This window comes from Anas platyrhynchos, chromosome 1 (genome assembly GCF_047663525.1).
Source record: "Anas platyrhynchos isolate ZD024472 breed Pekin duck chromosome 1, IASCAAS_PekinDuck_T2T, whole genome shotgun sequence".
NCBI lineage: Eukaryota > Metazoa > Chordata > Aves > Anseriformes > Anatidae > Anas > Anas platyrhynchos.
Genome location: NC_092587.1, coordinates 205362800 through 205569440, shown reverse-complemented (window position 1 = coordinate 205569440; position 206641 = coordinate 205362800). Strand labels below are relative to the sequence as shown.

The 206641-nt window shown below is 46.9% G+C and overlaps 4 protein-coding genes, 1 long non-coding RNA gene and 5 other non-coding genes across 15 annotated transcripts in view; 7 read left to right on the top strand and 3 right to left on the bottom strand.

Annotated features, from left to right (window-relative positions):
- The window catches only part of P2RY2 (purinergic receptor P2Y2), a 22725-nt gene extending 6471 nt beyond the window's left edge, over positions 1 to 16254 (bottom strand). Inside the window, exon 1 of one of the 2 annotated variants that reach the window (XM_072032924.1) lies at positions 16110 to 16254. The gene's annotated coding sequence lies outside the window, so the exon portion shown is untranslated. Of the gene's footprint in view, positions 1 to 1397; positions 1501 to 16109 lie in introns of those variants that run through there. The other variant, XM_038180199.2, reaches the window with a different exon arrangement.
- A 6401-nt stretch (positions 16255 to 22655) lies between these two features.
- FCHSD2 (FCH and double SH3 domains 2) lies at positions 22656 to 159020 on the top strand. Of its 2 annotated transcripts, XM_027462093.3 has the most exons (21): positions 22656 to 22812; positions 25893 to 25990; positions 50673 to 50718; positions 90663 to 90739; positions 91869 to 92013; positions 95513 to 95646; positions 96337 to 96391; positions 96822 to 96950; positions 118498 to 118620; positions 122520 to 122615; positions 123627 to 123698; positions 132697 to 132813; positions 134239 to 134343; positions 146398 to 146559; positions 151355 to 151489; positions 152233 to 152316; positions 152449 to 152626; positions 153005 to 153225; positions 154576 to 154705; positions 154870 to 154952; positions 156672 to 159020. In XM_027462093.3, the coding sequence occupies exons 1-21, from the start codon at positions 22792 to 22794 to the stop codon at positions 156753 to 156755; spliced, it is 2295 nt and encodes a 764-aa protein (XP_027317894.2). In that variant the 5' UTR covers positions 22656 to 22791; the 3' UTR covers positions 156756 to 159020. The 2 variants fall into 2 exon arrangements, with proteins under 2 accessions (XP_027317894.2, XP_027317903.2); XM_027462102.3 differs by lacking the exon at positions 123627 to 123698.
- On the top strand, positions 43032 to 43103 carry TRNAP-AGG (transfer RNA proline (anticodon AGG)). The gene has a single exon. It is a non-coding gene; the product is annotated as a tRNA-Pro (tRNA).
- TRNAP-AGG (transfer RNA proline (anticodon AGG)) lies at positions 79694 to 79765 on the bottom strand. Its single transcript has one exon. It is a non-coding gene; the product is annotated as a tRNA-Pro (tRNA).
- A 7376-nt stretch (positions 159021 to 166396) lies between the features above and the next one.
- On the top strand, positions 166397 to 171307 carry RPS3 (ribosomal protein S3). The gene is made up of 7 exons (XM_027466167.3): positions 166397 to 166545; positions 166930 to 167060; positions 167366 to 167459; positions 168368 to 168462; positions 169150 to 169337; positions 170468 to 170664; positions 171239 to 171307. The coding sequence occupies exons 1-6, from the start codon at positions 166516 to 166518 to the stop codon at positions 170659 to 170661; spliced, it is 732 nt and encodes a 243-aa protein (XP_027321968.1). The 5' UTR covers positions 166397 to 166515; the 3' UTR covers positions 170662 to 170664; positions 171239 to 171307.
- On the top strand, positions 168806 to 168955 carry LOC113842466 (small nucleolar RNA SNORD15). Its single transcript, XR_003495001.1, has one exon. It is a non-coding gene; the product is annotated as a small nucleolar RNA SNORD15 (small nucleolar RNA).
- LOC113842467 (small nucleolar RNA SNORD15) lies at positions 169968 to 170116 on the top strand. The gene has a single exon (XR_003495002.1). It is a non-coding gene; the product is annotated as a small nucleolar RNA SNORD15 (small nucleolar RNA).
- LOC113842468 (small nucleolar RNA SNORD15) lies at positions 170898 to 171028 on the top strand. The gene has a single exon (XR_003495003.1). It is a non-coding gene; the product is annotated as a small nucleolar RNA SNORD15 (small nucleolar RNA).
- A 1629-nt stretch (positions 171308 to 172936) lies between the features above and the next one.
- On the bottom strand, positions 172937 to 179664 carry SERPINH1 (serpin family H member 1). 4 transcript variants are annotated; one of them, XM_027466189.3, is made up of 6 exons: positions 179440 to 179554; positions 178421 to 178464; positions 176441 to 177054; positions 176168 to 176266; positions 175473 to 175705; positions 172937 to 175289 (listed from the first exon to the last, which is right to left on the bottom strand). In XM_027466189.3, the coding sequence occupies exons 3-6, from the start codon at positions 177021 to 177023 to the stop codon at positions 174987 to 174989; spliced, it is 1218 nt and encodes a 405-aa protein (XP_027321990.1). In that variant the 5' UTR covers positions 177024 to 177054; positions 178421 to 178464; positions 179440 to 179554; the 3' UTR covers positions 172937 to 174986. The 4 variants fall into 4 exon arrangements, with proteins under 4 accessions (XP_027321990.1, XP_038034275.1, XP_005022647.2 ...); XM_038178347.2 differs by having other exon boundaries at positions 176441 to 177057; positions 179440 to 179553; XM_005022590.6 differs by lacking the exon at positions 178421 to 178464 and having other exon boundaries at positions 179440 to 179664.
- Positions 178114 to 190886, top strand: LOC140001388 (uncharacterized). Its single transcript, XR_011806593.1, has 3 exons — positions 178114 to 178935; positions 179792 to 182952; positions 190203 to 190886. It is a non-coding gene; the product is annotated as an uncharacterized lncRNA (long non-coding RNA).
- The last annotated feature ends 15755 nt before the right edge of the window (positions 190887 to 206641 follow it).

Genomic DNA, 206641 nt, shown 5'->3' with positions numbered 1-206641 from the left:
CAAACCCACGCAAAACCCTATAGGAGGACAAGGGGAAATCCTACACCTCGTGGGTGTAAAAGGGGGTTTGCTCCGTGGCTCGTTCGCTCCCCAATGGGGGATGCTCAGTGTGAAATGGGGGCAAATTTGGGGTGTCCCCCTCTTTCGGGCTGAAGGATGGGGTTCCCTTTGCAGGGACACGAATGAGGAAGAGGAACTCAGGAGTGTGCCCGGCTGTGATGAAGCAGCCCACTTTCGGAAGTCACGAGCCCTGCATTGGGGTCACGGTTGCACCACTGGGGGAGGCACAGGAAGGCAGCAGCCTGCCCGGCGTGCGGGGCACGATAAGGAAACCGGAGCAGAAAGAGAAAGAAGACGTTCACCCCAAAAGCTGCTGCCCAGCACCGGGGCACGACGGTGCTTTTGGGGTTAGGGGTTCCCAAAGGGCATCGTGGGGTGGAAGGTGGGGGTCTGGGTGATGCCGGAGTGAGCACCCCAAAAAAAAAGTGCAGGGGGGAGCAGGGGGAATGCAGAAATCCTACAGCAGAGGGGGACGCAGAGCACCGACACTAGCTGCCCCAAAAGCTGGGCTCGGGGGACGTGCCCCCAGCTCACCCCGAGCTCCTTGAACCAAACCGAGCCGAACCGAGCTGAGCTGAGCCAAACCGAGCCGAACCGTCCTGGCTTTGGGTCAATTTTTCTTTCTTTTTTCTTTTCTTTATTCCTTTTCCTTTTTTCTTTTCCTATTTTTCTTTTCTGTTCTTCTCTTTTTTATTTTCTTTTCTCCTTTTTTTCTTTTCCCTTTTCTTTTCTTTTCTCTTCTAATTTTTCTATTTTTCTTTCTTATCTTTTTCATTTTTTCTCATTTTCTTTTTTCTTTTTCTCTTTTTTTTTACTCATTTTCTTTCTTTTTCTCTTTTTTTCTCATTTTCTTTCTTTTTCTCTTTTTTTCTCATTTTCTTTCTTTTTCTCTTTTTTCTCATTTTCTTTCTTTTTCTCTTTTTTTTTTTTCTAATTTTTTCTTTTCTTTCCCCCTTTCCTTCCTTTTTCCTTTCCTTTCCTTTCCTTTCCTTTCCTTTCCTTTCCTTTCCTTTCCTTTCCTTTCCTTTCCTTTCCTTTCCTTTCCTTTCCTTTCCTTTCCTTTCCTTTCCTTTCCTTTCCTTTCCTTTCCTTTCCTTTCCTTTCCTTTCCTTTCCTTTCCTTTCCTTTCCTTTCCTTTCCTTTCCTTTCCCCCCCCCAACCCCCAATTTGGGTCACTTTCTCTCCCTTTCCCTTTCCCCAGCTGCGCCCCGCTCCCCAACCCGGCTGCGCGGGGACCCCCCTATCCCCATGCCCCCGACCCTCCCGCGTCCCCCCCGACCCCCATATGCCCCCCACACCCCCCATGTCCCCCATGCCCCCCCGTGTCCCCATGTCACCTGTCCCCGCTCCGCTCATGCCCGCTCCGTGCTCCCGGAGCCGCCGGGGCCGCGCCGCCGCCTCCCGCAGCCACCGGGCGCGGCGCTGGGCGGGGGGGGGGCGGAGAAGGGATGGGGGGGGGTGGAGAAGGGAGGGAGGGACCCGGGGCTGCACCGCCCCCGGGAGGTGCGAGGGGATCGGGGCTGGGGCTGGGAACGGGGCTGGACCCCCCCCGTGTGATGGGAGAGGGGATGGACCCCCCCCTTTGGGGATGGGAGAGGGACTGGGAACGGGGCTGGACCCCCCTTTAGGGATGGGAGAGGGGCTGGGAGTGGGGCTGGACCCCCCTCTGGTGATGGGACCATGGATGGGATCGGGGCTGGACCCCCCCCAGTGATGGCACTATGAATAGGATCAGGGCTGGACCCCCCCCAATGATGGCAGAGAGAATAGGATCAGGGCTCTACCCCCCCTCTAATGATGAGAGCATAAATGGGATCGGAGCTGGAACCCCCCCCCAGTAACGGGATCGTGGTTGGGATTGGGACTGGGACCAGGGCAGGATCCCAACACCTGGTAATGGGACCACGGATGGCACTGGGGCCAGACCCCCTTAATCTATAGGACCATGGATGGGACTTGCTATGGGATTTGTTCTGGGCCCCCCCCACACCCAGCAATGGGACCAAGGATGGCCCCGCAGACCCCCCCTTACACCCTGGGGTGCCCCAGGACTGGCGCCAGGCAGGGCAAGGAGCAGCCACGTGGGGGAAAAGGGGTCCCAGGAGCATCCCAGGAGGGGAAAAAATGCCCAAAAAAAAAGACTGGATGAGGCCAGCTGGGGGACGGGGGGGGGGACCCGAGGTGACATCAGGACTTTGAGGCCACTCAGGCTCTAATTTTAGCAGTGCTGGGGCTCTCAGGAGCTGTTCCCACTGATCAATCACGAGCTGTCACGATGAAAAGAGATGCTCCGAGCTTCTTGGGGTATGGTAATCTGTTTTTCAGAAGAGAAATTTGGGGGGGGCCCGGCTCACCACCCCAATATCCTCCTTTAGGGAGACGTTTTGGGGTCTGTCCCCAAAGAGCCCTGGCAGGACGCAGCCTCCCCAAAAAGCTGCAGGGGATGCCCAAGGCCAAGTCCAACCCTAATTCCCTCGTGGAACCCATTCACTTGGGGTGACAAATCCCCCAAATTTGGGGCGCTGGAGGGTTTTTAGGGCTGGGAAACGAGCCTCATTGAGGCGCACGCAGGTGGCCCGGTTGTTTTCCACCGCCGAGCGAGCCCCGGCGCTCCCTCGCCTATTCCCCCATCTGCGCCCATGGGTGGAAGCCAGATCCTCCCCCGGCAGCTGGATCCCATCCCGGACGGGCCCCCCGAGCCCCCCGAGCCCCCCAGCACCTTTCCTGGATGCTGCGGGGCTGCCGGTAAAGCCGGGAGCGGAGGAAGGGCACCGCTGCCATTTATTATTCACGAGCCCAAAGTGGCATTACGAGGATATGAGCCCTTGGCACCGAGCGCCTGCCGTGGGGCCCTCCGTGCCAAAAAAAAAAGAAAAAATAATAATAATTAAAAAAAAAGCAAGGCCGTTTCCTTCTTCTGATGTAATTTGTTTGAGGAGGGAAAACAATGCATCACGGCGCAGCTATTCGGGGCTGATAAGGGAGGAAGGACAGGCTGGGTGCTTGTAGGGAGGGAGGGGGTGCCTGGGCACAGCCCATGCGCGAGGATCAGGCTGGTGCCCTGCAGGATGACAGCGTGATCGGGGAGGGCAGCTGCGTTAATCCCGTCTCGTTGGGGTTTAATTAGTCTTGGCGCTGCGAGAGCACCGGGGGGTGGGTGCGCAGAGAGCCCCTTGGTGGTGCGTGGTGTGGGTGATCCCACTCCGTGTCCCCATCCCTGGGGATCCAGGCTGTGCCACGTCGGGGGCAGCCCCAAAAGCCTTCGCCCTGGCTCTTTCCAAAGGGATTTTGTGGGTGATGCCCGGAAATTTGCTGTCCTCAACCCCCAGGGGATCGCTGCAGCAGGGAAGTGCCCGCCGCCCTCCTCTTCCTGGCAGACTGCTGCATTTTCTGGATTATTTCACCTTTCCACTTGAATTCTTTCCACCTTTCTCCACTCGTCTGCATGTGAAGGAGACGGGAGGAGGGTTGTCACCTCCCGATGTCCCCCAGCTTCCCATCCCCTCTAACCCACCCCGCTCATCTCCACCCTTCTTCGCGAAGAACCCTCAGCAGGCGACGGTCACCCCTTGCGCATGCCGCAGAGAGGAGACCCGACACCCCCCCAGAACCTCCCCCTTTCCCATTTCCAGCCCCCAAAACAGCCCAGACGAGCCAAGCAGAGGCAGATGTTTTAAATCCAGCTGCAGAGCTGGGAAGGATCTGCACAGCTGCAGTCGCATGCTCCGATACCCATCGGAGGGGAGCTGGCCGGCGGCCCCGCGCTTCCCTCAACCTCTCCAATTTTTCGTCCTCTTTTGGCAGCGGCGCAGGTTTCTAAGACGCTCTCAAAACATTTCCATGGTGGCGAGCGGGGAGGAATGTGGCCGTGCGTGGGGCTGCAGGAACGGGAGGAAGGGGAGGAGCGGAGGGCATTGTGCCCGGAGCTTCACCCGTGGGTGCAGGGGACGGGCTCGTCACCTCCACGTTGTGCCACAGCAGGGTGGGGATGGTGAGCGCTGGTGTGAATCTGTCTCACCCTAAATTTTCCTGCTGGTGATGCCCCAAAGCAGCCTGGCCACGTGCAGTCCATCGCTTCTCATGGTCTCTTGGTTTGGGAGAGGTGCCAGCACCTCACCAGGAGGCACATCCCTTGGGGGCAGATCGGGGTGGCCATGTTGTCCCTCCAGGATGCTCCGACTCAGGACCACGAGCAATTTTCGAGGTGTATAAAGCAGCAAAAAAGCAACCCAGCTGGAGGATGGGGCACCTCGCCATGGTGGTGCCCCCCAGCAGGGCGTGCAGGGGGTGGGATTGGCACCGCGGGGCAATTTGGGGACACGGGGACACCTTCCTGGCAGCTGCAAGGTGGCATTGATGGGACAAAGAAGGCTTGGAAGTGGAAGTAGGGGCTGGAAAAGCTCCGTGAGCCCGTCCCTCTGTCTGGCCCTGTGCAGGAGGAAGGTGAACCCAGTGCCCGGCACATTGGTGGGATGCTCAGGACGTTTTGGGGCTGGCGTCTGCTTCCGTCCCAGACATCAGCACCCGCAGGGGCTGTGCTTCCTCCTCCAGCCCCTCCTGTTGATATGGCACAGCTCTGGTGGCTGGGGCCGCATCCAGTGCTTTGGTTTGGTGCTGGGTGCGCAAGGACCTGGTGCACGTGGACGTGCAGCAGCTCCGCGCCACGGCGGGCGTCCCACAAGCTCTGGAGGCAGCGGGGTTTGGTCCTTCCCACGCCGCTGCAGCACACGAAGGGGCTTTTCCCTGCAGCTTTCGGCCACCTGGGTGTCTGGTTTTCGTTCTGAGCAGCGGTTGGGGTTTGTGTCTTAGCCCAGTTCTCGTTTCCTCCCTGGTGAGTGCACGCGGGTGATGCCTCAGCCTCCTCCAGCCGGCTGCGGGGTTTGGAGCTAGGAGGGGGCACGGGGAGGGGACGGGGACAAGAGCAGAGCCCGGGGGGTGCATGGGGGCTCCTGGGGACACCGTGGGACCCCCCTGGAAACCAAGGGCTCCATCCTGTCCCCATACAGCCAGGCTTTGAGCTGCTTGCCCCCTAAGCCCCCACATCACCCAGGGTTGCGCAGGGCATCAGAAAACAGCAGGAGCATCTCCCTCCCGCAGCAAGAAGCTCGCAGAGAAAAATTTGGGGCTGCCGTGGCCTCCCAGGTGGAGCCGAAGCACAAGGACACCGTGGTGGCCACCAGCTTTGCTCCGTGCACAGCCAAGGTGGTAAAATTAACCCGTCGACACAGGCCACGTGTGCTGCAGGCTGCCTGGGAAATGGGGCACGAGGCCAAGCGTCGGAAAAAACAAACCCAAATACGCAAAGGCAACGCAGAGATCTCATCCAGGAGCTGTTTTTCTGGGGCTTTGAGCGAGGTGGAAGAGCTGGGGGTGTGCAGGAGGAGCGATGCTGCCCTGGGTGCTGCTGGAAGGGGTCGGGTGAGGATCGGCGGTGGCACCGGGGAGCTGGGGAAGGTGGTGAGAGCGCGTGGTGAAACCGAGCCCTCCTAAAAACAGCAGCAGTCACCCAGCTGCAGAGCTGTCCGAGCCCAAAATAGCACCTGGGGAGAGGCTGCCTCCAAAAGGGCTCCTTCCCCTGCTTGTAGGACCCTGTGGAGAGCACGGACCCCTTGGAGAGGCACGGAGGGACACAGGGTGCCCAAATTTTTTTGGGGGGCACTGATCTTAGTGTGTTGGTTTTTGTTTTTTTTTTTTTTTTTTTTTTTTGACCTTCACATTAACATGAGAGGTTTTGCACAGCCTGGGTTTGCTCCATCCCCCACGGAGGATTTGGCACCTGCGAGGATGGAATTTGGTTTATGGGATGGGTGGCAGGATCCCATAGCCTCCCACACCTGAAATCCGCCTTTTTTATCTATTTTTTTGCCAGAGGTTAAGGGCTGCAGAGATGCTCAGCAGCAAGTTCCCATTGGAGAAGCCATTCTGCAGCAGTTTTCTGGGTCATTTCTCTTGTTTTTGGAGAGGCTGCGGGGACCAGCACGGGTCCCACCCTGGAATCCCTTTGTTTCCAAAAAAAAAAAAAATAATAAAAGGTTGTTCTCAATACGGGCCTCTTGAATTCACTTCCTTCCCCTCCTGCTCCAAAATAACCTGCTTGTCCTTGGGGATATTCATGGAGGGATGACCCAGGGCACGGGGCTGGACAGACAGATGGACACACGGACCCCGGCCAGGCTGTGGGACCCCCTGGATGCTACTTGTGCAGCTTGGCCAAGAAAATAAGATCTTCTGAGACATCCCCGTGGAGATGTTCATCGAAATGCATGTTTCAAAGGAGCCAAAGAACCTCTCCAAGTCCTTCTACCATCACAATTCGTTTCCCTAAATTTCCCCTCAAATTTTCCCATTTAAACACCGATTAAACCCAAAGTGGTCCCGAGGAAGGCGGAGCTCTGTGACCTCTCCAGCCATGCGAGGAGAATTTTTGGAGCTGGCAAAGTCATCCCGTGAGGATTTCTCCGGGATTTGGGGAAACGCAAGGTGATGGCTGGGCTCTTTTTGGGGTTTTCTTGACCCCCCAGGTGGGGGAGAAGGGAAGGAGCCGCCTTCCCGTGCCCACCCCGCTATAACCCCCCAGCGGGGAGGCCGGCCCGGAGGCTCGTGTCCTTGTCAGGAGGCCAATATTGTTATCTAGGGCCTGGCTGGCCCTTCTGACTTGGCTCCTTGCCACGGCAGCAGCTAAAATAACTCTCCCACCACTCCCAGCTTCGAAAGGTCACGTTCCAGGGATTAATCCGGAGTCTCCCAGGCTGGCTCCTTGGCTTGGGACCGCCACAAACTGGGAGCACTGGGGTGCTGGAGATGCCCCGGGTGGCAGCAGGCTCAGCACCAGCACCAGGTTCGGTGTCCTCGGTGCACCAGGAAGCCTCTAATCCTCAAGATTTATCCAAGCAGAACCCGGTTCCTCCAGGTCAGATGGGTATTTCCTCGTCGATCTGCTTCTAGGGTTTGTCAGAGCCCTACTGGGAAGTCCAGATTTGCACAACGAGCTTTGGAGGCATTCGTGTTTATTTGACCAACTGGTACAGTTGGTCCTGTGCTTGTTTTTTCTTTTTTCTTTTTTCTTTCTTTATTTTTTCTTTTTTTGCCTGGACAAGTTTGAAATCAAAGGACGGGGTTTCCAAGCTAAATACAAGCGGGGAGTAATCGAGTGCTTAATGAAGTGCGTTTCGGTCAGGTCATCGTGAAACGATAACACCGACCCTGCCTAGGGAGAAGAGGGCATGTGGACGAGGAGGGAGGGAAAAGAAAGAGAAACGACGACGCTGAGGGCCCCAAGGAAAGCGAAACAGATGGGTTACAGCTCGTGAAGCACGAGCAGAGGAGGGAGGAAGGATGGTGGGACGTGCAGAGAGACACGAGCCTTCAAAACAGCATCACTTCGTCAATCCAGCGGGATGGGACGAACCCGTGGCCTCCAGCAGCCTGGGATGTGCACAGACCCCAAGCTCCTTCCCTGCTCCTTCCCTCCCGGTGCCAGCGGTGGTCCAGGAGAGGGGACAGTGCCAGGAGAAGGGACGGAGCCCCTTGGGACCGCTGCCTCCGTTCTCTTCCCACGGCGAGGGCCAAGGCGGCCAGGCTGGGTGACTGGTGATTTTCGTGACAGCGCCACCGTCATCGCCACCACTGATAATTCAGCTGGGATTTAAGGGATATTTTTTCTGCCCTCAGCAATGCGCATCCTTGGAGGTTTTCAAGACCCAGCTGGGTAAAGCCCTGCGCAAATGGCCTGAGCTGGCCCTGTCGCGAGCGGGACGTTGGGTTGGGGACCTCCTGCGGTCCCTTTCCACCCCTCGGGTCCATCCTGTCACCCTCTGATCAGTCGATCCCAAAAGATTTAGGGCTGGGTGAAGGTGTAAAGACACGTTGGTGATGGTCACAGCCCAAAGTCCATCCCACCCTGGTCCACGGTGGCCCTGCTGCGCAGCCCTAAGACAGTGCCTCCAACCCCCTGAGCACCAGGGAGCTTTGTTGGGACCTGTGGATAACCAGGTCCTGTTTTTTTGGCTGCCACATGAATTTCACCCTACAAACTCTCCTGAAAGCCAGCAGATAGAACCTGGGTCAATCTCTGTTAGAAAAGCAACGTCCTTTACATTAAAGACATCCACGGGGAAACCCCACTGTGTCCTTCTTGTACAGTCCTGGCGTTTGAGCACGTGTCTGGCTCGGCCATCCAGGGACCAAAGGGTCCTTTGACACACAACACAGGGCCTCATGCCCCATAAACCAAACCTTTTTCTCTTTTTTTTTGGCAATTGGGGCAGGTCCTTTTGGAAAGGAGAAGCTGTGCTGACCTTTTCCGGGCTGCAAATTAATGGGGTGGAGGCGGTCACCAGTAAATTGATGGGGTGTCCCCAGCAGGACCCATCCAGCTGGTGTCAAGTCAAGGTTTATGATGAGAAAAGGACCATGAATGAGGTTCCCCATGAAAAAACAGACAACGGCTTTGCTCCCTTTCAGGATTTGTCCCATCCCTGGTGGCGGAGCCCAGCAAGATGAAGGATGTGCTGGGACACGGCCCCACTGCTCCCCTCAGGCTGGTGGCTCGCATTAAAACTGGGACCTGGGAACATCAGCCCGTCCCCTTGGCACCAGGATCTGCCTCCTCCGGGTTAGAAAACACGGCGAGGAAAGCCCTGCCCTCGGCCAAGTGCTTGCAGGTGCTTCCTGGTGTTCCCAGGCATGGGGATCCCTGGTTATCCATCAGCCATGCGAGGCATTGGGGTGTGCCTGGAGCCTCAGCTCCGTGACCTTCAGAAATGAAGAGTCCATCTGATAAGAAAAGCCCAGAAATAGCTGTTTTCAGGAGCAGGTGTTTGCAAGGGAAGCGGACGGGGGTTTATCTGCAGAGGGGTTGCCACTGGGGAGAGGGATCGCCCCTTCCCTGTCCCTCCAGTTTCCATAGGAGTGAGTCAGTCGCCTTCCTGTGGCAGGACGAAACCCTCCCACTCGTGGGGAGCCTGATGGACCTTTCCTTTGTAAAGAAAAAGCTATTTTGGGATAAAATACCACCCTTTTTTCCATGTCCCAGTGAACCCCAGTGATCCTATGTACCGCTCTGGCTCTGTGTTCCCCATCCCACCATGGCCATGGGGTGATGGAGATGGCACAGACCAGAGGGACAAGCTGGTGGCACCTCTGGGCAAGGCTTGGTGCTCGTGCCAAGCAGCCCAGCAGAGCCCTGGAGGCTGGGGACACCTCCCCGTGTTCCCACAAAGACCGGGGTGAGGGATCTGTGGTCATCTGCCGTGGTGGGGATGGGACGTGGTCATCTCACTGCGATGTGGCTTTCGTGCTCCTGGGGAATCTACCGCCAGGATAGTGGGTGTCCTCTGCTCAGAAATCCAGCCACGAAAATGACCCTAAAACCCATCTGGGCAGCGGGATGGGGATGAAGGGACAGGAGAGTGGGACCAAGCTGCCCGGGGCATGAGCTCTGCCCCGAGCTTGGACCTCTGAAGTGCCCACAGGCTCTGTGATGGATGGAGATGTTGCTCGGGAGCAGGGTTTCTTTGCTCTGGGATGCAGTCGGTGATGTCCTCGGTCCTGTCACCCCATCACACCTCCACACCTCCTCGAGAGCCTAAGCCAAGAGCATGCCACTTGAAGAGGAATGATTTAATTGCATTAGCTAATTGCATTTCCACGCAGTTTCCCCATTGTTTCCAAGGACCGGGGAGTCACTTTCCACAATACTACGTTTTCCTGGCTCCGTTTCAGCTCCTGGGGCTCCTCCTCACTTTCGAGGACCAGCCTGAGAAGCGGGGTGACAGCAGCAGGACTGATGCTCTGGCCCAGACACTGCCCGTACAGGCTCAAATATCTCCAAAAAGAGAGCCTTCCCCCTCTCTCAGGGCTCCCTTGCAAGGTTTGTCCTTTAAGGGGATTTTTTTTTAGGGATACCTAATGGGAATTTCCCCCTTTTTTTGATTTATGATTCGGTTTCTTTCATGGGCACCTCCAGCACGTAGCCTGTCCTCTCCAGCCTGGTGGTTCCCGAATTTGTGGAGCATGATCCTTCCCACCATGCAGGCTGTTGGGTGATGGAGGTTGTTAAAAGAGCAATTAAGCATGCCCAGGTCCTCAAACCCTCCGTGGAGCGTGCAGGAGAACGTTGTACAAGTGCTGTTGTGGTGGGACATTGTGTCTGCAGCAAGAAATTAGGGTTAACTCTTCCCTTCCCTTCCCCATTGTCTGATTTCCTTCCCCAAAACCCCATGGTGTTTCATCATCAGGCAGAGATTTATGCGTGGGTTTGAAATTTCCTCCCCAGCATCCACACGTGCCGAGGTTTTATGGGGACAGCTTGGTGCTGCCCAGCACCTGATGCAAAGCTCTTTGTGGGATGGGGGCTCCAAGCCCTGTCCCACCAGCATAGAAGCATCCCCCTTCTTTTTAGGGGTTCCCAGGTGCCCCCAAATCGCCCTTCCAGTTGGGGTGACAACTTGGTCTGCAGCTTTGGCACCCACGAACATGCTGATGGGTTCTTTCAGGTTGGAAGTGGCTCTCCTCTGACACTTGCAAGGGGCTGGGGAGCATGGATTCACCCCAAACTCTTTGCAGACCCTCCCCAGGGCTAGGGTCAGGGTTGGGGTTAGGGTTAGGGTTGGGGGTAGGGTTAGGGTTGGGGTTAGGCAATACTCCCTGTCCTCTGCTTTCCCAGGTCTTTATGGAGACCCCTCATTGATGCACTACTTGGGTGGTAGATGGCCACTGTCCCACAGCATGTTTGGGGTTGTCCTGTCCCAATTTTTGGGCTCTTCCAGGGCCAGGTTTAGGGCTCAGCAAGCTCAGCAGCAGCTTGGCCAAAAGGGCTTTCCAGGCCCAATGCCTTTTGCAGCAGGAAAAGGGGTGCCCAGGAGGGGAAAATCCCACATCGTGGCAAGGGTGATGCCCACCCTTGGGTAGCATCTCCTCCCTGACCTCAGCTGGCCAAAACATCTCACCCAGGCCACGGGGATGCCTACAAAATTCATCCCAGCTCTCCATGCCATGAGCACACCTTCGGGATCTCCTTCTGTGGTGCCTCGTGGCACGGTTTTGGGGGATTTGCCCCTTCTCCTGAGCACGCTGCCAGATGCGCATCCTCCCTCTACGCGCCGAAGGGCTGTGATGAGGCTGAGCTCAGCTCCTGTTTATGCCTCTAAATCTTGGGACTTTCCGGACGTGCCATCTGCTTTTGTGAATGGGCAAAGTAAGTGGATTACATCTTTCACGGAGCTAAAACCAAAATAAATTCCTGTTTCATTTCCCTCATGACTCAGAGATGAAAGCTGGCTCTCCAGAGAGGCTATTGTGTAAGAGTGGGCTTGGCAAGTGCGTTTTACTGTTTGCCCCTGTAACCTATCAACCGTTCCTGGAGAAGAAAAACTTCTCCACGAGCACGGGGAAGGAGCTGGAAGCAGTGAAAGCAATTTGCTCTGGATAATGGTAGGCGTCTCCAGTGCGCAGGGGCTGGATTTAGGCAAGAGGTGTACCAAAACAGCAGCCCTTCAGCAGCACGCCTGACCTGGGGTCTGTTTAGTGCTGTTGGGAGGTTGATAATCTACCATAGCTGAACAAATTTGGCTTTGGGAGGACAACACGGAGCCGTTCTGCCTTTGTACTGCTGAGAAATAACCACCGAAATGAGTATTTATTTATTTTTTTTGTTGCTTTCTGATGTCCAAGCTGAAGGCAGCAGCAGGAGCGTGCTCTGAGGGAAGGCTCACTTCCCCTTGCTCCGCACTTCTGTATCTTTGCATTTGGAAGTCAAATTAGGGGATTACCTACTGCCAGAAATGCTGCAGCTCTGATTAGATCGGACCCTTACAGTCGCATCCGCTTTTCTCAGCTTGTGCTGTGCTCCGGGAGAATAAAAATCTCCGGGGCCATCGGGTTTCTTTAACTTCACACGGGATGGGGTTTGCAGTGCTCAGCATGTCCTAAAGCCTGGCCCCCAAAATAGCATCGGGACGTTGCTCCCACTGTTTCCAGGGGGTCTCGTGCTTTGCCAAGGAGGTTTCAGTTCCCCTCTCACGTGCCAGGGCGCTGAGCCCATGCCTTGCCCGCACCCATCCTCTCCAAGGAGGGTGCCCAGCACCCTCCTTCCGAGCAGAACGGGGAAAAAAATGCTCAATTTGGCTCATGCCATGCTGCCAGCTCACAGTTTCACTTCCTTCCAAGCCTTCGTAAAGGGGGGGGCACCATCAAGGTCTCCACCATACATGGAGGGGCACCTCCAAGGGCACCCGTCCACCTCCTGATGTCCCCTCCTCCTGCCCCCTTCCAGGTGGTCCCTACAGGAGCAGGATCCTGTAGATGACCACAGTTCCCCATGGGATTATTTTAGGAGGTTCATCTCTGGTTTTCTTGCACATGCTGGCAGCCAGGGATGGGATTTTCCTTGGAGGAGCCAACAGCGATGGGATCCTTCTCTGTAAGGATGCTCTTGGCTCCTACAGCCTCTAATCCAAGCAAGAAAAACCTCAGCGTGTCTTCATCTGTAATATTTTGTGTCGGGATCTCACCAGCTTCATGGCAAAGACCGAAAACAGAGGAGGAGGAATCGGGTAGTGATATTTCCAAGGAATGAATGAGGAAGGGATGTCAATGTTGAGTTGCACCAGAGAAATGCTGTGGCTGAAAGCAGAAGAAAAAATTAGAAGGAAGAAATTCCCCTGGTCCAACGGCCGCTTCGGTGGCTGAGATGACAGCAGCGTGCAAAGCACGAAGCAAGTGAGAAGGGAGGACTGGGCTTGTGGCCACGATGCTGGCAGGAAACCTGCCAAAGTCACCTTTGGTTTGGAGAAAGTGCTGCTCTCCAACAGCCTGGGAAAAGGTCCTTGGAGGATCTGAGGCAACATCAAGACCCTAAAGCATGCAGTTACCCTTGGCCATTCTCCTGGCCTTCAAAGGTGGGCTGATAGGGGGTGGAAAGGGCTTATAAGAGCGCTGGTTCTTTCTCCTTTCCTCCGTGGTTGTAGGGAAGGAGACAGAGCAGTGAATGGAGAACACGGGGCTGGGTGAATGGAGAGGTGTGCGCCTGAAAGCCCCAGGGGGAAACGTCCGTGCCAGGCTGCTGGGAATGGCTGGTGCTGATAACCGGGGCCGTGGCAGGACACGACCGAGTGGGGGACGCTGGAAACGGGCCACTGCCACCCAGCGCAGGTGGCCACGGGCTGATACAGCCCTCGGCACGGCCAAGCCCTCGGCACGGAGCTGCGCTCTGATAGCGGGACGGGGCGGCGAGGTGCCAGCTGTGCCTGAACCACTCCGAAAAACGATGTGCCTGCTCTAAAAACCACCCAGTGATGTGTCCAAGGACATCCACCACAGGCACAGGGAGCGATCCAGCAGTTCCTTTCCTTCTGCAGCCAGAAAATATGGAGAGGAAGGGCTTCCCCCCTCTCCAGACCCTTAAGACTTGGGGAGCTCTTGGTCTCCAAAATGCCTGGATATATTTTTGAAGAACCCCTCTCCGGGTTCCCCCTCTGAAGGACTTTTCCTTGGGAGCCCTGAAAGGACGCAAGGATCCAGGAAACCTTTCCTGGATCCTGCCCAGCCCTCCCCAGCCCGTGCCCTTCACCCGACACCAGCCACCCGCAGATAAAAATACCCGTGGTCCAAGCAGGCAGGGATGCACCCAGGAGGGAACAGATAATGCCGTGATCCCAGCAATGTCCCCGGGTGAGTTTTGGGTTACACATTAACGGGGGAGAGCAGCGGTGACGCACGGCCGGGCAGAGGAATGCGCGGCAGGAACGCGAGGGGACGGCACGGGGACGGCCCTGGCCTGCTCCTGCACGGGTGGCAGCTTGAGCACAGGGGATCAAGGCACTGAAGTCATCTGTTTTGGGTGGTAAAGAGGTTTTTTTTTTCCTTCCTGGGTTTGTGTCGTGGCAAGCCTGTGCTGGTGGGAGCGGTTGGTGTTGCCTGCTGGCACCGAATCACAGAATCACAAAATTTTAGGGGTTGGAAAGGGACCTTCAGAGATCATCGGGTCCAACCCCCCTGCCAAAGCAGGTTCCTTAGAGCAGGTTGCCCAGGTGGGCATCCAGACAGGCCTTGAATATCTCCAGAGACCCCACAACCTCCCTGGGCTGTCCCAGTGCTCTGTCACCCTCACCATGAAGAAGTTCTTTCACATATTGGTGAGGAACTGCCTGGGCTCCATTTTGTGGCCATTGCCTCTTGTCCTGACCCCACAGACCACTGAAAGAGGTTGGCCAAATCCCTCTGCCTCCCACCCCTCAGGTATTTATACACACTGAGGACATCCCCTCTCAGTCCTCTCTTCTCCAGGCTGCACAGCCCCAGGTCTCTCAGCCTCTCCTCACAGGGAAGATGCTCCAGGCCCCAAATCATCTTTGTGGCCCTTGGACTCATCTCCTGGACTCTTTCCAGGAGATCCCTGTCTTTTTTGAAGCAGGGAGCCCAGAACTGGACACAGTACTCCAGGTAAGGCCTGACCAGGGCAGAACAGGGGGGGAGGATCACCTCCCTTGACCTGCAGGCCACGCTCCTTTTAATGGCCGCCAGGATCCCACTGGCCCTCTTGGCCACCAGGGCACACTGCTGGCTCTCGTTTCCATCACCTCAGAGCCCATGGAGCAGGAATCCATCAGCCTGACAACAAATGGCATCTTCAAGGAGGGTGTGAAGGACCTTGACGTGTGGAGAAGTCCTCATAGAGCTGAGGGGATGCTCCTACAAGCTCCGGCCTTGCACCACAACGAAGACACGGGTTGCTAAAGATACAAAAGCCAACTGGAGATCTGCACCCCATGAACAACACCTCCCTTTTTGGACCCAACAGCTCAGCCTGGTCACCGGTGACCCCGCAGAGATGCCTCACAGGGACGTGTAGGTCTGAGCCAGAGCACGTCCTCTCACCCTGTGCGTGCCAAGCAAGCATGGGAGGCTCTTGCAGAGTGACAACAGCTCGTAACACAGCACACAAGGGCCTTTTGGTGCTTTATAAAGGGCCAAGTCCCATTGTTATCTTCACGGTTGCTGTCACTCGCCTCCACATTTCGCAATTGTAGTGCTCCTCCCTTATTTCTACAACCTGTCTCCTGCCTCGATGTCCTTCCTCTTCCCTGGTCCAAGCCTCCTCTCGCTGCCTCCTTTTTTTTTTTTTTCCTCCTGTCAGGGCTTTTTTCCTTCATTTCATCCCTTTTTTTCTTGCTGTCCCCTATCCTTCCTGACTGCTGCAATTCCCCAACCTCTGAAGGTCTCGGCCAGCCTGGCACGGTGCCATGCCCAAAGCCACAAGGAAATCACGCTGCCTGGCAGCCAGAAAGCCTCGTGTGTGCCAACAGGGTGGGTGAGGCCGGGCTATCAGCACGAAGCAAAGTTCAGGAAGGTGAAGGTCACCTTCACGAGGACAGTGTCCCAACGCTGAGGACCCTGAACGTCCCCATGTCCCTGTCCCTGTCCCGTGGAGGGGTTTGGAGGAAAGAGGCTGGTGGGGTTTTGCTGATGCCCCCAGCCCCAGAGCTTGTAGGTGACCCTCAGGAGACAGCAGGACCTCAGATCCTCTCCCAGCTCTGCAGGATTAATGGTGATAACTCCTGATCAAACACAGACATGGGCCCCAGGAGTTATACATATATTATAAATTTATGTTCCAGGGGGCAGGAGACCCTGCACCCAAATCTAGATGTCCCACATCTTAAGGGCAATGTGATCCCACAACGTGGGATTCCTGCTGGGACACTTGGGACAAGACACTCCCAAACTTCAGGAGAGTTGTTGGATGGTTTTTGGAGACTCTTCCTGTGCTTCAGCTACTCCTATGACCTCCTCCTCCTGATGTGCAGCAGAAAACCAACTGAGATGTATTTAAAACAACCCGATGGGATTGCACGGCGTGGAGTTCGCTCCTCCACCAGACCATGGAAGCCCCACAGATGGCAGATTCGCTCCCAGCCAAGGTTAATACCCCTCGAGCCATCACTGGACATACTCCTCCTCTCTGTGGGTCCTCACTTTGCCTCCTCCCTCCGCTCCCAGCTCGCAGGATGGGAGGCAGCAGCAGCAGCAGAGGCTGTGCAAGGACTTACCTGGTTTACACCAGCGGGGAGAGGTCACCTCCACTTGGAGGCACCACGAGGACCCTCCTGGATGGACGTGGAAACCGTCGTCCTCTCACACCAGGCTAACATCACGTCCTGCTCCACGGAAGCTGATGCTTGTGTTTGGAGTGGGCAAGTGGCCAGCTGGTGGTGGAAAAAAAAAAAAAAAAACAACAACAACGACCTGCCCAGCCTCTCTGCTCCGAAATATTTACTCGCTGGATGCGTTCTCGTGAAAACGAATCCCGGAGCCGTCCCCCAGGTATGGTAAATATTTACGAAGGAGGAACGGGGAGAGGCTGAGGGTATGGAGAACAAAGCTGCCTGGGTGTAGCGACGCTGCCTTCGCCGAAATGCGGTGGAACAAGCCTAAGCAGGACGTGGCAGGGCCACGCAGGCGCCCTCCCAGCCCGCGCTCGCTGCTCGGCCGGACCTCCATCCCCGCTGGCAGTTTGGGCTCTAGGACGCTTCGTTCCACCCCAGCTTAACCTGGAGGAGGCTGAGTCATGCCCCGGGCTCCTAAAGAGCTTCTTAAAGTTTTATTCAACTGGCACCAGGTTATGGCAAGCTCCTAGGAGTGATTTTCCCTGGCTGGGGTCTGCTGGAGCATGCAAAAAGCATGCTATGCGGATGTTATTTTACCTAATCCGTATAATCTCCTTTTTATGGCAAAGCCCGAGCTGTCTCAGTTGCTGAGGTGTTATCTTTTGCCTGCTCTGTAGCAGGCAAATCCGACACCAGACAGATTTAATTCAGCTCTGTAAGGTGGGGAAACACAGCTCAGAAGCGAGCTGCACGCTCAGCCCAGCGCTGGATCCGCTCTTCGTGGCGGCTGGCACCTCTCGGGGAATTAAAAATCATCTTCCAACCAAAGAAGCTTCACCTCTCAGACTAACTCTGGCTTACATAGGAGGCTCTTAATTAAGCGTTTCATCGCTAATTAAGGATCAGCCCTCGATCAGGACGCAAAGCGAAAGCCCTGCAAGGACGAAGGGAGGAGGCAGGCTCGGAGCGCACCGGTCCCATCCGCGTCCCCATGGCACCCCCGCGTGGGGAAAGTCCAGAGGCTCTGCCAGCGGCCCCAAAACTCCGTTTTTTTGCCTTTTTCTGGGTCTGCAGGGCTTCCCGGGGGAAGAAACGACGAGGCCGAAATGGAGAAATTGGGGGAAATTCTGCTGGAAATGGTGGCTGCTCTGAGAAAGCTCTGCCGGGGCACGCAGCATCCCTGAACGAGCACTGGGATTTTTTTATTTTTATTTTTTTGAGCAGCTAAAGCATGGCCAGGACCCGTCACCCCTCCTGCTTTCCTGCCCTGACCACGGCTGTGGGTTGAGACAGATTTTGGGGAGCAGGAGGGAACCCCAGCCTGAGGTCTGCATGGGGCTGATGGAGCTGGGTGGCTCCAGGCAGGGTGAAAAACCCCAAAAACCTGCCTGCATCTCATCAGAGCACTGGGATGGAGGGGAAAAGGAGGAGCCAGAAACATCTGGCAGCACATCTGCTTTGCTGCATGGTCCCAGCCTCAGTTTTGGGATTTACCTGCTCTGCAGCAAGGTTGGCTCCCGCGCTGGCCAAGACACGGGCAGGGAAAGGGAATGGCTGGGACATCCCCCAGGGTATCGCAGGTAGTTGTTAGGGATAATTTCATTCTTTTGCTCATCCTTTCCTTCATTTTTATTTTTATTTTTATTTTTATTTTTATTTTTATTTTTATTTTTATTTTTATTTTTATTTTTATTTTTATTTTTATTTTTTTTCATTTCCTTTCGTTTATTCATTTATTTTTGTCTATCCATCCATATATATAGGCATCTCTCTATCCATCTATCATCTTTCCATCCATCTATCCATCCCTGTACCTACCCTTCTATTTATCCATCCATCCATCCATCCATCCATCCATCCATCCATCCATCCATCCATCCATCCATCCAAGCTTTTTAATTCCTACATATTCCTATTTAACACAAAAAAGGAGGAAAGGATACCGCATCGTCTCCGCGGGCCAGGGGAGAGCTCGTGCGGGGCTGAGCCTCCCCCAGCTTGTGCCGGCGAGCAAATCCTCCTGCCAGGCCGGCATCTGGCAGGATTTATTTTTACGTTTATTTTTTTTACATTTATTTTTACGTTTATACGTTATTTCCCTCTCTGCGAGGGAACGGGAAAACCTCTCCGCGGTGCCCGGGGCGATTTCCACGTTGGCTCCTCGGCGAAGTGATGCAGAGCGAGCCCAGATTTGGGGTGGAAATGCCGAGAACAGCCACATTTTGGTCTCATTTTGGTCTCCTTGGGGTTCCCATGGCTGTGATGTGTCTCCAGAGCCAGACCAGGATTTGGGGTCCCTACGGATTTAGTACCCTACTTGGGGACCCTAAATGTGAGGAGATGAATTGTGTTGCTGATTTGGGATGAAGGACACCCCAAACTGAAGGAGAACCCAAACCCTCTTGCAACCGCCAGCTTCCAGCACTGATTATTCTGTTAAAGGCTCAGGAAATGGGTGCTAAGAGGTTGTGGGTGCTTTTTTTGGGGTATTTTGGGGTGTTGCTTCAGCTTTTTTTTTCCAGCTGTTGGAGGAGAGCACTGGGTCTTGGCTCCAGATCCCTGCACAAGGGCACTGGGGGGGATTTCCTTCCTTGTCCCTATTCTTGTAGCCCCAAACACCTCGCTCAACGGCTGCTGGAGCTTAAATCCTTATATATGGACTTATCTTGGTGAGTATTTGGGGCTGCGCCGCCTCCAGCCGTGCAGTCTTGCTTGCCTCCAAACAACACGTGCCTGTCCGAAGCAGATAAACGACAGCAATAAAAAAAGAAAATTTAGCCCAGAAAAAAAAAAAAAAGAAAAAAAAGGAAAAAAAAAAGAAAAAAAAGGAAAAAAAAGAAAAAAAAGGAAAAAAAATAAAAGAAAAAAAAAGAAAAAAGAAAAAAATAAAGGAAAGGAAAGGAAAGGAAAGGAAAGGAAAGGAAAGGAAAGGAAAGGAAAGGAAAGGAAAGGAAAGGAAAGGAAAGGAAAGGAAAGGAAAGGAAAGGAAAGGAAAGGAAAGGAAAGGAAAGGAAAGGAAAGGAAAGGAAAGGAAAGGAAAGGAAAGGAAGGAAATTTAGATATGCAGCGGACATCGAGTATATCTCAAATTACTACTGGCCCTACAAAGACCCTGCCTCCATGGAAACCATCAGCGGGTTCATTTTTTTGGAGGGCAGAAAAGCCCCGAGCCCTCATCCACACCACCGGGAGCTGTCATCGGCTTCGGCTGCGATGCTCAGGCTCAGTCGGGGAAATGAACCCATGCTTACGTTTGGGGCACACCTGATATCCCAAACCTGCCTGACCATAAATGAAAAATCTAGGGTTCAAATATGAGTTTTGAGCTAAGTTAGGCCGTGGAAACATATTTTTGATAAAGCTTTGACGCTGTGCCATACTCATTTTTTCACCCTCTGCTCACAAAGTATTTAATCAGTTTATTTCACTGTTTTTTTTTTTTTATTATTATTATTATTATTTTTATTTTTTTCCCCATTTTGACTATTCCCCACGTTATAGAGACGTAGAAGAGCAATTAGCAGCTCCGAAAGGCAGCTCCGTCGTGATTCAGCAGCGCTGCAGATGATGAATTTGTCGGGACAGGCACCGAACCTCCAACACCCTGGGGTCCAAGCTCGAGGTCTCCAACGCTTGCCCCATAACCACCAACCTCTGGGTCCAACCCTTTGGCCCCTTTTCGATCCGGCTGCTCGTCCAACACCTTTTTTATGAGGTTTTTATGGGGTAATGTGCCAAAGGCCTTCCAGAAAGACAGCACCCAGCGCCGGGATGGCACCCACCACGTCACATCGTGGTTGCGCGCCACGCTTGTGCCCCCCCAAATCACTTTGGTAACCATATGTAGGGTGTAAAGGGGGATTTCTCTCCCTATATCTGTGTCCCCGAACACCTTTAGGTGTCTGTAGGGAAGGCAGGGGTCGTTTTCTGGGAACTGGAGTAACGTGGCTCATCCATAATGAAATAGGAGCATTTGGGGAAAACGCATTTAGGAGAATCGCCCCGTGCCCTACAACCCGCCCCGGTGATTTTCTTCAAGGAAACACCCAAACGCACTCCCCCCTGCACCTCCTTTGCAGCCCCATGCACCCCACAATTACACCCCCTGCACCCTCATGTGTCCCCTGCACCCCCACGTGCACCCTCCATGCACCCCCGTGCACCCCTTGCACACCCCATTTGCACCCCTTGCATCCCTGTGTGCGCCCCCTGCACCCCATTTCTTTCCTCTGCATTCCCGTGTGCACCCCTGCACCCTATTTCTAACCCCTGCACCCCATTTCTGCTCCCCCTCCCCATATGCACTCCCTGCACCCCTATGTGCATCCCATTTCTACCTCCTGCACCCCCACGTGCACCCCACGTGCACCCCATTTACATCCCCCACCCCATGTGCACCCCATTTACACCCCCTGCACCCCCATGTGCACCCTATTTGCACTGCCTGTATTCCCATGTGCACCCCATGTGTACCCCATACCCCATGTGCACCCCATGTGTACCCCATTTACACCCCCATGTGCACCCCATTTACACCCTCCACCCCATTTATTCGTCATGTGCACCCCATTTCTACCCCCACCCCAAACGGACCCCACATGGACCCCATGTGCACCCTACGTGAACCCCTCCACGCAATTTACCCCCCCCACACCCCATGTGCACCCCATGCACACCCCCCAACCCCATTTACACCACATGTACACCTCATTTACCCCCCCACCTCCACGTGCACCCCATTTACACCCCCTCACCCCATTTACACCCCCACACCCCTATGTGCACCCCATTTACACCCTCCACCCCTTTTCTACCCCCCTACCCCACATGGACCCCACACAGACCCCAGTTACACTCCCACCTCATTTACACCCCATGTACACCCCCATTTACACCCCATATACACCCCATTTCTCCCCTGTACATCCCCATTTCCACCCCACGTGCACCCCATTTACCCCCCGCACCCCAATACACCCCAATACACCCCATTTACACCCCAATTGCACCCCATGCACACCCCATTTACACCCCCCACACCCCATGCACACCCCATTTCTCCCTCTACATTCCCCTTTCCACACCATTTCCACCCCATTTCAACCCCTACATCCCCATACACTCCCCACTCCCCCCATTTATCCCCCACACCCCAATACACTCCATGTGCACCCCATTTCTACCCCCCTATATCCCCATTTATACCCCATATGCACCCCATTTACACCCCCCACACTCCATTTACACCCCATTTCTTCCCCCTACATCCCCCTTTCCACCCCCTTTCCACCCCATTTCCACCCCTACATCCCCATTCACGCTCCCCATTTATCCCCCACACCCCAATACACCCCATGTGCACCCCATTTCTCCCCCCAACCCATTTACACCCCGTGTGCACCCCATTTACGCCTCCTACCCCCTTTACACCCCATGTGTATCCCATATATACCCCCCCACCCCATGTACACCCCTTTTACAGCCCATACACCCCATATACACCCCATTTCTCCCCTGTACATCCCCATTTCCACCCCACGTACACCCCATTTACCCCCCACACCCCAATACACCCCATGTACACCCCAATACACCCCATGCGCACCCCATTTACCCCCCTACATCCCCATTTCCACTCCATTTCCACCCCTACATCCCCATTCACCCCCAATGCCCCCCATTTATCCCCCGAACCCCAATACACCCTATTTCTACCCCCTACATCCCCATATACACCCCATTTCTCCCCTGTACATCCCCATTTCCACCCCACGTGCACCCCATTTACCCCCTGCACCCCAATACATCCCATGTGCACCCCATTTCTACCCCCGTATATCCCCATTTACACCCCATATGCACCCCATTTACACCCCAATTGCACCCCATACGCACCCCATTTACCCCCCTACATCCCCATTTCCACCCCATTTCCACCCCTACATCCCCATTCACCCCCCTATGCCCCCCGTTTACCCCCTGCACCCCAATACACCCCATTTCTACCCCCTATATCCCCATTTCCACCCCAATTGCACCCCATTTCCACCCCATGTACACCCCCCCACCCCATATACACCCCATTTCTCCCCCCTACATCCCCCTTTCCACCCCCTTTCCACCCCCTTTCCACCCCATTTCCACCCCTACATCCCCATTCACCCCCCACATTCCCCCCCATTCCCCCCATTCCCCCCATTCCCCCCCCACGCTCCCCCCACGCTCCCCCCACGTGCTCCCCCCTCCCCCTTACAAGCCCCGCCCCCTCCCCTTGGCCACGCCCCCTCCCCTTTAGCCACGCCCCCTCCCCCTTAGCCCCGCCCCCCTCCCCTCCCCTCTCCCCTCCCCTCAGCGCCCCCTGGCGGCCGCTCCCCCCCCTCCCCTCCCTCCCCTCATGGCCCCGCCTCCCCCCCCCCCCCTCCCCGTTCTATGGTGGCCGCTCCAGGCCGGAGGCCGCCGCCCCCCCCCCCCCCTCGGAGCCTTCCTCCTCCTCCTCCTCCTCCTCCTCCTCCTCCTCCTCCTCCTCCTCCTCCTGCAGCCGCCGCCGCCGCTGCCGCTGCTGCTGCCGGCGGGAGGGGGGGGGGCGGTGGCGGCGGGGCTGGATGCGAAGCCCCCGCGCAGCAACATGCAGCCCCCGCCGAGGAAGGTGAGGGGATTTGGGGGGGAGGTTTGGGGGTTTTGAGGGGCGTTTGGGGTCTGAGGGGATTTGGGGGGGGTTTGGGGCTGAGGGGGGGTTTGGGGTTTGGGGGGGGTTTGGGGTTTGAGGGGGGGTTTGGTGTCTGAGGGGATTTGGGGGGATTTGGGGTTTGAGGGGGGTTTGGGGTCTGAGGAGATTTGGGGGGGTTTGGGGATGAGGTGGGGTTTGGGGTTGAGGGGGGGACTTGAGGGGGTTTGGGGCTGAGGGGGGGTTTTGGGGTTTGAGGGGGGTTTGGGGTCTGAGGGGGGGGTTTGGGGTCTGAGGGGATTTGGGGGGATTTGGGGATGAGGGGGGGGTTGGGGTTGAGGGGGGGACTTGAAAGGATTTGGGGTTGAGGGGGGGGTTTGGGGGGATCTGGGGTTTGAGGGGGGATTTGTGGTTTGAGGGGTTGGTTTGGGGCTGAGGAGGAGATTTGGGGGGGTTTGGGGGGTTGGGGCTGAAGGGGAGACTTGAGGGGATTTGGGGTTTGAGGGGGGTTTTGGGCTGAGATGGGTTTGGGGTTTGAGGGGGGGGTTGGGGCTGAGGGGGGGACTTGAGGGGTTTTGGGGCTGAGGAGGGGATTTGGGGCTGAGGGGGAGATTTGAGAGGATTTGGGGTTTTGGGGGGGCTGGGGCTGAGGGGGAGACTTGAGGGGATTTGGGGTTTGAGGAGGGGGTTTAGGCTGAGGAGGGGTTTTGGGGGGATTTGGGGCTGAAGGGGAGACTTGAGGGGTTTTGGGGCTGAAGGGGGAGGATTTGGGGCTGAGGAGGGGATCTGGGGGATTTTTGGGGTTTGAGGGGCAGACTTGAGGGGTTTAGGGGCTGAGGGGGGATTTGGGGTTTGAGAGGGAGACTTGAGGGGATTTGGGGCTGAGGAGGGGTTTTGGGGTTTGAGGGGGGGCTTGGGGGGGGTTGGGGCTGAAGGGGAGACTTGAGGGGGTTTGGGGGGATTTGGGGTTTGAGGGGCAGACTTGAGGGGATTTGGGGCTCAGGAAGGGGTTTTGAGGCTCGGGGGGGACTTGAGGGGATTTGGGGTTGAGAGGGGGGTTGGGGCTGAGGAGGGCGATTTGGGGGTGTTTGGGGTTTGTGGGGGATTTAGGGGGTGACGAGGGTTTGGGGTTGGGTTTCCTTAGGGGGGTCCTGGGTAGGTTTTGGGGACAGTGGGGGTGTGTGGGGTTTGGGGCTGGGCTCAATTTGGGGGTTTTGGGTGGGGTGTGTGTGGGGATAATAGGGCTGACTGGGATTTGGGGCTGTGTTTCAATAGGGTTGGGGTCTTGGGCAGGTGTATGGGGGTTCCTGGGCTGACTGGGATTTGGGGCTGTGTTTAGGGCTTGGGGGGGACGGGGTCTGGCTGCATTTTAGGGCTGCGTTTGGGCATGGAGGGGAGATCCTAAATGGGATCCTATATGGGATTGGGGACCAGCGGTGCTGACTGCATTTTGGGGCTGCATTTGGATGAGGGCTGGTGGGGTGTATATAGGGTCTGGCTGCGATATGGGGCACAAGGATGGGGTCTGTGGCTATGGGGTCTCACAGGCAGGGAGATTTAAGGGACGAGGGGGGGGGGTCAGCGATGAATTGGGGCCGCAGTGGGGTGGGCGAGGAGAGGAGGGGGCGGTGGCCTGCAAAGGGGGAGGGGGGGGATAAGAGAGGGGTCTGCGGCAGCGGGGAGACCCCCCCGGCCATATTAGGGTCCGGGTGGCGAGGATGAGGGTGAGCAGGGGTGGCCATAAACCTGTAGGGTTTGTGGGATGGGAGCAAACCCCAAACGGTGGCGGCAGCAGGGGAGGGTTTTCCGCTTGCTGCAGCCTGCAGGGTTGGGGGTGGTTTGCTTTTTGGGGGATCGGCGAGGGGGGGAGGTGTGGATTTGGGGTTTTTGGGGGTGGTTGGGGAACCGAGCTGCATGCGGGTGCTGGTATAGGGGGACGGAGCGCTTTGGGATCGAGCTGCTGGGGACAGAGGGGGAGCCAGAGACAGCGAGCAGGGTATGGGGTTGGGAGCCACTAGGAGGGGGTGGGGGGGCGGTTTTAGGATTTTGGGATCCGTGCCTTTGGTCCTCATCATCCTGCTGCCCCATTTGGGGTGCGGTGGGGTGGGCTCCCCCATTTTTTGGTGCGATTTCCCCCGGTTTTGTGTCGTCCCCTCCCCGTTTTTTGTTGTTTCGTGGTGCAGTGGCAGGGGGCTGGCTGCCGGGGAATTGTCAGAGCCGAGGAGGTTTTTGCTGGCTTTTAGGATCTCGATTTCCTTTTCCTCCCCCTATTTGGGGAAGGGGAAGGGGATTTGGGGTCTTCGTGTCCCCCCCACCGTGACCGCGAGGCGTTCCCGACCTCCCCGATGCGCAGGGGCTGCGGCGATGCCTCCAAGCCAGCAGGAGGATCCCCTGTCATCACCGAGGGGTTTTAATGCCCAAATCTGCTTTTTTTTAATAAAAAAAAGAGAGCAGACAGCCCCATGGGGTCGTTCTGAACCCAAATCCTTCCTGGTACCTGCCAGGAGGTGCCCGGCTGATGGGATTTGGGTTTTAATGAGCACCAAATTGCAGCAGGAGCACAGCCTCCCTCCGAAGGGTTATTTGGATGCAGCATTGAGAACCACCGTGATCTTTGGGCTGGATTTAAAGGAAATTCTTTAAATATCTTTTTTTTTTTGAAATTTTAATTAATTTTAAAATTGTTTAACTTGCTCCTAAGCACTAAATGTACACGCACCATTGATTTTCCCCCCTGTAGCCCAGATATTTTTTTATTTCCAGGCTTTTTTTGTTCTAAAAATCCATCGGACACTCCTCGTCCTCACATCTTTCAGAATAAAATGGCATTTTCATTAATTTTGGGGCCTACGTGTGGGATTTTTGCGGGGTGTGAGCCCTCTCAGGTGGCAGCGTGCGTTGAATTCAGCCCCTTTTCGCCTTCCTTCTTCACTCTGTGCCTTAGTTATGCCCCTAAATGCGCAATTTCAAAATAAATGAGGGAAATCAAATCTTAATGGGAAAAAAAATCATTTAAACTCTGCAGAAGATGCACATGGTCTGTTGTTTTCTTGTTTTTTTAGGTGAAAGTCACACAAGAGCTAAAAAACATCCAGGTCGAGCAGATGACAAAGCTTCAGGCCAAGCACCAGGCAGAATGTGAGCTCCTCGAGGACGTCAGGTAAGGCTACGGAGAACCGCGACCGAAATTCCCTTTAAGATCCAGCTTTTTTGGAAGAGCGCTGGAGTTACAAAACTTCAGGAACTGACGATGGAATTTCCTCTTTGGATTTCCTGCTTTCAGGCTGTTAAAGTTTTGACACAGCTGGAAATTATAACTGCAGCTAACACAATGCAAACACTTCTTTTTTTTTTTTCCTCTTCGCTTCAATGGGGGAAATGTGTTTTTTTTTTTTTTAAAGAAGTCACAAATAACACAGAAAAAGCACTTTTTTTTTTTCAGCAGTGCTTCTCTGTGTAATAGACTTTGATTTACTGCCCGTAAGAGGCTGTTACAATTATTACGGATGCATTAAAACCACCGATGATTTACATCTTGCTAGAAAGAGCTTTGAACAGCACTTTTAAATAGATTGCCTTTTTTTTTTTTTAATACCAGAAACTTGCAAGATATTTGCATTTATGATTTAAAACTTGGTGCAGTAGGGGAAAATCTGCGTTACGTCAGCGGCGTTGTGTTATTAGTTTTTTATTATTCATGTTAATTAATGTGATTGGTTCTCTTTAACTTAAAACTTTGCCTTTAATGAAATAGGGTGGTAGTGGCTGCCCAGCGTTAGGTGGAGGATTAATGATTGCGTTTGGAGAGGATCAAATTTTAGGAATTTTAGGGTTTTCTGTCAAGTATTCGGTCGTGGGGCTGCTGCTGCCCTTCTCTTTTTGGCAGCGTGTATCCCACCCGTTAATGAAATCAGATTTTGATCAGATTTTGTGCCTTATATTGCCATCTAAAATGCAAATGTGGCCGCTCTGAGAGCTGGCGTGCTGTTTGTCTCACTGTCACAACGCCCTCCCCTAATAAATCAGAGGGACAAGGCTCTTCCCTCCCCTGTTTGCCTGCAGTGGATATCAAAACCCTTTTTTTTTTTTTTTTGCAGGGGAAAGATCCCAGCCTTCATCTCCTTAGATCAAAATAATCGTCCGTGCAGTGTTTTACCAGCAAATGCTGAGTAATAAGTAACAGATCTAAGGAATTTCCCCCCCCCTGGATAGGAGATTATTTTTAGATGATTAGGGCTGGGTCCCATTGCTCTACTCCAGGTTTTGTTAGCGTTTCCTATCCTTCAGGTGCTCATAATCACTGCAGCCTGACTGCTGAAAGCTGCCCTGAACCTGTGGATATAAAAAGAGGAGAATGTGAAAACGTTGCCTTAAAATATTTTTTTTAATGCGACTTGATTTCTGATGTTAATTTGTGGATTGAGCCACGGGGTTACAATATTTCATTCATTGATGTGCTCACGAAATGTCCGTAGTCTCTGCTTGGTGTTCCAGCCTGTGTTTGCACAAGCACTGTGTGATTTTAGGGATTGAAGCACTCCCTAAACGTGGCGTGATGCAATAGGAGGTGGCAGCTCCGTCGTGTCCACGATTCCTTCGGATAGCAGGTGGCGGAGCGCGAGAAAACGGGGGAATTGTGGCTTAAAAACGACGGCTGGGAGGAAAAAAAAAGGATCTGAGGTTGTGGTGCCGGGGCCTTTTCCATTTGAAGACAGCTGAGGAGGGTTTTGAAGATGATGTGACGTTGGTCTGTGTGTGTCAGCGGTGGGAGAAGCTTGGTTTCAGCTTGCTCATCCCATTCCTCGTGTCCCTGTAACTACTGCGTTGGCTAGAACCACGCACAGCATCCTTTTGTCTCCCGAACGAAGAGTTCTCTGCATAGAAAGCACCCAACCGCTATCCCAAAGTCTTAAATTTGACCCGAATCCTGCTTTTTTACCAAAACTTGAGGGATTTGGGGTCCTCTTGCGGCCCCGTTTGAGCTTTCGAGCGCGGGCAGGGCACAGCCTCGTGCTGGTTTGTGCTGCTCTGAGCTCCGCTCAGCTGCTGGAGCGGCACCGGGAAGCTTTGCATGCGTGGTTTGCAAGTTGGTGATTACAAATTCATATTTCCAAATGTGAGCTTGCTACAAATAATTATTGTATATATTAGCCTCTAAACGGAGGCGTTGAAATCGGGTACACGTTATTTATAAACCCAAGCGTCTGTCTGGGCTTTAACGCTCTTCATTACATTTTTTTAATATCATTTCGGGCCGGTTTTATACAAAACTTCAAATATTCTGTCCTGAAGACGAGATGCAAGGGAAAAGATCAGAAAGTTCCCTGATGAGTTCCAGCAAAAGACGTCCATTGTCTGGCGGAGCAGGAGCGGATGACTTCTGGCAATGCCCCAGATCATAAACATACTTTTCATTCCAGCAGCTTTGATATATTTTATTTTATTATTTTTTTTATGCAAAGCTGAGCGCCGGTTTAAATGGTTGTGGTTGGAAGGCTGAAAGTGTGCCTTTTCGAGGGGATGAAGCTGCTGGTTACTCCAAACGGGGTTCTTCTTCAGGTGGAACTGGATTTTTCTCCACAGATGCTTCATCTCCTGGAGGGCTGCACATCCCCCAAACCACCGTGTTTAATTAAACCTAAAATACATCTTCTTTTCCAGCGTTTTGCATGCTGAGGATGTAGCTCCGGGTCATGGAGGCTGGGAAGAAGAGGCAAAGTATTTTGCTAGTGGAAATCAGGTAGCTGGGTTCAAAGCTTCCCGGGGTGTTGGACAACCTTGGGCACAGCCTAAAATCCTCAGATTCATATAAAATTTGCATCATCCACGGCAGTCCTGCGAGCTTTGTTGCGTTTTGACAAGGCTCTCGTGCGAAACGCGTTGTGAAATGTAGGAGCGAATGGGTTTAAAAATACCTTCCTGTGTTTATAACCTCGGCGTGGCTCTCTGCGCTGTGTTTCTTCGTGCTCGGTGCCGGGGAATTCGTGGAACGAGCGCTTCGGGATGCTTTCGGGATCCTTGGCTCGGCTTTAGGCATGGCATATGTTTATCTTCTCGAGCTCCCTGCAGCCAGCACCGCCTTTCATGTGGTGGATCCGCGCTGGCGTGACTATAAAAAGATCGTCCTTCTGCAGCCGTGATGGAGAAAGGTGCTTTTTTCCCCCCAAAAAAAGGTCAACCTAAGCTTTCTCGCTGCAAAATGGGCATCCTTTGAAGTTTCCCCATGGCTGGAAGTATTTCTTTGGTCTGTCCACCCTTAGTTTCTTCTAGGGAGCAAGTTCATCTCCTTTCCAAAGGCCAACTGGGCTGTGAATGGCTGAATTTCTCCGAGGTTTTGGCACTTTTCCTGTATTTAATGTTGGCTTCAGACGTTGCGTTATTTAATTGGTAAATGTAAAGATCTCCACGTGATCCACGCTTGGGTTTGGGATTTCTGTGAGGTCCGTGCGTGCTACAGGCTCCACGAACTTGGTAGGTGATGCTTACACCTTGGATGTCATCCCAAGGCCTGGCTTCCAGAAGAACTCCTCAAACCTCTGCAGTTTTTGATATTACGTTCTCAAAAAGTCTTTTTTTGTCTTCTTTCCTTGCTTTCAAGCTTTGCCAGCGAACACGAGGCTGCGGTTACGTGGCAGTTTTAATCCGCTCTAGCGTCTGGGCTGCTGCTCTGCTCGCCAACTTTTTTTTTGCTGTCGCCCTGTAGGATCGTAGGGATTCTCCTTCTGGGTGAGCCGTGTGGATTCGGGATTCCACCCCCTTGCAAACACACCTTTCCCAGTTTTCGTCCCCAAAATGGGACTGCTTGTAGGTAAATCCATCCCCCGGTGCTGCTGGCTGTGTGGCTCCGTGAGCATTTTTGCTAGTGGGAGAGAAATGAGTGGTTGGGGAACCAAATTTAATTCTTCCTCAATTTCAGCTAGATGCCTGGTACAGAAGGACTTGCCAAAATCATAGGCTCGTGATCTTTGCGTGTCCCAGAGATGCTTGCAAATATGTTCAGGTACTGCCTGTTCCTTTCACTCTTCTGTCCTTGTGGTTCCTCCCTCCTTAATTTCTCTTCTCATCATCCAGTCCAGCATCTATCCTCTACATTCATTCATCTTTTTTTGGTTAGAGCCACCTTCTCCTCTAAATTTCCCTGTCCCTTGCCTTTTTTTCTGCTGCCTTGCCTTCGTGCAGCGTGTGCTCTCCTCCAAAGGTCTGCCCTCTGAAGGTCGATCCCTCCTTCCAACCAGACAACTTATTTTTTTGTTTTTCTCCCCTGTTACTTTCTTTACCCAGTTCTGATTGTGAGTTTTAATTACTTCTTGGCTGTCACATCTGTTTCCGAGGGGGATTTTATTTGTGCTCCCGGTACGAGGACAGCACTTGGACACCTTTAACATCACTTCCACACCTCTTAACATCTTGTCTCGCCTCTGCCCTAACAAGCCTGGGTGAACAGGATGGATTTAAAGAAAAAAATACACACAAAAAAGGCAAAAACAAAGAAAAAAAACAAACCAAAACGTGAATGAATGTGTGCCTGCAGCTAGCTAGCTGGTGCTAGTCGGAACGTGTCCTTTTCTGGACCGAGTTAGGCTCTCCCTAGCCCAGCTGCGTGTGACCTTTTGCTGTGAATATACTTTGTACTCGCCTGTGGAATTTGCCTGTGCTCCTGGAATCGTGCTGACTGCAGCGGTAGGTTCCTGATAAGGTTTATGGCAACGCTCACTGGAGGAGAAACCAGCCCCGGTTCCAGTTTTAAGCAGGACAAATCAGATATTTGTCAGCCCTGATTGCCTTGAAGTCTCGTTGCAGTGCAGGAGGTGCTGCAGGAGGAGAAGGAACTGGAAAAAGAGCTGGAAAATAACCTGTATTTGTATGTATGGACACTAATACGTACTAGGATCTGCTCAGAGATCCTGAAAAGCTAGGAGAGCTTTTCTTTTTTTCCCTTTTCCTGCCCCGAGGCGAGGTGGTGGTGAGGAGCTCACCTCGTCCCGTGCTTCCTGCTCCCCAGCTGCAGGGAATGCAGTTTGCTCACAGCCTTCAACCCCATCCTGGGCTCCAGAGCAGGTTTGCCTCTGGCTAGGGGGTATCTGATAAAGCCCTTTTCTAAATTCCTGTTCAAAACTTCCTCGCTGCAATGGCTGGGAGGCTTTTTCATAAAGATACCCTAGTTTTATCCCCTTCGTACAGCTCAGAAACTCATCCTTCGCCGTCACCTTTCCTTTCTCCTCCAAGGTTGCTTGCTCCATCCAGCAGACCTGATGTCCGTGGCGTTATTTAACGAGGAGCAGGGCAGCTCTGTGTGCCAACAGCTTCTTGTTTCTGCACCTCCACAAAGCAGAAAACAGCAGAGGTACGAGGAAAACTCAAGAACACAGTACAGAAAATATATTAGTTTTTAATTTGACTCTCTTGGAAAGGTTTTCCTTGCACAACCATTAGATCTAGAGGATCTAGAGGCTTATTTTTTTAAAAATTTCTTTAAATCCTGCAATTTTCTTCGGAGTTGAATGCATTTCTTTCCTCTTTGGGTGATCTTTCTCACCACTAGTGCCTATTGCAGTACCGTGAGGTTTTTCTCCTCCTCTCTCCGAGCTCTCTTAATTAGTTGAAGACAGGCGGCATAATTCTTCACTGGAGTACTCGTGCGGCAGAAATTTCAGCTTTTTTTTCCTCTCCAAAGCTGGTGGTTGTTGCTTCTGAATAATATTCCAGTTCAAGATGCCACAGGATCTGCGGTCTGGGCACGTTACCTGTAATTAGGCAGTTATTTAATGAGATCCTCGCATTCTTGACGGAATTAAAAAATCTGGTGATGTTTTGACTGGAGCTGTTTGAGGGAAGCTTGGAATGCATTAAAAAAAAAATAAAAATGTTGCCTACTGGGTGTGGAAGTCCAAGTTTTGAGTAAAATAAATAAGTTTCAGTATAAACATAGCCACAGTGTAAGGATTCAAGCCTATTTTGGCACAGCGAAATTGAGAAATGGACCACACTCCCTCTTTTTTTTTTAATCCCTGGCGTATAAAACGCAATGGATCTCCTGTTTCGATATTTCTGAGTAGCTTCAGAGTTTTTTGGTGAGCTGCTGGAGGTTTGTTGTTAATGTCCTTTGTATTTTTTATAGCAGAAGCAGTGATTTCAGAGAGCACCGATGCACTTCTTACCCGTGTCAAGAAGAAAAAATTAATATTTTTCCCCACTTCTTGGCTTTAAGGCTCGCATATGAATGAGCTCTGGTTTAGGGACGCGGTGCCAACGCTCGCTCTGGAAGCCTGAATTTCAGGGCTCGTTTCTTTACAGGCTTTCAGGAGAACTCCAGCCTTTAGGACGTGTTTGCCTTGGAAGATAATAAAAAGAGGATTCTGCTGCTGGTACAATGCACGGCTTGTTTGCTAGGCGCTGCGCTGTCAGTTTGGACTGAACGCCTCCTTTTTCGGAGGGATTTCTTCACCTTTCGGGGGTGGTGGTGGTGTTTTTCCTGCTGGATTTTACCCCAGTATCGTTCCCAGCAGGGTTTTCCTTGGCAGAGCCCTGGAGAAGCAGCGGTGGCAAGCTGGTGGTGTGACCATGCAAGGAGGAGCTGACGCTCAACCAAGCTACCTGGCTGTCTCATAATATGGCACAGGCAATTTAAAGGAACCCCAAACCCTTCCTGGGACCCGTTGGACCAAATCCTATAAGCAGGGCTTTTCCCTTCGAGGGTCTGGGCGGTTTTAATCCCAGCCCCTACCTCCGAAACCCCACGTGGAAGGGGAATGGGAGGCGTCCAGGACATCCCACAAACGTCAGCGCACTGGAAAGAGGAAGGGCATTCTTATCATTCCAGACACAATCAGCGTAGCCTGCCTTAATTCCCTACGAGCTTCTGTCGTGTTCGTTTCATCTCGTTTGGTGGGAAAAAGGTGAATTTGGCAGCTTTCGCATCCTCTGCCGGTGGCGCTTCGAGCGGTTTTTGCAGACGGGGCTTTCAGCCTCCCAGCTAAACCTGCACAGAGGCTTCGTAAACGGTGCCTGCAAGGTCAGCCTGAGTATCTCCAGAGAAGGATTTTATATCTATATTATTATTATATTATAATATATTATTATATTCTAATAATAATAATATAGAAAGATGCCTCTGTCCTAAGGGGCTTGCGTGATAAGAAGGGGATAGCCGTCGCTCCCTCTGAAGTGGTTATATTTCAACCAGAAGGTCTAACCGGGCTCGGTCTGCGTCTCATCTCACAAAAGCTGCCTCAAATTGTGTGAATTTCCTTTTTAATATTTGGACTTGATGCGGCTCCAGGAACTCGGGATCAAAAGGGAGCGGCCGGTCCCGTCTCCCGTCGGGACTTGAAATCCTTTGTGCCTGTTGAGGGCGAGCGAGTGGGAAGCTTGTCCTGACAACTGGGGGAAGTGGTGTTATCAGATCGCACCTCCCCTGCTCGTGGTGGAGGTGAAAGCAGAGAATTTTGGGGGCAGAGGCTACGGTAGGGTGGTTATCTGACTGCAGCATCGCCGGGCACCCCATCCTGGCTGCTCCCTGAGGTCAGCTGCTGCTCCTGGGGGGCTTTTCGCCTTACGTTGTGGCTGTCAGTTCAGTTTTCTGATGACTAAGACAAAAAAAACAAAAAAAAAAATATAAATTAAAGTCAGGGAGCTTATTTGATCTTCCAGGTCTTTCATTCTGTATAAAAGCACACACAAAAAAGATGTTTTGTGCCCGTATTTGTAAAAATGTGCTGTAAAACCCCATCAGCTTCAGCACGAACCGAAGCAATTCCAGGCTGGGTGCTCCCAATGAATTACAGTTTTATAATAGCTCAAAGTAGTGGGGTTTCGTGCGTGTGCTTTATTAGGTTTTAAAGTTTTAGCAACAGCTTGCCACAATGAATCAGAGAGTGCATTAAGTTAGTCTTCTGATTGAATTAATTCTGGTAAGAGTTCAGTTGTATCACTTGAGAAATAAATGCAATTTTTCCATTTAATGCTTGAGAAAACTAACTAAAACTATTTTTTTTCCCCGTGTGCTGCAGTAAACGTGGATGCTATCCCTAGATTTGCCCGAATTCTTGATGTTTGGAGCCATTCCTTGTCAGAGCGTTGTGAGTTGGGTGAAATATTCCTCGCCCCACGTCTGGGTGGGTGCCGTCAGGCATCCAGAGAACCCAAACAAGCCACGATTTTTCCTGAGGGTATGACACTCTGAGATGATCCCAGATCAAAGGTACTGTTGAAGGTGTTTAAATAGCAGAATGAATGAACTTTTATTCTCTGGGAGATGTTCTTGGCGATCTTAGGGATGGCTGGAAACTTGAGAAGTTACTCCAAACTCTTTTTTAAGGAAGAAATACTTTTGGTTTTAATTCTGGAAGTTAGGAAGACAGAAATGAAGGCCTTAATTTTTTTTATTATTTTTTTTAAATTGAACCCAAATTGACCAAAGCATTTCAGTCTTTCACCAGCATAGTAGAAGTTGTCTTCCCTTGAAGTAATTAGCACTTTCTGTCTTGAAACACTTACAGAAAATTCAGCAGCCTGGCATATGGCGCTGTTTGACCTAAAAATCAATATTTGCCTGTTTTTCCTAAAACACCCTGAGCAGGCAGAGGGTTACGAGCAGGCAGCACGGTGGTTTTTTTGCCCTCTGCCTGCTGCTTTCTGTGCCCCGGGTGCCTGTCCTGTCTTTCAATCATGACTTTGGGTGGTTGTTTCTCATCAACCCCATGTGATCCAGGTGGACTAAATCAGATGGCAGGTAAATATAGCTGCCTGGGAACACCTGGCTTAAAAACAAGTCCTACTTCTGATTTTTATCTTCATGTTCTCACTCCTCTACCATTCTTCCCCGTGTTTTTAGCCCACAGAGCTGTGTGAGAGGCACAGCACACAGGCAGAGCGTTCACACTTTCTATACGAGATCTGCTGCGGCCTTGGCATCCCCCAGCTCTATAAACACGCAGTTCATAGACCCAGAAACACCACTTTTACCGAATTTACCCCCAATATTCAGTTCCATCCAAAGTAGAAGGAAGAATGAACAAGCGGAGAGACCCATCGAGGGGTTTTTATCATAAATCACAACGAAGCCTGAATCTTTGAGTTTATTTTGCCAGCTCCTACAGCACTAGCACGCGGTGATAAGCTCTTGGTAATTTATTATCCCGGCAACCCCAGAGCACACGGATGCTCTTCGAAACCAGACGTGCCTCCAGGTATCTCCCCAGCGGGAATTCCTCTCCCTGCTCCACCTCCATCCTGTGCTGCAGCTGTTCCCCTGACAGCACCTTTCCCTGTCCTCTTACCCGGAGGAACAGCCGTGGTTTCTGCTCCCCAGTATCATTTCTCCTCCCCAGTATCGGATGGGAGGAAATCATTTTTCTGGGGGAGATAATTGGGTGGCTGACACGAGCCTGCTGCGTTCCCCCGTGAGCGCTGATGTGATTTATGTTTATTTAATGCAAGCCTGTACCTGAAATTATGTCCAGACAGAAGACTGGGGAGCAGATCTTGCTGGCTTTGCACTCTAAATTGATAAATTTAGAAGGCCAGAAGCTGTGGGACTGCACTGGAGAGCAAGGAGATGGAGAGGTTGGACCTTCTAGATGAGGTTGAGTGATAAGGAAGCCAGCAGCATCCACACACTTTTGCTTAGAGGACCATGACTATTTTTTTTCCCCCCCTCTTCCATTTAACGCCCCTGGAGGTGACAATTAAATGGGACTGTGCTTTTTTAGCGGGGTGCTGTTGAAGTGGCATGTCTGTACAGCAAACCTCCAAACCAGGTAACATGGATGAGCGTGTGTTTTTAGAGCTGGGTGTTCTGCTTTTCAGGACCTCATAATTAACCAAATGCCATTCTTTTCACTGAAGCTATCCCTGGGTTGTTTGCAAATCTTTTTATATTAGGTGATTTTTCCTTTCTCCATACAAAAGCAGGCAATAAATCTTTGTGAAACTGAGAATCCAGAGGGTGAGGGGAAGGGGAGTGCTTTCTGTCACTATTTTCAGGTATACCAGCAGAAAGATGGGTGAATTTGTGATCAGAAAGATTTAAGGCTCATGATTTGATTTCCTTTCTACATCTTTGGCCAATCTCACCTTTTTCTTGCTCTTAAAGGACCTCAGCTCTCCATATAGCAGCACGTTAATACCTTGTGGGTGCTGCAGTGCTTTCTGTAACCAACATCTTTGGGTCTGCTGGTGGAATTTGTAGCAATTCCTGGTCCAAACACTTTCTGTGACCTGCAGCCACGGTTTACCACTGCTGGAGAGCTCAGGGGGCTGTGGCTGTCGAAAGCAGGCTTTGTTCTGAGTTTTGGGAAGTCTTTTAAACACCGTGGGCTAGATTATGGAGCGTGGTGCTTTCATCTCCCATAGCAAGGTTGCTTTGATGTTCTCTGGTTGCTGGAGCTGCTTAATGCCAAGTCCTTCACCTGGAGGTGCTGCAGTGCTCCTGTCCCGTTAGCGACACTCACAAGAACCACGATGGGATCTTTACAGCCCAGGAGATGTTTTCCTGAATCCAGACACATCCCAAATCTTTTCTACTCTCCCGTGAGCAAGCTGATGGAGTGGAAGGTGTCCATGCCCAGAAGCGGATGATGTTTTCAGGTCCCTTCCAACCCAAACCGTTCTGTGAGTGCCTGAAACAGATCTGCCTGCTCCAGAAGTTGATCTGCTCACCCTTTAATTATTTTTTTTCTTTCTAAAATTAGCAGCCTACCTCAACCTTACCCTAGGGAAGGGTTGGCCCCGATTTTGTTGATGTTTGAAACACTCTGCCTTATCTTCCCCTGCTTCACTTCTGCTTTTCCTGGGGCTTTTCAATCAGGAAAAATAAAAAAAGTTCCGTTCCTGTAAAGGAATTTCCACTACAGGTATAAGAAAAACTGATTTCTTAATTCCCACTGAAGCACCCGAGCTGCGTTTGCCCTTGGGGAGGATTTTCCTTCCCCTGCCCAGGTGTTTGTAGCAGCTGCTGCTGTTGCAGGTTGGAAGCAAGGTGAAGAAGAGACAGTGTCAAGAAGAAAAGGCTTCTTGTAGCCTTTTAAATGTCCTTTTCAAGAGGCTGGGTGGCAGTAGACTTTAAGTTTCTGCTTTTTTGGAAAAAAAAAGATAGAGCTGGGCTCTGTCTGGCCTTTCTTTCTCTGGGTAGGGAACCAGATTAAATGGGTGGAAGGAAGAACTTCCCCTCATTCCAGAAACGAGGTGAGAAGACCTGGTTCAAGGACAGGCAGTGCCCTGCCAGCCCTGGGAAGGAAATCCTAGGGTGTTTTTTCCCTTTTTACCTAGCAGGTGCTCTGCCTCCAGGAGTGTGCTTTGTTCCTTTGCTCTTTATTGCCACAAAGAACCGTGCTTCCCGCATTTGGGGTCAGTTTTGGTGTCTCTCTTGTGGCTTCTTCCAAGTCCCACCTGGCTCAGAGAAGGTGGAAATCCCCAAATAGCTGGGAACAGAGGGGCTTTACTGAGGCTTGGCTGGAACAGGTGCTCTCAGTGGCAGAGATCCTTGATTTTCCATGATGTGTGTGGACCACAGCCTCTAAAAATAATGTAGTGTTGAATCGTTTTGGCTGGGAAAGGCTTTGGTGAGAGGTTGGTGGGGAGGAGGATCGTGCAAATCGCATTTCTTAGCGCCTGAGGGATCCCATTCCTTCATCTGTTGTATGACCAGGCTGAATATCCAAAAAAAACCTGTGACCAGCAGCATTTCATCAGAGCTGTGTGGTGAATCTGCCTTCTTATTCTTATATCTGCATTCAGAGATGTAAGCTGCGTTGGTTCACCTGGCTTTTGGGGTGACACCACCTGAAATTCCTTCCTTTTTCTCCAGTTGTCGTCAGTTTTATCTTGTGTTCCCGCCCCAAAACTTCATAAGGAACTTCATAAGGAATAACCCAAGATACAGATAAATTACCCACAGATAATTTTTACAGTTTGGACTGAATTTTTCCAGTGGATTACTAAAAAGCACTCTCAAAAAAAATGAATAAAACTAACCCAGGATATGGGATGTGCACTGCTAGGACAGCATCTGCCTTTTACGAGGAAAAAACGTGATGGTAATTCTTGTTGTATGAATTAAAACAAAGCATTTGACTTCTGTCAATGCTGCTGAAAACGTAACCTTGTAAAGTGCATTATTTACAGAAAAAGTGGATGCGTTGAAACTAAAGGTAAAGGAAGGAAAGAAATATTTGTCATTAAGCTGGGAGGCGCCGTCAAGATCCCCGAAATGTGACAGATGAGCAAGGTGAGATCTCTGTCGCTGCCTCCCGCAAAACATTTTGCAGCTCCAGGCTGAAAGGAGCTGCCTGGATGATGAAAGGTGCTGGGGGGGGGGATCAAAGGGACTTGTCACACCCCCGTTTTCTTGCAGCTCTCGGTAACCTCGGAATTACAACGTGCTGGTATTTAGAGAAACACCAAATAACGCTGAATGCGATGAATCAGTTCTGGGTAAGCCGTCAGCAGAAATACCTTTGCGTGTGTCCAAATTGTCACTTTTATTGTTTGGTTTCTCCGTTTAAAGCAAAAAAAAGATCAGTGATAATTTGAAATACATGTCAGCTAGAAAACCACTTGTCATATTTATTGTAAACACTACTGCTGTAAAGACTGCCTGCCTTTATTACGAAGAGGGTGAATGAAATATTCGCTCTCATCAGCATCTTTCCAGTTGTTCTTTTTTATTATTATTCTGTTTAAAGGGAGAAAAAAACGTTGTTTTAGGGTTGTTCTGCGTCTGGCTGTCATGTTTCTCTGCTCACATGCTGGCTTGCTAATACCTCCCCGAGACAAATTGCTGAAAACATTGACTCCGTTGCAGGCTCCGAGGACTCTCTCTATATATAGGGAGAGAATTGATTTCTTTTTTTGGGCTCTGTTGCTAGTGGCAACTCATCCTAATCCCAAACTGTACAGCGATGTGATTTATGGTGGGTGCGTTTCTCGCTGTTTAATGTTGTCTGGATTTTTTTTTTTTTTCCCCGTGTGCACTGCTAGAGGATCATTGTTCGGGCACGAGTTAAGGATATTTCATGCTTTAAGAGAGTCGTTTGTCGCAGGCGGTGGGGATCAGAACGTTTTAATGCGTAATAAAATGCCAGGCTAAAAGCGTGCTTGAAACTGAAACGAGAAAGAAAATTGCTTAGTAATTTCTGATGGCTTTAGGGGGAGGAGAAGCTCCTGATCTTTAGGAAGGAGAAGCTCCTGATCAAGCGGAAGGCCAAGAGCTGACAAAATCATCGATATCTGTTTGAACCCGGGTCTGTGCTCATGGCTTTGTGCTGCCCAGGGAGGTGGGGGAGTCCCCGTCCCTGGGGGTGTTCAAGGAGAGGTTGGACGTGGTGCTTGGGGACAGGGCTTGGGGGTGACATTGGTGGTAGGGGGTGGGTGGAGCAGGTGATCCTGGAGGGCTTTTCCAACCCTAATGACTCTGGGATTTTTCCTACGATTCCACTGTTGCACCAAGAATTCAGAATATCAATTTTTAGTTTAAATTGAGCAACTTTATGACTGGGTGTGCCTTATATACTGCGCTAAAACCCCTTTCACTTACAAATATAACAAACCCGTGCGTTATGCACCTTGTAAAGAACACCCAAACTTGCACCCGCTGACCCGTGCCAGTTCAGGATCTTGCCTTGCATAACCAGAGCCAGACAGCAGGTAAATTAGTTCTGCTTTTTTTTTCTCCTTGGAATGAAATGCAGGTGGAAGAACAAATTGCCAGGGAACAGCAGCTGATCGCTCGTAAAGCCGTGTGCCAAGGTCGCTTGGAGGAGTTTGTCTGCAGGAGATAAGGGGAGCTGCTTGGCTCTCTGTTTACAGGAGCCCTGCTCCGCAGTAAAATGGCCGAGATTCAGCCTTGCAGTTCGCTGCCACGCGTTTCTTGCAGGTGAAGCTTGCTCTGCTTGAATTCCCTCGGGATCCTCGTGCATCCAGGAGGAGGATGAAGACCTGTGGCTGTGTTTAGAAACGGTTACGCTCCATGTCAGGGATGGGGCTTGGTGATAACAGGGTGTCGTTTCTAGCTCTGCCTCCCTTCCAGGTTTTTGTTACGTGTTTTACTCCGTGCTGACTTAAGTTAGAAGCAGATTTTCTCCAAATTGGCTGAAATGCCTTCTGCTGTAATATCTCTGTTTACATTCAAGAGCATTTTCCTTTAGTGTAGTTTATCTTAGTGGAGAATAAGTGGCTACTTCAAGAGTAAACACTCCGAAGGACAAGCTGGAGCAAAGCTGCCCGAAATAATGAGTTATAGTGGCAGGAAAAGGGTACTTCTCATCACAACACGGAGATGCGTTTGGTGAGTTACCGTAAACTCTCTGTGGAGCAGAAGAGGAGTGGAAATACGGAGCGGGACTCCTCGAGGGTGGTGAAATGTTCTGCAGGGGTTGAATGGCCGGGGAATGTTTGTGTACCCGGCTATAAAAGGGCTGGGCAGATCTGGCAGCTGCTATTTGCTCGGGGAAAACTGAAAAGGCAGACGTGTGTCGTGGTGAAGGGTGCGTGAAGGAGAGAAGAGCTGCTTCAGTCGTCGGTCAGAAGGGCTGAATATTTTAAGAAGGATGCAAAGAGCACGTATGTGAAAATCCAGTTTCAGGAAAATCCACTTTTTTTTTTGCTTTTACACTCAGCAAGCTGGGAGTTTCTTGATATTACAGATACACGTTCTTTGGGAGTTTCAAGGTGTCCTTGACACAGGCAGACCTCAAGTTGATTCCCAGGCAGGAAATAATGGGATGGCTCGGGTTGGAAGAGACCTTAAAGATTGTTTAACTCCAACCCCCTGCCATGGGCAGGGATGCCACCCACTAAATCACGTTGGCCAAGGGCCCGTCCAACCTGATCTTGAACACCTCCAGGGATGGGGCATCCACAGCTCCTCTGGGCAACCTGTTCAGTGCCTCATCGCCCTTATATCCTAGAATTTCATCCTAATGTCTAATCTAAATCTGTCTTCTTTTGGTTTAAGACCATCCCCCCCTTGTCCTATCATTATCTACATGAGTAAAGAGCCCTCCATCTTTTTGTAAGACCTCCTCAAGTACTGAAAGGTGGCAATGAGAGGTGCTCCAGCCTTCTGATCACCTTCGTGGCCCTCTGGATGCTCGGTGTCATCTGCAGACTTGCTGAGGATGCACTCGATCCCATCATCGATGTCGTTGATGAAGATATTAAGCAGCACTGATCCCAAGACAGATCCCTGAGGGACACCGCTCGTCACCGGCCTCCACCTGGACATGGAGCTGTTGACCATCAACCCAACTCCTTATCCACTCAATGACCCACCCTTCAAATCCATCTCTTTCCAATTTGGAGACCAGGATGTCATGTGGGACCACATCAAAGGACAGAAGTCCAGGTAGATGACATTGGTTGGTCTTCCCTTGTTGACTGGTGCAGTCACCCTATCGCAGAAGGCCACCAGATTGGTCAGGCACAACTTGCCCTTGGTGAAACCAGGGCAATGCTGGCTTCTTGTGCTGGCTCACAGATTCCTTGTGGGCAAAAATGGGGTGCCTGTGGTACGAGAACAAGTCCCCAGAGCCGAGATGTGCTCTGATAGGAACGTTGACGAACATCTTTCTACGAGACCTGGGGAAAAACGGTGTGTGTGGATCTCCAAGCAGAAGTGGCTGGTGACCAACCTCACGCCGACATGTCAGGCAGCAAGGTTAGCTGAAGGTCGGAGAAATGAAGCCGAACCAAATCTAAGCAGAAAAACTGTTTTAACAGTGATGCTTCGTACTCAAATCGGGGCAGTGGTTTATTTTAGAGGTTATTTAATGAGTGGTACAAAGTCTTCAGTGGGAAGAACACGAGTAGCAGTGCTGGTATCGCTCCAACCCAGCAGGGAAATGTGTGCGCTGAGGGATCCAGACTTTTGCTCCCTGATAAAAATGCTGCTGACTCTGCTTTATCAAATAAACCTGGAAGGTTAAAGAGTGCATTTATAAAACAGTTACAATTCTAGGAAGGGATCTGTTTCATTCAGGTAAGGGTTTTTTTTAAAGGAATTAATTCTTTTATATATGCTGAATTAGGTGGAAACTGATCTCCCCTATGCATGTTGAGAAAGAAACATTATGCCTCCTTGCATCCAGAGCCTTTGAACCACTTCCTTGCGGGGATTTCTCTACCTCTTCTATTTTCCAGGTTGATTTGGGAAGGAAATGTCCCCGTAGCCTGCTTGGACAAGAAAAAAATCCCACTGGCTAGTGTAGAATATCTAAAACGAAATTGTCTGTGCTTTTCCAAGGCAGTTGAGCCAGTTGGATGGATGGACGCAGATGCGTGAGCTCCTTTGCCCTGTTCTTGGAGCTGGCGGTGTTGGCACAAAGGTAGTTGGAGAAAACAAACTGTTCATCATGATAAAAGCATTGCAGCAAAATTAAGGCTGTGTGCCTTGTCCTTGGGTGGTTTTTGGTGTGTCAGTGCAATGCCACCAGCATTGTCTGATCGGTGTGAGCATGGTGGGCGAGCAGAAATTGTGGCAGGAAGCATCTTCTGGCTAGAAGAGATGAAAATCAGCTGCGTGTGGTCACTAAGGCTGCTTTCTCACACTTTTCGATGCAGATGTGTCAAATACGTTTCCTTTTATTGATGTTTATCAATGGATCGATCTTCTGCGAGCTTCACATGTCATTAGTAGAAGCAACGCCCTAACGCTGAGTGCAGTACGGATTTTCAAGTTAGACTTTCATTTAAAAAGCAGGTAGTGTCTGGGTTTTCATTTTTTTTTTCAGCTGAAGAGTCAACAGGAAACTGGTGACTGCTCAGACCGGTGTGCTATGGTTTTAGCTGCTCTTTTGACCAGTTTATTGTGGTTTTTGTGATCAGGATAAGCCAGCCTTTGGTCTGATCTGCTGCCAGATGGCAGGCTCTGGGCTGTGTGTTGCTTCCAACACGCAGAAAAAGAACGGAGCAATGTATATGTAGTAGCTTGTGAACATACCTAAAAGGGTTTGGAGGTTTTTTGGGGGGTTTTAGGCTGTTTTTTAGTGCTAATGTTCTCTATGACTTTGCAGCTGGCTGCTGAGAACAGGAGGAGGTTACCACTGGTTTCAGCAGAAGCACTGAGCCTTCTCCAAAATCTCAGGCTGGCGTAATTACAGCTGTGTGGTGCAGCTTAATGTCACCCTGTAAGGCCACGTAACCCAATTGCTTTGGTTTTCTGTTCTGGAAGGCGTAACGGGTGCTCAAAGGAGTAACATCACAGCGGCTCGTTGGTCTAGGGGTATGATTCTCGCTTAGGGTGCGAGAGGTCCCGGGTTCAAATCCCGGACGAGCCCTCCTTTTATCTAGATGGATGGAGAGCAGCATGCCAGGAGGGCCAGGACTGTACCCTGGGGTGCATCGAGCATGGCATCGAGGGCAGGGAGGGTAATTCTCCCCTCAAATATCCATTTTTTGCATTCTGCTGATGCCATGTCTGAACTTCCCAACTTCCCATAAACCTGAGGAAGCTCAGAGAGCTTTCCAGTTGCCCGTCAGCTATTTGCGTTGAACCACAATGCTGGCGGTGACTTCTGATGCTGTAGGCACCGAGATGCTTCTGTTCCTGCCTTCCATCGACAGCGCTGCCTCTGTTGAGACAAGTTTCCCTTGGAACAGGGAAAGCCAGCCCTTGGCGTGCCCATGTGAACTCCCCACCCTACAAAACTCTCTGGTGTGAAGCCGTGGGGACCGTGTGATGAAAATCCCTTCTGCTCGTTCTCCCTACTCTGTGTGTAGTGCTTTAAGTCGCCTCTTTGAAGCGGGCCCTGCTCTTTCCCTTCTTTGAAGAGCCACACGTGCGCTTGCCTGCTGGATTGGAGCTAACAGGAGCCCCCTCATTAGAAGCACGTTTCTCATCTGAATAACCCAGCTCCAGCTGCTGCTCCTGAGGTGTGTGTGTGTGCGTGTACAGATAACACGAAATCGGTGCTTTTCGGTAAATATAATTCATCCTTCGGATGCCTGGGATTTCATGCGTGTCGTTTGAAATGCCTCAGTAGTGGTAATTCTGCTTGGGGTAAACAAAATAAACGAAGGGGAGGTTATTAACGTGTGGCATCTGAGAGTCTCATCGTGATGAAGCATTTTGGGGGATTAATTATGGCTGTGGGTAGGTGAGCTTTGTCTCTGCTGGATGTGGAAAGGGAATATTAATGCAGCCTGGCCCTGCATGTATGGGGGCTCCTGGAGGAGCAACTTGGTTTGTGACACATTTATTGATACTGACATTAAATTAAGAACCCAATTAAAGCACGTGTTTAATTATATGATAGTGATTCGTTACGGGGTGTTTCCCACCTTACTGGGGAAAATGGGATGGGGCCTTTGGGTGAGTGATGAGCTCAACAGGAGCTGTGGGGCCAGCAGGGCCAGGGAGGTGCTCGTCCCCCTGGGCTCTGCTCTGCTGAGGCCGCCCCTCGAGTGCTGGGTTCAGCTTTGGGCCCCTCACTCCCAGAAGGACATCGAGGCCCTGGAGCGTGGCCAGAGAAGGGCTCCGAAGCTGGGGAAGGGCCTGGGACCCAAATTAGGCTTTTTTTGGTTATTCTGAGATGAGATCTGATCGTGACATCTTTTGGGAACGTTACAACCAAGTCTGAGCCCTTGATTTGATGGATACTAAGAGGAAGTTAGGAAAATATAGGATTTTTTGGATGTGTTTCACTGGGAAATGAACAATTTCCCTACAGAAATCTCCAGCAGCAGATGCAGGCAGTGCCCTCCTGCCTCCAGCTGACCGGCCTCACTGAGGTTTCCTGACCAGGACTGAAAAACTTCCCCCAGTTTTGGGGTTCGGGCTGCTGAAATGCAGCCACACTGCAGCCCCCTCTTGGGAAGCTTCTCCCGGGGCCGAAGCTGGGGGCACACTCCCCTTTCAACATAATAGGGGAAGATTTGAGTCGATTTTTACAGCTTTTGGGCCTCGAGGTGGTGCTCTGTGGGGCTGAGGCATCCCACCTCATGCTCCTGTGCTATGAGGAGTGAGGGAAGGCTCACGGCCCTACAAGAGCCCCCAACCCCTTCCCTCTTGGGGCTTCCCAAAAAGTAGCATCCCCCAAAATCCCTGTCCCACAGGACACGAGGTTATTGCCACCAGGAACAGCTTCAGGAAGGCGCAGAGGTGGTAAATCCAGAGCAGGGCAGTGCCAGACTCCCACATGGCCTGGTGTGAGCCCGCCATTTTGGGATGCCTCAGCACCAGCGACCCCAAAGTGAATGCTGTGAGAAAATCTTTGAGTAAAAGTCCTGTGAGGAGCGGCTGAGGGACCTGGGGGGGTTTGGGGTTGGGAAGAGGCTGGGACACCTCAGCTGCTGCCTGAGGCGGCCTTGGCTGTGGAAGGAGCAGCAGCTGAACACGTGGACTTCATCAAGGCTTTCAAGACAATCTCCTGCAGCACCTTTGTAGCTGGGGACACCGATAAGTGACCAAGAAGGTGGGTGGAAAGCTGGCAGGACGGCCCCGTTGGCGTGACGGGGAGCAGGACAAAGTCCTGCTGGCAGCTGGCCCTCTGCATCCAGCCAGGGCCGGGTGCGGCAGCGCCGTGCCCTGTGGGGGCCACCTCCTGCTCTGCTTTTCGGTGTTTTGCTTGCCAGATATGCCAGAGGAGAGGCCACGTTGATGGCAGCATGGATGTGACAGCCCCACCTCGAAGGAAAAAAATAAAAAATGAAAGTGCAGACAGCTGGAAGCAGCCCTCAGTGCCATCTTGCGCGTAAATATTTCACCTGCGTTGTAGTTGCTGTCGCTGATGTCTTGGGATCTGTTTCCATTGCTCAGAATAAACACTTTTCCATCACCAAATACATCTTAGCATAGTAAAAGGCGTTCTGGATCCCTTTGTCTGCTGAGGGAAGCAGGGAATTGATGTCTAACGCTGTGCTTCAACTTGTCACAGGTTGGATTTTTTTCTTTTTGAGAGGTGCATCGGGACTTTTTCTGCCGAGAGACAGCGTTCATGCATTTATTCACTGCTAAGTAGGTGGTTTTGAGGCTGTTCCGTAGTGATTTTTGCTCGGCTCTACTCCGAAATGCTACAAAAAGACTGAATGCTTCGAAGCAAACACCTGCCTGATTCTTCCCTGGCACAGAATTTTGGCAGTCGCTTTTTCTGGGGTTGCCTCCACCGGTGTGTGTGGGTTGGGTTGATTTAAAAATAAAATAAAACATTCAGCTCCTACTTTTTATTTTAATGTTACTAGGAATTGTGTTTCCTTTCATCTTAAAAAAAAATAAAATTAAATCAATGTAGCAGTAGCTGGGGCATCGTTGCCCACTGCATGCGCTTGCACTCCCTATGTTATAGGGAGGAGTTGGGAACTCTTAGCTTTCTGCTGGCATAATCCCAGATGCCATGAATTATTCTTGATCTGTTTTTGGGGGGAGCTGGAAATTTTAGGTATCTCTCTACTTGCTGATTCACCTCCTTGCGCTTTGGATTGATTTAATATAAAATGAGTTGCAGGGTGCTCTACAATTCTTGACTTTGACCCCACTTGATGGGGTAAATGGGATCATTTAAAACTGAATTTTGAAATTACACCTAAAAAGAAAAGTTAAAACAATGCAAAACCTGTTATTCCTTCAGTTCTTTTCCTTTTTTTTTTTTCCATTCTTTTTCTTACTGTATTGGAGCTTTGCAGATCTACTCCATTGATCTGCATCTTCAACGTGCATTTTACTTTGTCAACTCAGTGAGCTTGGCAAGGAGAAAATGATGCTGTCTTTGCCATTCTGCTTCCGTTAGCATTACAGAATAAAAAGAAGAGTTTGAAGAGCTACACCGTGAAGGGTGTGCGTGTGTAATTCCCCTCAGACCCCTCTCCTTTCTTCGTCTTTCGGATGAATGGTGCTGAAAGTGTCAATTCCGTGCCGCACATTTTGCTGACGCGGGAGATCTTGTCTCCAGAGCTGGCTGTGTCGGCTCCTTTGCTGCTCCTTCCTTTTGTTAGCGTTCACTGGAGACTCTCAGGTCAAGGTCAGTGAAAACAGGTGCATTGCTACGGCTGAATATTTCGGGAGGTTTCAGATGTGCTGCTGATTTGCACGCTTTCAAGTCCTTTGCGTTTGATGTATAAGTTGTAGGTTTTTTTTTTTTTTCAGTATAATTCCCCAACAATTAACCTGAATGTCCACAGCCCAAAAGCTGCATTAACACAAACTGCTCACGCTGGGTGAGTTGTACCAATTCTTCATCTGGATTTTGACCATCGTGTGCCCCGACTTCTCACGGCGACTCGTTCCAGATGTGGTTCAGGTCACTGCTTGGCTCACTGTTGAGTTTCTCAGCCTTCAAGTGGAAATAGATTCACCGTACACAAATTCAGTCCTCCTTTTATTTTTAATCCTTATTTATGCATGTAGACCCGTACATAAAGTGTCTTTTTACATTTTGTCTAGCTGCATAGCTTTCTAAACGTAGCTAAATGAGCTTTTTAATATATAGGGTAATTCACCGTCACCGTGCTTTGTTTTTTAACGCAGTCTGCGACTTTCATCCTCAGATTTGTGACTGGCTAAGCATTAATGTACATTGCAGTGTTAATGCACGGATATCTATGAAAATGGGAGCTTTGGGTGATGCCACCCCAGGGGACAGCCATCCACCAGTGACCCTGACAGCCCCGCAGGACATCGCCTTTGTGTGTCGTTCCGCCTAAACTCCGTGGTGTTCAGCTTCTTTATGGTGAAAACTTTCAAATGCACCTGGGCTTTTCATTGCATTTCTTGTTTTAATTTGATTGATGGTGAGTGCTTTAAATACCTGAGAGTGAGAAACATACCAGAGAGATGTTGGTGGGTCAAGTCCTGCTGTGTAGCAGAACCATTTCCATCCTCCTCCTCTTCAGATACTCATACCACCAGTATTTAGTCTGGAAGAGAAGTCCTTTCCAGCCCCACCTGTGGCTCTCGTTGCCACAATAATCATTTTGGAGAGATCACTGCTTGCGTTTTGGACACTTGCTGCCACTTGACCACTTCTCCTCCTGGTCTTGGTAGTCTCTCCAGGCTCAGGTTCGTCCTTCTCAGCCATATCAGGAAGCTGAGTGAGTATCTGTAGGCAGCAGCATGCGAGGAAATGATGTGGGAGGCTGGCATTGCCTCTCAGTTTTAGATCTCCTGTGTTGAAACCATTGGGAAAACTTCCCCAGTGAGACTTGGATGAGACTTCCCTCCCCGGGTGCACAGTGGTGTTCCCCAGCTGCAGGCTCTTTTAAAGACAGGCACCTGGTTGCCCTCTGGATGTGGAATAACACGATGGTTTTTACACGGTGGCAGCTTGTCCTGCTGGTGAGTGTGATTTTTATTGCTTTTTTTTCATTTTTGGAGACTTAAGGGGCTAAGTCAGGATTTCCTTGCAATACGAGGATCGTGGCAAGTATTGTAGTGAAAATGTTAGGTGGCCAGAGCTTGAGAACATACACCAAATATTGTTGAACTTCATTTATTCTTTCTTGTTGTCTTTTTAAACAGGCAAGGAGTTGAAGTGCATCTGAGCTGGTTTTGGTGGGAGCAAGAAAATAAGCATAGTGCATGAGAATGGTCACAGGACAGAGCCAGTGCTTAGGAATTACTGTGCAGAAACAAAACCTGAACATCCCTGCGTGCACAATTAGTCTAACGTCTCTTAGATTTAATTAACCATTAGGTTGTGGGTGTATTAATAGCGATTAATACATCCTAGTTTAAAGAAACCCGAAATATCACTGCTTTCCTGCAGACCCACTAACAGATTTCTTAAAACCATTCCAGTAGCAGAGCATTTTATTAACGTCGGGAGCCAAACGTTTCCTGATGTGAATGAACTTGTCCGTCCTGACTGACAGTGAGAGTAAGAACATCCCATCCTAGATGCTCACAGGAAAATTTTCCAGTTTCCCTAGCTAAGAAAATACGATGCATTTATTAGGGAATCTTTCTTTTTTTTTTTTCTGCTAGAAATAATTTCTCCTGGGAAATCTGCCTACCTCCGGTCTCATATCTCTGCGTGTTTTGTGATGTATTTATGGTGTCATAAAAGGATTCCTGTATAAACTGTCCCGAGGTTAAAACCAGCTTTGTGTTTGACTAATCGAGGGAAATGCAGTCACAAAGCAGCACGGAGCAGCTTCAAGGAATGCAGATGGCTGATGCTGCCAGCCTTGCAGCGCTTCCCATTTTTGTTATTCCCCCAAACACGGATCAAACACCAGCTTAGGTGTTGTACAAACTGAATGACGTGACGTCTTGCCACCTCTTTTATTTATTTATTTTAATTTTAAGCAGGGCTTTACGGGGCAAAACCTAAAACTGCTCTAAAACGTTGCTCATTTACGGAGCTGCTACCGCACGGGGCTTTTTCTTCGTGCCGGAGCTTGCAGGCGTGCCAAGTCCGAGGCCAAAATTTCTGTCGGTTTTGTGGGTAAATTTGATTTGCATGGTATTTTGTAATTCTATACCGGGGCCGGTTGAAGGCTTTTGTTTTTTCTTCTCCAGTGTAAACCTCTTAATATGGCAGGTTTGTAGGGGATATCTTACGCTTCCAGCCTGTCACAATTATTGTTATGCAATTAGTTTAAGTGGAATTTGTTTTGTATGGAAAAAAAAAAACACAAACCAGCCTCGTGGTGAAATACGCGGCTCCAAATCCACGCTTTGTGTAAACCGACTATCCCCCAGCATTTAGCTCTGATTATATGTTTCCAAATAAGATTAGCTGAGAATTAGAAAATAACGGCCTTTGCCTTGCAGTCTTCCCAGATTTAGGGTTTGAAGTCGGCTGCTTGTTTCGTTACCTTTGCAGTGTGGATAACATATTTTGGGTATTCCTCGTAGCTACCTCTGAAGCCATTTGTGCTTGTAAAAGTCAGATCCTTTTGAAAAGGGAATTGTGTTTTCAGGCGTGCTTGCTGAACTGGCTGGGATATTGGACTTGGGAACTGGAAGACCTGAAATAAATGGGTTTGTAGCACATTAAATACCTTAAATATTTACAAAGAGGGTTCTCTACGAGCATCTGAACCTTCACCTGGCACTGCTGGGCAACTGTACAGCATGGAGACATTGTCAGTGCCGAAATAGGGCCAGCTCTTTGGGGATCTCATGGATCTTGGAAGAGTTTTGAGCTCTCCCCTTGTCTTTGGGGTCTTGCTTTGCGTTGTGCTGGCCGAGCCTGTCATGCCCTGGATGCTCTTTGGGGGCAAAAGGCAGTAGGCAGGAGCAGAAAGCCTGCTCAGAACTCGTTTCTTTTCTGTTTATTGGTGTTAACCTCGTTATGGGATGTTCCTGAGGATTGTTTTCTTAGCCACCATAATTATTGTGTAATTAATTTAAACAAAATCAGGTTTTCTTGTGCTGTTGGCTGCACGTGGAATGACACCAAGCCACTGATGACACAAAAATGACTTGAGCTAAGCAGCTCTGACGCGATATAGAGGTGACGATGGGCAAACCAGGACGTGGCTGGGGCACCACGAGGGCTTCACGAGCCTCTTGTCCCCAGCTGCAGGCACAAAACACTACGTTGAAGAAATATGGCTTTGTTTTTAAAGCCTAGACGCACGAAGCCAAATCCTCTCCCACCAAATTCTTCCCTGGGCTGTACCAGGGGAAAGCTGATGAGCCTTTAATGAAGTAAATGGTATTTACACGGTAGCCCTGGGAACTGAATTTGTCCAAGAAAACTTGGAAATGTGAACACTGCGTGCGGACTTCACATATGCACGAGTTGCTAGGCTGCTGGTACACAGTTGTCAAACAATTTTGCTTTTTAGTTGCTCATCTGACTGTAAAGACTTCCTAGCACAAACTCCTTTTGAGTAAATTATTGAATTTGTGGTGTATTGCTGTATGTATTAATGCCATTTTTTTTCCCAACTTTGTTTTTCAGAGCGTTCAGTCAGAAAAGAGCTGCCATTGAGAAAGAATATGCACAGGTAAGGCCCTGGATTAAATTTCACGTCTATGGCATTGTTCTCTGGAGGCGATTTATTCATTAGCAGACTTTTCACAGAGTATATTTTTGTTGTGCATCCTTTCCTTACGCTGCTTAGCACGAAGAACCTGTTGAAATTCTGAAACAGGCGGTTTGTTTGTTCAGGAGTTAAGCCCATCCTGTGTTTTCGTGGACACTTGGGCTTGAGGAAGCTCTTGGGTAAAAGAAGAGGTTTTTAACATCTTAAAAATTGTTCCGTGAAAGTCAATCAATGCTTTCAGGCTTTCTCAGAAGTTGGTGCAAAGTTTGAGTAAGCAGTAAAATCAGGTCAGCTGGAGAAGAAATGCGTTCTGGCGAATCTGGTCCAAAGTAAATTTACATTTACATTCTTCAGAAAGGGCAGCTTCCCATTCAGCTGGAATAAGAGCCACCAGATTTGACCTAACGCTTGGGATAGGGAGTGGAGTGAATTTTGCTTTATTTGTCAGAAAGGAGGGAGGATTGGATTTTTTTTTCTCCCTTGCTCCAAAATTAGAAAGCATCCAAGAAGGGGCAGCTGCCTGCTTAACTTACAGTAAGGGCTCCTAGAGCTCACGTTCAAGTACAACAGATTAAAAATACTTTATTTTAAAATAGGTTAAAAGTAAAAGAAAATACAAGCGAGGGAATTTGTGGAGCTTAACGTACAATAAATACAGCTGGAGATGTACCTGATGTTGTCGGTTCTGGGGCAGTGTCAGAGGTGGAGTCTGAGATCACTGGTTGGTGCTAGGATGCTTCCAGCCCTGATCTATGGGTTAAATTAACGTGGTATCAGGAAAAAAAAATAATTAAGTTGTTGCATATAAAAATATAATTACAAATAAATTATAAATATAAAAAATAATTAAGTTGTAAGTGAGCCAAGTGGGATGGGTGCTGGGCTTCATCTGAGCGCTTGTGGTGGCGGTACAAGGCTCTGCAGTCATTGGTGCTCCAGTTCTTGGTGTGAATTTGCGTTGCTCACGTTGGCAGTTGCACTTCATTTGATTAAATGCAGCAGAATCGATAGCTGCTTAATGAAGCTTTGATTAAAAACGGGTATCCTGTGGTGATTTCTTTTGTTATGACGTGGAGGAGTTGAGGTCAATCACAAATGGTCTACACTGGAAATGGTTTTTATACGCGGAGGCTTTTTTGGTGTTTGCTGAAGGGAGGTCTCGGGAAGTTGGAAAATAATTAAGTTCTCAGATTTGGAAGGCTCAGCCTCAACAAGCGAGGCTTTCAAATGCTTGCATTTAAAAAGAAACCAACCAACAAACCCCCAGCGTTTCCAGCAGTCCAGCTGCAGCACCGGGGGCTCTTCGGGTGGCTGCTCCCAGGAATGAAGCCCTGTGGGATCGCCTCCTCGTCCCCGATAAGTTCAAGAACAGCACTGGGCGTTTCCTGGGCATGCAGAAGGATTCCTGGTTTTGAGACGGCAACGAAATTTCACATAGAGCCTTCTGGTGAGGGAAACTGCACTCAAAATAAACGCAGAGTCATCGTCACCGACTGCAGGAGGTTCCATTTTAGCCGGGTTTAAAGGGAGCTGGAAATTTCTCTGTAGCCAGTTCCTGCAGCAAGATTTCGAAACTTTTTCTTTTTTTTTTTTTTTTTTTGAAGATCGTCTCGCAGGGAGCTGCTCGGGATATTTAACTGAGGACGTTTTTGGCAAGCTTCAAAAAATAAATAAAGTGGAAGGGCGGACAGTAAAAATAAGTTTCCCATAACTTTCCAAAACCGAAGGCTTTGTTGGTTTAAGAAAACCCATTTATTCCGATGCGCTGGGCTGGGGTGCCAAGTTTTTATACAGTGTGCTTTTGTGTGGACGGGGAGAACCTGCACGAACATTAGTAAAACACCCCGGCTCAGTGTTTAGACTTTATCCCTAATTATATGGGAAGTGGCTCGGGTGGATGTGATGAATTACGGGATTTGTATGTAAATCGCTCCGTGCCTTATCCTACCAGGAGTTTTTAGCCTTTTTCGTCATATCGTTACCTGTTACCCTCCAACCTTTTTTTTTTTTTTGAGCTTTTTTCTGTTTATTAACTGACTTTTCCAGACTCTGCATGGTACGGATGGGAGGAATGGGATGAGCTGACCCCACTGTTGCAGTCCTGTGGCCCTTTCTAGACGCGTTACAAACAAGTGCTCAGCTCTTTGCTCGGGTTTTCAGCATTATTTAATATGTGCTTAAAGGCTTATCGTAATATTCTGACTTCAGAGTATGTAAAGCCCCTCATTTTCCATTAATAGTATTCCTAGTAATAGCATTTAAATTGCAATAGTGTATTATTATTAGCTATTCTCCATGATTATTAGCTATTCTCTGTGATTAATAAGCCAGCTGAAATCAGCGGCTAAATATTCTAAATATTCCATAAAAGCAGAACTTGGTCAACGTGCTTTTGCAGCTATCTAGTAAAAAACAAAACAAAAAGTAAACCCAGAAACAACAAACAAACAAACAAAAAATCCCACCTGTTTTACCTAGAATATTAAATAGGTAAAATGGAGATTTTTGGGGGGAGCCCATAATCACATCTCTACCTTTTATTATTATTTAACACTTCTTATTAGATGTCAGTCTTTCTAAGACTTTATTTTCTTTTCTGCCTTCTTGTCACGGTTTGGTTGTGCTTGATATTTAGCTCTCCTTGCTCTCCGGAGCACAATGTGACTCGAGGCAACCGACCTGGGCTGTATCTCTTGGATCTCTTGGAGCTTGCAAATACCCGGAAAGTGCTCGAGCTGTGAAATGTGCTGCTTGTTCCAGCACGTGCCAACTCAGCTGCTAACTGCTACCTAAACTGGAGACATCTGTGCTGTAGAAAGAGGAAAGACCACGCTGGCAGCTGCGGAGCTGAGTTGCAAGTAGAAGTTTCTGCTCAGATTTAAGAAAACAAAACAAAAAACACTATTTTTTTCCTCTCTGTTTTTATGGAGATCAAATTAACGTTGAAGAGACGTGCTCAGTAAGAGGAGGTGCCTTATCTGTGATCTGGAGGGAGCGGACAGGTCACTCGGTGTTGATTCCTTCTCGTTGCTTAGCCTGGCGCAGAGAGAAACTTGATACGTGAAAAATGTTTTAAAAATGGGGGAAAGAAGGGTGGTATAGTTCACATCCACACATTTTTCTTGGTCGTTATGAGTGAGGCATAAGCTCGTCCTTTGATGCTGTGTACATCAGTGGCAATAACCGGGAGAGGAGACTTAAAATAATGTGAAATAAATGCCCAAGGAAAAAGCAGCCTGCCAGAGTAAGAGGGTGGAGGGGAGGAACCGTGAAGGTAAGAGGAAGGGTGGATGTAAGCAGATACTATGATTACCTTTGGCAGCTTCTCCTCGCTTTGCAAGTGTCCCACACGACTAGAGAAGCACTTTTTTTTCAAGGCATCAAGAAAATGAATACCTATTTCCTAGGAAGTAATAAGACTGTGCAGCATTCCAGCAGCAACTTCTGTGTATGTGTGTATAAAATGCAGCCACAAAGCACAAAAATAATACATTATATACATATTATTTAGGTATCCAATATATATATGGGCTGCAGTGCCTAAATAGGTGCTGTCTCTTCTTGCTACATCGCTTTTCTGTTGGTTGAATTCAGAAGATGGAAGCTGACCCTTATTTTAGTGTCTTCTGACAAGGATGCTGCACTGCTCTAATCAAGAGACAGTGGCCCTTTTTAATAATTTTTCAATGAATTAATGTTCTAAGAGTTAAAAAGAGATTTTACCATCCTGCCCCTTTCTTACTAATTTGCGCTGTGATTGATTTTTTTTCTTTGTTTTTTTACCAGGTAGTCCAAACCTTTGCAAAAATTAACTGGTATCTCATTGTATACTAGAAATGTGGCAATATTTCCATATAAAGGAATTAGAGAAACTGAATTAGTTTGGGCGACTTTTATCTTATGTCTCGTAGAATATATACCTTATGTCTCTTAGAAATAGGAAGTAGATCCTTGGTCTTCTGAATTGCTTTTTAAACAGAAGCCTTTGACAATTAATGCAACGTTTGCTTCAGGTGCAGAATTCCAATCCTTGTTCTTCCCTTGCTTTGTAAAAGGTTTTGAGGTTTTTTACAGAGGAGCTGTATGAGCATTTTATTATTTTATTTTATTGCTACAGTGCCTGTGCTGGCGTATCAGAAAGAGGTAAGCCGTGCTTTGGTGGAGATTACACTTTTCTTTCTTGAAAGGGAAGCTGTCTCCTGTTCTGCTATTATTCTGTTACATCAGGTGGAGCAAACTGATTTTCGAGGAAGCTGAGGAGCTGGGCAGATGCGGTAGGAATGGTAAGAAGGGGAGGATGGCAGGCACCGCACAGGGACAGCAGCGTCTGGGAGGCTTGGGGAGAGTTGGTAAACGCAGCCAGGTCAGTGCCAAACACAAGTTTCCCAGGATGAAGTCCCAGGTGGCAGCTTGGTGAGCACAATCTTAGGATGGGTTTTGAACAGAAAGAACCTGGAGGTGAAAGCAGCTCCCCTCCAACTCCCACTGGGCTGGGGTCAAATAAACGTGAGGTACCCACCTTGGAGACCCTACAAGCAGCTTGCTGCTAGTCCGTTTGTTTTCTTTTTCTTCCCAAAGGATACAGGAGCTTACCGTGGCCTCAGAGCAGGAAGGGATTGTGGATTTTAAGGGTGGGTCCCTGGCTCAGGGACAGATGAGCAGCAGCCTTGGATCAGCAGCTTGCTTTGTTAAGTGATGGGCTTGAGGATATCCTAGCAGGATGGTACGAGGTCTGCTGCCGCGGGAAATCTCTCTCTAAAGGATGTCTGCAGTAATTAAGACACTCGTCTTATTTATGCTTTAGGTCTGAAATTGATGACTGGAGTAATTAAGCAGGGCTCTAAGATAAACACCTGTGAGGTCAGCCTTTGAAGGGTGGTTGTGGGGGGAAGATGTACGGGCACACTTCGTCTTGTAGGGAGCTAAGAGCTCTGACTTCTCTCCTCCAGATCACGAGAGGAGGAGTTTAGCTGAGAATTAGCGTGCGTATGGAAACCAGTACTTCTCAGGCTTATCTTTTGGAGAAACTTGGCTCTTGTTCTGCAGTTCCTCTGCAGAGAAACTTCTGCGTGTAGCAGGTGAGCAGTCTGTGCACCACAAATTTCCCTGCTGGGCAGCGAGAGGAGCAGGTCTGCATTGTGGTGTACTTGACAGCAGCTGCATGGAAGACAGCAAATTGCTTTGAAGTCTTTCTCATGTGTATACTCCTTGCATTTCCAAACTTTCTGTAGGAAATATTAGGGGAAAAAAAAACAGTAAAATCTTCTTTCGGTGCTCTCGCTGCATTTCTGCAGGTGTCAGCTTTCTCATTCCTGTTTAAGAAGATGAAAAATGTTTTTAAAAAATAACTTTTTAATTTTTTTTTGAGTTTTCTCCATACAGTCCTGCTTTTGAGAAGAGCAGGTACCTTGTTATCTGTACCGTGCTGTCCTGGATACCTTCAGGGAGCTGTGGCAGCCAGGTTCGTGCTGACAGCGAGAAGTGATCCCGGAGGTCTGTGTGCTTTTACTCATGGCTTACTCAACAGTATGGCTGTAGGTTTGAGGCAGCTTCTCCGGGGGGTGTTTTTTTCAGTAGCATTGCACAGCATTTTAATGACTTCTCAGTAGTTCTTTTTACCAAAGAGGAAAACCACAGTTTTGCCCCCAGCGCTGCTGAATGTTCTCCCAAGCCAGAGCCGCAGCCTCTCCATCCCAGTGCCTGGGGGGAGGCTCTCTGCAAATGCAAAGCCTTTTTCCAGCTTCAGCTGCTCCCTGCAGTGCTTGTGGATGGCTTAGGAGAGCTCACTCCTTACCTGGACAGAGATAACAGCCTCTGGAGTCCCGTAATGCAAGGTCTGATCTGAATTTTCAGCTCTGGGAACTTCTCTAGGAATGCCAGCAGACCACAGGAGCCGCGTGGGCTACTTCATTTTGGATGTTGCTCCCCAAAGCCCTGTTGGAAGTGTAGGGAGGAGGAAAAGCTGTGTTCAAGAAACCTCCTGATGGAGAAATGCCAGAGCTATTCAGGCATATTCCTGCACCGAGTGATATTCCCCCACGTTTCGTTGCACGGGCTGTGACACTTCCCTGCCCTTCCTGCCCTGTGGGCTTGGGCTGGTCGAGCCCAGCTGTGCAGAAAATCATCTCAGGCTGTTTGACTAAACACAGTCACAGAATGGTTTGGGTTGGAAGAGACCTTAAAGATCATCCCGTTCCAACCCCTCAACGTGCTGTGCTTCTTTCCAAAGAGCTCTTCATAGACAAATAATTTTTTTTGACAGCTGTGAAGCCTTAGTTATTGGTACCCAGTCTTGTTTTGAAATTAAAATTTCATTAGGTACTAAGACAAATGCTTTATGAAAATCTGTCGTCTACCTCATTAATGTATAATAGGTTGGCAATCTTCACCTACTAACCTACAACTATAATACACTGGAAATGGTGGGAGATATTCAAGAGTGGGTTTGAATGGAAATATTAGCTCTCATTCTTGCAAACAACAGAAACCAGTTGGCCAAAATGTTTATCTTTCTTAAATGAGAGAGAACATCTCCGTGGACATCTGTCTTGTCTTTTGGCTAATTGGTATTACAACATTTATAGAAATAAACATCAGTTTATGAAGTTTTCTCTTTTAAGGTGTGAGCTTTGTGTTGGAGTTTTCTATTTGCACGTTCTCCATGGTATTAATGAATTTTAACGCAATGTTTTGCGTTAGAAACGTAAGCAAACAGGGACTTTATGGAATATAGGTACTGATCCGTTTGTGTCTCCAAAGTCCATTTTTATAAATCTAATCTCTGCCCCTGATAGTGGAGATGTAGGGAACACGAATACAGCTCATTCCCCCTCCCTGTCCTTGTCCATCACTCCATCAGCCAGCAGTTTCCCACTTCCCCCTCTGAGTTTCTCAGTAGCCTTCATTTCCTCCCTTTTCCATTTTGTGTCTCTTCTCTTAAATCCTTCTACATTAATTGTGGCTTTTGTTTAGTTATGTGAAAAATTTATTCATTCTGGACTCTCTGTGTTTTTCCTTGCTGTTAGTTTTGGTCGTTTTTCTCATTTTTGGGAGAATTATTTTAAAAAGAGAGAATTGTTGCATATCTTCGAGCCCTCCTCTGTTTACACAAGTTACTGAGGTCAAAATCAATGATCTATAAAGAATCCCTGGCTTCCAGTCCAAGAACTTAATCATTCTTCTGTGTAGAAGTCTGAGCAGTTGTCATACTGTGCGCTTCGTTTTTCTGTTTAATAAACAAGGTTTTAGAAATTGTATGATCCTACATTTTCCTATCTCGAGGTGGCCTGCAGTTAGCAATAGTTTCTGGATCCTTTTCCTGGAGGAACACTTTCTACCAGGGGAAAAAGTATTTTTGAAGTGCCTCCTTGACCCAAAAAAGTCATCTTTATTCTACGCCATCATTTATTTTATGACATTTCTTCTGGATTATCCATGGAAGTGCTTTGGATTCACTCAGTCCAGATGCAAAATTAAGAGGAAACATTTTTTTTTTCCCAGTCTAGGTTATCAAAAATACATGTGTATTGATGAGCAGCCATTCTAAAGAATTGTCTATTTTTTTCCTTGCAGTTTTCCTTAAAAATCTTCAATTTGCTACGTACTGCGTGCAGGCTCTGGGGTGACCTCGTTGAGGCTTTTCTGTCCTTGAAGGGGACTTGCACAAAAGCTGGAGAGCGACTCGTTGCTCAGATCGTGGCAAGACAAGGGGGAATGGCCTTAAAATAAAAAAGGAGAGATTCAGATTAGAGGTTAGGAGGAAATTCTTCATTCAGAGGGTGGTGAGGCCATGGAAGATATTGCCCAGAGAAGTTGTGGATGCCCCATCCTTGGAGGTGCTCAAGACCAGGTTGGTTGGAGCCTTGGCCAACCTGATCTAGAGGTTGGCATCCCTGCCCAGGGCAGGGGGTTGGCACTGGATGATCTTTGAGGTCTCTTCCAACCCAAACCATGCTTTGACTTCATGGCCAATGAAGCTGGTGCCGTGTAACGTGGCAGCAGGACTTGCTGGCTCCAGAAGGACACCACCTGCTCCGTGCCACCTTTGTGTCCCGTCCCCTTGTAGCCGAGCACCGCTGGAAACAACAGGGCATCAGCAAGGGGTGGAAGAAGATGAAGTGGAAGGCTTTGGGGGAGCTATTCAAGCCATTCTTCCCAACAAAGCATGGAGAATCAGCGGCCGGGCACGCCACAAAGCAGCGGTCTGCTCCGTTTCATAAATGCTTACGGGCACCATTGTGAAAGTTAGAATAACTTGTCGAGCCCGGTTTGACAAATCAGGTGTTATAATGGGATTATCGATCCTATTCTGCTCTTGTCACAGCCCAGCCTCTTCGTGCACGCTCCCCTTTTTGCTGCCAAACAAGCAGCTCTTTAGGATTGTCTATATTAAACGCCCGTTTAATGTTTAATATAATATACCCGGCGTGTAACAAAGGCTATGGGTCTGTGTGTGACGTTCCCAACAATATTATGGGTGCTTTTCTGTCCTGATGTAGATTTCTTGGGTAGTCATTTCATGGACTTGTCGTCCTCCAAGAGACACATCAATGTTTAGAGGGTGGGGGACAAAGTCAGGTAGCAGCTCGAGGATTTGTCTCGCCGCCGGCTGCGAATCTGAAATGCTTTATACCCAAAAAGTTGTCATTTAAAAAAAATAATAATTCTGAAAAGCTTGTCGTTTTTGTAAAACCTGCCATCTTCTGCGGGGTTTTGTGGAATTCCTGAAGTTAAACCAATATTTCTCTAGGAACAGAGGTGGACTGTCAGCTTTTATTTTCAGTGAAAACACCTCGTTCCTTGTAAAGGGGTTGTGAGGCTTAGAACGACGCTGTTTCCACAAAGCCAGCCCTTCATAAAGAAACTACATTTATTTTATTATTTTTTTTTTTTTGCTGAACCGATGCAGGCAGCTTTCTCTAGGCTGGCTTTTAGCAGTTATTTTTCTTTCCAGTTCCTGCCCTCGTAAGCTCCCCCTGCCTGGAATTTTGATACGTGGAAACGCTTCGCATCCCGATGAAGGCCGGCGTCCCTAAAAGCTGCTCCTTTTGACTCCTTCTCCGCGTTTCGGTGAAGCGGGCAGTGTGTCTTTCAGCCCGGGGAGTTATCTGTGAGCTGCTTCTGTGAGCATCACTGTTCTCTGCACTGTAGCTTGTGTGTGTGTCTTTTTTTTTGCCTCGAACCGCATTAGCATTTTGGCTTCTTTTTTTTTTTTTGAATTCCCCAAGAAGCTGAATTTCTTTTTTTAACGCGTTCAGCCCAACCAGTCATCCTTCCCTCTATCTGCCGCGCTCTTTCCTATGATTTAAGAGGGCAGGCTGGGCACGGCTCCGAGCTTTAAAAATAAACCCAGTGGAAACTTCGGGCCTCCGGAGTCGTAGCGGTACCCGCACCGAGTCATAGGTCTGTCCTAAAATCCTTTAGGATCCAACAGCAACCTTAATCCTTTAATCCAGGCGTATTTTCACAGCCCTTTCGCTCCTGTCCTGCGCTGTCTCGCTGGTTTTTGAGGGCCTTTTCCCTCTTTCCTGGCTTTTTTACCCCAGGCATCGCCTTATCTGCGTCTGGGTTTGTCTCCCCCTGATACAAATTCTTTGTCCGTATCTCTGTTACCTCTTGGGATGACCTGGGAGAAGGGAGTGAGGTATTTTGGAATACGTACCTGCAATATTTTGGAGCAGAAGGTCAAAAAGCTAATTCCTGCTTCGTAGGATTATCCCTGTGATGTTCCTGGGGTGCTGTAAGAGGATGTGGCTGGAGCGGGGTAAAAGACGAGGGAAAATGAGTCAAAAATGCATTGGAGCAATGTGTGGGGGCCACGTGTGTAGGGACAAAGCTGCTGTAAAGGATGGGGATGGAAACAGGCAGGGGGTGAGGGACAAAGGAGGTTGAGGGATGGAGGACGTTGGGCTCTTCTCTGCGTTTCTACTCCCACTTTTAGACTCGGGAAAATTTGGGGTGGGAAGGATGGCTGGAGATCATCTGGTCCAACATCCTGCTCAAAGCAGGTCTAGCGTGAAGGCTCAGGGAGGCTGCTCAGGCTCCCTTCCCTTCCCTTCCCTTCCCTTCCCTTCCCTTCCCTTCCCTTCCCTTCCCTTCCCTTCCCTTCCCTTCCCTTCCCTTCCCTTCCCTTCCCTTCCCTTCCCTTCCCTTCCCTTCCCTTCCCTTCCCTTCCCTTCCCTTCCCTTCCCTTCCCTTCCCTTCCCTTCCCTTCCCTTCCCTTCCCTTCCCTTCCCTTCCCTTCCCTTCCCTTCCCTTCCCTTCCCTTCCCTTCCCTTCCCTTCCCTTCCATCCTCATCACTTTTTGGGGTGGTGTCAGCTTTTGGGATGGTGTCACTTTGCCTCGGGGCTGGGAAATGCACCCGAGACTTGTGTGCGAAGACCTGTAAGCTGTCAAGGCACCTACAAATGGATTAGGTGGTCTTCAAAGGTCCTCAAACCTTCTATGAATGCGTATTTCGAGGTAAATATTTGGAGCGTGAGCATCTCCTCATCATCCCTTTCTCCATATTCTAGCACACCATAAACAAGGCAAAAGCCATTTGTCTTTTAACACTCTTTTGTCTTGTCTTTGCATTTATGCACTGGTAGCCCTGGGTTTGTTCTGAAACCATCAATTAAAACAACAAAAAAGGAATCTTTTCAAAATCAATTCAGAGCTCCTTTAACCCGCTGTCCAACACCCAAAATACATCAATTTGGCTGCGTGTTGGCACAATATTTGGGTGTATTTCTGCGGGAGGCACCTTTCAGCCTTTCTGTTCGAGAGCTGTCCCTGACCCAGTGATCCAGATTTTCTGTTTGACGCCCAGCGGTTTGTTAGATGGATGTAAGGTAAACTGGGCAGATTTTTTGGCCGCTACAGCTGTTTGTCTTAGACCGAGGATTACTTTAAAGGGTACAGTAAGCGTGTTCTTAACTATTTTTAAAATCTATGCTCCCTTCTTCCCCTTCGCAGCCCTGGAAGTCGTGCTTGGAGACCTGCACAAACCCGAAAGTGTTGACAGCTTTAAGAAAAACAACACGGGGAGAGAATGTTTAAGTCAAATCTACCGTAAATGATTATTCAGTGGAAGACCCCGCACATACAGTGGCTGACTTGTTCGGTTTTATCCAGATAAAAGGCCTTTTATCGGCCAGCCCTGCCTACCCTCCCGAGAAAGAGGAGGGAGAGAGGAAATGTAAGGTTGCTCAGGCCAGGAGAGGAGTCCAAATGGCAGCTGCAGAGGCAGAAAAGATGCTCTGCTGATCTGACAGACGTGCTAGCAGCAGAGAAGTCTTGCCCGTACGATCTGGGAGAGCGAGTGCCTGCTGCTCTCTGTACCTCTTGCTGCTCCGGCAAAGAGGAATAAATGACTAGGGTGTTTTTTTGGGGGCACTGCGTGGAAATACGTGGCCTGCTATACAGCCCCTACAGGTGCTGAGCCTCCTCTGTGGGTCACGGTGTAGGAAATACCATCGGAGAGCATCCTGCCCACGTGCTTCTGGCTTCTTTTCCACCATCCATGTAGTTTGGATCTCCGGTGGCATCGTTGGCAGGGCTGGCACCGTCCCCACGGTAAAACAGAGCCCCCCGAGGCGGTGCTGGAAGCGCTCGCTGATGTTTATAGCTGCCTAGGTAAAAGGTTTTAACTCGGTTTGTGGAATTTGGGCAGGCAAAAGAAGCTGTCAGTTATCTTTACTATACAAATAATGATGTTATTGGGATCAATTTCAGCATTGTGCTTGAAGCGCGGTACGAAATTGAAGTCAACGTGGAAAAGAAATTTGTGCTACGGCATCCATCCTAACCACATAAAACTCATAAATGCGAGCGGATCTCCTAATTATAAGTATGAAGGAGTGGAAGTGTAACGTGGTTTAGTTTCTTGCAGTTTCAGCAAAAATGGGCTTGATTATTTTCTTATCTCTCCTAAAATTGTTGCTACTTCCCTGTGTTTTGTGGCCTTCACCGGTTTGTATCCTGTTAGTTGCAGATAGTCTTCTGTGCTTGGGAAGCTGGAAGTTTTTTCAATATCTTCCATTTTCATTAAAAAAATGAGTCTGTGATAAGCTTTATATTGGGAAATTGCAGTGTATTAAACTAACTGCACTTCTGTTACATTGAGCACACGTGCCAAGGTATTGACCAATAAATCAGTGACATCAGCATCACTAAAACATTTTGACAATTACACCAATTTTTTCCTCCTATCCGTTTTTTGCTTTTTCAGACCTTATTCTGTGTTTTCTGCCAGGCAGACACTCACACTGCCCTTCATTCCACTAGCAGTATACTTAATACACCGTTTTTTTCGCAGCTTAAGGGGTAGCTTGCCATATTTCAACAAGAATAAAAGCATATTTCATGCTGGTTGCAAACAGAAGCTAATTGAGTGGGAGGAAGTTCAGGCTTGCAGATTTATGGAAGAAAAAAAAAAAAATCTCAGCCCTGGTTTTCTTAGCTCTGATTGCGTACAAATACGACTCAAAGCTTTTTTGTTTTTTTTTCTCCCCAACCCATAAAGAGGTAATTTTAAAAATAAAAAAAAAGGGCCGGTCACATTTTTTTGGGATGTGAAATTTGCGAGCTACGAGGTTTCCTGGATTTATTTCTGGCCGGGGTGCCAAGTACATCTGTGTTTGCTTTCTGATTGTCTATCCAAATAGGGCTAGTGAGAAGTTTGCGTTTTTCCTATCAAATTATTTTTATTCCGTTTATAGCAGCGTCTTGAAAGACATTTTCTGTCTGGTGCTGGGTTTTTTGGTGGTTTTCCTGACGATTTTTGTTCAGTTAACTTGGAGCAAAGCGTCTGATGAGTGCCCTCCAGCAAATGGGAGTTAGATGGGTGAAGAAAATCACTTCTCTGTGTTCCTCAAAGTGAAATATTCTGGACAAGAAGGGTAAGGCTGTATCTACCTTCTTAAAAATAGCTTTTAAATATATGGATGTTGTCAGATTCCCTCACCACCACGACGGACTTGGCAGAGGTTCCTCAGAGGCAGAAAGAAAGGTGATTTCCCAGCTGTTGGAGAAGGGAAGGTGCCGAGATGGACGTGGGGATCAAAGATCAAAAGTTCCTTTAAGTACAGCTTTCTGTTTTATTCCATCACGTTGACGTGGCGTTAGCATGAACAACTCTTCATCACTTACTTAACCCTTGCTCTCGCTTACAAGGGGCTGTGTGGAGACAGAAAGAGCTGAAATCCATCCAAATAATGTTTATTTCTGATTATTCTGGTAGACTATAGTATGTTAGATCACCGTATAGAGAGAAAACCCACCCAAATTCATGTAGCAACCCCAACATCAATAAAAACCACGCAAGAACTTTGAATCTAGGTACAGACAACTTCTGGAAAGTCTCATGAAGAAAAATTTTGGATGAGGACAGCACCGTGAGCTCTTAGAAAGAGCTTTAACAAATCCTAAGCCATTGCTAAAACTACGTTTTTCTTTGCAGCGATGTACCCCTGGCTGGGGCTGTTTGAGGGAATTTGACATTACGTGAGATCCCTTGCTCAATTTACGAAGCCAAAATAGTGTTTTTTGGAGGAGCCCTTCTGGTTTCTATCAAGACACCAGCGATTCAACCAGCTTTCCTTGGAAAGACGTATTTAGGAATTACTCAACTGCCTTGCCCAGTTACAGTAAGCAGTCGTGCTTTGTAGATATGTTTTTTACTGATGTTTATAGCTCACTCTTATAGAGGTAGGTTAACCACAAAAACAGAACAAAAACCACACAGCTTATCGATTATCTGGAGTAAAAATCCATCTGCTTTTCCTCTCAATAACAAAGTAAGGGATCTTGACCTCAAAGCTGATTTCCTTTCTTTTTGTAGCGATAATTGCAGGTGAATAAAAGACAAGAACTGAGGTTTGTTTGTTTATTTTTACACGAGGGGGTTTCGGTGATGCAAGTTGGGCTCTCTCCTCTCCCATCCCCTTCTGTAACTCCAAGCCGACCATCTTCAAGTTATTTTTATGTGGCCACTTTTGGAAATTATTTCTAGGAACATAGAAGTGCATTTCTGAGGCTTCACAGATTCCTGTTAGGACCAGGGTTGGACCAGATGATCTGCAGAGCTCCCTTCCCACCTCAACCGTTCTGTGGGTTTATTTCAAAGCAACTAAAGTATTAGGAACTTAATGGTCAAATAAATGAGTTTGGCCGTATTAGTATCACTCTGTCAACTTTCAAGTAGCTCAGGAGACTTTAATGATTGAGTGAAGGTTCTGACTGCTAGGTTTTTTTTTGCAAATGTGTCTTGTCTGGCTAATTTGCTGTGTATGTAGCTCTGAGAAATAAGGAAATCCTTTTTGAACTTGGCTTTCGAGAGTTAGTAAACCAACAGATTGAGATTGCACAAAGATTTACAATATTTTGCGTGGACTGTAAGCTTTGCTGCTTGTTAAGGAGTCGATTTAAATCCATATAGCAAAGATTGCAAAGATTTGGGGAGTTGAGCTGTCCTATTTTCAAGAATTTTAGTAAAAATTAAAATCTTTGTCCTATAAAATATGAAATGGAATCAGACAGATCCATCTGCTTAACCTACTGCGCAACAGCAAAATGTTTTTATGTAGCTTATAGAGTTTTAAGTTCAGCCTCTTTTTATTATTTTATTGTTTTGCTGCTTAAATGAATTGTTCTGCTACCGTGATATCTCTAGATGAGCATTTTTGCTCTGTAGCTGCAGTGCAAGGCTTCGTATACCAGCGAGGGTATTTTTGCAGTTTTAAAAACCGTAATTGTTGGGGGGGAAGGGCGGACGCACGACCTTCAAAGAACAATATGAAGGGAAGATTACCAGCTGCTAGCAAATCCGAGGTCTTCATCAGTAGTGCAGAATTCATTTCTGGCATTAACGCCCTTCCTTTGGGCATGGGCTCTTCATTGCATTTCCTTAAATTCCTTCATTACTCTTTGGTGAAGTCTTCAATCGGTGTTGAAGATGCATTGTGTGATTCTGTTCTTGCAGTAGGCTCTAGAGAAAAATAAAAAGGTTTGATTGCGAGAAGAAATCACGGTGCTTAACTAGCTGTATGTGGAAACTGCTTTGCAAAACCTAGAGTAAAGAGGAGCATTTTGGTTCGGGCTTTTCCTGCCTTTTCTTTTTCTTGAGCTCTTTTTGCCATGACTGATCCAGTGGGAAAAGTTTGAATATCAACAAAGTAAAACCCTTTTCGATGGCCCATTTGAACATCTGTGAAGGAAGGGACACTATCCTTTAAGGCCATGCATTGTAGCCCGTGTGTCGGTTTTGGGCAGGTCCTGACATCCAGCCACTCTGAGCTACTGCCGTTTTTTCCCCATTAACTTGTGAATTAACAGTGAATTCCTACCAGTTGTCACCATGTTGGTGACAAGTCCGAGTCCAAAAAGGCCAAGCTCTCTGAGCTGATGCACAATAGGATGGTTTCGGTTGGAAGGGACCTACACAGGTCATCGAGCCCTGTGGTCAGACTGCTTTGGGGCTGACCCAAAGTCAAACCACACCATTAAGAGCATTACCCAAATGCCTCTTAAACCTGGGCAGACACAAGGCATCAACCACCTCTCTAGGAAGCCTGTTTCAGTGCCTAATGACCCTCTTAGAAAAGAAATTTTTCCTGATGTGCAGTGTGAACCTGCCCTGGCCCAGCCTGGTTGTCCTTCATACGTTTTTTTCCATCCTTGCTCCTTCTTCTCCAACTCTTCCCTCTTTCTTAGAGAAGAGGGAGAAGGAAGCACCACACCGGCACGCAAAATTTGAACTGGAGCTCCATCTCTTTCTGCAGTGCCACAGCACCAATCTTTGTTCTTCCTTCCTGGCTTGGTGGTGGTTGTTTTTATTTTTAATTCTATATTTTATTTTGGGGCGTTTTATTTTTTTTTTGACTGTGAATGGACATTGATTTTTTTCACGATTATATTTACTTTGACCCCAAGATCTTGACCCTGCATGGAAACAGTCCATCAAGCAATTCTCACAGGAGGTGAGGGCAGCGGGTTTTTGCTTTGCATCTGTTTATTTATCCTGAACTTCGTCTCTATTTCCTTATCCGATGATGCAGACTCACTAAACACCTTTCCAGCTCCTGATAGCAGCCCTCAACTTTAATCCCTGCGTTAACCATCAGTAGCAGATGGAAGCTCGTTGCTCCTGGCCTTCTGCAGACCGTTCACAGATGCACGTAGCACCAAGTCCTGTCCTCATCTGGAGCTTCTGTCCCCGTGTTTTGCAAAAAGAAACCCATGAGAGAAGGGTTGTGGCTGCAGGGTAATGAATTGAGCTCTTGAATTTTGACACAAACAATTGAACAAAACAAAACAAACCCCCCCAAGAGAACCAAAACCAAAAGAAAACCACCCCCAAACTTATATCTTGTTATTGGTTTTGTAAGGTTGCATGGCTTGCTTATCTTTGTGTTTTTTTGTTTTTTTTTTCTGTATGTCTTAGAGGTTAGGAAAAGAGCTTGTAAGTAGAAATGTTAAAAACAACCTGAAATATTGTTTCACTTCCTGATATTTTTGCTCTTTTCAGTAAGCCACGGAGCTGAAGCGAAGCTTAACTTCAAAATTAAGGTATTAAAGGTAGCTAAATTTGAATCACAGGCTACAGTTCAAATATCTACTCTGCAGTTTACAAAAATTGCACCAAGTGGTGATCACACTTCCTTCACCAAAATCTTTTAGACTGAGCAAGCTGGGGAAGTTACACAAGCTCCAAGCCTCGCAGGGTTATATGAAACAGGACTGAAAAGAGATTTACTCTTCCAACCGGTTCCTAATGTAGCATTCAACGCAGTTTCTCCCTGATTATTCTTCCAGTTTATCTGGGTTCAGGACCGTGAAATGCTTGATGATTCCTGGCAGGATCAGGACGTGCTGAGGAAGCATCGATGGGATTCAGGCCAGGCTGATTGGCGGTGTCCCCACGGGTGCTGTGCCCTGGGGGATGCAGGAATACATCTACATCCTATTCCAATCACTTGTATTTCGTGTGAGAAGGTATTAGCAATATATAGAAACAGCATAGTAGTCTGAAAATCCTATGTGAAAGCAGAAAAATGAGGGAAATCTTGAAGATTTCTTAATATTATCTGCAGCGCTAAGTATTTAAAAACCAAATTTTCTTCTAGTAAAGACGTAGGGACAATTTAGACTAACCCAGCTAACACTGGGAAGCAAATTTTACTTTCCATAATCAGACTGGTTACTTTCCTAGAGGTTTCTCACTTCGTGTTGATATAAAAACGGGAGAACACCTGAGGTGGTTCTGCCGTGCATCATGTAGTATTGCCCATCCTATTTCATTTGGGGTTAATTGAAGCCAGCTCTTCCAAAGGTATCATCCGTACCAGTTCTATTAGTTTACTCAGGCTTCGGATGTTGAAATTCACTTCGTCTCACCAGTTTAGGGAAAAGTCATCTCTTGTCCTCAATAACTCGTGGCTGCTGCGCTGAAGGATGTCAGGAGCGAGTTTTCTCCGGGTGCGGCCAGGGTTATCAGCGTGGAGGTCATCAGGAAGGTTAGTAATCAGTTCACTGTGGTTAAGATTTGATTGCAGGTGTTTAAAACCACGACCAGAGCCTACTGATAGGTTCAGAGAGGTTTTGCTACCATTTGAGGGCCGTAAATCCACCCTCAAAATAAAAAGAAATGGTTCTTTACGCAGCATCCCTGGATTTCTCAGTGATGTTTGTGTAATTCATTGGTGTGCATCTACTAGGTTTGTTTAATCAGCCTTCTTTGAGTGCAGAAGATGTAGTTTGAATCAAAGATACCTTTTTTCTCCTTCCCGATATCAGGCATCAGTGCTGGAGTCAACGGGTTTGGGGTTATTGAGGTATTTTGTGAGAAACTCATCTCTGCCGAAGACAGTTCGTTGGTTTGCCAAATGGGAAACTGAAAGAAATTGAACTCATGTAGTATTAAAGTACACGAATTCCATTGATTTGGGGCGTTTTCTGTCTCAACCTTTTCTATATTTTACCTCTCGGAGTCTTTTTAAGCAAACTATGCTGCCAGCTGCCTCTACAACCAAAATTACCCTGTCCCCGGCTCCGTAAACACAACAGCAAACCGGTTCCTTATTAAATTCCTTTCATCACACAAACGGTCAGTTGGGCCCGTAACCAAGTTACAGAAGAATCAGAAGCGGAGTGGTAGCTTTTAATTAAATATCATTTGGCCGGGTGCCCAGAAATTGCCCCGTTAGGGGAGCAGGCAACGAAAACCCGATGGCGGAACCACCGCTGCTTCTTTTTGGGATGTCTGGAAGAGGTACGAGCCTGCATCGGGTGCAGCAGCACCTGTGCCCATCCCGTGGAGAGGCTACGAGGGGGAGATGGCCTCGTGGACGGCCCCTTCCTCATTTCACACCCCGTTGCGACCCTCTGTGGCTCCACGCCTCATGATTTCAGCCCAGCTTGGGTAGGTCTGCCCTGCCTTTCCCCATCCCTGCCCGTGCTTCTGATTCCCAAATCTGCTCTTCCCAGATTTTAATTTGGAAAGCGGTGAGATACCATCTTCCAGTGATCATTTTTTTCATATTTCACATATGTTTTGATTCATTCTTTTCCCCCCCCTTCTTTGTCGTTGCCAGAATGTCTTTCTCAGTCATCTGAAGCACGAACATCTTACTCCTCGTTTAGCAGCTGAAAGGAAAGACAGTTTTTGTTCAAGTCATCCCACGGGAACATAGACAGATTCCTCTACTTTCTTTGTTCCGAGCACGAGTGTTTTTCTGTCCTTCACCGCATTACAGTTAAGCTCCTTGTTTGTGAGGCTCTGAAGTGTCATGCCCTTGCCTGTTAACTTGCCTCTGTGTTTTTTTTTCCTTCGCTTTCCTCAATTTCTCGACTGTTTTTTAGCCTTCGGTGGCCACCGTTCTGTGCCCCCAGAGCACAGCCCAACTTCGGCACCTTCCCGTTTGCAATTAATTATGCTTCCCCCAGTTATTGCTGGTTTATTTGTGGCGCAAGCGCTTCCAGGTAGGAAATCTGTTTTCTTCTCTGTTTGCAAAGCACTATGGAAATGTGCAACTATGGAAATGTGCAACAAAATCTAAATGTTTTCTAATGACGCACCCCCGGAGAAGTTAATTAAGTTCCGTCAGGGCCGACTTTGACATCTTGTGTTGAGAAACACAGCGTTTATTTAAAGACCAAGGAGTCAAAATGAAAATGTGATAAAGAAAGGCTTGAGTGGAGGGATGAGACCAGACTGCAAATTTGAAGCTCGCTGGAGGCTAAATGGAAGTGGTTCTTCTGAAATCTATTATCTGGCAATGCTGATTTCAATATGAATGCACTTCGCTTTGGTTCTGATTCTATTTCAGATCTTTCAAAACCAGATTTTGTTGGCTTTTCTTATGAGAAATTTGTGCTTGATGCATTTGCTTAAAACAAGACTTCAGAAAGCCCATCTGCATTCCCCGCTCTCCATATACAGTGCTCTCTTCTTTTCGGCTTCGGGCATTCATGTGAAGAGCGTTTCCCCTTCCAGAAACTTTGGATTTTAGGCACACATTGGCCAGTGTGTAAAATACAGTACCGAATGAGGTTAGTTTTATTTCTCTAAGTGATCTATTTAATTTCCCTGCTTTATCTCAGCTTTAAAGCTTTATTCAGATCTTTGTGTCTGGGATTAATTTGACTTGGCACACTGCAATGTCTCTGTCTCCCAGGAGCAGCTGATTATTTACAATGAATTTCTTTTTCCTCTTCTCCCTACGGCTTGTAGCGACGAATTTTCTCTACCCGACTCCAGATAATACCCGAGGAGCAAAAATATTTTAAGAATGAATGAGCTGAGTTACCTGTAACGGGTGGAAATGCAAACATGACTCATCTCGCAGTGCCTCCAAAGCTTTTATTTACCAGGACTTTAGTCTGCAGCAGAAACCTTTGAGTAGTGAATGGTGCCACTATTGACGTAGCTGGACAGAAAATATCGGGCTAGAGGCCTGCAGAGAAACAAGGAGTTGATGAGCATACCTTAATTGCATGCTAAATTAATCGTAAGGTTTTTTGTGTGCCTAAAAATGTGCAGAAGGCGCTTTCTCTCAGGTGTGTGCATAACGAATCGAATAAGAAAAGTGGCTACTTTGATCTCGTTTGAAATGAGAAATTGTTAACATCCTTATTAGTGCTACCTTTCCTATTTTTAAGTGTGCTCTTTTCTACTATTTTTGGGAGAAAGCGGTGGCGTTGAGAGCCCGATCTGCTGGGATGCCCCAAGCACGGTCCGGTTATTCTCACAGCTTGCTGTCCCTCTGTCTATGTATTTCTATATTCCTATAAAAAAAGACCAGCAATAATACATAAAATCTATTAAATGAAGAGTAGAACAGGACTCTTGTTATGTACAGTCATGTACTCACAGCTTTAATATGCAAAAATCTCTCTAATATGTAGAAATAACCCCCAGAACAGTACCAATACTGCCGTAGCCTGAAGGCGTGCTTGAATTAAAATATGAAATATGATTTATTTCGTAGCCATACTTGTGCTCACCTCTTTAAGACTCTCTGAAGTTCCTGATTATTTACATGTGAAAGTGTCTGGCTCAGTCCCCAAATAATTCCTGTCCTTTAAAATCTCAATCAATTGCACGGGAGGGCGAGCAATAATTGATAACTCCGGGCAGAGCTCGCGGTAAATCAGGGCACGTTCCTCAGGCTGTCGAAGGCTTCCTCTCTCCCAGAATTACCTCCTGAGCTCGAGTCGGTGCTGGCATCAGCAAAGCGAGGAGCAACCCAAAAAAGTGTCAAGAGCGAAGATCTACGATAAGCACAGATGGGAAGAGCCAGATACAGGAGAGAAAACAAAGAGGTTCGGGGGGAGGAATTTTGTCGCCGGTGAAAGAAGAAATGAATGGTGAAGAGCCGTGGAACAGCATAAAAAATGAGATGATAGGAATGGCTGCTTGAGGTTCGTGTTAGTGGGCCAAGACAAAGCCATAGAGGTGGGTAAAGAATGAGGAGCTGCTGGGCTGGAAAGCGTTAGAAGTTGGAGAGGGGTAAGAAGAAAAAAAGAAAAAAAAAGTTTGCTGGTGTTGAAAATGGAAATACCCTTCTTGGGTAGGGGATGAATGGAGAGAGGAGCCTGAGCTGAGCTGTATGACAAGGTGAGAGGATTGGGGCACTGGAACTGAAGATGTTGGTGCTGGAAGAGCAGGAATAATTGAGAACGAGCACACCAAAAAGGAGGAGATGAAAGGTGCTTGGAAGATCTACAACGCGCCCAGAAGCCAACTGGTAGGCCGATCCTGGGGGAGCTCCCTAAAAAAAGAGGGAGACAAATGGGAGAGTTGATGGAAGTGCAAAGTGCTTGATAGCCTGGGAAAAAAGGAAGAGTAAAAAATCCTGAGGAGTGTGGAAATCACCGCGGAGTGATTACAGGCAGGCAGGAGGGACTGAGGCAGTGCACATAGGATGAGCATGTGAGTACGAGTCTTCACTCGGCGCTTCTATTTGTAAATCCTGTTGAATGAGGACAAGTAGCAATAATATCAGTTGTGGAAGGGGGATTTTATCACTTTAAAGCAATGGTAGGAGCTGCCAAGGAACTCTGGTGAACCGAAAATCAGCACGAATGAAGACTTCCAGCTGTCGTCATCCCAACGGGGAAGAGCTCGGGATCAGAGCTGGAAAGAAACCCCCAGCAAAGCGGGGAAGCAGGGCACGTGTGCTTTGGGAAACTGCCTGCTGAGTTAGCAATTGTGAAGGTGAAGCCATAAAAAAGCATAAAAAAACCCTAAACTTTGAAAATCTGTGCTTTTAAAAGTAAAAGATCCAGGGCTAGGAGGTAGCTGTTATTTTTATTGTTACAACTTACAGTGCTGGAACTGGAAAAAGCCTGCGTGGCGTGGTGAGAAGTGGAAGAGGAATTGGTCTTTAAGCCTCCAGATACAAACCAAGGGCTTTGAGGCTTGTGCTTGAAACGTAAGAAACGTTTTCGTGCTTTTTAAGAGTAAATTTCAAATTAAACTAGTCCGTACCGTGGTGTGAGGTGCTGTGTTTCAGTACAACCAGGTTCGAATTGAAGACCACTGCGGGGCTGGAGCAAAGACCTCGAGCACACGCTTCGGTTTTGTGATTTTTTATCTACTCCTGGATACCAAGGTGGAAAAAATCCTGGCAGAGCATAAAATCCTGACCGCACTGGGGCTCCTGAAGGCGGCTGCTCATCCCTTGCGGGCTCCCCCGAGGCAGCTTTGCCTTGCCCGCGCCATTCACATTGGCGTGATGGATGGTGAGCGAAGCAGAGGTACCACCTTTAAACCGCTTTGTCCCGCGGCAGAACACAAGGGAAAAAATGCCGAATGAAGAATCCATTTCCTGGGCTCTGAACTCTGCGTCTGACCCCTGCGGGCCGTGCTGGGCTGTGGAAATCCCAACCCCATCGGGATCCCTGCCGGCGTTCGGAGATGCGGGGTAGGGAGGGCGCGCGGCGCTACCTCCCGCTCCACGTTGCCTCCCTTCTTTCTCTCCGTTTGTTTTCCACATGAGTGGGAAACAATCGCTTCTTCCACACGGAGCCCCCTTCTCCCCGTTCCTGGGAAAATAGCAGGGGAAGGGGGAGCATTTGCATAATCGTCTTTAGTGCTATTGTGGGCGGGCTTGGGATGCCGGCGCTGGGTTGCAGCCCGGCCACCTGTCCAGAACAAATGAACTTAGCCTTTGTGCGGCGTTATCTGCTCCGCCACAGCCTTATCTTTGTGTAATGAATAACTCGATTAAAATATTATAAACCCCATCCTTTGGGCAATGTTTGCCTTGGGTTTAAATCCCCGTCTCGAGCCGGGGATGGGAGGGGGAAGAGAATTTCCTCTCGCTGCCGGACCACGGCTCTGTTTTCAGGCTGCCTCCGTTTTTCGAACCGCCTTTGTGGAATTATCCTCATGAATATTAATCAGGGGTGTGGGAATAATAATTAAAAAAACAACACAACGCCACCCTGAACCTTAAAAAGATTTGTGTTCGTCCTTGTATAAAAGATAAATTAAGTGTTGTCTGATGTTTCCTAATGGTCCCTTTCACCTGTGTAAAATAATTAATTAAACAATTGGGTTGGTAGCGGGGGGAAGGAGAGCAGGGTGCTGCGGCCGCTCCCCCTGCCAGTGCTGCATCCCAAGACCTGGGCTGCTTCTCCCTCCGCCCTTTTCTGCCTTCTGCGGGGAAAAAAAATCTCATTCCTGGATCTCCTGACAGCCGGGGCGCAGGAAGGACAAACCCTGTGGGTGCCACGATTCATCGCACGTCAACCTTTGCACCGAGAGCGTCTCGGCGCGCACAGATTGAGTTTCGATTGCTGCCTTATGGCAAAGCAAAACAAACCCTTCCCTGCTCTTCTTTTTTTTTATTTTTTATTTTTTTTTGCCACGAAAGGGACGGGAGCCAGCCCTGATCGTTGTGCTTCTGTAGTGCCTGTCACTTCCATACCTTTATCCTAAAAGATGTTTTTTTGGTACATTTTGAAAACAATTTGGCTCAGTGATCATTACTAAGGTAGGAATCAAGAGGGATGTTGTTTATCCCTTGCCTTCCCCTCGCAATTAAAGGCAAGAGATGCTTTCAGCCTGTAGGATGTGATGATTTTAACTCTTCCTGAGCCCATAGGGTGCTGTTGGGATTGCTCTTCGGTGTCAGAGGATGAGATTAGGAGATGCTCTGTCCATCGTCAGCTGCAGGTCCCACCACGATCCTGAGAAATCCCCGCACACTTCGCTGCCCTGTGCTGCTGCCTGCCTGTCCCTGATGCACAATCACCACATTTCAGTAGGCACGGAGCTCTGCTGCTGTTCTTCTTCCCCTATTTATCCATCCTTTGGTAAGATCTGGCCGATCTCTTCCCGTAAGCTGCAGGTCAGTAGCGCTTAGCCTGAGGTCTGCCAGCTTACCCGCTGCCGTGTCCAGGAGAGAACATGAAAAGCATTCAGCTGCACTTCACTATAATGACAAATAATTGCGTTAAAGCGAAAGACGCTGGGCAGGAAACAATGAATATTTAACGGCTGCAAACTCAAGACGAGAAGTTTCAAGCCAAGCCTCCTGCTTCAGCAGTTAACATCTCCGCACATTTTCTGTGGATGGCTTCTTAATGTATAATTCAAAATTATGAAGCCTGTTACTCACTACTGCCCTTTTTTTAAATAAAAAAATGTTTTGCTTGAGCTGCAAAGTGTGCTTGCACACTCCAAGCGGTGCAGTGTGTGCTCTCTCTGCCCGTGCTGTTTAAAAACTAATAAATCAGTGAGCTGCAAAACCCGCATGCTGATGAACCGGGTATGATTTTTTTTTAACCTGCAGTTCTTTCTGCTTTGCGTGTATTTTTCATAATGACTGGTGGTTGATTTCTCTTTCATTTCTCTTGTCCTTTGACTGGAAGTCCCCGAATCCTCGCTTTAAGCTTCTGATGTGCAGACGTGGCTCCGAGCAGCGTTTAGCGGAGCTGTTCCCCAAACACGGCTCAATTTGGGGTAAAATCTGAGGGTCTGGTATAATCCAACTCCTTTCTCCATCACTTATCGCTGAGGTTTCCAAGGTTTTCCAGTTGCCAGCTTGCTGATGGAGCCACTCAGTTTAGGATGTGCTGCGGGCATGGGAATCCTGCTCTTTGTTTTATTGCTGCGAGCCTGACCCCTGGTACCTCATTTTAACATCAGCGCGGACCCCGGTGAATAATGGTCTGTGTTGAAAGTGCATCCAGCTGGAATTGCGTCTTGGGACGTGGGGGTAGGGGGAACTGGAGGCCTTGGATGCCATCATGAAGCAATTAGACAAGCTACTTAATAATTTATAGCTTGCTGTCTTAAGGCTTGTAAGCGTTTTGACTGAAGAGGTTTTTGTTTAACCTTTCGGGGCTTTTTCCACGAAGCCTACGTTTGGGTTCGAGATGCTTTTCCTTTGAGGAGTGGTGGGGAATACAGAAGCAGATGACTTTGTCATCTGTTAATTAGCGCTTTGTGCTGCTCTGTGTGGAGAGCAGGTCGCTCGCATCTCTCCGAGCGACAGCCTATGGTGAATACATAAAAAACCCACGCGAAGCAGGACATGAACATCACGGTATTTTTTGGCAAACCTTGTTCAGTTCCTTCCAGCTGAATTTGCTCGTGGCTCTGGGAGGTCGTTCGGCTGCCTGTTTGGTAACCTTAAAGTCAATATTACATTAAAAAAAATAATTTAAAAAAAAAAAAGGGAGGAAAGCAATGAAATATTGTATAGCTGGTGTTTATATGAGCGGTTGTTCGTAGAGATTATTTGGATTATTGTGAAATCATTTCTGGTGACTGCTTTAGCCCAAAAGCACATCTCAGCTCTACATCAAGCTGTGGTTTCAGTCATGTAGCTTTGGATTCAGTTCTGAACAGGCTCCTGGTTTCCAGAATTACCCAGTAAATTCACCTTCCTTTACTTCATTCTTTCTGTTCCGTTTTTGCCCTCAACTCATCTTTCATTTTCCAAGGCCTTTCCCCTTTGGGGGGGCTGGTATTTTTGCACAGTGCATCTTGCAGTATCAGTGTTAAATCTGCTAGATTTTTTTCCCCTAAAAACTTTGAACCTCCACAGCTGAGTTCCAGCAGAGCTTCTCCTCATCCCCCTTCCCAAACTATTTAACAGCACTCTCTGGAAAACACCATTTCTAGTTTAAAGACTGGAGTATTTCTATTTCCTTGTGTTGTTTTTTTTCCTACAGGTTAACTTGCTGCCCTCGAGCAATTACTTTTTAAACACCTGCTAAATCAGCAGTGACACCACTCTAGTAGTTGCTGCAGGTAACGCCACGCACGTAGACAGTCGCTGCCGTGTCCCTGTTGCACGGTAACCCTAATTTTATGGCTCTCTTATCATGATTACACCCTGAAAGTCTCCTGAATGCCTTTTTAGCGGTGAAGACAGCATCTGAAGTCGTACGGTGCTGGCAGCCACATCTTCTCAAGCACTCTTTCCCCATCCCTCCAGCTCTTGGGCATCGTGTGCGTTATCAGCAGGAACAATTTGTGGTTTTTTAGGCATCCTTGCATGAGGCTGCTCCTAAAGTACCCTTCTGGAAGCTGCATGCTTTTTACTAAATCCCTTTATCTTTTTTAAAAATAGTAGCTGCTAATCTTTGGAAAGGAAAAGCTGCCACTAAGAGCGAAAAAAAAGTGATATTAAGCAGTCAGCAAGATTTGACTTTGAGTACGTGAGGGCTGAACATCCCGAAACGTGAATTACTGTAAGTTCCCGTAACCGCTGCGTGATCCCAGATGTCAGGTAATGTGCTGCTGATGGGCACTGATGAGATCAATGCTGTTGTATTCTCTCCTGCACACTGTGGTTGACATGAGATAAATCCAAGGATATAATTCTTGTCTTAAGCTTGCTGTCTTGTCACTGCATTTGTTTTTTCTGCCCCTGATGTTGCAGAGTTTGGACCCGTTCAGGGTGTCGTGGTGCTCCCAGGCACCACAGGAACCCACGTAGAAAAATCCGAGGCAATATCTATCAATATCTCTTAAATTAATGCTTTGAAAATATCATTGGGAACTTCCATGTATCGCCGAAGAAGAACCTTGCAATAAATTGGCTTCTCCAAGAGTCCGGGGTGCTCTCTGCTGCTGGTGTGAGTGTCCATGAAATAATGTTTCCAACTACCTCATTTCAGTCCTCTGCTCAGACAATTTTAAGTTAAAAAAGAGCGTTTTTTCTTACCGTCATAGACTTTTAAATGTCCCGTTTGTGGTAAGTTCAGACCTCGCTGGTTTGTTTTATTCATGCACGAGTAGACTCGTTCGTGTCTGTTGGCCATTAGTAAATATTCAGGTAAACAAGATTAACTTTGATTGTTTAGAATCGACTTTGAGCCCAGGTGAGGTTGATGCAGACAGTCCTGGAGTGATTTTACAGACTGATTTCAGTCCTGCCTGCTTCCTTTCTCTTTGACCTGCCTTGGAAGCAGACTTGGGAATTAGCCAAAAAATCAAAGATTTTTCAAAACCAGCAAAGTCAGGTGCTACAGGTGCCCGGCGATGTAAAACTAACCACAGGACCCGTTCAGAAAGCAGAAAACAATGCCCAAAAATGTCAAGTAAAAGTGAAATTTCCACATGAGATGGGACGGGGTCGTGCTGTAGCTGCCTGAGCACCAATTTTCCCTTTTTTTTGAGCCGTTTTTTCTGTGCGGAGATGAGCTCGATGTTTTTTTTCTCAATTGTTCCTGTCTACTTCTTTTGTAAATGAGCAGGAAGGAGGGGGTTTTATGTGAATGAAGTCAAGCTGAGTTGAACTCGGGTTCTCTTGGCAGCTCTTCCAAGATTTGGCTTGCGTTATAACTTCAGAGAAAAAAACAATTTTTAGTAGACGGATATTGCGCTTAATGAGTGCTTTAGCACCTGTATCCTGGGCCGTGGAGGTTTTTTTGTCCTTTTTCGGGTTGTTTTGGGTTTTTGTTTGTATGCTTTTTTTATTGTGGACACAGCCCCACTGCCCGTGCTGCTGCCATGGCAGGGGCAGCCACCAACACGAGAGGAGCAGCAAGCTGGGTTGCCAAGGCTGCTTTTTATATTCAGCCCAAGAGTGGAAAATTCATTTTTTTTAGGAAGCCTTGGGAAACATTGGCTCTATTCTGGCATCTTGGGGTATGAACGTTGAGAGTTTCAGTGGTGGCATCTCAGCCATGAACTACTGGAGCAGCAAACCATGGGTTAAAGGTTCTTGGTAATGTCATTTCTCGCCTTATCTCAGCTGGAAAGCTTGAAGAAACTTCTGCTGGCGTTAAAAAAAAAACACAAATTGCAAAAATTTGAGCTGACCTAGGTAATCCACAGAGCGTTGCTCCTACTGATAACGTAACGAAGTTTGGAGTTAAGGAAAGGAATCAATACTTGCATTTTCTTATTTTTTTCATTCTTAAAGGCCTGTGAACCCAGTTTATCTGCTCATACCAGCCTGCAGATCAGCTGTCACAGCAGACTAGGGACTGGAAACATTTATTTGTCCTTGGCAACGTTTCTCCTGAAATTATATTTTTGGAGCTTCTTTGGTTCTCTTGTATTTCCCTGCAGGACACAGCCAGGCTGGTTGTTATCTCCAGTGGGATCTCCCAGCCTTGGGGCCAGGCTGGATGGGGTTTGGGGCAGCCTGGGCTGCGGGCAGGCATCTCTCATGGCAGGGGTTGGAATTAGATTGGACTTTAAGGTCCATTCCAACCATTTCCAAAGCATTTTGTGATTCTGTGACCTCCTTACATGAACGGAGATTCTTCAGAAAAACCACTTGGATGGAAGTCCAGCCAAGGCGAATCCTCTTCATTTGTTGTTAAAAAGTTGTGGGTGATCATCTCTGTCATGTTTACCATTCGTAATGACACTTCTAGTACATTCTTACTGAAATATTGCTCCACAGGTAACATTTCCTGGCTGAAGCAGCCCTTTCAGCCCAGTTAATTCCTTTACTGATCTGTGCACAACCTGGGTTGACGGGTGGTGGCAAACCTTGCCTCCACTGTGGCTGTGGGGTTAGCCAGAGGAAAGTAAGTTGGGAGAGGGCTTGGAAGTGAGTGCTGTTCAACTGCTGAATCCCAGAAGCATCAGGGTTGGAAAAGCCCTCCAAAATCATCTGGTCCTACCACCAGTGTCACCACCAAGCCCTGTCCCCAAGCACCACGTCCAACCTCTCCTTGAACACCCCCAGGGACGGGGACTCCCCCACCTCCCTGGGCAACCCGTCCCAAGGCCTGACCGCTCTTGCTGAGCAGAAATGGCTCCTCATTGCCAACCTGAGCCTCCCCTGGCACAACTCGAGGCCGTTCCCTCTGCTCCTGGCCCTGCTTCCCTGTGAGCAGAGGCTCTGGGGCCTCGATGTCCTTCTGGGAGTGAGGGGCCCAAAGCTGAACCCAACACTCGAGGGGCGGCCTCAGCAGAGCAGAGCCCAGGGGGACGAGCACTTCAGACACCGTTGGCCTTGATGTCCTAAAAGAGAAGGGCTCGTCCGGGATTTGAACCCGGGACCTCTCGCACCCTAAGCGAGAATCATACCCCTAGACCAACGAGCCCCACGTTTGGGGTGCTGAGGCAGCTGAGGACCCAGCCCCGGGTGCCCGTGTGGGATGTGTGGTGCGGGGCTGGGACCTCGCTGCCCACAGGGCTGAGGCTCTCCCGGAGGCCGGCGCTGGCTGGGAAAGCTGACACCAGCCCGGCCTTTGGCCCACATCCCTGGGCTGCCTCCTCCATCCCCACCGAAACAGAAATCCCCAGCACAGCAGGATGGGCTCCTTGTGTGAGCACCTCCCTGCCCAGCTGCGCGCAGCCCACCTTGAGGGGCGCCGTTTGGGGAGGAAAACGGCTTTTTTAGGAGTAAGATATCCAGGAGGTTTCTTGTGCCGGGTTCAGACGGCGAGCACGCCGAGTGGCAGCTCTGTGACAGCTCTGCTGGTGAAGGAAAAGAGGTCTGTGGGACAAAACACGGCCTGCCCTGCATGGGCTGGGTGTAGCTGTGCTTGTTGCCTCAAGTTGTGCCAGGGGAGGCTCAGGTTGGCAATGAGGAGCCATTTCTGCTCAGCAAGAGCGCTCAGGCCTTGGGACGGGTTGCCCAGGGAGGTGGGGGAGTCCCCGTCCCTGGGGGTGTTCAAGGAGAGGTTGGACGTGGTGCTTGGGGACAGGGCTTGGTGGTGACATTGGTGGTAGGGGGTAGTTGGAGCAGGTGATCCTGGAGGGCTTCTCCAACCTTAATGATTCTATGAACTGAGCAGCTTTTCAGCTACCCAATACAGCTCACTTAGGTTGCTGGTAATTCCCAAACCACAAGAAGTGCTTTGAGGACTGAGAGAAGTCTTTGGGCTGCCATAAGCTGTCTGCATGCCCCTACAGCCTGATAGCTGTGAGGGTTGTTAATCAACGTGTCAGATAATTTCACTTGCTGAGTGCTGTGCATTCACTTTCTTTACTTTGTAATTGCTGACTTTGGTGCAAATCAGCTGTATTTGCTAATATAAATATTTAGTTTAACAGGTATTATCACTGCCTCTGTCTCCTGGCCTGAGTCTCTTAAACTATTGTTCTTAATTTTACGCTCTTTCTATATACATCACATGTCTTTAAATTAACTAAAGATTGATGAGTTTAATTTTGGTTAGGTTCTTACACTGCTTAGTTCATAATTCTGCATTTTAGTTGTGGTCTGAAACAGTAAGTGCAGTTATTAGAATATTTTCATCTTTCTGCGATGCTGCGCTTGCAGGCTTTTAAAGTTTTAATTTGAATTTTCCACTTATTTAATTTCATCCTGAAACTCTGTGTTTTGTCACAATGAGATTCAGCCACACGTGTTCTGTAACCTTGTGATCAAGTGGAAGTAAAATGGAATTTTCCCTAGCTGAACTTCCCCGACAAACACGCTACGTTAGCTATCATATGTATTTTCCAACAATTTTCTTAAAATTCCCTGTGTTGCAATCTGTACGTTCTGCTAATGAGTCCGTTTTCATTGTTGCTTAATTTCTCCCTGTGGATGACTTTACCAGTGTGTAGTTTTGTCATCCTCTTTCCATGAAGTTTCCAGCCTTTATTTTACAATCTTTTAGCATCTTTCTGCACTTTAGTGTAATAATGGAAGAAAATATGTGTATTAGGGAAGATGAGGTTTATTGTGGCTTGTCATATTTTTCATGTCCCCTCCGGTGTTTCAGTTTTTATTCTTGTGCAGTTCTCTTTTTTGCTTATTTTTTCTCTGCATCCACATGAGTCAGGCTTATTTTCACCTCCCAGAAAATATCCTAGGATTGACAATACCACAGATTTGCTTCCAAAAAACCACACTTGAACCTGCTCGTGCTGCAAGAATGGGTTTGTCCTCTTCTCCACCGCTTCCCTGCCATCAGGCAGCCGGCACAGTTTGCAAGCAAAAATTTGGATTTTGCAGGTTCCTTCCCAAACAAGGCACGGGTAAGGGTTGCTGGCAGCATCGCTTGACCAGTCTCTTCTAAAAAGGTTTTGGTTAGATTATAAATATGTTATTTTTTTTTGGTGAAGAAAGCGTTTCCTTTTTTAGATGGAAAAAAAAAAAGAAAGCCGCGTGGATCATGACAGACTGAAATTACCGTGGGTGGGAGAGCTGTGTGGATGGGTTATAATATTTGGGGTGTACAAAACTGCTTTAACCTTTTTGCTACTTTCTTTAACAAATGATGTGAACCCAACAGCGATTCTGGTGGCGGTGTTGAAGGCGTTGGTGCGGGGCAGCTGCCCGCTGGTGCAGACCGATGCCTTTGGAGGCGTTTTGCTGGCAGCATGATGAGGCTTTTCTCTCCTCCATCAGGCAGGTGAGGTGGTTATAGCATCATTCCTCACGCCCCACTTCAGTCTGTGCCTACGGGATCCTGTCCAGCCTCCTGTTTTTTGGGGGGGACGTGGCCGCATCCCTCCCCCAGACAGAAACGTTGCGGGAGGTGAAGCTGAGTGCCACACTTCGTCAGCCGCCCGAGAAGTGAATTACAGGAAATTAGGAATTGAAAAATACACCGAATCCTCACACGGGACAAAACTAGGAAGTGCCAGGTTGTGGTCTCACTCTGCAGAAAGGAACTCGTGGAGATAAGCACAGGGAAGGTGAGAATACGAGAAGCTGTTGGGTTTTCGGTCATCAGTGACGCTTTGCTCTTTCCCACAGCAACTCGATCGCGATGCTTTTCTCTCCAGCAGCATGAAGCTGCCCCTCGAGTGCAGAGGAGGGAGGCAGCCAGCATTTCAGGAGCCCCTAGGGCTTCAGGTGGTATTTCTCAGGCGTTATAACAGAAGGTTATGCAGGGAAGAGAAATATTTCCACCCGACACCAGCATTGCTTCAAACCCTGCATCGTGCACCTTCAAACTCATGTTAAATAACAGGAGCTCTTTGTGCTTTTGGTTTATATCTCTTAAAACAGCAGAAAATGATGGTGAGGAAAGATTTGTCCCATCCCCTTGCCTCCTTCCCAGGCTGTACTTGCTCAGATGAGGTGCTCAAGAGGAGACTGGTGGGTCCACTAAGTGTGAAAGTTGCTCTTCTGAGTGAAAAGTACGACCGATTTTTTACACTCACTTTTACATGCGGTGTTTGATTTTATTTTGCACAGCTGAAGATGCCGCGTCCTGCTGTTCCGGAGCTCTGTGGCAGGTTGAGAAGCTTTGTGTTGAAATAACGCTAGCAACCAGACCTGTACATACAGAAAAAAGAGGTGGTTAGCAGTGACTTCATGCTCTTGGTTCATCCATCAAAAAATCCTCATCACTCAAGCGCGGGGCTTGGCTGCCCAGGGCAGTGGAGGAGTCCCCATCCCTGCAGGCATTTAAGAGATGCGTGGTCTGGTGACGGCACTCGGTAGGTCAGGTGGATGGTTGGATTGATGGTTGATGATCTTGAAGGTCTTTTCCAACCTAATTGATTCTGCGTTTCTCCATGCTGAATGTTCATGGACTGCTAAATGGATTTTGGAGGCTGTCTTTTGCATCGGGACATGGATGGGGCTTTGGGCAACCTCAATTCTTAGATTCCCTAAAATTACAGAATGAACACTGCTAAAAGCTTTACTGTCCATTGTGGTGCTAGGGTAAAAACATCTGCCTTACACAAAACTTTGCAAAGCCATTCAAAAACACTCCACAGGACTTTGCTCAATCTGCTAGGAGTGGGGATTTGCTCCAGAAACACAGGCTTTTGACCAAGATGCAAACCAATTTCTTCTGCAGAGCTGTTAATCTGACATCAGCCACACATACAGGTGCTATTCTGGAGCCTTCACAACTTCTTAGAGATAATCTGAGGTTCTTCTGACAATTTCATAGGGACCGTAAGGAAGGCAGCTACGAAAAAGGACTCTCCATTTAGGTTTTTGAAGAACTTCTCAATCTAGACAAAGTTAGTACAAGTATAGGGAAGAGTAACTGCCTGTAGTCTAAACACAAGCTCCTTTAAGACAATCCTTGTGTTTGGAAGACTAAAAAAAAATAATTTAGTGGTTTCACTCATTTCAAATTTGAGGACTGGGGGGTAATTTTGTTCAGCCTGTTGGGTTTGTGGTCTTGGCGAGGGGGGATGGCAGCTTGCTCGGCGTGTTGGAGCTCCTGGTGGCTCTTGGTCTATCAGCCCTACCTCTGCATGGCAGTGGATGCAGGAGGAAAACCACATCGAAATCTCACTGGACCATGCAGTAAGTTTTGCATCAACCTAGACGTTTTTAGAAAAAGGCCTTAAAAATAGCCGGGAATGTTTCTGAATGGCAACGTACTTCTAGTTTAGCGATTTGAAGTGTGTAATTTAGAAAGAAAAAATGACTTCCACAGATGAATGCTTAGCTTGATCATTTTTTAGCTAGTTTTATTCTAATTTTTAACTTTCTCAGGGTTATGAGCTGTTTAGTTACGGACACGGTGCCTCATCGTAAAGGTAGCATTTGTTCGGGTTTTCTCAAACCCTCTTCTTTCAAGAGACTCGCTCGGAAGGCAGCATAAGCTCATGGGCAGGAAGATCGAGTTAGATTTTCCCAGCCTCTCCTACATGTGTCTGGAAGTGTAAATGTTGATATTTTCTGTTGCTGCATGTGCATCTTGTGCAGAGAAAACCCTCCCTTTGGACTGAACAATATTGGAGAAGCGTTGCAACTACTGCCTTGCGGCGTTGGTACGGCATGGGTTGTATATTCTTGGAATTTGGGAGCTGAAGACAGAGAGAAAGCAAACAGTTGGAAGCCTGCTAGGACACGATTTTATCACTTAATTTTTATTGAAATAGCCTGTTAGGGTGCTCCTAATAATGGATATATGCAGGTAGAGAAACTTCCAACATTTATTTATTGCCAGGTGAACTAGAGCATCGCAGGTAGATTGACTGCTATTAATCCCCGAGTTGTTGTATTATTTCACAGAGATCTTGGCTTGATATAAGGTCAGGAATACAATAGATTAGAGGCGATTTTGATAAATAAACACGAATTGGCTCTGGGTCCAGTCAGCTTGGCTGCAGAGCATTCAGCATCAGGTCGCTTGCCCCGTTAAAGCTGCGAGTGTTGGCTTGGAAAGCTCAGCTTGGTAGCGCTCCCTCTTCCACAAGGCTGAGGAGTTGGTGCTCAGGGACATGGTTTGGCGGGTGACATTGGTAGTATGGGGATGGTTGGACCAGGGATGGTTTTGGAGCTCTTTTCCAACCCTAATGGTTCCATGAATCTATGAGTTTTGAAGTTATGCATCACTTCGGTTGGTTGAAGTTCCTAGAAAAGCTTTGGAGCAACAAATGGAAGTGTTAAGAAAAACAGATTCATGATAGTTGGGCATACGCTTTTTTTCTTACTACTTTTTTCTTTCTTTTCTGTACAGATTAACGTTCTTAAATAGGGAAGGTGCTGGATGCCTTGACTTTGGGGAGCTTGCTGATCCTTGTGGTGGTCCAACACGCATGCTAGGGAAATGTGGTATGGATAAAACCACAAAAGGGTGATAAAAGCCATTTGGCAAATCATGTAGATCTCAAATAGTTGTTTGTGCTGTTTTTTTGTTAAAATGAATGAAGCTTCATAGAGTCTGTCCCTACTCGAGTATTTTTCATCGTTGTCATTTGTGTATGGAGTGGGATTCATGCTATTAAATTTATTGATGCTGACCCAGGAATGGTGGCAAGTGGGTCTACCAGCAGTGCTGGAAATTCAAAATCAGCCTCAAAAATCAGAGGAAGGTCTTTCAAGTGTTGGCTCCTACCTTTCGAGGAAGATTTGGCCCAACTCAAGAGAGACCAGCGTAGAGCAATGAAAATCAAGGGCAAGGAAAGTAACCAGGTTACAAATTAAGACTGAAAAATGTACTTGAAGAAATAGGGACGTGCTTTGTCTAGAGTATCAGGAAGTCTTGAAACACCAAAAAAAGGTGTTGTAAAAAGAGATGGAACAAGTAATGTTCTGTTTTACCAACTCTACAATATGCTTGGAATTGGAGTGAGTGATACAAGGCACATTTGAGTCAAAAATAGCTAGGCGTTGGGATGAGACCCCACATTTCACTGCTGTTTGGGGAAGAATTAGAATTACTTCCAGTGAAGTAACGGCTTTAGCTTTTAACTTCAATGTAAAAAACAAACAAACCCCATGAAGGACACGAGAGTTGACCTTTATGTGGCGAAGCCCCACTGCGAGTGCCATGAGTGATGTTCGTTGTGACTGCCAGAGGATATTTCACTGCTGTAAATTAATTTTTCAGCTTTTCCCTTTTTTTTTCCCTTGCCACCTTGTCATGTTTCGAATATCAAAAAACGAGGGCATGGAGCGGCTTGGAAAGAGATTACGAATGTGAGGATGAGTTGTGTTGGTGGCAAACTCGGTGTTTTCTTGTCCAGGAGTTGTATAACAACGGGAAGGAGCACCCCAGACTGCAAACACAAAGGGGACACGTTGCTGTTAGATCTGCACCTTTACATCAGCCTCCTTTAATACTCCTAGGGAGCTTCAAATTGCTGCTGCAGGCCTCCTAAACCCACGTTATCGATCCTTTAAAGGCAATTAAAGGATTCAAGGCAATGCAGACAAACAGTCCCGGCATATCTGTGCCCTTAGGAAGTACTAGGATGTGCTGTAGAAGTCCACGTGCTGCCCGTGTTGTGTTTTTTTCAACATTTATTCTCATTTTTATTTGCTCTGCAGCAGCTCTTCAGTCCTGGTCTCGTTGCCTGAGGTCCCCTCCTGCGTGGAAGCCCCGAACTGCTTCCGTCCCAAACAGAGTTCGTTCTCATTAAATCATTGCAGGTTTTATTGACTCTAGCCCTAGTAAATAAAATGCCACTTCAAGCAGTTGCTGTGAACACGCAGCGTCTTATTTTGGGACTCAATATTGACACTGACTCATTCGCCTGCGCTGGGGAGCAGCACGCAGACTGCGTGGCTCTGCCGTGTCCTCTCCCCCACGAGGGTTTGAGGAGATGGTAAACCCTACAAAATGTGTTTCACATTGCTCCTCAGGCTTGTGGAAAAACATCTAGATGATTGCTAAAGCTGCCTGAGGGTCGCTGTCGAGAAGCATCTTGCAGTTGCGGTGAGCCAGAATCACTGACTAGTGTGACTCGCTTGGAGTCTTACTAATTATTTTGGAGTCTTATTAATGGAGAAGAACCTGAAAGCATCAAGGGAGGTGCTGTAGGACATAGGGTTTTGAATTTTTCTAGTAGAAGTGTTCTTCAAGATTCAAAAATTTCATATGGCTTCCTTGTGTGGGGTTTTTCTTCTTTTTTTTTTTTGAGGATTCACCGTGTATGGCACTTTGTTCTCATTCTCAGCCATTCTTACTCTCATGCCATTTTAAAAATAATCTGATATTAGACAAACTGCAGGTTTTCTGATGTAAAAGAAAGTCTTAAAGCAACTCAATTTGACTTATGAAGAACCAGCAGTAATGAAATAAGACAATTTTCCATCCATATGCAACCACAATAGTGAATATTGTGAATATAGGGAATGGTGAATATTCAATAGTGAATAGTGAAAAATGCATAATGTATATGGATATATAAATATATAAATATAAAATATATATTGTATATATGTTATATATATGTATAAATATATAAAACTGATTGCTCCTGCTGTTGTAGAGCCTGACACTGCTGAATTGCACCGGCATCTTTCAAACTTCTGTGGATTTGGTTGACTCCTCCTAGAGAAACAAGTCGAGCAAAGTGAGGTTATAAAGCTCTCCCTTGCGGAGTGTTTGCTTGCTGGAAGAGTGCATAGGACACAAAATAATGGTTCTTAGCAAACAAAATCATGCCGGGAAGGTGCTGCTGCACCTGATGCATAGGTTGGTTGATGGATGCCACTCTAATAAAGAGAAACGATCAAAATGAAGCAAGATACTGAAAACTCCTAATGCACGACTGCTGAAGAAGAGCACGAAATTTGTCCTAGTGATATTGTACCCAAACTGAGTTTAGCATCAGATGGTGTCTGCAATCCGTAATAGGTTTTAGGGGGGGCCTGGCTGTCAGCAGCAGCTCTCAGTTTTTGCTAATAAAGATCCTGAGACTTTGAAAATCGTCATTAGTGTGTCTTTTTAAAAGCCTCCTACATCTCTATCAATTACCTGTTAATTTGGGACATCTTTCACTTCCCTGTCACCAACTACTTACTTTCTATTATCTATCAGTATGATAGATATTGTTCCCAGAGTGTTCCTTTCTTTTTCTCTTTCTTTTCCTCCCCACTGATGCTCGCAGCACAGTGCCTTGGGGGCGAGGAAGGAAAAACCGAGGCGTGGGAAGGGTGCGCGTCGTCTCGTGATGAGTTGAAATTGGCTTCGTGTGACAGCCTGTCTGTTTCCACTCTTTTACATTTGCTCTTCCTAAATCCTGCCTGGCGTGGGAGTAACGCACGAGGTAGGATTCACCAAGCACGGTTCTTCTGCCAGCACGAGCGGGGCTTGAACGGCGCTCGCAGGAGATTTCAGGCATTCACAGTCTTCGTGTTGAGTAAAAATATTGAAAAAGAAATCAACGGATTGAAAATAAATCAACACGTTGAAAGAAATCAACACGTTGAAATAAGTCAACACGTTGAAATAAATCAATGTGTTGAAATAAATCAACGGATTGAAAGAAATCAACGGATTGAAAATAAATCAACATATTGAATTGCTCCTACCATTCAAAAATAATTAACTGAACGTTTATTCAATTACAATGATACATTCCTTAGGACGAAAAGCAAAAATTAAAATGAAAAAACCTCCTTGTTTAGCAGCCAGTGAGCAGACTTTCTGCAGGCTTGGTGAGCTGTCACCTTCCATGCTTACAATAACCCTTTTTTTTGGTATTTCTCAAAATTGCTGTTCCTGAAGCCAATCCCGTGCCTTGCACGTCCACGCCGTGCAACGTCAAGGATGCTGCTTGGCTCTCTGTAGCCTGCTGAAACGAGAAGGAGGAGAGGTTTGGAGGGTTTTGATGGAGATTCGTGTTGTAATTAATCTTTTATAACTGCAGCTCTAGGATTACTTTGAAGGAAACGTGAAGTTTTGGGAAACGCGTCCTCAAACAACATTGTGACCAGGCCAGCCTGCACGGACTCCTCTTGTTGCCTCTTCACATCTCTCCCATTTTGGGTGCACATTTTTATCCCGAGCCCTTCTAACGTGATCGACGGGCACCTTGGGGGCAGCAGTGACCCTCGGAGGCCGCGGGCCAAGTCGGGCCAGGCCAGGGGCTAAGCAATCGTTTCGCGTCCCGGCTTGAGCCGAACAAGGCCGTGCTTTGTTTCGGTGGAGCACAACGAGGAGCCTCGCTGAGGAAGGAACAAGAAGGATCTTGTCCTGACAAAACGACGTTTGGAATTGATCTTAAGAAAGGGAATCTGCTGTTCTCAACTCATTCAAAGTCATGCACTCGCCTCCAGGAGTTTGCACGGAAGGCAAACATTTTGGTTTATCGGTTCTCGGGAAAGTTCAGGGGATGATCGGGCGTCTCAAAACGCAGCTGGAGCCCCGTGTTCGGGGTTTTGTTGACTTCTTTGGTGCTTTGTTCACTTTGGACACAAACGGTCGAGCCCGTATAATCACGCTGGTTTTGTGCCTGATTTGCTGGCATCACAAGCAACGAGGTTTCGGTGGGCAGAAATGGCTTTAAATACCCCTACCGCGACTTTTTACACCTTTCCCTATGGCAGAGCTTATCCTCAGCCACCAGCAAACACGTTTCTTGGTTCATTTTCTGGTTTTGAGCGTTGGTTCAGCACCTCGGGGCGCATCTCACGGAAGGATCTGGTGCACAAGGGGCAGAAATGTGAAAGCAGCTACAGGTAGAGGCCCCTCACAGAGCTCCAAATCTCATCGCAAACTGCCTTAAATTAAATCTCCCTTTTCTTTTTCCTTTTAACAGCTACCTAATGCGATCCACTACTCTTAAAATGAGAAGAAATTGCAACGGGAATGCAAAAAATAATAGTTACAGGCATAACTTTGCTCGTGAAAAGCATTGAGGACTGTGTTGTTTGAGGCATTGATTATTTTTCTCTGCCAAAAATTTATGGGTTGTGCTAGTGGATGGTTTGGGGTATGGAAGGAACCGACAACGTTTGCAAACCCGTGGAAACTGGATCAGGGAAGTGTGGAACCAGTGGGCACGAAATCACCGCTAGCAGTGGTGATGGACCTAATTAAAAAACGAGGATTTTGCTGCAGTGTCTTCATTTAATTGTTTCTGAGGGTTCATCTGGCTCCTATCCTGTTTCTCATCTGTGGGTTTTGGTGCTGGCTCGTGCTTTGTTTCCCCCCATCCCCACCACGCCGATGCTGCTGCACCAGCCCCCCTGGCACCTTTACAGCTCTATTTTGCTGCTGTCTTGACGTTGCTGGTTTTATGAGACTGTGCTAAGTGAAATGCGGAGACTAAACAGTGTAATTAACATTAATAATTAAAAACAAAATGCTTTTCCTAATCTGTAGTCTGCTGTCGCCCTCTGAGCCTGATCCTGAGAGCACCAAATGTCCATCGGTTCCCCAAGGATGGAGCTGTGTCAGCCTGGGGCACAAATGACCTGACATTTTCTTGCTCCTGAGAACCCTTTTTCCTTTGCAGTTCAATAAGGGTTTTGTTTGTGCTGTCTGTGACACATCAAGACGTTTTGCTGTCAATATTCCTGGCTCTGATTTGGCCACACTCTGGTTTTGCTGGGGTCGTTCACATGCAGGAATATTTTCAGAGCTGAGGTGTGCATTTAGATCTTGGAGTCCCTGTGAATTAAGACATCAACATGAAATTCATCAATACATCTCACCAGAAACTTAAAAAATATAAAAAGGGGTAGAAACAGCAGTCAGGTATTATCGTAGTTTGCTAAGACTAAAAATGAATTGTTTCCTTATATATCAGATTATCATTTGTCGGATATAAGAGCAAAAATTTTTTTTTAGGTACCTCGTTTTAACTTTTTTTTTCTCCTTCTTTCAACAGAGCATTCAGAAGCTGGCTAGCCAATACTTAAAGAAGGACTGGCTGGGAATAAAAGCTGATGAGCGAGCTGATTATAGGTAATTTAACAGTTGGATATCTTGAAATAGCCGTCTTTATATTTTCAATTTGGGTAATTATTTTTCCCAACAATGAAACGCTGCTCTTCTGTATTTTAAATGATTTATATTCATTGTCGTAGAGGATTGACAGTTAAAAAGGAAGCTTTTCATTGTTGTAGGGGATTGTCAGTTAAAAAGGAAGCTTTGTTTTCCTCTAAAATTTTGAAATAGGCTTAAATAGCTGTTTATAACGTGGATAGTTTAGGAGGATTGGGAAAACAAATGGCACAACAGGATAAAAAACATAATCGTGTGCCTCCTTTGGGTATTACCAGTTGGGAAGTTGGTATATAAATATATATCTTTTATTAAATAGCTTTAAGGTTAGAGTAATAAGCATGCAGATTACTCCACAGGATGAGACAAAGCAACAAATTTCTTTTTCGGGGGCTATTTGTAATGAAGATCCCGTCTGACAGCGAGGAGGCACGAAACTGGTGTTTACAAAACTCGGTTTCATTAAGAAGCAAAGTGCATCTTAACACGAAAGCAGACCTGACTCAGTTGCTAAATGCCTCCCACCTTTGGATAAATACCTCCTAAGTATTTTGAAGAGGTTTTAAAATACCTCATTTTCCTATTCTGACACATTTTGGTTCAGAAGGAATAATCCGTTAATAGATTTAAGGTTTGGATTATTAGCATCTTCAGATTAGTTGTGGCAGGGTTTTGGATGAAGAAACTACAGTAGCTGAAGCAAAATGGATGAGCTGTAGCTACTAGCCCTATTGCAAAATGCCTAAAATTGCATAATCTTATCAGAAGTTACCATCTGATCTGGTGAATTTTAGCTGCTGCTTCCAGTAGGGTGCCTTCCCTGGTAGCAATGGGTTCAACCAAGAGTAATTGCCACCAAAATTAAACCACAAAACAGGGAAAGAAGGAGAAAAGTCCTAGTTTTTGTGAAACTTTGATTAAACTTTTATGTAAAACTGCAGATATTTGCTAGCTCAGCATAAAGAATTGTGCTGTAGCTTAGTTTTAAAAGCCATTCTTTGAAGAAATGTATCATTTCTATTTACACAAATCAACACATTTTCAGCAGTGCCTGACCTCCCTTTCTTCCTTCTGTGTTTCCGTACTCTAGGAGCATGTACTCAGTTTGGAAATCGCTTTTAGAAGGCACAATGCAAGTGGCCCAATCCCGCCTCAATATCTGCGAGAACTATAAAAACTTGATTTCCGAACCAGCCAGGACTGTAAGGTGCTTTAAGGAACAGCAGCTGAAAAAGGTAATTTTCCTTTCTTTGGTTATTAGAGGTGTTTTAGTAAAGCACCTGTGTACTTTGTAGTCTCTTTATGTGCACGTTACAGAAGTAAGTGGCCAGCTTGTTGGAGAGGGAACAGAGTTCGGTGCTGACATTTAAATTGCTTTGAAATGAATGCAGTACAAAGTTGATCAAAACTACCACTGCAAGTCTAACATCACGCTGTGGCAATTAGATGGAATTGGCTGGGTAGTGCCAATTGCAATTGTTAGAATAGGTTCTGATTTTAAGAAAAAGCCTGTCTTTAACCTGAAGGAATGATTTGTGCAGTCTTTGAGATGTCGAGTGCAGGTTGTTCAGCCACATGCTGTAAAAGCATCTCAAGTCACTATTCCAAAAGCTGCTATAACAGATCTATTAATTCATGCAAAGAAAATGCTGTAGTTCAAGGAAAAAAGTAAGCATGACTTTCATTAAAAAATGTAATTGGCTGTTGCATTTTAAAGTAATTTACGCCTTAAAAGGTCTTTATCATACTGCTTAACACAGAATATGTTTGAAGTAAGATGCAATATTCCATCTGTTTCCATAAGGCAGGAAGACACTTTTTAAAAATAATCATGTATTTATGTGAAGGCTAAGCACTCTTCATATTTTAATTATTTTGTGTTTGTGTTCTGTGGATTTTGCTGGAGCAAGGAGAAAACCCGCTGTTTTAAGGAATAAGCATAGTTTACAAAAATTCATTACTGCACCAACCATACATTTTTGGAGGTTTTCAGAAATGATCTTTTGAAATGCTCACTCTGTGGCTTCCATGAAGCATAAAATAAGGAGGGAAATAAAGATGCTGGTGGAACACACACTGCAAACATCTCAAATATTACTAATAGTTGTAAATATTCCTTCTGTGCATATTACTGAGCTTTGCCTCTAGGTTTAATCTCGGGTAGGCTGAACCATGTATTCATGGTAAAAGACAAAAAAAAAACAATTTCATTTTTTTCCATTTTTTTTGACCACATCTCATTGCAACTTACCCCCTTCAGAGCAGTATACTGTAAAATATTTGGCTACAGACTTTTAAATAGATGTTAGTGTAACATGAGCTCTCAGTTTCTCAATGAATTTTTGAATAACTCCTAGAAGCATGTGCAATATTTGTTTTTTTCCAGGGGAAAAATAACTTTATTAATGTTGTTTGTTTATTGTCCTGGGGATTTTTTTTCTGTGAAGCTTTCCAAAAAAATACTGTAGCAATGTATAGCATCTTTATTTAGTAAATAATTACCAGTTATTTTTCCTCTGCTAGTTCAGAAAGCTGATGGGTTGGCAGAAGTGGGGACCACTGTTTTAAATTTGTAGGAATTATACAGAAATAAAACAATTTTCCTTCACTTTGGAATTACCAGAACATGTTGTTACTATTATCAGGGCAGTACTTCTGGTTCATAATATTCTAACAGCCATACACTTTTCCTACAAGATGGAATAATCCTCCACCTGGTAGTAGTAATTTTCCTCCACAACAAATTAATCGTTTTATACAGCGCAATCTGTCACCCGTTCCTTTGGCTTTCCACAACGGTAAATAATGTATCATGCTGATCTCCATCCAGCTGAAACCTTACTAAACTTAAATTTTGGAGTCAGTGAAATACTCGTAATGTTGAGTGCCCAAACAAAGTCAAATTTCTGCTAGGAGCAGGGTCTCCATCCACGATTGCAGTAGGTGTTGAGTGGCTATCAATGACCTGTTCTGTTTATTTTCCAGATGTTTCTGTAAGCTTTTATTTCCGTGACATGGTAGCATGTAGAAGCTTCACATCAAATTCATTTTTATGACCCTTTTTAGTACTAACTGAACCATTTGGACAATCACATCACGATTTGTTGAAAAACATTGCTAGATGGTTGGTGTTATGGCGCGTGGGCAATAAATGTCTTCTGTAGGCCATGTCTTGCCTCTTGAGAAAAATGATCCCCTGCCCTCATTTGGAGGCTCTCCGATGTGATGAGGAGGCTCTTCTGTGGGCAGCAGCCCACCCTCAGCCATCGTCTTTCCCCTGAGGCCTTGTAAACTCATCCTGTAAGTGATGGGTGGCTTCATAGCTGGCCTTGAGAGAGAAGGCCCTGTGGTGTTCTTTCATCACGTGTCTTCAGAAAAGACAGAATCCCAGAATCATGAAGGTTGGAAGAGCCCTCTAAGATCACTGGCTCCAACCATCCCCCTACCACCAATGTCCCCACCAAGCCCCGTCCCCAGGCACCACGTCCAACCTCTCCTTGAACACCCCCAGGGACGGGGACTCCCCCACCTCCCTGGGCAACCCGTCCCAAGGCCTGACCGCTCTTGCTGAGCAGAAATGGCTCCTCATTGCCAACCTGAGACAGCGTGGCCACCACCACACAAATCTTCACGGATCTGTGTTAGAGGGCTGAAAGGCAAATAGAGCAGAATTGCTCTACGTGGAGGCAGGGCAACCAGAAATTATCTCTGTGAGCTCCCTGAGACAGCTTTCAGCATGTAACCAGCGTCTGCCCGAACCAAAACCCCTGAGGGGCATCCAGCCTCCTGACTATATTATTTTATTCTTCAGAGATGTAAAAGCAAACTGATCTGATGTTTCCAAAATGATCGTGTTAACAACTGGGGCTATTTGATATTTTAATTTTTTGATGCCAGCAGGAGGCTTCAGGGATCAAAACGCTGATTGATGTCGCAAAAACCCAGTCCTATTAAAATGATTTTAGGTCTCTGTCAGCTGTCCAATATATACGGGTTTTTCTACCTTTCATTTTCCTATCATACACTCAGAGATCTCCAAAAAAGCACAGTCTTGCCCTCCACCATGAAGCTTCCCTTACGAAGCCCTATACTTAATTAATCTGCACACATGAAATAATGGTTTTAATGGGAACTCATATGAATTTTGATCTGAGAGAGCTGGGGGTGGTGGGCCTGGGGAAGAGAAGGCCAAAAATTTGAGGATCTGTCTCTAAATATTGCCCGCAGCTTTCACCAACCACCCCTAGTCTGTATTCAAAAGTCACAAAATAGTTTAGAAAAAAAGAGGCCTTAAAATAATGTTATCAAATTGTTCTTGGTGCTATTACACCGTTGGGTTTTCCACGGTAAATTTTGTCTCGTGTTTGAAATTTTAGAGAAGGAGAGACAAATCATTTCTGGTATCACCTCTGATAGATTGCCTTTGGATTTTTCCCCATTGTATTCCAATTATTTCTGCTAATTACCTCATTAAAATCTTTCAGGACTTTTATGTTTAATTTGCGAGTTATCGTTGAATTCGAGCAGTTAATACAGCACTTGAAACAAAGAAATATGGTTTTATGTTCTGATCGGCTTTAAAAGGAAGGCATGAATAATTGACCAGGAGTGACTCGGAGACCATGTAGCTCCATATAAAATTGAGTGAAAAGAAGTCAAATGATGATAATAGAATTATTTACATGCAAAAGATGTTAATGCTTTGTTTCCTGCATTTTTTTTTTGTTGTTTCAGTATGTGGACCAGCTGACAAGGATCCAAGCTGAATTACAAGAGACAGTAAAAGATTTAGCTAAAGGCAAAAAGAAATATTTTGAGACTGAACAGATGGCTCAAGCAGTGCGGGAGAAAGCTGATATTGAGGCCAAGTATGTTTTTATAATAGCGTATGTATAAATAATCGCATGTGTATAAACCAGATTTTTATTTGTATTAGTTTTTACACTTGATATTAGTTTAGAAGAAAGATAATTGTTTTCAATAAGCTTGTGCCATTTTTTTTAAATATGCGTTTTTGTAACCATTTCAAACATGCTTTTACCCTGATAGTTTAGTACAACTTATTTAGGATAACTTCTTTAGGACAGGAGTTAAACTAGCTGCTTTAATTTAATCTTTTTGAAGGATACTGTGTGACCTAGCACTCTTTTTGCTATTAAAGGCTATTTGCTTCTCTCTCTCTTTCCAGATCTCAGATTTGGTATCAGTCCATGTGAGGGGGCGGGGGGACGGGGACACTATTTTTTATGCTCCTTGACATCTTGAAGAGGTTGATTCCCGTTGTTTCAGGAAAGCAAGCAACTCCCATGCTTTCAGTTTGGAGTTTTGCCTGTATCATGGGAGTTTGCTTCACTATTTCTTGCAAGTTTGTTCATTTTTTTATTTAAAAAAAAGAAGTCCTCAGTACTGTCCTCAGATTAAGCTTAAAACTATACAAATAGAAATTTAGGCATGAAAAATGGAAATTTTACAGAAGTGCAGTAGCCTGTTTATGCTGTATTTTTGTAGAAAAGGTACAAGGCAGTAATCTCTTCTGGTTTTTTTTTGTTTTTTTTCAGGTCTAAACTTAGTCTTTTTCAGTCAAGAATAAGCTTGCAAAAGGCAAGTGTAAAGGTGAGTATAAGGAAAGTTTGCATGTATGATATAAGTGCTTTGAAGCTATTTTCTTGTGGTGTATGACCCAAGTTGTCTGGAATCTACAGATGACTGACATTTGATAAGGTACCTTGTTAGAATGAGTTATCAGATAAGAACAGACTCAGCAGTCAGAGTGCAGAATTACATGAGACCAAATTTACAAGGAAGTTTTTTCTAGTCATAATTACAGCTGTTCTATAAAAATTGCATGTAAAATTACAAACTGCATGAGAGAAAAGTAATTTTAAAATCCCCTTACCATTAAGAAAAATCTTAATCTGTTAATCCTTTAAAGTTTTGACTGTATTAATATATGCATGCATGCGTATTAATCTGCTATTAATCCTTTTTTAGTCATTTAACTTCTCATTAGTACCTACCTTTTAACTTCTGTTTCTTCTCGTAGTTAAAAGCACGACGATCGGAGTGTAATTCAAAGGCTATCCATGCAAGGAATGATTATCTTCTCACTTTAGCAGCTGCTAATGCACACCAAGATCGCTATTATCAAACAGACTTAGTAAACATTATGAAGGTAAGGAAGCTAATTTACGTTTTGGAGTTGAGAAGTGTGAAAATCTGGAAAGCAAAATTAATAATATGCAAAATCTTGGGGCAACACTGTTGACTTTGTTGACTTTTCCAGTGTATTGCAATAGATGAGGGCACTGGAATGGATCCTGTGATAACATACAGATACTTGGTAACAATTGTCCAGTCCCAAAGCTAAGCAGTTGCCTTTTTTTTTACTTAATTTTTAAAATTATTTTTTATTTTATTTATTTATTTTTTAAAGCATACTTAAATAAAGGAGTCACGGTGGACCTTAAGTTAGAGATCTTTTTAGTTCTTCAGTGCCTATTCCAAAATATTTTTTTTGTGTCTGATCAGAACATTTCTTTATGGTATAGCTAACGAAAATGTAACTATTAAAGATGTCAGTTTCAAGCCATGAATTTTAGAGAATAGCAAATCAGCATTGCTGTTCTTACACATGGCAGCTTGCCACGTCAAGCTGAGTAGATGCTTGAACTCATAGGAAATGACATACTTAAAAAGTTCAAATATAATTGCTGACAGGTTTTCCACAGCATTCTAGAATTATTAAATGTACTCAATTCTTGCAACTTAGAACTAAATAGTTACGAATAAAGTGTAAAATCTGCAATTTCATCTATTTAAATCTAATGCAGGCTTTATGTGGTTGCGTTCCATATTTTGACATTTTCGAGGTGTATTTAAGTTTGCTGTGTACAAACTATTTCCAGGTGATGTGATCGTGGCAACTCATTAGCTTGTAATTTGCATTTAAAATTGCTTTATTGGATAACATATCACTTCTGTGAACTTAAACTTCTGAGTAGACTTCCTCACCTGGAACAAGGGTGGCAGGTTGTAACAAGTCAGTGTTACCAGCATGTTTCTGCGTACTCGAAGAAATCTGTTTGAAAACTATCCGTAAGAAATCTATCTATAAATCATGTTGATCTGAAATGCAGGCAACCAAATTAGAAATTTAGGGAGCAAAACACGACCTCTGAGGGATTCTTGCGTGAAATTCCATTAGGTCTTGACTAGGTTAACTGCTCCTATGGCGGTGTGTGCATGCCTCTTCAAGAAAATCACAGTTTGTGTTGGATCTTCATTGCTCTGCCTCGTATATAAGTGCTTGGATGGCCAAAACAGATCTGGGCATCTCAAAGGCAATGCAGAGCTGATGGTCCTGTTGTAGAGGAAATATTCCTTATAATGTTCAAGATAAAATTATGAGTAGATTCTTATAAGGTAATTCTGTACTACCTGTATGGCTGGCTGTCAGCAGTTACTGCTTTTACGTGTAGGTAATGCCAGAAGTGAAATTAATATGTTCAGAACCTAAGAAATAATATGGACATTTGATTTTTTTTATTTTTTAAAAAAAAAAAGGTGAAATGATGGCTGGCTCTGGTAGGTGATGGCTGCTCAAGTCTCGGGCATTGGAACATAATGCCTGCAAAATGCTGCAGAGCACACCGAGTGCCTCGTTTTCTCTGTATGTCCAGCTGTATTTTGTCTGTTTTGAACTAGGCACAACGGGTTTCTGCATAGTGAGCCATACAGGACTGTGATCTCTCTGAATTTCCCTAAGTGTTTGTCTTCTGGATGGTACAAGTTCTCTGTGCTGTGATGTTAGAAAGCCACGGATACCCCAGGCGTGCTTATTTTTAGCCTGCAATAAGAAATCAGACAACAAGCTGTTGAATCATTCTTGGAAGGCTGAAAAATACAATAAGGGATAACAAAGTCATGCCCGTGCCATTCCTCTGCGTGTGTGCTGTTGTCCATAGATGTTCTGCTTACCCAGGGTCCTGTCCTAAAGCTGCTGCTGATCCGTCTTAGCTCGTGGTAGTTCCTTTACCAGGCTCCCTCTTGCCCAGTCCTTTCTTTTGTACAACTTGTTTTGAAGTCGTTTTCAGTGTGAACGGTTTTTGATATGGAAATCTCTCTGTGCAACCTATTCTCCCGTATCAATAGTTGTGGTTTGCTGGAAACCTAAATTGCGAGTACTTCCATTGAGCCCAATTACTTTGGAAGGGAAGGACAACATGCAGGGTTCTTTTTCTGCATCTCTTTCAGATATTTGTGGTAGTTAAACCTCCTGGTCTGGTAAAGAGCTGTGTTAATAATGAAGATCTGTCAATTTGGTTTTGGCACTTTGGTGTATGAGTAAAAATCAGTGGGCGCACACACATCCTTGCAACAAGGTCTAATGGGGCAAGGGAGAGAGTAAGTTGAAGGCAAGGCTTCAAATTGAATGTCTGCTGAATGCATTTAGAAGAGGAGAGAAAAAAAATCAGGAAAATCAAGGGTAGTGTCATTAGGATCCAACTGGGCTTATCCAGTAAGTTCGGATGTGAAACTGCTGAAATACGAACAACTGGGTGTAATCTGGGGCTAAAACCAGTCTCAGCATCAACAGAAGTGTGCCCCAACCTCTAAAAAGGGCTTCAGGGGTGAATCATTTATCAAGAAGTCTGACCTGTGAATGGGATCAGTACACACGTAAGTACATGCGATATAGTGGGGCGATGAGCATGATTTCGGAAGAGGGACGGCGACTCCAAAAGCTGTGTTTAAGACTCAGTAAGCCCAGGGATAAGGTGATTCATCTGGTTCAGTGTCTAGAGCTTGCCAAGGGCTCTCAGCAGGCTTCCCACTCAGCCTCTGCTTACGTAGAAGAGGTGCATCCTTGCAGGTAGGGCGGGGGTTTTCTCACACATCAGGACCCGATGAAGAGATACACGAGATGTGGGATTAAAGCAAATGCCTGGGCTCTGTAATGGGAGGAGATTTGCTGGCAGGGCCCTGTTTTTCCTTTAATCCCTCCCTCTTCCAACTGAAATCTGGGGGATCCATGCTTTCTAATGCTGAGAAAATGACTATTTTATCTAGCATAAGGATTTAACAGAAATGATATGGAAAACGAACTGAAGAGCAGCGGTGGTCTGCAGGTACAGAATCGTTCCGTATAAGCAAATGTGAAGGTTACGACCAAGAAGCGTCATAAGATCTTGATGGTTTGGGATTACCAGGCAAGAAAATAGCACCTGAAATTCGCCTTAAAAAGTGAAAAGCGGTATTTAGAGATAAAATCACTGCCTACGGGATAAAGAACTCAGAGTTGCTGTTACCATTTGTGATGGAGAAGCTGGAATGGAGGATAAAGAAATGGGGACTTGACTCTTATGTGATCCTAATCCCATCTCTACATAGCATCACTAGGAAAGGCAGCCTACTGAAAGGTGATTAAAACTCTTTCTATACAGCCCAGTTCCTCTTTTAGCAGTGTGACCCCAGCAGACATTACATACAGTGCAGTTGCAGTGTCCAAGCCAAACGTGGCCATTTATATTTTAAGGTTGACATTTTTAAGATGTCATCCTTCTTTTTTTCACCTTCTTAATGAGTCTTTCGGCATTCGTGCCGTGGTGACCACCTTGCTACCTGGTAAGCACCTTGCTACCCTAATTTCTCCATATTTCTGTGACTGAGCCCATATGCCTTCTGCAGGGCTGCCCGTGTGCCAGGTCACATCCATTTTCTCCATCAAATCCCCATCCCAAAGTCCCAAATCTCCGTCCATTTCCAGCATTCCTGAAAAATTCAGCTCTCGCCACCCGCCCCATTTGAAAGCAAACTGGAAGACAGCAGCCAGACTTCTGTAAGGTGGGAACGTTGCGTGCAATCAGCGGCACCCTGAACACCACAGGGCTTAACGGGGTTATTTAGGGTCTGCTCTTTGAGGGGCTGTGCGGATCGGCTGATTTTATCCACGCTCTGCACCAGGTGAGCCTGAGATTCCCGGAGCACACAGCATCTACCCTGTGAGATCTGGAGGTGTGATTGCAGGACCAGTTTCATTGCTTTATTTGGAATCGGGTTCATTGCCTCGCCTTTTCTTCAGGGCAAATGTTTTTGTATGTGGCAGAGAGATAAACTTTAAATTATTTTCAGGCTGGCTTTCAGAGTTACTCAGTAACCCGTAGGTAAATCCTTTATCTAAATAATATTCAGCATCTAAGTTGTTTAATATAACATTCAAGCTTGAAAAACAAACTGCCCCACCTCCCCTGCCCTCAAAATCTCCCTAATCCTCACCTGAAGCATCGGTTTTACAATACAGATGTTACAAATCACATGGAAAGATAAAAAAAAAACAAGGTAATTTTGGTTCAAAGACTGATCTTACCTACCTGTTGTCTAAAAAAGTTGTTCGAAATTGAATTTAGGTATAAAATGAGAGCTGCTTGGTGTGCTGTTTGGAGTGCATCAGTGTGGATTTGAGCAGAGTCAAAGCTTTCCATAGTTCTTTAGATGATAAAAACTTTAGGAGTGGAAAAAGCCCTGCAGAGATTTCAGCTGCTCCTTGGCTGTGTTGCTGTGTGAGAAGGTAAAACCTGAGCTTCTTTATAAATGCCTGAAAGACTGTTTCTGTTTGTGCCCATCCTAAACAATTTCCTTGCAGGTTTTGGTCTTAATCAGGTTATTGTTTGCAATGAGAGTTGTTCTGCGTGGCTTTTGGGGACCCTCGTTGCATCCCGTGCAAGATGAACTGAATGCAGACGGGGAACGACGAGGCACACCTTGGCTTCCAGCTGCTGGCGGTGGTGGCTTTTAAGCAGTGAAATCCAGTGAAAGTTCAAGCGCTGCCAACAGGTGACAGCTCTTTAAGCAGCAAAATCAACACCTGAAGGAGAGAGGAGGGGCGGTGACGTATTTCAGCACCCGTGTCGGTTTGTGTTGGCACAAGGGATTTGGGAAGCCACTGCTGGGAAAAGATAATTCGTGCTGGGCTTGAGGGTTACTCGGTGTTTGCTACAAGCCAGCACGGGTTTTGTTCGTCCTAGCTGACTCCGAAAAGCTGCTGTGGTGCTGTCCTGTGACAAATGAATCACAAATTACTCCTCTGGAACAGGCAACAAAACAGCCAACGTTTCGCTTGGCAGAGCTCCTGGTGACATACAGCTCCTGATCATTCGCGGTATTTCGAGTATGGTATTTTAGTTAGCAGCGCTTTTATCTGAAGAAGAACAAAATGATTCACTCTGCTGTGGTCGTTAGTTCTGAAAGGCCATCACAAACAAAGCAGGGATGCTCCGAATGTACGAAATGCTTCCAGCACTTCTCAAAGAACTGAGAATTACTCCTAAAATGCCATCCCACTTTGCCAACTCCATCGGCAAATGAGCAGCGCAACTATTTTAGCTCTCCCTTTAGAAAAAGATTTGAATCCTTTTGCTTTTTTTCCTGCAGCTCTCCTTTCTGTCCAGGATTTACATCTTGTGCCTCTTCCGCACCAGCTGCGCCACCTCACCAGGCTGTCACAGACCTGAGATGTGTATTTCGGTATCTGGAGAGAGATTTAAAAAAAAAAAGGAGAAGAAGAAAGAACAAAAAAGGGCCTAGGCTAAGGCATCAAAATGTTTTTTTCTGTGCCAGTTTCCTGACAAGCTGCTTGGGAGGGGCTGCCTGGTGCTGAGGCACGGTGCAAACCCTTTCAAGCTCAGGGTGTTTGCCTGGTGCTCAGGCTTCTGCAAGAGTTTAAACCGAGGTCAGAAGGAAGTGTAAGATGATGGCTGAAGGAAGTTCGGGCTCGTTTGATACCTGTCTTGCTCTAAACTTTATTATTACTGCGTTTCCTCTTTTACTACTCAACCCCTCAATCTTTTGTAAGTTCCTCTTGTGAACCACCCCTGATCGTGACTTTATAACACACCGCTGACTATGGAAAGGTCCATCAAAAAAAAAAAGGAAGCATCATTAACATCTTAAATAATTCTTTGATTATTTTGGTGGACAGACAGAGAAGTAAAACCTAACCTGATTTCCACGTCTCGTTTTGATGTCATGAGCATCAGCCGCTCATTCCCTGGTGGCCCGCAGCGTGTGGGAGTCGTGGGGCTTGGGGCTGCACGCTCAGAGCAGCAAGGTTTTTGACAGAAAGTAAAACATTTTAATGAACTAATTTATTTTGTCCCGCCAGTGTGTTTTTCAAACTCCGCTGCTTTCACTGAGATTTCCGTTTTGATGCTTGTGCTTCAAAGCACCAAGAGTCCGCCTTGATTTTTTTTTCAGAGCTGTTTGTAATGATCGAGTTGGTCGTCAGCAGAGCTTCGTGGCTGACGCCAGAAGCTAAAAACCTTTATAGCTAAACGATTTTTACGGATCCTCACTGCTACCGTAGGGTATTAAAACAAAAAAAAAAGCCCTGAAACAGCGACAATCGGGTGTGATATTAATGTTGTGGGAGTGTCTGCAGACAGTGATGCACTTTTATGAACAACTTTGGGGAAAAAAAACCTCAATATAGTAGCAAGCAGTGAGAGCAGGTATTTCTAACTCATATTTTTCTGTGCTTTTTTTAAAATTTTCATACCCTAGTACATGCAGTGATCGTTAGGCTTTGCAGACTGAATTAGAGGAATGGTGTCAAAAGGGAGCGTGCCTCACCGTTTCTTTCCTCTGTGGTTTCAGTTAGGTTTTTCTGTATTGTTATGAATATCTGTCGCTTTTTCTGGCTTTTCTGTACTTTCCAGTTTGCTTGCTATGAGGAAGTCGTTCGGTTTGGCTCTTGTTCTTGATCCGAGTGCCAGCGGTGATGCGGCAGGTTGAAATAGAAACTTAATTTTATGTAATTTCCCTGGGCTGAACACATCTTGCATGGATGACGGCACTGAGACGTGTTACAACATCTCTTTTTTAAGCCAGGAGAGCAGTTTTTAGAAAAACTTTCCCTTTCTCACATCTCTGCCTGTTGTTAGGTACTGTCTTAAAAGGATCCGAGGGAGGAAGAAATCGGTCTGGCTTCGGGGGTATGAGCTGGCATCACAAGGACTGAGATGGGTAGAGCAAGGGAGCACCCAGAGCGAGCACAGTGCCTGCAGCACATGACGAAGCCGCTGAGAAAACCAGGATTGCTCAGCCTAAGAAAAGACAGGGATATCTAACAATTTTCATGTTTTGCAGCTAACTTGTGTGGAGAAGACCAAGCCAGGCTTTGGAGGCGTGCAGTGGCGGGACGGAGAGCCGTAGACCAGTAGGAACATGGAAAATTGTGATTAAATACAAGGAAAAAGGTTTCCCGTGAAGGTGGTCAAATGCAGGAGCAGGGACTGAGGTCAGGGAGGAGTGTCTCACCGTGGAGACATCTAAAACTTGGCTGGAAGCACCCTTGAGCAACCTGATCTGTTTGGCCCCGCGTTGAGCAGAGGTTGGGCGGGTATCTCCCTTCCAATCTAAATTATTCCACGATTCTCTTGTGTTTGCAGGATGGCCATCCACCACTTTGATGGAGCGCTTTAAGCCATCATGTAAAACAAATATGAACACAAACCCCAAATGTTGCTTAGGCAAATGAGAATCAGCTGCAGCTAGTGGCTTTAATAGAAATGACCCAGGATTGATGCCTTGGTGGTTTTCAGTTAATAATTTGGTTTTAAACCCAGAAATGAATAGGGTACGTGCGCCAAACGGTGCTTTGCTCTGGTGGCTCTCTTTGACTTTAAATTGACATTACTCGTTAAGCTGACGTTGGCTTTAAGTCGACGTGTTTAAGAAGGTCTTAAATGGTCTCAGGAATGTTACCCTAGCAGTGGCCAGGCAGTTTGTGCCCCGAATAAATGAGAACATTTCCATCAGTATCTCTGCAGACTCCAGAGCTAGTCGAACCGACGTTATCGCTCTGAAGAAATCCCTCTACGTATACATTGTTGTTCTGTGCTTTTTAGAGTGATTTAGAAGCGCCCAGGGAACTATTTGCTTTTCTAAAGTATTTCTGATGTCAGCAGAGGTTTCGGGTTTCTTCTATAAATCTCTTCTATAAATTTAGCACTCGTTGTTCTCCTCGGGTCTCGTAAGGCTCCCGTTAAAAGTCAGAGGGAATTTATGCAAGTGAAAGAGCTATTGTTCCACTTCCTGCTCTTGTCAGCTGCAAGCCACAAATATTTTGTAATTACAATTAAGCCAGCCGTAGATTGCCTTATCGCCAGTATCAGATGGGCACGGTCACTTTCCTGTGAAGACAGCCAGCGACTGAGCGTTGCTTTCACGTGTTTGCTCCTATGAATGGGGATGAATAAGGGGGGCAGCTGCACTTTGGGGTAGGAGCGATCCCAAAGATGCCAACTGGGGCTTTGCAACGTCTGCTGCCACGCTGATTTCCCTTCCAAGGGCATCAGTCCGTGTGCGTGTGCGCTCGTTAAACCTCGGGGAAATGAATTCCTTTAATGAGAGGCTGGGATGTGATTACGCAGCCACAGAAATTGGTGAATAATTAATGCAAAATGGTGCGCGCTTATTTAGGCTTTCCCTTAGGTGCTCCTACATCACACCTCCCTGTAGTCACTCTACTGCTGCCTTGGAGACCAGGAGCTCCAGATAACTCTTGGATATGTGCTAAAAGCAGTTTTAAGCATAGGTATTCTGGCTGACGGAGAGCAAACGTTTACAAGGACGGCTTCCCAACAGAAGGCCACTCCTGGAGGTGATTTTGGCAAAACCACAAGCAAATGAAGTTTACCTACAGCAAGAGGCACTGCTCTTAAATGTTCTGGTAGCATCCACTATCTTCAATTTAAAATCCACCACTCGCCCCCAAGAATATCACGTTACCTAATCACACACAGCGTTTCCAAGGTGGCTCAAGACAAAGAGTGGGTGTGGAGCAGACCTGTTCCTGTTTTCCAGATGAAAAACTGAGTAATGGTCACATTTGCCTGACGGCAGCTGTCTCACCTCGTGTTTTAACCACAAGTCTCAATTCCTTCTTCAAGCATTTGGTCAGAAGGGGCTGTTTATTTCCAGGGGGCTCAGCATCCATCCGTAGTCTAATATCTAAACCAAGACAATTCATTTAAGTATGTTAAACAAATTTAAGTATGTTAAACAAATAATCTCACATGGCATAATGAAACTCTTTCTTGACAATGCAGTGACTTGTCCCAAAGTTTTTCTTTGGCCAGATAACAGAAATAACGTTAGGAAAAGGCTTGATTGCAAAACACGTGGTGTGATTTCACAGATGCTCGTGAAAGGTATTTCCTGCCCAGGAGGCTGCACAGAAGCCACGGATGGTTTATGCAAGCAAATAACAGGAGCACTGAAGTGGGAGTGACTTGGAAATGGGAAGAAATAAAGAGAAAAGAGATGCAGTCGGTGATGAGGGATGGGTGTAAGGTGGTAGAGCACGGAAGACAACTGGAAAGTGATCCATTGCGGATCGCTGCCTGGGAAGAGGCCGTGTTTCCTATTTTGTCCATTATTATTTTGTCTTTTCCAGATTTTACGGCGAAGCAGAGCTCAGGCTAGGAGGTTTTTGTGGCAAACGTCGTAAAGCTAGCCGCTGGGAACAGGAAATGAAAGTTTGCCATCTCATTTCAAAGCCACGCTGCGATGCAATGAGAACAGCTCCCGGAGCCCCTCGCTGTGCCAGAAACCAGCCCGTGTGGCTGGGCCAGGCTCAGGAAACACCTGGTGTGCTCTGGTTGGGACCCAGGTGGGGCTACGGCTGAAATTTTTAACTAGAAACATGTTTTTTAGAAGTCTTTCGTCTTTCAGAAGCCATGGAGACAGACGTCCCGAACAGCTCATTCGCGGGGTTGTGTTTGCTTGTGGGTTTATTTTTTGTTTTGTTCTTAGCATCTCCGGATTTACTGGAAGAACTGAAGACATTTCTGGCTGTTATCACTTACAGCCACCTAACGTTTCCGGGAGTTATCTGGAATTTACACCTATTTAAGCTGAACCTACTTGAAAAGCTCCTGGATCATTTTTAAAATTGAATGCATGTGTGCAGATTTTGCCCTCTTCAATAACAAGATGTTACTGCCTTAAACTGTAAGGTTACCAAAACCTTCTGCTCATAACATCGGTCCTAAAAATGTTCAGATGCTCAGTTGGAGGATTCGAAGTGAAATCCAGAGTTTTAGGGGGATAATTGCTGCTTGGCCAGAAATGAATGTCCAGGTGTCCCAGCAACATAACCAATGTAGTTTGCAAATTAAAAGTGGTCGTCTGGGTGTGTCAGAGCTCATGGCAAAGATCAGCTGGTTTTAATCCTCTGCCAAAGCCTCTAGGGATGGTAGGAAGTCTTAAAAAGTGTTTGAAGCTTAATCTTGCTGTAAGTTAAAAAAAAAGTTATTGGAAAAAATAGCTTTTAATCTGTTATCGTTCTGCCTCTTGCAAATAAGCAGGACCACGCACCACTCCATCTAGCCCACGGACAGGCATTAGGAGGCAAGAAATTCCTCTTTAGCATTTCCTAATAGCCACTGGAAAGCTGGCTGGGATCACTCAGGGGAGGTGGAGCGTTAATCCTGCAATATGATTTGTCTGGCTACCTGCTAGTTTTCGTACCACAAACCAATTCCCATCTGTTCAAGCTGTCATCTCTGCTAAAAGGGCTTTCTAACGAGGACAAATCCCCTTTTCCTGCAAGGGAGGCAAATATGGAACCGTGGAATATCCCGAATTGGAAGGGACCTACAAGGATCATCGAGTTCAGCTCCTGCCTACCCCAAAATTCAGACCGCATGAATTCCTTGGCAGTCGATTGCTGGATGCTGGATGACCAAAAGTTGCTGAACGAGGATCTTATTTACTAGTTCATCCAATGAAGCACTAAATTAACTGGTTATGGGATTCTGGTTGTGATTAAAAGACAGAATATCCATCCATCTGGTGGGATAGCCAGCGTTGCTCGGTATTAAGGTGAAAACCACGTTTGCCACGAGTCCTGCCTGCTGTGTGCATGCTTCCTTCCCCCTCGGTGACAGCAGCATTCAGAGAGGTTTCCATCAGGCTCTGAGCAGCAGCACCCTCAGCTGGAACCTTGTGTAAGTCCAAGGGCACCTCAAAACCTGCGGGGAAGTTTCATCAGTTAGGCTCAAGGCTTTTCATTTCCCGTGTCTCAAAGCTACGGGAGCACAAAAACTGTCTTGGAAAAAAAAAAACACACACACATGGCTGAAGATATTGGGATATTGGAAGAAAATTTGTTTGCTTGGAAGAATCATGACAATATCCCGATCTGTGGTTGTCTGAATTTATTCGAAGGAGCTGCTTTTGAAGTATAAAAGCAGTTACGTGGGGATACGCAGGAAACAGGTTTCTAGTTGAAGCCCTTGAATATCAGGAAAAAAAAATAATTTTAACTGCTCTCGTTGATTAAATTGTTTAATGTTTTCTATTAGATTTCAGGTATAATGATGCAATTTAATAGACGAAAAATCAATTTAATAAATTGACAACGTGTGAAGCCCTAGGAAGAAGGTGGATAAAAAGAAGAGGACAAACCTGAGCGAGAAGCATCTTTACGCAGAGGACAACGACTTCGCAGTTATTTGTGAAAACGTGTTTGCCCAAATCATTTAACAAATCAGAATAGTTGACCTGCTCCTGTCATTCCTCGCCCTTCTCAGTGGGCGTTCGCTGAGCGGGATTATTGCAGGGGATTTTTTTATGGTGGATTCAAGAATCTTTCACAGCAACGCCCAGCAGTGACCCAAAGAAAGCCAAAAGCTGCCAGGTTTTTGGTGCAGAACTTATTAATAATGGAGAAAGCTGTGCAGACAGGCTGCTGTGAGCCATCATCCGAGGCACTTGACCTCCCTTCATCCTTTCTTTTCTATTTAAACTTTAAATTATACAAGCAGAGCCGTCTCTTCCTCCGAGATTTAAACATTTCTGGCTGCGTACGGTAGTTAGGGCACCGAAGCAGTATTATGATGAAATAATCACCCTTTTTAACATAGGGCTGAGCCTTCAGCTTCCACGGAGCGTGCAGCACTGTTGAAATAAGTCTGGAAAGAAGCTTACTGTAATGAAATTACATTCGTGAAATGATGCTAGGGGAGTATAAGGCATTTAGGGGATTCCAACGAGGCCACGCTTAGGAGCTGATTTAATTAAAAGATAGCCTAACAACACCGGATCCTATTTTGTTCGTTTTTCTTTTGATTTTTGTTACCCGTCACGATCGTGTATCCAGTAGTGGAAGCTTTGGAGAATAACAGCAGCTTCTGGAGAAAATGGTACAACCACATCCAGACTTGTTTGGGAATGCTGCTTGCTTTGTGTCGGTGCATCTCTTGCAAAGGGACAGCCCTTGCACAATATTTTTAATTGCAGATTTGAGACTAAAATTCTCTCTCCTCACCCACCGGTGCTTCGAAGGAGAAATCGTTAGCACGATTCCCCCGTGACCAGACCAGAATGGACTCCTAAAAGTAATAAAGCCTAATTGGCACGTGGAATTCCCAAGAGGTTTTTGGGAACCATGGATTAATCTTTCATGCTGCGGTGCAGCTGTTACACCTTTGGCATAGTGCTGTGATGTTTTGTTTTTTTTCCTTTATTGTTCGGGATAATTTCCTTCATTGTTCTACGATTCTATAATTATTGCAGTCATCACGCTGCCGTGACTCAGAGCCGCTGGCCTTTTAAGAACATGCTGCATATTTGTGGACATGACAAGGATTCCTAAAAATAGTTCTGCTTGTTTTAGTCCTCAAATTTTCCTATGATTGGTAAAGGGTATTTACTAAGCTTTTTTGGGAATGGTCACTATATGAAATATGCCGTATGAAATGAACGTGCATATGCTATGTGCTTATGAAATGGGCTTTTCGTACTGGTTAATTAATTGATATTTTATCATAAAATGCAAAAAATAAGTTGGAAAATGCCATCGTTATTCTGAAAACACCCGTTGTGTTGTGGGATAGACAGTGCAATGTTAAATTTTAAGACCTTGTAACCGCTGGTGATGTCTATTTGGCGTGATAAGAATCTGAAATGTTCATTAATAGATTAAATTTATTGAAATATCTTTTATTTTTTCATATTACCATCACAGAAACTATTCTGAGAGCATCTTTTGGGAAGCCTGTGCAGTGAATAGTTTGCTGTAAGTGACAGGTAACTTTAAACCTGTGTTCAAGGAAAGAAAAAAAGCACACATGGAATGATAAATCCAAAGAGCAGTTGGGAACAACAGCCATTGTTGGAGCAGAAAGGTTTTGTTCATCAGATTCATTTGAAGAAGTGAATGAAAAGCACGCTGGGTAAAACATTAATTGCGTTAAGTGCAGGTAAAATGATAATAAAGAAACTGATTGAGAAAGATATGAAACTGAACAAAAGCTGAAAACAAAACAGATAGTTAAAAAATGGAAGGATGCAAGAAAAAAAAGTAAAAACTCAGAAGGAAGGCATATCGTCTGTATTTTTTTTCCCACTTCTATATGCATTTTATCTGCCAAAGGAGTATTTTTTAACTATTAAGAACCAGAGGATGTGGTATGCAATGCATTTTCACCTGCACGTTTGTGTAAATTGAAGGTTTCTGTTCCTTAGTCTATGCTCTTGTAGAACATAAATGGTTTTGAGACTTAGCTAGAGCTTTTATGGGGACCAGCAGGTAAATCCACACCTTGGACTTGGTGGAACTCTAATAAGGGAAATTTTCAAGAGCTTTCTTGGAGATCAATCTTTGTGTGATCAAGTCTTGCAGGACTGAAGACTCATCAAGGATCTTGTCCATCAGCGAGCAGAGTACATTTCCTCCAGCTGCCTTCTAACCGAGTGAAGGATGAAGTCTGTAACACCGAGCCATAATTCACTGCAGGATTTATTTCCCCACCAAAGGACAAATAAAACCAGCAGCACGTGGTGAGCGTTGGGCATAGCCTGTACTACTACACAACTACAACTCCACAGTTGTTCAGCAGTCGTGGTGATGCTGTGGGCAGCGTAAGAATACTCGAATAGCAGAGATCAGCAGCAAAACGCTGAAATTAAATACACATTTTTCAAGCCTAAAGGAAGCCAAACATCACTGGCAGGAGCTCTATGGAGTGTCTTCAGATACTGAGATAATGCGACAGTGATGGCCCACCACAAAGCCTTTTTCCGAGTGTTGGATTCAATCCAGATTTTTTTTTATTCCAAGAACAAGGAAATACAAAAGCAACCAGTGCAACTTTCTGAAAATTGGCCGTGTCAGAAGGATTGGCGTTTATCCCTGTGCTGTGAAAGACAAATAGACCCAAGAAGTCTTCAGAGATGATACGTACACACTTTTGGGAAAAAAGCAGCTGCATTTCTAGATTGCAAAAAATCTCTTTTCACCTTCCTTTTTTTAAAAAACTTTATACAGTAGAAATTAAGATCTGGTTTTCCAATTTCATGCCTGTTTTTCCAATTTCATCAGGGTGTTCCCACCATCTGAAGAGGAATTATTCTTGGGCCCTTACGTGTTAATTTAATGCTGTCTTCATCAGGTAACTCATGGCCATCTGCCTCACGGGGCAGAGACTTGCGGAGGAGATTTGCTTCGGTGTTCCCCACCATCACAAGTGACCACCACGGGGCACTGTCATGTGGGCTGGTGCCTAGCAGCACTCCGTATTATCATTAATTTTGCTTATATTTGTCTTAAAAGGACTTTCTGTGGCTTGGGGAAGGGTTACGGCCATGTGTCGGTGGCTATTTCGTGTTTTTCTCTGCTCAAAGCAGGCTTTGGTGAACAATGACCCTGCCCAAATTGTAAAGGAACAAAATGATGTGCGGGCCAATTGTCAAGTGACTAATGAGGCCGAACAAAGAACTTGCAAACAAGCCCCAAACTATTGACACTGGAAAACAGAAAGCTCCGGGGTAAGGGAAAGTGCAAAGCGTGCTCACGAGCTGAAAGGCGAGCCAACAGCCTCCGGTGTCCTCTCGTGTTTGTTGTTCCCGTGTTGGCCGTGCTGAAAGTTCCCTCTGGAGCTTGAGGGAAAAGAGGAGAAAGCTCAGATAGAATTTCTGCTGCCTTTGTTTGTTCAATACGTAGACACATTACACCTCTTGCTGTCTTTTTTGTCGTGTTCTCCTACATTTTTAGCCTGAATGATTTATTTACCAGCTTTTTTTTCGTCGTTTTGCTGCTCCTGAGCAGGGTGGGTTTGTCTCAGTGCCTCCCTGGGATATCTTCTGCTTCCTTGTTCATAGCTGGCTGCGTGAGGACGTGCTCCTGAAGAACAGAAAGTGATATGTAGGGTGTGGATTGAAGAAGGGAAAAAAAGAGAGGAGATAAAAGAAAAAAGAAAAGAAAGAAAAAATAAAAGAAAGAAAAAAAGAAAGAAAAAAGAAAGGAAAGGAAAGGAAAGGAAAGGAAAGGAAAGGAAAGGAAAGGAAAGGAAAGGAAAGGAAAGGAAAGGAAAGGAAAGGAAAGGAAAGGAAAGGAAAGGAAAGGAAAGGAAAGGAAAGGAAAGGAAAGGAAAGGAAAGGAAAGGAAAGGAAAGGAAAGGAAAGGAAAGGAAAGGAAAGGAAAGGAAAAGAAAGGAAAAGAAAAAAGAAAAGAAAAGAAAAGAAAAGAAAAGAAAAGAAAAGAAAAGAAAAGAAAAGAAAAGGGGAAAAAAAGATTAAAAAGGATTAAAAAAAGAAAAAAGAAAAGGGGAAAAAAAGATTAAAAAAGGAAAAAAAAGAGAAAAAATAAAGAGAAAAAAAAAGAAACACAAGCAACTAATTAACTTGACAGCAACAACACAGCAAGACAGTTATAAAAACTCCTTTAACTATTTTCTGGGAAACCACAGGCAGTGCAGAAGCCAGACGGGTGGCGGAGAAGCCTTCGGCAGGGACCAGCTCCTGAGTTGTTCACTCTGCTGTGAGCTTGCTGGGCCCAAAACTCCTTCATTTCAAGGAAATCTGAGCCGGTCAGAGGCTGGGCAGGTAGGAGAGTTTGCTGTGGATGTGCAAGAATATCCTGGAAAATGGAGAATTTCTATGGAATTAGCTTAGCACCATCTTTTAATGGATGCAAACTGCTGCATAACTCGAACTTCTGACTTCAGAGAGCTGAACCTAGAGGACCCTTGCTCCTCGTAAGCTGGAGAAATCCAGCACAAACTTTCTGAGCCAGACCAGGGGTAGGTTTTTGTCATCTGCTTTCTTTCCAGCAGGCCCTGACACGTACGTTTTAGCAGAAAACGAGGATTTTTTATCAAATGGAGAGCCTGTAAAGGGCAGGATGGTCACTTTTAAATCGGACTTCAAGCTTCGAAATCCTGAGCAGAGCAGACCCGGTGCAGTAGTTCCTCCGGGATTGCTCTGATGGGGTAAAAAGAAGGGAGCTCCCACGAGGTTTGCATCAGCAGCTACGTGGTTGCTGCAGGCAGACTGTTCGGGGCCGCTTACACGGCTTTGATCTCGGCTTTTTGTTGGTAATTTACAGCCAGAAGTCGTGTTTTGTCGACAAGCACTCGCTTTGCTTTCATGTTTTCATCGATGTCTCGATGGCAAAGAAGTGACAAATGCTGGAAGGAGGAACTCGGCGAGATAACGGCTGGAAGAAAACACGCAGGAGGAGAAAGAGATGCCTGGAATAAACCCCAGGCAGGAACAGCAGTCAGCGTTTTTAAGGGAAAATCGCTGCGGAATGTAACTTTTAACCAAAAAGGACGAGGTTTGCCTGACCTTCCTTCCTTTCTGTCCCAAGGTCCCTGGGAAAGGCTGCGTGCCCCTGCTCAGAGAGCTGCTGAGTCCGCCAAAGCCAGCTGGTGCCCGCTGTTGGCTTTGCTACCCGTGAGCTTAGAAGGATTTTTAAGATACCCTGGCCTTCATTGTCAAATAAGCCGAGGTCCATCGCCATGCTTGGGTTAAAATGCCCCCAAACCATCCTTATTTTTAACCCCTGGGAGACAAAAGGATGCTGAAGCTGGTGTTTTAATAGCAACAATGACTTAACTATTCCCCAATTACTGCACGTAACCAGCTTTTCCTTTCCATTTCCCCTTTTGACCACAACGCTCTGATGTGTGGTCATTTTTTCTATATAATTTTCTCTATCTGGAGTCCCGGTTGCCCAGCTCATTTGGCTGAAAATGCCCAAACTGCACCGTCTGTGAGATCACACTTCTTAATGGATCATGGGCGTAAGTTTTAAAAACAAGTACCCAAAAAGCTGGACTCAGCATGAGCGCTATGTAATTTAGATTATTTTTTTATTATTATTATTATTTTTTAATGTTAAGTATTAAGAGATTTATAATAGGGTTGAGGAACATACAGGAATTAAAAATAGTCCCCGTTCTTAATGGGCTACAGGTTGCTTTCAGAACAAAACCTCAGGGACGGGCAAAACACGGCTTCTGCTGTGAACGAGGATAGGGTGGTGTAAGAATTTAATTCTTAATTCTTTATTCCTAAAATAGATGGAAGAAGGCATCTGTGATACGGATCTCCCTTACTGCTTTGGGGTTTTTGCTGTGATTACCCAGAAGGAAATGAGGTCACGTTGCCGTGATGCAACAGCATTGAGTGAGCAGATAACGGGAAGACTTATCGCTCCCCCAGCACAATGATTTGGGGGCAGTTCATTGAAAACTTCTCCTTATCTTCCCCTTTTCAGCCTGGAGGCAGGGCGAGGCAGGGGCAGGGCTAATTTTGGTCTCTTACCTCCACCCAGGCAAGGAAATGCTTCGCCTTCACCATCAGCCGCCGGCTTCCCGGCTGCTCGGGAAGCTGGGTTGGGGTCTGAAAAGGGTTTGGGGTTTGGTGCCCTCGTATAAAAACACAAATCCCTTTAGGCAGCTGCCAGAGGTGATTCGGAAAGCCCAGGCACTTAGAGCCCAGGTGATTTAGAGGTGTTGTGTGAAGCAGGGAGGCTCTGTGGTCTTCTGAAGATCCAGATTTTGGTGCCTGGCGGGTTCAAGTCTCTAAATTTAGTGGATTTAGTTGACCGTGTGAGTACCAACTGTAAAAATATCGTCCAAAGCTCCAGCACATCTTCGCAGTTTCGCCGTGAGACAATCATAATTTTTTAGCAGGAATATTTGGGAAATAGAGGTGGGATGGGAGACCTGCGTTGGTGCCCTAGCACGATGTTGATCTGTGTTGGGGCACGGGTCAAATCCAACACATTTTTGAGGGGGATTTCGGAAGGAATGAATATTTTAAAATAAAAATACACAGTATTTTAGCTTGTTCCCCGTCTACTCCCAGAAACTGAGGGGCTCTGATAATATTTCTGGTGTGTGTTTTAGCACTGAAGTGTTGGTTTTTAAAGGAAGGAGACTTGTAGGTGTTGAAGTTGCATGAATGAACAAGATACGCTCGACACGCTGTCATTTCTACATAATTCATTGCGTGTCATCTGTGCTTAAAAACAACAGCCAAAAGGCAGCCAAATGCACTAACAATACTTGAAATAGCTTTATTCAAATCTTTGTTTTTGACAAAGTCTTTGTAGTAGCTGGAATGATGAAAGCCAGAGCATCTGCCAAGTTCCTAAAAGGTTTAATGCAATCTCTTGAAATAAAAAAAAAAACCTCAAACTGAGAAATTTTGGTACTAGCAAAATTCTTTTCAAAGTGTCTTATATTGGTGCTTTATGCTGAAACCAGAGAAAAATTTCTCTCCCCATTATTTTATTCCATTGATCTGAATTAGCAGTACAGGATTTATTCTAAAATATTATTTAATTTGGTTTTGTATTCATTACCTGTGTTTACAGTTTCACTTTTTCCCAGTCCTAATTTCAACCATTATCTGCTTGGACTCAGGTGGAGAAGTAATTTTGCACCTTTCGTACAATTCCACTGAAATTACAGCACAAAAAACATTTCTGTCTTTTCATTGAAAATTGTAATTCTGTGTTACTTAACTTTGCATTATCTTGGTTCTGATGCGAAACGCCTTTAAAGAAATTACTAATTTCCTTTTTTGGTTGGAAAAAAAACTCTTCCACGGATTTTTTTTTTTTCGGGCTGATTTTAATACAGTGAGTGATTTAGCATTCAGCTGAGATTCAGCGGGAGAACAAAAGCCATTGTAGTGTAACAACGCGGGAGGGTTCGGAGGCTTTTTTGCAGTTTCCTCTTGGAGTTGTGTGATCAGCAAGCCTGAACAGACGATTTATTTCAATCCTCAGCGGCGATGCGTGGTGGTTTGGGTCAGCCTGCCTGCACGTAAACGAGGCTCAGGCTGGGTACTACGAAATCCCACGGGGATGTTCATTTGCATTGTGTAGCTCAGCAAAGTCAAACCTTTTGTTTTAGCATGACAATATCCAGCTTGATGTAAGAATTACCGTTTTATTGGAGGATGGGTAAATGATCACTGAAAGCAATTTGTAACCAACCAGCTCTCTAATCCACTACCTGATGGGGTTGTCATCTTCCCCTACAACCACGTTTGCATATCCTGGGTGTTTTTAGCACTTACTTTTTTTTTTTTTTTGCCTTACTTGGCCGACAAAAGTGACCGCGTTGTGTTGCATCGACTTCAATAACTCCGATTCTGGCGGCTTTCCTCGGTATTTAAGAACTTCATCATATTGAAACGGCTTTTAATTAATGGAAGGAGGGCTGTGATGCACTTTTCCCATGCTGACAGATTTGTGTGCTCGCTAAAATTCAGCCACGCTTCTCCGTTGCCTTCCTTATGTACCCTCTACATCACTTTTGGGGAATATTCCGGCGTTTTAGCCCAAAACTTCAGGGTGGTTGCAAGAGGTGTGGGTAAAAACGAAGTTAATGATTTGTGTCCTTTTATATTTCTAGACCTGCAGAGCACAGCTGGGGATTATCAAGCGAATTCCTAAGGAGCTGTAGGTAGCAGTCACAGGGAATAAACAGGAGCTGAGATGGGATTCACCTCCCCAAGGTAGACGTGTAAATCCAAACCTGGGTGCTGTGTGAGGTCAGTGCAGGGGAAGAGGCACTTATCATGCAGTATTTCCTCTGCCCTGTATCAGCCATCGACCTTAGAATAAAAGAAATCACACCAACCTCTCTCCAGTGGCTGTAGAAAGGACCCGGAGGAACAAACTCGAATCCAGACCCCTGCATCGGGGCAGGCTGCAGCTAAATGCCACGAATCCCTCCTGCTGGGTCCGACATAAAAAGAACATATGGGCTCGATATGAGAGCTGGGGGGAGCTCTGAAATAGTTCCTTGTTTGGATTGTGAACCACTGTTTATAGCAGACTGGAATAAAAATCGCAGCTGCTTTGCAAACTGAGCATTTATAACTGCCTTGCCAACGTGCAACTATTTACATTTATTAGTCGAGTCGCAATCCAGCCCGCTGTTTGATCCGAAAAGCTTTGGGAACAGATACGTGGGATCATAAAAGCCTGCAGGTTCCGTTTGGGGGGGATTTTAGGATTGCCACCATCAGAGCACGACCATCCTCAGTGACTTTACACATCATTTATAGTCTCCAAAAGTGCAAGGCAGCTTTTGGGACCACGCGTACTTGATATGAAAATAAACGCCCTTGAAATGGGAGAATAACTTTGGTGTTTGCAGAAGTAAGACACGGAAGGTTTAACGTCATAAAAAAAGGTTTAACATCATAAAAACATGCAAGGTGTCAAAATCCTGGGCCTTACAGCTGTGTGCTGCAAGAGAAGTCTTCCAGGAGAGCTGTGCATGTAGGCAATACATGAGGCTGTGTGTGTATCTCGTTGTCTGCTTTTCATGGATTTGTGCTTGTGAATTTCTTGATCTTTTTGTCTCGTGACTGTTCTGGCTGTGAACTAATTTTACATAACTCATTTTAAAAGAAATTTTTAAAAAATAGCCATGCTTCAGAGCGTATTTAGTGGCATATAGGTAGTGCTGCCATCACCTGTGAGAGCCTGGAGGCCAAGATGCTGCCTGGTGCTGGTGGAGAAATCCTCGTGTTCCTGCTGGCCTGGCGTGCCCCCAGGCTGGTTTGTTTTCCTACAGCCCTCATTTCGCAGGAGGGGATTTGTTTGGGATGAGAGGTGGGTTTAATGCTGACGGTGGGAGCTACAACTCAGCCTGGGCTAGGAGGTGCTGAGCTTCACCCTCAGTAGCAGATTTTGAGCAGATTCAGAGCAGATTTTGTCCATTTTTACGTCCCTTAGCCTCATCTTAAAATGTGGGTTTGATTTTGTAGGGACAGAAACTATTTCTTAAGGTTTTCACAACTTCACCTTATTTTTTCCACCTTGACTTCCAAATGATTTAAATAACCAAATGTGACTTTATTTAGAAATGCACCCTTGAATCAGTTGAAATCGGGTCCATTCCATGACCTTATATGACTTTAATTCTGACTTTAATGATGACTTTAAGCGACATCTGTGACACTTGAGTGAAATTATTGGCTTCTTGCTAAGCAGCACATGCTTGTAGAGAACCTACACTGAACTTTTTGCATAACCTCGGCCACGCGATGGGATTTTACAGCTCTTGCTACGGCAGGGCTTTAGAGTTTGAGCCTTGATGTTGCCCTCAGGTAATTATTAAGCTCGTGATAAATTTTTGCTGTGCACTTGATGCTCCTCTGTGAAGGTGTGCAGTGGCAGGTATTGATTAGCACTCTGTGGTGCCATCTGATGGCAATAATGCCCTGCCGTTGCTCCCCGATGAAACGTGTCCACCAGTCATCCCAGTCTGCTCCAGTAAGCCTAGATGGACGTGTTTTAAAAAAGTTTTTGATGGGCATCTTGCAAAGTTAACCAATTATATCAATAAATCATGTTCTGAACTACGTGCTGCTTTTCTTTAATGCTTCCCCTCTTCCTACAGGCCCTTGATGGAAACGTGTACGATCACCTTAAGGATTATTTAATGGCATTCAGCAGGACTGAACTCGAGGCGTGCCAAGCTGTACAAAACACATTCCAGTTTTTACTGGAGACTTCCAGCAGGGTAAGTTTTAACCGAATGATTCTTTGTAACCGAATACTTCGAGCATACCTAGGGTCCCGGGCTTAAGATTTCTTTCCAAAATAATGACAGAACTGACGGGTTGTTATTTTTGGTTACTCCGGAGCGGTATTAAGTTAAAAGAAACGAGACAGTTTTCTTGGGGAGAGTTTTGCCTGCTGCCACCCAGACTGTGTTCTCATGAGTGCACTTACACGGCAAACGATCTTTGGAGAACAGCAACCGAGAGATGTCTAATTACCCTCCCTCTGCATGTTTTAGAAGAGAAATTGCAGCTGAGGGTCTGTGTGATCTGGAACAGCATTAGTCATCCGTCACAGCGAAGCTGTACCAAACTGTTTGGATCATTTTTTAATAGTTGTTTGTCAACTCAAACCCAAAATATTACGCCGTTCTCTCCGCTGAATGGAGAACTACAGAAAGCAGATTAGAGCCTTGTCATACACGTGGTTTGTTTGCTTTGTCGAGCAGCCCGAGTCTGAAATATGCCATCGCTTCCAGGATCATTTTGATACTTAAATAATTCATGTGCTGGGCTAAAAAAAAAAAAAAAAAAAATTAAAATGCCATTGAGCTCCAACGAGCTGCCTTGGTGCAGTCATAATATTCCTTTGTACCTAGCCCTTAAGCACCTGCACGGAGACAGAGCCCATTATGCAGAGACTTTGGGAAAACCAACATGTTTAACACCTTCCTTGCTCACCTGCAAGCAGGCTAACGTGCAGCTTATTAGGTGTAATGCGAGTGGATTAAAAACTGGCTTCGTTCTAGGGAGTCTTTGAATTTACTTGGCAGTGAGGACAGGGAAAATGCTTTTATTTTCTCTTGGAAAAGGACCTTGCAGTGCATCATCCAGGTCGGCTTAAAATACCTTCCCCCAAAATGCTGTTTTGAGTCTTTTAACCAATTCTGCAATACCTACGTACTCCCAGCTCGTTTCTCAGGGTTGTGTTAAAAGCTTGGTGACCAGCACTGTGATCCAGCTGAACTGTCACATCCACGTGGCTCCTTGGCACAGGAAAACCTTTGTCACGCTGAGCTTGTGACAATCGTGTTAGCAAGCCCCCGAGCAGCCACAGCCTGCAGGTCTGCCTTCCTGGGCACAGCAACAACTCCGTGGTGTAAACTTGAGCAAAATTCTTCTGTTTCTGCTTTACTAGGTTAGTACAATGCCCGGAGAAGGAACGAAAACGTAAATACAGCTGTCAGGTCTCGACAGGATTTTTACAACTGCTCATCGGCCCCAATTTTCTTCTCTCCTTGCTGTTCAAGAATGCAGGGAGGAAAAGTTTGTACTGCGTTAGCACTTGCTCTGAAATACTAAACACATTCATCAGGGGCTTATCCCACAGGCACATGCTTTTCCTCAACCTTTCTTCTGAACCTTCAGCATTTCTGGTGGGTCTGTGTTGCAGGAACCAGCTCAAAAAAGGAGAGGTGAATCCAGACGAGGAGCTTAGCAAAAGAGTTTTTATGCGTGTGTCTTAAAGGCTGCCTGAGTGGTAAAAGTCCAACAAATTTGTTAGTGATGCAGTCATTTGGAGGAAAAGCCAGCCTGCCATCTGAGCGAAGATTTTAAATATTTATTGGGTTTTTCAGTGCTTCACCTGTTTTCTGTTAGTTTTAAATACCAGATCACTGCCAAGCTGCGTTTAGAAAATATCACTGATGGGAAAGCTTCTGCTGTTCCTCGCCATCTGAGGTGTGTTTCTGTGTGCTGGATGGAGGGCAGGACGAGCTGCTTCCCTGGAGCAAATGCAGAGCAGCTGCTGGTGGTCCATGGCAGGAAAACACTGCAGAAACAAGCTTTTTGTACAAAACGAAGCTCTGGCACAATTTATCTTGGTGCTGTTAGCTGCAGATTTGGAGGTTTTGTTACTGGGAGGTTGGGGTGACCCAAGCTTTCTGACACTGAGCAAATGAAAAAGCAATTCAAGTTCCTTTTCAGCCGAACAGTCTTGCTCAAGATTTGCACTTCTTGCACTTCTCCTTTGGGAAAATTTGCTTTTCTAAAGACTGCTTTCTTAAAGCTCCACTCGCTGGTTTAAGTAACAAAATTTCAAGAAACTTCTCCAGCCTAGGGCAGATCGTTTCATGTATGCCTGTGTCTGACTACGTGCTATTCCTGCACATGGTATATATTCACCATTTGATTTCAAATCTATTTAAAAATGCCAACAGACATTGGCTTCGTAAAGAAACTCCATGAGAACACTGAATTAATTTCCGAAGAACAAGAAATCCCTTTGGAAAAATTGCCCCTTGGTCCTGAAAATATCATATTGCTTAGAAGTCTTTTTTATTTTAACAATTATCGGATTTATGGTATTTGACAATTATTATAATTAATAATGAACACTCATGATTAGTCATTATTATAGAATAATGCTCCAGGTTTTTAATCTGCAGGACGTGCACGCAGCAGGTCTGATGTCGTGGTGGCACAGTTGTCCTCAGGCACAAAAATCTGCGCTAAATCTAAAGGGTGTATAGAGTGAATTTATCACGGACTGCTTGGCTAGGTGCAGTTCTGCCTTTTAATAGAAAATAAAGAAGAATTGGATCTGTCCACATCCCTCAAGCCCTCAGTTACGGAGGGCTGGCTGCCTTGCACAGCAAAAAGGTTTTGTGTTGGAGGATCTGGTGCAACCTGCTGCTGAAAAGTGTGCCCTGCAAATAGGGCTGTCAGGGGGTAGCGTCCTGTACCACATTCTAGCGATCCCATAATCAGTGCTCGGCATCTTCGGACGCTGCAGATGGTTCCTCCTTCAGTGCTTTAGGAATTTCTGGGTTTGGTGATCCCTAACACAGGCTCCCTGTTCGCCTTCTCTGTCCACCTCTGTGCATCTCAATGCGTTTACGTTAAACTACTCCAATTGGAACAGCAATTATGTAGTTTACTGTTTTAAATTAGTGCATTATTGGCCCTGGAGGACTATTTACTTTTCTTTCTTTAACTCAGGATTAATTCCTTGCAGTTCTGTATTGCAAGCATCAACATTTTAATACATTGGAGATGTCCCATTTACCAGCTTACAACAATTTCACTCTGTGTTCTTGGCCATGTGCAACGCTGCTGACACTTATGGATAAATGCCATCTTTATTAGAGACTTCGGTACATTTAAAGCCTCAGTTTGGTTCTACGTTTCTATAATTTGCTGCTGTTTGTGCACAGTCATCAGCGGAAGCACTGAATACTCCGTAGTGTTGTTAAATTAGCGATGCTCTCTGTCATCCTGCAGTCACTGAGATTTTCTTTGTAAATATGTGCAACTTGTGATGTAGCTGATTTGTTTAGGGATGCGTGCCCTGCTGTGTGAAATATGTCATTAAACAAATTCAGTGGCCGAAGTAACTTTGGTTTAGAAAAATGCAAATTACTAAAGTTTTGTCTGAAAGTAATTTAATACGGAGAGATTAATTTTGTAACTGATTTTGTGTGCGTTATTCCAAATAGTCTTTTCAGCTCCTGCAAGTAATAATTTGTGTAAAGATAAGACATTTCAGTTTAAGAAAGAGCTGCCTACAAGAAATTACCTACAAGAGGAGAGCAAAATATTTATGGTAGGGATACGACATGGCTCTCTGCGTGGTAGTTGGCTTTTTTTCCCCCGTTTTGCCTTTGTGACATTTTTCGTTGGGTCATGGCAGAAATGTTTTAGGTCTCTGTCTCCCGGTGTGTGTCCTACCAGTCGCTTCTGAATTCCTGTGGCTAGTACTGCCCAGAGCCAGGTTTTGTATTTCCTTCTGTTGTGCTCAAGGTTTTGCTGCAGATTTGGTCTCTTGTTTGAAAGTGTACTGAGTTTACTCTAGCAGCATTTGTTGCATGCTTTTAGGATTGTAAAATAACCAACCTAAACGGCCTGTGTTATTTTCTAGGTGGTGCGGGACTACAATCTACAGCTGTTTTTACAGGAGAACTCAGTGTTTCACAAACCCCAGCCCTTCCAGTTCCAACCAAGTGACAGCGACACTGTAAGAACACCGCTGAATTCCTTCATTTATTTCTTCTTGCTCTGTTTTTAAGAAAGTTGTTATAAATGGGTGAGAGAAAGCGCTCACTGGTGGAGCAGTCTGTTTTAACCTCATGCTGTATTTTGGAATAAAAACCCTGATTCCCCCAGCCCTGCTTGCGGTAGGTGGGTAACGATCAGACAGGCTCAGTGGCATCCACAGAAAAGCTGAATCTTTTTTGTTTCCAGATTGTGGCTAGCAGTCCTGTGTTTCTCTGCTTTCATCGTGATACTTCCTATATTCTGCTAGCTTTTTGTTGCGTGGGTGAGATTCTCAAAACGTTTTCTAATGCTGGGTTACAAATAGTGTGATGCTGTGCCAAATACAGTGTCCATGTTCCTCTGATTTACTCAAGGAATATCTATAGATGCATATAAGAAGTTCTTGATTTAGAACACTGTTAAAATATTGCGCTCCAAAAAGTCTCAGAAAATACTATGCTTTGACATACATTGCTTCCAAAGCAATCGTTAATGATATTAAAAGTGAGTAAATCACAGTAGGTAAATACATTTCCAGTCAACACTTTAAAAGAAAGTGAATTGATGTCCCAACGACACCACTAATGTTATTTTAAGCAACAGCCATTTAAAATCTGTCTAGACTAAAGCGAAGTTAACCTTGTGCAGCTTTATATTGCTCAAATTCCTTAATAAACTGACTTGGATGAAAATGTCATGATCTCCAGTATGGGTCACCAAATTGTAGAGTTCACCTAATGGATACGTAGCATTGTAAGCATGATTTTTGCAGAAATATTAACATCTGTAACACCGTTTCCCTTGTTCTTTCCCTTTTAACAAAATGTAAATGATTTTTGGCTGTTCTTCCAGCTCCTTTGTCTGGAGCCCTTATTTACATACAGCGTTAGGTTGTTTGTCATACAGTGAGAAGAATCTTTCTAGCTGTTTGTGCTGCCTTTCTAACCTTTGCTGCTGTGTGTTTTCATCTCTGTGCAATCTCCGCATCTAGAGTTTTAACGCGGTTCAGCTGGTGGACATTGAGCCCTCACCTGTCAGTGCTATGCGAATGACTATAGCAGAGGTATCTGGTAGTATCTGTCATCAGCCTGTGGCATCTGTGTTGTTCCTGGCGTGCATGTGGCTTGGGACGTTCAACTTTGCTCCTGCAGAGGTGGCAACAGAATGCATAATACGTCTGTAAAATGGGGGAAAAAAAGCTTTTTTTTTTGCAAGGAGACTTAAGTTAAAGAAGGAGAAAGCGGTGTTATTTATGGGGATCGCATCGCACTTACCTTTTGCACTTGCACAGCATTAGCAATTGATATTCTGATCTTTTGGGGGCATGAATTAAAATTTCACAGCTCGCGACAGCGATGTGTATAATTGGCTGCTTCTCCGGTGCGAGCGGGGAAGCTTGTATAACAACTGGAGGCTGTTAGTTTGCACTGATGAAATGCAGTCCCAGGACTAATTTAATTCTCTTCTTTTTCCAGAGGGCCATCCCCATGTAAAATAAAACTGTAATTCACTATTGTTTGAGTCCTCGACATGAAAAATTACATGATTCTTTGGCGTGGCACTTGTGTGGCCTGACAGCGAACACATGCTCTGCGCGTGCTGCTTGGCTGCAGGATTGTTTTAGGAGACAGTGAACGGGTCGTACATGTCTAAAGCTGTCTCTGTACATCTGGTGCAGTGACTTCTTTACTTGGCTAACCCCCCTGGGCTGTCAAATTACTGTGTTTCTTCATTCCGCTGCATTCTTTGAGCTTCTAGCTGCTATAACCAATTTACACCAAACAGAAAAAAATATATACACACTTCATGATCCAAATAATTATGCTCAGCTAACGGGATCCTGCCTAGAAAATTGCAGGTTACGCTTTTACCACTTCTTATTTAGTCGCTATTCGAGAATGAAAGGCTTTGATCAGGATTTGGCTTTCAAATTTGTCAGAAATTGCATGTTTTGTAACGAATTGAACAAACTGGAATGGAAGATCAATTGACAAGCATTCTTTTGCCACGTGTTCTCTCTGTAGATGACCTGCATAGATTATCAGTTGGTTTTTAGTTTTGTGGGATGTGCATGATAGTTTTCATATTAAGCACTAACAGTGAAGGAAATACGTGTACGGTGGTTTGTACATCTAATCAAACGTTTAATATTTACCTTGTCCAACAACAAATTTTAAAAATCAAACTAAATACCTGATACACTGAGACTGGGGTCCAAATTTGGAATAAATAGGAAGTATTACTGGAATGAAGAAATAACAATTGTGAATATCGTAGGCAAGGAGAGTGTTATAAACAGTTTTGAAATGGAACTCACCTACAGGAAAAGCTGTGAATGCTTTGGCAAATCCCAGTTTTACAGGGTCTATCTTAAAATTTTGTTTTATGGAGGGAGAGCAGTTGACAGACTAATATAGGATGTATTGCCATGCAGTCCTTGGGACAGGTACAAACACTACAGCTCGATTTATTCCCCAAATACTCTCAGCACGTGCAGCCAGAGCCTCCAAAAGAGACTATTTGGGGGAAGGCTTAGGTATGACAGAGTTTTCCATCCTACCAGCATGTTCAGGCTTTTGTTCCCCCAGTGTCTCCCTAGCACTGGCTGATGGTTGGACTCTGGAACGTCCACACAGAGGAACCTGCTACAAAATATTTTATGTCATTTAGCTATTTTCCACCATCTAAGAACTGTTTTAACCTTAGGTTTGCACATTTGTTGATGTTACTAAAATAGTTAAATTATTTAATTATTGTTTCTCAGTTGATTTTCACTGACATAAATTCATTTAAAAAAAAAGATCCCTTAAGGAAGCGGTTTGTTTCAGAAGTATTCAGCAAGAAATAATTGATAAATTCCCAGCCAGCTTTAATCTTCTCAATAAATGAATTCACAAAATGGATTGGGCCTTTACAAGACGGAAAAAAATAAAGAAAGAAAGAAAAGAAAGGATCTTCTGAAATACTTTTAGCCTCCCAAGAAGAGATAACAGCACACACTGCCCTGACATGGGGGCTACTATATTCAACTGAATAACAGTTTAATCATCCGACATCCTCCCCCGAGGAGAGTGATGCTTATTAAATCCACAGAAATGAGTTGCGTTGAAAACACACCGTCCCCGTGCTTCAGAGATAAGCATGGCTAGAAGAACAGGGCCAGGCATAAAGGAAATGAGCCAGCTTTTTGATATTTCCTGCTTGGAAAAGATTCTTTTCCTTGAACCGCGTGTTATCAGGTGAGAAAATGGGATAAATGGCAAAAAGGGCGTCCGTAGTGCTGCAGGATAATGGCCACAGAAAGCTGACACTGAGCTTTCGAGGTAGGTCCCTTTCCTGTTTTTTAGCTGCCTGCTGCCCCTGACTGCAGTTTTCCCCGTACATTACTGATGCTGGTATTTTCTTTGAGCACACAAGTAAAAAATGTAGCCAAAAATTACTTGTATGGCTGCTTATCAACATAAAAAATACGTTTTTCTCTGTGTAATGTGCAGAGAAATTACATTATATTATAGTACAGTATATAATATTAAATTATATAATATTAAATTATATATTATTAAATTATATATTATTATATATAAATTATAGTACTATTAATTTATATATTGTATTATCTCAGTAAGATGGGTGGAAGGTTTTACAGCCTCACCCCTCGTCGCTTGGATGGAGTGCGAGGTTTACAGCTAGGTGGTGGGAACAAGGCATAATTTCACTTCTCTGCCGTACACAGATGGATTTCTTGAATTTCTGAGCAGCCTGGCTTACAAAAGGAGACCGTTCTTGTTCGTGGCAAGGCTGTTTTCTCAGCTCTCGAAGTGTTCAGGGGCTCGAGAGTGACTGGAAATCACTGTAGAAGTGGGAACGAGGACTCAGCCGAGGGCTCTGCTTTGCCAGGCTTTCATTTTAGAGGGGTTCTGCACATTCATATAAGAGGCAGAGAGGACTATTTGTTTCTCTTCTCTGTATTTACACATTTCGGCATTTAATATTAAATATATTTAAATATTTCAAGACCTATTTAGAGCTTATTTAATATTAAATGTATTTAAATATTTTAAACCACCTTATCTTTATAAATAACTACATTTTTTATAATTATTTAGTGTACATATTTGATATTTGACATCAATATTTCAATATACAAAAAAGTAAATTTGGAATATAAGAAATATAAGTGGACGTTAGCCCATGGGAAGGGGTCCGGAGGATGCGCTCCTGTCTCTGCACTGAGAGTGGTCTGGGCTTTAATGCCAGAGCAGAGTAAGGTGATTTCTTTTTAAGTCTAACATCTTTGAAGCTAATTAGACAAAAGGAGTGACGATTGAATGTTCCCAACCTAAAGTGTTGGGAGTTGCTGCTGAGGTAAAAATCAGCCATCCAGGCATGGGAGTGTTTGGGTAGGCCCAAAGGAGGCCTGCCAGGCACAGGAGCACTTTGGGCTTGTGAATCCCCCTCAATTTGACTCATGTACACCTCTGGCATGACTGCAGCTGGTCCTTAGAGCCTCCTCAAATTGATTTAAAAAAAGGTTGGAGATTCAGGATTGAGGTTCGAGGTCTGTACTGAAAGGGCACGCTGAAGGAAACGCAAAGCCCTCAGCCTGGGGTTACCGGCTGCCTTACCCCGCGTTCAATTTTACCCTAGCTTCTACTTTACTTCAAGTATCATAAACTGAAATTGATTTTATTTTAATGCTTTTTACAGTCAGTAAACACTGAGCAAAGCTCTCAGTAATTGGTGAAAGCGAGAGAAGTGATACCTGAAAGCAGCGGCCCCTTAAAGAACAGACCGTTGTTTATGGAAAATATCTGCGAAATCAATTTCTCTGTGTCAAGGTCAAAGCAAAAGCTCTTTTTTTTTTTTCCTCCTTTGGTTATTTAATGATAGCAGTTTCTCTGTATTTCTTGTTATAATCGAACATATGATAGGTTTTTTGGAAAGGTTAGATGTGGGTACAGCTGATAACTGAGGCAAATCAGAGTAATGCGAGGGTGAGAAAGGAAAGGCACCATAGCAAAAGAATATGTTACACCCTAATATCAACATCAATTTCAGTGAAAAGATTAAAACCTTTTAAATGAGATTAAAATTAAAAGTAAAATCTGTAGGTTTCAATCCTTGCTATGTAACAAATGGGCCTAATATGAAACATCGGGCCCTGCAAACAACAAATCCATATCGATCACCGCTAACAAAAACTGCTACTTTTAGATTCTAGTCTTAATAAAAACAAAAAAGCAGATGTGGGAATTAAATATTTTGCTATATAAAATGTATTTAAGGAAATGCAGTCATGTTGGGGACGTTTTTCAGCACAGATTATGGCAGAAAGGCCCAGTTCCCTCTTCAGATATCCTGGAGCTACCTTCTGTGATGAGTTGAAATGCAGCAATAGTAGGTTGGGTTGGTTTTTAGCTTTATCATAAAGTATGATAAGAGGTTCATGTAACCTGTGAAAAGGCCCCTTTTTATTCTTGAGTAGAAGAAAAACTATATGGAAATATCCTTAACTTCTAAGGGTGGTGGGTGTCCTGTTTGTAACACTACAAAATTGAAATCCAAGCCAGTCCTAGCTCACTTTGGGTTAAACTAAAAGGAACTGAGTTTCACTGTAATAGAAGAAATGAGCCCCAAAGTTGACTCACGATTTTCTTTAAACTTCTATGTTTAGCCATCAGTTGTGTGAAAAATGTCATGCATATCCCTTCCTTCTCCCCAGAAGTGCTGATTGTAAGGTTGAGCTTGCAAATTCGCATTGGCATGGTAACCTCTTATTTTCAGCTTTTTGAAAGAAACGGCTGTGATTTTAGGTGTGTTTTGTGTTAGTGGCTTGCATGTAATAAATGTTACTCCTTTTTGCTTTCATTGAAGTGAGCTTTCTTAGTCTTCAGCTAGAAAAATATAGTTTTTAGGCTCAAGAGCTGACTTCTTTTTTTGTTCCTTAAACTGCATGTGCCATCTGCATCCAGATATAATTACATAAAAAATAAATGCAAGCATCGTGTTTGGCGCTGTCGTAGGGCAACTGCTGCACCTGTAACAACATTTCAGACAAAGCTGGAGGCCGACGTGTCTACAGACCAAATGCATTTGTTAATTTAAGAAACAGCATAGCATGGCTAGCCTCTAAGCTCTTTAGCTGGTCGGAGTCATCCAGCATTTTCTGCTGGTTTACTGATTGAATTTTTAGCACTAAACACTGCTTTCGCTGTAATCTAAGCCCTGAGAGACCAGCAGAAAGCTCGTCTATGTTTAGCTCTTTTTTTTTTTTTTGTCTCTTCCTTCGTTCCTTGGCCGTGGTAAGTGGTTTTGTTTTCCCTCACTTTTGGACGAGGTTAAATTCAGTCACTGGACATGTTGCTGCTACCGAGTTCCAGTCTTGAAAGCATGTGAGCAAGCGACTAATTTAAGGCTGTGTAGCAGTCTGGTGATGCTGCAGGAGACTGGTGCAAACACAGCCCTGTGTTCTTGCTGTTTGGACCTGGGTGTCTGAATCCACACCGATCCTATAACACCCTACAATAATTTCTTTTTTAATGTAATTAAACCCCAGATTGTTCTTGTGCTCTGGTCTTACATATTTTGCATCCTGGAGTAATAAATGGACATTGATTTGTTTGTCTTCCACCACATTTCTAGTATGCCCAGTAAATCTGTGCTTTGGGAATCGGGTAGGACAGGTTAATTCAGTTCCATCACCTCTTCCCTACGCTTGCTTTTTATGTCCATAGTAAATAATTCTCAGTTTTAACTCCTTTCCTCGTGCCTGTTTGAGTGGCAGTCAGTTTTTCCTTTATTTGATGTGCTATCTTTAAAGATATTTGCTATCTTTAAAGATATCTGTGCTATCTTTACCTGAGGATGCAGACTTCTCACATCATCCTTGAAGCCCTCCAGAAGCTCGTACTCCTCCATGGCACTCAGCTTGCTCCTGTTTCTTGGTTCAGAAGTTCCTTCACAGCCTCCTGAGGTGCCAGCAGCTTGGTGGTCTTTCTGCAGGTCAGGTGAAGTCCATCCCTGCTTTACCAGTTTCCTGTATTCAGGCAGAGTTCCAGGTCCTGGTGAATTTGAAGCCTTTCTCCCTGTACAATCGTCCAGCCAAGTATTCAACGTATTTTCCTTGTATTTCTGATGTTCCACACAGACCACAGCAGGAGCTTTCTTCACAACTCTTTCTATTATTCCATTTTACATTGTTTATATTTAGACCTTTAAGCAAGGGTGAGGTCTGCGTGGATCCAGCACTGCTTTACGAGTAGCTAATAAAACCACTCTGATGCAATAAAAACTCATTTATTTTTTAACAAGCCTTTACGAATAGCCACAAAGTTTGCGTTTGTTTTTTTTTTTTTTTTTCTGGTCAAATGCTTTTGATAAATAGATTAAAAACCAAAACCACGCTTGGGATTGTGCAGAAGGTTATCGAGCAGTTGCAAAGAAGTCTGTGTCCTTCCTTCATGACAATGAGATGCTGAGCAGGAGCAAGACCAACGGGAACATTGAAGATCCATTAAGAAATCCTTTATAGGGGAGAAGCAATGTCATTTCTGCTCAGACTTGCAGCCTTTAAGACTCAGTTGGAAGATGTGGAAGAAGAGCTCGTACAAAACTGCTGATTCCACTAAGCCTGAAAAAAAAAACACAACTGAGGTCGAATGTTATCTTAAGGATTGGATGTGCCTATATAAATCCTTGTGTTTGTCCTCTTACGGTTTGCAATTACTTAGTGGAAGGAAATTAGAGCTCAAACAGCAATGCAAAACCCCGATTATATAAAGCCACCTCGATAAAAGCAGGCAAAAGGCAACTTGGTGTTTAAACAGAGAGAGGGTGTGGAGGGAGCTGCACCTGTCTGGTCTTTGCTCAGCACACGGCTTTGCCTTCTTACGTGTTCTTGCTGGAGCTTAGAGCTTCCCTCCTCCTCTTCTGGCTGCTCTACGCCGTGTCTGGTATTTCCTTTTACTTTGACAATATCATTCACACGAGCTCTATTCACTCCAGCTTGTGAATTTCACGGAAATGTTTGGTTTTGGCTTTGAGCTAACACATCTTGGCATCTTAAACCTGATTTTAAAAGCCTCCCCCTATTTTTTTTTTATTTGCTATGAGCAGCACAAGGATGCTTCCCCCCTCCACTCCCCTTTTGATGTTGAGCAATGCCTGCCCTAAGGCATTTTGTGGGGACAAGGCAAAGCATTACAAGCTTCTTGGCTAAGTTACAGGTCTGAAATTCATGCAGAAAGTGGCCCAGGAGTCCCCAGGATTGTCATCTCTCTTTCAGAGCCCTGAAATTTAGAGGGATGTGTTTCTGTGCGTGGTAGTCCGGGGGTTGTCTTCCTTTCCCTCGCTTGCCCCCACTGCTGGAAATCTCCTTCACAGCCCCTCGAGTCCACAACCCCCGGCTCTCTTGTAATAAGAGGATGAATGAGAATAAAGGCCAGATTTCAATTTTGATGAAAAGTAGCTTAGCTGAACAAAATAATAAGCTGAACCAATTTTTGCCTCATTTTCAATTAAATCCTCTGGTAGCCTGTTAGCATAAGTTAGTGTCACCGACTCTCTGCAATCCAAAGGCACAAAAATCTTGCTTTCAAAATCCCTGCGGTTTCCTTCCCCGTGTCTCTTTATTTTCCTCCAATTCCATATATTGCTATTAAAATCATCTTTCTTCTTTGACCCAAGTCATATCCCTTTCCCTGTGAAAACACCCGATTGCCCCATCTCTTATTTCAGCAGCAGCTGGAGGTTTCTCACCTGTCCTGGAAATAATTCCTCGTTTTTCAGCTCCCTTACCCTCCTCCAGCTGGCTGACCTTGGACATCTCCTTCCCAAACAACTTTTGCCTGTCTGCTGGATCTCAAACCACAATTGATGGATAAAAAGCTCATTTTTTGAACCAAGGAGGGAAGAGAGAGAGAAATTGTGCATACACAACCTCTATTTCTATGGAGCAGCACCACATGCACTCACTCCTTTTGCTACTCTCCTATTGAGTCATATTTCATTAGGGGATTTTTTCAGTTGCTCTCAAAGGTTGTGCAAGATTTTATCAGTCCAAAGAGGACTTGGGATAAAAGGGAATGCGGTGACTGTCTCAGTAGCAAAATGAGCACGAGTAAACAGGTCACCCATGGAAAGGAGTTGAGTTATTTTTTGAGTTATCCTGAATTGAGTTATCCTTACGCAGTCCAGGTGCAGTAAATATGTACAGATTGGTCACAAATACAGAAGGAATATCAGAAAACGTACTTCAAAAGGAAAGCTTGAGGCCGATTTACATCCTAAAGGCTGAGATATGCAACACATGGGGTAGTTGCAGTGGCAGTAATGGAAATTATAGAAATATTGGGAGTGATTTCAGTAATTAAATTCTGGAATATGTCTTCGGATTTCCGAAGGGGTTCAGTTCAATCTGTTGAGCATAGAAATCGACTTCCTCTTCAGTTGGCACATCTTGAGAGGGAGAAATTATTTCTTTTTTGTTACTGACACACAATAAAAGCAGGCCTGATATGAAAGAGTATCAAAAATGTTGTTGTTGGAGATGGCTGTGCTCTTCTAAGGTACTCGATGGCATTACGATTTGACGACCTGTCACAACGAACGAGCCTAAACAGCCACGTGTATCCCATTTAACCTTCATCTTTGCTTTCCATGGTGCACGTTTAGCCTAGATACGTGGTGATTTCCCTGGCGAGTTGTTTGTCATTTTTTTGATGTGGTTTATTGGTGAAATAGTGTCTCGGTTTTATTCACCAGGAGTGTTTTTTGACTGCAGTGAGACCGTGTCTGGCTCTCAGTGCCGCTCGGTGATTTCCCGAGACAGTGAGTTGTGAATTCTTGTCAGCTCTGCTTTTGCAGTTGGCTTTCTGCAGTGTGTTCATAAGCAAAGCTCATAAGGAAGGGAGTTGTTTTTCTTGAATCTTTCTTGTTTTATATGAACCAAGATCCCAGGCTGATAAATGTAAGATAAAGTTACCCTATAACCAAACAGCATCGTATCTCCAGAGGTAGCCCTGGGTCCGTGTCATGACTCCTTTGCTTGTTTTCTGTTGCAGAGTCGACAACTGGAATCGGAAACTGGAACAACCGAAGAGCACAGCCTCAACAAGGAGGCTCGGAAATGGGCTACCCGGGTAGCCCGGGAACACAAAAACATCGTCCACAGTCAGCGGGTACGTTAGGAAAACACTCCTGTACAGGTCTGATTTGTTGCAGCTCCCTACCGCATGAAGGAGGAGCTGCTGCAAGCATCCCCGAGTTATTTACGTGTTGGCTGTCTCTCGAGGCAACCTGCCATTTTCATCCTGTCCTTTCGTGGTAAAGTATGCTCAGACTGCCAGGTTTGCAGCTCCTCAGCCTGTCTGCTTTGTCAATGTTTTGTTACTCCCGTATAAATCCGAAGTTACAGCTTCTGTTGTGCTGCAGGTAACCCAGGGCGGCATCGTGAGTGCCTCGTTTGGGATTTTAGATGGCTGTATTTTGGAATGCAGCTGGGACTGATGGGGAACGGGAATAAAGTCAGGAGAAAGGCAGTTTGGGTCGCAGAGCTCCTTAAATGCCTGTCACAAGGCTGTCGTACTGCTGTCTCACCGAAGGGTGAGATGGAAGCATCCTGACTGCCACAATTCGGAGATGAGTGGGGAAGTGGCTGGCTTCTGCCTGAGGAGATGTGACACATTTCACTTGCTAAGGTCAAGACCAACTTGTGTAGACTGCTAATTAGAGGTCACGAGGCTTTACTATAATATTTTATGATATTGTAGAGTGTTTAGCAAGCTTTTGCCCATGGAGTGGATTCGAGCCATTCCTCAAAATTCCCAGAAAAATGCACCAAGCAAGAAGGACAAAACAGGTTTGCCATTTTACCTGTCTTCTACTGAACCTGGGGCACTCCACAGCTAAAAAGCAGAAGTTGTAGCCCCAGGCAGTCTGTAGCCAAAACAGGACAGAAAAAATTCACCTCTGAGGAAGGAGGGAGCGTCCTGGATTCTGGTCCTAGCTCCTGGTGCTCCTGCTTTGTCTCCAGGGACTGTTTAACACAAAGTGCAGTCACTGAACCAGTCACAGATGTGCAGATAACAATTTGTGCAACCACATCCCTTTGCTGTTTTTCATTTGGACCGGTACAGTCAACATCTATGTGCTTAAAGGCAAGAAACTCCAATGTGTCTTCTGTGATTCAGCAAATTCTCTGCACACAAGGCTCCTGCAAATGCAGCAAACCTGCCTGGGTTTCCACTGCAGCAGGGCTGTAATCCTAATAGCACCTTTCCACTCTGTGTTTCGGATGCCCTCTTAAACCTGGCATAAGCATGGACCAGCACGTCCATTTTAAACACATAAATATCAAGGTGTAGATGAGTTGATTCATACCACAATGTCACGTTTTTGTAGAAATATTGAAATGTTCTCCTAAATGGAATTTTCACCTGAAGTACTGTGCTTTTAAATGGTGTTTCGCCGTGGTCGTCATCTTTTTTTTCCTGGAAGGAGCTATCGTCAGCCAACCTGGTCAAACAGCGTTTTCTGTGACTTGTCATAAATATTTATCAGGCAGCATTTCCTACAGCTGGGCTGTATTTTCTTATTTCTGACAGACGCTTGAAGAGCTAGAATGCCACGGGCCTGTGATGTCTGAGCAAACCCGAGCAGAACTGGAGCAGAAAATAGATGAAGCCAGAGAGAGTATTCGCAAGGCTGAGGTAAGGAAGAAATCATTTTGGCATGTTCACCTTCGTACTACAGAATGATTTCTGTTACAGCTATTGAATTTTGTGTGTGCAAGTGTAAGCTCCCAGCATCAAAACCCAGGGAATTTGAAGAGGTCGTGTTTCCTTGATTTCTTACGTCTCAAATCACTGAATCAACTTAATAAAAGACTCAAGATAAAAAGAATCGTATTTAAAAAAACCTCCTGATAAAGGGAGATTAAACTTGCTGTGTTTCCTGCTATTGTGCAAAGGTCACGAATCTCTCTGTTTAGGGGCTTGGTCGTAAGCGGAGAAAAAACAATCTCAGTTTTCCTTCTGCCTGAAAGAACTGATAGCAGAAAATAGTGATCGTATCTAGAAGGAACTACCACGTGCTGATGGGGCTTCTGCTCTGCTGTAATTGGGTATACATATTTGTAATGTTGATGGGAAAACATTTGAAGTGATCTTTGTATCTCCTCTTACTTTTGGAAAGGTTACGGACCTGCTCAGGGTTAGGAGAGCTTCACATCTGACTGTCAAAGTTAGGTTGGTAAAGCTAACCATTTTCTTGGCTGGTGATTCAAAAAAACCTACTGCAAGCAAGAGGAACTAATCTGTTAGTTTTCAGCTGAGTGGGTTGCTTAATTAAAACTGTAGAGCAAACGTAATTATTTCAGTTAAGCGCTTCTCATGCCACTAGATGTTCGGAGTACCTGCTGTAATTAGGAATGGGATTTACAGTTCAAGAGGTTAGAAAATATGGAGTGAAGATATTCCTCCCACCAGTGTGATAAATGCTAGCCTCTCTTTTTTAAAACAAATCCAGAATATATTCTCTTAACAGAAAATCTTCTAAAATGCCTTTTGTTTTGAGTAACCACTTTCACACAGACTGTACTCCAAAGTACTTTGATGTATATATATAGTTAATGATTGAATACACAAGGACAGGGAGCATGAGAAAGGAAGATAAAACCAGAAAGAAATCAAATCAGGATAAGAAGTTGCAGAGGAGAAGGTTCTTGCACAAAAATAGTATAGATGAGATCAGTTCCGGAAATTAAATGCTTGTGAATTTTAAGAAGCCATAATTAACAGAACCTAATAAATCAGTGGAAAGCAGCTTGGGCCAGTTTTGTTTTGTTTTATTTTGTGTTTTTTTTTCTTTTGAGCAAGATGGCATTTCCTTGGGGGAGGTGGCGGAGAGCAAAAATGGACAGGAGTATTTTGAGTTGTTGAGGTCTTGAAAGTTTGGACTTTCAAAGCAAGTGTTGCAATAGTCGTGGCTAAGAAGGGTCTCAACAGCAGAAATGAGGCCATGGTCCTCGGTGAATGATACAGAGAACATGAAGGCAGGGATAACGTGCCAGTTGTTCTCCATATGGATACAACAGAGAAGAAATTTGAGAGCATTTCAGGACTTTTGCCCAGCAGAAGGTTGGCTTTTTTGAGAGAATTACCGAAAAAGAGACAAATTTGCAAGTTTTCTTGGCCTCAGCCACAGAGCTTGGCTGAGAACAGACGGAAAGTGCCAAGAAATGGAAGGTTTATATTTAAAAAAGAAAAGAGAGGCGAGATCAGAAACAAAGCCAGGCTCATTCTGTAGCAAACAATGGTCTTCTCCAGGAGCGGAGGGATGGAGAGAGCTGGGTTGGGAAGCACGCTGGGCAGGATGTACGCAGCCAGGAAGGTGATTCATAAAGCAACGAAGAAGGAAAAAAATAGCATGCAATTCTCAGAACTAACGAGAAGCAAATACAAAGTAATATCTGCACATCCTTCTAAACACCAAACAGCGCTCAGAAGAGGCAGAGATCATGAATATTTTTCTCAGAGCTGTGTTTCACAGTGTTTGGTAGAAGGCTAAGACAGAAAAATGATGCAGTTCTCGGGTTTTCTGGTGCTAGACAGCGAGTTGCAGTTAAAACATCCCTCATCTTCCCACTGTTCAGCATGGTCTGTTTTACCACGCTGTGTTTGCGACCTCTGCATGTTGAGTAAGTTATTTACAACATAGATTTATTTTCTCTTTGCGAAAAGCTACTAAGTGAATTCAGCGAGCTTTCTGACTTTCTAGGGATGGCCCTTTCTTTTAGCTTCAGCCCTTAAGAGTAGCACTACTAAGGTAATTTCTGGACCATTAATTAGATGAGATTTTTGCCACACCTGCTATCTGCAGAAAAATAAACTTTCTTGAAGAAAAATCATTTTCTTTTGTAATACAATGATAATTCTTTTCCGTGTCTGAAAGCCAAACGTTTGCAGGATTCCTTGCGTATTAAAATGGAACGGGTTGATTTGGGATTACTGATGGGTGGGTATGGGAAGGGCGTTTGTGCAAAATTTACAGCCGTGCATTTAGGCTGCAGGGGAGGGCTGGGACGACCTTTTCCCTTTGGGGCAGCAGTGCTCGGATCAAGGAGCTGCTGGCTGGTAAGTAAAGCAAAGCAAGGAGACGCCTGAATCAGCTCTGTCCTTCAGAGATCCTGGACAGAATGTCTGGGGAGCTGGCTGGAGCCAACAAGTATTGGAAAGGCCCAGCTGAGGAAGGAAGAATTTGCAGCACCTCCGTGTTATTGAGAAAAAGAAGACTTGGAAAAATGGAAAAAGGGAAAAAAAAACTATTCAGGCATTTTTGTGGATGGCAGGTTGATGTATGTCATTCGTAAAACAAGGCAGCATCCCCACAGCATGCAAATCAGGATGTGTAATGTGTTCTGGTACCATGTCTGAAAGCATTTCGTGATAACAGGGGGATTGTATATAAAAAAAAAGAGAAAACAGTTAAAATATATATTACTGGGGAGGTGTCAGTGCACTTAGCTTGCAGCTGCAACAAGTATTGATTTATGTGGTTGCTGCCGTGTTGATGAAGTCTCAGGCATGGAAAGCTCCCATTTGTTCAGTAAAGCAACCAGAGCACAGCTCATCTAGAAGAAGAAAGGGATTAAAAGGTTGGAATTACACAAGCTGGAGAAAGCTTCCCCATGAGTATGGTTGGATTAACCTCTTGTGGTGTGTTGGAGTGCACTGAAATTCCTCATTCCAGAAGCATTCTCCCTTCTTCCTTTTTTTTTGTGTGCTTTTTCTCTTGAAATACATTTTCTTTTTCTCTCCTCTCTGAAACACATGCCCCTCAGTCTGTCCCATTTGGGGATTTCTCTCTGCTCTTTGGTCCTTTTTCCTTAGAAAAAATGCTCTTCCCCTTTCTTTCTCCATCGCTTCGGAAGAGGAAGATAATTTCACAAGCACGTTAGGACTAAATTTTGCCTCTCTTCTGATGAAGCTATTTCGGTCATCGCTGGACGCTTCCACTTGCATGTTTCTCCCCGGGGAATTTGGCATTCTTGCCACATTGCCCCAGTGCCAACCTGCTTAAGCACCCGAAGACCCGTCGACCTCTACGTGCCATCAAACACGACCCGGGCTGAGCCACAGCCTCTCCCAAAACCTTCTTGAAAGCTTTTTCCCCGTGGACATCTGCTAAGCAACCACCTGGAGCTTTGTTCTCTTTATTTTTTTTCCTAAACCAGGCAGAAAGCCATCGGAGAGGCACCCAAAAATGACCTTTGTGTCATCGGGCTGTCCTGCGGGTGCCGTTCATTTCAGAACAGATGTACAGAAAAGTGCACGAGGCCGAGTTCGGAGCTTCCCGTGGTGAACACATATGTGGATATCGGTTGGAAAGGGGAAGATACACGTTGGGAATACGGTTTCTCCAGGATATGTCCTGTGGATAGGTGTATTCATCTCTTTGCCCTCTTCCTCAGAGATCCCAAATCCTTTGAAATTGGATGGTTGACAGGAACCGAGGAGCTGTGCAGTGCGTATAGCATCTATTTATCGTAAAATCCTACAAAAAACACAAGGGTTTGGGTTGGAAGGGACCTTTAAGGTCATCGAATTCCAACCCCTTCCCCCAACCCATGCTGCCCCCAGCCCCATCCAGCCCGGCCTTGGGCACTGCCAGGGCTGGGGCACCCCCAGCTCCTCTGGGCAGCCTGGGCCACGGCCTCAGCACCCTCAGCGGGTTATTTCTGCTCTTCCTCTCCCTCTGATAGACGGTGTTTTTTTCCCTGTGGTCTTTCAGGGAGCAGGGATCGATCAAAGTTTGGGAAAAATACGGCTTAAACCCGAGTGCTCGTGTACATTGATAAATGCCAGCTGGTCTACAATGACCGTAATGGATCACCACAACACATTTTCTTCGTCACTCTTCCATGTGAAAAGAATTTGGGTTGTTTTGTTAAAGGGCTTAGGGTTTTTTGTTTCGTTTTGTTAAAGGGCTTAGGGTTTTTTGTTTCGTTTCGCTCTCTTCTTTCGAAGGAAAGGTTAGAATCTGCCTGATGATACCTCTGGCGCTGTCTTTAAACCATCAGGGATTAAAAAATAAAATCAAATCCCGTCTCCACGGATCCGTCGAGCAGAAATAAGGGGAAGCAGAAGGCGAAACTCTTCCCTTGGTCTCCACACCCCTTCCTTTCAGCCTGAATCCTACACCCGGAGGCTGGGGGACTTGAATTACCTCTGCTGCTCACCTCCATGTCTCTCGCAAACTCAAGCCCCGACCCTTGGATTGCATCGAGCCGTGTCGTTGGTCTCAGGGCTGAAATACTTTTCCTCTCCTGATGGGAGATTTCCCTCTTGTGCTGAGGTCTGTGCTCTAGGAAGGTCTTGGGGCCTCCACAGCAATTAATCCTATTTCCACTTAATTATACGGGGACGCGTTTTGTCTCATAATTAGGATATCTACAACTCCCAGCGGAGTATTTGTGCCAGATAAGATTTGATTAAGACTCGTTATGGTGCTGTTTACCTCGTTTGATTAGTTCAAAAGCTTAGGTCCATTTCCAGTTGTAAGCAGGGGGCTGTCGTCCCCCTCCCCTTCTCTTTGGCTGTGAATATTTATTACCAGGCTGTGTTTGCTGGCTCTGATCCTCTCCTATCTTAGGATCTGATCTTTTAATCATGTGCCACGTACATCTCACGGAGGTGTAGCTACATTTCATCCCCTTGCTATTTGTAGGGTCGTTTGTGGGTTTTTTTTTTGCAGCTGAACCTTTCCAGGGAGCAGATTGCCTTCGCCCTGCGAAAATGCCAGGTTAGTCCCTGCTCCTGGGCAACCCTAAAAAAACTCCCCAGCCTTTGACATCCACGGATCAGGACTGTTGAATTGGGCTGGGGAGCTGCAGCTCAGCGAGGACAACCGCAGAGATGGGAATTTCGTGGGTGAGGAATATCCCCAGGGGCCTGGAGCCGTGTCGGGGGATTAGGAAGACGTAGAAGGCTGAGGCCGGTGTCGGCTGCATCCCTGCATTCAATTATGCTGGCTGCAACGTGGCAAAATTATATTACTGCGTCAATCAAGGTGTTTTTTATTATTATTAGTGGACATTTAACAGGTATTCTATGGGACAAAGTATCAGGAACAAACACGGGGATGCTCTGGAGCTAATGATAAAATACGGTCGTAAAGATTCCTGGAAGAAATGCTGGCTCTGCATATATCCTATAGACCCTATGAACTCTAGAGGACAGATATTTTTATATATGGAAACAAATGAGCAAATCCTTTTAAAAACATCCACAAATAGTCACAGAGACTTGAAATTTGGCTGAGATGAAGAAAAATTGCTGTAGGACTCCGGCAGACTTTCAGAAATCTTTTAGGTAAAGGGGCCGGCGATTATCTGGGGCTACGAGACCATCGGTGTTGCTTGTTTTGGAGATTTTCTTGCTGCCATTTTTTAATTCCAGCTGCTTTCACCTTTTGAAGGGTGGATCACACTGAAAGTCCAACCAGCTTTCTGTGGTTTCCCGTTTATGGGGTGTCTTTGGGCTCTGATTAAAGGAAATCTCTGGATCTTTTGACTGTGAGAAATACACCACATTTATCCAGTAAATTCAGGAGCAGTGTTCATTAACAGGAGTGCGGAGAAACAGGCGAGTAAATGTTTACATGCAGACATTTCATTTACATTTCTACTTGCAGAATTTGGGTGATTTCCATCCAGTCCAGTTACCGGTAGCCTGGGAACGATTTCTCGAGCCCTCCAAACCCCCCCACGCTTTGCTCTTGCTCCCATCTCCTCCCCCTTCCTCCTTTCCCACCACCTCCTCTCTCACCTTAGCACTCGTTCATGGTTTTTTGTGCTTGAGCTTGGGAAAAAGAAGCCCGCTGGTGTGGCCAGGGCCACACAGGTGAGCTCTTCTCCATTCATTCGCAGCTCTCCCCGTGTTTTCTTAACCCTGCCATTCCCTCCCGAGACATGTTACCTGCGGCTGTGTTTCATTTCCTCTTTGTTTCACCCCAGCAGCCTCTTTTGATTGAGCCCTCTGAATCCAGGCAGAGAATTTAGCATAGAAATTAAGTGACTCGGTTGTAACACCAGCAGAAACTCCCCACCTGTGCTCCCACTTGGAAAAGGACTCCGTGTCACCTCGAAAAACAGCCGGTTATCAGCCAGTTCCCCAATGGATCCAGAAAAATCTCACCCTCACCTGTTTTTTACGAGGCTCTGGCACCACAAGGGCTCGATTTTGTGCTGCAAATGGATTCCAGTAGGGCCAGGATTCCTCTTCAGCTCCCGTTTCAAGGCTGAGCTCTCGGTTGTGCCTCAAATCGGGGGCGAGCCTGGTTGGGGAGAAGACTTTTTTGGCTGGGGGTTCATTTGGCATTTCCACCCCAAACATCTTTTATGGCCACAAGGCCAAGAAAGTTTGGTTTCCTGGCTTATTTCCTTGTGCATCCCTACTTTACCAATTTAAAACCCATTTGCAGGGGAGGGCTTACGCTTGGTTTTGAGAAATCAGCGGCATTTCAGGGCTTGTGTTCACTGTCCTCAGAGCATCTTCCACCTACCAGGGTGCAAATAGTTCTGGTGTGGCCCCAAATTTAAATGCTACGCTGTTTCTCGTTAAGAGAACGCTTTCAATTTAAGACCTTTTTAATTAAAAAAGCCTGGAATATAAACAAAAATTTCTCCAAATGGGAAAAAAAAAAAAAAAAAGATATTTTCCCAGAATATTTAGCCAAAACCTTTTTGTGGTGTTTTACTTCTTAGCTAAAGCAATTTGCTAAAACATGAGGCTGTCTAATTAGGTAATGATTTTTTCCTGCCCGTAGAAAAATATTGCAGTAGAATAAGATCTTTCTCATGAAAAATCATTTAGGTCTACTTGTAATCCTAATTTCACTCGATTTAAATGTTTGTACATATTTTAAGTATAGCCTATATCTAAAAAAATAATCTCCACTTGTGGCAGCAGGGAGAGGAGCTCTCTCTGATGAGCATCACGGTCTTGTTGTTCCCTCTGAAAAATCACGGAAAATGAAGCAACTCTGCTTCTCGGCAGCTCCATTCAAAAAGAATCCAACCATCATAGAGCAGGATATTTGAGGAAATTCATCGGATCAACTTTGGTGGACGTCGGTGTTTGCTTTTTACCCCAACACCTTCATAAGTTGTTTAAGATTTAAGCCCATGGTGTGCAGCGCTGTAATCTTGCTGCTTTTGGTCTCCATCAGTTCCCAAGCAGTCGTTGCTCCTCATCTTATGCAGGCTGTAGGTCTAAAGACTTTTCTTAATTAAAACTGGAACGGTAAATAAACAAAATTATTCCCTCTTCCATGTAGAGCAATGACAGGTATGTGAGAAACAGATAATTATGGTTTTATTAAATGTTGTTTCTTTTTATTTTTTCCCTTTCATCATCTTACAACCTGCCATCAGCTAAGGCAAAAGAAGAGCTCGGAGAAGTGGGAACCGCCCAGACCGCTGTTTGTAAACGTGGTGGGTGGCTGACAGTTATTAAATCAGTGCAAACGTGTTCTAGTCCTCAGCTATTAAACAGTAATTGGTAAATAGTCCCAGTAAATAGCAATTTCGCTGGGAAGTAGGAAAATATTTGTCCTGCAGTGAGGCTTTAATAACAAGGAAATCTGGGCAGGGTCCAGATCTCAGAGTGCTGGATTTCAGCGTTGCAGTGCTTTGGAAACTCAGCTGCCTTCCTTGTAAGAAGCCTCGCGTTGCAGGGGATGTAAGCTCTTCGTTTTTAATGCTCATTAAAAAATATTTTACAAGCTTCTGTCGGTGGAGATCGGTCCAGAAGGGCGGACAACGTGCTTGTCTGCTGGGCTCCATCTCACGGAGAGAAAAAATTAATGCCTGAAGTTGTTATCTAGAAGCAGATGCCCTTTTTGAGGCTTTGAGAGCTGCTGCATCCTCTTTTCGGGGTATGCTAGCACGCAGGGGCTTCCTTCACTCATTTCCTGGAAAGAGCACGGTCCCTCTTCAGATTTTGCTGCAGTGGCTTCTGGCTACGTTCCCACATCAAAGCCGAGAGCAAATGTTGTGCAAGGTGGGTCCCTGCCTGGTCGAAGGCTTTGGGGCTGCAGTTCGTGGCACTGTCACCTCCCAAAGGCATCTCGGGGCTGGGCACAGGAGAAAAAGCAGCACCCGAGCTGGTATGGAGCAATTCCAGGATTTCCTCCACACCATCCCCTGTAATTTAATTTTTATTCCGGCATAACAAAAGCACCAAGCCCCAGCTAATTTGGACATGATGATATTTGAGTGGAGCGCTTGTGTTTTTAATCTGTAGCTGCTCCCGTGTGAGAAGCAGAATGAAGTTTTAATACCATCTGGCTTTTATAGATATTTATATACATCTGTGTGCATGGGTACACCTACATGGATAGGTAGGAAGCTGTTAAGTTGGGTCTAACGCTGTAATTATTTCGGGGGAGAAAAAAAAAAATCCATATCCAGGCTCGTAAATAGCGTTATCCATCTTTCAAGTGCAGGCCTGACCCGGCGCTGTCAGTGCTTTTATGGTGTGCCTGCAGTGGAATGAAACCCAAAACATTTGTGGTTTGGAAGCGGCGTTTGTTGAAGATTAAGGGAGCTGTGTGTAAATAGGGGGAAGGAACCCGATTGGATTCGCCGGTACCATGAATTAAAAACTTCTCGTCTGACTCCCAGCAAGCCCAGTCAAGGGGCTGGGAGCAGCCTGTTTATTTTAGCTAACAAGTTGCTCCAAACAACACGGCTCGCAGCGGACTAATACAATCCACAAATGTTTACAGCACGCCGAGACGAATGTTTATTGCTGTTGCATAACCCCAGCGAATTGGAAATTGCATAACGAGGTAAAACGGCACAACAGCGGGGCTGGTAGTTCCTGCGCAGCCTCTGTTGAGGGCATTAAAAAGGTTTTGTACCGTAATGTGATGGCAGAACAAAGACAAATCGGGGCTGGCTTCTTCATGCCAAAGCTTTATGTGTAGAGAAAGACACATCAGCTCAATAATGTGGTAAGATTAAGGTTTCTCATTAACAAACAAAAGCAAATGACTTGCATTATCCTGCATTAAGTCCATCTATCACAGGTTTTCAGCACGATGAGAGGGTGATGCACCCCCAGGAGCTGCAAACCAACCCCAGTGCGGTAACAAACCAGCCCCGGATGAAACAAGCCTTTTAGCAGGTTGTTCTGCACCACAAATGCCCCGTGAGCCTGCTGATAAGCAGATGCCACGATGCTTCTTGGCTTTGCCTGGGGTTTCAGCTCAGCATTTCTAATTTTGGCAGCTGGGCCACAGGCAGCCAAGAGCATCCCAGTGAGGCAGGAGCAATGCTCATCTTCACTCAGTGCTGCAGCATCCCTCCTCCCATCCTTCTCTCAAAGAAAAAGTGGTTAGAAAGTGGTTTTGTTCCAAATCTTCAACGCTTGGCATCCCCGGGTTGAGCTTTTCTGGTGCAACCCTTCTGTGCTCACACTTCGGGTTTAAAAGTCTCTGCTTGGCTCCGTTTAGGGAGAAATCCACTTCTCATTTTGGTAAGCATACCTAAAACATGAAAAAAGTAGAAAGGTTAGTGGTTAATTGAAATAATTGTTTCCCTCTCCTTGCAGCTTTAAAATCTACAAACTCTAGGATAAGGAAAAAAAGGAAACAAAGAAAAAAAGAAGAAAAAAAAAGAAAAGAAAGCAAAACAAAGAAAAAAGAGCAGCAGGTTGCCTGTCTGAGAGCGGTAGAGGGGTAAAAGGCCCGTTCCACTCATCCTGGCACACAAAGCTATAAAAGCATTTAAAACTTCTGGTTTTCTACCTTCCCATAGGTATCGCTTTTGTAAATATTTACAGAGTCAGGGCCAGAGCTTGGGCCCTACTAAACTGCAAGGTTTTCAGCTCGATGCCTTGAATCTCTTTCTAATGTGCACGCAGACAGATGGGTCACTCTTTGGACGTCGCTTCTCTTTAACTTGGTGTTTCCTAAATCTTGGCTGAAGCAGCGTGGTGTGCATTACTCTATTTTTTTTCTCATTTTCTCGGTTATATGAGCACTGTTTGCAGTACACGTTAATCATTCACCTGAAGGCTGCTCGAATGGAGAAGTGGAAACTCACGGCCAAGTGCCCGTGGCCTTTCCCATGGGAAACGTTCCCGAAACGCACCCTATCCTTTGCTGTCCCTCCCTGATTTCACGGGAGAGCTTGTGTGTGCATACAGAGATGCATTCCACATAATAAATTCTGCTCTTAGCTTCTCTGCTTTTCTAAAAATGACGTTTATTCTAAGCAGAATTATAATTAATGACTGGCAGAATTGGTTTCAGTGTTTGAGACAGCTTTAGAGCCACCTGTGCTGTTAGTTTCAAAGGGAAAAGGGCCCCACGGGTAGGTGGCTAGCTGGATGAAAGTCATACCTAAAGACTTAGTCATTTGTTTTCTGACCTGTCTTAATAGAAATGCAGTGGTAAAGAGCAGCAGCTTGGCAAAACCCAGAAAAACAGCGGTGTCACGTCAGGACACCACCAAATTTTGCATCTAGTGAAGGTTTTTCGGATGCGTAAGGGACACAGACATCCCTGGAGCACCAATTAACATCCGAATGCACTGTAAATATATTCCTACCTAGTCTGCTGCACTCCAGGAAAAGTAATTTCCCTCTGATTTTTATTTACACCCAACTATTTTGCTGGAGTTTGGTTTTCCTTGGGCTCCAGGGGCGGCTGGGGACGCGCCCCATTGATTGCAGTGGTGCTGCAGGACGATGCTGCCCAGCTCCAGGGGTGAAAAAGGGGCTGAAACTTTGCTGCTTGCACCGAAACTTGTTAAAAATGAACAATGCTGTGAAAGGAAACGCAGGAAAATCTGCCAGGCGGTTTGGTGGGCTGGTATTGTTGCCTCTACAGTGACTCACTGCGAGACCTTTGCTAAATCCCTTGAGTTTTCTTCCTCTGATGAACAAGGGCAGCAGGGCGATGGTGGCGGTGCTGGACAAGGTACCAAGATCCTCAGTTTCATCCCCAGGTTTGCTTCGTGCTTTCTTTGAAAAATCTGCTGTGTTTCTCGGTGCTACCGTTCCCGTTCCTTCGGTTTGTCAAACAATTTGGACCGGGGTCGTTGTTTACCATGAATTCATTAAAGCCTTGGCTCTGTTGGCCAGGAAGCGTGCCAGGATGCTCAAGTGAACCCAGCTGTCAGAAAACTTAATTTTTTTGCTCTGTCACAAAGACAAAATCATGAAAGTGAAGTGTGAGGTTGATTAAAATTTGGGGGGTATTAAAATGGGCTGCTCCCATAACCAGTAAGCTCCCTGGAAAGCAGCCTTCTTGCTGCCCTTGGGGTTTGTGCGAGCTGTGGTTGTGTGCTCTGAACAGCTCTGGGGGCTTGCAGCCCAAGAGAATTCCTGATTTTAAAAATATTTTGAAGCCCAGGGTCTTGTCGGGGTTTTTGCACTTCTAAAATCATCTAAACTAACTGACCACCCTATAGATGAATAGGAAGTTAGTGGGAACTAGGTGTTTTGGTGAAAACACCGCCCTGTGAAATGGGATATGCCTGGAGTTTTACACCTCTAGAAAGCCCTTCCCTGCCTCTTGGCCTCACGCCGCGTTTCTGCAGGCAAGGAAATGAAGAACTGGACTCGTTTCTGCTTGGAGCAGCTTTCTGAGCCACCCGAGTAATCTCCGGATCCGGAAAGGACGTAATTGAAATGGGGCGAGGAGTGAAATGTAATCGTGGACGAGTTCTGATTTTTGCCTCTTTCTTTCCTCAGATAATTAAGCTGAAAGCAGAAGCCCGCCTCGACCTGCTGAAGCAGATCGGCGTCTCTGTGGACACGTGGCTAAAAAGTGCAATGAACCAAGTGATGGAAGAACTGGAAAACGAGCGCTGGGCAAGTCTTCCCTCGGTGACCAACAACGGCTCCTCGCACCTGGTACGGTTTCCAGCATGTAAACCTTTTCTTTGTCTCCACGTCACTCTTTTCCAGTAGCAACTCATAACTTCGTGTCGAGTAGAAACCAAAATTGGTAGCCTTTGGTCCTTCAGCTAACCAGAAAAATCTTCTGGTAGCTTAACTTGTCTGAAGCATGTTCCTGAATTTAATGCAAGAAGCTGGGAAGCTGGGTTCTGCTGCTGGGTTTACTTTAGATTGATTTTCTGGCCTTGGACGAGTGCCATAACATTTATTTTCCATCTCCTGAAAAGAAAAAATATGTCTGCGTGTTTCTTTGAAATTTCATTAGGAGTTTAGGATGTTAGCTGAGCTATTGGGATGAAAGGCTCCTTTTTTTTTTTCCTGAATATTTAGGAAAAATGTTGACTCTACATCCTCTGTTCACGAGTAGTTTATGTGCAGATTGCTTTGAAAGTCATCAGGAAAGCTAAGCCTGTTTTCCAAATCGATTTGGGCAGTCGAGATGAAAATTTGATGCATTCCATGTCAGTGTAAGGCTTTGGAAATCAGGCTGGCTTCCTCTGAGCAGTGTTAATATTCCTCTCCAAAGAATTTGGTGTCCACCAAATACTTGTCTGCACCTTGTCTTTCTGCACGAGTAGCTAGAATTCAGAGCAGAACCGAAGTGAAATTGGAAGCAAACAGGACCACCACTGCATTTCATCAGCTGGTTAATTCTGCACCTCTTCAATTCAATTGCATGGGTATGTCTCACTATATCCTCAGTCGCTCCAACACTTTTGAAAATTTCATCCACATTACACAGAATTTAACTAAAATGAGGCTTGGACCAACGTAAAATTGGTAAGGATTCTTTACTTGTTTGGGTAAGCCCAGTTGGGTTTGTAATGTCTATGGCTCGTTTGCAAAATAAGCCAGAGACATCTTCTATATGTTTAGCTTGGGAAAAAACACAACACATTTTTATGTAATTCAAGAAAGAATAAAAAGAAAACTCCTTTTCCTCCCTTCTCCCGTCCCACAGAATGATGTGTTTTAAAACAAGCAGCGCTAGCTGAATCAAACAGCTGCCCGAACCGAGAAATCCTGTTCAGAAAACAGGAAGCTCTGAAAGAGCTCATAATCTATTTATTTTTTCTCCCCCTGCGAGGCATGCGATGCTGAGCTGTCACCTTTGGCAGTCCTGCTAACCAATCTGCTGCTCTTCACCAGCAACCAACAAAAATAAAATTCCTGAAGGCTGACTCAGCTTGCCTCAAACAAACTGATTTTTTTTTCTCTGCGTGTCTAGCGTGTGGCAGAATATTCCACCCAGTTCAGAGGCTTTTGTGAAGTCTCACTTTGGGTGTGGGTACTTCCTTTGCTCGTAATCTTCACACACTATTAAAGTTATGTCATTCACACTTGTTTTTTAAATCTTTTTGACCAATTCTTTGGGCAGCCAGAGCATAACAAAAGTTTAGGGGAATGGCAGGGTGGTTTCTCATAGCACTGCAGATGGATGGAGAATGTCCTTTGCAGCAAGCATGCATTGCCTACACGCAAAAAGTCCTGCTTTTTCTTGTGTCTTTTCATGGTTTTCTGCTTTTTTACTGGTTCCTTGGTAATGGTTAAAGGGCAAACCCTTCCAGGGAAGGTCATTTTGGATGTACAGACACTTTCATGTCCACTTCAGTTCACAAGAGGGAGTGAGCACGGAATAGCAAGCACCTCCTGAACCCACTCTAGTCTTCTGCAGGATGTTGGGATGTCTCCTGGAGGATGTCCCGCGTAGGGCTCGGATGCTGGTGGTGATATACAAAGGCTGACAGAGCCACAGCTCCTTGCAGGCAGTCTCTGCAGGCTTTATTCCCATCATTAGTAGCACGATTCAAGTCAGATTCAAGTCACACTGTGCAGATCTACCTTTCAGACTTCCCAAAGCCTGGAGAAATTCTTCTGCCGAGTTTTATTTTCAGCCCTTCCTGGCCGTGATCGATGAGGAGAAGCCACATCGCTGCGCTTGGTGATGTTTTTTCCCTTTCTTCTCCTCGTGCTCCACCTCCTTCGGCTTCCCGTCGGGCGTTGAGCATCCCGTTGGCTGCTGCCCAGCACCTTGTTCTCCGTCCCATCGCACATGCTGACAGCTGGCCCTGCACCCAAAACCCCGTGGGTCCCTGGCGAGCTCGCGGATGCCACGGCGTGGGAGGTTAAAGCTCTGGTTCCTGTTTTCCCCTTTTTTTTACACTTACGTACGCTCCCGCTTGAAAAAAAAAAAAAGAGAGACGCTGTTGACCTTGGCAGGCCGGATGAGGACAGCCTGTGGATGGAATTCGTAGAACTGTTACAGGAATTACGCTGCAATTATCGGAGAATTACTGCGGCCTGAAACAAGCAGCACTTTCACTTCAGCCTGGCTCACAAGTCGGCTCCCTGCCCTCCTGACGTCGCGCTCTGCTCGGCAAGGCTCCCAGGGTATTTTCTTCAAAGCGACTGAAATGAGGAAAACAGCACTGGTGGCTTGATAGCCATCTATTTATTTAATAAATACCATTTATTAGATATTAAATACTCTAATAGAGATTTAAAATAGAAGGTCTTGGATTGGAAGGGACCTTCAAGATCATCCAATTGCAATATATTTATTTACAGTGAGCAGGAGGAGTTCATATCCCATCACCTATCCAGTCGGCTGACTTTCTGATAGCACTGAGAAATGCATCATCTTGGAAGGGAATACCTTTTCTTTTTCCTCATGTAGAAGCCAAAAAAAAAATGTTAATCATCATTTTGAATTTCAGTGTCATCTGGAAGACGTACGCAGGGCTACTGTGACGTATTGATGGGGCTGGGAAACCTTTCTGGTGCTTGCCTCTGGGATAGCAAGCGTATATATAAAGGAACTTATTCAGAAAGGAGGAATTTATGATTTAATATTATATTATTTTTATATTATTATTATTTATTCAAAATACATGGAATTTATTTTCCAGGAATGAAGGTGTGCTCTGCTGTTGACAGGGTCAACAAGGATAGATAAGGAGGAAAAAAAAAATCCCGTTTTCTTTTGCTATCAGTTGTGGAACAAAACTAGAAATATATTTGCATTTTGTTTCACACGTAGAATCAAGCTGTCTTGTCAGCTTCTTATCTTCATTTATCCTTGTTTTTCTGTTTTGTCCCTTTGGTACCACTCTGGCTGCTGCGTTCAGTCTCTGCTGACAGTGTCTTTCACTACCAGACTGCATAGAAAGAGGAGCTTTATGAAACAAACTGCTAAGTTTTCTGTATCCTTAATGCTGTTTTCCCTCTGCGTGCCAACTTCGCAAATGATTCCCTTCAAGGAGCTTGAAGCAGCCCACACACTGAAAATTAAAACGTATTTTTCCTCCTCGTGTTAGCAAACCAGCACCAGATGTTCCACGAACACGGCCTTCTAGACATGATACACCAATTTCCATGAGGTTTCATGTGGCTGGCAGCTGGATGCCAGCTCCGGCTGCTGGGATGGAGACCATACACAGCACAAACCAGTTAGAAACTGGAGGGGAAACCTTCCATGTGCAATAATTTAATAGGTTGCTGATTTATCAAAGCATTAGCTAGCCGGGACGGTGAGTTTTTCATAGGACATCCATGAACAGCGGGGTAGCAGTGGATAGAAACAGTTCTGGAGTGAAAATGCCTGGGAGAAATTCATAGGAGTTACAAGGAGGTGTTATAAAAATTAGTGTAAATCAGAAAATCATCAAGCTTTGTGATCTGCTCCAGGTCTGGAGGAGCAAAATACCCTCCTCCTCGGAGTATATTCATGTTTAAATACTATATGTATATATATATGCATATATATTACATATTTATAAGGGTTTAAGTATATTTTTATAAACATAAATAAAGAGAAGACAGCAAATACCTAGGCAAGTCCTTCAAATCAAAGGCAACGCTGCTATCTTTGCACGAGATGAAATGTTTATTCAAAATGCAGTCTGGGCACGCGGCCAAAGCACAGTGCTTGTCGATGTTGCCCCGGCTGCATTTACAGAAACCTGCCTTCCTCCAGCATGTTGACTCCAGCTTTTATTTCAACTTTTACAGCTAGTTTTTTAATCGTAATTCTTTCAGGATTTTTTTTTAATAAACTGCGGCGAATACCTTGCACAGAGCACACCAGATGGAAGGCTGAGGTTTTTATTTCTTCAATTTGAGTATTTCCCCTGCAGTTTCATTTTGTAACTCGTGGTCGCAGGTACATTAGCCTCTTAATAGCACAAATTCTCCGTAACCGACCTTATTTTCCATGAAACTATTTGCTACAGCTCTGAAATGGCATCTCCAAAGCACATTGGTCACATTTCATAGCTTATGTAAAAAATTGCTGTCCGGCAGTTGAGTTACAGCCTCCAAAATCTTTTAGTGATGGGTTTTAAGTACATGGGCCTGGGCTTGAATAAAGAATTACAGCTGAGTTGGGCAAAGATGGGATTTGGTGACAGCTCTTATTCATCTGCTTCCCTTATTGGCTTTGTTTGGTGATTGTCTTCCCGACGCTGAGACTCACAGGCTGAATATTTTTTGGTCCTGATTTCCTTCTTTTATTTTTTAAGGAAAAAACTTGCATTGTGTTTTTGTGCAGTCACTGATGATTCAATAATTATAAACAGGAAAAACCAAAACCAACCAACCAAAAAAAAAAACCCTGAAGAACAGTGGTTAATCCATTTCATTGTTACTTCTTCACTTCTTTTTATTTAACACATTTATTTTGGCTTTTGATTAAGTTTGACTTCACATTCAGTTTGACTTCATTTTGATGAATTTATTTTTTTTTTAATAGATTAATGCTGATGCGGAAAAAGAAGAAGGTGAGGAGTTTGAAGACAGCATGGATGTTTTTGATGACAGCAGCTCTAGTCCTTCTGGTACTCTAAGAAATTACCCTCTCACCTGCAAAGTCGTTTATTCGTATAAGGTTTGTGATTTTTTTTTTTCTTTTAAATTTGTGTCTGCTTAGAAAAACGAATCTCACCATGATATATAACACACACAGCACAGCCTGGGGGAATTGGAGTTAGGATGCCAGCTTTTGGTAATTGTGCACATTAACTGTGTCTGATAGCGAGATGTGAAAAGCACAAGGAGAGAGGAGCACGTGGAGATGTCCCTGTCTGGCTCCTGCCATCAGGAGGAGTTCTCATGTTTGTTGCTGAGTCTGCAGGGCTGCACTAGCAGTGGTATCGGTGTCCGGCGCGCCTGTGCGCTGCGCGACAAAGCTGCTCTTTGTGCTGGAATAGTGCAGCCACTGTTGGCGAGCTAAAGCTTTGCTGACAAACTGCATTCATGCTGTTTACCTCTGCTCGCGCTGTTGGGCCAGCCGTAAATCACACCGCGCCGGGAGCCGAGGCCAGTGGCAGCCTTCGAGTACGGAGTAATTAGGGTTACAAAAGTAAACAGGGCTCGGCAGGCTGGGTGGTATTCAGGGGGCTTCCATCTGTCCTCTTGACTGAAAAAGGCCTTGCGGGTGCCATGGGCACTCAGAAAAAACCCTTATTAATCTACGTTAAAGTCAGCTACATCATAGACTTTTTTAACTTTTATTTATTTTAAACCTCATTCCTAATAGAGTTCTGCACGAGAATTCTAATTTCTAATAGAATTCTGCCCCTTGCACCCAAAAACACTTCTAGTTTCTAATTTTCCTGTTGTACACCTCAGGCTTCGCAGCCAGATGAGTTGACCATAGAGGAGCACGAGGTGTTGGAGGTTATTGAAGACGGCGATATGGAAGACTGGGTAAAGGTATCATTTTCCTCAGGTTGTTTTCTTTCCGCTATTACTTTTAGAAATAGAACCAGTGACGTAAGAACATGTTTGGATTCTTTTCAAAGTAGTAGGCAAAAGCAGAGCAGCTTTCCTGTCGTTTATTTCCAGGCACGGAACAAGGCGGGCCAGGTGGGTTATGTCCCGGAGAAGTACCTGCAGTTCCCGACATCGAGCAGCCTGCTGAGCATGCTCCAGTCCCTTGCAGCACTGGACAGTCGGTCACACACCTCAAATAATTCAACGGAGGCTGACTTGGTCTCAGGCAGCCTGAATGGAGACTCCAGTGGTAAATATCAATGAATCAGGAAGTGGTGTGTTAAGCTTGCTCTCAAACGTGGTCTGTTCAGTGAGTTTGGAGGTTGCACGTGAGAATTTCACAGAATCACAGAATCATTTAGGTTGGAAGAGACCTCCAAAATCACCTAGTCCAGCCTCTTATTTCTCAATTTCTCTTTCTTGAGCTGCACCGGAGTACAACTGTTCTTAACAACGATCTACCTACAATCAAGTGTCTGCATAATTGACTTGTCTCTCTTGTAGAGTTGCAATTAACGTTAACCAAAATTAAGGAAACCTAAAATAATTTCATTTAGCAATTATTTATATAGCACTTGTTTGTTTGTTTTTCAGGCTGATGCTGATTACACTTTTTTTCTTTCCCCAGTCTGTTTTGTAAAAGCACTTTATGACTACGAGGGCCAGACAGATGATGAGCTGTCCTTCCCAGAAGGGGCGATCATCCGCATCTTGAACAAGGAGAATCAAGACGATGATGGGTTTTGGGAAGGAGAATTCAACGGACGTGTTGGGGTATTCCCATCAGTGTTAGTTGAAGAGCTTACGGCCTCAGAAAATGGAGAGACTCAGTGGATTGGAGATATTCAGGTACTTGGAGAGTTGTATGAGTGGTGTTAGTTTGTTAGGGCATGTTCCTGTAGGAAATTTTACCCTCCGCACACTAACCCTTTTCACTCAGTGACAAGCTTTGACAATCTTGAGCTTTTCCTTTGGCTAGTAATGTACTTGATATTATGAAAATGTGATTTAGAAATCACCCAATTTGGGAAGTTTTGCAAGACTACAAGGATCTGCTGCTTCTTTAACAGAAAAAAAAAAATAGAACAAATTAAGAAAAAATAAAAAAGTGAATGCTTACCTTTTAGCTCCTTACCCAGCCTAATAATTACCAACTGATGTGTTTTGGCAAATGCAGCAGATTTGTGAATAAAGGAAAGTATTTGGGTAGAAAGGAAATGAGCCAAGGAGAAAATTCGCAGTCTCCTTCTTGTAATTAATTCATGGCATGGACTGAGACATCGAACAGAACCTGGCAAAAAGAGAATTACAGGCTCTCTTAGCCCTAATTTAATGTTTTCATACTTAAAGCTGGTCTGCGTCTTCTCAATTTTTGAAGGGAGAATGCTGCTGAATATTGTAGCACAGTACTTTTTGCCAAAATGTCCTCATTTCAGTGTAGTTCTGTAATCCCCACGCTACAGTAGAAAATCAGGCGCCTTCTGTAACTGTGGTGCTGGAAACTGGACTTCCATGTGTCCTACAGACATTTCTCCAGTGTTTTATTCTTTGATTTGAGAAGACCACGAAGACAGAGGAGTGTTCAGCTGCATTCCTGGGCACGCTGAGTTCCTCTGTTCTGACTGAGCTTCACTTCATTTGAGATAAAAATGCCGAAGTGCTGCCTGTATTTAAATGGGTAGGAATGCCTCGGGGCTGTCAGAGGTAACCAAAGAGACATTCATGGTGCTTTTTGGACAAACTTTGCACGTCCATACAATACCAATGCTAATTTTGTTTCATATTCTTTGTCCCAGTTACATGCAGGAATGTTATTGCTTCTGTTTTTCTCAACATTTTAACAGCACAAACAGAACTGAGCAGTCAGATCGCTTTTATCACATTTTTGTGTATGTGTGGAGAGGCACGTTTGGCCAAATGGCTTTTTTTTTTTCAGATAACCTTCAAAAAGCCCGTCTAAATTATACCTGGGAAAGGATGAAAATTTCTGCTCGGTGGCAACCTGTGATTTAAAGATAGATCTGTAATCGCTGTTGGATATCTTGGCTGTCCTCCTCTGGTGTACCCGACAGCGCTTTTGTCGGATAGTTTTTCTCCAGATGAAAGTTCCTAGCATGATAATGCCCCAGAGAGCTTCTTGTGCCGTGGTGTGTAGATAAAAACCGTGGAGGAGTAAGGCTTTACCTCTCTCTCACGCAGGTATCCCCGACTCCGAAGCCCAACAACGCCCTCCCGCCGCTGCCGCTGTACGACCAGCCTCCCACGAGCCCCTACCATAGTCCAGATAAAAGAGGGTCCCAGTACTTCCCCAGATCGCCGTCGACTAACGGTAAGAAGTTTTGTGATAGCCAGAGAAACAGTTCAGCTCAATGCTCTATTTAAAATGTTGGTATTTCAGGAAAACAACAAAAAAAAAAGCTTTTTTTGCACCATAAATCTTACTCGGCAATATTGAGTGACCGGTTGGTGGTGTGTTGACGCTTTCTCTTTCAGAAAACAGCTTCAGCTCAGAGTCCCCTGGATTCTCCCAGCCTCCCCGACTTCCTCCTGAAACTTCATACGGCAAACTGCGACCTGTGAGTTTCAAATGCTGTTTTTTTTGTCGATGTTACCAGGTTTTAAAGCTGGGTCATGTCGCTAGCCCAGGTAAAACACATGCAGGGGCATTCAGGGCGGTGGAATTCCCGTGGCCTGTGATACAACACCTGATGGTTTGGCTCTCGGTGCCCTGCAAATCCAATTACTCCGTGTAATAATAGAGCATCTCGGGAGAATGGTGCGAGGAAAGGTCTGCTCACTCCCCTTTGATAATACCACAGATGTGTCAGAAAGCTGTGGGACACGAGAGCTATTGGAGATAAGTGGGTACTGGAACAAAACAAAGCTGCGCTTGTTTAAACAATAAGTCCCTGACTGGGCTTAAAAATGACCTTGAATTTTATCTGGCCCCTTTGTATCCAGCCTGCCCTTCTGCGTCTGCCTTGGTAGCTGTAATAGCTTCGTGTCTCTTTGTGAGGCACATGAATTGTGAAATGTAAGCTGGGAGGAAATTGTTACGTCTATAATGTAGATGTTAGTCAATAAACGCACACCACCTTGCGAGGCTTTGGGAGATTACTTCTGCTGTTGCCACACGTAATACCCACTGAGCAGAACCAATAAAGAGGTGGTGAATAAATGCCAGAACAGTTTAATCGTATGATTTGTACAAATGTTTTGTGTTTTTTTTTTTTCCAGAGGTTGTGTTCCCAGCCACACAATGTGCTGGCAGACAAATCTGCTCACTGGCAGTTTGATGTAATATGCAAGCCTTGGAGCTTTGTTGCATTTAGGGCTATTTTTTTTCCAAACTGCTTGATTTGAGAATTTTGAATTAAAAATTTCTTAACAGTGATATCCTGTACGTTTTGTGATGCCTTTGCTGCTTAGACAGAGAGCTCCTGCCAGGAAAGGAAAGGAAAAATTTCATCACTTCAGTCTTGCAAAGTTCATCCGCTAAGGTTAACTTTGAATCACATTTTGAGGATTTCAAAGTCCTGCAACAAATCACATTAAGATCTAATATTTGTGTTTTCCTAACATTTTTAATGAATGAGTTTGCAGAAGAAGTATTTTTTGAATGAATATTCAATAATATTCAAATATTCCAGCAGTCAGTGAGTTAGCCTTAGTGAAATACAGATGAAAGATAACAGTGCTGCATTATTAAACATTTAAATACTGAACGGAGAAGTTGCAAGTTATCATATTCTCTGGTGAAATGACTGATTCAACTCTTTCATTTTGTAGATTTGTATTTACTTAATTTGTTTCTTGCAGCTGAGTGTCTTTTCAAGATACTACAACAGTGCCATGTCTTAATTAAAGGGATTTCTCGTAGTATTGCATTTTAAATATGCATGTTTTTAAAATATTGTGAAGTTTTTTAGGGTATTGCTGACAGTACCAACCAGGGCTGCGCAGCTGTTTCATACTCCACAATTCATGTTTTTCATAGCGAGTCATTCTGATGTGTTCTGAAAACGTGATAAAAACCCTGCATGGACTTTAAACACCCTTTAAACCCTGTTAAATCCCAAGGAAATGCTCGGCCAGGAGCAAAAATAACTTCATTAATGTGCAGGCAGAATAAATAGATGCTTGCACCACCACGATTGCCAGTCGTGCTGGAGAAAAGCCACCTGAGCCTGGTGACGGGACAGTATCACAAAGAGCCCAAAATTGCAGCAGTGCTCTCTGCAGGTTGTGAAACGTTGAGTTTGGGGATATTTACTGGCATTTTCTGGCTGTTTCAGGTGCGAGCAGCCCCACCGCCCCCTACGCAGCATCATCGCCGGCCAACAGAGAAGATAGAGGACGTGGAAATTACCCTGGTGTAACGAGCGGACTGGTCGAGCAGTAGTGCTACAATCAAGGCCAAACGCCGCATTTGGTCGATCTCGTTTTTAGGCACCTTTGCATGATGAAGACGTTGAATAGAGCAAGAGATAGGGAGGATTTTCTGTGACAGTGACATGGTGGATTCCTTCCCGCGGTCATGACTATTTCGTGCCTTTTTTTTTTTTTTGGGTTTTGGTTTCTAGACATCATTCTTCCTCTCTTAGCACAAACCAAGACGGGCCAAGCAGCGAGCAGAGGATTGCCTTGGAGCAGGTTTCTCTCTTGGCTGAAGATGGTCGATTTTTATACGGAGGCCGAGGAAAGAGCCTCGTTCATGCAACTTAGTCATAGCATACTTCTACCACGTGCATTAGTACAGTATATTACTGTTGCCATAGGAATGTGTGAAAAGATTGTCAATTCTCCAAGTAGCATTACTTGTCTGATTAGCTATTAATCAGATCTTGCGGAACGAGAAAGGGAACTGAAAAAAAAATAAGTATAAGGAGAGGCTGGCTCCTCTTTACTCCCCTTGAGGAAGGAAGAAACAGGAAAATAATCTTATAGATAAGGAAAACTGAGGCAGATCATATGGCGTTAATTACGTTAATGCACACCTCTTCAATAATTAACAGTTAAACAGAACTAAATGTTCTTTGTATTAATATTTATGCAGTACATTTAGTAATAGAGTATCTAATATGGAGGTGCTGAATTAGTAGCAACATCTTGTTCCATAGCATAAACCAACCGGTAGGAAAGTAAGTGAGATTTTGTCTAGATCTGGAAATTGAGCTTCTTTCTTTTTTTTTTTTTTTTTTTCTTAGCAGATTTTGGGGGTTTTGTTTTTTCTTTCTTCTTTTTTTTTTTTTTTAATTTTGGTTTTCTTTTCTTTTCTTTTTTTTTTAAAGTTTTTGGGTCACTCTTATCCCAGTTATTGCCGTGTACTTTATTATCCAACATTAGCAGTGTATCTTTGTCATCAAAAGATCTGGCTAGAGTTAGACGTTACATTTAGAGTATTTACATGCATTATTTAGTTCGTGCATTGGATGGTCCTGTAGTGTTCTCCCACCTGAAGCCAGAGCCAGGAAAAACTCTGGTTTATTCCAAGCCTTCAGACTGCCTTAGTGGCCAAGAGCACAACAGAGCATGGTCGCAAATTCCTCTTAGGCAACAAGTAGAGAGTAAAAAAAATCTCAAAAAAAATCTCAAAGCGAGGCTTAAATCAGAGATCTCTGGGAAGGAGGCTTTTTGTTGGTGGTGGGATGGAAAAGGAAGAGGGTTTTCAAAGCTGTAACACGAGGAGGAAAGGGGAAAACCAGGTGAAAGCAGGTTTCTCTTCATATGTGATTCCTAAATTGCTCTCAGAATAGCAATATCCGTCAGATCAAAGCTGAAAGGCATCACAAGGTTGCTTTTTTTGAGCTGTTGTATGGGCTCGAGTGAACGCGCTCTTCTGTGTTCATTTTTTTTTTTCTAAGCCAGTAAATCGTCTACCATTAGTTTACTAACAAGGGCTATTTTTTGAGGCTGCATTTACAAAAATCATCTAACCAGATTCTATCATAAACTTTGCACATACTTGTAAATCCCAACCCAAGCTGGGTCTCTGAGACATTCGCATTTGCCAATCTCCTTTCCCAGTGGGATCTTTAACCAAGAGTGGGGCTGTTTGAAGAAAAAAAAAAATTCATTGATCAGTTATGAAATCAGTGACTGTCCAATGAAGTCTTTTCCATATTTTTCATTCTTTTGCACCTCTTGTCCTGTTGATCTGTTCGAGGTCTTTTTATGTGTTTATCAAACTTGTTCTTAAGTTTAAAAAAAAAAAAAAAAAGTTTTTAAAAAGATTTAACTGTTTGCAAAAATTTTGAAAGCTTCACAACGCAGAAGAAAAGCAAGTTTTGCCATAATGTTCACGTTCAATTTCTTTGGCCAGTTTTTCTGTGTCCTTCATCCCTGGACTTTCAAAATTCAGAAAGTGTTATTTAAAGTCTCTTTAGTTGTATTTTAAAATATTTTCTGTAAGAGCTGCTAATTTTATTTAAAAAAGAAAAAAAAAAGAAAAAAAAGAAAAGTTGTACAAATATGCCTCCTTTTTAACTATGATTTCTTCATACAGGGCATGTATTCGACGTATCATCATGTACAGCGTCAGTACACTGAAAGCATGGGTGCAAATGCTTTCTTTATATTGGCTGTAAAAAGTTTGTATTTATTATGTATAAAAAGTTGAATAATAAAAAAAAAGTGGAACTAAAGCCCTTTTGTTGCCCTGATACCAGACCCGGCGACGTTTGGGGCAAAAAGTCCGTGGAAGATTTCCACCGGGGGAAGATCTGTGGCTGAGAGAGAGCCTGGCCTTTGGGGACAAAAATATAGAGGTTTTGGGGCATCGTTTTTATGGTTTATTATTCTTTTACGCAGAAACTTGAAACTCCTGCTCAGAAAAACACACAAAAGCTTAAAACAATCTTAAAATATCGCTTGGAGGTGGTATTTATATGAGGAACAAAATCATTCCCCAAATGCAGAGCCGGCAACAAAGCCCCAGCTATCGAAATAATTGCTTAACGGCCCCGTTAGGATAATTGCATAAAGAAAGAGGAGGAAGGTGATTGATAATACCTCTTTGGCGCGATTGTCCTTTAATGGGCTCGATTTGCCTAATTGTGCGTTTCCCCTGCACCAGGAACCAAGGCTCCCTTCGTGCTCTGCCTTTCCCTGTTATTTTCTTCCCAGCTCAGCAGCCCAGCGCCTTGCTTTGCTTCTTTTCCTTCTCGAAGGTGAGTGCTTTTTGGCTAAGTCCTGTGCGAGGTCTCCTCCTTTGAGAAATCCCATCTTCTGCTTTTTAGATCCATTCGCGGTGCTCCTCCAAAAATTACTGTCCTGACTGCTTTGTCCTTTTGTTCAGCGCCTTGCTTGTTGCATCTCTCCTTTTGCTGCTTCACACACCTCCTGTCATTATCAGCACAGTTTATAAACGATGCTAATCCCCAAATCCACCACTGATTTTTCCATGATCTCCTCACCCTGAAGCGCTTCCCAAAGCGCTTTGCCTGCGAGAAGGAGGCAGCTGTGGCTTTAACAGCTCTCGTTTTGAGGCCAAAAGGGAGCCTGGTACAAAGCAGAGGTTATGTGTGGCTTCGTGTTTGGCGTGGGGGATTTAGGGAAAGAGCACGTGGAGCTTGGCCAGTGCAAAGATGGAAATTTTTGAGAGAAAGTGACAGAAAGAATGAATGAAAACTCACTGACAAAGGGGGGGCGATGGTTTCACACCCACCTGGCCCTGCCCGAGCCAAAAAAAAAAAACCACCAGCAGCCAGGGAAGCAGGAGCCAGGCTCTGCTTTGCTGTGCTGCGTCCCAGGGGAGAGCTCAGCCCTTAAAATATGTCCTGGGTTGCATTTGGGCTGTAGCAGACTGTGGTTGATTTTGTATCACACACGGCAGGCCCTCCGGGAGATAAAATCAGGACTGGCAGAGTGAAGAGAGTAAATTATTAAAGCTATTTCTTGGATGCAGCCATCGCCGGGTTGCCGGTCCGGGTACGTGAGGCTGCTTTAATTGCAAGCTGATGAGATTCTCGTCTGAGCATCGAGCGATTCGGTCTGCAGCATCCCTCTGAGCCTCTCCCCGAAAAGAAGAGCTTTCAGATCAGCCAGAAAGCTTTTGGAAAGGAAGCGCTGGAGGCTTTCTGTCATTTTCTGAGCATCCCAGGCTGCTGCTTCGGCTGCCCGGGGTCTCCTGGGAAGCTTCGTGGTCTTCAGCAGGCGGTCGGCTGCCCACTGCCATGGCAGGATCGAGGATGGAGGCTGCAGAGTGTGCCAGGAGAAATGTCCCCAAAAAACGATGTTCTGACACTCCTGAGGAGCCTGCCTGCTTTGTGCACTGGAATTGGGTTGGAAATGGCTTTTGAGGAGTGGAGCTGTCAGAGCAGCGTGACAACAAGTGGGTTCTCCCACTCCTCCCGGCACCGAAATGCATCATTTGGGGCAAAAAACATGCTGGGCTGTGGGTGCTGTCCTAACCCAGGAGTGGAGGAAGCTCTGTCCTCTCCTGGGTTGGATGCTCTGGATGCTCGGGGCTGAGATTTGGCTCCTGGGTTTGGTTTAGGTTTTTCTTTTACAATGCAAATCCAAGAACAATTGCTGTGAGGTGTGCTGCTGCTGTAATTGCTTCTCCTTTTTCCCGTTGTTTGTTAAAAGACAAATGAATTTCCAGGATCAGTTGCGCAGGGAGTGCTGACAGCGGCAGCTTTTCCAAACCCCGTAGCGCAGCTGTTTTGCCCGGCTGAATCCTGCAGACTGGGCCAAATCCAGCTTCACCTCCGTGTCACAGAGGCAAATTACTGCACTGATTAATTAATTTCTCCAGGAGTGGGGCCTCCTTCCTGCCGGACAGCGGGAGGGCACCGCAAGCACCACGTTTGGGTGCGAGGCTGTCAGGCGGGGACCGAAAACAGCCACAACCTCAGGTTAATTAATGAAATCTGCTTGCACGAGGAGATATGAGAGGCTGATGATTTAAAAGCATGGTTATGAGGTTTTTTTTTAATATTAATGTCATGTGGATATGAATATCCTGGTTTCTGAGGAGCGAGGTGTGAGCGATCGCAGCGTGCCTTTACCTGTTCGTGCACCCTTCCTTCGTTTCCATTGCTGTGGAGTGAGCACAAACCCATCATTTTCCTCCAAAAAGAGGTGACAGAAATGAGTGCAGCTCCTCAAAAAGGAGCAGCAAGGGCAGAGGAGGGACAAAGAGGGGATCATGGCTGCTATGATCTCCTTTAACCCAGCCCTCGTTTTGGGAACAGCTCGTGCTGGTTGGCTTTTGCTTGCCGTTGGCTTTGCAGCTCCTGCTCTCCCTGAATCGTCCTGGCTGGAGATAAATCAAGGATGCGAGGAGGTGTTATTCCTCCAGAAAGGCCGGCTTAGTAAACACGCTTCATTTATTTATTAGACCCTGCCAAGCAGGTGTGTCGCATCGCAGCCCGAATGGTTTATTTAGCGCCATGAGTAGCTGCGATCCCCAAAATAAGCCCTTCCTGGACGGCAATCATCTGATATTTTTGCCGAAACTGCTCATTTTCAAAAGCAAATAGCCCCTCGCAACTGCTACCGCTGCTTTGAGCTCGCTATTTAGAGCTATTTCTGAAAGATAAGGAAAAATATAAAAGGTGTTGCATCTTTGGCTCCGCTTTTGCGTTCCGGTCAGGTGTCTGTGTGCTCCTCATGGGTCCCTTGCGAGCTGGCTTCCGAGGGCTCTGGTTAATGTCCTAGAAAATCACCTTGTGCGTGGACTCCCGGCTGTTCTGGCGCTGGTTCTTGCTGGTGGAGGGGGTTCTCAGCGAGCCGGCAGCCTGAAAATGGGGTGAATTTGCTCAGAACAGGCTCAGGCCCCGAGACACAGCTGGCGGCTGGAGCTCGGGGAGCGTTTTTGCCCCATTAGCGCCCGCGGGTTGTCCTCTTGCAGGGGTTATTAGGGCTGGGACGCACACCCCTCCTCTCTCCTTCCCCAAGCAAAGTAAATCCTACAGCCTCCAAACCCCCAGCCTCGTGGAAACAACCCTAAATCTTCATCACCCTGCAGCAGAACGGGTTTCAGTGCTGTCCCCTGGGAGGTGGCTGCGTGCCTGCTGCAAATCACCTCACTGCCTCGCAGAGAGAGCTAAAATGCTGCAGGAGATGAGGAGAGCAGGCAGGTAGAGGTTTTCGGGCTGTGTTTTTTCCCCCTGTGCCTTAGCACTCCTTCTGCCGGGGAGCAGAACCCCAACTCCTTTTGTCCATCCCTGTCCCGGGTTTTGTTTTCCACTTTTCCACCTTTTCTGGGGGGAAAATTCATTAGCCCTGCGGTGTGCCCGATGAAATTGCTGGCTGTAGGGCGGGTGAGTGGGATGGTTTTTCTCTTCCAGCCCTCCAGGATGTGTAAAAAAGGCAGTGGGAGGCAGGTTTAACGCAGCACTGACCTTGGGCTGGCTCCTTTTTCCTCTCGGGAAGGTGAGGGCTCGCTCCGGGAGCAGCAATCAGATTTCCTCCTGCTCCTGCAGCATCTCCCTGTGATGGGGACATGATTTTATCATGGGAAAGCAGCAGCAGGAGGAGGAATCGTGGGCTTTTCCTAGCAGGACGTTCTCCCCCAATGCTGCCTTTTGCCACCGGGGCCTCCCCCCAAAAATCCCACGTGCCTACGAGCTGGGAAAAGTCACCGTTTACCCCGGCCCCTTCGCTGCGAGGCCGCTGCCAGCCCCTCCTGGCTGCTCTGAACGGGAGCCAGGTTCCTGGGGAGCCAAAGCAGGGGACGAGCGGCTTCATTGAGCCCGCTCAATGGCCCGGGGCTGCCATAAACCATGTCGCTGTCTGGGCGATGAAAGGAGCAAGGGGGGGAGGCAGGACAGCTCCCAAATCCCCAACCTGCTCCGGGATGGCTTCCCCGCCGCGAGGAGACCTGCTGCTCACCCCCAGCTCCCCAAAAGGGGCCCCGTCGGGGATGCTGGTGCCACCGATGTGACATCCGAGGGGGGTGTGAATCCCCTGAGCTCTGAGCAGCAGCAGGGAAATGCCCTCAAGGGCGGCCAGCTCTTTCCCTGCTCCCTCTGCACCCCAAAAACCCTAAAAAAAAAAAACTAAAAACCTAAAAACATGGGTTTTTGGGGCAGTGCTGGCTCCTCAGCCGAGCAAAGCAACCTCCTGGCTGTGTCTGGGGCCGGAGGGAGCCAAAAGAGGAATCCCACGCTGCTATTTGTGGGACTGAAACCTTCCCAACCAGGGCTCGGAGCCCCGCTGGCTCAGCCAGGCCACGTCTGGGGGGAGAGGGGACATTCCCTCGCTGCCTGACACCCCCCCCCCAGAGCTCTCCTCTGGGCCATGCTGCCCCCGAAATGCTGACACAACACATAGTTTCTCCTTAATAGGGCATGGAAAAGGCGACGCACGTCAGGGCCAGGCTTTTGGCTCACACCGTGCCTTCCCCTTCTCTTTATGGGGTGCAGAAATGCATCGGCTCGGCAAACCCGGCCTAAAAGGAAGACCTCGGGCAGATATTTCCTGAAGGAAGGTGGTCCCAAGGTGGAAACCTGCAAGCAGTGGGTTTGGTTTAGGTTAGGAGGGTCCTAAAAACTGATTTGAGAGCCAGGTTATTAGGGATTTAGGCTCAGACGCCTGCACAGAGATGTCCTCGGCTCCTGGCCGCCCTACAAAGGATGGGTCCGGGAGGAGGGAGGAAGGGGCAAGGCAGGGTGAGGGGGGCAGGAGAAGAGGTCATATAAAACGTTTTTCTGCCAGGGAAAATGCAGTAGTGCCTCTGCATGGGGTGGAAAAAAAAAGGAATGACTTCTTCAGAGAGGGGACTTCTCCCTCTCGTACCTCTGGTCAGCTCCGTGATCCATCCCGCTGGATAAGGGATGCTGGAAGCACGTCCCAACCTAGTGGCTGAAGTCTCTCGTAAGGTGATTCTCACCTCCTCTAAATTTCACTTCTTTTCTCACCTCCTCTAAATTCCTCTTCTTTTCTTACCTCCTCTAAACCATGAGCTGGCTCTGTCTGTCTACAGGGATGCAGATGCAAAGGAGCAGCAGGAGTTGACAGCACGCCTAAGCAGGTATTTCTGGCCATGTTATACCAGCCCAGTCCAAGCCCTGGGCTCCCAGTGCTCCCAGTTCGATCCCTGTTTGACCTGGCTCCAGCCTCAGTCCCTAGAGGGGGAAATCAGGAGGAGATGGATGGAGTTTGGCTCTGAATTTTGGGCAAGAGGAACTCCTCATTGAGCACAACACACGAAGCTTTCCCCACCCTGGAAACTGTCTCCACTGACATCTAGTGGCAAACCAGGCTTTTTTTCTTCTTCTTCTTTTTTTTTTTCTTCTTTTTTTTTTTTTCCCTTCCTTTTTTTTTTTTTTTTTTTTTTTTTTTTTTTTTTTTTTTTTTCCTCTGGTCCCCATGGGTGCTTCTGAGCAGGCTGGAAACAGGGGCAGTGCAGGAGGTGGCTGCAGGACAGATCATTTTATTTTAATTTAAAGCCATTACCCCTCATCCTGTCACCACTCTCCTTCCCAAAGACTCTCTCCTCATGCTGGCTCAGAAGAAACCCAGCTCAGCATTTCTGTCCGTAGCCAAAAGCCCAGGGAAACCTGAAAACACAACAAATCTGCTCGCAGCAAGCACCCACCTCCCACTGCCTTCATCTGCTTGCTGTGGGAGGACTGTGATCGTGAAGTCTGTGGGTTTTGCTGGATTTTAACCATTTATTTATTTATTTATTTATTTTTTATCTTTACTGCACACAGAGGTGCTCCCAGGCCTCTCAACACCCCTCGCCTCTACCCCTCCGAGATGGAGATCCAGCTGGCACAACGCAGGTGGACCACAGACAGGTGGACCACAGACTTATTTACGGAGCCACGAAATGATGATATCTCATTTTTTCATCCTTTCTTGATATATATTTTTGGCACAGAAGCCCTGTAGTATCCACACAAGGCCCTTTCTGTACAACCAGAGCCGTGCAGTGCCCCTGCCCTCACCTGTGGCTGCTCACTTTTTGTCAAACCTCTAGTGAAGCTATCCAAAAGAAGCCTTACAGAAAGCCCAACAGCTTATTTCAACCTTTTTTTCCACTATTATCCCCTTTTTCACCATTATCCTCAAATCTTCTGGCTCCGTTCTTGGAGGTTTGCAAGGCAGGACTTTCATTTTCTCATTCCTCCCAAGCAGTCCGTATTTACCCGCGTTTGTGGATATTTTCATTTATTAGTTCTCCCCATTATTATGTTTTCTCGTTTACACTGCACATCCAAAAGCCTGTAACCCCCTAAAACTGTAACATTTTTGACAAAATGACCGATTTCTCCATCTTTGGCCACCGTGGAAGTTTTAAGCAAGAAATCCCGTCCTGTTGGTATTCCCGTAACCCAGTGCCCAGACTGCAGGGGTGGTGACATGTCAAAAGAGGACAAAAGAAGTGACGATATGTCAAAAGAGGTAAAAAAACACCTCAAAAGACCTGTCCTGCAACTCCATTTGTCATATTTATTTAATTTGCCTTGAGTGAGGTAGAGGGACCACAGCCCTCCCTCGAGACGCTGCACAAACACAGCAGCCAAGACCTACAGTAGCTCGAAGTTTACAGTTGACCATAACTTATAGGTAACTGTAAATAATTAACAGCTATTGTTAAATTTTACTTAAAGTAAGGGATAAGAGTTTGGCACTCTTGAGATGTCAAGACTCCTGATGTTTCCCTGCAAATAACAGAGAGCTCATGCGCGCTTTTCACATGGTTTTCCTCAGGGGCGTTTCCTTCACTTGTGACTGACTAAAAACAGGAAGAAAGGTGAAAAATAAAAAATGAAACAAAACGCGGTCAGAGCGGGGCTGGCGCCCCCACCCCTCAGCGCCGCTCCCCTCATGGCGACGGGGACGGCAGCCATGAGGGGACGGCGTCTGTAACCACCCTGAAAGCTGCATATCGAGGTGAATTATCCTGTCAGCGCTCGGGCCCTTTCACATCGGCTTTCCAGCCATCTTAACACCGACTGAGGGCGCTCGCAGCCGCTTGGAAAGCGGAAAAACGCCTTGAAAGAGGGCGGGTTAAGCCCCGCCAACATGGCGGCGCCGGGAAAAAACTACATTTCCCATCATCCCTCTCCCCCGGGTAGCCCCCCCACGTGACCTCAGCTGACCAATAGGAAGCGGCGGAAGGCGATATAGCCCGCCCAGGAGGGCCCGTTCCCTCCTTTCCGCCGGGCGGCGCGGCGCAAGATGGCGGTGCAGATCTCCAAGAAGCGCAAGGTGAGGGCGGCCTCCCGCGTCGCCGAGGCCTCGGGGCGCCTCCATATCGGCGGGGCCGCGATGAGGGAGGTCTCGGCTTTCGTCGGCGGCGGGGGATGGCGGCGGGTGGGGGAGGATGGCGGCGGATGGAGGCGGATGAGGCGCGGAGGCCCCGTGGGGAAGATGGCGGCGGGAGGCTGGCGGGGTGCTGAGAGGAGGGAGGGGAGCCGGGCCTGGGGTTTTCAAGGCGGAAGGTTTTATTTTTCTCCTTATTTCTGCGTGAGGAGAGGAGCTGCCAGGCTGCGGGCCGGCTCGGGGGTGAATTTGGCCTAGGTTTAAGCAGAAAACCCTGGCTTGAGGCTGAGTGCTTGACCCAGAGGTTGACTTGGCCTCGTTGCTTTGTAGTTTGTCGCTGATGGCATCTTCAAAGCTGAGCTGAACGAGTTCCTGACTCGCGAACTGGCTGAAGATGGCTACTCGGGAGTAGAAGTCCGGGTCACTCCAACCAGGACCGAGATCATCATACTCGCCACCAGGTAACCGAGACGCTGCTGTCGGGTCTTGGAGGCTGTGCCAGGCTGTAAGAGGTGCTGCTGAACCTTTAAACGATAATATCATTAGGGAAAGACGCTTGGGAAAGAAATCCTGAAGTGATATTCAGTGATACAGCAGCATTACAGCCTCTGCTAGTCAAGGCTGGACAGGGTTAGATGCTCTCTGGAAGCTCTCTGGGATAGTTGCAGGCTCTGACATGGGGACACTTTCTCAGTTAATACTTCACTGTTTTGTCTTTTTACTTTCTCAGTTATACTCTACTGTGTGTTGTTTTTTTTAATTCCAGGACCCAGAATGTCCTGGGTGAGAAGGGGCGCCGCATCCGGGAGCTGACAGCTGTCGTGCAGAAGAGGTTTGGCTTTCCTGAGGGAAGCGTTGAGGTAAAACTGCCTCAGTTAAACCAGTAGTAAGTGGGCTGTTCACTTAGCTGCGTGCTCTGTTCGGGTGGTTTCAGCTGAAAGTTTGCTGGGAGATTATCTTGGGGTGCGTTTTACCTCTTCTCACAAAATGCTGTTGCCCTGAAAGAGGAGGTGGTTGGCTTTTAATGGTACTTTGAGAGCTGTCAGTTGGGCTGTTTTTCGCTGCTTTCCCAATATCTGAGAAGTACATTTCTCTAAAAACCCATAGTAGGGTTTGGAACTAGGTGGTCTTTAAGGTCCCTTCCAACCCAAACCATTTCTGTGGTTGTTTTGTAGAGGATGTTGCTGTACCAACATTGAGGTGAGAAACGAGTCTAGCAGAGAAATTTTTATTAGTATGTTACCATTCCTAATTAATAAATTCATAACGCTTCTGCACTTAGTGCTTTGTTACAGAATGAGCTCTGAGATTGTGTGAGAACTGTAATGAATTAGATAGTCAAGTGACACGACAGTAATTTCCTGATGTCTTTTAAATGGTTGAAATCTGGTGTCCTCGCTCGTACTTTCCTCTAAAAAGTTCTGGGGGAGGCTGGGGGGTGCTATTTTGTGTTTTGGGGTGCTGCTCGCATTTATTCCTGCCCAGCCAGTGCTGCTGGATCACATTATACAGTGAAGGCTGCTGCTGATCTTCATCAGATGCTTAAACTTAATGACAGCGACCTTCACGGAGCGCATCAGGAGTTGCTGGCTCCGTGAATATTGTCCGTGTGATTTTTGAGTGTCTCTTCCTGAAGTATCAGCAGACGTGTTCTAATGGGGATGGGATGTTGAGCAGTAGGAAGCTCCTGCTTTATTTTAACTGAAAACCACCTGGAAATAAAGCCACTGCTGAGTTTACTGACCACTTTGTTGTTTTTTTTTTGCAGCTCTATGCCGAGAAGGTGGCCACAAGAGGTCTGTGCGCGATCGCTCAGGCAGAGTCCCTGCGGTACAAGCTTCTGGGAGGCTTAGCGGTGCGTCGGTGAGTACAGCAACTGCGAGGCAGTGCAGGCTTCAGGCACAATTTCGAAAGAACCCCTCACCACCTTCAGCTTGAAAGTTTAACCCGGTGATGCTGTACATGGAGAGGGCAGTTTGGAGTTTTAATTCCTGCTGTGCGCAGCTTTTTGTGTAGTACACTGTTACTTCTTGTAGTAATTGTATTTCAAAAGTAAATGTTGAAGCCCACAGCAGATCAGATTAAAAGTTGGGTGACTGGTGTGGATAAAGCTTGTGTTTATTTCTGAATAAATGGTTCAAATCACAACTTGAAGCCTTCTGGCTGAACTGTGGTTGAGGTGACAGCGGCCCTGCTCCTCAGATCCCTTCGGTGATGATAAGATGACGAGTCAGAAGCGGGTGGCTCCTGCAGAGTGGTGCCCCTGCGGTATCACGTCCTGTGGTGCTGCGGGTGGCTCTTCAGCAGGAGCATCCCATCCTCATTGAATGATTTTGAGGCATTTGTCTGAGAAAGGGACACAGGGGCTGGCTCCTGCCGTGAAGAATTGTCCACCTTCAGCTACGGAGCTGCTCAGAAAGTCCGCTTGTCACTGTCCTCACAACTTCCCGAGGCCTGGGACTGAAGCTGGTGTAAAATGGCACCAGGGAGTGCAGATTTGGCTGAGGTGCCCTCAACTGACTCAAAATTTGTTCTGCTTTCTGCCTTCAGAGCTTGCTACGGTGTCCTCCGCTTCATCATGGAGAGCGGCGCCAAGGGCTGCGAGGTGGTCGTCTCGGGCAAACTCAGAGGTCAGCGTGCCAAGTCCATGAAATTCGTGGATGGTTTGATGATCCACAGCGGGGACCCCGTGAATTACTACGTCGACACAGCCGTGCGTCACGTCCTTCTCCGGCAGGGTGAGTGGCTCTCCCTGCTGTTTTTTTGTTTCCAAGTGTTTTGGAGCCAGGAGATCCCAGCTGCAGGCGTTCTGTGCCTGCAGGTGGAAGGTTTTCCTCAGCTCTCATGCCCCTCTGATCTTGCAGAATGTTTCTGTTGTGCTGCCCCTGGGAATTGTAACTGATGGGAGATGGAGAAGAGTCTTTCAGCAGACAACAGGACTTGCTGTGGTCTCTCAGAGTCTTCTGCCTTTGCTGCTAGTGGGGATTGAACATTTCCAGCTGATTATGTGATTTTCCAGACACTGATTTGTGTCTTATGGCTTCTGAGGCTGGTAGCAAAACACCTTAAAAATGGAGAAGCACTTCCTGACTGTTCAAAGACTGTTTGCAGTTGGATTCTGGCTCCCGGGGGAAGTCGGGCAGAACATGGGTGCTTACAAGCCCCATAGAAAATCCAACACCACCCACTGACAGTTTTTTCCCCCATAGCTGTGCTGTTTCAGGTCTTCCCAGCTAAACCAGCCGAGCCTGCTCACCCCGGTCCTTCCCCTGGGTAAAAGTGACTTCTGCATCTTAATTGGCTTCGGGTTACTTAATTGCAGAGCATCCCATGTAGGAATGGCAGCACGAAGTCCCTCTCTGCCTTCCCTTCGGTGACGATCCGATGACGAGTCAGACGGTGACGTCCTCGCATCAGCGCAGCCTGCTCGGTGCCACGTTCTGTGGTGCTGTGCCAAGGCCACGTTGGGCAGGACGTCCTACACATTGGATGATTTCGAGGCATTTGTCTGAGAAGGGATAGAAAAACAAAAAAAAACAACAAACAAGGCAGTTGGCTAGGAAACTGAGCTGTTACCCCAAGGAAAAAGTGTTTCACATCAGGCTTAGCATGATGTGAGGATGCAGCATGGTTCTGTTGTACTCATCCTGAGCTGCGGTTAGCAAAATTCATAAAAAAAATACTCTGATTTAGATCTACAGTAACTAAATTATGAAGCTCTACCCCTTTTGTCTTAATTAGCTGCCATCTGTGTCTTGATAGGGAACATTTTTTGATGCAGGGAGGTTATTTGGTAGCCTTCAGGCTTTTCACTGCTGACTGTGCACTTGGTACCTTGTGTTGAATGGTCTTTCCCCTTCTTTTGCAGGTGTATTGGGAATCAAAGTAAAGATTATGTTGCCTTGGGACCCAAGCGGAAAGATTGGCCCCAAAAAGCCTCTGCCAGATCACGTCAGCATCGTGGAACCCAAAGAAGAGATCTTGCCCACCACTCCCATTTCAGAGCAGAAAGGTGGCAAGCCAGAACAGCCGGCCATGCCTCAGCCAGTTCCCACTGCCTGAGGGGTAAGAGCCTGCGAGCAGCGGGACTTAGCGGGGTGAGGGTACTGTGGGAGAGGTTTTGTGGCACCAGGAGGTAGCTAAAACGTGGAGAAGCAAACCAGGAGGGAGCTGTTCTCCTCCTTCAGACAGCTTCACCCTATTCTGGGGGCAATTATCAGCTGGGGTGGCTGTTTTGGGGTGGCTGTCCCCAAAACTGAGGTGGTTTAGTGGCACGCTGCGAAGCACCGGGGCTTGCCCTTCAGTGAGGATACGATGACGAGTCTGAAAGGGAACGTCTGAGTGCCCTGCCTCGTGCTGTGTTCTACAGCATGAGGTCTGGGACCTCGGGCTGGGATTTGAGTGACCTAGAGGCATTTGTCTGAGAAGGGCTCCGTGCTTGAGGTGTTTTCACACCCCTTAGCCCACCTACCAGCACGCAGCTGACCCCATGAACATGATTTGTAGGCAGATTCCATAAGAAAATGATCCAGGTTTGAACTCCTGTCTCTAAATAAGTATTTTGGGTAGGAGAATGGAAATGGAAAATGCTCTGCTACCATCTCACTCAGTATCTTGTTCTTTTTTTTTTTTCTTACAGGTTTTGCAGCATCTGCAAGCAGAAGCTTGGCTGTCCTGAAAACATCTCTTAATAAAATCACAAAAGACAGCGTTTGTGGGGGTGCTTCTTTTGCAAGGTGCATTCAGAGAGAGCCCCACTCCCATCTCTGGTGTGGAAGGAATTCCTTCGCGTTTTTTCTAGCCTGTGTTACCTTCTGGAGTGATCTAAACAGAGAGGGGACAAAAAAATCTATCTGGTTTCTAGATAGAGATGGAGCAGCAGTGTGGTGTTTAGGGCATCACAAATATCTCCAAAACCTGGAGTCGTGGCAAATCTTTAATTACCTACCGGTCTTTCTCCAAGGTTTCCAGAAGGGGGAGCTTTTTAGTGATGTCCAAAGCCGTTGTGATCAGCTGAAGTATTTTACTTTTTACCAAATGCTTTTTTCACCTGTATAATTCAATTTTCCTTTTCAATCTAAGACCATCCTGCACTGTGGGCCTTTCAGGGCTACAGAGGAGTGTTTTACAGCTCCTGGTGGGGAGAGGTAACGTCACTTGGTGGTGATACGCGGTGAAACAACCTGGGCAGGCATTCACACATTATTTGGGGAAAAAAAAGTGTGTGTATATGTAGATTTCAAACCTGTCCTAAATATTTAGATGCAAACACATTTAAATGGTTGAAAAAAAACTTGTCTTCCTTTGAGGCTTGAACAGACAGCGTATTAATTTGTTGCTGTGTGGTGAGGAGCTGTAGGGTTACGTAGGTAGATCCTGAAGCTGATAACGAGGTTACAAGGCTACTTTTTTTATTTTTTTTATTTTATTTTTTCCTTGGGAGTAGCTTTTGCATCCAATTCCCCATTTTCTGAGGGCTCCTCTGCAAGAGCTACGTAGGCAGCCTCTGAACAGGAATTTCAAACTGACAGCGCCAGAAACTTGCCTGGCAGAGGATGTGCGAGCCTCAGCCTTCCTGTTCCTGGCGCTGGCAGGGAGTGAGGTCTGTCAGAAACAGATGTGTCCTCTCAGGGTGTCACGGAATGAGCCTGATTTTCAGGTTCCTGTGCACATCTTCCAGCGGAAAGCTTTAAAAACCCAAAGTTTTTGCTTGTTAAATGTTAGAATGCTACCAACAGTGATCAGTATGTGGGGTTTTTTTTGAGATGGGGTTTTAGTTTTGCTTGTGGCATGCTCGAATACAGCAGTTTAACACACAGCCCAGCAGGCTCTGACCTTGCTGTTTTTTCCAGCACCTAGCCGTGTGCCCACAACAACGCTGCAGGTTCTCACTTTACTTTTTCCTCTTTTTTTTTTTTTTTTTTTTTTTTTTTATCTGTTTCCTTCAGCTGGATCCCAGCCACACAAATCTGGGGCTGCAGGTTCAGGAAGGGCAGTCCCTGTGCCTAACAGGTCGGTTTTATTCCTACTACAGATTTATTTTTTTTTAAGAGCCATTTGCTGCTCGGTTGAATGTCACAGGACGGGAGGACAGCAGATCCTGTCTGTGAAGCATTCAAGATGCTGGACACGTGGCACTTTTGCAAACCAGCCAATGATTTCCTCCTTTCCCATGATATAAATCATGGGAATTGACCCACGGATTTGTGTAACTTTGGTCCATAAACACCCCATCAGGTGCCTCAGATTGAATCACGGCAAGGAGCTGCCATGAGCTCTTCGAAAAAGATTTCATCCCCACCCCGAGCCCTGCAGCTCAGCCTGGTTGCCCGGCGGGTTCATTGAAAAAAGGTTTTATTGCAAAATTATACAACTGTCATCGTGTGGATCCAAGAAGAGATGACAAAAGCCACTGGACAGCTGCATCCACACGACACGAATTATTCACAATATCCCACAGTGTGTTCTTGCCTTGCCCTCCCCGTCTCTCCCCCCCCAAACCCCGACCTCCAGAATGTGCTACAGCATTTGGGTTTCAGTGCGCTGATTCACCACCACATTTTAGGGTCTAGCATACACGCTGGGTTTTTTGGCTTCCCATTCCTTTGGGTACATCCCTGTGGGTTCCCTCCTCCCCCTGGAAAGCACCTGGGAGCATGAGCTAGGAAGAAAAACGGGGCAAAGAGCTCCCTTTCCAGCTGGCTTGGATGGGAATTGGGGCAGAGCTGCTGATATGCAATCGTGTGTCCTTGCAAAGCTGGAGGAGACGCAGTCAGGTTAAAACTGGGGGCACACGGTGCTGTGTTTTGGGCTGTTTGAGAGCTAACTCCTTAATTTTTACATAATAAATAAGTGGAGGCAGTCTCATATATGGTCTAGAAAAAAAAAATGCAGTATCGGGCTTGGACGAAGCAACCTGGCAGGGAATGCATTGGAAGGAAAATAAAAGCGATGCATTCACACCATCCTTACTGCTTCCAAATAACTGCCACCAATTTATGACACTCGGATTTCTCTCATTTCAGTGATTTGTCATGATTTGCTCTGTCTCAGTGCATGGCAAGGCTTACCTGACCCGTGCTTTGATGCGTGTGGGGTTGCATCACTTATTTAAGTAGTGTTAACCTGACAACGTCCCTGAATGAGAGGAAGATGGGAAAAGCCTCCAAGGGGAGGCTGGAGCAGGCGATGAAACTTGCTAATTATCAGACATAAATACGTATATAACCATAAATACATTGCTTTTTTCAGCGTGCCCTCGTCCAGGTCAGCCGACAGGGAGCTAAAGTATCACGGAGGAGATAGGAGCTTCAGAAAAGGGTCATTAGGAAGCCAGGTAGAGGCAGCTCAGAAGTTAAATTACGCAAGAAAGAGGGGGTGAGACCTGATCCCTGTGGGAAGCCAGCAGGAGAAACCTCAGCCTGCCCCGGGAGCTGACGGGTTCCAGCCCTGGCTGTAACTGGGGGAACCTTCACAGTGTAAACTTTGCCATCCCTCTGAGCTGATGCAGGAGCAGTGAGAAGAAGTTCCTCTGTCGGCCTGGGACAGGATGTTTATTTACAGATCTTGGCCCCAGGGCCCCCTCCATGATTCCTGGAAACGTGGAGCACGGCCATTTATAGGAATTCCTCGCAGGAGCGTTTGAAGGGACCTCAAATAGGACCTCGTTTTAGAGGCTCCTCTTCTCTTTGGCTTCTCTGCAGTGCAGACCAAAGCTGTGCCTGGCTTTATTCTAGCTAAGGAGCTGGTGCCCTGCTGAAGCAGGGGTGAGGCTGGACAGGACACAGCTCCGTGCGACCTCAGCTCTTACCTGCTGGCATGCTGGGGGCTGCACCCCAGAATCAGCCCTTGTTTTGTATCACTTAGGAAAGAAGAAGCGAGCATGCGTCTGCCTTCCATCACAAGCCAAGAAACGAGTGCAGAGGGATCAGAGCAGCTAAAGCATAGCGATTCACAGCACCAAAGTGAGGGGGAAACAATAAAAAAGCAGAGCTGAACGTGCACAAGCATTTGAGATGGAAGGGTGGAGGGCTGGTGCCTCGGCAGGGCTGCTGGTAGTAGCAGGAGGCTTAATTTTAGTGCAGGGAGGAGCGAGGCAGAAGCCTGAGCAGCTCAGCTGAGGTGCCAGTTCCCATCCATTCCTGGTGACCCTCGCGTGCCAGGCTCCCCTGTTCCTCTGGAGGTGGGTTTGTGCAATAAGAAGAGTATTTGGGGGGGTGAGGTAAAGTGTATGCTGGTTTCTCATCACAATGCACCCTGGTCTGAATAGCACCCATAGTTCGAGAAGGATACAAAATAGTGTTTCCCCTTTTTTGAAATCCCCCACTAAAAAAAAAAATAAAAATCACAAACCAAAACAAGCTCTGGAAAAAAAAAATAAAACAGAACTACAACTCATCGCGCATCTTGTCTCCTTTGGGCCTCACGAGCCTGCCGATGAAAAGAATGGAGTTGGTTTTGCTGTCCTTGATCAGGAAGACGAAGGGGTGGTCAGCATAGAAGAGCTTGGGGTTCCTCATCTCCTCCCGGCCATAGATGTCAGCATCGTAGGGGTTCCCTTCCGTGTCCCACTCGAGAGCAGCGGCGTGGAAGACGTTGGACAGGTAAAGATCTTTCTTGCCCGAGATCTTTGACAGGTCAGCCTTGCTTTTGTCGATGGCTTCTGTCAGGCCCAGGCCAGCCAAGTGTTTCTAGGAGGAGAAAAGAGGTCAGCAACCCTCCCGGAGAGGACACAGAGCGATCTCTTCCCTCCATTGTCACGCCAGTTGATGGAAATAAAGCTGCCCAGCACGAGTACCCCATTATCCTACTGTTTTCTCTCCCACCCCCAAAAAATGCAAGGCTTAACTGCCTTCTTCAAGGACGTCCTTTACCTGAAGGTCATGGCTGACTTCCAGGACGACTTTAGGCAGCGAGATGGCCACAGATCTCTTCTTCATCTTGCCAGCCCAGGTCTTCAGCTGTTCCCTGTTCAGCAGTTTCTCGACCCTCTCCAGGGGCTCCACGTGGTTTGGCATGATGAAGATCATGCTGGAGAGTTTGTGAGCAAGTGGCATCTCTACCACCTGCAGCTTCTCCGTCTCGTCATCGTAGTAGTTGTAGAGACCTTGAAGTTGAAATCAGAGGTAGGAAACGGTGAGATGGAGAGCAGAGGAAGAGCAGAGGTACCCCCGACCTTTTTGCCAATTCACCCTGGACTTGCCCTGCCAAGCAAGGGAAGAAAATCAGTGCTATTTTGGGAATTACTGGAGCTGGCAACAGCCCAAAATCATGGATGCCATTCGTGTGATGAACTAGCATTTATTCCTAATAGCCAAGCACCCAGTAGCAAATCCGGATTCTTCCTGCTCACAAAGACTGAATCAACAGAGCAAGCACACCCTGTTTAGTTTTTTCTCACTCGCTTCCCATGGAGCAAAATGATCTTGGAAGCAGCTGGTAGAAAACTGAGCAGCAGTGAGCATCCAGCAGGTTAAGAGTTGGATTCAATGATCCTTGTGGGTCCCTTCCAACTCGGGTTATTCTATAATTCTAGGTCTTGGCAAGGGGCAGGAGGTTTGCAGCTTACCCGTGCGATGCATCATAGGAACACCCACGGTGTAGGACCGGGACACCATGAAACCACGGTTGTCCACCATCTTATGGTGGAACTTTTCATCCCAGTGAGCTACAGGAGAGAGAAAATCAGCATGTGAGAAAAAAAAAAGTGGTAATTTCATGCTTGGTTCCTAACTACAAAAAACAGTAGGCCTCCCGTGGACCCACAATTTATCTTCCCACTTAGGCTGCTTTATATGGGCTCACGCTGGGTTTTGGGTCAATAACTGATGGAAGAACTTACGCTTGAAGAACATGGCATTGACGATGAGGGCCCCATCAGTTTTCTCAACATCTTTTGTGACCTCTGGCAGCTTCCCATCCGTGGTCTGGGCCGCCCACTCATTAATGGACTTCAGGGCGCTCCTCTTGTCTCGGAAGTTGATCTTGGAGTGCTCGTAGTTGTAGTGCTTCTTGCTGTTCTTCACGAAGTCGTCGGCGAAGTTGATGGAGGCCGGGCCGTACAAGCGGTTGCCGATCTTCCAGGTGACGTTGCGGGCCGTGCTGTTGCTCACCTCGTTGAGGAGCTCCGACAGCCCGCTGTGCACGTAGTCGTCGTTCAGCTTGTCGGCGCTCAGCACCGCCTTGGCCTGGGAGGCGGTGGCGGCCTTGCCCCCGAGGGACACGAGGCCCAGGGAAGAGGCCACCACCACGGGGGACAGCAGGATGTTCTCCATGTCCTTGTCCTTCGCCATGGCGTGGTAGAGGTTGAAGGCCAGCGTGGTGCTGCGGTCGGCCAGTGTCGTGGCTTTGTCGCTCAACTTTCTGTCCTCTGAGGGCACGGCCATGGCTAGGCCGCAGAGGGCGAGCACCACGATAATCCACATGGTTTTGGCAGCACCCAACACTCCTGGGGACCTGCTGGGCAAGAAGAGTTCACCGTTAGGATGTCCCAAACCCTTCCTAGGGCCTTCAGAGGCCCCAAGGGCTCATCAGTGAAATCCACTCCTAATTTCCAGCGACTGCCAGAGCGCCCACGTCAACGCTATGCTTGGGTTGCAACGATCCCAAGTCCACGTTGGGCCTTCCCCCGAGCAGCAGAGTCCAGGCTGTGCTCTTTTTTTTTTTGTGAGAGCTGTGCATTTTTTTTGAATGAAAGCTTCCTTTTTAAGCAAATTTTGCTGTATTACTTCATGTTTGTGTACAGTACATGACTTAAGGAAGTGCCAGGGGATGGGAGCGACAGCTATTTCTCCCGTAGAGTTTCAAGTTGAACCTCTGCATCGGTCAGGAAAAGGTAAAATTGGGATGTTTCTCCTGCCCAAGGGCCAGGTAGATGGTCCATCCTGGGGTTATCAGGGTCAGTGTGTGGCAGGATTGTCCCTCCTGGGGACCCTAGCTCAGCACCCTGCATTTTAGGCACTAGGTGGAGCACAGGAGCTTCCAAATCAAAGGGGCCCTCCGAGCAGCTCCAAGGCTGGCCCGGCAGCTCCGGCTGACTCAGTTTTGCCTGTTCAGCTCTATCAGAGAAGTAGGGGGACAAAGGGAGGTGGTGAATCCCCTCCTTTCCCCCTTCCTCTAATGCACACGCGTTGCTGAAGCATCTCAGCACAACTCAAGCATAGCCAGGCCCGGTGAGGCCTCTGAGCCACTGTAGGGTTTTTAGATGAAGTTAAAGATTGACTGGTCCTAAATGCTCATTAAAAGTTGGAACTAAAATGCGAACATTTGCTCCAAGTGGGTTGCTTGGGCTCCCCCTCTGCTGAGCGTATATATTTGCAACCTTGCTGAGGTCGCAAACATATTTGCAACCCCAAGCGAGCTTTTCCAGCAGGATCCCTCATCCCCAAGAATACTGGGGCTGTGGTCCTGTCCCCCCACCCTGCCCAGGGTCCACGGAGAGGAGAACTGCAACGGGTTAAAAGCAAGCAGCGGAGGAAGCGAAGGGCCCGCCGGGATTACATATGGAAGGAAGCACGCACGCACACAGCCCCGAGCAAAGCGAGTGCGCAGTTCCACCGGGGACCTCTTGCCAGAGTGGGAGTTACGTAGCTCCAGACGGGGAGGCAATTTATATCCCAAAGCCCTTTTGGGAGCAAGCCTTCCGTTGAAGGGAAGCGCTGTCACGGCTGACTCAGAGCCAAAAAATGTGTGCAGAGGGCTCAGAGCTTCCCCTGGTGCACTTTAAGGTAAAAATAGTGTTAGGTGCACCAAGCATTTAAAAGCTGAGGGGTTTTCTTTCATCTCTTTTTTTTTTCTTTCCCCTTTTTATTTCTAAAAATACCTTGAAACTGTTTCATAGGGAGGTCAACGCTTGCCTTTTTCCCTCTGAAAGAAAACAGATACACGGAGCAGTTCTCCCGCAAGCAACCCACGGCCCATGCTGCTTACATCCTCAGCCTAAAAAAGCTCCGTGACTTCAGAGACCGGCAAAAAATTTTGACCTGGCAACCGGGCTGTGATGAGCAGTGCCTCAGCTCGCTGCGGCAAAACAGAAAAATGTTGCCCATCCTTGGAGGAAGGGTGAGATTATCGCTGAATTCGTAACCCAGGGTGAAAATAGGTCCGGATGCCACGGGAGGAATGTGCAGGCGATAGCATCCTTGCGGGGGCTGAACATCCCAGCCCTGTGAGGGGACGCCCCGTGCCAGCGTGGCATCCCGTAGACCTCACGGGGACCCATTCTCCGGGCAGGATTTGGAGGTGCCAGCACCCGTAGCCCCTCCAGGACCACGCTGTCACCCCGGTGAAGCTGCAGGACTTCGAGCAAAAACCATCTCCGTGTGTTGGCAGAAGGAGGTGATGCTTTGGGAAGGCAGGCAAAGGGATGGGGCTCATCGGGATTGTCGTGGGGAGGCTGAGAGCTCGCCCTCCTACGCTGGGCTGGTGTCCAGGGTCCCCAAGGCTCCCAGGCTGGGCAGGCGCAGGAGCTCGCGAATTTTTCCAGCCCAGCGCTTTTCCCTTCTTCCCTTCTTCCACCCTCGCAAAGTTTCTCCGGGGCTGCAGCTGCTCTGCTATCGCTCTCGGCAAACCTTTTAACTCCCTTCCTTTGGCAAAACAGAGCTGGCTTTTGGGTTGCCCTACACATACCCCCCCCCAAAAAAAAACCCACAACACCTCCATGCAACAACCCCCATTTTCTTCCTTTCCTCCTCTTCTCCCCCCCAAAAAAAAATCCCACCCATATTTTGGGGAGCATGCAACACCCCAAACTAAGGGCCTGCAATCTCAGCTTGGCACATCTGATCCCTTTGGGAGTGGGGGTCCCAAGGGGGGTCTCAAAGGGGTCCCCCCTCCCCTTACCTGAGGAATGGGGCTGCTGCTTTTGCTCTTCTCCCCTTGTGCACCTCCTGGGCGGGCGGAGGGTATATAAGGGGCCGGGGAGAAACTTCTGGAAAGTTGGGAAAAACCTCTCCCAAACTAAAAAAAAAAAAAAGGAAAAAAAACCGCCTGGGGAGGGAGAGGAAGGGGAGGATCCGAAGAGCTCTCCCAGCCTCCCTCCAATAGCAGAGAGCGCTCAGCCCTGCTGCTGCAAATGGAGGGGGCTGGGTGGTCGGTGGTGCAGGAGGAGTGGGGTTGATGGCTTTTTTATTTTTTTTGGTAGGGTATCGTTGCTTTTCTTTGACCTTTTATTTATTTATTTATTTATTTTCAGGGTGTCATCCTTTGTGTAATTGAAATTGATTATATAAAGTGCCCTACCCCGTGCACCAGCCGTGCCCACGGGCAGCAAAAGGTTTCACGGCTGCATCACTTCAGAGCCACCGCTCGCCATCCGAGGTGTCCCCAAAAGTCCCCAAAAGGACTTCCTTCTCTTACCAGATTCCACAGGCACTGCTTTGCCAGCCCTTTCCCCTCCTGCATAACGCCCTCTCTCCTTTTTCCCCCCTCTCCCTTTCCCCCTCTCGGTGCTGAACCTCTTCCACCCATCACATCCTCTGCACTTCCCAACCCATAGGTGTGAGGTTAGTGGGTGGTTGTTCCTTGTAGTACGGTGGCAAAGTCCTCGTCTCCAGCAAATTTCCACAATTTAGAAAAGTCTCACCTTCGGTCTGTGTTATGGCAGGAAATATTCACAGCCCCAAAGTGATGCTGAAGGAGTTAAATATTCGTGGTGCCTGTGTGCGCCTGGCTGAGAGCGCCTGCAGCAAAGACTGTGCCATAGAGAAGTTTCTGTGCTGACTCACAGGTGGTGAACTCCAGTCGGCTTCACCCCTGTCACATTTTAAGCTGGTTTGGGATGTTTTTTTATGGCAATCTGGCAGCCCCTTCGGGACATTTTCCAGGTACTACCCAGTAATTAAGCACCGTGCTCAATGGTGACCACATTAGAAGGATGCTGCACTGCGTTGGTGAGCTTCTTCCCTTACTTCAAATCACCTCTGAATTCATTTTGTCCTCTCTTAATGCTGGTTTTGGCTCTGCAGGTTCCCCTTAGGAGGCAGGGGTCTCAGCACATCGCTACCTCTTGATGCTGGGGTAGAAAACAGCCCCTGGTCTAGCCTGAATATTGTGCTCTCACCCCTGAGCTGTTGCCCTGCAAGCACCGAGATCAGCCCACCTGCCACCCCACCACGCACTATTGCTCCCCCAATTCTAGTGATATTTGAATCACAGAATCACAGAATTTCTAGGTTGGAAGAGACCTCAAGATCATCGAGTCCAACCTTTACCTAACGCTAACAATCCCCACTAAACCATATCCCTAAGCTCTACATCTAAACGTCTTTTAAAGGCTTCCAGGGATGGTGACTCCACCACCTCCCTGGGCAGCCTGTTCCAGTGCCTCACAACCCTTTCAGTAAAGAAATTCTTCCTAACACCTAACCTAAAACTCCCCTGGTGCAACTTTAGCCCCTTCCCCCTCGTCCTGTCACCAGGCACGTGGGAGAACAGGCCAACCCCCACCTCGCTACAGCCTCCTTTAAGGTATCTGTAGAGAGCGATAAGGTCGCCCCTGAGCCTCCTCTTCTCCAGGCTGAACAAGCCCAGCTCCCTCAGCCGCTCCTCGTAGGACTTGTTCTCCAGGCCCCTCACCAGCTTCGTCGCCCTTCTTTGGACCCGCTCAAGCACCTCGATGTCCTTCTTGTAGCGAGGGGCCCAAAACTGAACACAGTACTCGAGGTGCGGCCTCACCAGAGCCGAGTACAGGGGGACGATCACCTCCCTAGCCCTGCTGGTCACAGTGTTTCTGACACAAGCCAGGATGCCGTTGGCCTTCTTGGCCACCTGAGCACACTGCTGGCTCATATTCAGCCGACTGTCCACCATCACTCCCAGGTCCTTCTCTGCCTGGCAGCTCTCCAACCACTCATCTCCCAGCCTGTAGCTCTGCTTGGGGTTATTGCGCCCCAGGTGCAGGACCCGGCACTTGGCCTTGTTGAACTTCATGCAGTTGACCTCAGCCCATCAGTGCAGCCTATCCAGATCCTCCTGCAGAGCTTTTCTACCCTCGAGCAGATCGACACATGCGCATAGCTTGGTGTCATCTGCAAACTTACTGAGGGTGCACTCAATGCCCTCGTCCAGATCATTGATGAAGATGTTAAAGAGGACCGGCCCCAGCACCGAGCCCTGGGGGACGCCACTAGTGACTGGCCTCCAACTGGACTTGGCTCCATTTACCACGACTCTTTGGGCCCGGCTATCCAGCCAGTTTCTAACCCAACGAAGCGTGCACCAGTCCAAGCCAAGAGCAGCCAGTTTCTTGAGGAGAATGCTGTGGGAGACGGTGTCAAAAGCCTTGTTGAAGTCAAGGTAGACCACATCCATAGCCTTTCCCTCGTCCACCCAGCGTGTCACTTTGTCGTAGAAGGAGATCAGGTTCGTCAAGCAGGACCTGCCTTCCATAAACCCATGCTGACTGGGCCTGATCGCCTGCTTGCTTGATGTGATATTTGTGATATTTGTGATATTTTTGTTCTGTCTAAACCATTCAGATGATGCTATGTGAGTATTTACTCCCCACCACAAGGAAGGTGAGGTCTTGGAGTCTTTCCTACACAAATATTCCCACCAGCAGCAATACGCCAGCTCCTGGAGCACTAATAATGAGACAAAAAAATGAGTTTGCTGCTGGCTGTGAGGAAGATTGTCCCATTCATCCACTCTCAGCAGCATTTAGCACAGCCAAACTGATCTGCACGGTGACGTTTGGGAAGCGTGCCAAGGGGCTCACTTGTTGGGTGACCTTTGGGTGCCAAGCAGGAAGTCATAACATCTCCTGGTGTTATCTGAGGTTTTTATTTATAGAAATAAATTCCATTTCAGTGGCATGTTGGAGAAAGAAATGCTTGAGGAAAATGTGCTTCCAGCTGATGCCTTCCCTGGGTGTTTTTCATCCAAGCAGGTACCTGAGGCTGAGGTCTTTAATGATAGGATGCCGAAATGGTCCTAATTAGCAGAGATCATGCCCATCATTTCAGAGCAAGTGGTGATGCTCAGAGGGATTTAGAGGGGGAAAGATTTCTGTGGTACCTTGAGCATCATGTCCTTACATGCTAGCGTACATTTGGAGCAATTTTCTTGCCTTCAGTGGGACCAAAGTGATCAAAATTCAGCCCCAGGGTTTTTACAGCGCAGTCTTTGCTTTATTACCGTGTTGCCATGGAGCAAAAATAAATAAATAAATAAATAAAAAATGAATTTCCTGCTTGCAAACAGTCGGTGCCCAGGTGAAGTGGTGCTGGTCTGTACCAGCAGCACGCGCCAGCTGAGAAATGAGAAGAGCTCCTTTAAACCTCCCGTGTCAGCCAGCTTTCCCTGCCAAGCTTTGATTTGCTCCACCTCCAAACCCTTCTAATAATTACTTCCCAGGTGAGATTTTATTTTGTTTTATTTTTTTAATTCTTCCCAGTGAAATGTAAAATACATTCTAAAACTTTTCATGATTTTTTTTTTTTTTTTTAATTCTTCCCATTTTTTTTCTAAAACTTTTAGTCTCTTTCAATGCCTCCCAGCACCAAATTATTTCAACAGAAGGACAGGGCTCTGTACTTCAGTCCTTTTAAACGGACTTGCCTCGATAAGGGGAATTTAGAGTTGATTAAAAACAGTTCATGTGTCTGAGGACAGGCAGCCCAGCACTGAGAAGTTTCAATTTTTCCTGATTTTTTAATGTATTTTCCCCTATTGCCTTACTAATTTATGTCCCCAGCCAGCACATTCCCAGCTGCATTCCTCTAAGCTAACCACAGCAAATCTGCAGGGCTTTAGGATGTGAACATGCAGAAAACGAGCTCGTTCAACCAAAATATCTGCACCCAGCTCGATCGCGATGGGGAATATTTTCCAGGGCAAAAGTGCTGGGAATGGGGCCAATCTGTTTGGTGGGGGGGCAGATTTCTCTCTCCATCGAGTGATATCCAAGCACAGTCGGACGTTTTCGGCTCTCCCAGCCCCCACAGTGCCACGTAGGAGATCTGACGGCGCTGGGGTGGGAGAGGTCCGGGAAAGGGGGGAGCGATGCTGGGAGTTGCCTTCTTCCGTCTTCTCTGCTCCCATAATGAGAGGGCCCGGCTTCCAAGAGACACATCCACTGCTCAGCCCAGCTCCTCCCCTCCAGCCAGCCGGCTTTTTATTTATTTATTTATTTTTACTTTCTGCAGGGCAAAACTTTTGCTCCTTTCATCGCCAGCTGCTTCAAGCGTGGGCACGGTCCCTGGGGACGGCGAGCCTTGGGTTTAGCAGGGTGTGGATCGACTGCGCTATGAGATACTTTAATTAAAAATAATCGTAATAAATCACATCATAGGGGTCTGATCCGACACAGCTCGACAAAGCAGGCAGGGATTTATTGCATCTGAGCTGGGTTTGGGGGAGTTACTGAAGTAAATCTGCCTGGTATTGGGAGTCCTACAGCCAGCCCTGTGGTACACTACGCATGCCCAGACGTTTTATGACCGCTGTGGTCGGTTGGTCTGGCTTTTGTAAAGCAGTGTTACTAATTCACTCGATTATATATTACAAGAGTGCTTTAGTCCTACGAAAGCAAGTGAAACCAAACCCTGCCCTCTGCCAGGCTCTTTGGACAGGACTTTTTAAATAGAAACAGCAGCAGCTTTGCACGGTTCCCCTGTCCCGTAGGCTGCAGTGACCCACAGGGCTGATGTTGTTTTCCCATGGTAGGGTCCAACGTCTCCAAAACGGCCATGAGACAGTGCTGCTGTGGGATTTCTGCTTTTCAATATCAAGCATGGTCATGAGCAAGGCTAGAAAGGAAGGTGATTTGTAGAGGAGATACCAGAGAAGGAGTCCCTTGTAATTTAGGCTGTAATGGGGCAGGGGATTAAAGCTGTCTGCCTTATCCCACAGTTAAGAGCTAGGAAGAAGACATCAGGTGATCAATTTTAAAGAGATCCCAGGTAGTCCTTTTTCACAAAGTTGCTTCAGAGACAAATTTATGGACAACAGGTCCAGGAGTGGATGCTACTGGGGACTGACAGGGATGTATGCTGAAAATCCACAGGCCAGACTCGGTGCTGGGGTGGCACAAGGGAAGGACCACAGATGAGCTAGGACCAGGTGCTTGTCCTTAATTCTCTCTCCCATGTCACCGGTGGGGTGTTCCTTGATGGACTACAGGACTGTCCGCACAGGACATTGTGTATTTGCACGACACACAGCAGGATTAGGCCTCGGAGCATTGAAAGCCATGGCACCTGCAAAGATTACAGTGGAGGTGGTGAAGGCAATACTGATCCTCTTGGCAGCCTCCACCCTGAATCATAGAATCATAAAATCATTGAATTAGAGAATGGTTTGGGTTGGAAGGGGCTCTAAAGGCCACCAAGGCTGGCCTTGGGCACTGCCAGGGCTGGGGCCCCCCCAGCTCCTCAGGGCAGCCTGGGCCAGGCCCTCAGCGCCCTCAGAGGGCAGAATTTCTTCCCAAGGCCTCCCCGAAGCCTCCCCCCTGCCAGGCTCCAGCCACTGCCCCTCGTCCTGGTCCCCCAGCCCTGACCAAGAGTCCCTCCCCAACTTTCCTGCCCTGGCAGGCCAGAGCAAAGCCCTCCCAAGCCAGAGTAAATCTTTTGGATGGAGCCAGGCAGCAGCCATGGCCCTTTTCCCCCCTCCTTGGCTCACAGCCATGCCCGGCTTCCAGCTTGGCCGGGGCTGGACGGGACCGGCTTTGTCTGATCAGACAGCACACAAAGGACGGCAGTGAAGCTGAAAGCTGAGCGTCCTGTGGATGTTTGCCCTGGCCCGCCTGGTTTGTAGCAGCAACGAGCCGAACTCATCCCCGCTAACCCTGCCATGCCTCCAACGAGGGGGTGATGCCTCTTGGGAAGTGCTGGGGTGGGTTTACGTGCCCTAAAAGTTCAAGTTTTGGCCATGGATGCACATTTTCAGTGATCAGCTTTTACTCCTTCAGCAAATGTGATGGGGAACAAGGAAGAAAACAACCCCGATTGCCCTGGAGGAAATTCTGCATCGCAGGAATGTCTTGGTGCACACAGGCCCCCAGCTGCTGCTTTCCTGCAGGGCAGAGAGGAGAGAGACTCCCTTGATCTCGCTTTGTAATCCCTGTTTAATACTCCAGAGAAAAGGTCAAAATCCACAGGGTCCCCTGCCAACCCCGTGAGGACAGGGGGAAATTCCTCGGGTGCTCTCGTGTGGAAAGGAGGGCAACAATTTGGCCTCGGCGCAGGTCCCACGTGGGTAGCAGCAGGTCGGCTGGTGCACCCCTGTGTCCTGCACAATGGGGAAAAGAACAAAAAATGGGGGTCTTTGTGGGTTGCCAAAACTCAGGGATGGAGTTTGCCTTCCCTAGGAACACCCATGGCCATGGGGTCCCATGGTTTTTCTACACTGGTGCAGGAGATCTGATTTAGGGCTGTGGCAAGGCCAAGAGGATTCCCTTTCCAAACTGGCTGGATGAGTGTTTGTGCTCCTCATCCCTCCCCCTGCCTTGCAGTGAACGGGACCATCTGGATCCACCCAGAAGTTAGCCAAAAGAGCAAGAAAGCAATTAATTTTTCAGCCACGTCAGCCCCATGTACGCCAGGGCCACCTCAAGGGCAGGGTGAGCCCAGTGCTTTGGGGTGCCGTGGCCTCAGTTTCCCCATTCCCAGCGCCCGGTCCTTGTCATCCTTAGAGGCAGGGAATGTGCCACTTCCAGTTTTTGACCCTTTATTACAAAATGTGAAGGTCTGGGACTGGGGAGGTCAGTCTGCTGAGAGCAGGGCATGAAGCGAGGGCAGCTCCCAGGGGTGGAATCTCTGGTGTCTCGTAAAAAGCTGTGTTCCCATCCACTGCAGCTCTTCCTCATCTCGTCCTGGCTGTTTTTTTTTCTGGTTTTCCAGAAGGAACATGGAGCTTGGAGCTCGGTGCCTTTCCTTTAAGTCATGCTGAAGCTGTCAGAGAGCTGAGAGGAGGCGCAGACCCACATTCCACCCCCCTGCAGCGCTGCAGTTTTGGGCCCCTTCGAAGGAAATGGGATGTAAAAGGAAACCGTTTATTCCGGAGCCAGCTGAGGGAGCAGAAACGCCCCTAAAGCTGACCCTGCTTGGAGAGAAATCCTCCGCCAGCCAATCTTCTCCTTCCAGCACAGCACTGGGACAGGCAGCGGGGCGGGTGCTTCCCATGCACGCGTGTGCACGCGCGTGGGCGCACCATTTGCACAACAGCGTGTGTCACTGTGACAAATCCAGGCTGGCTCAGGCCCCAGCAACCTCCCCAGTGTCCCTCGAAGTGGCGTGGTTGTTAGAAGTGGGGTTTGCTAGGTGTTGGTGATGGGACGGGGGTGAACGCAGGACACCCTGGGATCCGTGTTTTCATTGCGTTGTGGATTTTTGGGGTGCTCGGAGCAGCGGGTGAAGGCAGGAAGAGAGGAGGGGAGAGATGAATTCAAGGAAAGCCACGCTGGGCTCGGCAGCCCCTGCTCCGGGCAGCGGTCCAGCAGGAGCAAACGGCACGTACATAGCTCATCGCCCACGTGCTGCGGATATATAAGCAAAGGGATGCTTAGGAAGGGGTCTTGGCAGCCTCTTCCTCTTTTCCACTCTCACAGACAACAGAAAAGCTGTCCAGATAGATAGAAGAGGAGAAGGGGCTTCATTCTTTAGGGGCTTTTTGCTTAGAATAACACCGTGCACCCACATCCAATGTCACAGCAGCCAGGTCCCTACACATAAATGTGGGATTGGGCCCAAATTCGGCCAGGGAGCATGACCCAAGCTTTATAGTGTGACCCAACCTTTATAGCTATAAGGATGTAGCGAGGCTGTGCAGGGACAAAATTAGGAAGGCCAAAGCTCATCTGGAACTCAGTCTGGCTACTGCCGTTAAAGATAACAAAAAACGTTTTTATAAATACATCAACACAAAAAGGAGGACTAAGGAGAATCTCCATCCTTTACTGGATGCGGGGGGAAACTTAGTTACAAGAGATGAGGAAAAGGTGGAGGTGCTTAATGCCTTCTTTGCCTCAGCCTTTAGCGGCAATACCGGTTGTTCTCTGGATACCCAGTACCCTGAGCTGGTGGAAGGGGATGGGGAGCAGGATGTGGCCCTCGCCATTCACGAAGAACTGGTTGGTGACCTGCTATGGCACTTGGATGTGCACAAGTCGATGGGGCCGGATGGGATCCACCCAAGGGTACTGAGAGAACTGGCAGAGGAGCTGGCCAAGCCCCTATCCATCATTTATCAGCAGTCCTGGCTATCGGGGGAGGTCCCGGTTGACTGGTGGCTAGCAAACGTGACGCCCATCTACAAGAAGGGCCGGAGGGCAGACCCGGGGAACTACAGGCCGGTCAGTTTGACCTCAGTACCAGGGAAGCTCATGGAGCAGATCCTTTTGAGAGTCATCATGCGGCACTTGAAGGGCAAGCAGGAGATCAGGCCCAGTCAGCATGGGGTTATGGAAGGCAGGTCCTGCTTGACGAACCTGATCTCCTTCTATGACAAAGTGACGCGCTGGGTAGACGAGGGAAAGGCTGTGGATGTGGTCTACCTTGACTTCAGCAAGGCTTTTGACACTGTCTCCCACAGCATTATCCTCAAGAAACTGGCTGCTCTTGGCTTGGACTGGCGCACGCTTCGTTGGGTTAGAAACTGGCTGGATAGCCGGGCCCAGAGAGTCGTGGTAAATGGAGTCAAGTCCAGTTGGAGGCCAGTCACTAGTGGCATCCCCCAGGGCTCGGTGCTGGGGCCGGTCCTCTTTAATATCTTCATCAGTGATCTGGACGAGGGCATTGAGTGCACCCTCAGTAAGTTTGCAGATGACACCAAGCTATGCACATGTGTTGGTCTGCTTGAGGGTAGGAAGGCTCTGCAGGAGGATCTGGATAGGCTGCACCGATGGGCTGAGGCCAACTGCATGAGGTTCAACAAGGCCAAGTGCCGGGTCCTGTACCTGGGGCGCAATAACCCCAAGCAGAGCTACAGGCTGGGAGATGAGTGGTTGGAGAGCTGCCAGGCAGAGAAGGACCTAGGAGTGATGGTGGACAGTCGGCTGAATATGAGCCAGCAGGGTGCTCAGGTGGCCAAGAAGGCCAACGGCATCCTGGCTTGTATCAGAAACACTGTGACCAGCAGGGCTAGGGAGGTGATCGTCCCCCTGTACTCGGCTCTGGTGAGGCCGCACCTCGAGTACTGTGTTCAGTTTTGGGCCCCTCGCTACAAGAAGGACATGGAGGTGCTTGAGCGGGTCCAAAGAAGGGCGACGAAGCTGGTGAGGGGCCTGGAGAACAAGTCCTACGAGGAGCGGCTGAAGGAGCTGGGCTTGTTCAGCCTGGAGAAGAGGAGGCTCAGGGGCGACCTTATCGCTCTCTACAGATACCTTAAAGAAGGCTGTAGTGAGGTGGGGTTTGGTCTGTTCTCCCACGTGCCTGGTGACAGGACGAGGGGGAATGGGCTAAAGTTGCACCAGGGGAGTTTTAGGTTAGGTGTTAGGAAGAACTTCTTTACCAAAAGGGTTGTGAGGCACTGGAACAGGCTGCCCAGGGAAGTGGTGGAGTCACCATCCCTGGAAGTCTTCAAAAGACGTTTAGATGTAGAGCTTAGGGATATGGTTTAGTGGGGATTGTTAGTGTTGGGTCAGAGGTTGGACTCGATGATCTTGAGGTCTCTTCCAACCTAGAAATTCTGTGATTCTGTGATTCTGTGATAGTGCTTTTTGCAACGTTAATAATGTTTTTTTGATGTCATTGTGTGGTGTCTGATTGATGACTTCACATAACATTCAAAATATTTAACCATAATTTCTCTCTGTCCAAGCTTTCCTATATCCCAGAATATAGTTTCTGCATGCAGGACCCTTATCAAAAAGGGGCATCTTTTATATATCCCTATGCACCAAACCCCACAAACTATATCTAACCTAAATACCCCCGTTTAAAATACACCAGCACAGAATTGCAAGGAGCATTTTCCAGCTACTGTGTGGATCTGGAGTGAAAAGCTGGCAGGAAAGTGGCGGCAGGCAGGATTTCTGGAAATGTCAAGGAGCCCACATGATGCAACCCCACTGCATTCTTGCAGAGCGCTGTCTGCGAGCGTAATCCTTTGCAGGGGCTGCTGGCATTTTACTCCAGATGTTCAGGGGCTGCACCGACCCGTTAAAGACTTTTCCAGGGTCAGGTCTGCGTCCCGCCAGAGCTCCGGGCTTTGCGCTGCCGGTGGTGCAGAGCCACATTCATGCGTCAGGGAGACTTCTAAATTTAGCAGCAAAAACCACTGCTAGATTTCAATTTTCCTTCTTTTATATCTTGCAGAGAGGAGTTGTCGATCATCCAGCGAAGCTTTTTCTGCTTCCCAGCTCAGAGTTAACCCCAGCAGCCTGAAACCTTTACTAAAAGCACACAAAAAATACACCCAGCTCCTGCAGATCTTTCTTCTTTGCTTCTCCCTTTGCAGAAAACCACTGGACGCAGCAAATCTTGCAAGGCTTTTGCTGCACACGTGGCCAAGTTGTGCTCAGCTCCCGTGGCACCAGGAGCCTTGATGGGATCTGGTGGAAATGCCTTTTGGCTCTCCCTGAAGCTCAATTAGCTGCTGTGGGCACTGACATTACTTTGGCCACTGCAGGCAAATAATACCCTGGCTTTTCTCTCTTTCATTCACAGCGTGCTGATGGAGACGGAGCTGTGACTCCTGTGCTGCTCACACAAGTGTTAGCAAGAAGATGGTGACCCTGCGACTGAATTGGGTCCAGAAACTCACAAAATAGGCAGATATTTGGAAATCTGGGGCTGCTGTGCCGCAGGAAGAAAGGCAAACACATCTCCCGTAGCCTGGACAGCCCCGGAGCCCCTGGCCATGGGGGGCTCAGCAGCTGCAAACTGAGACATCCCGGGAACATCCTAACTCATCACATTGGAAGATTTGCTTGTGCTGATTTCCAAAAGTTTCGTCAAGCTGAGCAAGGCTGATTCTCCTGGCTTAAGAGCTGGGGAAACCGAGGCACGGGTAGCAAGTCTGGGGCTAGAGTGAGAAGCCGGGTGTCCTGCACTGTGAGTCCTGCACTGGTTTTACTGGTTTGTGCTGCATCCCCTCCCAAAATGATGCTGAGCATCATACAGGGAGTCACAGAGCCCCATTACTGCTCGGACAAGCAGCTTGGACAAATTCCCTCTTTGCATCTCCACTTTTGGGGCTGTCCAGGAGCAGCCCAGTCCATGCTCGCAGCCAACGCACAGCAAATGAAACCTTTTTTACATCTCACCCGTGGCTCAACGAGCTGTTTCGAAGCCCGGAGGAGGTGAATTTGGGAATTTGGGCTTTGCACACAAGGTCTCTTGTTCAGCACGGGGCAGAGAGGTGGGTGGGCAGGCGGGGGGAGAGGTGGGGTAGGGGGAGGCAATGAATGGGGCCCGTTGTTTCGCTCCTGATTACCTCTGGGGGAAGTTTACCAGCCTTGCACAGCTTGGATTCAGTCCTTCAAAATCATCAGCACTTCTGGCCTCTGTCAGACCGAGGACGGGGCTCGTGTCTCCCTATAATTCCTCCTGCTTTGAGTCTGATGGGGACGATGTGGTTAAAAGAGCCGTGAATCGAAGCCTCTCAGAGCTGCCCTCCTCCGCTCCTCCGCGGTCCTGGGCGGCCCCATCCAGCTGGGATTTATTTCAGGCTCACTCGCTGCCCGAACATAGAGAAGAAGCAGTGAGGAATGAAGGGCAGCTCCCGAGCTTTGAATAGTTCAGGCCATGAAACATGGGCTGTGCTTTATTTAAAGGGAAACGCTCCAAGCCTGAGCTCCCAGCCTCACAGGTATCTGTCGGGTAGGGTAATACCCAGCTGCGTATTTGAGTGCAGCTTCCAGAGCCATGCTGGATGTGCAAAATAGTGCAAAATTTGTACATTGCCCGATTATGAGAAAGCTCTGGACAGCAGTCTGCTCTCCCTAGTCCCACCTAATGAAGGCTTGGAGTCAAATGCAGAAGTTTTGGTGTCTCCTGATCACCTGGACTCGTGACTGCCCTCCAAGGGCTCGTTTTCCAGGTCTGGTTTCACATTATTTTTATTTTTTTCAGGAATTGCCCATGAACATCCGTTTTATTTCTTAACTTTATCCCTCTCCGTTTTATTTCTTAACTCTTGAACTGTTTTTTTGTTTGCTTGTTTTGTTCTTTCTCCCTTCTCCAGCTGGAAGCAATGCCAGGAATAGAGAAAAAAAAAACCATTTCTATGGACATTGTGCCTCCTTTCGGCTGCATGGAGGCTGCGATGAGGTTTTGTGTCAAGGAGTGTGTAGAGCCTCTTTCTAGGCTTCCTCTCCAGCTGCTAGTCTACCTGCAGGCTGGATTGTGTATTTCCTCTGTGATGGTGCATCCTGGATGTCTGAAGCCCAGGAGCTTTGTACATTTGGAGAAGGGCAAGGCCTGGAGAGGGATTTGATTCCCCCATCCTTACAGAGCCTCCAGGAGTCCATCCAGGAGTCCACGTCCATCTCTCCTAACCTGGTGGGGCTGCCCTCTGCCTCACCCCTAACCTCCCTCCAGATTTTCTCATGTTCACACCATGTCCTGTCCAGGGAGAAGCAGCTTGCGAGCTGATTTGGTGGAGAATCCCGTTGGTGGTGGTGGTAGGAAGGGGTAGGAAGGTGAAATGAGTCAAGGTAAGGTAAATCAAGGTAAGATGAATGAAAGTAAGAAGAATGAAAGTAAGAAGAATAAAAATAAGATAAATCAAGATAAGAGAAATCAAGGTAAGATGAATGAAGGTAAGATGAATCAAGGTTAGATAAATCAAGATTAGATAAATCAAGGTTAGATAAATCAAGGTAAGATAAATCAAGGTAAGATAAATCAAGGCAAGATGAATCATGGTAAGATAAATCAAGGTAAGGTAAATCAAGGTAGGATGAAGCTCTTGCAGCTCTGTGTCCATGCTGGGAGGAACTGCCTGCCAGAAATGGCTCTCTCGTAGTGGTGGTGGTGGAGCTGGGCAAACCCTCTCTGATGTTACGGACACAATTTGGCGGAGGCATGGTGATTTTTTACAAAGGGTCGCTCCAGGAGATGGAATTCATTGTTCATTTGGGACAAATAAAGTCAGAAGAGGCAATTTGCTAGCCCAAAGGGAAATCCACTGCACTTAATTTGAATGCAACATGGTTTCTCTTTTATTTCACCATTCTTCTACACTAAAAAGAGGCAAAATGGAGCCTTAAGTATAATTATCAGACAAAGAAAAATAAATTAAAAAATAATTGAAACAAACTGCTTGGGTTATTATCCCCATTTTATCATTTTTTTTAAACACTCCTCCAGTCTAGAAATGCTTTTGGTCACTGTGACAGCGCATGCCCTGATGAATTAACGATTTAACGAGAGTTTTCTCCCTAATTCCAGCTAATAGGATAATTGGCCCTGCAAGTTCATAAAACGTGGGATGTGTAACGAGTCCTCTCCTCCATCTGCTCACCCTGTAACCCTGCACTGGGGGCGTCCCAGTATGTGCAGGGTGTGCAGGAAGGGCTGGGGATGGGAGTGCTGGGACAGGGCAGGTTGGCTGAGGGACACCCCAAAAACCCCATGGCGTGGGGTTTTGGAGAAGCAAGGAGAGCTCGCTGCTTCTCCAGCAGGTTTTGTAGGGCCCCATGACCTGCGTTTTCCCGTTAGCTGAAGGATCTTGATGATCTTGCTTCAGATATGCAGAAAATCGTGCCCCTGATGTCACCTCCTCGGTGTTCTTTTGACTTTTGATCGAGGCAAAAGCCTCCCCCAGCCTCCAAGGCTGACAATCCCTGTCCCATCCCCAATCCCACGCCCCGGATCCTGCGCTGGGAACACACTTCTGGCTGCGCATGGTGATGGACAACAGCTTCCCATGCTTCAAAAAGTGCCAGAAAACCACAAGAAATGGCACAAGGTCCCGTGCTGCTGTCTCTGAGCGACCTCTGATCCCTGTGGGGCTGACACATGAGAGAACAATTATATTTTGGGGGACTTTCCGGGATATTAGTGTCATTGAGGCGTATCGAGGAGGGAGAGACGAGCGGAAATAGATTTAAAAATAGTAAGGAAGAGGAGACAGAGGGATGGAAGAGATTCCAGACCTCATGGGCTGCCTCTTGGGCTCCTTTTTCCCTGCGATGGGTGCTGTAGCCACTTAAACACCGCATTGCTCTTGCTGCAGATGCTTCTCCTATGCAGAGGAGCATCCTCATTTTGGCCTCATCCTTTCCAGCCTCTCCCCGAAGTCTGTCCAGCTCCTTGCTCCTCGCACGGCTCTGAAAATGCCTGCGGGGTTTGGTGGTGAAGAGGTTTCAGCATCCCCGGGGTCCCAGCAGGAGATGCTCGTGGTACCAGGGATGCTGGAGGAGGCTGGAGGAGGCTGGAGGATGCTGGAGAAGTCTTGGAGCCCCCCCAGGTGGTGAGCAGGGGGTATCCCCTCAGCTGCAATACCCCTGGTTATAACATCAGGTTATTTTGGGGCTAATGGGGCAAATTTCCATGGGATAGGGTAATTTCTGCCTAGCAGGGGAGAGCACGGATGGAAATAATGCCCTCGGGTCCTGCACTCCCCTTCTGTCCTGGGTACGAAAATCACTCAAAACTTGCAAAATATCATTTAAGATGAAATTTATTAGAGAAAACATGAGAAAGGAAGAGACGATAGTACGGGTACTCCTATACCCTGCTGGATCCCAGGTCGTGCAGCATCAAAGGGGCGCCGAGCGGCACTCCAGGAGATCCCACGCATCTTTTTTGGGTTCAGTTGTCAAGGCTTTGGTCAACGCTGCTGTTCCGCTGGAGGGCAGCGAGGGGGAGTCCTTCTCCTTCTGCTCTTCACCCTGCCCAAATCCCGACCGCTCAGAGGATGCTCAGCACCGTTTCATCCTCGGGGAGGGAAAAAATAGGCAGGGAGCAGCGGGTTGTGCGGGAAAAACCTTGCAGCAGGATGGATTTGGAGGGGCTCCTTCAGACTGGGGGAACAAAACGTGGATGGAGCTGGAGGAGCTGCTCCTTGCTGGGCGAGGAGCCCCCAAGGAGGCTGGGGTGGCCCCATGGTGGGATCCTACAGGGTTACATCCTGCCAAAAGCCAGCAAAAGCCCTCAGCACCCAGCAGGGAGCTCAAAACATCTCTGAGGGGTGCAGGGGAGAAGGAAAGGCTGCGTCCCCCCGCATCCCATGGCACCAGTGGCTCGGGGGGTGCGTGGATAATGGCACAGGCAGCGTCTGCTCTGCACTGATTTGTCCCTGGGCTTAGTCCAGAGCTGCAATCCCAGATGAAAAATCGACCAAAAAGGGGGGTTGGTTTGTAGGAAAGGGTTGTTTTTTTTTTTTTTTTTTTTTTTTTCCTTCTTTTTCTTTAATTACTTTGATCCGACCTGGCTGGAGACCAGCAAGCCCTGAGTGTGTGATGGGAGCTGATGGCCTCACCGGTGTCATCGCCACCGCCAGCAAAAACTACCAACCAACCCGACAAAAAGCCCTACAGATCTGCCATGAAACATCTCATGCTCAGGGAACAGACATTTTAAATTAAATATCATCAATAGGGCAGATTCTGCATCGACTTTGCAGTCGCTAGAGGGTGGGAACCCCCCTGCGGGGTCGCTCAGACCTGCTCTGACAGCTGCCTGCATGAGAACAACCGGCTGAAGCAATAAGTTTTGCTCCATATATAACAAAGACAGAGCAATTAGAGCCGGTTGTAATTAGCACAGCCTGTCTGCAGGTGATTTATGGGGCAGCCGAGTGCCTCTGCACGCAGCTCTGGGTGCCTCGTGCGCGCCCTTCTTACGGACGTGGTGCTTCCTGCAGGGATCAGCTGAATGAAGGAGGAATTGGAGGCATGAGCTATTTACTGACACAGTTCACCAAAAGGCCAGGTTCCCGAGGAGAAGCAGCTCAGGGTCTTGCTTTCGAGGGAAAATCTGCTTTATTAGGGCACGGCAGCTCGCCCAGGGGGAGCGAGGGCTGCGCCCTGCCTTGGAGGAAGCCGTGATTTGTCCCAAAGCTGGATTTCTGCTGCTGGGCGAGGAGATATGGGGCAGGCAACGTGAGCCAGGATGCTCTGGGGAGATGTTTTTACCCTTCTATTATCCCTCCTGGAACCACTTTATTTAACACTGCAGCCCAGCCTGGAAGAGATGCCCCAGCTCAGCGGGCATTTGGGGCAGGGGCAGCCCCAGAGTTTTTCTCCCTCTTCCCAGAGCCCTGCCCCAGACCTCGGAGCTGAAGATGAATCAAACACACACAGAGGATTCAATCAGCTCCGCTTCATGCCTGGGCACACGCTGCCTTCCCACCCTGCAAATTTCTTTAGCCACAGCCTCGCGTCCCCGGGGAGCTGCCTCCAGGACCCCGCGGCCTTTTGCTCGCCAACACTTTATTTCCATCCCTTCGGCTCCCGCCTGTCCTATAAATGGAAAGGCTTAGACAGCCACCGCTGCACATTTAGGGCTGTGTGACCACGAGATTTACCAAGGCAAACCCCGTCAGCTGATCCATCCCGGCGTGCTCGGTAAAGGAATTTATTTTCCAGCGACGTTCGATCTGCGTCAGCTGTGGGGGGGAGGCGAGCTGTTGTGCTCTGCCAGAAGGGTGAAGGAAAAGCTGGGGGCACACCTCTGCCATCCCTGCAGCCCCTTCCTGAACCCAGCTGCCCTATTCTGCACTGAATTCCCATTTTTTCTGTCCCGGTGGAGAGGGGATGGAAGATTGTTAAAGCCTGCTGTGCCTCCTCCTGCTGTCCTAGAGGAGCTGCCACCTTGCAGGCAGCTCGTCCCTCGCTCTGCTTTTGGCTCTGCAAGCACCTCTAGCATCACAAAGGGAGTTTTTCTAAAAAGGTTTAGCGAAAACTCCCCTTTTGTGGCATCCTATGGGGTCTAAGCAGTGCAGGCTGCCTGATTTATTTCCTTTTTTTTTTTTTTTTTTTTTTTTTCTGCTCTGAAATCAAACTCGATTCCAAGTGTGCCTTAGTATCATTGTAATAAAAATGCTGCTTTCTGCCTTGCTCTTTGCTTCCTTTGGTGCAAGACACCCTGTTTCTTAGCCCACACTGATGCTGCTGGGGATATTCCCTTAGCTATGTGTGTTTTTAAACCAGAGGTGGGTTCAAGCACCCAAACGGGGACAGAAATCGAGCTGCAGTGCCTACATTTCCATCTCTGTGACGGGTCAGCCCGTGTGAGCAAGGCAGGGATTTGATTTTGGCACTGGATCCACATCTGAATTTCCATTCCTAATTGGATCAGATGGTGGTTTACACACAGGGTGCTGAACCTAGAGCTCTTCCAGCCAAGAAATGCCCAACTTGCATTAAAAACAAGCCCAAGGGGCACCGAGCAGGAGCTCTCCTGTGTTCACCTTATAGCTGCTTGAGCTCAGAGCCATGGGAGGAGGGTTTGGTTTAGGCTGAATCCGTGCTGAGCTGGCCCACAGCAGCCTTAAACTCCAAAACTTCTACAAAGGAGATGGGGAAATACTGATTGCATCAAACTTGAGCTGCCTGGTACAGCTCCTGAATTTTGGATAAGGAGAAATCCAAGCCTGGAATGGGTGCTGCTGAGCAGCGCTGGGTTCTTCAAGACGGGGCAGGTTTGGGGAGGGGATGTTGGATTATCCCATGATAAATACGAGGCAAAAAGGGTCAGGATGTCCTGGGACGTGTCCTGCAAACAGCCCTGCCGCTGGGCTGTACGCAGCCTGGTGCAGTCAGGAAAATGCAAGTCCTGGGGGAAAGATAGAATGAATTTTTTTTTTTCTCTTTGTTTGTTTTGCCAGAAGCAGAGACATGAGAAAAAATTCAAATTCCTAGAAAAAAAATAGTACAAATAAGGAAGGAGTAAACTCCCTGGCCATGGTAGAAAGGAGGAAATGTCACAGATGTCACTGCTATGGTCAGACACTGGGGGAAAATCACAGGGATGTAGGGAGAGGAGGCTGGAGAGGGCTCGCAGTCCCCACTGCTGGAGGTTTTAAAGCACGTGGCTGATAAAGATGGAGCTGGGCCTGCCTGGGGCAAGGCTCGGTGGTTTTTGGAAGGCTTTGGGATTCTGGATGAGCAGGGTTTGTTTAGTCTGGGGAAGCAGAGGATGACACATCGCTGTCTGTAAGTCCGTAGGGGGTCCGGGGCAATAAACACAGGGGGGAGAAAAGAGTGATTGAAGCAGCTTTGATGGGGTTTGGTGTGGTTTGGGTGATGGTGAGGCAGGAGGAGGGCTCTGAGAGTCACAAGGTGCTGGTCAAAACATCAAGGATCTTCTGGGCCTCCACTAAGGAGGAGCTCAGCAGGCTCCGGGTGAGGCTGAATGCCTTGGTGCAACCGGGGACTGCGCCCAGGTGCCCAAATTCCTGCTGAGCCCTTAAGGAAGCTCAGGGAAAACATCTGATGAAATCGTGGAAGGCCCTGAGTTTTGGGCGGTTTCAACACAGGGCAATGATTTCGACAGAGCTCAGGCTCGCAGCAGCCACAGGCGGCTTCGTGTGGAGGTGCCTCCTGGTGAAGGCATCCCTGGAGCATCAAACCAGGCACGTCCCAGTGCCTGGATCCACCTCTGGAGCTCTTTCTTCCCACTTTCAGCTCTCCAAGATCTCCCACAGACTCATCTAAGTTGGAAGAGAGCTTCAAGATCATCAAATCCAGCCAAGTTTCGGGCTCGGCATATTTCCTTTGAGGGTGAGCTGCGAACATGGCTGGGTTTGTTGTTGGCTCGGTGATTTTTTTTTGGCCAAAATAGGTTTCTCCAGAACATGCAACTTGGTTGAACCTAGCTTTGCATGCACAGCTGTGAGCCTGCACAGTCCTACCAGATTTTGTTTTTTTCCATTAGGTGGCTTTGTTTCTTTTTTTGCTCCAAGATAAGGGAAGATCCTTTTAGGTTTGAGTTCCTCCCAGGTTGAGGAGGAGCAGCAGAGGCAGGAATTCATCCCGGATCCCCCCAAAATGCCCAATTTCCAGCCAGCAGGGCACAATGTATAGGATTTTTTAACTAAATTCTCCTTGATGTGTCCTGCTCCACAGCTGTCCTGCTCCACAGCTCCACACCAAATCCCTGCAGTGACCCACTCCTTCCCCACGTCTTTTTTTTTCCCCCTAAAATCTCTTTCTCCGTTCATTTTCATGACGTTGTGCCTCGAGATCAAGCAAAACCCGCCACCCACCTCCCTGTGTTTGTGCTGGTCTTGGGAATTAACCACGCTGCAGCATTTTTTTTCTGCTTCCCACCCCATTTATCACCAAATTTTATAAAAGATGCTCCTACACAAGTCTCCTTTCGTGCACTAAACCCTTGCATGCACTTTGCAGGAAGCATCCCCTGCTCCTGCCTCTCCAGCAAAGCCAACACACTCCTGCCTAAAGAATTATTTGTCACCCAGGCAATGCCATAGAGGGCTTAGGCAGAGAGGGAGCAGCATTAAACCAGCTTTCGGCGTGGGCTTTGGCTCTGTGATGGAGCTGCAGAACGTAATCCGTGCTTAGCTCCACTGGGGTGCAGGCTTCGTGCACCGGGAGAAAAATAAACCATCCCCCGGGGCTGAATCTCTGGCCAATGGCTGGAATCTGAGGAAATCCTGCAAGTTTCTAATCTTAGGCTGCTTTTCCTGGGTAGTTTATTCCTTTAAATAGAAAGGCTTAAGTGGGATTGACTCCTACAATCCTTCTGTTCGGGACGAGCCTGTAATCTTCCGTGGCCAGCGACGGGCATCGGTGCTGCATCGCGCAGCCTTGCTGCCTCTCCTGCACAGGGAAAACAAGCTGAGGTGGGCTTAATTTTGGCATCTTTCTCCCATCCAACCACTTCTGGAGCTTGTGGCCAGTTTCAGACACGACCTTTGGGCAGTAGAAGTCTCCAGGCTTTGTGGCATGGAGCAGGGAGAGAGAGGAGATAAACGTCCTGTTGGGCTCAAATGTGAGCACAACCCTTATGAGACACCAGAGAATCCACATGGTTTGCTGAAGAAAATGTTTATTTTTATCCTTGCCTGCACAAATTGTCTCCTGCTGTCTGTGCAGAGACCCGTAATTCATGCAGCCGAGCTCCCTAACCCCACAAGATCCGTACCACCACCCTTCAAACACCCCGAAACAAGGCACCAGCCCTGGCTTTACCCATCCCCTTCCTTGGCTCTGCAAAATCTTCTCTGAAAACCTTTCCCCTGGCAATTCTCCTCGTCCTGAAGGGCACCTACAGGAGGGTAGGTCCAGACCTGGCCACCTTATCTCCCAGACCACATCACCTTATCTCCTAGACCAGATCACCTTATCTCCATACATCCCCACTTAGAAGATCCCTTGCGCTGCCCCATCCCGTCCCAGCTCCTCCACCCCTCCTTCGTGTCCTCGGTGCCCCCTGACGTGTCCCCGTGGCCCAGGAGAGGGCAGAAGGAGAATTTTCCTCTCTCAGGAAAAATCGGGGAGCCCGATGCTGTTGGGAGGTTGTGCTGAGTCAGCCTTTGGGCGTGCTGAGTCACTGCGGGGTGAGGAAGGGCAGTGAGGAAGAGGGGGCCGTCCACCTTCATCAGGAGTGGTGGTGGTGTAAATATCCTGGGTTGAAGACCCAACTGAAGACAAATTCCTAGTAATGACCCCCTTGTGGGGTCCTGTTAATGACCTATTTCTCTTAATGACCCCCTTGGGTAATCAAGGGCACATCGCCACCTCCTAGTGTTGCTTCACCCCATAAAGAAAGGCTGGTGCCTGGCCCTGCCTCTCCCCAAAAAACCTCTCTCCGTGGCCCCCAGTTGTGACACAAACCCCAAAAAGAGATTTAGGTTTGACGTTTCTGCTGTTGGTGATGTTCAATTTTTTCTTACAGGTTCCCTCTTCTGGCTAAGACCAGAAATGAAGCGAGGCAGCGCTGGCTCTGGATTTTCACCCCCCTCTTCCAGCCTTAATGGGATAAATTTCCAGGTCAAGAAGAGCTGGAGGAACCACCCAGGAGTTTTTGGGCTCGGGGTCCCTCTCAGGGCCTGCCCCTAACACGAAATGAATTTTCTGTGCTCGCTCAGAGCAGAGGCCAAGCAGGGAGCGAGGCCAGAAAAACAAGGGGTCATGATGGAGTTTCTTTTTTTTTTTTTTCTTTGCTTAACTCTGAAATAAAAATATATCTTGGGCTTGTTTTGGGATTAACAAGAAGAAAAAATTCCTCTTGATGGGAACCATCTGTGGCTGGGAAATGCCGGCTCCTTTCCACCCCGCGCACAGATGCTGTTATGCGGGGTGTGTTCCTCTCCCAAATATTATTCCTCTCATCCCTGTCGGAGGAATCCCAAGTATTTAAGGAGGTTTCTCTCCCTGGATGGGCCCAGCATCACAAAGCAGGAGCTCGTTAGCCCTGCACAACATAATATTTGCTCTCTTTATTACGAGAGCGCTGCCCCGCACAGCGGGTCGGTGGCTGCTGGTGTCTCTAGCGTAAATAGGGGAAGAGTTTTCCTTGTAACCTTTCCACCCCAAACACTACAAAGTGTTCAAAATAAATATTTTGTGGCCTCTCCGTGATCCAGGAGGGGAAATGTGCCCGGGGGAGAGGAGCTGTGTTGGTGGATGTGGGGGCGTTTGCAGCAGTGCCCCCGTGGTGTAGGGTCGCTGGTAACCCCCTGTGGTGCCTGTTCCTAAAACGTGACCATTTCTACTCAAACAAAAAGCGAGGTTACAGCATGGGAAAACAGGAAAAAAGCCTCCCGGACCGGGAAGAGGAGGGGAAGCTCGAGATGAAACCAGACAAAGAGGGGCAGGTCTGGCCCCAGGAGGACGGCAGCAGAGGCTGAGCGCATTTCTTCGTGCTCCCAGCAGGTGAGGAGGATGGGAGCCTTCCTCCCAGGACTGGTCTCGGAAGGTGGAGCAGGAGCTTGGAGGCCAGACGAGACCAGCAGGTTCTCCGTGCTGCTGGGGCCACCAGCAGGACCTGAGCTGGGATCCACCCTCCTCTAAGAACGAGGCACGGGGCTAATTAGGCACGAAATGGGTCAAAATGAGCGCTTTTGGGGATTTTGACTCCTGGCTCGAAGGGAGGATTTTTACACGGCCAAGCCATTTTTGGGTGAGGCCAAAGCTTGCCTGGGAGATGGTTTGGGCTCATTTGCCCAAGTGATGGCAGGTCTTGCCTCCAATGCCCTCCTGCTTGTCCCTGGAGGACAACGTGCTGCATGGATCACAGCTCCCCTGAATTATTTTAATATCTACTGGGATCAAAGCAGTTTTCTCTTCTCTCCCCCATGCAACCCATCATGAGCTGGCTGGGGAGGAGGAGGACAGATTTTGCAGTCCAGGGGATGAAGGCAAAAAGCCTCCCAGCTTTGGGGTTGGCAAAATCCATCCACAGGGCAGCGGCTCCCGCACCAGGACCGTGGGATGCTCTGACGCTGCTGTGCCCAACCCTGCCCTGACCACAGGCATCCCTGCCCGTCCTGCCCGTCCTGCATCCTTTGGGATTTGTAGGATAATTGCCGAAGCTCCCTTGGGCTCTGTCCTGCCCTGGAACCCAGGGACAAGGAGCCCTTGCAATGAATCCTGGCCCAACCAGTGCCTCCAGTCCCCTGGGACCTTTTTCCTGCTGGTGGCCAGGAGGAGGGAGGAGCTGACCACCCTAAAAAATCCTCCCCGTGAGCCAGTGGCCGGGCACTTCTGCAAGGAGGACTCCACTTTCCACTGCCATTAAGGTGCTGATGGGCCAAATACGCCCCAAAACCCCCACGTTGTTTTAGCAGCGTGTTGCACGTAGCACACCAAAGCTCAGACAAGTGAAATCATAGGAAACACCCCCAATATTCCTATTTCATCCATCAAAAAAAAAAAAAAAGCAATTTACTGATTAAATTTGTATGAAAGACTGGAGCAGCATTATAGAGAAACTACCTTATGTTGCAGCAGGGAGAAAATAACACCGCTTCTTTATGAGAAAAGGGGGGGAAAGGGTTCACGTAGTGCTTCCCAGACAATGAGGTTTTGAACCGCCGGGGTTCAATTTCGGCATTGTTTGTGCCAACACGCCCCGCCGCCAACATCTGTGAGGGGCCTTTCATTGTATAAAGCCCCCGTTATAGGGTCACCCAACGCAGCCCTCGGAGCCCGGCATCTCCACCCGAGGAAAAACCCGGGACGGAGACGATCGGCAAAGCCACGTTCCCCTTCTGCCTGGCCGGATAAGAGCTGCTTTGTTCGGGGACACAGGTCGGCTCTGTGCCGCCCAGGTTTTATTTCAGCGACCTGCAAAGGAGCTATGAGAAGAATGCTGCAGGTTCCCCTCGGTCTGGAGAAGCGAAGGGATATCGCCCCGAGGGGTTGTTTAATATTAACCGTAATCCATGAAGGGTTTGATTGTGTGTCTATCTCTGCTTTTATATAAACGTCGCCTCCGGAGCCAAATTAATGAGGTTAAAGCCTTGCACGGGCTGGAGCAGGTGAAAGTCCTCCTGGAGGGAGCCGTGTCGGTGAGGGCTTTTGTCGATAAAGGGATTTCTGTGCTGGCACCAGGGGTGTGAGCCGTGAGCCCCGGCCTCCCCGTGCTCATTGCTGAGCGGGCACAGAACAAAGGCATCGCCGAAAGCCTCCGATTAATGCTTCTGATAAGGGAAATCTTATCTGAAACCAGGTGTAAGCAGGTGTCTGGAGCCAGCTGTAACCTGCTGCCCCCCATGGGGATGGCTGGGATGGGAGCTCCTGCAGCAAAACTCACCTGGATTTTGATGCAAGTGAGGTTTGGCCTTCATCCTCATCCTCATCCTCATCCTCATCCTCGTCCTCGTCCTCATCCTCGTCCTCATCCTCGTCCTTGTCCTTGTCCTCATCCTCATCCTTGTCCTCACCCTCATCCTCGTCCCTGTCCTCGTCCTCGTTGTCATCGTTGTCCTCGTCCTCGTCCTCATCCTCATCCTTGTCCTCATCCTCATCCTCATCCTCATCCTCATCCTCATCCTTTTCGGGCCAGATGGCATCTGGGACATCTTTGGTAAAGCTGCTTCCCACGTAGGCAGAGGAAAAGTGCTTCACAAGGTGAAGCACCTTTCCCCTTGCCATTTCAGCCACATTTTTTTATTAACTGGACCACATCTAGGATCTGGAGAATGCTGTTAAACACGGTCATTTTGAGTAATTAGTTCAGGGACAGCTTCACCGACCTGCCCTGAGGTTCTCACAAGGAACCTCCACGCAGTCTGGTGGTGGGTGGATAGCTATTCCCACCTACAGCTAAATGCACATCTCAAAAAAAGGGAGTTGCAGGCTTGAGATTATTTTGTTAGCCCCCGATTTTCCTCCCTGAAGCTGCCTTCACTCAGGGAACCACCAGACAGTGAGCAAGATGCTGGTGAATGATTCCAAAAAGGCTAAAAACCTCCTCAATAGTGCGCTTAGAGCTGCTTGCTGGGAGAGTTCACACTTTGCTCCCTAGGCATCGATTTGGGGGACGGTGGCAGGGAGGCCAGATGGGGCTGCGATAAAATATCTGTGATAAAGGGCTGGTTAACCTTTGCTCAGGAATACTCTGCTCACCTCCTTCGGGGCTCGACTGCACCTTTCAGAGAGGAAAGGAGAGGAACTGCCTTGGGTACTGACCTGATTGTGCACCCGATGTCACATTCTGCATTTATTTATAAAACCAGTCCGTATTTAAATACAGAGCAGGAGCATCTAAAGTGAGATATAGATGTCCAAGGGGGTGACTTCTGCCTGTGTTCATCACTTTTCATGTTTTTTTTTCCCTAACAGCTAAAAAAATGCTCATTTATCATCCCCATTGAAGCTTTGTTGCTGACTTGCAGCCTCTGGTCTATGCGAAGATGTGCTCAGGGCTAATTTTGTGCCGATGACGTGCCACAAAACATTTTGTTCTGGCTGCAATCCTTTCCTCCAGACGGTGCCAGGCCAACGTTATCCCATTTATTGCATGGCTCTTGGGCCATCTGCATGGCCATGGGTTCTTCTCCGTGCAGTAATTAGGGGAGACAGAGGGTGTTTGGGACCCGATTTACAAGCAAGAATAAACCATGCGAGTGACTTCCCTCTTATTTCAGCATCCTCACCTTATCTCCTCCTGAAAGGGCTCGGGGTTAACCCGCCGCAGAGCAGGCAAACACAGCAATTGTGCAAACAGGCAAAGTGTTTCCTGGCTGAGCGGACACGCGATATCTTCGCCTCCAGTTGCTGGGTAACATCAAACATTCACATGCTCTCAGCCCCTGAGCAATTCAGGGCTCCCAGACCCATCTCTGCCCCCGTTGCAGGGCTGGGTGCCTGGGGCGGGCTCGTGGGGGTGGAGTGAGGAGAGAAAAGGGTGAAGGAGAGGTGGAAATGCAGGGTTTGTAACAGCAAAATAGCTCTACGAGTTCTCCCTGAGGCTGTTATTATGGGGAAATAATGGGGCCCGAGGGGATGCCGGCAGTCAGAACTCTCCTTGCCCTTATTAGAGGCAAAAAGGCCGGGAGAAAGAATTAAGAAAAAGCGCCTTAATGAAAATATTTGCAGTACAAACACAGGAAAACGCAGCTCTCCCTCCTGTTTGTCCTGCGTTCCCCGAGCATTGGCAGGAGCAGAACAATAGTGTGTCCCTCGCCACGCTTCCTTCCCCTCGCCCGGGGCTTGGTCGGATGCTGGGGGACGCCGTGGTGGGGTCTGCTTCCCACCAGCTCTGCTGCCACGCACGGACGGGCAGACAGACGGACAGACAAACAGACGTGTGCAGCATGGCATTGGAAGGAGGATTCTGGATGAGCTTGGCCTTGCTTCTTTCATGCCTCGTTTTTTTTTTCTTCTGCAAAATGGAGATGGCAACGCTAACAACCAGCCCTTGCTCAATGGTGTCCATCCCAATGGGATGTTTGGGGTCTTAAATCCAACAGGACATCGTGGTCTCCATCCCAATGGGATATTTGGAGTCTCCATTCCAACAGGACATTTGGGGTCTCCATCCCAACGGGACATCGGGGTCTCCATCCCAACGGGACATTTGGGGTCTCCAATCCAAATGGGATATTTAGAGTCTCCATCCCAAGGGGACATTGGCATCTCCATCCTAATGGGACATTGGGGTCACCATCATCCCAACAGGACAATTAGGTCTCCATCCCAACAGGGCATCAGTGCCATCACAAATTTGTGAGCTGTTCCTTGCTCTGTCCCCAAATTCAACTGGAAGAATCCAACAGCAGCAGGGTATGGACTGCATATGGCACGTACACGTGGCTGTTTTGGGGGTCTTGTCCCCCAAAAGGTAAGTGGCAGCCACTTTATTTTAAGGTGATGCTCTCCTATTTCTGTGTTTTCTTTGTGCTGCTCACCATACACCTGGTCTTGTTCCCCAAACCTTCCTGTGGTCACCTTCCCACCTCTGAGCACTGCAGAAAACACAAAAAGACAACACCCCAAAGTACTCTGACTTACCAGGAAGGGGCCAGGCTCAAGAAAGGATCCTTTTCCATAAGCACATAACAAAACTCTTACGGGATGAGGTGAGAAACGTGCCCACTGAAACTTGCCCCTGGCTCCGAGCATCGGGGCCTCGCTGGGTCTTAATGCAGCAAAGTGTGAGCACTGGGGGAGCAAGAGGGCTTTAATGAGGTTTTATAGGTAAAACATCCTGAAATGAGCATCGCTGGGGTTACGCGGTGAGGAATGAGCACAGCAGAGTCCCAGCCATGCTGAAGGAGATATTTAAAATACTCCCAGCACTAAACGGGATCGGGAACATTCCAACCAGAAAACATTTTCCCACTCCAAAACTGCATTTCTTTTCCTAGAAGAGGTTGAAAATCAATAAAAAATTTCCTTCCCTTGGTCAATCCATGAAGGTTTGGACATTGGACGTGCTTGCTGGGGGGAGGCCGGGCTTGCTGCTCTTCATTCCTCCCTTCACAGCTGCTCGGAAAAGGGAGCCTTGCCCAGCCCAGCGTGCTCCCCGGCGTCTGCATCGTGTTCAACTGGCAATGTTGGAGAAAAAATCCTGAAAATGTGCAAACTGCAGTTCTTTTCGGAGGTATTTCACTCAGCAAGTGTTCCCGGGGACGGGGAAAAGCAAGTTACTGGCTGACGCTGGGAGCAGCTGCAGTTTCTGGAACCTCAAGAGTTATACGAATATTTTCCCCGCAGCGCCAAAAAAGAAAATACTTTTCC

What these genes read in the sequence shown, in the direction of transcription:
- FCHSD2 (XM_027462093.3), top strand. Translation starts at nt 22,792, where the DNA reads ATGCAGCCCCCGCCGAGGAAG. An exon ending in ATATGGAAGACTGGGTAAAG is followed by an intron (nt 152,317 to 152,448) that starts GTATCATTTTCC and finishes GTTTATTTCCAG; the next exon opens with GCACGGAACAAGGCGGGCCA. An exon ending in AGTGGATTGGAGATATTCAG is followed by an intron (nt 153,226 to 154,575) that starts GTACTTGGAGAG and finishes TCTCTCACGCAG; the next exon opens with GTATCCCCGACTCCGAAGCC.
- RPS3 (XM_027466167.3), top strand. Translation starts at nt 166,516, where the DNA reads ATGGCGGTGCAGATCTCCAAGAAGCGCAAG. An exon ending in TTCCTGAGGGAAGCGTTGAG is followed by an intron (nt 167,460 to 168,367) that starts GTAAAACTGCCT and finishes TTTTTTTTGCAG; the next exon opens with CTCTATGCCGAGAAGGTGGC. An exon ending in TCACGTCCTTCTCCGGCAGG is followed by an intron (nt 169,338 to 170,467) that starts GTGAGTGGCTCT and finishes CTTCTTTTGCAG; the next exon opens with GTGTATTGGGAATCAAAGTA.
- SERPINH1 (XM_005022590.6), bottom strand. Translation starts at nt 177,023, where the DNA reads ATGTGGATTATCGTGGTGCTCGCCCTCTGCGGCCTAGCCATGGCCGTG. An exon ending in CAATGCCATGTTCTTCAAGC is followed by an intron (nt 176,267 to 176,440) that starts GTAAGTTCTTCC and finishes TCTCTCCTGTAG; the next exon opens with CTCACTGGGATGAAAAGTTC. An exon ending in AAGTCAGCCATGACCTTCAG is followed by an intron (nt 175,290 to 175,472) that starts GTAAAGGACGTC and finishes TTCTCCTCCTAG; the next exon opens with AAACACTTGGCTGGCCTGGG.